The sequence below is a fragment of the Saccoglossus kowalevskii genome, chromosome 13 (genome assembly GCF_978046115.1).
Source record: "Saccoglossus kowalevskii chromosome 13, keSacKowa6.1, whole genome shotgun sequence".
In the NCBI taxonomy this organism is placed as follows: domain Eukaryota; kingdom Metazoa; phylum Hemichordata; class Enteropneusta; family Harrimaniidae; genus Saccoglossus; species Saccoglossus kowalevskii.
The window spans coordinates 18,468,289-18,756,646 of NC_140653.1; the positions used below are offsets into that span (position 1 = coordinate 18,468,289).

General features: G+C 34.3%; 9 protein-coding genes and 1 long non-coding RNA gene across 12 annotated transcripts in view; 5 read left to right on the plus strand and 5 right to left on the minus strand.

Annotated features, from left to right (window-relative positions):
- Positions 1 to 700, plus strand: part of LOC146735051 (uncharacterized) — a 2,298-nt gene extending 1,598 nt beyond the window's left edge. The window contains exon 1 of the mRNA XM_085507340.1: positions 1 to 700. This exon is cut by the window's left edge and continues 1,598 nt beyond it. Within this exon, the coding sequence (XP_085363466.1) occupies positions 1 to 700 (700 nt within the window).
- A 12,079-nt stretch (positions 701 to 12,779) lies between these two features.
- Positions 12,780 to 22,852, minus strand: LOC100377156 (telomere repeats-binding bouquet formation protein 2-like). Its single transcript, XM_002730692.4, has 6 exons — positions 22,483 to 22,852; positions 17,270 to 17,351; positions 16,537 to 16,676; positions 15,881 to 15,992; positions 15,252 to 15,304; positions 12,780 to 13,723 (listed from the first exon to the last, which is right to left on the minus strand). Exons 1-6 carry the CDS (start codon positions 22,553 to 22,555, stop codon positions 13,629 to 13,631), a joined length of 555 nt encoding a protein of 184 aa, XP_002730738.2. The 5' UTR covers positions 22,556 to 22,852; the 3' UTR covers positions 12,780 to 13,628.
- LOC100378002 (tetratricopeptide repeat protein 37-like) lies at positions 22,846 to 77,872 on the plus strand. Its single transcript, XM_085507009.1, has 44 exons — positions 22,846 to 22,938; positions 24,142 to 24,273; positions 25,284 to 25,427; positions 27,569 to 27,736; positions 30,297 to 30,425; positions 31,793 to 31,897; positions 33,074 to 33,191; positions 33,403 to 33,543; positions 34,493 to 34,594; positions 35,128 to 35,273; positions 36,029 to 36,118; positions 38,984 to 39,087; positions 39,911 to 40,037; positions 40,156 to 40,235; positions 40,846 to 40,945; positions 42,688 to 42,812; positions 42,930 to 42,965; positions 43,881 to 43,965; positions 44,294 to 44,325; positions 44,418 to 44,518; positions 45,935 to 46,130; positions 52,232 to 52,324; positions 54,599 to 54,734; positions 55,079 to 55,157; positions 56,498 to 56,559; positions 56,896 to 57,021; positions 57,587 to 57,661; positions 58,251 to 58,395; positions 59,188 to 59,281; positions 64,767 to 64,844; positions 65,352 to 65,479; positions 65,635 to 65,758; positions 66,307 to 66,481; positions 67,175 to 67,221; positions 67,358 to 67,430; positions 67,652 to 67,705; positions 70,945 to 71,056; positions 71,932 to 72,063; positions 72,631 to 72,746; positions 73,269 to 73,421; positions 74,223 to 74,360; positions 75,999 to 76,132; positions 76,562 to 76,679; positions 76,957 to 77,872. The coding sequence occupies exons 2-44, from the start codon at positions 24,175 to 24,177 to the stop codon at positions 77,035 to 77,037; spliced, it is 4,701 nt and encodes a 1,566-aa protein (XP_085363135.1). The 5' UTR covers positions 22,846 to 22,938; positions 24,142 to 24,174; the 3' UTR covers positions 77,038 to 77,872.
- On the minus strand, positions 77,158 to 102,804 carry LOC100378151 (integrator complex subunit 14-like). The gene is made up of 9 exons (XM_085507008.1): positions 102,711 to 102,804; positions 97,966 to 98,196; positions 91,957 to 92,064; positions 88,793 to 89,297; positions 87,604 to 87,724; positions 84,474 to 84,607; positions 82,118 to 82,236; positions 79,201 to 79,266; positions 77,158 to 77,507 (listed from the first exon to the last, which is right to left on the minus strand). The coding sequence occupies exons 2-9, from the start codon at positions 98,188 to 98,190 to the stop codon at positions 77,283 to 77,285; spliced, it is 1,503 nt and encodes a 500-aa protein (XP_085363134.1). The 5' UTR covers positions 98,191 to 98,196; positions 102,711 to 102,804; the 3' UTR covers positions 77,158 to 77,282.
- Positions 102,805 to 109,664: 6,860 nt separating this feature from the next.
- Positions 109,665 to 178,651, plus strand: LOC100378303 (sodium/potassium/calcium exchanger 2-like). The gene is made up of 7 exons (XM_078008298.2): positions 109,665 to 110,574; positions 163,841 to 163,952; positions 167,650 to 168,110; positions 168,921 to 169,058; positions 169,489 to 169,608; positions 172,904 to 173,040; positions 173,948 to 178,651. Exons 1-7 carry the CDS (start codon positions 109,708 to 109,710, stop codon positions 174,189 to 174,191), a joined length of 2,079 nt encoding a protein of 692 aa, XP_077864424.1. The 5' UTR covers positions 109,665 to 109,707; the 3' UTR covers positions 174,192 to 178,651.
- A 2,826-nt stretch (positions 178,652 to 181,477) lies between these two features.
- Positions 181,478 to 183,508, minus strand: LOC102801459 (uncharacterized). Its single transcript, XM_085507341.1, has 3 exons — positions 183,426 to 183,508; positions 183,039 to 183,182; positions 181,478 to 182,268 (listed from the first exon to the last, which is right to left on the minus strand). Exons 1-3 carry the CDS (start codon positions 183,506 to 183,508, stop codon positions 181,944 to 181,946), a joined length of 552 nt encoding a protein of 183 aa, XP_085363467.1. The 3' UTR covers positions 181,478 to 181,943.
- LOC100377406 (bcl-2-related protein A1-like) lies at positions 183,458 to 185,141 on the plus strand. Its single transcript, XM_002730693.4, has 2 exons — positions 183,458 to 184,161; positions 184,729 to 185,141. The coding sequence occupies exons 1-2, from the start codon at positions 183,583 to 183,585 to the stop codon at positions 184,849 to 184,851; spliced, it is 702 nt and encodes a 233-aa protein (XP_002730739.1). The 5' UTR covers positions 183,458 to 183,582; the 3' UTR covers positions 184,852 to 185,141.
- Positions 185,142 to 199,287: 14,146 nt separating this feature from the next.
- Positions 199,288 to 206,243, minus strand: LOC102803204 (uncharacterized). The gene is made up of 4 exons (XM_006811492.2): positions 205,025 to 206,243; positions 204,391 to 204,465; positions 202,548 to 202,628; positions 199,288 to 200,283 (listed from the first exon to the last, which is right to left on the minus strand). Exons 1-4 carry the CDS (start codon positions 206,241 to 206,243, stop codon positions 200,207 to 200,209), a joined length of 1,452 nt encoding a protein of 483 aa, XP_006811555.2. The 3' UTR covers positions 199,288 to 200,206.
- Positions 206,244 to 206,255: 12 nt separating this feature from the next.
- LOC146735052 (uncharacterized) lies at positions 206,256 to 214,274 on the minus strand. Its single transcript, XR_014931314.1, has 2 exons — positions 214,197 to 214,274; positions 206,256 to 206,354 (listed from the first exon to the last, which is right to left on the minus strand). It is a non-coding gene; the product is annotated as an uncharacterized LOC146735052 (long non-coding RNA).
- A 199-nt stretch (positions 214,275 to 214,473) lies between these two features.
- Positions 214,474 to 288,358, plus strand: part of LOC100378454 (conserved oligomeric Golgi complex subunit 1-like) — a 77,408-nt gene continuing 3,523 nt past the window's right edge. Inside the window, exons 1-29 of one of the 3 annotated variants that reach the window (XR_014931399.1) lie at positions 214,474 to 214,521; positions 214,877 to 214,961; positions 216,401 to 216,445; positions 217,283 to 217,349; positions 217,459 to 217,559; positions 217,889 to 217,958; positions 219,400 to 219,585; positions 219,940 to 219,981; positions 220,173 to 220,259; positions 221,854 to 221,890; positions 222,144 to 222,245; positions 222,794 to 222,850; positions 223,602 to 223,673; positions 224,190 to 224,377; positions 224,568 to 224,609; positions 225,292 to 225,396; positions 226,020 to 226,258; positions 226,943 to 227,119; positions 227,806 to 228,015; positions 228,555 to 228,606; positions 229,401 to 229,468; positions 229,728 to 229,821; positions 230,231 to 230,308; positions 234,447 to 234,523; positions 236,054 to 236,237; positions 237,340 to 237,471; positions 239,704 to 239,892; positions 241,079 to 241,249; positions 271,291 to 271,320. Coding sequence is in view for 2 of the 3 variants with exons in the window: in XM_085507010.1 (XP_085363136.1) it covers positions 214,500 to 214,521; positions 214,877 to 214,961; positions 216,401 to 216,445; positions 217,283 to 217,349; positions 217,459 to 217,559; positions 217,889 to 217,958; positions 219,400 to 219,585; positions 219,940 to 219,981; positions 220,173 to 220,259; positions 221,854 to 221,890; positions 222,144 to 222,245; positions 222,794 to 222,850; positions 223,602 to 223,673; positions 224,190 to 224,377; positions 224,568 to 224,609; positions 225,292 to 225,396; positions 226,020 to 226,258; positions 226,943 to 227,119; positions 227,806 to 228,015; positions 228,555 to 228,606; positions 229,401 to 229,468; positions 229,728 to 229,821; positions 230,231 to 230,308; positions 234,447 to 234,523; positions 236,054 to 236,237; positions 237,340 to 237,471; positions 239,704 to 239,892; positions 241,079 to 241,213 (2,943 nt within the window). In the remaining variant the exon portion in view is untranslated. The remainder of the gene's footprint in view (positions 214,522 to 214,876; positions 214,962 to 216,400; positions 216,446 to 217,282; positions 217,350 to 217,458; positions 217,560 to 217,888; positions 217,959 to 219,399; positions 219,586 to 219,939; positions 219,982 to 220,172; positions 220,260 to 221,853; positions 221,891 to 222,143; positions 222,246 to 222,793; positions 222,851 to 223,601; positions 223,674 to 224,189; positions 224,378 to 224,567; positions 224,610 to 225,291; positions 225,397 to 226,019; positions 226,259 to 226,942; positions 227,120 to 227,805; positions 228,016 to 228,554; positions 228,607 to 229,400; positions 229,469 to 229,727; positions 229,822 to 230,230; positions 230,309 to 234,446; positions 234,524 to 236,053; positions 236,238 to 237,339; positions 237,472 to 239,703; positions 239,893 to 241,078; positions 241,250 to 271,290; positions 271,321 to 288,358) is intronic. The other 2 variants (XM_085507010.1, XM_085507011.1) reach the window with 2 other exon arrangements.

Genomic DNA, 288,358 nt, shown 5'->3' on the forward strand with positions numbered 1-288,358 from the left:
TCTGAAAACACACATGAGAGTGCATACAGGTGAGCAACCGTACCAATGTAAAGAATGCAACAAGTGTTTTACCATGAAAGGCCACCTGAAAACACACATGAGAGTGCATACTGGTGAGAAACCATACCAATGTAAAGAATGCAACAAGTGTTTTACCGAGAAAGGCTACCTGAAAACACACATGAGAGTGCATACTGGTGAGCAACCCAACCAATGTAAAGAATGTACCAAATGTTTTACCTGGAAAAGAACTCTGAAAACACACATGAGAGTGCATACAGGTGAGCAACCATACCAATGTAAAGAATGCAACAAGTGTTTTACTTCGAAAAAAGCTCTGCAAAGACACATGAGAGTGCATACAGGTGAAAAACCATACCAATGTAAAGAATGCAACAAGTGTTTTACCGAGAAAGGCAATCTGAAAACACACATAAGAGTGCATACTGGTCAGCAACCATACCAATGTAAAGAATGCAACAAGTGTTTTACCGTGAAAAGCAATCTGAAAAGACACATGATAATGGATATCGGCCAGCAGCCATACAAATGTAAAGAATGTGACAAGTTTTATAAAACCAAATGCAGCCTGGAAACACACATGACAGATCATATTGTTTACCAACGTCACAATATTAGGAAGTTAGAAGAAACAAGGAATGGTGGACATGTACATGTATTCCGTGTAATATTTATGTAGTGTACTACAGTCAGTGTTCGTATTCATTTTGAAAAAAATGATCAGAAAGAAATGTTTGTGTTTGACAGTTTCAAAATGATGACAAATATAGTTATCACATTATACTGGGCTTCATATGATGACAAATATAGTTATCACAGCATTGCACTGAGCTTCATATGATGACAAATATAGTTATCACAGCATTACACTGGGCTTTATATAATAACAAATATAGTTATCACAGCATTACACTGGCCTTCATATGACGACAAATATAGTTATCACAGCATTACACTGGGCTTCATATGATGACAAACATAGTTATCACAGCATTACACTGGGCTTCATATGATGACAAATGTAGCTATCACATAACACTGGGCTTCATATGATGACAAATATGGTTATCACAGCATTACACTGGGCTTCATATGACAAATATAGTTATCACATCATTACACAGGGCTTAATATGATGGCAAATATCTTTATCACATCATTACACTGGGCTTCATATGATGACAAATGTAGTTATCACATCATTACACCGGGCTTCATATGACAAATGTAGTTATCACATCATTACACTGGAATTCATATGATGACAAGTATAGTTATCACAGCATTACACTGGGCTTCATATGATAACAAATATAGTTATCACAGCATTACACTGGGCTCCATATGATAACAAATATAGTTATCACAGCATTACACTGGTCTTCATATGATGGCAAATATAGTTATCACGTCATTACACTGGGCTTCATATGATGACAAATGTAGTTATCACATAACACTGGGCTTCATATGATGACGAATGGTTGTCACAGCATTACACTGGTCTTCATATGACAAATATAGTTATCACATCATTACACTGGCCTTCATATGATGACAAATATAGTTATCACAGCATTACACTGGGCTTCATATGATAACAAATATAGTTATCACAGCATTACACTGGGCTTCAAATGATGAAAAATATAGTTATCACAGCATTACACTGGGCTTCATATGATGACAAATATATTTATCACTGCATTACACCGCGCTTCATATGATGACACATATAGTTATCACAGTATTACACTGGGCTTCATATGATGGCAAAAATAGTTATCACATCATTACACTGGTCTTCATATGATGACAAATATAGTTATCACATCATTATATAGTTATCACAGCATTACACTGGGCTTCATATGATGACAAATATAGTTATCACATCATTATACTGGGCTTCATATGATGACAAATATAGTTATCAGAGCATTGCACTGGGCTTCATGTAATGACAAATGTAGTTATCGCAGCATTACACTGGGTTTCATATGATGACAAATATAATTATCACATCATTACACTGGGCTTCAGATGATGACAAATATAGTTATCACATCATTACACTGGGCTTCATATTACAAATATAATTATCACATCATTACACTGGACTTCAGATGATGACAAATATAGTTATCACATGATTACACTGGGCTTCATATGATGACAAATATAGTTATCACAGCATTACACTGGGCTTCATGTAATGACAAATGTAGTTATCACAGCATTACACTGGGTTTCATATGATGACAAATATAGTTATCGCATCATTACACTGGGCTTCATGTAATGACAAATGTAGTTATCATAGCATTACACTGGGCTTCATATGATGACAAATATAGTTATCACATCATTATACTGGGCTTCATGTAATGACAAATATAGTTATCACAGCATTACACTGGGCATCATATCATGACATATATAGTTATCACAGCATTACACTGGGCATCATATGATGACAAATATAGTTATCACAGCATTACACTGGGCTTCATATGATAACAGATATAGTTATCACAGCATTACACTGGGCTTCATATGATGACAAATATAGTTATCACAGCATTACACTGGCCTTCATATGATGACAAATATAGTTATCAAATCATTAAACTCGGCTTCATATGATGACAAATATGGTTATCACAGCATTACACTGGGCTTCATATGATGACAAATATAGTTATCAGATCATTACACTGGGTTTCATGTGATGACAAATATAGTTATCAGATCATTACACTGGGTTTCATATGATGACAAATATAGTTATCACAGCATTACACTGGGCATCATATCATGACATATATAGTTATCACAGCATTACACTGGGCATCATATGATGACAAATATAGTTATCACAGCATTACACTGGGCATCATATCATGACAAATATATTATCACAGCATTACACTGGGCTTCATATGATGACAAATATAGTTATCACAGCATTACACTGGGCATCATATCATGACAAATATAATTATCACAGCATTACACTGGGCATCATATGATGACAAATATAGTTATCACAGCATTACACTGGGCTTCATATCCTGACATATATAGTTATCACAGCATTACACTGGGCTTCATATGATGACAAATATAGTTATCACAGCATTACACTGGGCATCATATCATGACAAATATAATTATCACAGCATTACACTGGGCATCATATGATGACAAATATAGTTATCACAGCATTACACTGGGCATCATATCATGACAAATATAATTATCACAGCATTACACTGGGCTTCATATGATGACAAATATAGTTATCATAGCATTACACTGGGCTTCATATCATGACAAATATAGTTATCACAGCATCACACTGGGCTTCATATCATGACAAATATTGTTATCAGATCATTACACTGGGCTACATATGATGACAAATATAGTTGTCACAGCATTACACTGGGCTTATATAATGACAAATATATAGTTATCACAGCATTACACTGGGCTTCATGTAATGACAAATATAGTTATCACAGCATTACACTGGGCTTCATATGATGACTAATATAGTTATCACATCATTAAACTGGGCTTCATATGATGACAAATATAGTTATCACAGCATTACACTGGGCTTCATATGATGACAAATATAGTTATCAGATCATTACACTGGGTTTCATGTGATGACAAATATAGTTATCAGATCATTACACTGGGTTTCATATGATGACAAATATAGTTATCACAGCATTACACTGGGCATCATATCATGACATATATAGTTATCACAGCATTACACTGGGCATCATATGATGACAAATATAGTTATCACAGCATTACACTGGGCATCATATGATGACAAATATATTTATCACAGCATTACACTGGGCTTCATATGATGACAAATATAGTTATCACAGCATTACACTGGGCATCATATCATGACAAATATAATTATCACAGCATTACACTGGGCATCATATGATGACAAATATAGTTATCACAGCATTACACTGGACTTCATATCCTGACATATATAGTTATCACAGCATTTCACTGGGCTTCATATGATGACAAATATAGTTATCACAGCATTACACTGGGCATCATATCATGACAAATATAATTATCACAGCATTGCACTGGGCATCATATGATGACAAATATAGTTATCACAGCATTACACTGGGCTTCATATGATGACAAATATAGTTATCACAGCATTACACTGGCCTTCATATGATGACAAATATAGTTATCAAATCATTAAACTCGGCTTCATATGATGACAAATATGGTTATCACAGCATTACACTGGGCTTCATATGATGACAAATATAGTTATCAGATCATTACACTGGGTTTCATGTGATGACAAATATAGTTATCAGATCATTACACTGGGTTTCATATGATGACAAATATAGTTATCACAGCATTACACTGGGCATCATATCATGACATATATAGTTATCACAGCATTACACTGGGCATCATATGATGACAAATATAGTTATCACAGCATTACACTGGGCTTCATGTGATGACAAATATAGTTATCACAGCATTACACTGGGCTTCATATGATGACAAATATAGTTATCACAGCATTACACCGGGCTTCATGTGATGACAAATATAGTTATCATAGCATTACACTGGGCTTCATATGATGACTAATATAGTTATCACATCATTAAACTGGGCTTCATATGATGACAAATATAGTTATCACAGCATTACACTGGGCTTCATATGATGACAAATATAGTTATCAGATCATTACACTGGGTTTCATGTGATGACAAATATAGTTATCAGATCATTACACTGGGTTTCATATGATGACAAATATAGTTATCACAGCATTACACTGGGCATCATATCATGACATATATAGTTATCACAGCATTACACTGGGCATCATATGATGACAAATATAGTTATCACAGCATTACACTGGGCATCATATGATGACAAATATATTTATCACAGCATTACACTGGGCTTCATATGATGACAAATATAGTTATCACAGCATTACACTGGGCATCATATCATGACAAATATAATTATCACAGCATTACACTGGGCATCATATGATGACAAATATAGTTATCACAGCATTACACTGGACTTCATATCCTGACATATATAGTTATCACAGCATTTCACTGGGCTTCATATGATGACAAATATAGTTATCACAGCATTACACTGGGCATCATATCATGACAAATATAATTATCACAGCATTGCACTGGGCATCATATGATGACAAATATAGTTATCACAGCATTACACTGGGCTTCATATGATGACAAATATAGTTATCACAGCATTACACTGGCCTTCATATGATGACAAATATAGTTATCAAATCATTAAACTCGGCTTCATATGATGACAAATATGGTTATCACAGCATTACACTGGGCTTCATATGATGACAAATATAGTTATCAGATCATTACACTGGGTTTCATGTGATGACAAATATAGTTATCAGATCATTACACTGGGTTTCATATGATGACAAATATAGTTATCACAGCATTACACTGGGCATCATATCATGACATATATAGTTATCACAGCATTACACTGGGCATCATATGATGACAAATATAGTTATCACAGCATTACACTGGGCTTCATGTGATGACAAATATAGTTATCACAGCATTACACTGGGCTTCATATGATGACAAATATAGTTATCACAGCATTACACCGGGCTTCATGTGATGACAAATATAGTTATCATAGCATTACACTGGGCTTCACATGATGATAAATATAGTTATCATATCATTACACTGGGCTTCATATGATGATAAATATAGTTATCATATCATCACACTGGGCTTCATACGATGACCAATATAGTTATCACAGCATTACACTGGGCTTCATATGATGACAAATATAGTTATCACAGCATTACACTGGGCTTCATATAATGACAAATATATTTATCACAGCATTACACCGGGCTTCATATGATGACAAATATACTTATCACAGCATTACACCAGGCTTCATAATATGACAAATATAGTTATCACAGCATTACACCGGGCTTCATGTGATGACAAATATAGTTATCATAGCATTACACTGGGCTTCATATGATGACAAATATAGTTATCATATCATTACACTGGGCTTCATATGATGATAAATATAGTTATCATATCATTACACTGGGCTTCATATGATGACCAATATAGTTATCACAGCATTACACTGGGCTTCATATGATGACAAATATAGTTATCACAGCATTACACTGGGCTTCATATAATGACAAATATATTTATCACAGCATTACACTGGGCTTCATGTGATGACAAATATAGTTATCACAGCTTTACACCGGGCTTCATATGATGACAAATACAGATATCATAGCATTACACTGGGCTTAATGTGATGACAAATATAGTTATCGTATCATTACACAGGGCTTCATGTGATGACAAATATAGTTATCACAGCATTACACTGGGCTTCATATGATGACAAATATAGTTATCACAGCATTACACTGGGCTTCATATGATGACAAATATAGTTATTACAGCATGACACTGGGCTTCATATGACGACAAATATAGTTATCATAGCATGACACTGGACTTCATATGATGACAAATATAGTTATCACAGCATGACACTGGGCTTCATATGATGACAAATATAGTTATCATAGCATGACACTGGACTTCATATGATGACAAATATAGTTATCACATCATTACACTGGGTTTCATATGATGACAAATATTGTTATCACAGCATTACACTGAGCTTCATATGATGACAAATACAGTTATCACAGCATTACACTGGGCTTTATATGATGACAAATATGGTTATCACAGCATTACACTGGGATTCATATATTTACCCATAAACTTGTCGTATTGGTGTTTGATCCAGCATGCACCATTGCAACATATTTTCGTCACAAATGGCACAGAAACAGATGACGGCCCAGGTACGAGGTAAAAGGTGATGTCATTATACAATTAACACTTATTTATTTATCAATTTATTTAGTGAAAAAAAAATGTTTTAAAATATGCTTTAATATTCTTAAAATAAACAGAAGAAATAACTTATTAACACTTGTATTTTAATTTTATATATATTCTATCATTTGTATATATGGATGATGGTCTGGATTTATTTGGGGAGGGAGAGGTGGAATGGGTGTCATTTATATTGAAACAAACTGATGTGCATCATCAACCCAATATTGAATATCACATTCTTGTCTGTTGTTGAAATGTTGACCAATTATTATGAGTAATTTAAAAAAAAAATTGCTCTCCAGATGCCATGTACCCTCAGAGGTAATGAAAATGAGGAACAAATGAACATGCATATGTTTTCCATTTTGCATTTTGAAACGAATTTGAACAAAATCTGTAAAAGCGAACATATATTTCTAAAAATGGTAGAAATGTGGGGAAAAACAAAATGGACGCCAGTCGGCAAACTGTTTTTGAATCACGAAAAAAAATGATGTGCCTATGTAACCCAATATGTATGATTATCACACCAACTTTGATTAAAGTCATGCTGATCATGTCTGAGAAACAGAAATGTAACAATGGTGATTTAGTGCTTTTTCATCCAAATTGACTGTTGGCCTACCAAATTGAATTGAATCACACGCAAAAAATTGGTGCTAATGTATTTTGATTTACTATCTATGTTCTAAGATTAAATAAATCTGTAAAAGTGTATCTGAGAAAAAGAGAGAAAATATGTAAAAAAAAAAAAATGGCCGCCAGTTGGCGTAATTCGTTTGAACCACAAAAAAATTGACGTGCACCTGTAACTCAATATGCATAATCATCACACCAACTTTGATCAAAATCATCCTGGTCATGTCTGAGAAACAGCTGCTGACATGTAACAATGGTGATTTAGTGCTTTTTCATCAAAATTGACCATTGACCAGCCGAAATTGGCGCTGATGTATCTTCATTTATACTATCTACCGTACTTCCCGAGTATAAGCCCAGGCACCTGAATGTGTAAAATCGGGAAAATTAGGGTATGTACTAAAGATTGAATAAATCTGTAAAAGTGTATTGGAGGAAAATATGTAAAAAAAACAAAATGCCCACCAATTTGTTTGAACATGATGTATTGGCTTTGTGTAAAATTTCAATGAGATTGGTCAATTAGTGTCTGAGATACAACTCCGGACCCCAAATTAATAGTCCAAGATTTCAGACTTTGGTCAAAACTAACTACAGACAAATGAATAATCACAACATGAAATTCAATATTGAGCAGATGGCATAACACTTTGCTATAGATTAGTGCATCCCATATACTATTCAACTTTTTGACAAGAGGTTTAACACAAGCTTGCCAAAATCATTATACAAATTACGTAATCAATATGCACATATTTTTACCCAAAACTGCGCATTGTCCCAGAGCAACTATGTACCAAATTCCATTGAAATCCAACAAGCAATTCTTGAAACAATAGTGGAACAAACATACATACGGTCAGGGTTACTAAACCGCAAAGACCATTGTATGCTTTACACACAGGAGTCGATTATTCCAAGATCCAAGATGGCTGCCAAACCATGTGACCATTCATAAAAAAGCTTCACAAACATTGATGCAATTTATATATAGATGCTAAAATCTGAATTTCACATCAATGTGTTCAGTGATTATGAAGAAATACTGTTTCAAGTGTATTTTCCTTATTTCAGGAAAAATCATGGCAACCAGGTTCAAATGACCACTATAGATTTCATTGCAAAGTTTCTGACAAATTAGATGATGGAAGCATATTTATTTAGGTCAAACAATCACTCATGCGCTCAGCTAGTTTTAGAATTGTAGCCTCAAAAATACCCAATTAAAAGTGTAGGACGAAAGTCAAATATTTGCATGTGCATAGTACATGACATTACAAAACTAGTTACAGGTACTCTGAAACTGGCTGAGTGAGAAGCAATACAAAATTTTAAGAGATACCGCCAAACCAAGATTGCCATTTTGAAATTTACTTGAACATTCCCATCGGTCTGCACACACAGCTTTTAGCTTCAGCTATTTTCTCGCACACCTTAGACTTTCATACAGTCTTTTTTCAGTTTTTAGAGTCTGTTTTAATAAAATAAAATAAAATACGAGAGTCTATTAATAACCCGGCTTTTGCCATTTATACACTCCCATGATTTTTTATGTAAATTATTGAAAAAAAAATGCCAAAATATGAACAGACTGTATGTGAGTCTACACACAACTTTATGAAATAAAGTTACGGCAGAAAGAAGCTCCTAGAAAATCACGATAACAAAAGGGGTCCAAAACCTATTGGCTTGGTCCCTTTGATATTATCAGATTGGATACATACTGTAGGTGCTCTATTTTAGGGCTGAAACTGCTTATTTACCTACGGTAATTTACAAAAATTAGCTAATTATCTACTGATATCTCAACATTTCAATGGAACTTCATACATTGATGCTCAGTGGTAATTCACTGACATGATTAAGTTCAGGATAAAGCAATTTTCGATTATTATGTATAAATATTCAACTTTTTAATTAGTATACAACCATTTTGATTTTCCAACAAGGAGTTGTGGAGTGGGCGTTTGCCTGGGCATGGACTCTTACCTGAATAAATACGGTATGACATTAGAACATTAAAGAATATTAAATAATATTAAATGGAAGTTAGAATGTTGCAGACACAAGATAAATAAAAATGCTTATTTTTGTTGTTGAAAATTGCATATAATCTGTATAACCTACTCTTATTAATAAGTTATATGAAATATAACCAAGAATCGAGCATTTGATGTAATATAAATATTTCAGTTCTGTTGCCATGACAACTATTTCATACGTATTGTTGGCATAATTGATGTGCTAACATGTTCAAAAATGTTTCACATATTGAAGTCTTACTTTAGAAGTTATTGATTAAATCATTTTCTCAATTTTTCGCAACAGATGACGTACTCTATGATGACGTACTCTATACCTATACTTGCTGGAGAGTCAAGATAGTGGTCTACATATACACTGATAAAAACTTGAATATGAAGAGAATGAAATATGAAAAAAAAAAATGTAAATTGCATTTTCCATTTTCTCAACAGAAGCAAGGCAATGCTACCGTATATAAAACAAGTCATTTTGATGACATAGTGCCTGTTGGAATTAGATGTTTTAAATTACCGTATGCTTCAAAAATCCAAATATATGGTCAGAAGTTAAACAGAATATGCTATTCACTCATTTTTGGTATCCAAACTGAATTTCCTTTGTCTGGGTTCATGTATAGAGATGTACATTGTAGTAGTATGGTCAAAAAACAAGATTGCAGGTGGTCAACCATCTTTGACCTGATTGTGAAACTAATTGTTAAATGGCGGCAGTCGTCTTGCCGCGTCCTGTTCGATATGGGACATATACAACGCGTGTAAAATACAATGTTTATTTACATGAAATTCGAACACTCGCTGCGTGTCGACCACCACGCTTTAAGGATATGTAGGATACATGTATAATTTGATGAGAAAACACAAGATGGCTGCCAGTTGGTCATTTTGATCCGACAGTAAAACAAATTGTCATGGACATGTAATCAAAAATGTACAATGTATGTATTAAATTTGAACAAAAATTTACATTTAGCATGCATAAGATACCACATTTTCAAAAATCAAAATGGCTGCCAGTCGGCCATCTTCGATTCAATTGTGAAACAAATTGTTGTGGACAAGTAATCTAAAATGTATAATGTACGGTATGTACCAAATTTAAACAAGAACTGACAAAGCATGCATAAGAAAAGTCAGCCATCTTGGATTGAATCAGTAAACCACTGCTGCATGTGCATATATCCCAGATAAAGTGCTATAGGCATATGCAAAGACGGAGGGAGACCGAATTACAAGTCCCTATTTTGAACAAAGGTGCCGTTAGCGAGAGTTGTCAAATTTCCTACTAAGAGCAACAACATAGAACTCAAAACCCCTAATGTGAGTCTAGTGTTTTTTTGCACACATGCACATCAATCTAAGATATAATTGAGCAGTACCGGTAGTGGGGGTGAAAATAAATGTATAATTTGCAATCCTTCTTTGTATTCAGTAACATTTGACAAGTTGGTGTGGAATTTTTTTTAAAACATTTTATTTATCAAAAAACAAACAAAACAGAGCAGAATTTTCGCAATGAATAAAATAGCTATATATATTTAATGAACATTAACAGTCAGAAAAAGTTTCAAAACATGAATAAAGATATTCTCATGGCAGTGAAGTTAACACCGATTGTCGCTCTGTGTCATGTTCAACATGGGTCCCATGCAACGGATTGCTTACTTGATATTCCAACACATTTTATGTGATGATGGTTTACTTATAAAAAGACAAATGCACTTTGAATTACTGATATTGTAGGTTATTTTCTTTTCTTGATTTTAGGTTTAGTTTGAAACCTATACCTCACAGATTTTTTAATTATATTTTGCCATTTCAGGTACCAGTTAAATGAGCCACATGGTAGAATGGGGATTATTTGTTTTCTGTTTGTTTATTCAAACCTATGTTTAATGTAAAAATTTGAGTAAAAAAATAAATTACTCAATGCTATTAGCAATGCACATTTCACAAGAAATCTGAACAAAACTTACACAAGGTACCTACATTAAAGAATTAAAGATATTATCACAAAATGAACAAATGTGAGAGAGAACCATCCAAGGTACCTATATGTTCAATATTAAAGAAATCAGACCTGCAGTTTTCAACAAGTCGTAAAATTACAAAATTATTTATCAAAATTAGAAAATTAAAGATATTATCACAAATGAACAAATCAAAGAGAGATCTACCAAGGTATATATATATATACAAAGTAGAAAAGCGTTAAGGCTTGCAGTTTTCAAGAAAAAGTTAGTGCTGACGGCAGATGCCAATGAACAATCAGTCATATTGATTAGCTCAACAAGTTGAGAGTGGATGAAGACATCAGAAATGACTCATCATGTTATATAGGGGTCACACCACTAATTGAATTTCCATAGACGACAATGTTAACATATGACGAGATTGCTATATGGAAATGATGAAGAAAGTTGAAAACATGGTTCAAAAATGGGAAATAAACATGCCAATAAACAACCATATGAAAAAAACTAACATGTTGGCCAGCTCAAACTCTTGCAAATCTCAGGTAAACAAGACACACCTACTGTATTTGGATTGCACCAAGAGAAATCACTGGGAAAACACCAAGATTAGAACATCCAAATACACACAGAATAAACCCACAGGTACACAGTCGCTAAGTAGTAAACAGAAGACCACATGTTGGTCTCGCGTTTTACCCAGGTGATTACGCTCTCAAACAGGGAGCACCTGAGAAAAGAAATATTTACGAGCAGCCATTGGTTGATTAGTGGCATGAGAAATAAGAAGGTTTAATAAAGTTCTTGTTGATCTTATATATGATGGAATATCATTAGACGAGTAATTTCCCATGCAAAAAAAATCCCCAAAATTTAAACCCTCAGTTATTTATCAAAATTTACCACTTCGTGGCACCCTATACCCAGACAATTAGTTGTAGAAATTGGCAACATACACACTCAGCATAACACAAAATTAGATGGTAGGCAATGAATATAAGCCTGATTATTAGATGCAGTACTGTAAAGTATAACGTTCTCATTCACCACAAACAAGTACAACCCAATGGTTGGCATAATTAGTAATTTAATTAATTAATTTATAGAAATAATACATAAAATTATGACAATTAAAGGTAGTTTATCACTATACCGGTAATTATATAACTATAAAAAAAAAAACAATTCTACTGAATCAAAAGTCTCAATTCATCAGCTCATTATTTCTCCAATTACTTAAAAACAAAAAAACAATTCCACGGTATCTGCATTTAGGCCGGAGACGCGTGACTGACAATCTTGGATATACCAAAACACAACAGTTGGTTTGATTTACCATGGCCACACATGGAATTTGCTCAACATAATACGCTTAATCAAATCTTATGTGAAAAAGATGGGATTAATTGGCTAACTATTCACAAAAATTCTGAGAAAAGAGCAATACCCTAATTGTGAAATTGAATGAGTTGTAATACTTGGCTAATATACTGACAGTATGCAAATCTCTTGACAGTGACAAGATACACAACACAATTTTGAGAATTTATTTGGGAGTTTGACCTCATTAAACTTTGAATAGGGTACATTAAAAATGACCACACTACAAATTGTTAAGATTGTCTACCATAATGTGAAAATAAGACAAAAAACCCATAAAATGGGGTTAAGCATTTTTCTCAGAATTCCTAGAGCCATTGAAATTAGTGGCGACATGAATAATTCATTGTTGAATGAATGACATTTTTGAACCAGTTTAATAAAAACATTTATATTTACAGAACACAGCCCAACCTAAATCAAATTAATATATTATAATATTAGGGCAAAAAATATACCGAATTACAAATTTTCAAAGTCTTTAACCAAGATATAAGAGATTGACAGAAATAGGTTGTGATGAACAGCTTCACAGCACATCATCGAACATGCCTCACAGTAAAACCATGCTGACCGGGAATAAAATCTACAAGTTCTCCAGTCACTGCTGGTAAGTCATCTATATGAGGAAAATCTAGGAATAAGCAAAACATACAAATCAGGATATAATTAAAATATGATTTAAGACAAGGAGCATTATTAATAGACTACATGTACATTTCTGGAGTGTCAGATATTACACTACCAAACACATCATTTTCTGTTCAATGCAAGATCTTGTATTATCGGTATGTGTGATTTGACAAAGGAGAAAGTAATTTAAGAGTATTTTCACGCTTGATGATTTTGAAAAAGTAAGGGCATCTCAATAGAATTTTCCTCTCACAATGATTGACATTTCGACATAGAGCTATAAAAAAAGCAATAATTATGCAAGATCTTGCAGTGAACAGAAAATCTGAACCACAATTGAACCAAAGCTTTTCATTTTCAACATTTTTCATTGTAGCAAACCAAACATTTTCCTGCCATGCAAAGTGATGTGATAGATATTTTGAGAACGATTTTTAGTGATTATTGTAAGCTGACTCAAACAAAACGGCTCAAACAATAATAGCATATGATACTGAAATCTGCAAGTCATCTATTGTAACTAACTTTTATTTAAATTACATCGACGAGCAATAATTACAAAAAAATAAAAACAAAATGCTCTGTTTCTGCATGATGTATAGATTTAAAGCTTGTTTTAAGTTATTCATGCATTATATGGGAGTATGTATGTCATGACGCTATAAAACACAACTAGTCTCCATGCTTGTGTGGAAAACCATTCTTATGCAAGAAAAACATTCTTTGATTGAACATTTCTATGGCATTGTGGTATTGGTACATTGCTCTAAACTGTAGTAGTCATATGATAAATGCATAATAATTGATGACTATGTCTTTATTTTTTGGCCAGTATGTTATGTTGTACCTCAAATATTTTGTTTACAACTTTCTAACATGGCTTGATCGTTCCCACCAGACTGCATGATGCCCATGATAAATCAATAATAACAATAATTGATATTTGAAACACTAATACTAGAAATAAAATAGTATCAACGAAGAGATCAATACTGAAATAAAAATATTATCGACAAAAGTTGCCCCGGATACACTTGATTACAGCTTAGCTGGAAACCCATTATAAAGTGACAATATCCCATTTAAAGGTTTGACATCACTTGCATCACATGACCTCAAAAAACCTGTATACAATATAGGTCGCTTGAGATTCTAAAGAAAAGTCCATTCAACTAATTATATCCTTATTCCATTCTAGGGTCAGGCAGCTTCTTGTTATATTCGGAGACTCACTTTATATAATAGCCTTAGTGCTTCAATTTCAACTTGTCAAGATCTCCTTTGCCCAGAAAGATCAGTGTTGCCACTGACAGTAGTTTCTTAGGGTGGCCCATGTCCAATCAATTTTAATTTTGTTGTTTTTTAGTTGCCATAGTGTTAGATGTAATTTCATATGCAGTCTTTTCCTACTTTTATTAAGCCTTTCAGTTAATTTGTTGTTTTCTTAATAAATGTTTACAATACAAAGCCCACATTGAAATGTTTACCAATGGTTATTATAATCTTGGAAGAAATATGACTACCCTTACTCTGTTTAGTAGCATTGCGACTTTCAAGGCACTTTACACATTCACTTGAATGCCTGTAAAAAAACAAAGATGGCGATACAGTAATCTAATGTAATGATACTGATTTAGCCATTGCTTACTGTGGTAGCTATGTTGCAATTCTTCCATGCAGTCGTGAATGGCTTACACAAAGGTGTGTTGGTTATTTTCATGAACAACTCACCATCAATGTCTGGTTACCAACTTTTGAAATTGGTAGCGCACTTAGACTTATAATAATAATAGTAAATCCTTTATATGTATCTGGTCAAGTCAATGTGAAGGTACATGAGGCTGACAGGATAGGGGTTAAAGTAGCCCTGTACATCATCTACATATCATCTGTGTTTATTACAATATTGTTTATGCAAAGTATGAACTAGTTGGTGAATAACTTTAATATGAATATTCATGACTAGATTGTTTGCTTTAGAAGGAAAAAAAACATTTGAGGCGCATAGTTTAAAATGATGCGTGCGGAAACGAGAAACAGATATTTTTTTTCTCAGCTTAATAACAATTTTTCTCTGATTTGTTCTTTATTGGCTAAACAAATTTCAAGTGTAACTTTTATTGAAACAGTAGGAACACAAATTCTTTTCATACTATACCTTTTGTGAGTGCTTGATCTATCTGGCTCATTGTCAGTTCCTTCTGTTTTGTTATCTTCTGTTGGAATATCTTGTTGCTTCTCCCACTCAAATCCACCTTGCATTCGAGTCACTGGGTGGGAATATGGATTATTTAGTAGGCAATGCAGAGAGGGATTATTTTTGTTCCTATACTGGTATGTGTTAACCAAACTCAAATTCATTGTTTGTGCAATAGTGAGATGACTTTTAGAAATAGAAATTCTATGGCTTATTTTAATAATAGCAGTAATAATAATAGCTGTAATAGCAGTAATTATTCGCTGTGTTTAATTTATGTCATTTTTTTAATATTTTTTGTTAACACTGTAATAGCATTAGATATTGATTGGATTTTAATTTTACTATTTTGCGAAGACGAGAATTTTGCTAAATCCGATCTAAGTGAACATGTTATACTAGAATAAAAATGGTAAACTGTTTATAGTTTAAAACCCAGTAAATTGACTCAGATTAGTGAAATAGAAAAGAAAAAATATTCTTTTACAGTACCAGTATATTAATTTTTCCTGATTTGACGAAGACGACATGATATTTGTAGCGCCATTGTAATTTCACTGCTGCAAAATCTTGAGCTCTTAGCTTATTTTACAGTATTTTTAATTAAGTAGGCTTACATTCATACATCTCAGCAGGTGGTAGAAAATATTTTCCAAGAACAACATCATTCAGAGACTTTTTTCTGCAGCAAGCATCTATATAACTGGCATGAAAAACTGCTATGGCATTATCTGAATAAAGAGTGGAGCTAAATATCCTGAAAAAAAAAAAAATAACAACTACTATTATCAACTCATTGAACCTTCGGTATTTTCCCCAGGCATTTTAATTTTTTTCACATCATTATTTTGAGGATTGCATCGTAAGTGGTGTGATATGTGATAAAGATCTCACGAAAATTGAAGAAAAGTAATTTGAATTGTGAGATGATCACAAAATATGTTACATGATCGATCACGGCAAGATATAACAAACTTTGAACATCGCAACTAGCTAGGTTTTTTATGTTTTGCGTACAACACTTTCAACAAAATGTTGCCAACAATACAACTCTACAGCAAGTGTTATATTAAACATTATTTCCGTATCGTAGGAAATTTCATTCTTATCTTCTTATCGGAGTTCGTTTTCACTTTGACTGTCAAACCAATATTCCTAGACTAGTTTTCATAAGGGATGCAGGGGTGGTAAAAATTGGGTGGGAACACTATTGGGAACATAACTGGATCTATCCCATATGCAAATATATGAGATTAGTTAAATCTTAGCCCGTACTTGGTGTAGTGTGAATACTACCATTGATAGTGTTATAGCAGTTTTCATGATCAGTGTCACCCAATGTAAACATACCATTGTGTATCTTCTGCCATGGAATCTTCACTAAATAGAAATTTAGCTGTGTTTCTATCGGCAAGAATCCCACCTTCTTGCACTAAAAAAAATCATGAAAAACGTACATTCTGATAACAGAAATATGAAAATGATCAAGCTGCAATTGTTATTTTTTAACTTAAAAAATAATTGCACTTACATTTCTTCAATGTTGCCTGCAACTAAAAGGCAAATTTGGCACTTCGAGAGTCACTGGTGATTAGAAGTTCAGCACTGTGACAGGATTGTGAGTCAAACCATGGAGGTAGAAAAGAGAAGGAGTGAGGACGCTATTGTTTCCGCTGGTTTCATGATGCTTTGGATTTGTTTACTCACATACACAATGTAATTAGTTCGCAAACATGCTGTACAATGTCACAGTTAATCAGCTTACGTGTTTCGGCTGTATTCGGAAGCTTCATGAAGATTCTCAACGCACTGCGCATGCCCAAACAGATAACAATAATACAGAATGCAGTGACGTACGCTGAGTGACTGATGTTTAACATAATTTATTTTTTTCAGTTCTACTCTCGTTTTCTTGTGTAAATAAGCGGCTATCATCATGTACATGTAGATAAAACGACTTCTAAACAAAAACAATAAGTGGCTTAACCAGAGCGAAGACAAAGGATGTTTATAAGATTAACATGGGCTTAAATAGCGTCCTCACTCCTCTTTTCTTCCATGGTCATGTGGACAAGGCGATCCAAGCACAGGCGCTCGTAACGTTTCATGGATAATAAAAAATGACCTAAAGTAGGGTCGTTAGTCAGTCGCCGGTACATTCGTCTGCCACTCATATAATAACATAACATGAGTGGTAGGCGAATGCACAGGCGACTGACTACTTTAGTATGGGGTGAGAATACCGCCAAAAATAGCTTGGTGTCATTATTTGAACATTGTTTAGTTGTTTGGTCTTTATTTGGAAACTTGTTTGGTTATTATTTGGTCATTATTCGGTTATTTGGTTTTTATTTAAACATTATTTTGCGCTTATTGTGTTATTACTGCAGCATCGTATTGCTATTGTTTCATTATTCCAACTTCATTTCTTAATTATTTCATTATTGTGTAATTGCTACGATTTTATTTTGTCATTGTTTCACAATGTTACAATTGTGTCGTTATTTAGACATTATCTTGACATTCAATTGTTATAAGATTCGGTTATTTTCACGTCCAAATGTCTTGATATTCGGTTCGCTTAACTTGCGATGACCTCGACATTCGGTTCGCTCTACTTGCGATTACCTCAACATTCGATTACCTGACCTACAGTAGCTGACCCCGCTATACATGTATTCAATCCATAGTCCCGGGCCGCCTCCGATAAAGCATTGCTCAAGATGGCAATGCGGCCTTTGTAAAAGTTAGCGGGAATTTCTAAATAATGGTCGTTTCGCCAACATCCAGGGAACTAACTGAGGTCGTCAGAGCCTGTTGGTTAGAGAATATTACTTCTCTAAATGCGATGACTGAAGTGAGGAGGAATTATTACACAGTTGATCGTGACACGGTCAATAACCGGCCTTTCAGCGGACTTGGTAGTGCCATCACGGTTCTTTTTTTTAGTAAAAGTTGAACCATGTATCATTCTGATTCTCATTCCCTGGCCTCTCTTATCTCATGTACTTATTGACAGACATATTCCTGTTATGGGCGTGATTTGTTTTACGTTCACTCCGTTATTGTCAAGATGCCGATATACTTGTACGGCTGATTTGTAGCGCGCCATTCATTTCATGACGCTACGAAATCGGATGTCTTCGTTGGTAACAACTGCATTGGCAATGAATTTGTGGGTTTCATTGCCAATATCAATCACGTCAGTGTCACGACAGTTTTTCGCCAGCCATGCCTCGCATCTGCAGTAATCATAATTATGCTGTCTTCGAGGTTTTCGTAAATGTCGACTTCCGCTCGCAAAGCAGTTTCAATTTTGTTTTGATTCGATTGCTGTGAATGTCTCCTCCGTCAAATTCCCCCATATATTACTGGCCAAAGTAGCTTATTCCGACGGATGACAAAACCCAATTCTGTAGTTGACTAGTAATTTGCTATTTAGTAGACGGGGAGCGAATTCCATCGAAACGTGTGCCCCGGTTGCAACGGGTTTTCATCAGTTGCGCCACGAACTAAATAAACTGGGTTGCAGTTGTAACTGTGAAATTGCGCTTGCTGCACAAGGTTCTCGATAGATGACACTGTGGTTATAAACATTTGCTGTTCAGTATCACCACACAATGTATTTACGTAATTTCCAGAAATATCAGTATGTGTGGGCGGGATTCATTCGTTTTTGGAGAGGCGACGCCCCCAACATTTTCTTCGTGGGGCGACCGCTGCCGCTGCCAATGTGTATTTATGCTATTGAAGAATAAATCGAGGTTGAGTTGTAATTTTCACGTGCCCGTTTCAGTTTCACTGCTAAGAAGATCGACCCCCACCCCTCACACACACATACGCGGGTCATAGATTCATATCGTTTAATTACATATTTTAATTATGTTCACACAGAAGTAATAAACTGTCACACATACTCGCCATGACTGACAAATTACGTTGTGTGGAGTATAAACAAGCAACAAATATTTCTGCGTGTTTTTTCTGTGTCCCTAAATCTTTTGAATGAAATAAAAAAAAACACTGATGCACGCATGTCAATGCGTCTATAGTAGTCTGAAATGTTATGACTTAAGGTTAGGAGTACTTTAGGGTCAACTACTAGTATCTTATTCCGGGATCGCAAAGGCTAATTCGTATACAGTAAAATACTATATTTTAGCTGGAAATAATTTTCGCTGTTATTTCCCCCAATCACTCACGCAAACGCACACACATATGCTATTTCCATATATTGAATACGTTGGCAACGGAAAGGACAAGTTAAATCATATTTGTATTTAACACAACTTGAAAGCAACAGTCTCACAATGAATATATGTCCATCAATTATCAAACTAAACATTCAATGAAGCGGACTGTGACGGTTGAAACGAAAAGACAAGGCTAAGACGAACACATGTGACAGTACGATTATTCTCGTCTACTACACGCCCGAAGACTACACGTTCAAGTATCCAACTTCCCAGCTTACAAAACATGATTAGTATCAGCAATAGTTTCTAGTACTGCCTGGATAATTGCGTATTATTAGTTGACATCAGACATAACCCTGTACAGGATCGTTTGAACAATGTCTCAAATTCCTGAAAGGATATATTCAAATAAGTTGGGATGAATATGAATTGAATATCCATAAGATCTTTTGAAAAATCAGCTAAACAGTTCACCACCACGATTATGGTGAATTGGCGAGTCTTCAACGAAAACGACTGGACGTCTCCGGTCATGAGCTGGCTGGTTCGAATTTATTTATCCACTTCTACAGTGATGAATATTGCGTTCGAGTTGAGTTACTAGTAATTACAAGCCTGATTTACATTTTTCTTGTTGTGTTTTTGTCAAGGTATTAAATATAAGTGCGTTGGGAAATGGCATAATTATATTGCCTGAGTGAAAGAGGCTGGTGAGACTGTGTCACAATGTGTAATATTTATTTCCAACGCGCGTGGTCGACGCCTCTGATTGGGTTTATTTTGTATTTGTATTTTCGAAATGTATCACTGGCTGCGTTTTTTTTGTTATGTCTCGCAACTGAACGTCCAAGCTGACCTTGTTTTGGCTGTAAGTATCCTATCCACTAAAAAAAAGTTCCCCTGTCCATTTTTTTAAGAAATCTGCCCTGCCCACTGGGGGGGGGGTACTGATATTTCCCGCCCCCTACAAAAAATAGATAAAATCCTTTGCCCTCAACAAAAATCCCTTGGACCAGCTTTTCCAATGAACAGCTCCATTGGCTGCACCTGATTGTAACACAGTCCTGCATGATTGTGATACATTAGTAATGCCGGCGCCAGTTCCAACAAGCTGCCTCGTCACCAGAAACGAATTGTTAATTTCACTTTTCACAGCTTAGACCACAGGGAACCCAGGAACTATAATAAACTGTACGCGATGCGGTGCCTTATGGGCGAGGGGAGGGGGCGTTATCGGCTGGTATCTAGGGTATTAGAAATAGACAAGGGATAAAGGCTCCAGCCAGCTCACATTTTTAAACTGGAAAAATAGGCGAAAAAGAATGAAAAATAAAATCTATAAAAATACCAGCTTGAAGAATATTAGTTGCTCTTTCAAATTTTGCGAGTTCACGACACGATAACGAGTCTTGTGAACGGTTCTTAGCACATTCTGGTCATCATATAATGATAAAGTCGGACCATCTCTCGCAAATTTCGCTAGGAGCGCGTCGTGTCAACAACAAGTTTTGCGGCATTTGATATTTCGTCACGACAGGCTCTGACGACCTCAGTCAGTTCCCTGGATGTTGATGAAACGGCCATCATTCAGAAATTCCCGCTAACTTTTACAAAGGCTACATTGCCATCATGAGCAATGCTTTATCGGAGGCGGCCCGGGACTATGGATTGAATATTACATGTATAGCGGGGTCAGCTAATGTAGGTCAGGTAATCGAATGTTGAGGTAATCGCAAGTCAAGCGAACCGAATGTTGAAGTAATCGCAAGTCAAGCGAACCGAATGTCAAGACATTTGGACGTGAAAATAACCGAATCTTATGACAATTGAATGTCAAGATAATGTCTAAATAACGACACAATTGTAATAGAATGAAACAATGACAAAATAATATTGTAATAATTACACAATAATGAAATAATGACAATACGATGCTGCAGTAATAACACAACAATGGAATAAGCGCAAAATAATGTTTAAATAAAGAATAAATAACCGAATAATGACCAAATAATAACCAAACGAGTTTCCAAATAAAGATCAAACAACTAAACAATGTTCAAATAATGACACGAAGCTAATTTTGGCGGTATTCTCACCCCATACTTTAGGTCTTTTTATTATCCAAGAAACGTTCGAGCGTCCGTGGATCCAAGTGCTGATATTGACCCACGAGACACAAATCATCATCCTGCGTTGACCTAGCCCTGAGTACAGTCCTGTAGGTTGGCCTTCTTCCGCTGATCATTCGGGGACCTACAGGACTGTACTCAGGGCTAGCGTTGACCCAGGCGCTAGTTGGCCGAAATTATCTATTAAACGAAAATATTATAGTGTTTATACAAATTTACTCTTATTTGTACTTACCCCAGGTTTCTTTTCTTCTCTTTTTGACACTGTTCGAAAACCATGCACTTTTTTCTTTAAATAAATCACCCATTTTTGCAAACGATTATAATAATTCTTATCAAAACATTACTTTCCATGCGTATTTTGTTTTGACCGCCGAAGAGTTTGTTGTGGCCACTTAAGTAACTTAATACGAACATACAATGTCGACAATTACCAAAATAACCAATGCCCACGGACACCAAAAACTGGATATTTATAATAAGAATTGTAAATCTTACAAGCTGATAGTGTTGTTACATTCAGTATTTTGGAAAACTGGTTCCTTCTCCGTCAATCATCTGTATCGGCGAAAAATAACCAAGCCTAGGTGGTCTAACTTGAGGGCGTACTTTAAAAATATAAGATTGGTTCAAAGTTCAAAAGGCAAACTTTCGTTTCGATCCTCCTGTTTGTTACTCCATGGATCCGTCGGTAAGAATCATTCAGTGGTGTAACTTATGTACAAATGTTAGTGAGTGGCTGTGTGATGAGTAAAGAAGAACATCGTCCAGGCATTTATTTTGTAATTTATTGTATAATGTTGTTTGATAAGTCTTTTTACCTCAATGGTTTGATTTAATCTACGAGTACCCAATTTTTGGGCAGGCGATTGTTGAGCAACAATTTACAATTCAGTAAATCGAACAAAAATTTCATTCAAACAATCGACTCTATGGCATCTGTGAATTATAAACAGTGCGAGTTGATGAACATTAATAGAAATTAATTTCCATGTTACTTGAAATAGAACTGATAATGTTGAGATCAGTACCAACAATAGCTGCAGTTCTGTAGCTCTGGATTTCACTGGTGTCTGTGTTAGTGTTTTCTGTTGCATCGGTAGTCTGATTCGTTCGTCTATTGGTAATTGTGAAGGAATCAGACTACCGATTCAACAAATAACGCCAAAAACAGACACCAGCGAAATCCAGAGCAAATTTAATTTAGAGAGAGGGGGGGGGGGGGTTCAAGTGTCAAGCTCTTCTCAATACGTTATACGTTAGTGTGTGTTCTTTAAATTTAGCAGATGCATTTAACAGTGTATTGAAAAAGGAAAATTTGAACAAAAAGTTGTTGATGCACCCCCCCCCCCCACTAAAAATGATCAACCTTTAAACTATTTTAAGATAAAATGAGCTACTTGCGAGTTTTTAAATAATTTTAGTGCATATGGCAGTAGAAATAAAAATAATTTGCATAAAATGCCATTTTAGTAGCGGTTTTCATAGACCACAATGAAAACACATTTCCACGATAAAAAGCCACTAAAAATATTGTTAATTTTTCAAAACTTCTAGAATTACCTTGTAAGACACTATATATCTTTTTTCACCATATGTCATTGAGCAAAATTTTAAGATACATGTATTTAGATATATATCCGTAAAATAACCTAAAACAGACAAAACATGCTATTTTTACTTCATTTGTACATGGTTTTTCTCTGAACCAAGTATGATGACCCATATTTTTATTCCATTTTCTTAATCTTTATGACATGAAATATCAAATATATAAAAATTAAAAAAATTACAATATTTTTACTTCTCTGTAGCATTCTACTTTAAGTGAACATTGTAATATTGTCCAAAATTCCTTGTTGTTTAGTTAGTGTCTTTTCATTGTAATTTACAGTTTAAAATAGATTACCGGTAAACATTTCCTGCAATGGCGAGTGGAGCGAGTAAAGAAATAAAAAATCTGCTAAAAAATGCCAAGGAATCCATCAAGAACAAAGATTACAAAGATGCTTTGAAACACTGTAAAGTAAGTGATTTTTGGAACATGCATAACTATTTTTTTTTTTTTCAATTAAAAATAGCTTGTCAAGTTTTGCTTCCAGTAACAACATTGTATGGAACCAGGAAGAATTTATAGTAGGCAATGAGTGTGGAGGGAATTGAAAATAGAGTTTCACACTCATCTCAACCCTAACGAGTGTAAAGTTCAAGACACGTAAAACAAGGGACTGTTGATCAAAGGAACAGGAAACAAATAAACGACATCAATAAACTGGTTTTATTACTCGTCACTGGAAAAGGTTACATGTACTCGTGCACTAGAACAAGTGTTCAGGCCTTTTATAGGCTTCGTTGGATCAGCCACCATAACAAATTCAAGCGGGCTTGGTGCTGATTGGTTCATAGTGCTTTGAGCTATGATTGGCTAATAAAAGAATAGCATTTGAAATGGCATCTGCTATCGTTATTTGTGCTAGTTCTCTTCAAGTTAAACATGTAATAAAGACGATCGAAACACAATAACAATATAAGAAAGCACTGAAACACAATTGAATAATATTGAATCAATAATACATGTACAAACATAACACAGTAATAATTAGGGAAATAATAGTGGATTATTTTCCCTCTCATCGACAATGAGAATGGTGGGAAGTTTTTCATACATATTTTCACTGATTTTGTTCAAAGTTAGTGCAAAGACTAGACATAATTGGATACATATGCACATCAATCTGTGTCCATTTCGGTCCCCAAAAAATTAAATCACCAAATTTGAACATATCATCAGGCATGTTGTTTGTTTGTGTCCAATGCTATTTATCAGATATGCTTTGACTAATCACATTGAGATTTAACACGCAGACCACGTATAATGACATACATATGTACATCAATTCTTATTATCATTTGATCAAGTATGGCTGACTGGTGGCCATTTTAGTCTTCAAAATTGCTAAATTTTGAAACCACTATCTGCATGGGTTGGAATTAAATTTTTCAATGAGTACTTAAAGAAATTGTCTTCTATTGTAGGCAGTATTAAAGCAAGACAAGGGCAACTACAATGCATGGGTGTTTGTTGGTGTGTCTGCTGGTGAAATGGACCAGCCGGAGCAAGCAAGGATGGCTTATAAGAAAGCCATTGACTCAGATCCACAGCAGATCTTAGCATGGCAGGTATGTTTATGGCGTTTATTAAAACTGTAAAAATACTTTATTTTAGCTGAAATTAATTTTGGCTGATAAAACTTTTTGTGTGTTTTGTATGGAATATATTTTGACTGATTTTTGAAAAGTAGAATGTAAAATATAATAACAATATTCGCTAGATTTCACTTTCCCTGAATCATCCCTTCAGTGCAAATAACAAAAATAAAGTATTTTAAAATACTGGTCCATATGAAATAAGATTCCCCACAAAGGGAGTCAATGGTAGTTAATATTTATATTTAAGTCCTTGACTTCTTTAACACTTTGAACGTCAAATTTTGTTCCCGACCATATTTCGGTAAATTTGTCCAAATTGTCTGTATCGTATTTATCCGGGTAAAAGCCCAGGATCCTGAACATGGAAAATTGCTAAATAAAAAAGGTGGGCTTATGCCCTGGCATCCCCAGCAAAAAAAATTTGCGAAAATTGACAACATGCAGACCGAACTGTGGCAGGGAATAGAACGGCAAACGAAAACATGCAACAGAAATAAATGAACAATATGCAGCATCAGAAGTAAAACAAAAATAATTTATTGCTTATAATGTGACAAATAAACCAGTGACAGTGAGGAATCATTTGAATTAGGATCTCCCCGCCAACAAACATGCCTAATACGCTAAACTCAAAATGTCAGGGGTTAAACTGCGTAAAATTATTTTCGGTTTTAACAAATTACGGCTTTGTCTTGTAGTTCGTTGATATCATTACGTACAATTTGGACTTGGCACTTATAATCCACGGATTTGGCTGTCTGTCAGTTTGGCACTTTTAAGTCATGTCAAATCACAATAAAGAGACAAGAAAAATTGGATCGCTCTGCTACGATGGCACACAATGCTTTTGTTTACAGTCAGTCAATCATCTTTGACCTTTAAGTATATACTTTACTGATTGGCTAAGAATTACATCACTACGAGTGTTTCATCATAGAGGTCAAGTCATAGACGCTCATCAAGCACCCACCCCAAAAAATCATGATTTTCTGAGTTGAGGCCCCTGGGCGCTAAGGCGGTCGAGTACGGTACATCTTTTAGCCATATTGGTACTCTTGTAATTTATGCAAGTGCAAGCAGTAGTAATAGAACAAAAATGGTACGTAAAATTACAACCCACATTTCAAAATGCTCAACCTTTAATCCATTTTAAAAGAAAATATTGCTCATCGTTTACAACATGGATTCATAATCTTAGTATTTTGAGCCAAATTCTAATGACATCTAAAATTCAACTAAACAAATTGTACTCGCCATTCATCCATCCTTAATATACATAGTGTCAGTATACAATTCTACCATTTATAGTATACAAACGCACATTGATAACACATTGATGATATTTAATATCATATTCATAAAGCATATTAATGGTAATGCAGTTTTAAGTCCATCTCCAGTAATGGGAAAAAAATCAATTATTATCATTATTATACCTCATAGCCCTATTAGCCAATCTGATTTGTGTATTTAGAGAAGGGTATATATTTGCATATTGACTTCTCAGCAGTAAAAGACGTAATATTCGGCTTCTGTGCTTGTGCAGATGTTATGAGCCGTCTAAGCTGATTCACCGTTGAGGTTTGTTGGCGTTTTCTTTGAGAATCACATGTAATTTTATGAACAGGTCGAACGACTATAACATTTTCTGCTCTAAAAGGTATCTTGCATTATTTGGGATGAGTTATGTTCTATGTGAATACATGTATATGTACATAGCTAGCTCTCTTAGCTTGAATTTCGCACTCACTTCGGGTCAACAAATCAGTATATCATGGCCGGGGTCAATATTTATATATTATTGACCATATTTAGTTTAGTTTATATAATTTTAAGGGCACTTTTCTTGTGTCACATGTTATCAAATTTTGTGTCAGCAAGTAATCTTGCAAAGAATCAACTCATTGTTATCGTAATGAAGTTGTTTTGCACTATGTCAGTATTGCACATGTATTTACTTTGTTTAGCCCTCTAACTGTTAATATTGTATTTACTTTGTTTAGCCCTCTAACTGTCAGTATTGTATTTACTTTGTTTAGCCCTCTAACTGTTAATATTGTATTTACTTTGTTTAGCCCTCTAACTGTCAGTATTGTATTTACTTTGTTTAGGGTCTGTGTGCATTCTATGAGAAACATAATATCCCTGCATTCAAGGCTGATCTACAAGATACTTACATCAAAATGATGCAAATCTATGAAAATACTGACATGAAAAAATGGAAAGAGGTTGCCAAAAAACTCGCTCAGTTACATCTGCAGCTTGGTAATGAAATGCAGGTAATATCTTCACTGTGAGGTGGATCTATTTATTACAACAGAGAATATTTCATGATAGCAATATCAGTCAAATAATCCCCCCCCCTCCCCAATTGCTGCTACAATAGATGAGTCCGCTGGTGCTTGTGTTCACCATGCCTGGTTGATGTTAGGATAGTGCTTTACTGTCCAAAACAGCAGCATTGTCAGCTAAGTTGCTGACTGCTTTGGTATGCGCGTCTGAAGATCATTATCTTACTTGACCCTCTTCAATCAAACTAACACCAAAAGGAGACTTCGCACTGATTACGTGGAACACACACAAGTCAAGTCTTATGGAAATCGGATCAAGGATTACACCTCCAATTTCAATGTATTTAAATATTCCGTGTACGTTGCCATATACATGTATCACAATGTATGAGATATCAAAATATAAGACACACTGTATGTACAGTGTCGAACTAAAAGCGGCAACCCCCAAATTATAATGAAACGATCTGTTGAAGTTTTGCGCGCAAGTTTGTGTTTATTATTACATGTACATTGCGTTGTCCAATGAATTGTTATCGGTAAAACGTACGTAAATTTTGTTCACGTCTATTTTAATAATTTCACAATGCAAAATTCTAGGTTCGTTGATCCTACAACCCGGTCATATATAGTACGTCAGTGGCTGAATGGATTTTTCGCTGCGAGATTTAGCCAATGAGACTGGGAGGTCGATCAGTACGAAGTTGAGGGGTCACTCACATACTAAGGCGATCCCCGAAGTAGTGGAATTTACTTAGTTTTTGAAGGCCAACAAAGCATCTATGTCAGCTGTTGAATGAGGGTGTTTGTACGCCCAACACGCTGCTATACGCAAAACCATATACCACACATTCAAGCGAGATTTAGACTACTCATATTCTGAACAGCTGAGGGAACATAACATGGACAGAATCATGAATTATATTGACATGATTTCTCAACTTGACCCTCTCCGTGTTCTTTTTTTGATACGACAGGAGTGAAACGCATGGCGGGCAATCGTGTCTATGGACATGTTCCAGTCGGTCAGCTGGCAGTGGAAGTGCAAAGATACACAACATAAATGTTACCGTGAATTTATTGCATAGCCCGCTTCAAGTTGGTGTGACCCATTTCAATATTATCCACTGTCCTTCAAATAGGAAGGAGCTGTTAACATGTTTTTGAGGAGACATTGAATGAAGAAGTAGTAGATGGTCAGCTGTTTATTGGAGAAGGCGACACTGTTGTGATGGTTGTAGTATCTAAAACGAGAATTGCAAAGAAATGATGTATTTGCTAATCGGTTCACTGAATTCGATATTCTGGATGCCCTGGACATGATCATGCCAGAGGTTTCTTCCGACATTGCGCATTTTAAATATTGTCCGCTATATACTAAGAAAACCTAAAAAAGTGGCCCTTTTCAGGGCCACTACATCCTCCAAGAGAGATATACTGTTCTATAGTATAATATTTATATTACGTATATACAAGACACTTCGCAGTGGGCTTTATTCAGTCAGTAATATTTACGAAAATTTGTGTTCACTATTTTATACACTGGCTTGGTAATTCCCATTACCAATTAGACAGCATTTCGGCTATTTTTTCAACAAATCCAAAATCACTCTCGATAATTTTGTTTACTTTACATTTGTACTATGACTACAGAGAAACTACTTATACATTATAACGCCTTGCGTAACAAAGCAATTCCAGGCAACATAAAAACATTCTATGTCCCCTAATACAATGACTCGTCCAGAGTGGACACGACCACGAATCGGCGCCAGTGAGAAAGCCAATTGTTTAGTCAAAACCCAAGCAGTTAGCCAATTCGCTAGCAAGTTTGCAAATTGGCTGCCCCAATACTTCTGAGACTTGCTGTAATAATAAACAAAACAAGCACACTGTGAGAAAAAGCCATGTGCTAACTTGAGTTTACTTACACTGCCCACATCGAGTTGAGTGGCACCCCCTCCTAAAAATGAGTTGATCCGAGAAGGTCAAGTAAGATAACAATCTTTAGAAACGTACACCAAAGCAGTCAGCAACTTAGCTGGCAATGTTGCTGTTTTGGTGTTCGGAACAATATGGCGGTGACAGTAAAATTGCTATGGGACAAGAGAGATGGTCACATCATCCCGTAGTCCCAAACATGAATATAGTAACTACAAAATGCACTAAATGTATGATTACCCAGGGCTATTATCATTTGCAATAGTACCGTAAAATCTGTATTAGAAGCCGCATCCCTAATAGAAGTCGCACCCATTCTTTTTGAATAATTGAGAACCAAAAATTCGTCATTTCTCATATGTTTAGATGCTCTAATAGAAGCCTCATCCCCTCTATTGCATTGTACCATTTTAATAGAAGCCGCGGTTTCTAATACAGATTTTACAGTAACAACAAGAAATCAGTAGAGAGAACAGGGAGATTCCTTGCCTCTAACAAATGATATCTTTAATTTCACTTTATTGTGTTTGAGAAAGCATGTATTGAATATTGAGTTGTTTGATCATTTTTCCTATGTAAAACAAGTTCTCTCTTTTTACCTCGTCAGGCAATTAAAATATGGCAGAGTATCACTAACTGTAAAGATTTGGAAGAAAAAGATGGGATTGAATCCTGGATAAATATATCCAATATATTGATTGGTATGAAAGTTGTACCACCAGAGTTGACTGATTTAGTAAGTCCTTGATTTTACTGCAGTATTCTCGGGGCCATTCGAAATTTTCATCTGTACTGTACTGTACTTAAGTATAGTTGTTGAGAACACCCCCCCCCCGACCTTGGTATTAAACAAGATTACCCCTGAATGTCCAACATCTATAAATTTGATTGCTTAGAATTACCGTAAAATTCCTAATTGAGTCTGCGGCTTTAATAAAAATTGATTTTTTTCAATGGACGACTTCAGATGCGTGAAGTCTTGGTGATTTCGGTCACATGTAGATGCTCTATCCGATACGATATCCGCCATGTTTGTCCAAGCACATTAGAGACTTGAAACTGTTCTTTGACCTGATAGGTCAAGTCACCAATATTAACCAATCGAAACGCTGGATGGTGCCAACGTGTTTGAATTACCATAGCTCGTTTGATTATGTTAATGGTAGTTCAGGTACTTCATGGTGATCGCAACATGGAAGAGACTTACTGTTGTTGTAGTGCGATCGTTTGGCTTTGATTTTGATGGGAAAACGAAATAATTTTTTTAAAAATCAAGACATTCGTTTTTTTGAAAGATAAGCTGAGCATTGAAGAAGAATTTAACACTTTTTACGATGATAACAGCTCATTGTCGAAGCCCAGTTTACCCATTCACGCTACCCACAATAAACACTGTACTTTTGAATAGGCGTCAATGACTACGGAAAACTTAAATTAGACTCTAATTTAGGCATCAGGAAAGATTGAAATGTTTGAAAAATTATGCCTTAATTTAAAATTAAATGGTATATCTTTTTCTGAAATATGTGGTGGCTGTTTGGTTTGTGATGCAGCTTATATTGCAGGCTTTTTTTCGGGATCAAAACTTGTCAATTTCAACGTGAAACAATGTCTCAAGTTAGGGGTGTGGCTTCTATTAAACCTGTGGCCTCAAATATGATTTTTACGGTACTTCAAAGTTTGTGATATTTCCTCAACTTTAGCTGCCTTCACCAGCTCTTCAACTAACATTCTACAGCAGCTCGTTCAGAGAAATACATGGTACAGTGGTGCAGGTCTTAGCATGTCTCTGCTCCCAAGACGATCCTGAATACAGAACTCGTGTTGATTTCTGAAATGATTTGTATGTTTTTGGTTTCAAATGGAGATGTTTGCTTTAATTTGTATGTTTTTTGGTTTCAAATGGAGATGTTTGCTTTAATTTGTATATTTTTGGTTTCAAATGGAGATGTTTGCTTTAATTTGTATTTTTTTGGTTTCAAATGGAGATGTTTGCTTTAATTTGTATTTTTTTGGTTTCAAATGAAGATGTTTGCTTTAATTTGTATGTTTTTTGTTTCAAATGGAGATGTTTGCTTTAAATTGTATTTTTTGGGGTTTCAGATGGAGACATGCTTGGATACAGTGTTACACTCGGATACATCCATGACTGATCCTGAATTACAGCTTTATTATAAGAAATATATCAGTATTTTAATGGATAAATATGTAAGCAAAAAACACCACTGTCATCTTGCATTGTGTAAAACTACAAACGTTGTATACGTATGTGCGTTGTATACGTATGTGCGTTGTATACGTATGTGCGTTGTAGTATGTGCGTTGTATACGTATGTGCGTTGTATACGTATGTGCGTTGTATACGTATGTGAGGTGTATACGTATGTGCATTGTATACGTATGTGCGTTGTATACGTATGTGCGTTGTATACATATGTGCATTGTATTCGTATGTGCGTTGTATACGTATGTGCATTGTATTCGTATGTGCGTTGTATACGTATGTGCGTTGTATACGTATGTGCGTTGTATACGTATGTGCATTGTATTCGTATGTGCATTGTATACGTATGTGCGTTGTATACGTATGTGCGTTGTATACTTATGTGAGGTGTATACGTATGTGCGTTGTATACGTATGTGCATTGTATATGTATGTGCCTTGTATACGTATGTGCGTTGTTTACGTATGTGCGTTGTATACGTATGTGCATTGTATCAAAACTGATTTCTAAAAAATTTTCAAAATGGGGGGAGATGCCTGCCGAGCCAATCAAGTTACCCCGCCCGGTACATGTATTTCATTTGAATTTGAAAAGACAGATTTCAAATGAGAACCGTTGGGCTTATAAATTTGAGTATATTTATAAAAATAAATGATTTTGCTGCATGACTTAAGTGTTTATATCAATATACCCAGTAAATGTTTTTCGTTAATACATGTAATTATGTTTTTCGATACTATGATTCCATGCCTGTCTTCAAAATCATTTATCTACCAAGATTAACCAAATCTGTTCTTATATAACTCATAATGATTTACTGGGGGGTATAATGTACATGAATTTGTCATAAAACTGTTGGTTACCTGGGTCATTTTTTATTGACCTTAAATGTAGAGTAGTATGAATTAATACATTAGCCAGCCTTGTCTTGTTGTCCTGAACATTAAATATTGTTTCTGTAGAAAAATGCACTTAGCTTTATCTTTGGCATTTGCAATGTAAACAAAGTCGGGAATTTTAAAAATTTTCAACATAATATACTGACTGTTTATATCAAAACTAATAGTTGTCTTGTTTTATTAGTCCTGGTTTCAGTCAAAATCTGAGAAAGACACTAATGAATTGTCCTCTGTCAGTGATTTCCAATTCTTTATTGCAGGCATTTGTTGCTGAGACCGATAAGGTGGAAAATGAATGTTCAAATATGTCTACCAAATTTCCTACTTCAACATTTCCTCTTGAAGTTTTATCTAGGTTTTATTTACAGAGAAAACTAGGTAAGTATTCCATTCTCGAACCCATCCAGTGTTTGTAGCTTTCAAATGAATGCATTTTTGTATGCCGAAATAATGATTTTTTATTTAATATATTTCTGTTTTACCAGTAACAGTAAAGTACATTTATATTAGTAAAAAAAAACAATCATCATTGATGTGAATGTGTTGGTCTTTTCAGTGTTTGCAATTAATTGACTTTTTTATTGGTTAGATTCTAACTCTACAAGAGCTCATGAAATATACACCAGCTTAAACACCATTGATCCGTCATCGTCAATATCTATTATTGGACAGGGATTTGTTAAACTGACGAAGAAGGACTTAATTGGAGCAAGAGATCTGTTATTAGAAGGTGGTTATATATACAAAGTATTGGCAGTTAACTCATTATGTATAGTTAAAACCTGCCTCAATCAAACTTTGTCTAAATTGTGCATCTATTCTAGTCTTTTGGACCAGTGTGCCCTCTATAGGATTGATTTTGTAGATGTATTGAGATATTTTGGAATTCAAAAAATCAAATTCGGTCACATTGATCCTTGATGCCTGCTGGGAGTGAGGTACAGCATCACCAAGGATGCATCATATTATTTTGTACTCGACCCATTCTCAGAAATATTCAGACAGTTGATCGGCAAGATGTCTTGCAACTTTTTATGTGCACAGCTCAAATCATTTCCTTTCTATACCAGATGAGGTTATTTTGTGTTTTTATAGTTCTTGAATTACGTACAATGTGAATAAACAACAAGCAGCCTCTCAGCTGAGATAGCTCATCAGAAAATAAACAAATCTGAAAAAGGTCTACCTGAGGTCCCTATATGTATAGTATCAAAACAATCAGACTTACGGAAAATATCACTTATTACCAAAAGTGACAAAAATATTCACCAAAATTAGACGATTAAAGGTATTATCATGAAATGAACAAATCTAAGAGAGGTCTACCCAAGGTACATACCCAACATACATATCAATGCAATCAGACTTGTAGTTTTCAAGAAGAAGTTGAAAAAATGAAAAGTTGATGCGACAAACAATCACTCATATGCGAGCAAGCATTCTTGCTACCTGATTGTCCTAATAATTCTCAGAACTGCTGTAATACAAAATACTCTGACAGCCATTTTGAATTGAAAATTGATTGAAATATGGTACATACTATTGGTACCAGTTTGGGTAAACTGACAATAACAGGAATAACTGAAACAAAGTTTCAGGAAATTGCGACCAATTTTAAGATGTATTCACTGCATCCATATATAAACTATATTATTACAAACTTACCATGTTCATTTCAGGATTGAAAGGTTTTGATGATTTCATCTTTGGCTGGTTATACTTATGTCAATCACAGTGGCACATCCATGATGTAGACAGTGTAGAAGTCTCTGCTAACAAAGGTAATAGACCATGTAGGCCGCCATCTTCCCCAAAACTTTAGCCATTTTTGTGTGCAATTATTATGTACACATTAACAAAATATGAATAATGATATCGTATTTTTATTCAAAAATTAATCATTGAGATTTTCAACAAAGTTAAGTTTGAGCAAAAAGACAAAAGTTTGAGCAATGTTTAACATTTTAAAGGCCATATTTTTTTCTCTGCTTGAATTAGGGTCAATTTGTTCACATTTTATTAAAATTAAAAATGTTCATTAACATTCTATGCAAAAAAAGAGCAGACCATATTTGGAACTATTTTGTTGACAGTGTCTGCAGTTGACCTTGGTGTTCAAAGGGTTAATGCCATTTTTATCAGATATTAGTATACTGGGACTACTTTTGATGGAAGTGACCATAGGCATTGGAAAGCAATTGGTCTGTCCTTTAAATTACAATAGAAACGCTTGACAGAGCACTGGCATTATTTACATAGATGTACCAAGAATAGGGTATTTGTGAGTAATATAATATTTTTTTTTTTGTCATAGCTCTGAAGTTAATGAAAAGTGATTCCAAAATACCATTAGGCATTAAGAAACCGATTGAACACGAGTTACGATATATGTTACATGATGCGTGGACGGACAGCCGAATATCTGGCAACATCAATAAAGCAATAGCGGCATATAGCAAGGTGAATGCTAATATTACAATTTGATATAAATAACAATCTGAGGCAATTTAACTCTTTCATATGTGTTAATATTTGTCTCCACCAAATTTGTCTGCACATTTTTGTGTTACAATACTTTTTCTATTTTCTATTTTTCTATGGATATCATTTCTAATTAGTAACAAGTCTTAATCATAACTTTCACCAACAATATTGAAAAACATATGCTGGTTTATTTTTATGAAAGATGATGTTGGCATTCATATCATTTTCATGATTTTTTTGTTTATGACATGTTTGATTGTAATGTGTGGATACAATATATCTGATAAATGTGATATCCACAGTATATATATATATAATATTATTTATATTTAATTAAATATCTGAGATGGAGTGACACTGGGGATTCAAATTCACAATTTATATGTACCTAGATTTACTTTCATAAAACTGATGTCATTGTGTAATTACATAGAAACATATTTTAAATCAATCAATCTGAAAACAATATTTTTACACTAGTAACATGAATACCCCATTTAGTCAGTTAGTAAATACTTTATTCATTTGTTTATTTACCTGGGCAAGCTAAAATATGCCTGTGACAGGTAGACAGGTCTTAATTTCTACCCCTTGTGTGAATTGAGAATGGGACACTAGGTATTTTTTGCAATCTGTATAGTGGAAATACAGTATGGTCCGAGCGTAATTTAGCGTATATGCTAATAATAGATTGATATATCTGAACTCAATATGAATCTCATTGTTTTCAGTTATTGGAAGAAGACTGTGATAATCTTGAGTTGTTACTTGGATTATGTAAATCCTGTATTGCCAATAATGAACTTGACAAGGCTAAAGAGGTATGTACTGTACACGATATCTTTTATTGTATCTAATCTCTAGAGACCTAACATGTATAAACTTATTTTTTGAATGATTCCATTGTAGTCACAAAACCATGATTTGATTTCCACCACTTCAGTTTGCCCATTGGTTACACACCATGATTGCATTCCTCAACTTCAGTTGGCGCATTGGTTGTACACCACAATTTGAATTTCACTTCAGTTGGTCTCTTGGTCACACACCACAATTTGAATTCCACTTCATTTGGCCTATTGGTTGCACATCACAATTTGAATTTCACCACTTCAGTTGGTCTATTGGTCACACACCACAATTTGAATTCCACTTCATTTTGGCCTATTGGTTGCACACCACAATTTGTATTTCACCACTTCAGTTGGCCCATTGCATGGTTACACACCACAATTTGAATTCCACTTCAGTTGGTCTATTGGTTGCACACCACACCACAATTTGAATTCCACTTCAGTTGGTCTATTGGTCACACACCACAATTTGAATTTCACCACTTCAGTTGGCCCATTGGTCACACACCACAATTTGAATTTCACCACTTCAGTTGGCCCATTGGTAAAACACTATGATTTGAATTCCACCACTTCAGTTTGCTCGTTGGTCACATACATGCACTATGATTTGAATTTCACCACTTCAGTTTGCCCGTTGGTCACACACTATGATTTGAATTCCAGCACTTCAGTTTGCCCATTGGTAAAACACTATGATTTGAATTCCACCACTTCAGTTGGCCCATTGGTAAAACACTATGATTTGAATTTTACCACTTCAGTTTGCCCATTGGTAAAACACTATGATTTGAATTCCACCACTTCAGTTTGCCCATTGATTACACACTATGATTTGAATTCCACCATTTCAGTTTCCCCATTGGTCACACACTATGATTTGAATTCCACCACTCCAGTTGATCCATTGGTAAAACATTATGATTTGAATTCCACCACTTCAGTTTGCTCGTTGGTCACATACATGTACTATGATTTGAATTTCACCACTTCAGTTGGTTCATTGGTAAAACACTATGATTTGAATTTCACCACTTCAGTTTGCCTGTTGGTCACACACTATGATTTGAATTCCACCACTTCAGTTGGCCCATTGGTAAAACACTATGATTTGAATTCCACCAAGTCAGTTTGCCCGTTGGTCACATACTATGATTTGAATTTCACCACTTCAGTTGGTTCATTGGTAAAACACTATGATTTGAATTTTACCACTTCAGTTTGCCCATTGGTAAAACACTATGATTTGAATTCCACCACTTCAGTTTGCCCATTGATTACACACTATGATTTGAATTCCACCACTTCAGTTTGCCCATTGATTACACACTATGATTTGAATTCCACCATTTCAGTTTCCCCATTGGTCACACACTATGATTTGAATTCCACCACTCCAGTTGGTCTATTGGTAAAACATTATGATTCGAATTCCAGCACTCCAGTTGGTCCATTGGTAAAACACTATGATTTGAATTCCACCATCTCAGTTTGCCCATTGGTAAAACACTATGATTTGAATTCCACCACTTCAGTTTGCACATTGGTTACACACTATGATTTGAATTCCACCATTTCAGTTTCCCCATTGGTCACACACTATGATTTGAATTCCACCACTTCAGTTTTCCCACTGGTCACACACTATGATTTTATTTCCACCATCTCAGTTTGCCCATTGGTAAAACACTATGATTTGAATTCCACCACTTCAGATTGCCCATTGGTCACAAACTATGAATTGAATTACACCACTTCAGTTGGCACATTGGTTGTACACCACAATTTGAATTCCACCACTTCAGTTGGCCCATTGGTTACACATCACAATTTGAATTCCACCACTTCAGTTGGCCCTTTGGTTATACATCACAATTTGAATTCCACCACTTCAGTTGGCCTATTGGTTACACATCACAATTTGAATTCTACTACTCCAGTTTTCCCATTGGTTACACATAACAATTTGAATTCCACCACTTCAGTTGGTTGTACATTGGTTGTACACCACAATTTGAATTCCACCACTTCAGTTGGCCTATTGGTTGTACACCACAATTTGAATTCCACTTCAGTTGGCCCATTGGTTGTACACCACAATTTGAATTCCACCACTTCAGTTGGCCCATTGGTTACACACCACAATTTGAATTCCACCACTTCAGTTGGCCCATTGGTTGCACAGCACAATATGAATTCCACCACTTCAGTTGGCCCATTGGTTGTACACCACAATTTGAATTCCACCACTTCAGTTTGCCCATTGGTTACACACCACAATTTGAATTCCACTTCAGTTTGCACATTGGTTACACACTATGATTTGAATTCCACCACTTCAGTTGGCCCATTGGTTGTACACCACAATTTGAATTCCACCACTTCAGTTGGCTCATTGGTTGTACACCACAATTTGAATTCCACCACTTCAGTTGGCCTATTGGTTGTACACCACAATTTGAATTCCACTTCAGTTGGCCCATTGGTTGTACACCACAATTTGAATTCCGCCACTTCAGTTGGCCCATTGGTTACACACCACAATTTGAATTCCACCACTTCAGTCGGCCCATTGGTTGTACACCACAATTTGAATTCCACCACTTCAGTTTGCCCATTGGTTGTACGCCACAATTTGAATTCCACCACTTAAGTTGGCCCATTGGTTGTACACCACAATTTGAATTCCACTTCAGTTGGCCCATTGGTTACACACTATGATTTGAATTCCACCATTTCAGTTGGCCTATTGGTTGTACACCACAATTTGAATTCCACCACTTCAGTTTGCCCACTGCATCATAATATTTTATTTCTTCATACTCATAACAGTACATTGACAAAGCTATGGAGACTCACAGTACACAGTGTTCAGTGCTGGCTATGTATGGATGGATACAGTTCTTACATGGCAATCTATCTGAAGCTCTGAAAAGGTATAGTAGTCATACACTCAGTGATGTCATAACTTGTGTTATTATACATATACAAATCTACTACTGTAACCTATATAGTTTCAAAATACAACTTTGTAAGAATTTCCGCAGTGGTTATTAACAATATAGTTATTAGGCCTCTGATTTTAAAGTTGTACGTTTTTCCCGGTTGCTAGTACATGGAAAAATACTTCCAGAAGATATTCAATAAAGTGACTGCACAAATACATGCATTATAACAGACATTCTTTCTATCTTATATGAAGACATAAGTTTACTCAGAATTTGCATCAGTCGAATGTGTACATGTGGCACGTCACTGATAGCGTCTGGTGACAAATTTTCTTCTCAGCATCTGTGGACTTAATTGCAAAACAAGGTTATTAACCAAATTACCAAATTCAGTTTATGGCATGAACCAGTAGTTTTTACCTGTAGATAAAATAATGGCATTGTTCACTGCTACACTTGAATATACATGTATATGTTTATGTTTAATAAAACAAATTGTGGGCAACAATGTCACAATATCTTATCAGATAGTCACATGCTGGTTGACATAAACGTAAACATAAGACATCACAGTGCGACACCCTATAACTTCTTTGTATGTACTTGGACTTAAATTCAGGTATTTTGTTAATAACCTTATGATATGACAAAGTTTACAGTGCTATACCATAGATCACAAATTGTAGTGCCACAACTGACGTCATAACTTGTGATGTCATATTAAGTTAATATTATCAGAAATATTGAACACTGAGCAAGCTAACAAAAGTTTGTCATGAGGAAATTTAATGTTCATGATTTTTTTTTTCAGATTGACAGATGTTATTGAGATGAGTGGTGACAGTGGATTATATTATTATTGGTTGGCAAGAATTAACTGGGAAATTGGAAAAGAAGAGAGGATGGATAGAAATAAATGTTTTAATAATTTTCTGAAGGTATTAGTGTCTAATTGAGATTGTGTTTCCAGGGCAACCATGGCTTCTATGATTTCCTATCATTGTACCATGACCTAATAATGGCATTAAGGTAAATTTGTGTTGTGTTATATTTCAGGCAGCTAAACTTGACCCATACCATTCAGATACCTTCTTGTACTTGGGATATTATTATGAAAATGTCACTGGAGATATCAAGTAAGTATACACATAATTGGCATGGAAATCACAAGTATATTGTGGTTCAGTGTACTATAATGTACTACCGGTATAATAACAGTGCTGTGCTATGTGATGCTGTGCTGTGTAGTGCCATGCATTGCCATGCAAGCATTACAATAATCCTCAAATCATTATCACTGATGTTTGTTTATCAATCCCAACAAGCTAACACTGCCATTTTTAAATGGGTTTTATGTCACAAAATGAAGTTAGATATTTTAAGCAAGATATTAAATTGCATAGAATATGAAAATGGTAAATTAATGAATCTTAAACGCATTTTACATTTAACCACACCAAATATTTATTTGATCACAATCCTATGCCAAAGGGTCTTTTATTTCCAGCAGTTGCAAGCAAAGTCATAACAAATGCCGCTGACATCATCGTCGCAGAATATTAATAAGGATTGTCGTTTTCCTCCTCTTAAGATTATTTGGCTCTCGCTCTAATAGACAAGTGAATTTTAATGTACAGTGCTTTCTTAAAAAAAGATTGATGTTGGAAATAGAATATTTTTTTAAATTGTTGCGATTGTATACTGGTAGAATACCCACTCTCATTTTGAGTATTTCCATCCAATTAGAAAAGCAAAAAGATGTTACCAGAAATCATTTGATCTTGATAGAAGAAATGATGAAGCAGGAGCTGCCCTGGGTGATGCGTTGATTTCTCTTGATGAACAAGTAAGAATTCACTTCTACACAGATTACATAGATATGATCTGTGTACTGTCCTCATCTACTTCTAGAAGTTTTCACTGAATATAATCTTGAGTTGAACTGTGTATTCCTGTAGAATTTCTTTTGAAGTTATATCATGTTTCATTCATCCAAAACTTAAATATTGGCATTTTTAACAATACTGTGTTGACTCAGTAACACACAAAAACATCAAAGAAACCAGAGAGCTTTCAAACTTCTTGTTTATTCCGCCATTTTCAGTTACACCAAGTTATGAATGATTGTCCGTCGCGTCCATCGTCCGTCGTCGTCAGTGTCAGTGTTTTAATTTTTCGACTTCTTCTTGAAAACTACAAGCCTGAATGCTTTGATACTTGGTATGTATATACCTGGGGTAGACCTCTCTTAGATTTGTCCATTTGGTGAATATTTTTGTAATTTTTGGTAAAAAGTGATATTTTTGACTTCTTGTTAAAAACCGCAAGTCCAATTGCTTTGATATTACATATATAGATACTATATGTGGACCTTTCTCAGATTTGTCCATTTCATGATGATATCTTCAATTCTCTAATTTTGGTGAATATTTTTGTCATTTTTGGTAAAAAGTGATATTTTCGACTTCTTGTTAAAAAACAAAAGTCCAATTGCTTTGATATTACATATATAGATACTATATGTGGACCTTTCTCAGATTTGTCCATTTCATGATGATATCTTCAATTCTCTAATTTTGGTGAATATTTTTGTCATTTTTGGTAAAAAGTGATATTTTCGACTTCTTGTTAAAAAACAAAAGTCCAATTGCTTTGATATTACATATATAGATACTATATGTGGACCTTTCTCAGATTTGTCCATTTCATGATGATATCTTCAATTCTCTAATTTTGGTGAATATTTTTGTCATTTTTGGTAAAAAGTGATATTTTCGACTTCTTGTTAAAAAACAAAAGTCCAATTGCTTTGATATTACATATATAGATACTATATGTGGACCTTTCTCAGATTTGTCCATTTCATGATGATATCTTCAATTCTCTAATTTTGGTGAATATTTTTGTCATTTTTGGTAAAAAGTGATATTTTCGACTTCTTGTTAAAAAACAAAAGTCCAATTGCTTTGATATTACATATATAGATGCTACATGTGGACCTTTCTGAGATTTGTTCATTTCGTGATGATATCTTAAATTCCCTAATTTTGGTGAATATTTTTGTAATTTTTGGTAAAAAGTGATATTTTTGAATTCTTGTTGAAAACAGCAAGTCGGATTGCTATACATACTATACATATTGTTCATTTTCTAATGTTATCTTCAGTTCTTTAATTGAAATGTGCATTGATAACAGCGGAGCTATCTCAGCTGAGAGGCTGCTTGTTACTTTTTACATATCAATACACTTGAGTGATCAGGTGACACATAACACCATTACAAAAATATGTATTCTGACGCATGCAATAAAGTAGTCCCAAAAACGTCACAAATACATTGAGTGTGACAAGTTTTAAAACTTTCACCAATACGGTAATAAGTAGCGTCTAAAAATTATAACTATTAGTGTTGATTACTTTGTGTTGCAATGTTTACTGGTACATAATGAATGAATGGTATTTTACATTTCCAAGTTTCAATATCTGATTTATGTATTCATAAGCTTAATATCAAATTTCAGTCCAGGCTTTTCAGAGCCAAGTTTTAAATTGATGCTTTGTAAAACCAATCTATATGATTGTTCTACAGGAATCTGCTCTGCAGCTGTACACCAGTGTAACCAGTCGTGCTAGTGCTGGGTCTGCCAAATGGGCGTGGCTCAGACTTGGGTTGTATCAACTCAAAAAGCAAGAATATTCTCAAGCAATTTCTAGGTATGATCGGTGATGTAATTCTTCATAATGGAAAGCAAATCATATTTCACCATACTTCAGTGATTTCAATTTTAGTCTATTCAAACACGTAACCAAAAGTTATTATTTTTTTTATAGTCTACAGTGCGCTCTCAGAGCTGACCCTAAGGACGTGTAAGTATATTTAAATTTTGTTTTTGATTTATTTCAAGAGTTTTTCAAATTAATTAATCTCAGTTCAGTCAATGTCCCAAAACAAAATTTTATAGATTGATCTTGGTATGCCTTTCTAGGCATATACTAACATCATTCCGAGACCAATCATGCCAGCTTCACATCTATCACACATATATGCATTTGGTTTGTTATCTGATTCAACAAGATTCACTGTCTCAGTTATAAAAATGCATTAAAATCAAGCTTATTGTTCCAAAACTGGAACCGGAGCAGGATCTCTGGCAAGCATTCCAGAGCTTTATTCAGCTTCTTGTCCATGCCAGGACCAATGCCATGCGCTCATTGTGCTCACAGATATAATAATTTGATGACTTGATTTCTCGTTCATAGATCACAAAAAGTTGATCTTGACCGCACATTTCTAACCTTTGTGTTACCCATTGATTGCAATTGGGTGTTGCAATAATTGCCTTCCCATCGCACATTTCAACCACCGCATTGGTGTTCAATGGCGAAAACACAAACATCTAATGTTTATGATTGCGTATATATCTGCAAGATCCTAGTGTGGTGTGATAGAAATTTACAATTTTCGTAAAAATTTGCCTCCTACTGAATTAAAGCATCTTATATGAAGATGAAGACGCCAGTGCGATACTGTAAGGTCATTTATTTTCAATGACGTTTGATTCTACCATTTGTATGCTTTGAGCAATTTCAGTGGGTTTCGTTTCAAAAATTCGACTGAGAAACAATGAGTTCTATCGGTGTTCTGCATGTTGACATGGATTTAACTTATTGATGAAAACTGCGAAATTAAAAACCAGGGAATAATTAATGAGCTTACAGTAATTAAGTGATAAATATGTATGATACCAAACTGTATCTTCTTTATGTTATTCTTTCTACCAGGTGTTGTTGGGAATGTTTAGCCGAAGCTTATATGAGTAGAGGAAGTTATACAGCAGCACTCAGAGCATTCACCAAAGCGGCCGAGGTTGGTGATAATAAACTTTCATTTAAACAACTGAGATATTTACACTATTTAGTACAATTTTTGTTTACTCATGGATGTTGTAATTTTTTGTAAATACATGTATTTATAAATGTAGATTCAAACTCAAATGAGAGGTTGTGATTCAATATTTTATACTACCCTCTATGCCTGAGGTTTTTTTGAAATTAACTCATATTTTGAGTCTTGAATTGTAATTTAACAATTTATGTAGTAACCATAAACCACTTCTATTGGTATTCCGAAATAAATATAAAGGAATTGATTTTAAAATTATTAAAATTAAAATCTTTTTTTTTTCTTATTTCAGCTTGATGACAGTTCAATCTATTGCCATTTTCAGTAAGTATCAAACAAATTAGTGAAGCAATTTCTGTGTTATTTTTTTTTTACATTTATAGATCAATAAATTGATTTCTATCAATACTTTTCAGAATTGCTGCCATCAAACAAACACTTGGATTGTTAAGTGAAGCTGTTGCCGAGTATACAATTATTCTGGTGAATTCTCCCAATTATGTTCCTGCTTTGAAAGGTAAGAATTGTGATCTTGTGGCCACATAGACATTATTTATAACTTTGCAGCATTGAAATAATGTTCAAGGGCTTTGTCTTTATTTATTTATTTATTTGTTTGTTTGTTTGTTTGTTTGTTTGTTTGTTTGTTTGTTTATTCATTCATTCATTCATTTTGTTTATTTATTTATTTGTTTGTTTATATATTTATTTATTGGTTTGTTCATTCATTCATTCATTCATTCATTTATTTATTTATTTATTTATTTATTTATTCATTTATTCATTTATTTATTTATTCATTTATTCATTTATTTATTTATTTATTTCACAAACTACTACAAGCCTCAAGTCCTTTGTGATTACGACAGTATAATTAGACACTGCATATCATTTAATACTAATTTCGGCAAAGACAATGAGAATTATTATAAGGCAATAAAATTTCTTAGAATTCACAACAAATCACCAAAAAGTCACAGCAAATGGATTAAAAAATGTCTTTTTCATTTGCACCTGAGTTCTCATTTGATTTACTTCACATGCTGCGACAAATGACAAATGCTATTTCTTATAGTCATGTTTTGTTTATGCATATACTGTAAAATACTTTAGTCCCCATTCAGACGCAGCCTGAAAAGGAGACTTTCTAAATTCCTTTTTTCGTCTCCAACATGTTCTCAAAAATTCTGCAGCAGATATCAATGAAACTTGGCAGGGAGATGAACCAGTCTCTGCCTAGAATGCACGTAATTTTTTTTTCAAGATCTGAAAATCCTAAGTGGGTCTCTTTCAAGATTTTCATCCAAAATTACCTCTTCCTACTGCACTGACAGAGCAACTGAGCATGCTCAAAATAAATAATTAGCTTAGGTTGTAATGCTAGGGTTTTTAGTGATGTCATGACCTGGTCATGACCTTGATCTGAATCAGTTACAGATGGGTTATAGCATTACCAATCTCAGTGGAAAATGTTGAGGGGTGTCAGGGTTACATTTTGACGGGAATTATAGTGGTGATAATGAAACAAACCCAGGTCCTGGTAATATACAAAGACTTGACTAACAAAGAAGTCAAGTTGTTATTAAAGGTACATCAAGGTTTACTCAGATTTATGAATGCAGTTTCTTGAGCATGTATGAGACATAGTTTGGTTGCACTTGTGTACTCTGAGATTTTGGCCCGGGTCAATGAAAGTAGAGTACATATTAATTCAACTGTTTGCAAATGTTCCATGTATTATTTCAACATGAGTATTTTATAATTAAATAACAGGGTCTGTGACATTCATGTCTTGTTAATTTTGAACTGAAAAGACAGTTTTTATTTTCTATATGTTTTGATCAATTTTCTTTTTTTCAATCTTATTAAAATTAGTGGAACCAATAATATGTTTTTGTTCTTTTAATTCCTCATTTATTTTTATCTGTTGCAGGAATTGGTGAGAGTTATATTTCGCTGGCTAAAACCGCTCGCATTGAGTTTTTCAATGGAAGAGCAGTCGATCACATCGGTAATGCCGTAATGTACTTATCTACTGCAATAAGAAACAGACCTGATATGTCATGCCATTGGAAACTTCTCGGCGATGCTTGCACAATGATACATCCTATTGACCATCATCTAGTCAGGTCAGTCAATAGTTTGTTACATCCTTTTTATTGGCTCCTGTATTCATCCTATTGACTATCATCTTGTCAGGTCAGTCAATAGTTTGTTGCATCCTTTTTATTGGCTCCTGTATTCATCCTATTGACTATCATCTTGTCAGGTCAGTCAATAGTTTGTTGCATCCTTTTTATTAGCTCCTGTATTCATCCTATTGACCATCATCTAGTCAGGTCAGTCAATAGTTTGTTACATCCTTTTTATTGGCTCCTGTATTCATCCTATTGACTATCATCTAGTCAGGTCAGTCAATAGTTTGTTGATTCTTTTTATTGGCTCCTGTATTCATCCTATTGACTATCATCTAGTCAGGTCAGTCAATAGTTTGTTGCATCCCTTTTATTAGCTCCTGTATTCATCCTATTGACCATCATCTAGTCAGGTCAGTCAATAGTTTGTTGCATCCCTTTTATTAGCTCCTGTATTCATCCTATTGACCATCATCTAGTCAGGTCAGTCAATAGTTTGTTGCTCCTGTATTCATCCTATTGACTATCATCTAGTCAGGTCAGTCAATAGTTTGTTGCATCCTTTTTATTAGCTCCTGTATTCATCCTATTGACCATCATCTAGTCAGGTCAGTCAATAGTTTGTTGCGTCCTTTTTATTGGCTCCTGTGTTCATCCTATTGACCATCATCTTGTCAGGTCAGTCAATAGTTTGTTGATTCTTTTTATTGGCTCCTGTATTCATCCTATTGACCATCATCTAGTCAGGTCAGTCAATAGTTTGTTGCGTCCTTTTTATTGGCTCCTGTATTCATCCTATTGACCATCATCTAGTCAGGTCAGTCAATAGTTTGTTGCGTCCTTTTTATTAGCTCCTGTATTCATCCTATTGACCATCAGCTTGTCAGGTCAGTCAATAGTTTGTTGCATCCTTTTTATTAGCTCCTGTATTCATCCTATTGACTATCATCTAGTCAGGTCAGTCAATAGTTTGTTGCATTCTTTTTATTGGCTCCTGTATTCATCCTATTGACCATCATCTTGTCAGGTCAGTCAATAGTTTGTTGCGTCCTTTTTATTGGCTCCTGTATTCATCCTATTGACCATCATCTAGTCAGGTCAGTCAATAGTTTGTTGCGTCCTTTTTATTGGCTCCTGTATTCATCCTATTGACCATCATCTAGTCAGGTCAGTCAATAGTTTGTTGCATTCTTTTTATTGGCTCCTGTATTCATCCTATTGACCATCATCTAGTCAGGTCAGTCAATAGTTTGTTGCATCCTTTTTATTGGCTCCTGTATTCATCCTATTGACCATCATCTTGTCAGGTCAGTCAATAGTTTGTTGCGTCCTTTTTGATGGCTCCTGTATTCATCCTATTGACTATCATCTTGTCAGGCCAGTCAATAGTTTGTTGCATCCTTTTTATTAGCTCCTGTATTCATCCTATTGACCATCATTTAGTCAGGTCAGTCAATAGTTTGTTGCATCCTTTTTATTAGCTCCTGTATTCATCCTATTGACCATCATCTTGTCAGGTCAGTCAATAGTTTCTTGCATCCTTTTTATTAGCTCCTGTATTCATCCTATTGACCATCATCTCGTCAGGTCAGTCAATAGTTTGTTGCAATCTTTTTATTGGCTCCTGTATTCATTCTATTGACCATCATCTAGTCAGGTCAGTCAATAGTTTGTTGCATCCTTTTTATTGGCTCCTGTATTCATCCTATTGACCATCATCTTGTCAGGTCAGTCAATAGTTTGTTGCATCCTTTTTATTGGCTCCTGTATTCATCCTATTGACCATCATCTAGTCAGGTCAGTCAATAGTTTGTTGCATCCTTTTTATTGGCTCCTGTATTCATCCTATTGACCATCATCTTGTCAGGTCAGTCAATAGTTTGTTGCATCCTTTTTATTAGCTCCTGTATTCATCCTATTGACCATCATCTAGTCAGGTCAGTCAATAGTTTGTTGCATCCCTTTTATTAGCTCCTGTATTCATCTTATTGACCATCATCTAGTCAGGTCAGTCAATAGTTTGTTGCATCCTTTTTATTAGCTCCTGTATTCATCCTATTGACTATCATCTAGTCAGGTCAGTCAATAGTTTGTTGCATCCTTTTTATTAGCTCCTGTATTCATCCTATTGACCATCATCTAGTCAGGTCAGTCAATAGTTTGTTGCATCCTTTTTATTAGCTCCTGTATTCATCCTATTGACTATCATCTAGTCAGGTCAGTCAATAGTTTGTTGCATCCTTTTTATTAGCTCCTGTATTCATCCTATTGACCATCATCTAGTCAGGTCAGTCAATAGTTTGTTGCGTCCTTTTTATTGGCTCCTGTGTTCATCCTATTGACCATCATCTTGTCAGGTCAGTCAATAGTTTGTTGATTCTTTTTATTGGCTCCTGTATTCATCCTCTTGACCATCATCTAGTCAGGTCAGTCAATAGTTTGTTGCGTCCTTTTTATTGGCTCCTGTATTCATCCTATTGACCATCATCTAGTCAGGTCAGTCAATAGTTTGTTGCGTCCTTTTTATTAGCTCCTGTATTCATCCTATTGACCATCAGCTTGTCAGGTCAGTCAATAGTTTGTTGCATCCTTTTTATTAGCTCCTGTATTCATCCTATTGACTATCATCTAGTCAGGTCAGTCAATAGTTTGTTGCATTCTTTTTATTGGCTCCTGTATTCATCCTATTGACCATCATCTTGTCAGGTCAGTCAATAGTTTGTTGCATCCTTTTTATTGGCTCCTGTATTCATCCTATTGACCATCATCTAGTCAGGTCAGTCAATAGTTTGTTGCGTCCTTTTTATTGGCTCCTGTATTCATCCTATTGACCATCATCTAGTCAGGTCAGTCAATAGTTTGTTGCATCCTTTTTATTGGCTCCTGTATTCATCCTATTGACCATCATCTAGTCAGGTCAGTCAATAGTTTGTTGCATCCTTTTTATTGGCTCCTGTATTCATCCTATTGACCATCATCTTGTCAGGTCAGTCAATAGTTTGTTGCATCCTTTTTATTGGCTCCTGTATTCATCCTATTGACCATCATCTTGTCAGGTCAGTCAATAGTTTGTTGCGTCCTTTTTGATGGCTCCTGTATTCATCCTATTGACCATCATCTAGTCAGGTCAGTCAATAGTTTGTTGCATTCTTTTTATTGGCTCCTGTATTCATCCTATTGACCATCATCTAGTCAGGTCAGTCAATAGTTTGTTGCATCCTTTTTATTGGCTCCTGTATTCATCCTATTGACCATCATCTTGTCAGGTCAGTCAATAGTTTCTTGCATCCTTTTTATTAGCTCCTGTATTCATCCTATTGACCATCATCTTGTCAGGTCAGTCAATAGTTTGTTGCGTCCTTTTTGATGGCTCCTGTATTCATCCTATTGACTATCATCTTGTCAGGCCAGTCAATAGTTTGTTGCATCCTTTTTATTAGCTCCTGTATTCATCCTATTGACCATCATTTAGTCAGGTCAGTCAATAGTTTGTTGCATCTTTTTTATTAGCTCCTGTATTCATCCTATTGACCATCATCTTGTCAGGTCAGTCAATAGTTTGTTGCATCCTTTTTATTAGCTCCTGTATTCATCCTATTGACCATCATCTTGTCAGGTCAGTCAATAGTTTCTTGCATCCTTTTTATTAGCTCCTGTATTCATCCTATTGACCATCATCTCGTCAGGTCAGTCAATAGTTTGTTGCATCCTTTTTATTGGCTCCTGTATTCATCCTATTGACCATCATCTAGTCAGGTCAGTCAATAGTTTGTTGCATCCTTTTTATTGGCTCCTGTATTCATCCTATTGACCATCATCTTGTTAGGTCAGTCAATAGTTTGTTGCATCCCTTTTATTAGCTCCTGTATTCATCCTATTGACCATCATCTAGTCAGGTCAGTCAATAGTTTGTTGCATCCCTTTTATTAGCTCCTGTATTCATCCTATTGACCATCATCTAGTCAGGTCAGTCAATAGTTTGTTGCATCCTTTTTATTAGCTCCTGTATTCATCCTATTGACTATCATCTAGTCAGGTCAGTCAATTGTTTGTTGTATCCTTTTTATTAGCTCCTGTATTCATCCTATTGACCATCATCTAGTCAGGTCAGTCAATAGTTTGTTGCGTCCTTTTTATTAGCTCCTGTATTCATCCTATTGACCATCATCTTGTCATGTCAGTCAATAGTTTGTTACATCCTTTTTATTGGCTCCTGTATTCATCCTATTGACCATCATCTTGTCAGGTCAGTCAATAGTTTGTTGCATCTTTTTTATTAGCTCCTGTATTCATCCTATTGACTATCATCTAGTCAGGTCAGTCAATAGTTTGTTGCATTCTTTTTATTGGCTCCTGTATTCATCCTATTGACCATCATCTTGTCATGTCAGTCAATAGTTTGTTACATCCTTTTTATTGGCTCCTGTATTCATCCTATTGACCATCATCTTGTCAGGTCAGTCAATAGTTTGTTGCATCCTTTTTATTAGCTCCTGTATTCATCCTATTGACTATCATCTAGTCAGGTCAGTCAATAGTTTGTTGCATTCTTTTTATTGGCTCCTGTATTCATCCTATTGACCATCATCTTGTCAGGTCAGTCAATAGTTTGTTGCGTCCTTTTTATTGGCTCCTGTATTCATCCTATTGACCATCATCTAGTCAGGTCAGTCAATAGTTTGTTGCATTCTTTTTATTGGCTCCTGTATTCATCCTATTGACCATCATCTAGTCAGGTCAGTCAATAGTTTGTTGCATCCTTTTTATTGGCTCCTGTATTCATCCTATTGACCATCATCTTGTCAGGTCAGTCAATAGTTTGTTGCATCCTTTTTGATGGCTCCTGTATTCATCCTATTGACCATCATTTAGTCAGGTCAGTCAATAGTTTGTTGCATCCTTTTTATTAGCTCCTGTATTCATCCTATTGACCATCATCTTGTCAGGTCAGTCAATAGTTTCTTGCATCCTTTTTATTAGCTCCTGTATTCATCCTATTGACCATCATCTCGTCAGGTCAGTCAATAGTTTGTTGCAATCTTTTTATTGGCTCCTGTATTCATCCTATTGACCATCATCTAGTCAGGTCAGTCAATAGTTTGTTGCATCCTTTTTATTGGCTCCTGTATTCATCCTATTGACCATCATCTTGTCAGGTCAGTCAATAGTTTGTTGCATCCTTTTTATTAGCTCCTGTATTCATCCTATTGACCATCATCTAGTCAGGTCAGTCAATAGTTTGTTGCATTCGTTTTATTGGCTCCTGTATTCATCCTATTGACCATCATCTTGTCAGGTCAGTCAATAGTTTGTTGCATCCTTTTTATTAGCTCCTGTATTCATCCTATTGACTATCATCTAGTCAGGTCAGTCAATAGTTTGTTGATTCTTTTTATTGGCTCCTGTATTCATCCTATTGACCATCATCTTGTCAGGTCAGTCAATAGTTTGTTGCATTCTTTTTATTGGCTCCTGTATTCATCCTATTGACCATCATCTAGTCAGGTCAGTCAATAATTTGTTACATCCTTTTTATTGGCTCCTGTATTCATCCTATTGACCACCATCTTGTCAGGTCAGTCAATAGTTTGTTGCATCCTTTTTATTAGCTCCTGTATTCATCCTATTGACCATCATCTAGTCAGGTCAGTCAATAGTTTGTTGCATTCTTTTTATTGTCTCCTGTATTCATCCTATTGACCATCATCTTGTCAGGTCAGTCAATAGTTTGTTGCATCCTTTTTATTGGCTCCTGTATTCATCCTATTGACCATCATCTAGTCATGTCAGTCAATAGTTTGTTAAATCCTTTTTATTGGCTCCTGTATTCATCCTATTGACTATCATATACACATATAGTTTTTGGTCTCAATACACACATATTAATTAGGCAATTTGCATAATAATTAGGTTTAGCTGTTTTTAATCAGTCTGTGATGCAGCATGACTCTGCGTACATCAAGATCAAGTTTAGTGACATTGAATAAACACCAACAAATATTGAATTGACATAGGAGCACATACTTTCTATAATTACGAGTTTGGAAACTATTAATGTCTATCAGATTCAAAACACGTTCATATTTTATTTACAGGATCTCGATTCCAAGATTTTTGACTGAAAAAGGATGTAAAGATGAAGGAGTACAGTTAGTAGGGAAGATGGAAATGTTGGCACTGGGGGCAAAGTAAGTGGGTCAGTGATGCTGCATTGAAATGAGGGATTTTTTTTACACGATGCCAGCCATGCCATGCCATGCCCAGGATGTGATTAGAAATGAACTTCCTATGTTTACACAGTCATTACAATAGACCATTTTCCGTTCACTGCGAAAATCACACGTTATGCGTGAAATCGAACGTAAAAACAGGACAAACAAAGATCATAGTGGCGTCAAACATCGCGTGGGATTCGACAAACGCGTATTTTGGGGGACATTTCCATGCTTAATAATGTGCTGTCCACATTTGATGATAGACAATTTTGATTAAGTAAGGGTATTCGGAAACAATATTTCTCTGTCGAAGATCGGCCGGTCGATGTGAGTTACGAAATAAAGAAATTCTAGTTTAAAATCAAATCGTTCGATTTTTGCGGCAGACGTTCGAAGCGCATTTTTCATATATCTCGTGAGATCTCGCAATTGTACGGAAAATCCCTTATTACATGAAGGCAAAATTCTATGTTCTAGGCATCCTAGTTATTTTGGGTTGTCAATGTTGTCATCTTAGGTTCAAACTATTTCTTGAGGTCACACTAATTCAAATTGTTTTTATCTGGTCTTTGCTATTTTATTAACCAGTATTGTGTTATCCAGATGTCTGCCTGCTCCATTATTTATGAACAGAATGTGATTATTTCAGAGCATAAGGGATCGTGTATACCCTATTAACCCATTGAGTACCAGACATTTTCCAATCCAAAATTCAGTGTAAATATTTTCATATTTTGAAATTTTCAATAAATTTTATCATTTTGGTCCATATGAACAGTTTCAGATATTGCTTTTAGTTCTTTAATCAAAAAGATTGTCAATTTATATCAACATTTCATTTAGTAAGAAGCAGACTACAACAATGATGCATATTTGTTCTATGTAGTGAAAAGATTGGAAAACATTTTGTGACAAGTGTGATGCACCATCAGTGGTGGGAATGAGAAATGTTCTTGCCAGTTTTGGTATTGCAGGTTTAGGTTAGGTACCAAACTGTACACTTTATGGCTAGTAGATTAAATAGGGTGATTTACCTATTCCATCAAGTTTAGAAGAATTTAAATCTGAATATGATAATTATTTTCTTATCAGATGTTATGATATGGTGATTTACCTATTCCATCAAGTTTAGATTTTAAATCTGAATATGATAATTATTTTCTTATCAGATGTTATGATATGGTGATTTACCTATTCCATCAAGTTTAGATTTTAAATCTGAATATGATAATTATTTTCTTATCAGATGTTATGATATGGTGATTTACCTATTCCATCAAGTGTAAATTTTAAATCTGAATATGATAATTATTTTCTCATCAGATGTTATGATATGGTGATTTACCTATTCCATCAAGTTTAGAATTTAAATCTGAATATGATAATTATTTTTTTATCAGATGTTATGATATGGTGATTTACCTATTCCATCAAGTTTAGAATTTAAATCTGAATATGATAATTATTTTCTTATCAGATGTTATGATATGGTGATTTACCTATTCCATCAAGTTTAGAATTTAAATCTGAATATGATAATTATTTTCTTATCAGATGTTATGATATGGTGATTTACCTATTCCATCAAGTTTAAAATTTAAATCTGAATATGATAATTATTTTTTTATCAGATGTTATGATATGGTGATTTACCTATTCCATCAAGTTTAGAATTTAAATCTGAATATGATAATTATTTTCTTATCAGATGTTATGATATGGTAATTTACCTATTCCATCAAGTTAAGAATTTAAATCTGAATATGATAATTATTTTCTTATCAGATGTTATGATATGGTGATTTACTTATTCCATCAAGTTTAGAATTTAAATCTGAATATGATAATTATTTTCTTATCAGATGTTATGATATGGTGATTTACCTATTCCATCAAGTTTAGAATTTAAATCTGAATATGATAATTATTTTCTTATCAGATGTTATGATATGGTGATTTACCTATTCCATCAAGTTTAGAATTTAAATCTGAATATGATAATTATTTTCTTATCAGATGTTATGATATGGTGATTTACCTATTCCATCAAGTTTAGAATTTAAATCTGAATATGATAATTATTTTCTTATCAGATGTTATGATATGGTGATTTACCTATTCCATCAAGTTTAGAATTTAAATCTGAATATGATAATTATTTTCTTATCAGATGTTATGATATGGTGATTTACCTATTCCATCAAGTTTAGAATTTAAATCTGAATATTATAATTATTTTCTTATCAGATGTTATGGTAGATCTCTGAGTTTGAAACCAGAGTGCAGCCCTCTGTGGCATGATTTAGGAGTTAACTACTATAGACAAGCAGAGAACTTAAAAGATGATGTCAAGGCCAAGGAAGTTGCTAAGAAAGCATTACAGGTAATACTATAATTGTATCACATTAAAAATGTAGAGAGTAAGAAAAAATTGGGACTTGTATCACATTATTTCTATGAATGGCGTGAACCCATGTAGTGACAGGGTTTTCTGTGATGTTTAATCTGGTCATTGTGTTTGGTTGGTTGTATTCCTTCATCCAGGATATGGAATATTTCATTGATGAATGACTACAGATCAGAATGATATTAATGCTTTGAATCAATATTTGCAGATATGTGTGTGTGATTTGCAACACAAACTTTGCATGTCGGAGACGTCAAATACGACATTACAACTTTAATATACTTATTTGCATTTCATATTATTTATTATTTGTTTTGTAGTGTTTGCAGAAAGCTGTAAGTTTTGATGTCTCTAACCATCTCCACTGGACAGCTTTGGGTGTCATCGCTTCTTCCAAATGTAAGCCAATAGTTAAATCCATTCTTTGGCTTCAGTGATTTTCTCACTGTAGCCCATCATACTGTATTTTAGGCATATTCATATCAACAATCAAATTTCAACCAAATATTCCTCAACATATGCATGTCAAGTGATTTCACGTGAAATGATATTTCCTGTAACAATTTTCACATGCACTTATGAAATCAGCGTTATGCGTAAAAAGTTTGGTTTCTCAGTTTTTTGACAAGAACAGCAAAAGAGAGAGCTATATTAAAGTACTCCATTACATTAATATACATTGTTTGGTCTTTCTTACAATTATATGGCCATTGGTCAAAAAAAGTAAATACCCAAATTATGCTATTAGTAGTGCTTGCACAAAAGAAGTCTTATTTATTGATGCATACAATTAAAGCATTACAAATGTATGTGGTTGATGTGCACTTCCTCGAGATGCAAGTGTAATAGAACAAATACTGTACATAATGATGGAGTCAACATATATATTTACAATTAAAGCAATTTGTCGTTGATGTGCACTTCCTCGAGATGCAAGTGTAATAGAACAAATACTGTACATAATGATGGAGTCAACATATATATTTACAATTAAAGCAATTTGTCGTTGATGTGCACTTCCTTGAGATGCGATTGTTATAGAACAAATACTATTAGTACAGTACATAATGATGCAATCAACATATATTTACAATTAAAGCAATTTGTCGTTGATGTGCACTTCCTTGAGATGCTATTGTAATAGAACAAATACTGTTAGTACAGTACATAATGATGCAATCAACATATATTTACAATTAAAGCAATTTGTCGTTGATGTGCACTTCCTTGAGATGCGATTGTAATAGAACAAATACTGTTAGTACAGTACATAATGATGCAATCAACATATATTTACAATTAAAGCAATTTGTCGTTGATGTGCACTTCCTTGAGATGCGATTGTAATAGAACAAATACTGTTAGTACAGTACATAATGATGCAATCAACATATATTTACAATTAAAGCAATTTGTCGTTGATGTGCACTTCCTTGAGATGCGATTGTAATAGAACAAACACTGTTAGTACAGTACATAATGATCCAATCAACATATATTTACAATTAAAGCAATTTGTCGTTGATGTGCACTTACTTGAGATGCGATTGTAATAGAACAAATACTGTACATAATGATGGAGTCAACATGTATTTGCTGTATCTTAGCAGTTTCCCTTTCAAAATTTCATGGTATGGTAGAACATAATCAGTAATAGGCTGGAAAATCACATATATTGTGAAGATCAAAAGAATGATTAAGTTTGGTTGGTAACCATGGTAATGCTTATTGATTTTCAGATATAAATAATGCTAAGTTATCACAGCATGCATTTATCAAATCAATCAATGCTGAAAATAATGTAAGTTATCATAATTATTATTATAATATTTTTGGATGACCAGCATACGCATTGTTTTGTATGAAAATATTTTTGTTTTATTCATAAAAAATAATTGATATTAGATCCTTAAGAAATAAATACTCAATGCTTATTGGCCAGTTTAAATGCTGTGCATGCTGGGAATTCTCTTTAGTTATGTGACCTCAGATGATTGACAAGTGACAGGATTGGGTGATGAGATATTATAAGTGTGAGATGCATTGATTCTAGTACATAAGTGAATTTATTTGTTTAGAATTTACATTTACCCATGGGCAAAGCTTCTATAGGTTTACTATGTTTGAATTTTTCTAGAATGTTGTTGCCTGGACTAACTTGGGTGTGTTGTATCTTGTCCATCATCAAGTTGAGTTGGCGCACAAAGCATTTAAAATAGCCCAGTCTTTAGAACCATCTTACGTGGCTTGCTGGATTGGACAGGTAACTATATAGTTCTTTATTTTATTGTTTTTCTATGCATCAGAAATACAAACCTGGGTGATGTCTGTTTTGCATGTTGTACTATGGAAACGTGCAACACAGTTGATATTTGTCTCGAACAAAAAACAACTACTGTGACAATATCATATTTCACTACATTTAATTGAAGTGTTGTGTGTGTTTAAATTTTATGTACAGTGTAACAACCTTTATTGATATTGTATCCCCTCTGGGATCTAGATTAGAATACAATAAAGATATAAAGAACAATAAAGACAATGTATTAAATGTATTAAAGACAATGTGTTTTACACTCATTGTATGCAGTGCTATGAGTTCTATATTGAATTTGACACAACGCTGCACGTCCATCACTAACTTGTGATCTTCTGTGACAAGGTTACCCATAAGTTGTCTTATTAATTAACAACAGCTTCAATTAAAAATGTGTGAACGACTGGTCTTTGTCAACCAATCACTGCACACACGCAAAGCTTAAATAAGTGTGTCCTATTGATGCTAAATTAAATTATTATAATATTTACATGGTTCATTCATTATCTAGGCATTGATTGCTGAAAGCATCGGTAGTCAAGAAGCAATGGATCTATTCAGACATGCAACTGAACTAGGCACCCATGTAAGTAAACAATGCATAATTAGGTTTATATCAGTCAGCTTTGGTGATACCCGGTTTATTATTGTACTTTTACATTGTGTTACACATCATATCATACATTTTGTAACTCAGAACTGACGGATTATAACCTCAAATCTGTGTAGTGGTTGGCATCTAGCAAATAACGCTTAATAATCTTTCATTACAGTTGGCATTTAACAGTGTATTTGATTTGTCAAATGATAATGTTGTCAATATAAACACTAGAGATCACATGGTTATGGTGAATTTTCCTCACATTTAGCATTTAAATGGCCGTAAAACAGTGTTTTATTTTTTGAAATGCTCATAAAATTTACACAAAGAAGGAGTGATCTATAGACATTGTCGCCAGAAATTGTCTGATGATTTGGTTTATTCAGCATATGGAAGTTTGCAGTGTTTGATTGAAGCAATCCACAGCAAACATAGCCTCCATGCCATCGTCATGGATACCAGTTATCAGGCCATCATCATGGATACCAGTTATCTGTTTGACAGTCTCTTGCTGCAAAGAACTGTAACCATATGATGCCCAAGATAACAACCCTTGGCAACTGTTTTATTTCAGTTAGAAGGATGCCTTGGTTATGCCCACTGGGTATGTAATACTATATTTGATGAAAAAGTTGATAAGACGTCAGAATATTATAAATATAATATCATACAGATGAGGGCTGTAACTGCGGCTGTGGTTGCCATGGCGAAATACACAGGTATGTACATGTAGCCAGTTTGTTTTCTAACTTAACTTCTCCTCTAGTTGTGCAAGTGTTGTCTTATTTTCATCCCTTTTGACCAAATTTTGTTACCTTTTGAATTTAAAGGGCGACAGTCATCGCGCCACGCATGCAAGAGATACATGGGTCTCATATAAACAAAGATGGCGACTTTGGCTGAGACGTTACCAAGCTTTAATTAGGTATTTTTCAGGTGATTGGAAGGTATCGAAGGAGTCATCAACAGTAATTAGTGCATGTCACGCCCAGGTCAAACCTTATACTTATGATTTCCATTAGAAAATCAATGTTTATCAACACAAATGTCGGCATGATGACTACCGCCCTTTAAAAGTCCAAATAAATCTACATAATATTTTTTGGAACAATTTTGATCGAGAACTGTGGCCAATGGGAAAATATGTCTATTTGGTCTAAAATTAACAAAAAAAATTATAGAAAAATTCAAAAAAATCAGTAAAATGTTGCTCCACATTATTTGGCGAAAAAGAATTATGAAAAGCCACAAGTTAGTCGCCATAATCCATGATTACTGAATCTAAAGCTTGATAAATGGTACAATTTGCATTTAATTTGCATAATACTAGCGGGTTGTTATTTCCAAATATCTAAAGCATCTGTGTACAAGTTTTTGGGCAGCATAAGTGTGTAGACCGTATTCTACCCAAAACCTTTGTTGATTACACTGAAACATGATTCTATTATAACCCAAAGGTTCTGACTACATAGTAATAAGAGGAATGATGATGATTCCATTATGTTTTTCAGATAGAGTACATTCTGACTCTACTGCCTACAATATGTACGGTGTATTACTAGAACACACAGGACTCTCTCAACAATCTGAGTCTAGTCTTGGAAAGTAAGAAATTATTCTTATCATAGTTATACAAGTCATTTTGAACTATTTCCCACCATCGTATAACACAAGATATTAACCTGTATTGATTCCATCGACAGTGTTCATTTTATAACCAGCCATCCTTGGCTGAAATGCACAAATTGAAACAAGAATACTTTCAGCCAATCATGCTCTTAATCATTGCAGTTGAGTCAAAACATATATACAAGGCAAAATTCGCTACGTTCAATTACCCACCATAAACTCTGGTCAGTCAAAATGGCTATTTTGAACTGTAGGCATTAATCTGCGATTCAGCCAATGACGGAGAAAGAAATCTAGGTCAGGGGAAGCCCCATGACCTCAATATTTTCCCTTACATCACATCACAACCATGTGACAGAGGCAGTCTGACTAGCTGTCACCTGCATGGCAGCCGACGCCGTGGCTGGTAGGATAAGTCCTTCTTATTATTTACCCCTGTGTCGCCTTTTTGTGTGCATTGCCTTACGAGAAAGAAAAAACTTGGGTGATGCAATTTGGCCACGTTGTTGGATCTCTTTGTGTCGGCTTTTAACTGTAATTCGTTCCACTCATGCATGTCTTGTTCATTTTTATCAATGTGTTTTTAGAAATGTATAGCAAGTAACATACCAGAGGCTCTTCACCTCCTTTTTTTGTCACCCCAAAGATCGGGACGATCGTACGGTAGTTGCCACCAGGAATTACCAGCTTACAACACACATAGTAATGCTGTTTCTGTTTCGACTGTGTGCGGGGCTCAGGGTTTTGCCTAAACATTTTTTGTAGCAACTGGGGTTCCGAGGCCTGGTATGCGTTCCAAGGCCGTGTGCAGATTACTGAGTCTGGCCGCATGGCTAGGGTCCTCAGCAGTCGTGTGTACAATAATGTGAGCGTGAATGCCTTGTGTACCGTGGCGACGAGTGAGAGACCCGACAGTGGAGGTCCTGAGATTTGTCAGCTCTCCCTGCTGATCGGAGGGCTTCCTCGCAGTCTGCTTCTACAGGCGGCGATTTTGCCCGATCATGCCGGCAAGGGCGAGACTGTGCCCCTGGAGGTTTGTCTATGAGACTTGGGCTTTGGTTGAGGACCTGTTGGGACAAATTGTGTCACTTGCAGGTCGGGCAGACCAAATGCAAGGGGAGCAGGTTGCCTCCACTGTAGTTGCCCCTTGTTTTGGCAAGCCGGAAGAAGCATACCAACAAGCAATATTCACATGCAGGATGCTTCCTCCTGGGATCCCCCAATCCCAGCCCTTCCTTTCCATTTTTTGGGAGGCTAGAGGGACACAGGCTGGTGATACCGGGTCTCCACCGCGACCTAGTCCACAGGTAGCCAACGGGGGGCTGCAGCTGGTGGTCAGAACATCGATCTCGGAGGGGACCAAGCCGAACAAGACATGGGGTTGTACATTGACATTGTAACCCTTTCCGCACTCTGCCAGCCAGTTGGACTTGCAGACGCTCTCAAAGGGGACCTGCCTGACCATCACGGCAAGTGAAACCTAAGACGGCCCCTCGAAGTCTGTTCTTTGTAATGACTCCGTGAAACACGTGGGGTGATGGGGGAACATCAATCCTAGTGACCCACTGTTCAACCGCCCACCCCAACCCTCGATTCTGAAGCAGTCACTCTCGGTAGGGCTGTCACTTCCGGGATCCAGATCGCAGGATCCAAAGCAATACCGTCTGCATGGCTCTCCTGGTTCTGGCCGAGTGCTGGACGTAGGGGAAACGCACAGACGATGTTGATGGGCGGACCTTGGTCCCCTGCAGATTAGAGACCTAAATTTTAGGATCGGACAATTTTATGCTCAACCCATTTCCGCTGGACCAAGCGCTACCCGATCGAGTGGTGTTTGAGACCGGAGCCAGCAGGGTCTGGAGTCAAATCTCACTGCCCGACCAGATCCTTCGGTTCCTTCCCCCGACCCCGGTACCACAAATTTTTGGTTTGGTGGAACGGGCAAAGGCAGGGGGCCGCGTTCATGGAATTTTTCAACAGTACAGTAGGAAACAATCCACGCACTGTGAGCAGAGTGGCGACCCTGAACCTTTGAGTTGTGGCCAGCCCACTGGAACACATTGTTTTGCGCCGCCACACTCTGAAGTCTCGAAGGCGGAACGCACCAGCCTCCTAGACCAGCAGACACAGCCATTGGTGGGACACCACACAGCTATGCGGGATATCCTGCCAATTTGGCTGTTTTCACTGGGCACACCACCGCCTCAGTTATGCAGGCTGGACCTCCCTCACCCTCTTTCTTTAGAGGATGGAAGGAGCAGTCTTAGTGCTTCGAGATTCCACTGACCAGTTGGTACAAGTGAGACCCGCGAGCCAGTTTGGCTTCTGTCAAGGGCAAACGGAAAGGACCCCAAGCTGAGAAAACGACCAAAGTCAGCACTCACTGGCCAGAAGTAGCCAGGTGGCAAGTGTCCTGGCTCTTCTGGGGGAGGGAAGAGCGGCGACGGTCCCTCAGGAAGAAGGGACCAGGTGGGAGAGTCTGAACCTATTGACTTCTACAGGTCTCATGGGGTCTCACCTCAGCGGAGGAGAGATCACCCCTGATGTGGAACTGCCGAACCCACACATCTGTTGCACTGATTGCGCCTATGTATTCCGGCTCAGAGGCAGCTCATAACCGATCCCTGGACTCTCCAGGTGGTGATACAGTTACAAGATCTCGCTGCAATCTCCACCCCCCTGGCATCAGCCCTCGTTCTGGGTGCTACCAGGGGACAATCCGACAGTTTTCTTACAAAGGGCGCTATACACAGGATAGAGGACCCGGTGTTAAGTCCAGGCTTCTATTCGCAAGTGTTGGTGGTTCCAAAGACTACAGGTTGCTGCGTCTCATTCTGGATTTAAGCAGATTATATCAGTACATGTATGCCACTCACCATGGCTATGACTCTGGTAACGAATGCCTCCCTTACAGGTTGGTGAGAGCACCTATTGGACGAACAAGCCCAATGAATATGGCTCCTGCACTTGGTTCAGGACCGCCATATCAACTGGCTCGAACTGAAAGAAGTGCACTTAGCACTGATAAACCTTCTACCCATAGTTCAAGACCACAGAGTCTTGCTTCGCACGAACAACACAGCGGTGGTCTCCTATGGCAACAAGAAGGGAGGATCAGAACCCTCATCGCTTTCATTCCTAGCAAAGCAAATTCTCCTTTGGTACCTGGGATACAATGTGGAGCTTGCCGCACACCACCTTCCAGGGGTGAGGAACAGTCCAGCGGACGCTCTCTCATGCGGCTCCGTCTCCAGAACGCGGAGTGGCAGATACCCCATGGGGTAGCCTCCAGACTGTTTCGGCGGTGGGACGGTCCAAGTTTAGAACTATTCACCATACCCCGGAATGCCAAGCTCTTGACGTACGTGAAACTCCTGCCGAATCCAGGAGCCAGGGACGCTTTGTTGATCCTGTGGACCCACATGGACGTGTACGCCTTTCCTCCCTTCCCACTATTCACCAGGTACTGGAGAAACTTCGACACAGGTGCACCAGGCCCAACAAGCCAAGCAAGGTCTGGTTTCCACTATTTTTGGAAATGTTAGTCGAAACACCAGGGGTGCTTCCAAACTTCCGGATCTGCTGTCCCAACCGGACTGCCTTTGAGCCCAGCGGTGTACCATGCATCGAGGCTCTCAGTTGACTCACTCAGGGTTTTTCTGAGCGGGCTGCCAACGTCCTGGCCAGGGCGAACATGGATCCAACCGACACAGCCTATGCCTCAAAATAACAAGTGTACACTGATTGGTGTAGTGGAAGGGAGATCCATGCCATCCCTCTGTTGGCGAGACAGCTGACTTTTCGCCCATCTGTTTGACGAAATGGTCCTTTCAGCAATTGTTGGCTACGTACAGGTTAGCCTTGTCACCCACCATTGAGAATTCTCTGGGGACAAGGCTAGCCAGTTGTCCTATTATTAAGAGACTGTTTACTGCTTAATCAGAGGCTAGCTAGACCCTGAACGGGGGAACCACCCAATCTGGACTTGTCAGTTGTGTTGTCCGCTCTAAGCAAACCGCCTTTTGAGCCTCTTCGATCGGCACCACTCAAATATTTGACGTGGAAAACAGTCTTCCTACTAGCCCTTGTCTCAGGTAGGTGTCGGGCTGAACTAGGAGCCCTGTCCTTCTTGGACAGGTGTGCCATCTGTATGGAAAAACAGGTCATGCTGAAGAGACGAATCGGGTTCCTCACCAAGAATCAAATCCCAGGACGTAATCCACAACCGATCGTCATCCCCCGGCTGGCAACATTGTCAACCCAGAGGATCGGGAGGAGTTGCTTCTGTGCCCGGTTCGAGTGGCGAGTTGCTACGAGAGCCGTACTAAGGAGTTGAGGCATGGCAGCAAGCACATGTTTATATGTTATGGCCAGGGTAAGCAGGACAGACCAGCTTCTCCGACTTCCATTGCCAGGTGGATCACTGCGACCAGGTCCGAGGTTTATAACCGCTTGGCTTCCTCGACACAGGGTTTACAGAGACACCAAGTACAAGCACATAAGGTCTGTGCGATTGCTAACTTATTAGCTCTTGCGTCAGGTGCCTCCCTCGAACATTTGCTGAGGACAGACTTCCGGAGAACGCAAAATGTCTTTACCAGTTCTACCCAATCCATTGAGGAGGGTCATTTTAGGGAGGGTCCCGTCGTAGCGGGTCAGACTTTGGTTACTGACCCAGTCAAGACGACCTCAGGAATCCCTGCTCATGGGAGATAGAGTAGTCTCTGCTACAGATTTGTACGGAGAAGTTTCTCTCGTCAGCGCTCGTTGGAACTTTCCAGGTCTCGCTTTCGACTTATGCCCTCATGCAGAACTGTTTCGGTCTTTTCTTTTGAAAGCTAGTTACCCAAAATTTTGGGTTTAGCGTTCTCTGGCATATCAAACCCTGTCACTTTCAGCATTTTGTTTTGTTCTGGGGACGGCACTGGCAAGGTAGAACAGCGTTTCTTCACTGGTCTCAACTAGGTGGTCGTAGGTAGAGGGTATTATCCCGGACTGGGGCAACCTTTTTATCGTTTTTGGTTCGCTCGAAAACCTGTCACCTATCGGCGTCTGACTCTGCCTACAGTTCAAAATAGTCATTTTGACTGACCGGAGTCTATGGTGGGTATGAACTATGTGAATAGGCGGGTTGAAAACCCTCTGCCTAAATTTGTTATGTTCAAAAAAACTCAACAAACAAGCTGCTCTCTGATTGGTCTGACTTTTCAGTGTTAAGGTTGGGTAGCCAATCAGACACAATCTTATAAGTACATGTAGCTATTCATTGACTCAATCGTTCCACTGTTAGTGCAGTATATAAAGGTAAAAGTGGAATATGGTTTCTGATATGTGTCAGCGTTCGCATTTTACATGTAAGGTCCGGAGAGACAATGGTAACATTAACTGTCTCCTGGCACAGAAATATATTTTTAAAAAAAATGCCAAAGTTGCAACCAACCACCGAGTGTTCTAATTTCAGGGCTGTCCAGTTATTACAAGAGAGTGGTAATACAACACAGCTAAATATAGTGTTATCAAACCATGCAAAGATGTTATGGTTAGTATGTTATTTGGATTTATTTTTAAAAAAGTGGGATTATTGAAATTATTTGAATATTAATGCCCTAACACTTGACAGAAGTCGAACAGGCAATTATTACCGTTGTTTTATAAGTGGATTTATAACATCTGATATCAGAGGTCAGAGTTCAAATCCACTTGTTTCTTGGGACGTTTGTAATCTTAACATGTAGGGGATAGTTGTACAATCCATAAATATCCAACCCTGCAGAAATTTTAATTAACCCTTGTAGTTTCAACTTTGACCCTTAACCCCTAGACCACTATTGTCAACTTTGACCCTTTACCGTCATGTAAACTTTGACCCTTAACCCTTGGCAACTGTGTCCTTCACCATTGTCAAGTGATGAAAGTAGTATCACTTTCTGTCTCCATAATTCAAGATTATTGTTGAATTTAGAAGAAATTACAGAAAAAATGTTCGAGGGAAAAAGAGTCTCGATGTAAAAGCATAATGTAATAACATGAATTTGTTAAAATTCAGTGCAATTGGAAAGTATGAAGAGTCTGTCTCTGTATATCTGTCTATTAAGCCATTAAGTGATGTCAACGACATCTGTGGATTGGCTGCGGCATTGTATAAAAGTAACAAATTGAAAGAAAGTTATCAAGGTTAGTAGATAGTATGTAAACCTAATATTATACATTTGGAGTGACTAGAAATTACATTTAATTTTTTGTCTTTTGTTCATTTCAACACTTCATTTTAAAAGTACCTGTAACAAAGTGTATAATTTGTCCCTGACATTGACTGTGTTCCTTTTCAGCATTTGAACAGGCTTTACAAGTGGCTACCAATGACGGTGACAAGTCGAGTATACTGGCAGCCATGGGAATGGTATCATATCACTTCAACGATGTCGATAGAGCTAAAACCTTGCTATTTAAATGGTGAGTAACATGTTCAGGGGGTGATTACTAAAAACTAAGGGGGGTAGAACTACTGTGTCAACCTTACCCAAGACTTTCTAATGGTCAACCCTTTAATCAATCCTCGGGGCCGGAGCTATGTCACAAAACGTTCCACGTTGCTAAGACTGTACATGGATTTCCATGGGAGCTGTGTGCGCTGCTGTGGAACGCCGGTTGAGCCGGTGAAAATTCAAGAAAACAACACAAACTCAACTTTGAAGTAATTCTGAACAACCAAATTTACATATGTTACACACGTAGGGCTAATCTTGTTACACTGTTCAGAGGAGTCTCAACAACCCAAAGTATCGTTTTCTGCAAGTTTTGGGCCTTTGTTTTCACCGCGAGGGTTGCCAGGCAGTGAAAATGCCTGGATGTCCGCCCCGAGGATACAAAAAGAATAGATAAAAGATAAAATGACAACTATCCACAAGAATTCAAAAATTTTCAAATTGATCTTCATTCATTGGCATTGACCTGTACTATGTTTATGTTATGTTTATATTTTGTGGTATTTGTTTTTTCAGTTCACAGTTTTCCCCATCCTGTACGCATGGTATACTGGCTCTGTGTGCCTTGGGTTTACGACAAGGTGATTACACCCTAGCATCAGCAGCTCTCACAGAACTACTGAAACTTGGCGATAATGACCAATTGTCTGCCGACATCTCTTTCATGTCAGCATGTCTGTATGCATTGCAGGTATGTTATTAAATAGTAGTCGAGTTATGAATAATATTTATTTAGTTGACAACGAGATTGAAAGCTTGGTGGACTTTGTCAAAACTAGTGTGAGTGGAACAACTTTGTAAGGAAAAGTTGTTTGAATTTCTCCTTGAATGAAATACCTTTTTCACTTCCTGACATCTTTATATTTGGGTGGTGGTTTTTTTTGGCAGCCCAATCATGAGTTGTATGTTGTCACAGTGTATATGTGTTACGTAACTCTTTTTGTATAGAAGGACAATCACCTGTAGAAATTGTGGCTGATTCATGTACTTATTATGTTGCTTTCAACCACAAGCCACCTGCTTAGCATTTTATAGTAATGTAACCATACATTCACACAGCGTGTCAATCTGAAAATTGTTTTTTCAACTCTAGAGTGTTGTACCATTTTTAAATAGTGAGAAGACCATTGCGCTCTTTACTTGAGTCGTGTAAGAAAAACCTATTTCTGAAAAACAGTCCTCTCCTTGTAAATGTGGAGAACAAAAAAACTATTAAATGGTTACTGTTTGGAACAAAGAAAGTACTTTCCTAGTAAATGCTGAGCAAAAAGCATCCACTGTCGAAGGTTAGCGGACTGTTATGACGATAGAAACGAGCCAAAAAGTAGTTTTACTGTAGTGGATCAGAAATAAAATCACAAGCAGTGTCTTTTTTTTCATACAGGGGAGTTACATCACTGCAAAGAACCAAATTCTCAAATCAATTCACAGGTAAATGTTACATAGGTCACCGATTTCTTGAATAGCGTAACTTGCATGGGTTGTTTCATAGTTTCCTTTGGGAAGTGTTTAGTTTCAGTTATCTTTAAAAATGATGATCAATTTTATGCTAATGCAATGTTTTTAGGTTCCCATGGCGAGCTATTCTTTGGCAACAGGCTTCCAAATTTATACTGCAATATATACCAGACAAGGCCAAGGTATGTGATAGGTCATTTGATCCTGTGTTTTATAAACTTTAACATTATCATATAGATACTGGATTACGTATTAAAATAAATAATAACACATTCAATGTTATCAAAGTTTGTTTGACCATAATATATTGAATGTCGATCATAAAAACATTTTTTTGTGAGGGATGGCAGTTTTTGTTATTGTTTGCAGTAACAATTAATATGTATATTGTTTGGTTTCACAGGTAGCCGTAAATTGTGGCAAAGTCGCTAATATACATGGTATCACCGAATGCAAGGTTTGTTACTTTTAATACTACCGGTATGACCTGCCACGCCCATTTATGGCATACATTGATTAACAAATAATAATGCTATAATATTAAATAATGAACTTTTGGAAATTGAAATAACGACAACTCCATGCAGAGTACATATGTTGTCAGCATGTTTTATGAGTCACATGGGACCTGTATGTAACATAGCACAATTTACAACAACACTTGAATATAAGGCAAACATGTGACAACATAATATGAAATGTGTGCCTGTTCTGTTCATATGTATGTAAGAGGGTCTAAAAACTATTAAACTCTGCGACGTGATTGTGCAACTCGCTGAATGTTGATCATCGCACTCTGCGAATGGGTTGCAGTGTCACTCTGTGATAAGCATGATTCCCATTGGCTGGTTGGTCGAAACGTGTTAATCCCAATGGTTGATTGATGCCCATATTACGATACTTCTTTATTTACAGTGTAAGGCTTCACTGCATGCCTTGTATAAGTTTTAAATGGTTATTTCGACAATTGCTCGCGAACTACAGTATACAAGTGTGTAAACACTATGTACCGGCGACATGCCGCACTATTCGGTGATCGGCAAGCACTCCTGTGTTTGACTAGACTGGCACAGTTGGGACTGCTTTTTAGTTTTGACAAATTAAAACTGTAACCAAGAGTTGTCAAAGCAGTTTCTCAGTTCTCATTTTCTCCGCTCCCATGGCCGTGAATAACCCCCAAGTTCAAAGTTGCATGGTCACATTGACAAATTGTAACAGTATCGCTGTGATTTTATTATCCCAGCCAAAATATTTTTAAAAAACATGATCACTAGCAATTATAACAACTCTGCAAATATGTGACGCTAATCTAACCATTTCCCGCAAAACAAAAAGCATAGTACAACCCCGGTGATTGACCCAAGCCACTGTAGCCTTTCAGGTCACATCCGGAAATATATATTTACGCAACATGGTTTATGTTTGTGAATATATTTATTGAATATCGCAGCATAGACCAGGTCACTCTAGAAGGAACTGTGCATATAGCCAACTTGAATTTGAATTCTTACAAGCTACTAGTACCTTGTCACCAGAAATGACTTGTTTATTTTACTTTTAATATACAGCTTAGATCAGTAACTATACACATAAACAATAAGCGAGCATGTTGACTGTGTACAATGAATAATCAGTCAAATTAGAATACTAAGCTCCGCCCATACCATGCTTTATGGTTGGCTGGTTTCCGCCTCAAGTGTCATGGCGCACCAAGCCACAAGAGGCTGGTAACTAGTAATGCTTATAGTATTCTGATTGGTCCATCACGTTCTTGTTCGTTGTTCTATCTCCCTTGGTTACCTGATGTCAGTGCTTACCCTCGTGGTCGTTCCAAGGTTTTCCCACGCTCTCAAAAGTTGCAGGAATATAAAACTTTTGTTGTTGTTATTACTTTGCACAAAAATAGCGAGAAATGTTAAAACCAACTCAAGTAGGAAGTCGAAGCAGGGGGAATGAATGGACGTGGCGTTATTGTAGTATCACAGACACGTTTACGTAGAACAGAACTTGGAATGTTTTCAAAAAACGTCACTCAGTCACATGCCTTTGGGCCTGAATCCCAGCCTAGTGGATTACTAGTGATTTGCAACACCTCCAATAAACAATTAGAACTATGAATACCATGGCTCTGTGGAACGTTGTGAATTACATCTTGTCACAACGTTTCTGTCCAATAATTCACTCGGTGAAATGTCCTTCCCAGGATTCTCCATGCTTGGTACAATGTAACAATAGGGTTGCGTGAATCCACTTATACCATTGGTTGACTGTGACAGCAAAGGTCAACGTCATGACAACCAGACATTGGTGCATTTTCCTGTGTTTAGTTCACGGTGGTACTGAGCAACATGGCCGTTCATAGGCCACCATACACACAAAAACCACCGAGGTTTACGGGGATCTGGGTCTTGGACTATACAAATTTTATATTTAGTTTAAAGCCTTTTGTCAGTTGCAGCATTATGTGGCATAATCTCATTTTTGAAGATCTATTTTCATTAAGCGTGGTTCCGACCTGAAAGAAAACGGCATGCCAGTGCGATTTGTTTTCAAATCACCGCTGAATTCCTCAGCTTATATACCATATAAACCACATACGTCCATACGATACCATATCTTACAGTGTCTCTATTCACAATCTGTAAAAATTACGAAGTTCAACCTGCAGTTTCACTGTTCGTGAAGCTAAATATATGATATCTTGGTCGATCACTTTTTGAAAACACATTGATTTTCCATTGTTTTCATTACAACAAACGAGAAGGTGAATAACAATGAAAATTCTCTCAGTACAGTACTCCCAGTTGTCCCACTGTCACACATTTCCAATAAATGATAGACAAATTTTATGCAAATATTGATTTATTTTCTTACTGCTTATTGATTTATTTTCTTACTGCTTCATGGGGTGTGACTCTTTGTTTAATTTTTCGCCAATCCGCGAAATTTATACACTGCGAAAGTCTTGGACAGCTCAAAACCGTGAAATTAAACACACGCAAAATTGAATGTTGACTCAAATCGACTCAAAATTGAGTATAAAGTGGTTTCCTAAATAGTGGGAATTGATATACGGTAGATATGAAACAATTCACGCATATCGCATCCCCACGTGATTACACTGTGACAAGTGGTCTTCCAATCAAAATATGCCGTTTCACAGAGTGCAATAATTGACATTCATCGAGTCGCACTATCACATCGTAGAGTCAGTTTTTAGACCCCTTACATACATGTAAATACAATATGACTGAAAATAGATAAATTGCACTCACTGTCGTAACAAGTACTCATCACAATGTTTTGACCATTTACTGTCTTTTTTTGTAGATACTGGGCTTTTTATCAGAATTCCTAACACTTTGCGCTGTATTGTCAACTTTTGGCACCATCTAAACATTATTTTATGCAGTCTGCATTCCTCCAAATGAAATGTTGATAAAAAAAACCTTTGATCAAAAACTAAACAGAATATCTGAAACTGTTTGTATGCTCCGAAATAAAGATGAAATTCAGTAAAAATTTTACAAAATGTGAAAATATTTGCACTAAATCTTGGGTGGGGACAATTTCTCACACTCAAAGGGTTGCAACTGGTCGTAAGTAAACATTCAGCTTGTCGTGCACTATTATGACAGCAACAGTAGTAATCAGAAAGTTGGACAATAAGAAATATTTCTTGTTTTTGTTTCACAGAAATCACATTCTGTACTTGCTATGTGTCAGTTAGCTGCTGGTGATCATTCTAATCGTAACCATGGTAACAATGCCATTAAAACTGCACAAAAAATGGTCCATCGTAATCCAGGTGAGTACATCTATATACTGTAAAGCACTTCAATTTTGTGAGAAAGGAATTTTGTGAGCCCTAGAAAATCACAAAATTTTGTATCGGTGAACAGGTTTAGTTTTTGAATGCCAAAATCTTCCACCAAATAAACATAATATCTCACTGGCTGCAAGTCTTGGTTAAAATTTTGAGAAGATTAGGCTGGATTATTTTGACTTTCATATCATGCCAGTTTTAATGAAAATAAAAAAAAAACAATATCTAGCTCTCGTGAAAAATAGCATCATTTTCACTGTTTAGTGTTTGTTTCGAAAAACTTCACTGAGCATTATGTCATGTGATTAATTATTCATGAGAACGTTTAATTCAGACAAAAACAATTGAATAAACAAAAACTAAAATAGCGACAGACGTAATTTATATTGTTGTGGTGTTGAAATAATTTTTCAGGTTTTGTTCATGCAATAACCTTTCTTGAGATTCACAACAAATCACCAAAAATCTAAAAATGTGGTTATCGTCTACACATGTTGTCTTCATTTTATCTTTTTCATGCTCTGTACCTCGTTTCATGATTGTGTCAGTTCTATTTTCAGTAAGATTTTGTAATTGTGACAAATTTTATATTTTTGTATTAGTTTCTATGATGTATGTCATATAGAGGGATTTTGATGGATGTCAAAGCTGAAAATGAGAATCGTATCCCATGATGCATTGCACACATACTCAGTAAAATCCGAATCTCTGTCTGCAAAAGTTTCACAGTTTTTACAGAATTTCACACATTTTAGAATCGCATACTAACCATACAAATCGCATCGTAATTTTTTTCCACTTTTAACACCCCCTCAAACTCTACACATGTATAGAATATATTTGTTTAATTTTATCAGGTGATCTTCAACAATGGGCACAGCTAGCTGCTTGTTGCTATGCCGATGAGTGTAACCGCCAGGCTATGACAACGACATCCATTGCAGATGGTAGTTTGAGTTTCAACCTGTCTCAAAATGTTGTTCAGCAAGGTAGAGCATTTAAATCAAGCAATCTCATATTACTGTGATGTCATTGATGACGTCATACTTAAGGGTGACAGTTCTCAGGAACTTTTATATCTGAAATATTCAATTGCTCTTATTTTAATATGGAGATTATTGCCCCATAAACGGTAGTGGCAAGTTTTGTGGAATATCACCACTAGAGGGCGCTTCCACCAGACGAACAAGTTAGGGTTGCTATACAGTATAATTTACGGGTAACTGCAAAATTTTAAATTTTAAAATTCATGGATTAGACAAAATTGATAATTTGTCAACTTAGAGTTTGATCAAAGAATCACAATGATTGACATGAAATCAAAAACAGTACAAACAAATTATGAAACTAAATGACTTTGTGCTCTTTGAAATGTCTTCATTATTCTCTGCAAGATTTTAGTGAAAAATATTTTTCTATAATTCTGTATAGATTTTAGACCAAATCACTATATTTTCATATTGGCAACAGGTCTTGACCAACAATTTTGAAAAAAATATTAATGATTAGTCCAAAGGGTTGATTATTTACCAACTTTTTCAATGTTTTACCCACAGCTGAAAGAAACTCTGATGGGAGTGGGTTGAGGCTACTGCACTGGGCTGTTAAAATGTCAGCTGAAAGTCTGTTATTATCTGGAAATAACAAGAAAGCAAATGATTTTATTCAAAAGGTATTGTTTGCTATAGTCTTGGTCTTACACGTATGATACTAGTATTGATGAAAGCAAAACCTGTATGAATTGGAAATCTTTCAGAAGTGGAAGTATATGTGAATCCCAAAATATTTTTCCAATCCTGAAGTAATCTTTGCGAAGATAAGCCACCTGAAAACTCTAACAATGATACATATTGATTAATAACCATTCAAAGTGCGTGATAATAATGGTAAAAATACCATATTTGCTCTATTAAAAGTGCATAAAAATCGAAAATCATATTCGTTGTACACTGAATCATAAAAGTATTTCTTATTTTGATCATTGGAAGATTTAAATATAACACATTATCTAGGTATTAAGGGTAATGTAGTAATCAATGTAGTAGACACATCTTATTTCAGTGAATCAACTATTGCATACATAACTCCTAGCTATTTTATTGAATACCCTAACCGCACATACTGATTAAAAAACAATATCGTAGTTTCATTCTAAACTGTCATGTGACAATACTTGCATTTTTCTCGCATGCAGGCGATGTCTTTGTACAGCTCTTCCCCTCAGCTGATGTCACAATTAGAATTGTTATTTGCGAAGTCTCTTACAACGCAACATATGAGTGATGATGATTTAGATATTCTGAGGAATTCTGTTATAAAAGAGGCCAGCTCAGCGCAGGCCTGGCAGGTAAGTCATCGTACACTGGGTATACTGCTCACTTTACATACTTGGTGAAGCAATACTGGTCACATGACATTGGCTTTTCGCCATAGGGAGGGTAGTTTTATGACATCTTAGTCATGTGACTATATTCAGGTTTCAGAAAATATACTGATCAAATGATTTTACCCCTTTGTGTGTCAGATATTTTTTCCTCTCCCATAATTCATTGCAAATTTGGTAAGAGTTCTTTAGGGCCCTCAGTCATAACTCTAATCTTAACCACGCCCCTCCAGTGCTTCTTCCTCATTTCAATTGTATATACCCCTCTTCAGGTCTCTTATAGTTATTTGGAGGGGCATATTGAATTGAATTGGAGGCTGGATTATTAGGGTTAGAGGTCAGGTGGCCTTAACGAACTCTTTCAGCAAATGTTATCACAATTTTGAACCATATAGACAGTTACAGACAAGATTCATGGTCAGATATTGCTTTACGTTTTTGGTCAAAAGGTTTGTCAATTTTTTTCAACATTTCAGATGGGAAGAAGCAGAATATACATAATCATTTTGTAGATTGTTCTAAAAAGTTGACAATGACACGCAAAAGGTTTATAATACTGATTACAAGACAAGTTTATTTATTTCTATTTAGGAAGTGGGGGTTCTGGGCCAGTAAATAGGAAACATTTCTAGACACTCTGATCTGATATGTAACACCATCTTCGATTTTGGCAAAGTAAATGTTTCAGTGATTTTCACTGAAATGAATTCCATGAATGTTTCAGTGATGTCACATTACCGGTAATAAAGAATTATTTCTATACAGATATTAGCTGAAGTGTACACGTGTAAAGAAATGATGGTTGCTGCAGAGATGTGTTATCGCCAGAGTCTACAGATGTCGAGGTCAGCTAAAACAGTACCTCTTATTAGACTTGCAAACCTGGCCATGATGTTATCAAGGGTGAGTAGCTGTAGATGGATTACTTGCTAGTACTTGATAAACATTAGTAACTTGACAACACAGGTACATTGTGTTTCCTCTGTTTGTATTGAAGCGTCAAAGTCAATCATTTAACTTTTGTGCAAATAAAAATATAGGCTTTGTAAACATTGCATGGGACCCATATAGAATATGATGCCATGTGATTACTGCTTCTTCAATATTATCAATATTATATTGCTTTTAATGTATATGAAATGGCACTACCCTGGCCTGTGGTGTGTAACTCTGGTATCATAAATTATCTGCATGCTAACACAATGCTGGGACAATTCTCTTACAATACTACTTTCCTATACGGCGTTGTATTTTTTGTGAGAGAAAAATTTTTGAACATTTTTCTCTGGGCTTACACAGATTGTCAACTGTTGCATCATATCAAGTCGCTTCAAATGTTTTTATTAGTCCCCGTTTGGATGTTGGTGTGCGGACCTGTATCTTAGAAATGCCTGGACCAATCACAATCACAATCAAACTTCACACATACATCATACATGATATTATACATATGCACATCAATTTGTTTCACGATCTGATTTAAGATGGCCGAATGGCGGCCATTTTTGTGCTAAAAAATCCTGAAAATCAAGCATTTCTCAGCTGTTTACAGATGGATTTTGTTCAACCTTGGTATATACATTAGACATTATGGGACCTTGATGCAAATAATTTTGTTTTTCAGATAAGATTCAAAATGGCCGACTGGCAGCCATTTTGTATTAATGAATATGGTTCTCATGCCATATCTCTCTGACTTGCTTTCACTGATTATGTTCATTATACATCATGTCATATTGGTTTGACGATCCTATTCAAAATGGCCAAATGGTGGCCATTTTTCTGCTAAAAAATCACCAAGCATTTATGGATGGATTTCGTTCAAACTTGGTACATATATTAGACATTACAGGTTCCTGATGCACATCATTTATTTTTCAGATCGGATTCAAAATGGCTGTCTGGTGGCCATTTTGTTTTAATGAATGGGCTTCTAGACCTATATCTCTGACTTGTTTTGAGTGATTATATTCAAATTTTAAATATTCATTATACATCATGTCAGATAAACATATATTGGTTTGTGCTAAAAAATCATCAAATATCAAGCATTTCGTTCAAACTTGGTACATACATTAGACATTACGGGTTCCTGATGCACGTCATTTTATTTTTTCAGATTGGATTCTGACTGGCGGCCATTTTGTTTTAATGATTGGGCTTCTAGAGCCATATCTCTTAAATGCTTTGACTGATTATATTCAAATTTCATTTATTCAAAATGGCTGATTTTGAATGCTGTTTCAGAGCAATATCTCTCAATAAGTACTTGTTTGATGATCAGATACAAATATCAATCATTTTAATGTTAAAAAATCATGGTTATACATGTATTCCAGCTATATTACTATAAACAAAACTATATATCTTAAATTTGATAACTAACGGGAATTGTGCCATGCATGGCTTGTTAACTATTATGCTAGTTAAACTTGGTTACTTGGAGGATGTACTGCCCATTATTGCATGGATAACTGAACAGAAACGGGCAATGTGTACGATAATTATTAAATATATGTACCGGTGTTTCACAATTTTCAGCCTGGTGAGGCCAATACAGATACATGGTCTTCCCTTTGTCATGAGGCAACCAATGAAGTATTAAAGATACAGCCACAGTGTTCCACAGCTCTCTTACTGCAAGGGATTATGCAATATTACAAGAAGAACCACAGGTAAATAATGTCAGAGTAGAAATGCTTTTCTGTTCACTGTGAAGTCTTGCATAATGTATGAATGGTGTAGATCGAACATCTGCCACAAAAATGGAATCATTTGATCTAATTTTTTTAAAGTTCAAGGTCAAAATGCTGATCTTTCAGAGGGGAATATAGCATTGAGAAAGTACTTTTGCATTTGGCCTTTGTATGATTTCATGCATAACATGGGACCTTGCATGGGTCTATATGTTGATGATTTGGACGACATCCTCTATGCCTGCCAGGGTAATGCTACTATCATACAAATGATTGTCCTCAAAAACTTGTCGGCTTTTTTTTTTAATCCGCTATTACAGTGCAAGAGGAAAATATAATCAAATCTTTTAATAAAATGTTGCGACGTACACGAACCGACATGTGTAATGGTGAGCATTGTATTTGCAGGCATGTAAAGAAATGTCTGCATCGAGTGATAGATCTTGGAGCTGGTTATGCTGTATCTGTTGCCAGATTATATCTGATTCAACTGTATTTAGAAAAGAATGAAACACAGGCTGTTAAGGTATATAATCAGATGATGTCAAGAACCTTTTAGTCTCTTTCACAAAACAGAAACCTATATAAATTTGTTTTCATATTGTTTGAACAAGATTGGTCGCTTATAGTTACATTATGTTCATCTGGACCAGATATAACAAATTGTAGAAAAATACATATTGAATAATTAAGGCATTTAAAGCCTCTGTATTAGGAAGGTTATAACAGAAATCAATAAGAACACTCAATTCATTACTATGAATTTTTTGCTGCTAAATAAAGCATACATTTTGTATTTGTAGGACATACTGGAGGAAGTTGATGCATCAAACGATCCACTCAGGATATTATTGCAGAATTTGGTGGACAAGTTGACACAGTGAAAGGCAACATTTCATTAGACTGACCTCTATCATTACAAAATTGCGCAATTAAACTGATAAATAAATTTCTTTTCATTACTCTGCTCCAAAAATCACCTATGAAATAAGTTGTGTCATGGATTTTCACAATAAATGCACATTTTATTACTGATCATATAATGACAAAATGCTTGATATTATAAACCTATCCAAATTCCTTAATATTGGCACCAGAGGGAGTCCTAATGCAAAAGTGATCCCTAACTTTAATCATTTTCTGTAAAATTTGTCTGGAGTGGAGTAATATTCTGTAAAATGTCTCTTTCAGCTGATAATCTTAATAATTTAGCTGCATGTGTCAGCTGCAAGGCAGCGTCAGGATGGGCGGTTCCTGGAAGCAAAGTACACTCTCTTTCTAGCATAGATGCCACACCTTCCAGAAGTTCTAAAAAGCCAATAGACAAGGCTGCTTTTCTCAGTCTGTTCAATTCCTGTAAAGAAAAAAATTTATACTGTAATATTACTTTGCTTGCACCACCTCTAAATTTTTAAGACCCATTCAACATAGAAACATGAACACAATTATCATACAGAGTTAAACTATAGGTATATGTAAGGTTTGAAGAGAATTTATCAAGGAGTGTCTTGAGATGTATGTATACTCTGGACTCACAAGGACTACAATAAATTAACAAATGCTTCAAATGTTATCTGCATAACTTTGTATTACTAGTTACACGTTTTGATAAAAAAATCCAGCATGTTTTATTTATAACAAATATGTTCTCACTACTGTAAACTAATTTACTTTCACTTGCAGAAATGAATCAGTTAAAATAAAAATCCAGTTAAAATACCCATTTCCTAATTTTACATTCACATCAGAAAATCAATGAAAAATATAGCTGCGTTGAAGCAATGTGGGGTTTCGAGTCCACGTGACTTATTAGCAACGTTCCAAAATTAGCACCATTGACAAGAACTTATCAATGGAGTTGCACAGCCTTCATAGTAAATGTGTTACATGTTACTGTCTGTAAAAGTGCGCAAGATATTACAGAGATGGCTGCTTGTCCGTATCTGTTACATACAGTAATGGAGATATTAACATCATGCATATTAATGAGGTTGTATGACTATATATGGTCATTTCATATGTTAGTCACATCTTTTGTTATACACATTGCTTGCATAATACTATCTGTAACATTGCTTGAGATATTACATTTATGCATAATTAATGAGGTCACATGACCATATATGGTCCTCTGATTTGTTATTCACATCTCTTGTTCTGTAGCTTTCATATTGCATGTCCCTACCTGTAAGTGATTTGAGATATTACATGTATGCATATTTAATATATGTTCATCCTATAAGTTTGTCACATGTCTTGTCCAATGACATCAATAATGCACATGTTGCATGTCCCTATCTGTTAGAATGCTTGAGATATTGCATTTATGCATATTTAATGAGGTCACATGACCATATATGGTAATCTATTAAGTTAGCCATATCTCTTGTCCCATGGCTTCAATATTGCGCTGGTTGCATGTTCCTATCTGTAATAGTGCTTGAGATATTACACATTTGTATATTTAATGAGGTCACATGACTAGAATATAAGAAAAAAAATGTTAAAAAACATTCTAAAATCTTCTTCTAAAAAAAACGGCTTATCGCCTGGACTTGATGTTTTGGAATTAAATACTATGTCATATGATCTTTCAAAGATATGCAGGGTTAGTTGATTAGTCGAACATTATGCAAATGAGATAGAAAACAAAATTTGTAAAAAAATCCAAAAAAAAAAAGTCAGGTGACCGCTTTTTGAATTTTTTTTTGATGAAATTTGTAGCTCTTGTCCCACTGCTACTACCAGAAAGGTACGCAATTCGGCATTGAAAATTTCACCTTTAGATGGCGGCCTGGTCATGTGACCTATAGGTCTGAACTTAGGATATGCACCAGATCTCATCCACCTTCACAACTGTGCAAAGTATGGAGCTGATCGGTCCAACAGCGCTGACATAAAGTGTGACGAAAAAAACGGCGGAATCATAATAATAAGCGGAACAATTACTCTAATAATCTTGTCTTTTAAGCAAAAGTATGTTTGTTGTTTCTCGTGAAAAACACTATAAAGATACGCAGGATAAATAATGATATGTTGAGACTCACTTTATAAAATGCTTGCTGTTTGTCTGGCAGTTTTCGGGCTTGTCTTAAAACTTTCTGAATGTCAGCCTGAAACAAACCATAATAAACTTTGCTGGCAGTTTTATTACAAAGAAATACATGGACATTATGGTAGGCTCTGCACAACAGGTGAAAGAATGGTGGCCTTGTTTTTATAAATTGAGACATGGCAATGTTTGAAGTGGTAGAAAGATGAACAACGTATTTGATACAAGATTTTGGCAGTATACATCGTTATCCCTGATCATCACAATATACTGTTTCATGAACAATGAACACGATATTTCACTAGAATTACATCAGATCCATTAAGATAACTGTGTTGCATTTTTTAAAAACATTTTGTAACAGTGGCAGTTCACAGGGTGAGGCTTTTCAGGCTAGCAATTAATGTCCAAATTTATAGGGTAGATTGAGGAAACCTTTGATGGAAGTTCATTGCAAAATTGTCCCCCTTTTTTTAGGATGGCCTCTCTGTGATTCTGGGACAGTCAAAATGGCTGTGTTTGGTTTGTGGGATTTTTGGAAGCTGTGGTGAGACATAATGAAGATACCAGGGAGCACAACTTTCATCCACCTCCAGGACTGTGACATAATCAAGCTTTACAATAGCGCTTTAAAATAAAAATGAATCCAACAATGATATGCTAGGAGTTTACCATTAAAAAGTGGGGGGGCTACAACTATTGTGGGGGTGCAATTATAATTGCCTTCATATAGTGATATAGTGTTTGGAGCTTCCCCCCCACCCCCTCCCAGTTTATAATGGTCAACCCTCAATTGGGAATATATGCTTTGCAATTAACATTCAGAGATGCTGCAAAAAACTAGTATCAGATTTTTGTGTCGGATTTGAAATGGATACATCTCATGGCTAACAATGTTTAATTCATAGTGCTTGCAGTAATTCCTAGGTTTAAGATTATAAATTGAGGAGCTGGTATTACGCAGACTTTCTTTAATGTTGATTATATTTGAAAGCATCCTCATGCAAAAGAACACAGTGAGCGCTATATTAAGATAACCACACCACCACTGACCAATCACAGGCGAGCAAAAATGCATTCTTGGAAATATGTCACACAAAGCCTTAAAAAATATAGGCGTGGCCTCTAATAAAGCCAAGCAGATATCTTGATATGTGGGAACGTTTCAACTTGCGTTTTAGTCTTTAAAATTAATAATTTGCATAATTGATACTTCAATACCAGAAAGCTACATGGCTTAAAGAGTTGAGCAAAATTTAAAATCATTTATTCATACTTTTATTAGCTCCGCTGTTGACTCAGTCGAGCTTAGCTTATCATATGAGTGATTGTCAGTCATCGTCCGTCGTCGATTTCTTGTTAAAAAACGCAAGTCCAATTGCTTTGATATTACATATATAGGTACTACATGTTAACCTCTCTCAGATTTGTTCAGTTTGTGATGATATCTTCAATTCTCTAATTTTGGTGAATATTTTTGTCATTTTTGGTAACAAGCAGCCAGTCGGCTGAGATAGCTCTGCTGTTAGCAATGCACATTTCAATAAAAGAACAGAAGATATCATTAGAAAATGAACAATATGTATAGTATTAAAGTAATGGGACTTGCTGTTTTCACCAAAAATTACAAAAACAATCATCAAAATTAGAGAATTGAAGATATCACCACGGAGTAACAAATCTGAAAGAGGTCCACATGTAGTACCTATATATGTAATATAAAAACAATCAGACTTGCGGTTTTCAATAAGAAGTCGAAAATATCACTTTTTACCAAAAATGACAAAAATATTAAGCAAAATTAGAGAATTGAAGATATCATCATGAAATAAACAAATCTGTAAGTGGTCCACATGTAGTACCTATTTATGTAATATCAAAGCAATTGGACTTACTGTTTTTAACAAGAAGTGGAAAATATCACTTTTTACCAAAAATGACAAAAATATTCACCAAAATTACAGAATTGAAGATAAGATAATGAAATGAACAAATCTGAGAGAGGTCTACCCAAGGTACATATACACCAAGTATCAAAGCATTCAGGCTTGTAGTTTTCAAGAAGAAGTCGAAAAAGTAAAACATTGACACGGACGTCCGTCGTCCGTGTCAATGTTTTACTTTTTTACTCAATGTTTTACTTTTTTACTTACTTTCTGTTCTTTAATTGAAATGTCATTGTGCATTGTTAATAGCGGAACTATCTCAGTCGAGAAACTGCTTGTTATTTACTAGTATGAGTTAATCCTATCAGAATACCAAAACAATATGTGAATGAAATCTAGAGAGTTCTTGGGAGATCTCAGAAAAATTATAGTTCATATCATCAAAATCAACTGATCTAATAAATATGAAGTATTCATCCACATAAAAATGCTCACTTGTGAATTTGTAAAACATAATATTGAATCCATTGAAGGATGCCCTCAAAATCTAATAATCAAGTAAAAAGAAATAACATCCCATAATTCCAACATGATACTGTAGATGTTTATCCAGTTACATGGTCATACCAACTGGTCAATAATGTAGATATCTTGTAGAATTATTTATAAGATATTCATGAACAAAACACTGCATATTTTGTGATTTTCTTGATATATTATTATTATACATCTTTTCCTGTTTCTATAGTTACAATTTAAAGATGACAGTCTGAAATTCCATCAAAGTGAATTTTACAAGATTTATGCATTTTGGAATTGATAACCATTTCCTGAACTACTGGTAAACTTTGTTGAATTATTAGAAACAATACTACATTTGTATATGAAGACTTAGTACAAAAATACAATCTAGGAAAACATTAAAGGGCGATGGTAGTCGCGCAGCTCATGTTCCAATTTCATGTAACAGGATGTGGCGCAATGACCACCACCCTTTAAGATTGCCTGTTGCATCAATTCTCTCACCTGCAATCCACTAGGTTTAATCCAAACAACAGTGTTCTGTGCGTAACTTCTCTTCTCTAGAGGTCTGACAGGAAATGGGGTCTTTGAGTCGTCTTCACCATAGGGATGTACTTCATAGTCTGAAATGAAACGATACATCATTTTCAAAAATCTACATCATAACATGCCAGTGGTTAGATTCGTACATTGCCACTATCAGATGACACCTCAACTTCATTAATGAAATATAATGCAGCATTTCTGGTGTTGCGAGGTTTGCTTACATCACACAATATATTAAACAAGCAGCCTCTCGGTTGAGACAGCTTCGCTGTTAGCAATGCACATTTCAATTAAAGAATTGATGAAATCATCACAAAATTAACAAATCTGAAAGAGGTCCACATGTAGTACCTATATATGTAATATCAAAGCAATCGGACTTGTGGTTTTTTTTTACAAAAAGTTGAAAATATCACTTTTTACCAAAAATGACAAAAATATTCATCAAAATTAGAGAATTAAAGGTATCATCACGAAATAAACAAATATGAGAGAGGTCCACATGTAGTACCTATATATGTAATATCAAAGCAATCGGACTTGCCGTTTTGACCAAGAAGTCAAAAATATCACTTTTTACCAAATGACTAAAATATTCACCAAAAATAGAGAATTTGAGATTTTGACATGAAATGAACGAATCTGAGAAAGAACCATTCAAGGTACTTGCATATCAAATTTTAAAACATTCTGACTTGTAATTTTGAAGAAGAAGTTGAAATTGTAAAGTTGACAACGACGGACAACGACGGACGACAACAGACAATCAGTAATATGAACAGCTCCACTGTGTTGAATTTGTCGACAGTGGAGCTAAAAAGTGCTTAACAATATGACACAATTAGGAATTGTCTTTGTATTAACTTCCAACAAAATCAGTAGAGAGTGGATTTGGATATGTTTGAACATTATGAGAACAACATCGATAACAAGAATAAATTTGTTATCAATTACTCATAAAGCTCTAAAGGCTAACATTCATGGCTGAAACCTGGATATGTTGCGTCAGTATCTGGTTTCAACATATTAAATATACATGTAATAACATACAAATACGCGATAGTTTCTCAGAAAACAAGCTGAAACAGATATGAAGAAATACGCTGAAATATTCATATATACCTCCATGTTCAGTATTTAACACATCTGTTAAATTTTGTCAATTATAGGGGGGAAAAATATCACACATATTTTATAAAACCTTTTTTTTTCACTATATTATGGAAGCTGTGGTAACAAGCTAAAAATCTGGTGGGAAAATTGATAAAAGATGCAAAGATTTATAAATACATAAAATATAACACTTACTATTAAAATGTATTGGTTAACCTTCTAAAGCTGAATCAAACTTCTCACAAAATAAACTCATCATTTTTTTTTTGACATTGTTTCAAAGCATTTGACCAAGTCATGTACGCAATGGTAAATTAAGTACACTTTAATAATTCAAAATTCAGTGAAACAATCAGATATATTGCATTTGAATGTATGTAATTTTGTGCATTTTACTTTTAATAACCAAAATTAAAACCTTGAAAATGAATCCTTTGTCTACTTTTGTCACCTACAAAATAAAATATATTTTTGCCCTTCAATTGTTTCATTTTTTTACATCATCACATCCACTGTTTCCATGGTAACAATACTGAACAATGGACACAATGATAGAAAAGATTGAAAAACAATTTTTGAAAGGAAAAAACAAGTCTCATGGCTCTAACAATGAGATTTCATCAGTCATTCACATCAAAGATCTATTGAAGTTGATACAAAGATACACACACAAGGTCAAATTAGCGTGATTTTTTGTAATAAAATACAGGAATTATCCTTCTCCATATAGATGTGACAATTCATAGTTTTAACTGTGCTGCTTTCTACTAACACGTAAAGGCTATAGTTAGTGTTCCAGTGTTGTAAGTACATAACAATGGGTGGAAATTATTCAAATTTAATTGTTTAACATGTCTTTTTATTCCTTGGTTCTCGATTTTGTTAGATTTTCAAGGAAAAGTGGACACATGTGTGAGCATTCATTATTAATTTAACATATAATCCATGCTCTGCAATATTCATGTCAAATTTGCAACAACAGGTTTTCAATCGCTCCTGAGAGCAAAAATAATTTTTCAGAGAATTTTTCATTTAATGAACTGATTACCTTTGTCTGAGGTACCATTTGATAGCCAGAATGAGAGGGAGTGTGGTCTAAATAATTTATTTTTGCTTGTATATCCCAACTCAACTAGCAATACTACGTTACATACATGATTACCTCAGCTATGTGCATTAGACAGAAGATTAGCTGACCTACCTGAACAGGGAGCGAACTGTGAAAATCTTCCAAGCCAATCAATACTATCATCCCCAGGCTGAAATACTGATAACATTAAATTTGATTTCTTCTTGCTATCTGCCCAAGAATACATCATACCATACCAGTCAGTTCTAAAAGAAATGCAATTTATAAGAGTTCAGTGATGTAAAAGTAAATCACTTATTTTTCACACAATGGTTATTAATAAAAGTTTTAGTGTTGGCAAAGATTAGTTCAATGTCGCATACGACTTATTTACCACTTCCGTGTCACTGAGAATGTTCTAGAACCGTACTGTGTCTGGGTGGAATATTCTATATTTTTTAGAAAATGGTTGAATAGGTAATAGAACACTGTAGGAGGCAATAGAAGGTAATGGAAGATTCTAGAAATTTGTAGTAAGTTCCAGACTCATTATGTATGCTGATGTAATGGTCTATTTATAGACAGTGGGGGTATATATAGGGGAGTTGTTCAGCACTGAGTTCAGATCTGAGATCTCGTTGAATTGTATTGGAGTTTAAGTATCTAGTTATTGGAGTAGTGGAGTTTTACCGCGTTATTGTACTTGATATTTGCAGAGTATAATAATACCAGTACCAGTTGAAACCTCATCTGTTGGCTCCGTGTTCGTATGTTATCATCGCCGCCAGGGAAGTCTTTATGTTACTGTAGCCATTTTGGTATTTGAACCATCACACCTGTACTATACCAATTACGGTAATGTTACGTTGCGTGTGACATTCAACACCTTTGTAGCTGTGAGTAACTTGACCAAAACACAAATCTTAAAGTTACGGCATTCATGCATTATACTGATTAAAACTTGAAGCACTGCAGCATTGTTTATTGACTACAATACATCCCATCATGCATTGCGTGCATATTAAAACAACTAACCTAGGAAGTACATAACGATCAATGTTCTCTCTAGCAGAGTTGTACACAAGTAAAACAAGTCATCTGAAGATGACACAGCCCCCACTTGTCAGATGTGATTATAGTTGGCTATGAATTATAAAGTTTGAATGTATATGTATAAAATCGGGTAGGAAGATTAAGTTGAAACATTACAAGGCATATACCCTATATCGACATATAAGTCTATACCAAGTATGGTCTTATATGGACTAATAATTCACAAGATATTAACAACAATTAAAAATTAATTTAAATATGCAAATGAGCCCATTGAGTTGAAACTCAATATTGCATAGCACATATCTTACATGTATATTGACAGATAAAGTAAGTCTATACCAAGTTTGGTCTCATTTGGACAATTAGTTCATAAGTTATTAAGAAAAATTAATTAAATATGCAAATAAGCTTGTTAATTAAGTTGAAACTCAATATTGCATAGCCCATATCGTATATTGACAGATCAAGTAAGTCTATACCAACTTTAGTCTCATTTGGACTATTAGTTCACAAAATATCAAAAAAAATTCAAAGTTCATTAAATATGCAAATGAGCTTGTTAATTAAATTGAAACTCAATAATGCATAGCATACATCTTATATTGACAAATCAAGTCTCTACCAAGTTTGGTCTGATTTGGACTACTAGTTCACTAGATATTAATAAGAATTCAAATTAATAATTAAATATGTAAATGAGCTCATTAATTGAATCCTTGAAAAAATAAATCAATGTGAATCTGTACCAGTGGTCACATGTCTTTGTACCAAGTCTCAGCAAAATCGGTCCAGGCATTTCCGAGAAATTGTGGACACACTCAAAAAATTGTTTTTTACAGGATTTTGTCATTCAAAATGGCCGCCAGGCAGCCATATTTGATCAAATCAGGAAATAAATCCATGTGAATATGTATATGTATCATTTCAAAAAAGTAAAACAACGTGCATATGTATGGGTGGTCCCTTTGTCTTTGTTACAAGTCTCAACAAAATTGGTCAAGCCATCTCTGAGAAATGACATTGGACACGAGGAATTTGACTAAATTTTCGCATTAAAAATGGCCGCCAGTCAGCCATATATAATCGAGTTGGAAATAAATTGATGTGCACATGTATGGTAGACCACTATGTCTTTGTACCAAGTTTCAAAAAAAATCGGTCCAGCCATCTTCAAGAAATCACTCCGAACGGACTGATGAAGGTGAAACTACAAGCCCCCTCCTGAACTTTGTCCGGGTGGGTGCTAATAACCATCTTATAAAATAAGTCCTATAAATGATGGACAAAATGGCTACGTAGAAAGTCTGATTTGCATCTCAGACTAATGCTTTATTCATTCAAAATATTTATTTTGTAATTAAGTCCATTTCTGATCGTCAAAAAGATAATACCACATGCAATTCGGTGACTTGATGACACCCTAAGATGTTGAAAGCTCAATCACAATCGAGGCCCTATGACTGCTCGGTGATAATCAGCTAATCTTGCGAGAAACGTAGCTGAAGGATTTATTATAGTGCACATATTACTTGTCATGTAAAAGCCTTCAATCAAAATTTTGATGGTAATACAACTTTAATCTCTATCACTGCAATTAATAATCCAGAGATTAAGAGACCAGACTATATATTTGTGCAAGGCAACAATTCCAGACACTGAATGCCACTGTATGAGCTACACATATTTCTTTAAAGTAAATTTGTCTACATAAACCATATGTTTGGGACTGTGTGACATCACTTTATTGAATGTCGTGCATGTATCCTGACAAATAAAAACAATGTGATCTGCTAATAATCAAAGTACAGCATGGTACGCTTGGGATAAACATTTAAACCTGTCCACCTGTCTCAGACGAGCAGATTTTAGCTGGAACAGGTAAATGTAAAAATTGCCTGCTCCTATGGTCAGGTAAATAAAGTTTTCACTAACTGAAAAAATATGGTAATTCCAAGGTATTAATGTCCAAAGACTTGCATTCTTAGTTTCAAAGATGAACCAACATTTCGTAGTATTTATCGTAGTACAAAAAAAAAATGTATGTTGCAATTTATTTTGCCATGGACAAGTATTTTTATTATCCAACTTTTCTAATGGACAGAAAAATTTACTTTTTAATTTCAATAACTGATTAAATCATTTTTGACATTTTCCAGCACTGAATTTGTGCACTAGAATTTTCATAATTGGTCAGCACGAGTCTTACCCAAGCTGTACTATGGCAACCATATTCTCAACTTTCAGACTTCCATGGAGGAGAACGCAAAATGAAGGTATCTTGCCGTCTTCTGTTGTGTCTTCTTCTTCACCATCTTTGGAGGAACTATCTGTCATTATAACAAATATCACAAAAAATCACGTCAATGTACCCGTCCCCATAGGCAAAGTAATCCAAAGTATGTTTGTAAATGCAATTTTAGCGAAAACTAACTTGTATTAAAATGGCGGAGTGACACATTTAGAATGATCAGTCAAGTAGGTCAATTTCTCTAATATTGTCAATACCAGCGTTAGTTAAATTAGCTTTATATCTGGATCTTTCAAAATCTGTGATGGTGTTCTTGAAATTGAAAACAGATATTTTTTAGTAATTGTAGTACTCATTGCTGCTTTTTACCCTGTTGTCTATGCGAAGTTCAATTGTAGTTTTTCAACATTGTCTGTCATTAGTTTATATTTATAAATGTGATATAACTGTACACTTTTAGAACAACCCCGTACGTACTCAGGCTGCAACACAGTGATAGTATCAATCCACATGCGACTTTTCCCCCTCTTACCCAAAAATTTATTACGATAGAACAGCATGATAAAGATTCCATCTTGACATTTTGAAATCAGGTTTTATGCGCAACCCCTGAAGGCCACACATCCTAGTCTTTTCTAGAGAGAAAAATTTACTATCCGTTGTGGTTGAAGCTCGAAAATTGAATAAACATTAGAAAATATGGCTGTTTTAGGATAAACCTGCACAGAGTACCAGGATGTGTGACCTTAAGGGTCACAAATATTGATCCATTCTCTGCAATTTCCATGATTTACGTTTCGTAGTAACTAAAAAAATTTGTTTCTGGTTATCACACTCTTTAATTCAAATTAGGAGACTCACAACTATTTATTTCTGGTTTATGCAAAAATACTGTAATAGAAAAGAAAGAAAAGCCTCATCTCAGAACCAGAAACAAATCTCTTTTTTTAGCCTAATTATACACTTGCTGAAGTTGAATTTAGAAACAAATGCATAGATGATAATAGTAGTACTAGTTTCCGCTCAGAACCCATGATCAATAGATTCCAAGGTAAACTCCTAAATTGGGTTTCTGTGTTTGTTATTAGAGATCCCAGAATTAATTTGAACTTCCTCTTTGACAATTCAAACTGTGAATAGTACTAACCTTTTGTGGATGTCGGTAAGACCAAATGTCGTGATATCGCTGGCGGACTACTGACGTCTCCGATGTCTAAGAAGGAGCATATTTCTAAGTCAGGTGACATCACTTTATCGACTACCTTAAAGTCGTGTTTTTTGTAGTACCTCTCGGGAGCTGGAGCCAACTGAATGTCAGATTTCAAATGTCCACATCTCAGCGTGCCATAAAATGGTGCGTATGCACTTTCGGCAAACTTTAAAAACATTTGCTGCACGCTCTTCAGACTGAGCCCACCTTCTGGGAAATGTACATTCCCACCGCCGTTATTAATATCAATGAGTTTTTGAAACAGATTCAATGTACCAGATTGCAGAGCTTCAGCTTGACTGCAAATCAGCATCACTTGTATCTTGCATGGAAACGGGAAAGGTATCGGTAAACTTTGTTCCTTTGCAGGTTTATAATGATCTAGCATGTGTTTGAGAGACCCGGCTCCAATACCAACCCTGCCATCTGTCACCAAAATCAACTAGAAAAAATATAATAAATAAATGGAAGAATAAAGGAATAAATGAAAAAGCATAAAAACACTTGCGATGAGCAGAATCAAATCAGTTTTTGTTTTGTGAACGTGCTCTAAATCTGGTATTTGCATCCTGCATAAACAAATAATGATGAAATGAAAAATTTACGAATGTTAATCAGTTAGGGGTCAAACATTAGAAATCATTAGGTTAGGTAGGAAGAGCATGCCAGTTTTTTTTTTTTTTTTTTTTTTTGCAGTGTCTTGTTTGTACATTTTTTTTAATTTACCAACATTTTGTTTCTGCAAAACTTTGTATACAATTCTTTTTTATCTCAGTGTCTAGCTTGCTAATTGTTTTCAAACAAATCTTCCAGCCACCCCCCCCCCCCACCCTCCCCAATGATTTCAAATGGACAACTCCTTACAAATAATGTAATTCAAGGGCACATTCATTAACCATAAAAAATATGTTTTCACCCCATGAATATTTTCTAGATTTACCAAGCATTTTTTTGCATCTTTAATTAATTTAACAAGACATGAATGTCCCAGTTATTTAATTTAATAGTCGCCTTTCACGCTACGCCTGAACAGGAACTAATTAAAAACTCAACTTCATGTATATTGGCGGGGGGGGGGGGGGGGGGGGGGTGTACAAATTCCAAGTCTGAAAATCCTCCATACCTTGGGAGTGGATAAGGGGATAGTGGTGGGATTACCTAGGCTGCATTTTCCGGGAAAAACTATCCACCAAGATGTTGCAAAACTGTCCTTGCATGCTAATGCAAGAGTACATGTACATGTATGTATTGTAGTACTGCTGATAATGACAATACCCACTTGTTTCTAATGACAACAATTAAAGCAAACCATTGTCATGCAAATTACAACAAGCCATGCATGGCACAGTCCCTGTTAGTTATCAAATTTAAGATACATAGTTTTGGTTATATTTAGTAATGTAGTTGGAATATAAACATGTCAGGAATACGATTATGATGATTGTTTAACATTAAAATGATTGACATTTGTATCTGATCGTCAAACAAGTACTTGTCTATATTGACAGATATTGCGCTGAAACAGCATTCAAAATCAGCCATTTTGAATACATATATATATATATATATATATGTATTCAAAATGGCTGATTATATATATAACATGATGTATAACGAATATATAAAATTTAAATATAATAAGTCAAAGCATTTAAGAGATATGGCTCTAGAAGCCCAATCATTAAAACAAAATGGCCGCCAGTCAGCCATTTTGAATACAATCTAAAAAAATAAAATGACGAGCATCAGGAACCCGTAATGTATAATGTATGTACCAAGTTTGAACGAAATCCACCCATAAATGCTTGATATTTGATGATTTTTTTAGCACAAAAATGACCACCATTCGGCCATTTTGAATAGGATAGTCAAACAATATATCTGTTTATCTATGACATGATATATAATGAATATTTAAAATTTGAAAATATTATTAGTCAAAACAAGTCAGAGATATAGGTCTAGAAGCCCATTCATTAAAACAAAATGGCCACCAGACAGCCATTTTGAATCCGATCTGAAAAATAAATGATGTGCATCAGGAACCTGTAATGTTCAATATATGTACCAAGTTTGAACGAAATCCATCCATAAATGCTTGATATTTGATGATTTTTTAGCACAAAAAAGGCCACCATTTGGCCATTTTGAATATGATCGTCAAACCAATAAATCTGTCTATCTATGACATGATGTATAATGTATATTTAAAATCTGTACATAATCAGTGAAAGCAAGTCAGAGATATGGCACGAGAACCATATTCATTAATACAAAATGGCTGCCAGTCGGCCATTTTGAATTTTATCTGAAAAACAAAATTATTTGCATCAAGGTCTCATAATGTCTAATGTATATACCAAGTTTGAACAAAATCCATTCGTAAACAGCCGAGAAATGGTTGATTTTTAGCACAAAAATGGCCGCCAATTAGTCATCTTGAATCAGATCAGAAAACAAATTAATGTGCATCAAGATCCTATAATGTCTAATGTATATACCAAGTTTGAACAAAATCCATCTGTAAACAGCTGAGAAATGCTTGACTTTGATGATTTTTAGCACAAATATGACCGCCATTCAGCCATCTTGAATCAGATCGTGAAACAAATTGACGGGAACATATATATTATCATGTATGATGTATGTGTGAAATTTGATTGTGATTGGTCCAGGCATTTCTAAGATACAGGTTCAAACACACGCACACACGCACACACGCACACACAGAGGTCAAAACATAAGTCCCCGTTTTCAGACTGCGTCCATTGTATATATTAAGTTTGAACAAAATCCATCTGTAAACAGCCGAGAAATGCTTGATTTTGATGATTTTTTAGCACAAAACAGCCGCCATTCAGCCATCTTGAATCAGATCATGAAACAAATTGATGTGCATATGTATAATATAATGTATGAAGTATGTATGAAGTTTGATTGTGATTTGTCCAGGCATCTCTAAGATACATGCATGCACGCATGGAAGCACTGACACACAGAGGTTAAAACATAAGTCCCTGTTTTAATGATTACATAAGGCAAGTTAACTGAAAAATATCTAAAGAGAAGAAAACTGTGTGTGAAGCGAGTGTAACTTTTACCTGGCATGGAGTTGCAGACCCCCACTCATCCAATATAATTGTACTGACACCAGCCAATGCAGTTTCCATCATTGTCTTATCATAGACTTCAAGCTTTAACAAGGAACTCTGTAAAAAGTACACCAATATTATTATCATTACACAGGTAAAAAAAACATCATATTCTTAACATTTTCAGCACCAGTTTCCTTTTTTCATCACAAATTCCAGTTGATTGTGTGCACTTTGAAGGGGTGATTCAGTGAAAATAAAATCTAGCCAATATACCTTCTAGTACCATGAATGACTTTTTCCATAAATCAACAGATTTTTGCAAAATTATTTTTTGACATTTTTTAAGATTTAAAGGCATTCTCACTTGTGAATTTCATAAACATACCTGTAGTATGTATTCACCATTGGTTGCAAATTGTTTTCATTGTTTATTCATATTTGTTTTTGATCTGTTTTATATTTTTAAAATAGGTTTTTTCTTTTCTTTTTAGAATATAGTTTTCAAATTTATTTTTGTAAGACCATTTTTATCCTTTCCTAAGACTTTTATGCACCTAATAAATATTAATATTAAAAAAAATTACTGCAACAAGTTCATAGTTTTCCCCTACTTGGCCCTCACTAAGTTACAGATTGTGGCATCAAACAAACTTCCAGAACAAAAATTTCACAGTTATATTGACTGTTTCAAATTCTGAAAAATAACATGAGGTATCCAAACTATTTTGAATGCAAATCTCAATAGTATGTATTATGCACATTTTCCAATAAATTACCATATTTGCTCTATTAGTAGCGCATGTGCACAATACACATATGTTTCCATAAGTCATACTTCAATGATTCAGTATACAATACATGGAACTTTTAGTTTGTATGCACTTCTATTAGAGATGCGCTTCTAATAGAGTAAATACAGTCTTATTAGCATAAACAATGCAGACAATTAAATATGTCACATGACTGCATAACACAATTACCATCCTGATTTCACGAGAGACAAATTCCCACAAGTTTGTCGCATCAGGGAAAACTGCAAAATGTAGCACTGAACATTTTAATCACGAGACATTGCTAACCAACTTTTGTGAAACTAATGATAATAGTTAGCAATTGGATTAAATACAGGGTATATTATTTTTCTATTTTATATAATTTAATTATGTTCTATTAATATTTTTTATTATCTACCTACATCATATTTTCTATTAATTTAACTACATGTATTGCCACTGGGGCTTTTGCGAGTACCAAAACTTTAACAAGTCATTGAAAATGACAGTCCCTGTTAAGTTCTCTTTGTGCTCGTCATATTAAAGCGGAGGGGTTGTCGCGAGCGTGTCCTTGAAACCTGAGTTCCAAGTGGCGTATACAACAGATTGTTTATTTACATCAAAACACGTGTTTCATGTCATAGTAATATGGCCAAAATAAAAACAGCTGTTATTCAGCCATCTTTGATCTGATTATGAAACACACTGATATGTATGATGTATGTGCCAAATACGAATGAAAATGGTACATAAATTGTGGAAATATAGTAGTAAGGCCAAAAAGTCAGATGGCTGTCAATCGGCCATCCTTGACCAGATTTTGAAACAAATTGTCATGGACATGCATCCTGACATGTATAAAGTACATGTATGTGCCAAATTTGAATGAAAACTGACAGATACCGCATAAAAAAACAAAAAAAAGATGCCTGCCAGTCGACCATCTTTAATCCAATTGCGAAATAAATCATCATGGACATGTATCCTAACATGTATAATTTATGTACCAAGTTTGAATGACAACTAACAAAGCATGTCCAAAATACAACATTTTCAAAAAACAAGATGGCTGCCAGTCGGTCATTTTGAATCGAATCGCTAAACCACTGCATGTGCATATGTCCTACATAAAGTACTAGGCACATGCAAAGAATGAATGGAATCGGTACAAGGGATTCTGAGATATGACTCCGGACGGACGCACGGACACACGGAGACCGAATTAAAAGTCCTCGTTTTTGGATTTCGTCCGAACGGGAACTAAAAAACAACCAGCAAAATAAACAAGCAGCCTATCGGCTGAGATAGCTCCGCTGTTAGCAAGGCACATTTCAATTAAAAAACTGAAGATATCATTAGAAATTGAACAATATGTATAGTATGTATAGCAATCAGACTTGCTGTTTTCAACAAGAATTCAAAAATATCACTTTTTACCAAAAATGACAAAAATATTCACCAAAATTAGAGAATTGAAGATATCATCACGAAATGAACAAATCTGAGAAAGGTCCACATGTAGTATCTATATATGTAATATCAAAGCAATTGGACTTGCGGTTTTTAACAAGAAGTTGAAAATATCACTTTTTACCAAAAACGACAAAAATATTTATTTTAATTAAATTGTAAAAATTAATTACTGATACATTATGCAATAGTATGTAAAATCACAAGATATTCTGGATTAAGGTATCAAGGAAACAGAGTTTGAAAGATTTTTTTTATTTTAAATATAGACAGGTCTTTGCAAATACCACAACTATTAACCGTACTGTGTTCCCCAAGAATGTGATTTGGATGGGTGAACTGATGCCCACGTATACTTTAATCTTTAGACATCCAAATAACAAAAGATATTTTGTTATGCTAATTCAATAAACATAATGTAAATTTTGTTCATTTCGAGATTCAGTCAAAATTGTAAAATTTTGTAGAAGTAAAAATTTATCCAAGGTTATCTAACGCGAGAGTTACCAAAAAATTTAAATAGAAGTACACCAACAAATATTTGATGATTTTTTTATGAAATTTTGAAGCCCAAATAAGCGCCCACCAGCAGTGAAATTGCCCAGAGTGATTTTTCGAATAGGCGAATTTACGACAGAATCCGGTATAGACATTTTTTATTTCAAGTTCACTCTCGTGCCTGAACGATTTACTGATATAGTTCAGTACAAATTGAGATGAGAGACAAACTGTGTTGCATGCTCCGACTGGTTATGTTGAAAAAACAAGACAATAAATTTTTTTTGGCAAATTTCAAGAAAAATTATGAAAATTTTGTAGCAGTGACCTTTAAACTTAAAGTTACAGTTACTGTCGCAAAACTGTCATCATAATTGTCTTCAAAATAATAAACTTGAATTTCCAGTAAGCAACAGCTTACAAAAAATCCCACTCAAAAATATAGAAAAGTATCAAATTCAGGAAAAAGTGCGGAAAGTTTGATGTTTACTTATCTATGTTTCAGAATTTTGACAGAACGCAAAATGATGAAGTCAATTTCTTCAATTTCAATGGTTTGTACCTAAATTTGTTACGTCAACATCAAAATGAAATTGAATTGATGAAGTATTATTCACACAGGATGAATGGATATAATCAAATCTTGATAAACCACCAATCAAGCGATAAACTAATTAATGCGGTTGTGCATAATATCAAGTAATTAGAACATAATTTTTTTTATTGAAATTACAAAGGGTTGTCTTGGATACACGTCGTTCAGTAAACGTATATGACATCAAAGCGACGTCATTCAGATCTGTCACTCATAATATCACTCAATTAGGAAAGTGTATGAAGTTTATTATTATAATGCTAATGTGTGGTACTACCAGCCAGCACTCATGGAAGTCCAAGTCATGTTTTAAAGAAATACAATCATATACTGACGTATCATAATTGAGTGTATAACCCACATAACCAAAACATAGAAATGTAAATAAATCTAAATATGGATGAAATGCAGCTGGGTGGGAATGCAGATTGTATGGACAAATGGACAGGAGAATGGATGAAATGCAGGTGGGTGGGTGGGAATGCAGATTGTATTGACAAATGGACAGGAGAATGGATGGAATGCAGGTAGGTGGGAATGCAGGTTGTATGGACAAATGGACAGGAGAATGGATGGAATGCAGGTGGGTGGGAATGTAGATTGTATGGACAAATGGACAGGAGAATGGATGGAATGCAGGTAGGTGGGAATGCAGGTTGTATGGACAAATGGACAGGAGAATGGATGAAATGCAGGTGGGTGGGAATGCAGATTGTATGGACAAATGGACAGAAGAATGGATGGAATGCAGGTGGGTGGGAATGCAGGTTGTATGGACAAATGGACAGGAGAATGGATGGAATGCAGGTGGGTGGGAATGCAGATTGTATGGACAAATGGACAGGAGAATGGATGAAATGCAGGTGGGTGGGTGGGAATGCAGATTGTATGGACAAATGGACAGGAGAATGAATGGAATGCAGATAGGTGGGAATGCAGGTTGTATGGACAAATGGACAGGAGAATGGATGGAATGCAGGTGGGTGGGAATGTAGATTGTATGGACAAATGGACAGAAGAATGGATGGAATGCAGGTGGGTGGGAATGCAGGTTGTATGGACAAATGGACAGGAGAATGGATGGAATGCAGGTGGGTGGGAATGCAGATTGTATGGACAAATGGACAGAAAAATGGATGAAATACAGGTGGGTGGGAATGCAGATTGTATGGACAAATGGACAGGAGAATGGATGGAATGCAGATAGGTGGGAATGCAGGTTGTATGGACAAATGGACAGGAGAATGGATGGAATGCAGGTAGGTGGGAATGCAGGTTGTATGGACAAATGGACAGGAGAATGGATGGAATGCAGGTAAGTAAGTGGATGAACAGCTGAACACAAGATTGAAGTAAGTAAATGAACATAAAGGAGCGTGATTGGGATGCAGGTGACAAGATGAATGGACAGACAGGCAATAGAAGGTATGATCATCTTAGTTTTACTCAATGGACTATCTGTGTAAAGTGACAGATGATGTCACAAGGAAGTCAGCTCATGCGAGATATAAAACTAACAAGAATTAAACTTGTATACTGTACTGTAGTGAAATTTGGTCCGATTGCATTATTAACAAAGGAAGGTTTTTGGCAATCTCAACTCACCCATGGAAAAATTACATATTAAATTCTGCAAGTCCTTATTAAAAGTCAACAGCAAAGCAACAAATTTAGCATGCTTGCTTGAGCTTGGTAGGCTTCCACTTGCCATCTCAAGTATAAGGCAAATGTTGAAATATTGGATGCGATTAAACGACATGGATCATAATACATTAGTTCATGAAGCTTACCAGCTGGGCATACAGCTAGATGATGCAGGCGTGCAAAATTGGGTAACAGGAATAAAAACCATCCTAAACTTTCTAGACCTTGGCGACGCATGGACACAATGTAAACATAACAGCAATTACAGTCTACTTCATCCAATCTTAGATAGACTCATTAAACGTTTTAAAACAGTCGCTGAAAACAGCATGTATGATGACAATAAATCTAAAAATCATAAAAACAAACTTAGAACCTACAGATTACTGAAAAAGGATTACACCTATGAAAAATATCTAACAGTAGTTAAAAATCCCAACCATCGGTCAGCCCTAACAAAACTACGTATAAGTGCCCATACCTTACAGATAGAAATGGGGCGGTACAAAAATATTGACATTAGCCATAGAAAATGCAATGTCTGTGATCTTGATGAAGTAGAAGACGAGAAACACTTTCTTCTAAAATGCAAACTACACCAAGAGGAGAGGATTAAACTGTTCACTGAACATAACTTATCCTCAGCTGGTGTAGCTGAGGAAGAAATCACGATAAAAATTCTCACCTCTACCGACAACAAAGAAATCACTGACTATGCAAAATACATTTTTAACTGCTTTAACCGCAGAGATATTACACTGAAAAAACCACCAGCTGCCCCAAAATAATCACTCAATTTTACATTTCTTGTATTTTTTCTTTTACTTTTGTTCTGTTTTACTTATTGATGTAATTTTCTAATTGTTTACTCTATTTTGTTACTTTTTTAGCTAGCTGTTGTTTATTTAAAACAACATTCTTTATTGTATTATTTTCAAGATCCCAATAAGGATACGAAATCAATAAAGTTATTACTTACTTACTAAGGAGAACTTATAAATAATGAAATACAACAATAATCCAAAGAAGACAAACCTTCAACTGATTGTAGTCCCTTGTAAATGGAACAACCAATTCCCACAGAGATGAGAACGCAGCTAATGCTGTAAATTCCAACCGACTGTTGGCAGCCATGTAGTCTAACAATGTTGTGATACCATGTTGGGCAAGATGGCGTCTTTGATACTCTTCACTGCCTTCAGTCGCTGGCAATGGTCTTGCCATTGACAACGACGCATCAAGAAGCACAATGCTAGGCATATTTATCTGCAACGAATCAGAAGAATTATTATTTTCAGTGCCAGAGCTATGTTCCACTATGTTGCTAGGACATGCACTACTGTACCACGTATTTCTATGGGCTCTGTACGAGCTGCTGTGGAACGCTGGACAAAGAAAAACAGCTCATGTTGAGGAAATAGTACAAACTCAACTTTAAGTAATCCTGAGCAACCAAATTTATACATGTTGCACATGTAGGGGTAATCTTGTTACACTGTTCAGTAGAGTCTCAACAACTATCCCAAAGTACTGTTTTCTGAGAGTTTTCAACAACTATTTTCACCAGTAATGGTTGCAAGGCAGTTAAAATGCTTGGATGTCCGCCCCAGAAAAAGCAGAGATAGAATTTAGCATTTGGTAAAAAACTTTATTTTCACTCATTCTAACATTCAAAATTTGTTTTTGGTGATATACATGTAATTCCGATACCAGAATTTCAGATTATTTACGTCACATCCAAATACTTTCTTTTGTTCACACTGGATACGACAATTAAAATGTATTGTGTGGTGAAAATAGAATCCCAAAACCATCATGCAGGCACCAATCTTGTAAACAAAATTTATTTGCTGGCATTTTAGTTGTCTCTCACCAGATTAGCGCCAATGCGAATCTACTTGCATGATTGTACCTGATTGGCTACCCAGCCATAAACACACAACTGTTAGACCAATCAGAGGGCAGCTTGTTCGTTGAAAAGTTTTTTTAATGTATCAAATTCCACTTTGTATATATGCTCCTACTTGACTGCTAGATTACAGCCACAAACAAGAAAAGGTGTTAAATTAAGTTATCATAAGAATATGGCAAACAATGCAACATACAGTATGAGATATCGACAAACTCCACTACACGATGGTTAAAAGGAATGCCTTACTACCTTTACTCATAATAACCTTTCAACACTGTGACTCAGTTCACAACTTATGGGTCAATGTGGGGTTGTTCAGTTAGGTGGGCAGCCAGACAGATGAATAAATGTTATGTTAACATTTTTGCAATGAGAAAGTACAAAAAGAAGTGAACAATTTTGAATCCATCTGATGGCGATTAGGGGAACAAAATGTGAGACAATCCTCAATGATAACCTTCTTCAGAAATGTTTCATCTTTGCGCCTAGAAAGAAAAACATTTTCAGAAGGCCGCAAAATAAAAAGTCCAGATTTTTAAACCAGCTGCAACTTACATCGTGTTCAATCAATTTATAATGACACAATTGGACATTCAACTCAAGGTGTCTGCAGATTTATTATTAGTACATTCAGAAAGCTAATAACAAAACCTATTGAAATTACTGTGAATTAAGTGTAATCTCAATTATTAAAATAGTGTTCAGTACCTTCCACTTCACAAGCTTTAACAAAAGGAAATTGGTTTAATCGTATTTAACAGCACAAGGTCTCTGAACTCTAATAGAGATACTCATAAATATTGTTAGTGGCTCCAGTCGGTTTCTGTTGCAGCAATGAGATATTCCTGAGAAGATTTGCAGCCATTTTTACAAGTCTTGGCTATAATCCATGATAATATCATTTACAATTGAAAAACGCAATTCAACAACCTCGCATGGTGAATGAATAGATGGATGGAATGCAGGTAGGTGTATTGTTCGGCTTTTTTTTTAGTCCCCATTGGATGCAGTCAGAAAACGGGTACTTATGTTTTGACCTGTGTGTGTGTGTGTGTGTGTGTGTGTGTGTGTGTGTGTGTGTGTGTGTGTGTGTGTGTGTGTGCGTGTGTGTGTGTGCGTGTGCGTGTGTGTGTGAATGCATCCAATCCATGTCCACCTCTATCTCGGACATGCCCAGGGCGTATCACATTCAAAGTACACACATACATCATACATCTTGGCACACATATGCATGCCCATTTGTTTCAGGATCTGACTTAAGATGGCCGAATGGGGGTCATTTTAATATTTAAATTCATCCAGATCTTGTTATACATAGACAGCTATTGTCAATCTTGGTACATGCTTTGAACCTATACATATATACATATATATATTAGGACAATAGTGGTTTTTCAGAGCCATGACTTTGACATACATCGACTGATTGCAATCAAACTTTACAACTACATTATGCATCATGTAATTTGTTTCACGTTCTGATTCAAATCGGCGACTCATTTAAGGTTTGTTATTATTGTTATGAAAGTACAAAAAGTCGTACAACAAACACTGCTGCAAATTATTCTTATGGCAAAATGATACAGAGATTGCAGTTTTCATGACAGCCTTTTTTTCTGCACCAGCTTCTAAACGAGTACCCATGTTCACACCAATTCATCCAATTTTATCTTCTTTTTTTTTTTTTCATCTTCATCATAATCTTCCTTAGGTTTCACTGAATCCCCCGCATTCACTGTCGGACAATACAAAGTTTTGAGTAACCACACTCCCACTATAGATCTTTCCAGAATCAACAATTGTTTAACATGCTCATTGCTTCCATCTCATATACAATGCTCCACGTGTGCACCTAAATGGGCCATTCCAGTTTATATCTGCACCTCCCCCCTGTTGATGAGGTCGGTTTTCCAGCACTGTATGATTGGGAAAATAACCCGGAATTCCAACTGTATATGGAGAAACAGAATCTGGAAATCCAGACAAGTATGGAAAAAAAAATCCTGGAAATCCAGGCAGTTATGGCTACTAAATAAAATATGGCCTAGTTTATCTCGCCACATACCAGTTGATGGGGTTGGATTTCCAAGACTGTATGACTAAAAAAAACTTGGAATTCTGACTGTATATGGTAAAAAATTTGGGCCAGTATGAAATAGTTATTACTGAAATTAGATAAGGATGGTGGCACGGATGAGCTCATCAACACCGTGAATCAGGACTAGTTTGGATTTCCATTATCAAATATAAAATTTTGAACTTAGTAAATTAGCATATGAGAGTTATATTTGGAAATCCTACTCTGTATGGTGGCACAAAGGAACTCATCAACACCATAAGTAGGAACTATAGTTTTGGATTTCCATCACTGTATGGTGAATGGTGATTTGGAAATAAAACTTTGTATGACTTAAACACCCATGGAAATGATACCCTGTATGAAGTAAACACACAAGCTCATCAACAGGGGGGTGCAGATATAAACTGGATGGCCCAATGCATAAAGGTTGTTCTACAGAAATGCATTTCAACAAAATGTTTTTTCTGATCTATTAGTAATAGCAAATTCATAATATTGATATATGGATAGCTTGAAGTCTGTTCAAATGTGGTGGGCTAGCTCAAGATAGATTCTTAATTTTCACTCTCACAATCTTTGTTTTTTTGTGCACAGTTTGTTGTTCTGTAGCAGGGTTAATGATATGCAAACCTATTGACTAAATGATGTGGATCATGTATGTTTACATGACAAACACTATTTGAAAGAAATAAAAAACTATAATAGCTTCAGTAATGGGGAGTATGATGCATTGATTTTCTACAATATTTTACATATTAATTAATGGGTGATGGCCATCGTACACATGTACATCGTTACCACATCCAAATAATTGTTTCCCATCAATACAATGTACACCATTAAAACAAAGTTACTTGTACAGGATCTGTACTCATTAAAAACCATTAGATTTGTAAGGGGTCTTTAACTATTATAATATTAATAACCAGAATCAGAATACTGTCCCAGCTATACAATTCCACCATTACATTCTGTTTGTAGACCTCGTTCTGACTGGAACGCAAATCCGGTTATATTTTAATACAACCCAAAACGACCAAATTTCTCGAATAAAAATTAACAATTAGTGCAGGCTATGTTGGTAGATTTTGATAAAAGGTCAAATTTGCAAAGTAAGAGTCGTCAATCTTGTCCGTGATATTTCTTAATTTAATATTCACAGTATTGCGGCAGTCGATTGTGAAATTGACTTACTGTAAATTACTTTATTTTAGCTGGAATTAAATTTTCGCTAAAAAAGACTTTTTGCTTGTTTTGTATGGAATTTATTTTCACTGATTTTTGACAGGTTGAATGTAAAATATAGGAAAAAGGTATATTCGCTGTATTTTATCCTTCAGTGAAAATAGCGAAAATTAATTCCAAACGAAAATAAAGTATTTACAGTACTTACCAACAACAAAGCGTAACTCTGCCTGGTACAAGCCCTGGGATACACGCGTCTATGGGTGAAAGGTGGTCTTAAGGGACTCGCTCGCAATAAAACAAATTTGTAATAAAACGTTCCGTACCAAAACAGTATGACCAAAGGCTAAGACAGGCATGTTGTTTATATATTCTGTGCGGCCAAAATAAACAAGATTTGTCATCTACAGTGGGTCTGTGATTTGGCAAGATATTACATATTCCGTCGCAGCCTATTTCATGTTTGTCAGGCATTGTGTACACGTTCACGACGCCACCACCACCACCACCACCACCACCACCATTGCACATAATATCAATAAACAATGTCGAGTTATCCCTAAAGACTGTAGAAAATCATAGACATGAACAAAATAGGCTTACACTCTTTCTGCAACAATTCACATGTTACATCTCTAAGAACACATTTCTCCAGCTTCCTTTCGTTTGTGACTTCCGCATATCCTATTTTCAACGCATGCGCATCGACAAGTCTGGCAGCTGAGTGGACCCTGGCTGATTAATAAGGTTGCACAATTTAATAAGGTTTCGTCGTGAATTGGATTAAATACAGTATAAAAAATCCCCCGCAGTGATTGCCCGGGGTGAGTGCAACCTTTTAAAAACCCTGTCATCATATGTGTATAGTTCACACTGCCGACCTATGTTTATACAAGTTTTAAAACGACTTGGTTCATGTCATTTACCTCAAGGGGAAATAATCAGCCTAGTTAGAAAAAAAACTACTGTGGGACTACTTTGTTCATTATTGTAAAATTTACTCATGTCGTTAACAAATAAATAAATATGTCAGCTTTGCAAATTAATGAAGGCAGAGGTCAGATTGTGAGAGACGACATGTAATTGGAACTAGCAAAGCTTCGGGCTAAGGTCGCCTATTTGAATTCCATGCAGAAACACACAAACATCAGAAGTCCAAATAAGTACTGGAGAGACATCAAAAGAACGCGAACATATCTCTAGCAATATTAATATTTTATTGCATCTTTAGAAAAGGGATATTTCTATCAGATGTCAACAAAAACTAAAAAGTAGCACATGTAAAGAAACATCGAAAGAAAAAGTATATAATTTTATTTCGTGTTGTGAAGCACCTGTTTACAACACTTCAACAATGCTTTTGATCATTTCCTCATCTATGTTTTTAAGTAGATATACAAGTTTCTGGAATGAATTGGTGATTTTAGCAGGGAATGCAATATCTGCCAGGATTTTTACCGTCTAAATAATATTTAGGGCAAAGTAGTAAGTAGTGTCATTCATCTTCAATCTCATTAAGCGAGCAATCTTCAAGTTTACAAATTCTATTTTCTAAAGGTGTCTTTGACTGGGTATGCCTTTCTTTCTCAAACTCTCTTCCTTGTTTTACATTTAGACATACTTATTCTTTGTTAGGTTTTTAATGCAGCGAGGTGAGGTTCAAAACTGTACTGTTTTTGAACTCTGCATACGTTCTCAATTTTTTTTTTTATATTTTTTGTCTCTAGAAATTTGTATGGTTTTCTTATCTTTTTCTTGTCGATTCTCTTCTTTCAATATATTTTACACAGATAGAATCCACGATAAATTTGAGTGTTTTTGTTCATTAAATGCTTGTTTCACCAGACTGTATTCGGGAAGATTTGTAATTCGTGAATATTGGTTTCGATGTCAATTAACAAGAGTAGTTATATCAGCATTACATGCTAATTTTACAGTGAATGTGTTTAGACCCAAATAGTTGCTTGTAAAATTTTAAGTGACTTTTTTTCAGTTGGGGTTTTATCTCGTTAACCATTAGTGAGAATTTCAAGATCCCAAATATCTGAACCGATTGGCTTTATGCAAGCCTTGAAAAGATGTATATATGTTTTACAGTTTTTTTGTTTTTTTTTAATATCGATTGTTTTAGTTTATATAGGTCATGAGCAGCTATAAGTATCATGTATTTCTTGTATCAGTAAAACGACCATTCGAGTGAATCGTTACGCCAAGGTAACAATATGAATCAACACTAGTAATGCAATGTTTTGAAATAAAAGGTGGATGGTAAATAAAACATAAATATATATCTTGCTTTAGGTTTAAAAAATTCTTCTCTTGTTTGCCACAGGTTAAGTCATCTGATTTTCTATCTTCATACCATTCTTTGAGTTGATATATGAAAAAAGTGCAAAAAATAAAATAAATAAATAAATAAATAAACAATACATTAAACACAGAAACTACGGGCGCAACGAACCCATGAAATGTTGCGTTTTGAATAAAATTGGAGCGGAGTCAATGTTTCGCGCATGATTGAGGGAAAGACGCAACCCATGGGCAGTGAGCGATTAGGATCTTCCGGGGGTACTCTCGGCACGACAAAGGTTTTGTCAAGGGAACCTGTGCGATAATAGTGTACACTGTGTCACGTGACCGATTTTAAGATGGCGACTACTTGACCGTTAGTTTTTACATCGCATTTTGTGTTACATAGCCCTATATAGGGTCACTTTATACTTGGCCCGCTTGGGAACCATTTTGACCAACCATGGCGCCGGGAGTGATGGCGACTGTACTATTGACACCTGTTTGATGCCTCCACCGTGTTACAGTAACGGCCATCATTGGATGGGATGCACACTAGTACGCGCTCATTGGAATAATAATAATAATAATAATAATAATAATAATAATAATAATAATAATAATACTTGTACTCCAGGGCAATTTAGGGATATTGACCTAAAAAAAATTGGGGGTCACCAGCCTTTTTTTTTCGAGAAATTGATGGTTGTATTTTAGTGGATTATATTATATTATTGGACTATTATAACACTTTTACCACAGGTTCCTATGACAGAGATATTATGCAGTATCTCAAAATCAAGCCTGGTGACATAGGCTGAAAAAATCATATATTGTTAATGATAGAGTACCTATTGTTGTTCTGAATTATTAAAAAAAATCTTGGTTTTAAAAAGTGTCAAAAAATGCAATTTTTCTTTAACATTATGTTCTATGGAATTGTTCTGAAAATAGCAATTTTTAAGAAATATTGGGAAACGTTTCTTAAAAAGCATAACTGTAACACACAAAATAATGCTATTTCATTGTACCATGGGACATTAGCTTCATGATTGTACATAATAAACTAATGAACATTGTCATGCGATTTATGACCAATTTTGTCAAACATTATGACTAAGCTTCTAATAAAAGTTACTATAAAGCACTAATACTACTTAGTTTGGTGGAGCTGTTACATGTATAATTCATCTCTGATGTTCATACCTGACTGGATAAATTGTGCAACATCGACAGAGCACTTCTTCATGATTTCAATAAATTGAACTTCAGAGGGCAATGTGTCGAAATCTTTAATTTTGTTTTTACTCAATTTCAATTTAATTTCTACAATCAATTATGAAATGATATTCACTCTCAATTACATTACAAGTGTTGCATTTACGTTCTGCTCTTGGTATGTCTTTATCTGCCAGTCTCTATTAGCAACTTATGATCTGAAATCCTGAATTTACATAAAAGTTATCTCAGTTTAATATTGCTACTCTCTGTTGAATAATTTTCCATTTTAAATTCAATTTTAAATTTTCTGTATGTGGCTAATTTATGTGTCTCACCATTTATTCTTACGTCATTATAGATACTAGCAGAGGTACATTACTTGGGGTTTGCAACTCGCATAGTACTGTATGGTGACATCATGTCAAGATCCCATTCAAGTCTCTTCTCGTAGATAGCGAGACTGAGGTTACGACCTTCTGACATGACACATATCAATGTTCAAGGTTTGTAATAAAAAAAATAAAACTTTTCTTGTCACTATCATAGTGAAAAATGTAATACATCGAAAATGTACAGAAAATATAATTCTCGTAATCCGTCATATCGTGGGCAGATATTTTGATCCACCTGGACATCCCAGTATCCTAGTTACCTCGGGCATGCGCATTCGCATTTTTCTGAGTTGGAACGCTTATGCGAGAGCGAGATTGTGACGGGATCTTGGTATCATGTCACCGTAGTTGCAAACCCCAAGTAATGTATCTCTGATACTAGTAGTTCACATTTCCACTGTTTTTTATTCAAAAGATTTTTATCAGACTTTTCTTGTTGTCTGATGTAACTGTTTAAATTATTATCTGCAATGATTTTTTTTTACTATATTAATCCAACCAATTTTGAGTACTTTCATCTCCTTTATTGCCATTACTATAATTTGTGGTGTGTTGGGAATGTTTTGTCTAAAGGGCGACAGTCGTCACGCCGCGTCCTGTTCGATATGGGGACTCATAGCAACGTATACAACGCGTGTAAAATACATTGTTTATTTGCATGAAATTTGAACACGCGCTGCGCGACGACCACCGCGCTTTAATTGCGCATGAATTTTTACTGATGCCTAATACAATTCTACAGAAGGAATAATTGACAGTTTCAATAATAGAAGACGATGGATTCTTTTGTCGATTCACGGCCACTCGCTTTGAATATGTTTCGAATCATCCAGATATGTTTATACAAGCTTTGTGTAAAGTATACAAACAGAAATTTTCATTTTAAGACAAGACATTTACAATCAGCTGTCACACACTGAGTAATTCAGAACGTAACAGCGATAACCCCACAGTCAGCTGGCGCACACGTGTTAATAAAATAAATACGATATTTACTATATGGGGGCCGCCATCTTGAATGACGCATAAAACTAAATATTTAGTTTATATCGTATTTATTTTATTATCACGTGTGTGACAGCTGACTGTGGATAACCCTGATGCCGATACGCGCGCGTGTTCCCTCCGCGTGCGATCTCCTGCCGTGAAACTCGGGTCACTAGTTGTCCGAGTGTGAAAACGAGTTAATAGTAGTTTCAGGCTTCGGTGAACCCACGTACATAGATTATTACAAAGGCACCACTGGATAAACAGATTAAGTATTAACATGTGTGATGGGAATTACAAAAAAAAAGAGACGAATTCACATAAAGACTGTATTTACTGTGCGCTCGAAATCCCAACGTATATGAGGCGTTTTCAAGCTATTTTTTCTATTCTGCTATATATGTTTAGAATGTTTTAGTTTGCTAGTAATTTATTTTTCATATGTGAATTGTTGGCATGCTAAATTTGTGCAGTTCTGTTCAAAATAAGACCGACCGGACATTTCCATTTTATATGTTTATGAACTACTAAAAGTTTATTCTCTACGCATCTCCTATTTGCGGTCACACCAAGTCCCTGCAATTAGTTTTGTTCTTCGGCCAACATCAAAAACAATTTCACCTTTTGCCTAGTTACAAACACAAAATTTAATTTTAATTTTAAAACATTAACTTTATTAATCAGCCAGTCTTGCAGGCTAAAACAAACGTCCAGCAAACGCAATCACTCTTATACTTTCTTTTACTTTTTTTATATGGCTACATATAATATAAAACAGAAAAATACAAGCACATTTTGCGAATTATCACAACTGGACAAAAATAACCCAAAATAGTGTTTACACAAAGCGAAAATCGGCACACGACAACGGTAACGTTGGTGGCGTCCTGTATGTAGATTCCTCCCGCTTTTCGTATCATCAGCATCACGTATCGATGTCTTTTTCTATTTACCTTGACTTCACTTTCGCATCCATCATTATGAGAAAGGCAAGCACAGAGAAAGCGTCGAACATATTTGGCGTATTACACAGCGCGCAAATGGACGAACAAGCTGGTGTGAAGGTAAAACACTTCTCATTTTTACCTGTCGTATTATTTTCGTGACAATTTCGCTGCCGTAGCCGTCGTTGTCGGGAGTGGAAAAGATAAGATGGCAACACGGCCGTTGTTGCCGGCGCAACGGCGGTCCGTGCCGACGCGCCACAGCATTGTAATTATTACGTGTGTACATTTATTATTCGGAATTCGATCGTTGACATCCAAACCTTCTATAAAGTCTCTTGGTGGTGAGAAGGATTCTTGTGATAGCTTGGCTACTACATACAACATTTCTTTTTCTATATTGGCGTTGTTTTAATACGAATAACAATAGGAGAAAATCACGACATCCGCTTTACACTATAGGAATAATTCCTCAATAGCGTGGTATTGAATGTGTCGACTGATAGTATAAAACATGACAACACTCAAGGCTTGCTACTCGCTGCAGTAATAGAACATTTATAACTGCCATGTCATAACTGTCTATTATGATTGCATGCCATTGTAATTGAGATTTTGGCAGATTTTAATTTAATTTTAAATAATTTCAATAATATATAATAATAATAATATTTGGCAAACCATCAATATTTAATTAACAATACTAATAGTCTTTTCTCATCTGTGAATATACAAATATTTTGTATTATCATCCAAGAAAACAAATCATCAAATGTGTTTATTTTACCATTTTGTTGTTTACTCACTTGCCTCGGAGATGGATGAATGGAAGTATTTTCAACCAAAGTATCTGGCATTAATTTCAATCAACCGATAGATGCAATAATCACAGTGTCTACGGTATTAAACTCAGCTAGACATTTACCAAAGGATGCTACGCTGATGTGAAGTTAATACTCAAAAGAAAACCCCTCATCTCAAAATTCAACAGTGAACATAATGTTCAGTTTCAATAATTTCCATTCTGCATCATGTAATAATAATATTTTATTGCATTCTAAGAAAAGGATTTATGTTTCCTTTGAATAAATGTTAGCAAGTGAAAGTATTTTAAATGTAAGTGAATAATAGTATGCTAAATAACTTTAAGTGAGCTATGTATGAATTCAAGAACTTCTTAATTATGTGGTTTTCTAATTTTTTTTTTTACATTAGGGAATACTATTATTATATATTATATAATAATGATTTTAATAGGTTGTCATGACAACAATGTTTTTCTTTTTTATTGTTGCTCTCTGTACTTGTAAATGTTGTAGCACTATTAATATGGCACCCAATAAACTGTTATAACTAAAAATACGTGAAGAGTTTTTCAAGCGGTACAATAACCACATGATCAAATGATGCATATTCATGACTAGATGATGCGTGAGTGGATGGGGGGGGGGGGGGGGCTGTGTTTTATATTTTATTTAAGTTGAAATGTAAGCCAGGCCCAACTGACATATTTTTTTTTCATTTTTAGGTGTGAACTTCCCTGAGCATGTTTGAATTAAGAAGTCAGTCAACTAAATTATAGATGCGACATGAACAAAATCCATATGAATGATTAATTATCGATATTTTATCAAAGATGATATATTATTACATTATGACGATCACAAATCTGATGCCGACGTCATTGGAAGGATCTTGTATCTTCGGGGCAAATCACTGATAACAAGTTTCTGTTTTGCTTAGTTGTATGTGGCAAATGCAGTGAGTATGCGACGCACAAGGTATCTGAGACCTCGGAAGAGGTTAACTGGAACTCGTATACTTTCACTTATTACTATATTGGGAGTCGGTTGGATTATGATCCTGTACTCTACATCTCAAGACCTTAGCAATATTGAAATGGAGAAGGCTGTGGCTTCGAATAATTTACAAGACGATGTGTGGAACACGTGGAGTGCCAATTCAAGACATTTACTTGAGGAAACAACTATTGCATCAAATTCTGTTACCACGGAAGCAACGACAGAGGTTGCAACAGTTCGTAAACAAGAGTATCCCCCTGATGCGTTTAGTTTAGAAGACCGACGGAAGGGAGCCGTCATTCTTCACACCTTTGGGCTTCTGTACATGTTTATTGCATTGGCAATCGTTTGTGACGAATTCTTTGTGCCGTCACTTGCTGTCATAACCGACAGACTCAAAATTTCTGATGATGTTGCCGGGGCAACATTCATGGCAGCAGGAGGGAGTGCTCCTGAACTTTTCACCAGTTTCTTCGGCTTGTTTGTTACCGCTAGTAACGTTGGTATATCAACAATCGTTGGTTCAGCCGTTTTCAACATACTATTTGTCATCGGTATGTGTGCTGTGTTCAGCCATGGTGTTCTACAGCTAACATGGTGGCCTCTCTTCAGGGATGTCTTTTTCTACAGTCTTAGTCTTATTGTTCTGATTATAGCTTTTGACAACTCTTACATCGAATGGTTTGAATCACTGGCACTGTTGTCTGTGTATGCTCTATATGTCACCTTTATGAAGTTTAATTTCAGAGTTGAACGATTCGTCAAACGGAAACTCGATCATAACAAAGTTAGCAAAGTCTCTAGCCAAGAAGAACTTCAAAAACGTGCAGAGGTAAGTGGAATCAGTCATCTTAAACACAACTGCAATATTTTAACGATTAAAAATGTTCTGCACTGTATGACTCTACTTTTTACCTTTCAGAAAACTTTATAACCCTCCTCTCCCTCCCCCTAAAGAACCAACAGTTGTTGTAGACCTCTCATATATCAATTATAGCTGAGTAGGCATTGCCACTGAACCCTCATAGGTGTGGGCATATTTATAAATATTTATATTTATTGGTAGCAACAAAATCTGTACCATATTTATACTAAAGTATGAATTGTTATAACCCCTTTTTATAACAAATACAATGTACCGATATATAACAATGCTAAGTATATACTTACCCTAATTTCTTGTTATTTTCAAAATACACATTATATATGAAAGTTTTATAAATTATTATGTGAGATTGTGTATAATTAATAACTGTTTTAGATAAAAGACTGGTGTCTGATACATGATATAAAATACAATGTACGTTGAATAAGCGTGTTGAGGAAAACCCAAATAGAAAATGTTTACTTACTATGACAATTTTTATATCTAATTTTTTTTTTTTCAAAAATTGGATTCCCACTTATATCTAAAATCCTGAAAAATGGGATTCATTACATCACCACATCCTCAGTAGGTAATTTATAATCTAAGCTTCCCTCGGGATCACTAGTGGTTTTATCATGACACATGTAATGGATCAAAATGAAAAAAAAAAAATGGCACTGTGACTGAACGGGTAAATTTTCAAATCGATGTATGAGATTTACGATACATGTTTCAAAAAGTGAAATGAAAATCTGAAGGGTTCCATCTCGCTATGATATTTGTACTACGATGGCTATAATTTGCATGAAATCTACTTGATAAGCAATGATGTCTATTTCCCTGAGGTAGACCTCTTTCCTCATCTGTAATCAATATCACTTTCTTGCTACAAAGCATTTCTCTGTCTTGGCAGCTTGACTTCAGACCTTGGGGGGATCATATTTGTATCCATATACATATATAGTATCTGATACGACAAAAGATGTTTTCAAAAACTTACCGGTATCTCTTGTTTGAAAAATGAACTGTACACTAGTGTATATAGACTTCTATTCAATGTTTATACTGGTTTATATTTGAGCCGTGACTGTCTCCGCTTGATCGACTTGCTGATCGTACATCAAACAGTTGTATTTCTTAGCTTTTTTAACTGTCAATGGTTTCAAATCAATATGTTGTCGGTAGTGGCATTTTTAATTAATTTTAATTTTATTTTGAAATGAAAAGTTCAGCAATTTAAAATACCTTTTTTTTGAAATCTAAGCTTCATTTTTATAATAAAAAGAATTGATCTGCCATTTGCACCAATTTTCATGGACAGGACTAAATAAAAAGTTGCGATCATAATCAACTCGTAGCAGCGACCGAAATCTAAATGATATCACTGGAGTGTGCTCGTAAAGGAAAACATTACAAGCACCCAGAGAAATAAAGCATGATCTGTTTTTCAAGGGTGTTAGGTAGCACTTCAACGCTTTGAGGTTACAAGTTAGCTTAACAAAATAGTGGAAAGGTTTAAAAACGTTTTATTCTACTGCGTGCATGGCTGTAGTCTTCAGAAGAATAAAAGCGCCCTCTTGTGTCTGAATACTGCCCTCTTGTGATAATATATATTGAAGTAACACATACTTTTTCATTGATAACACCATATGCTACAATATTGGAGTTTTAATAGTGTAGATCAATAAGCGAATCGATTTGTTTTATTGAGTAATCCTGTCAGATGAACCTTTTAGCAGAAACTTTGATTTGTAATATTCAGTCAGTAAAGGTAACCATTGGAGAAAAAATGAGTTGTTAAAAATTTATCTGTGACATTTGTACAGGACGTTCGTAATGCTTGTCGAGTACGAAACAATCACATATAGGTTTTGCTTTATCTGCCTTTGTTTTATAACTTTGTCCAAATAACTACAGAAATGTAAAGTCTAATTCGTTATCATAGCATGTCTTTTACAAATGCCCTATGCGAGTCACAGACCATTCATTCCCTTGACTGAAAGTGTTTAAAAAAAGGTATTTTCAGGAGTCGGAATAGTCAGAAAAATACAATAAGCGAAGTTGGCCATCAGGTAAACATTGGTACAACATACATACTATCATATTCATCTATGTATAAGCTTTCAGATGATTTTAGGTTGTTTAACAGTATGCTTTAATACCGTAAAATCTGTATTAAAAGCTGCGGCTTTTAGTAAAATGCTAGAATGCAACAGATTCTATTAGAGCATCTACATTTATGAGAAATGATGAATTTTTGGTTCTCAATTATTCAAAAAGAATGTGTGCAGCTTCTAATTAAGTATGCGGATTCTAATACAGATTTTATTGTAGTAACTTTTAGAGATCGTCTAAATCACAGATCGATGTGATTTCCCCCCTGCTACCACTTTAAAGACTAAATCGTAATCTATTCAATAGGCGGAAAAATATATAATTTGTTCGTTTTTTGAAAGAAAAAAAAATTGTATAAATTACAGATTAATCAATATTTTTAAAAGCAATTTATGCATTTTCTCTGTATCAGTGGCAATAATAATTTTTTTTTTTTTTTCAAATGTGAAAATAAAACAACCTTTTAGTCACTTCCTGTTGGAAATAATAATCCTCTTTAATATAACCTTCACATGCACCTCGTTCTCCAGACCCGAGAGAAGGGATCTATGGCCTTCCATTACTGTACCCTCCCTTTCAAGGCTGTCTTTATTGCACCTATGTATACAGTGACAAAAAGGTTCAAGACCCAGAGATTAAAAAAAAAAGTAAATGTTAGTTTTAACAACAGCTTTCAAGGATATAATTCAGACTTGCAATAGCTTTTGACGCTGACATCCTGGTTTGTAGTGCTAATGTCAGCTGACATCAGTGGATAGGTATACTTCGTATGTGCAACTAGAATTCTGATTGATTTTCTTCAGACTATAGTTACGAATGAGCTTCTATTGTGTTGCGTATTACTATACGTATTTCAATTTTTTCCAACTTGAGGGTCATTGATTGATGAGTTTTCTGCAGAGAGAGGAGGGGGGGGGCAGGGTTTTAAAAAATCTATATTTGTTCCACGTTTTTTTTTAATGGCTTCTTTGTGTGTTTTGCTATTCTTACTCTTCCTCTTGGACGAGCTGAAGACACGTTAGATTTGTTCAACATATTATGAAAAAACATGTGGCACTCATACGTAATAATAATAAAATAATAATAATAATATAATTCTAATTATTGTTATGCTTTTGTTTTTTATGTTTATTGTAATTTAACTCATAAAATCATTGTATGCAATCTAATTAATTATGTGCATTTATCTAATATTTGACACATTAACACCCTAAGTTACTGTAAATGAAAAAATCGGTCAAATAATAAAATAATCGCCAACATTCAGACTCATTGAGAAAACAACATCCTCGTAATTCATACATATTCCCAACCATTAAATATGTGTTACATACTCATTCTGAAAACATCAATGATTTTAATCCCGGCTATGTAAGGATCAACTTTTATAATATCATTATGTTGGCTGAGCCTACCGGAATTTGGACAAAATCCAAGTATTTTATTGTCTCTCCTTTGTCCCTTCACAACACACACATATGAATACACTTATAATCAGCGTTCTCCATTTTCAGAAATCATGTATTTGTATTCACTGTTGATTCAGGGATAAAAGTAAAGAAATAAAATCGACAGCCAATTATTTCATTTCCAATTGATGGCTGACATGACAGTCATTACTGAGAAAAAATCTATGCATGTAATATCAGGCATTTCTTCCTTTGCACCAAATTTTTTTTTCGCTAAGATTTCAGTACAACATGTTATCAATTTTCATGTGTCTTTCAACAATTTCTGTTGATTTTAGGCCAAATGGAAATAATTTAACACCCATTGCAGATAGGACCTGATCAAAAATTGTTGAAGACTTATGGAAAAAAATTATATTTATTTTGTAAAATGTGACAAAAGTGGACTTGGTATTAAATTGGTTAAACAAATTTTATTTTGATACAAGTCTGCACCACAAAAAGGTTTTTAGCTCCGCTGTCGACTTTGTCGAGCGAAGTCTATCATATGAGTGATTGACTGTCGTCGTCGTGTCAACAACTTTTTTACTTTTTCGACTTCTTCTTGAAAACTACAAGCCTGATTGCTTTGATACTTGGTGTATATGTACCTTGGGCAGACCTCTCTTAGATTTGTTGATTTCATGATGATATTTTTAATTCTTTAATCTTGGTGAATATTTTTGTAATTTTTGGTAAAAAGTGATATTTTCGACTTCTTGTTAAAAACCGCAAATCTGATTGCTGTGATACTATACATATAGGTAGATACCTCAGATAGACCTCTCTCAGATTTGTTCATTTTCCAATGATGTTTTCAGTTCTTTAATTGAAATGTGCATTGCTGCTAACAGTGGAGCTATCTCAGCCGAGAGGCTGCTTGTCCACATTCTTAACCATCTCACCCCTACCATGTAATGGCATATTCTAAAACCTTAGCATAAAATTGATTATCAGGGTGAGAGCTAATTAAAAAAGGTACAAATGCATAATTAGTGCCGTGACCCTTTTTAGTTATCGTCTCATCTGTGGACAAACAACAAGTTGTTTCAGCAATGTGTCTAAAATTAATTCAATACATTTGGTTCAGTTGATTTTTAGGCTTTATCGCTCCACTGCGTATAATAATCAAAAAAAGTTCTATTCTTAATTCGTTCAGCCTGACGACTCTTGTTAAAGTGGAGTACCTGCTAAATATCTGAGTAATATTACATCTACAAGAAATTATTTGAAAATTTTATGTAGGGATCTTCAGGGTATTTCTTGAATATTCTAAATGTCCAGTGAATGGCCAAATAGATGATTCGATCCTCAATGGATAAACCAAGCAATTATAAATGACTATATTTTTTTTCTCTATTCTGGCATTCAAATTTAAGCCCAGAAATAAGGTCATCGATTACAAATATGCAGGTCACAGCTTTTTTTCAGAATATTGAAAAAAAAATTATATGACACAATTATTTAAAAAAAAATTTTAATAAATATAAAAAGAATATTGTTTCCTTAAATGATTTCATGAAATATTAAAATTAGCTTTTTTTTTATTGTTTGCTGGACTTTGTGTTGTATTAACCCCCGGTATTCTATTTGAATAGCAGACTTCACCAACATTGAAAAAAAATTAATGCGTGTACTTTCACATACTGCCCGAGTACATACTTTGCGATATTCACGTGATAACAGTATTATTATAAATATTTTCTCCGTTTCAAGTAATAATTTAATAAGAGACACAGTCAAAATGTCAACTAAAAGTGCTTTACACTGTTCGGACATTTGCATCCAGTCATGGGATTCCATTTCTATCACATGTTTTAGCACTATAATGCATCCAATATAAACAAAATGTCTAAAATGTAGAATGTATTTAAAGTTATTACGTAGGATACATGTAGTCCCATAAATAATATAATAAATAATCTTTCTGAACATTAACAGATTTTCTGGAATTAGATGGTGGGTGTTTCAGTGAATATATACCGGTACTGTCGCGGTTCATCAATAAAAAAAAGCATATATTTTCGCAAAACTTTTAATGCGGCATCTACAGATCAGAATATTCCTTCCCAAATATTTGATGCAACATTTAGTACTATTTTTTTCATTTTACTATCATTTCTTTATTAATTTGGGACCAAATTGTCACATTTTTGAAAAAATATAGAAAAAATTGTGTAGGTTTAAAATGCGAATGACCCCTAAACTGCACTGACAACAGGTGTTATTTACTTTCTCAGGCTATGAAAAAAGACATTTGTATTTATGTTATTGTTTATAATATGATTAACTACCAGTACATAATATCAGGTGATAATTAAAAAAGAATGTAAGCATTTCCTTGTTGACAAAAATCTCAGGATATCGTAGTTCTTTAAAACTCATTATATAATGCATTTTTCTTATTGCAGGTAAAATATTTTAATGACTAGTTGTATTTAAAAAAAATTGTTTTGGTTTAATGTATAATTTTCTGTCCACTGCTTATTCTTATTCTTCTTTTTCTACGGCTTTATTCCCAGTTGCTGGGGTCGCCGGTGCGGATAATATCTTCGCATCATATTGTGTTTGGCATGGGGTCTTACTACCGGATGCCCTTCCTGCCGCAAACCAAACCTGAAGAGGCAGACAAGCTGCCAACCAAGGTTATGAGTCCAGTCAACTTCGCATTCGTGAATGAATCTCGTCCAGTGGAATTGGCCTTCCCATTGGGTCTGTGGCACACTCACCCAGGGTAGGGGTCGACCCTTTTGATGTTCAGCCTGAGATAGGATTTGAACTTGGGTCTACCGATCATGAGTCTGATGCGACAATCACTACGCTAGCAGTGATCGGTATTTTCTGTTCACTGCTAGATCTTGTAAAGTCTTACATACCGAAAGTCTTTTGAATTTCTTTTTTTATATGTCAAAATGCCAATCTTTCAGAAATGATGCACCATTGAGGTACCCTTACTTTATTAAAATTGACCATTATCAAATGTGTTTAGCGCTAATTTAGCATTAAAATTATCAAGCCAAAAGTACTTTCGCATTTGTTGAATCTACCACAATGTTTTGATGCTATGATCTTTTGTTTGTTCTGTTCAATTTCATGTTTAAAAAGGGATCTGGCGGTGAATGGAAAATGGTGTAATTAGCGTAGTTGTTTCAGGGAGTATTGAAAACTCCTGTAATTACGATTCCAAAAGTTAGTGAAAAACACCAAATTTTGTATCAGGTAATGGAAATTTCACCTGAGTTCGCCCCAGATGAGATCGAGTCACAGTTACTTTCGTGAAATTCATGTTATATAGAGAGGGCAAGGTTGGATTCTAACAACTCAATCATTTCTATGATTGGAAACACAGCGACAACCGTTCACGTACTTCAGGGCATTTCATTGTGTCTCCGACTATGAGAGACAAAATGGTATATTCCATAAAACAAAATCTGTTACCGAATTATCTATGAGGTCATCGCGATAATAATGCAAAGACTGCAAACGGTGATCGTATCAACCGACATGTAGCAGAGTAGATGCTATCCCCGTACTGCCTGTGATAATCTAAACTCAATTTTCAGTCCAGTCCCTCGCGTATATAGGTGCCATTCCTGTTTGCTATGCTGTATTTCTTATGATATACAGGGGCACAGACTGGAAAGTCTTGACAGTGGTAGCTTGTGCCAGCCTTAATCCGACCTGGTAATTAAAGGGGGACCTTCCAGTCCCAGGGATTGCACCAAAGAATCATGGGACACTATTGTTCATGTTATTTACAAAGTTAATCTATCTTTTGTTATCCATTGTAATTTTAATCCAGAAAGTAAATTTGTTGTGAGATTAGGCTTAACTGGAAGTGTCCCTATAAGGTAATTTTGTATCTATGTTGTGTACTGTTTGAGAACCATTTATATCTTGCCATAAAATTGATGTGTCCTTGTCAAGTTTCATGTCAATAATCGCTAAACCAAACAGCCTTGTTGATGATCAAATTAACGTAATGTGCCGTTGTTTGTTCCCCCCCCCCCCCGAGCCCTATGTCTTTATAACAAATACACTAATCTTGTGTCGATAGCTCATATATTATAATTTTATCTTAGTGTCTCTTAAAAAAAATAGGAACAGCCTTATCTCTGAAATGTTGTTGACACAGTTGTTGTTGATGATTCAGGTTGCTTGATAGAAAAGAATAATACTTTTTTTCTAAGGTGTGTGCTAAGACTTCAACCGAGTCAGTACAGAGGGAGTATCGGCTGACGCGCAGTGGAGGTCAATGCTCCGCGTACTATCTGAGTGCATACTTTGAGGTACCGGGGTATCCTTATTTTAATGCATCTTTTCCTTCCAAGGATACATCATGGGAATGTCGAAATCTAAAGAGTTTAGTAGAAAATAAGAATTAGCAAAATTGTTTGTGTGGAGTCCGATCAAACCCTGGTGGCAGCAATGTTTGTTTTTATTATTAGAGGACTCTTACATGCGTAATCATTCCATATTTGGAATTTGCATTTCCTTATATGGTAGGATGAAAATACCCCGTAAAAGAACGCAAAATTATGGCACGCTATAACTTATGGCGACAGATGTATAATAATAATTTTTACCTTGACCAATTTGCTAAAGAAGAATTTTCCCAGTTACAATAAGACCTTTGTTGAGCAGTGTATCTAATAAAGTGTGATTAATTCACCTCTTGAACAAATTATATTCATTATTAAATATGAGCAGTTTTTTTATCTGGTTCCCTTTTTTTTAAGGAGGTTATATATATTTTTTTTAAATTTTTTATGAAAGCTGTTTTTTAAGTCAGACTGGTTTTCATATCTACCATCTTTTTGATATTGTGCGAGTCTCTTTCAGAGTGGTTCATTTGACGACATTTCTTTGTATTGTGTTATTAGCCAAAACTGATAAAAAATTTTCAATTGCACAAATTTTCAAGAAACTTTAGAATATTGGAAAGAAATCGTTAAAACTTGTAACGAGTGATCTTGATTCAGTAGTATCTAAAATATATATAAATATAATCTTGAGTTTCTAAAGTTTGCTAAGAAGAATGTCAAGCACAATAGAGTGGTATTTTTTAGAAAGTGCCGGCCCAGATACATATACAGTACGTAGTCTAGAATCTACGCAGATTTGCTGTTCATCACTTCAAATGTCTAGATAAAATGATAGTAGTATCTCATTACAGACAGCTACTTTGATTTGAAAATGCCTATTTTGAAAGGAAAATGGCTTTGATGTGAAAATACTGAAGAATGTGTGATCGTGGGTATTTCCCTGTGTCAATGGTCAATGTACTTCAAGTATTTTATTTTTTTAAAGACAAATGTAATGCCCCAAAATATGTGTAATGATATATTATTATACATGTGACAATGAAAACAAAAAGTTATAGTATTTTTACCCATTCATAAAATGAGATGATCAAAGTGTTACGGTCACGTAACCGCATTTCTAGGTTGTGTACTAGTACTGGTATATATCCAAAAAAAAATGTGGCAATCCCATCGTATCTGTCATTGACGAATAAAATACCATATACCGAACTGCCGAATATGGATGTTTAACATCGCCCAAAGATTCGTGCTGTTACATTTTTATTACATACCCCCTAGGTGATATTCATTAAAATTTACTCAACAAAACAACCACATACAACACCTTTTAACAAAATCCATCATCCACTTTTGTGAGCGCAGTCAATCTTGGACAAGTATTCTTTGCAGGGGCAATGGTCCGTACAAGTGATATCGGTCAATACACGCTTCACTGAAATGCAAAATAGGGATGTTTCTTTTCTAAACCATATATCGAATTTGCATTAAAGTGAAAGCATGTGAGAAAATACCATATTAAGTCTATTTGTAGAGCACTTACACATCAAAGGATTAATGTGAGATTGGTATACCAGTACATAAGATTCTGCAAGTGTTTGACTTGGATGGTAATTTTTTTGTGGCGGTTTACTAGTTCAGAATCATGCATTTAATTACATGTATATCGATTACCATCCAAAAACTTTTTACTTGCAGATTTTTTTTTTTTCAAGTTTAGTGTTATTCCTTAAGTATGAAACACATACTTTTTCTTACATTTTTCATAATGCATAGCAAGGTAGAACATAAATCTTGGAGATAAAAATGTGTTACTCTCAAAATAAATCACATACCGGTAATTATGGTACCGGTATTTCCATTTTCTTTCATTAATTCTGATCAATTTTCATACCCAATAAGCATTTATCGACTTTTGACTCGAAATCATTGAAAAATATCGGTACATAAAAATGTGTAAAACGTTATTGCCATTTTTGGCGACAAAAAATATAGGTTTCAAAGAAGAATTTTAATAGTGGTACATTTACATCCGCCACCTAATCATCAGGTTCTTTATGTAGTAATGTTATTTGATGGCAGAACTCTTTCTACTAACTTGTTATTATCGAACTCGGCTTTTGTGAAAAAAAAAGACCTAATCTGACTGGAAATGTATTCTATATGTAATTAACATTTTCTTAAACGAAATATTTGTTTTGTTTGATTATGTACGCTATTTAGTTACGCGGACAAAGAAAATGTCATGACGAGTTATCCAAGAAAAGAAGTTCAATTTTAATATTGCGGAAATCTTTTTTTCCCTCTGAAATATTCAATTTCAGATTTCAAATTGGATTTAGGATTTTAATAATATTAGGTTGTAATTTCCTGCTCTGTATGGATTTATGATAATAATAATAATTTATGAACTCTAAATTGAAATGTACACATGTACATAATTATACTCACCATCTTGTTTTTTTACTGCACTGACTCAGCGATTTTACTTCCTTTTGATCAACTGCTTTAATACATGATGGTTGCTATGCATTAAATTTGCATAAATGCATCTTCTGCATCCATGTAGTTTACAAAATAGGAAATTTGATTGACATTTCATCGCCTTGAATTCCTAAACAAAACTTTCTTATGATAGACATATATAGCAGCTGGTGACCCTTAATATAATTTGTCGCTAATGAATCACCATGACAACGATAGGCCAGATAATATACCTAATAATAAACTGATTTGCTGATTGAACTGCTAGGTTTGTTCTCAAACAGTGTGAAATGTACGTGATAAACCGCGATAAACCGCAATTGTTGAGTTTTATATGAAAGAGTCTCATTGGGGCATGTAACAACAATCAAGCTACAAGAGCAAATTTTTTCTGTTCTTTTTAATCAAAGAAACAAAAAAATTATAAAATCAATATAACATTTAATGTATCATAAATCAATTATATATACTTCTTATCTGCAAAATAAATCTCGACTGAACAGAACTTTTCAAAATGTTCATTTCCGGACAAACATTCTTATTTTTTCAAACACCAAAGTCTAATTTTGTCACTTTTCACGGAATAAATATTTTGAAAATTTTGTTCAAAATCAGTAATCATTGAAAAATAATGTCTATTTGGTCCGAAATAAAAAAAAAAAATGATAGAAAAACATATAATAATGCACAAAATGGGATGGAAAACAATGAGAGCATTCAGAGGGTTAAACATATTTCACATAGTTCTTTTATTTCTATTTTTATTCTATGTGCTTTTAATAAGCCTGAGGCTTAATAGTGATTTGTCTTTCAATAATACTATAATGACATTACTTTTTTTTGTGAAATTTCAAATAACAACAACCAGTAGATTGTACAGATTTGGTTTTAAATTATTATAAATAACTACTCTGGATCTGATATATAACAAACGCTGCCAGCTATATTTTCACACAAATCGATTTCTCTCATAGATTCAAGCTTTCAATCGTGTGTAAGTTCTCCTCTGCCAATTGTTTTCTCGTCATGTGCAAGCATGCATCATGACCAGATTTATTTTCAAATGGCCAAGTGTCTCAAGTGAAAAGAAATATGGCTTTAACTGTTTAAAAAGTTAACAAGACTTGAGTATTCTGATTTACTTTTTGTTCTCCTGCGAGCAGAATATGAGTCCATGCATTTTAAAAGGCGGTGGTCATCACGCCACGTCCTGTTCGATATGGGACTCATAGCGACGTATACAACACGTGTAAAATACATTGTTTATTTACATGTAATTCGAACACGCGCTACGCGACAACCACCGCCCTTTAATACAAGACAAGATTACATGTAAAAATTCTTTTTTTTTTTAAATGATTGTGTGTAAAATATAATCTAAATTTTATATAAATAATTTTGCTTAGTTTATATTTATGTAATTTTGTATTAAATCATTCTATGAATGCAACGGTATACAGAAGTGAAAAGCATAAACATTTAAAAATAAATTTTAAAAAGCATTCACCAGCATAAAGCAAAAAGGATTTTTGAAAGTACATGATCAATGCACTATAAAACCACCTGTTGACTCTTTTTTACAGCAAAGTGTTGCCCTCGATATCATTATCTTTTTGTTTATACATTGTCATGGTAACAGACATGTATCATCTGAGAACGTTAAACTCGTACTTACAGAATTGTTACGCAGTCGCATTCTTTAAGTGCGGTACCAAATAGGCATACACTTCTCTTATGATTCTTCTTTTCCTAAGATATATAGCCGTAGTGCCATTACGGTTGTCATATACCCTCCAACTCTATCGAGTGATTAATGATCCTTTTATGTTTTTTTATAATCCATCTTAATTCTTTAGATGGATATGATAATGATGCAATATAATTTATTATTAAAATATTTTCAATGTCATATTTAGTGCTATTTTTTTTTGTAGGTACTTTGGGTTGATCGCTTTCAGATTGATTTGATTCATTTCTCTGCCAGATTAATTCATTAGAAGGTTTTTTTAAAATTGCTGAATATTCTTATTATCTTTAATATTGTACGACAAAAAATTATCTACCTTGCTATATCATGTTGACTGAAAAACTTGGTTTGGTGGATTAACTGGATAAATGTGTATCACCATGGTGACCAACATATTAATATCTTCTTCTACAAATCCTGATTCATGGTCGTCTGCCAAGTTTCGTTAAAATACCATTATACTATAATTTCATGCGAAAAATAAAAGTTTGTGATCATCCACAAAGCAAATTTCATAAATTCAAAAGTTTTTAAAAAGATTTTGGTGGTGATTAGGATGTATCATGTTGTTTAATCTGGTTATTTTAATTCATTTTAAAACGCTGTGTCTTTATAATATTTTTTGTTCACAGATTCATTTTCACCTTTCAATTATTATGGGCAATTTGATAATGGCCATATTCCCTATATTGTGATTTCCAGACAGACAGACAACACTGTTCTCAGCACTAGCTATAAACTTGTCAATGCTGAAAAGTATTATTTTTGCAGTTCATTATTATCATATTTGTAGTGAATTTGAAAAAAAACACTATTTATCATTCAAAGATGATTTTGACTCACGGAATGTACAACTGGATTTTATTTAATTTAATATTCCACGTGCAATCATTTATTATTCTGTTTCACTTCACTTGTTAAAAAGTTGCGGAATGTGGTTCTATTCACTGTATGCGCTCACGGAGATTAAATGTATAAGCTTTGGGAATCAGTGGTAGACATGTTTTGTCAGACCAGCCATCAATCTGTCACTCAATCTGTCGCAGATATTTCAGTGTCAACATGTTATATATTTCTTCTCTATGAAATATTTGATGATTTGAATGCCATAATGTTTCCCGCCAAAACATTTTTGCAGATTTTTCTGAAATATTTTTTGTTAATTTTTTGGCTTATTTTGTGAAATATGCCAAAAGTTGAATTTTTCTGACTTGCAGTTTATTGATCTGAATCATGCAAATGTCTTGCATAAATAAGTCAGAACGATATTGTAGTGCATACAACATTTTTTTGTCAAACTGGTTGTCGATATGAAAGTGTCTTGTCCAATAATTTTTATTGATTTTTAAACAAATTACTGGTCTACTAGTATATCTACATGTCGAAGGAGATAAGTAGTAATGTTTAACCTTTTAACCACCAGTTTCTTCTTTTCATCACAAATTCACAAAATATTCCTGATAATAGTCTGCAAACTTCAGAAGATTGGAACAAAAATAGCCAAATTTTTTGAGTAAAAACTGAAAATTGACTAAAATTTTGTCTATTGGCTCCAAAATTTGGGTTTATTTCCAGCAATATTGAAGAATAAAAGAAAAACAAATTTGGGCAAGAAAGACTGATATTGAAAAGATTAAGACTGACATTTTTTTTCATCAAAATGATAATACTGGTCTGGACTACAAATATTGCTTTAATACACAAATTATGATTTCTAAAAAAAAAAAAATGACTGTTTCAAGATTTGCATTGACATTTAGACTTCACAAATGCTTATGTTGGAATAAACAAACTGTGACAGTGATCACAACTTAACCTTTTTAGCACCATAATTTTTCCCGCCTTAATTTTGCTGCAACATTTTTCGTATTTTTATTTATTTTTCTTTGATTTTGGGTAAGATTGATGTACTTTCCCATTGATTACAGGTCTCGATAAAAAATTTTCAAAAAAAAAATTATAAAAAAATGATTTACCAGTAGTTTTATTTTGTGAATGGTGATGAAATTCAACTTGAACATCAAAAGGTCAATAGCTATGTATTTATTAACTATCAAAACCTTCTTCATGTTGCTTTATTCTGGTGCATTGGGCCTTGCAATAATTCTTTGTCTTTAATACTGCTACACTACACTGATGACGCACAGATTATCTTTGCAATTTGCATCAAAAGGCAACAGCTTGGATCGGTCGTAGCATGATTCACCTATAAAAATTGTGCACCCATAGATCATAGATTTTGGTGTTATAACTTTATATGTTCACAATTAAAAATGAGCCTTATTTAAAATTATTATTATAATTGCCATGCATATTCGTAATAAATACACTTTTGAAAAATCTAATGCAAAAGAATTTTGGAAAAGACATTTCTTCTCACTGAATGTATCAGTCTTATTAATTGATGAATATTTTTCAACTATATTTGTAATAATTGATTTTATTGTTGTTGTTGTTATCACTAAAATACCACCCCCCCCCCCACCCCGGTTAGATTTCATGCTGTTTGAAGCAAATCAGTGTGTTTATCACGACTTTAAAATAACAACCAAATGGGTATTTTATAATTCGAGAACTTGGTCATCCAGTGATTAAATCATCAATACACAAATACCCATAATGCATTGCTGATGGTAGGCATTTTGAATTGAGTTTGATTTAGATATGATAGAATAGTAATTGTATTATTAAATAGTTTCTCTTTGTTTCTCATTATTATTAAAAAAAATTATAATAACAAAACAAAATTAGTATGATAAAATTATAAATAAGATTATAATAAATGAATCCACATACCAAGGTTGTGAATGATTACCCACATGCCTTAGTGGCTCGTATGAGGCAAAAATCCGCAACAAGCATGAGAATTCACATCCCAGGCCTTTGGTGTGTTGGACACTTAATCTCACGTAACATCAAAATAAGTTAATAAACTGAGAAAACAAGCTTGCTATGCCCTTACAGTAGATGTAAGCTGGCTCAAATTAGTGAATGTATCATTCTATCTCACAAAACATACTCCCTATCATCTACTGAATGTGAAGAGCAGATAAAAATCAGATAACAATATAAAAACCTCGCTGCATACAAACTAGTTTGAACTTGCCAACATTTTGCGTGCACAGGTACATGATGATGACAGTGTTCACTGACGGGCGTTTTACATCTTCCACAAGCAGAATCATGATACTTCTAAGAGGTTCTGTATTCGGTAAAGATATTATCTGCATTCACATTAGTGTGGCATTAATAGTTTGTGAATTAGCCATGTTTTATTATCATTGCATTCCCCCAGTATTATAGGTGTCTCTGCCAATTTTATTAATATTATCAAATCAGAGAATGAATTCACAAAACTAATGTGGGAGTGTGGGTTCAATTTGATTCCATACTGGTGTTCTTGCGCTCCAGCAGCCGAGTCAGGGATGTGAAAAACTTGTATGTTGCATGTTTTGTTTGGCGGGTTGAGAATTAACGCATTCATCTTCATGATCAAAATCGACCATTTGAAAAGACCTGCCGATTTAAACAACGTGCATAAATGCATATTATTATCTGAAACAAATAAGCTAGTTGTTCCAGAGTTGGTGAATTAGCATTCTACCTGTATATGTATTATCATTTTTTATAATTATGAAAGCTGTTAATACTCTTTCAATACTTGTTTTAATACTTTTTACGAAATTTATTTCCAGGATGGTTTCATTGCGTTCATCAAAGCTCGGAAGATGTTGGTAATTGTTTAATGGCATTTTCTTTAATGACACCATGGTAGATCAACTCAATGGTTCAATGGTTTTTGTTTTCATAATTAAAGCCTAAATTTTGAATTTAAAAGAACTAAAAACAGCACAATTCTATGATCTGTTGAAATTTTATGAAAATTTGCAAAAATTAGGTGATTGAATTTTTAGAGTACCGGTAGATAAGTTTTAACAGTATGCATTTAAATCTTAAAATCTTGTAGATTCTAGCGATGAATCTTAAAATTTGACATTATGTTCTATTATATCGTGCTTGTTGGCTCGTTTGAATTTGGTTCATAGTATGTATGATAACAGTAGCCTTAAGAAATTCAAGTTCCTTCTTTTCAAATGCTCTCTCCTTCTCCCTTCAAGCCTTCATAAGAATGTCAAGTTATGTTGCTTAGCAACAATTTATGTGTATAATTATGTGAACATTCACCGTATATTCATTAACGAAATGAACATAAACTAAATTTTGTATTCACGAAACTTGATGTTCATATTATTGCGTCGTAATCAAGGATTATTATTTAAATGTTACTTTCGGGTAGAAGTACGTTTGACTGACAGCTGCCGATCTTTTTTTAATTAGTCTGGAATCGTCAAGACACACGGGTGGCGGTGTTGTTGAAAGCCAGTGCAAAATTTTCATCTCAATTTTAATTACAATGTACTCTGGAAAGAATTCTGTTTGAAGAAAAAAATATTTGTTTTCTGTATTAACCAAATCGAAATTGCAGTCTGCGTGAATAATGCGTTAACAAAACTTACAATTCACGAAGAGGATGTTGCATTAGATGAAATCAGCATGGCACCCGTGCCCCTTCTTTTCATCTGAAAATCACCAATTGTGAGTTAAAGGGAAAAAAAAACAGAATATTGATTGACTTGAATTGGGTGGTCGCCGTGGTTACGTAATGCTAGGAATATAAATTAAAGGGTATAAAGCTCTGATGCACGCTTTTACTGAATTAAGTTTTTGTCAAATGATGTGTTTGCTGCGTTAATAACGCTTTTTATTTGACAGTTAACGGTTCAGCTCATCTTCGTAATCAAATCATGTTGCAGTTTGTTGCTAGACAACCATTGTTTATGGCTTTTTTTCCAATTAGGTTAATATTCATAAATGCTGAAAATTAGTTTAGTTCGTTTTAATTGAGATAAACATTGTTGTATATATACAGAAGGTCACTTTCATTTCATGTGGCGTCATTGAATGATCGAAAGGATCGTCTTTTGAACTAAATAATCACAGCAGATTGTATGTTAGATTCAAAGGTAGTCTTTTTTGTGAATTTCTGTAAAATCTCTTCAATACACACCCATTTTAATAGCAAAAGTGATTTTTACACAAATTGCTGGATTGTTATAGTTATATTCAGTTCTGATTTTTTTTTCTTGGAAAAAAATATTGTTATAGTCTGTTCTATGTAATCTACTTATAGTAAAAAGGGCAGAGGTTTGCGTGGAGTGGTTTGCGTGCAGCGCATGGTAAGATTTAGTGTAAACAAAACTGCCTATTTTTACATGCATTGTTTTCACTGCATGGGACCCACATAAAACATGTTGCTATGACCACCACTTTTTCATAGTGCACCAAGACTGGGACCTTCATGTGTTCCATGACATGTTTCATGCTCAGCATGCAGAAGACAACTTTTTAGCTCTGCTGTCGACAAAGTCGACACAACGGAGCTGTTCATATTACTGATTGTCCGTTGCTGTTGTCAACTTTACAACTCAGAATGTTTTCAAATTTAATATGCAAGTACCTTGGATGGTTCTTTCTCTGATTTGTTCATTTCATGTCAAAATCTCAAATTCTCTATTTTTGGTGAATATTTTTGTTATTTTTGGTAAAAAGTGATATTTTCGACTTCTTGTAAAAAACCGCAAGTCCAATTGCTTTGATATTACATGTATAGGTACTACATGTGGACCTCTCTCAGATTTGTTCATTTCGTGATGATATCTTTTATTCTCTAATTTTGATGAATATTTTTGTCATTTTTGGTAAAAAGTGATATTTCCGACTTCTTGTAAAAAACGGCAAGTCTGATTGCTTTGATATTACATATATACTAGGTAGGTACTACATGTAGACCTCTCTCAGATTTGTTCATTTCGTGATGATATCTTTTATTCTCTAATTTTGATGAATATTTTTGTCATTTTTGGTAAAAAGTGATATTTTCGACTTCTTGTTAAAAACCGCAAGTCTAATTGCTTTGATATTACATATATAGGTACAACATATGGACCTCTCTCTGATTTGTTCATTTTGTGATGATATCTTTAATTCTCTAATTTTGGTGCATATTTTTGTAATTTTTTGTAAAAAGTTATATTTTCGACTTCTTGTTAAAAACTGCAAGTTGAATTGCTTTGATATTATGCATATAGGTACCACATGTGGACCTCTCTCAGATTTTGTCATTTCATGATGATATCTTCCATTCTCCAATTTTGGTGAATATTTTTGTTATTTTTGGTGAAAAGAAAAGTTCTTGAATTGAAATGTGCATTGCTAACAGTGGAGCTATGTCAGCCGACTGGCTGCTTGTTTGGCCTCTCGTCACAAAATTCACCGACTCAATTTTTTCTATATTTTATTTCTAAAATTTAATCCATCCACATTTGTAGCCAATGATAAATTATCTTATGTGGCTCCAAATTAATAAAGGTATTATAGAAAAATACTTAAAAATGATCAGAAAAAACTCCCACTGCAAATTGTCTGGTAGTAACATCATCTCTATTATGTCGATAATGTCATCATAGTTTATTATTTTAGCTCAGAGGGGGATGCTGAATGATTCAATTTATTCAGTTTTTATTAACTGTTTAATTTCCATAGCTTGTATAGGCAGTGTAGAATTTATAAATTTATTCTCCAGTGGGGGTGGGGAAATTGAGTAGATATCCCCTGACTCTCCTCTGTTTTTCATTTATTGTGCTGTCAGAACACCTGGAACTTGAATTTGTATCACTCACTATCGTGACATTTTCATTTTTTTTTAGAATAGACTGTAGCTTTCAGTGTTACATGATTATTATGTCTATAAGTACATCATCAAATTTGCCATCTTGGTTCATCCTCGTTCACATCATAATTGTGTAATAATCACTATAATATTCCCACAAATATCTAGTGTAAAATACTTTATTTTAGCTGGAATTAATTTTAGCTTAAAAGACTTTTTTGGGGTATTTTGTTTGGAGTTTATTTTCACTGATTGTTGACGAGTTGAATGTAAAATATAGGAAAAAAGGTATATTTGCCGGATTTTATTTTCACAGTATCATTCCTTCAGCAAAAATAGCGAAAATTAGTGCAAAGTGAAAATAAAGTATTTTACTGTATTTATGATGACATGGCAAGTAATCATATGAATATAATGCTTGGTTGATCCACCCCAATATCCTGAATTTGTTTAAGCTTCTGAGTGCTTTCAGTCAGTTTTAGGCACCATCCACAAAATAGTTCCAGGAATGTTCCATTTCTAGTCTGCTCTTTTTCACAGAAATGTCAAATCATTTGATCAAAAATTAAAAACAGTGCTATTTTAGGTCTGTTTGGTCCAAAATTAAGACTGAATTCAGTGAAAATTACAAAAAATGTGAATAAATTTACAATAATTTTGAACGTCAACAAATTTGGCATTCAAAGGGTTAAAAATGCATAAACCTCAAAGTTCCAATTATCTGAAATAAACAATGTACCAGACACTAGTTATACTGCAATTATGCTCTCATTTCATTGTCTTTGTTAGCCACGGCTGTCTGCATATGTCATATAACTTTGTAGGTCATTATCCTTGAACAATTACTAAGTTTGTGAACATTACAACAATATGTGGTCACATGATCAGACATCATACTGCTCATTATTTAATGAACCTATAGAGTATATAATAAAATAGAGATGATTCTAGCCTTTGTTTTTTTACTTTAAACCATTTTTTTTCAGGGCAGGATTTTGGTGCACAATTTCTTCACCATTTTTATAGTGAATACATTTAAATTTTCTTCTTCAACATCATCATTCTTCTTCTTCTTAATATTTCCATTTTCTCAAGGGAGATGTAAAATCAGTTGATACCAGCAGTTCTGTTTTGTGAATTCTTGTATATTCGCGATAGTTATTGGTTCATTGTATCATGTTGTCCACCCACTGCCAGTTCTGTCTTTGTCATAACCTGTTTTGCCTGATATCTTTCCTTCCAATAAACTACATTGTAAATTTCCATCTTTTTTTTCATCAGTGTGAGTGAAATATACCTGATTATTCATATATTAAATAAATTTTAAAGCTAAAATGTAAATTTCATTACTTATTAATATGCAAATGATACGCATTATTGAGTTTTACAACCCTTATGAAACACTTAAAAGTCATGGCTCTTTTGCTACCTCATTAATCATTTTTGTCAAACTATTCATGAGAATCGATAAAATACAAGCATTCCGAAAATATTGCTTTCAAGTGTATCAGTAACTATAGGATCCCATTCAAACTACTCATATTGTGTTTGGTGATTCAAAAGACACTTTGTTTTTTGGTCATTCATTTCGCAGACCTCTAAGACTAGTAAATTATAATTATAATACTGTATAGACCAGTGTTCTTGAGAGTTATAGTGGATATAGACCAGTGTTCATGTGAGTTATACTGGATATAGACCAGTGTTCTTGTGAGTTTTATCGGGTATAGACCAGTGTTCTTGTGAGTTATACTGGATATAGACCAGTGTTCTTGTGAGTTATAGTGGATATAGACCAGTGTTCATGTGAGTTATACTGGATATAGACCAGTGTTCTTGAGAGTTATACGGGATATAGACCAGTGTTCTTGTGAGTTATACTGAGTAGAGACCAATGTTCTTGTGAGTTATACTGGATATAGACCAGTGTTCTTGTGAGTTATACTGGATATAGACCAGTGTTTTTGTGAGTTATACTGAGTAGAGACCAATGTTCTTGTGAGTTATACTGGATATAGACCAGTGTTCTTGTGAGTTATACTGGGTCTAGATAGACCAGTGTTCTTGTGAGTTATACTGGGTATAGATAGACCAGTGTTCTTGTGAGTTATACTGGATATAGACCAGTGTTTTTGTGAGTTATACTGAGTAGAGACCAATGTTCTTGTGAGTTATACTGGATATAGACCAGTGTTCTTGTGAGTTATACTGGGTCTAGATAGACCAGTGTTCTTGTGAGTTATACTGGGTATAGATAGACCAGTGTTCTTGTGAGTTATACTGGATATAGACCAGTGTTCTTGTGAGTTATATTTGGTATAAACCAGTGTTCTTGTGAGTTATACTGGATATAGACCAGTGTTCTTGTGAGTTATACTGGATATAGACCAGTGTTCATGTGAGTTATACTGGATATAGACCAGTGTTCTTGAGAGTTATACAGGATATAGACCAGTGTTCTTGTGAGTTATACTGGATATAGACCAGTGTTTTTGTGAGTTATACTGAGTAGAGACCAATGTTCTTGTGAGTTATACTGGATATAGACCAGTGTTCTTGTGAGTTATACTGGGTCTAGATAGACCAATGTTCTTGTCAGTTATACTGGGTCTAGATAGACCAGTGTTCTTGTGAGTTATACTGGGTATAGATAGACCAGTGTTCTTGTGAGTTATACTGGATATAGACCAGTGTTCTTGTGAGTTATATTTGGTATAAACCAGTGTTCTTGTGAGTTATACTGGATATAGACCAGTGTTCTTGTGAGTTATACTGGATATAGACCAGTGTTCTTGTGAGTTATACTGGATATAGACCAGTGTTCATGTGAGTTATACTGGATATAGACCAGTGTTCTTGAGAGTTATACGGGATATAGACCAGTGTTCTTGTGAGTTATACTGGATATAGACCAGTGTTTTTGTGAGTTATACTGAGTAGAGACCAATGTTCTTGTGAGTTATACTGGATATAGACCAATGTTCTTGTGAGTTATACTGGATATAGACCAGTGTTCTTGTGAGTTATACTGGATATAGACCACTGTTCTTGTGAGTTATACTGAGTAGAGACCAATGTTCTTGGTAAGTTATACTGGATATAGACCAGTGTTCTTGTGAGTTATACTGGATATAGACCAGTGTTCTTGTGAGTTATACTGGATATCGACCACTGTTCTTGTGAGTTATACTGAGTAGAGACCAATGTTCTTGGTAAGTTATACTGGATATAGACCAGTGTTCTTGTGAGTTATACTGAGTAGAGACCAGTGTTCTTGTGAGTTATACTGGATATAGACCAGTGTTCTTGTGAGTTATACTGAGTAGAGACCAATGTTCTTGGTAAGTTATACTGGATATAGACCAGTGTTCTTGTGAGTTATACTGGATATAGACCAGTGTTCTTGTGAGTTATACTGGATATAGACCAGTGTTCTTGTGAGTTATACTGAGTAGAGACCAATGTTCTTGGTAAGTTATACTGGATATAGACCAGTGTTCTTGTGAGTTATACTGAGTAGAGACCAGTGTTCTTGTGAGTTATACTGGATATAGACCAGTGTTCTTGTGAGTTATACTGGATATAGACCAATGTTCTTGTGAATTATACTGGATATAGACCAATGTTTTTGTGAGTAATACTGGTTATAGACCAGTGTTGTTGTGAGTTATACTGGATATAGACCAGTGTTCTTGTGAGTTATACTGGATATAGACCAGTGTTGTTGTGAGTTAAACTGGGTATATAGACAAGTGTTCTTGTATGTTGTATGTCTTCCAGAAAACCAAAAATGTATACACTTTTATCAACATGGATGCTAACTAATTTTTGTATGAGTGACGGCCGGAGTGTTCAAGGCCGTAAACATCTGATCACATACGCAATTGATAGACATGCCAATCAAACTAGTTTGCACCCATTAGATCCTGGTAATTTTTTTTATGGTGTCATTAGATTGTTTTCTTTATAATAATAATGATCATCGGAACAATGACAATTTGTTTAGTTCAGGGTAAAAAAGTTCTTGTAAAGGTCAATGTTAATAATGCCTCTTCTACTGAATTCTATAAATACGTTCATGCATGTCAAAAGAAAAATATTACTTTTATTGGCAAAATTTATGAAAAAATTTTCAACTTTAGTGATTTATAAGAAATTTGTGTTTACAAAATAGAACTTACTAAGGGGTCCTTTATATACTGTTGTTGTTTTTGCAAATTCAGTCAATAAGACAAATTTATCGGGGGTATTATTATTATTAATAACAAAATTTCCTAATACACTGCATTTCAAAATGATTTATTCAAAACGGTTTATTCAAAACGCTATTTTAAATGATTTAGTTAAATCGCTACTCAAAATACTTTGTTCAAAACGGTTTGTTCAAAATGATTTATTCAAAAAACACTTCAAAATGATTATTCAAAACGGTTTATTCAAAACAGTTTATTCAAAATGCTATTTTAAATGATTTATTCAAATCGCTACTCAAAATACTTTGTTCAAAACGGTTTGTTCAAAATGATTTATTCGAAACCCTTCAAAATGATTATTCAAAATCCTTTATTCAAACCATATATTCAAAACACATTTCATTCAAAACATTATTCAAAATGAGACATAATTCAAAATGATTATTCAAAGCTCTTCATTCAAAACCATATATTTTGCTAAACGAAAGGCTCCATTAAAAAAATAGAAAAAATAAAATAAAAAGGGTATTTAAATAATGAGAATAATAATGGTCATAATACACACATTTGAATTTCATAATTCAAAAACTATTTTGAGTAACCAAATTTTTTTCTTTTGACTTTCAAACATTGCGTGTTCAAATATGGAATGCTCACACACTTCTTTTACTGGAAATGTAACTTCATTTTGAATCTAAATCTATAAAGCCCATTGAAAATACTTGTGTCTAGGAGCATTGACTTGTTGGAATTGCCCCATTATGGGAATTTTCATCTGGTAACAGTTTGCATAAACCAACTTGTGTTGGTTCAATGAATACAGACACTGATTTAGTGTTCTATCATTGGTAACTTTTGAACTATAAAGTTGTTTCTATAAATAAATATTCTCAGAACGAGATTCAGAATCTGATGCCATAATTCACAGAATCTGTACCTGTGTTCCCAGAATCTGATGCCATATATCCCAGATTCTGTACCTGTGTTCCCAGAATCTGATACCATATCCCCAGAATGTGATGCCATATTCCCTGAATATGATACCATATTCCCAGAATCTGATGCCATATTCCCAGAATCTGATGCCATATTCCCAGAATATGAAGCCATATTCCCAGAATATGCCATAATCCTAGAATTCGATGCTATATTCCCAGAATCTGATGCCATATTCCGAGAATCCGATGCTATATTCCCAGAATCTGATGCCATAATTCCCGGAATCTGTACCTGTGTGTTCCCAGAATTTGATGCTATATTCCCAGATTCTGATGCCATATTCCCAGAATCCGATGCTATATTCCCAGAATGTGCCATAATACCAGAATTTGATGCTATATTCCTATAATCTGATGCCATATTTCCGGAATCTAATGCTATATTCCTATAATCTGATGCCATATTCCCCGAATCTGATGCCATATTCCCAGAATATGATGCCATAATCCTAGAATTTGATGCTATATTCCCAGAATCTGATGCCATATTCCCAGAAGCTGATGCTATATTCCCAGAATCTGATGCCATATTCCCAGAATCTGATCCCATATTCTCAGAATCTCACAATGGCCAATATCTCACAATGAGTGATGTCAAAAGGGGACTTGAGATAACTCCAGAGATCAGTGAACATAAGAGATAATTTCTGACCTGCAGTCAAATTTTGAGAGGTTCAGTCTGCAAAGCAATAAATAAAGGCTAACATTGATCCTTATCAATGTGTGCTGTGATTATTATGGGTTATTTTACTTGAAAGTAAGATCAGCGGGTATTATTGAGGAATTTATTTCAATGATGTCTCAATAAATATATGTCTAGAATAAATTGAAGTGAATTTATTTAAATATATTAGTTTTTTTATTACTGATCTGATACATGTGTTATAATTTATCAAACTCAACTGTTGGTTTGATTTTTTTAGCCCCGCTGTCGACAAAGTTGACGCAGCAAAGCTGTTCATATTACTGATTGACCGTCGTCGTCTGATTGCTTTCATATTGTATATATAGGTACTGCATGTGAACCTCTCTCAGATTTGTTCATTTTGTGATGATATCTTTAGTTCTCTAATTTTGGTGAATATTTTGTCATTTTTGGTAAAAAGTGATATTTTCGACTTCTTGTTAAAAACTGTAAGTCTGCTGCTTTGCTATTACCGGTATATATATATATAGGTAAAACATGTGGACCTCTCTCAAATTTGTTCATTTTGTGATGATATCTTCAATTCTCCAATTTTGGTGAATATTTGTGTCATTTTTGGTAAAAAGTGATATTTTCGACTTCTTGTTAAAAACTGTAAGTCTGCTGCTTTGCTATTACCGGTATATTTATATATAGGTAAAACATGTGGACCTCTCTCAAATTTGTTCATTTTGTGATGATATCTTCAATTCTCCAATTTTGGTGAATATTTGTGTCATTTTTGGTGAAAAGTGATATTTTCGAATTCTTGTTGAAAACAGAAAGTCTGATTGCTTTGATACTATACACATTGTTCATTTTCTAATGATATCTTCTGTTCTTTAATTGAAATGTGCAGTGCTAACAGCAGAGCTATCTTAGGCTGCTTGTTTATTCATGCCATGCTGCTTAGAGTTGTGGAAACTTTACCAGTAAGAAGGTCATTGTCATAATTTTGGTTGTTGCAAAAATAAAAGTGTATTTTTCTTGTTTGTACCAGTGCTGATCCTAGCATAAGTCTTGTATGAAAAGTGCGAATCATTGCACATATTTGTTTAAAGCGCTTCGGTCGTGGCATGTTTGAAATGGCACCCATATGGGACATACAGAACTAAAATACATTGTTTACACAAAATCTGAACGCGTTTTCCGTGACCATCGCTGAACGTTCTTACCTTGCTATGATCTGTAAATCATCTCAAACACTAATTCTCATCTACTTTCGCCCGGTCCCCCTTCATTAAAAAATTTTCATGTATTGGTTTATGATAACATTCACCATGGCAACACTTCAAACATTTACTTGAGTTTATTACTTTTATCGATTTTATTTTCTCATTCGCTTCAATATGTGAATTTTGTATAATTATATTTGCTACTGTGAATAATATTTGCTTGATAGCACGTTGTATATTCCACTCACACAATAAATAGAGCCTTTCTCTTAATTTATAATCAAATTTATACATTAAATTTCCAATTAGTTCTCTATTTAATTTTGACTTAAAAAGTTGCTTTCAGCAGTATTATTATTGTCTATGACAATGCTTGAGGCTATAGTTTTCCCGAAGAACTGCATGTACATGAATAACCTGTCAGCCATTTTTGGTTGCCATAGTAACTACAAAACACATACGTAGTTCCTGGTGAACGTCATAGTGCAGTATGGCGAGATAGCGCTACAGTTCTTATCTCTGCATTTTAGATCGATTCTGATCACTTTGCATTAGTCTGTTTCATTGTGGTTTTTTAGTTAACCCTGAAAAGGCTTTTGTCAGATGTACAAATAAATCTTTATTTACATAGAAATGGAGAAAAAAATAAATCCTTGGAGCAGACAAGGCTTAATGATGTGCAAAGAATTGGAACCAATCCCTGTTCTCCTTGCAAATTGATGTAATTGCGAGTTTCATAAATCTCACTCGTGATAATCGTGCCATACTCGTTGGTGCATGTTTTGTAAGGTACCAAATTGTCCATTATAAAGACGTACATTTATCATTTCGAGTTATCAATATGAGCTGAAATTTAATTGTAAAAATTACTGAAGATAATTCATCAAACGGTGATGTCAGTTTTTGTTTTGTTATTTTCTATTGAAATGAGAGAATTGGGTTGTCATGGTGACATTTGAAAAGCAATGAGACGAAATAATGGTAGTCTAAATTACAGAGTGAACTCTCAACCCATGTCAATATCAGTTGATATTCTGTGAAAATAATTATATACCAAAGTGACATAAACTGCATATATTAAGCATTCTACAAGCTATATAGTTGACTGGCTATACATTAACTACATATTTTAAAGTAGCGTATGAATACAGAATCAGCTCGGTAAATTGAGGTGACGGTGAAATATCATACTTGTCCTTATTCCCATATAGCTTCTGCTGTAACATATTTTTGAATTTGACAATTCAGCATCGCCAATTTTAAAATTATTAATAACCATCCCTTTTTCATAATATTCTTCATTTCTTTATAAGTTTGTCATTGTATGACCTGTTGGAATTATACGACACAAATCACTTTACATGTCAATCAAAATATAGAGGCGACAGCTTTAAATCCTTGTAATTATATATTTGTAGTGAAAATAATGCCCTGTGTTCGAGTGATGTACACGATGTTACTGTAAACTAAAATTGGCTTTATTAAGTGCTTTTGTATATTTCAGTTGTATATCATGAAACAAACAACTGTTTAATTTCTTTGGTATCAGATGCTGTCTGATGTTTCGTTTTTTATTGCGACTGTTCTTGAATGTTATTTCTCTTGACTTCATTATTATGAAAATTGGAAATGTAATTGTTTTTTTAACTCATAGATTCTAATTGTGTTCCAAAATGACAGTCATAATATGAATTGTAAAATACTCAAATTGTCAGTCAAGACAGTTCTGCTATCATATATGTTGATTTACAGAATTCAGAATTTAATAGCAGTATTTGGGATTATCAGCATTAATAATCTCATATTTTATGGAAAAAAAATATTAACTTAAATTACAGAATTAAAATTATAGTCACAAATGAAAAAAATATGACATCGATCCACCCTAGGTACATGTCAAATATCACGGAAATTGGGCTAGTTATATTTGAGCGAAAATTGCAATATCATTTTTTTTTTACAAAAATATTTATAAAAAATAAAGAACTGAAATTATCGTCATAAAATGAACAAATCTGATGGTAAGTATATTAGTATGCACAAGGAATAAAGATTAGTGACAGTGTGTGAATTCATCTAGGTGCTGTCATCTAAATAATTATAACTGTATACCACGATTCTGAATCACCTTACCAGGAATCAACAGATTGTATTTTTGAGGGTGCATGCTAGAGGGCGCTTTGTATGTCAACAGTGTACACCAGTTGGCTGATGTGTGCATGAACCCAGTACTTTTAATCGACTTAGTTATATTGGAGATTTATTGTGTAATTTCTTGAATACCTAAAGTCAACTTTTATCAATTTTACAAATAATTATCACTTTTTCCATATTTTAACTAGATTGAGACCTGTAGTCGGTGGAAAATTTTGTCCAAAATTTTAAGAAAAAATAATAAAAAAAACCCACATCACTGCATCTTTTTTTTTCAAGAAACCTAGAACCATCTAAAAATAGCCCTATGGGTAACACCAATCAAAGATGATATTTCTGATAATGGTATTGCTACTGGGTATATATTACCAGACAAATTCATCATTATCATAATGTCCCAGCAACACAGGCTCAAGATTATGAATATAAATATTTTATGCTCAAAAAAGTCAAGAATCTTATCTCATATTCTTGTGGTATATAAAAGTTTTATCTCATTTGAATGTTTCCAATTACCAGGATGCTTTGGGAAGTAAAAAAAAAATCCTGCCTTACAAGGTCTTGCCAAACTATACTGAGTTAGGGGGCCTTTGGAAAAGACATCACTGTTACTGCTTAAGAAACTGATCAAAGCCTTGACAAAACCGCAAAGAAAATAGGATGACCATTTGGGGGGATTTGAAGTTGACACAGATATGCTATAAATAATGGGAATTGAGAACATACTATTGATAATACTTCAAGTAAGACGGAAATGCATATAAAAATACATTTGTAGATTAAAATCTTGTTTGTTTCCATGGAAACAGGGTTCTGCGTTGATATTCTCGGCATTGTAAACTTGATTTCTGATGTAGCCATTTTGATTTCAATATTGCAAAATCCGTTCTTGTAATATGTTTCAACTTTTCATTAACATGGACTGCTATTTTCCCCAGATTTCTAACAGTCGTGCCCTGACAAAGATTAAGTGTTCATCACTTTCCGAGTACAGAAAATAACTGGATTTATATCACTCTTAATATCAGACAGAATCACAAATTCTTTTTCACAGTCAGAGCTCAGATATCAAGAATGAAAAAATACAAACAGCGACACTTGTTATTGTGACGTTTCAGTCGTCAAACGAATAAAATTGACACAAAGGGGTCAACAACCACTTCAAGGTAATAAAAAATGAGGTTACCATGGCAGCGATAATGATTCTTTATTTTCTTTGTACATTGTAGCTATAGTAACAGTTATCACAAGCCTGCCTTGTGTAAATGATGCAACCTGTGAAATCACTCATCCTGGAATGTTAACGTAATGAATCACTCACAATGTGTTGTCAACGTCTTGTTGTGTTGTGATAATTATTGTGTTATCATTTCAATATTCTGTAGATGATTTCATGAATTCAACAAATTACCAAAAATAAAAAAATAATTTTTTTTTTGTTTCTTTGTAAAAATGGTTGTTCTAATAAGTTCTAATTATGCAACAACCTTGAGAAGTGTATAGCAAACCAATAAACGACTCAGTGGTAGCTCTAAATATTGCTGTTTCGGGTTCCGAAATAATATAGCGATGAAAACAATTTGTATATGAAAATGATTTTGTAGGCTGAAGATTTTTTCCCTGCAGATTTCCATAATAAAATTCCATCTTTGACAGCATGTTCTAGTGGGTTCTATAACTTTTGCTTTATCACATATTACTAATAACCATAACATGGCTACCAACAGAAATTGCCATGGCGATAAAATTAGCATATTATAATGCGAGAGAGAGAGAGAGTTATATGGTATTCAGAATTTGTCATAATAATTATTGGAATAAAATGATTGTGAATAAATCTGTTTATGAACAAGGTGGTTGCCAGCATTATTTTTTTTTTAACGCCCGAGTTAAAATTGAACTTTTATTAGTTTTCTCAAAATAAACTTAAATAATTGTTTTTTCAAATTAAAATTATAAATTCGGTCTAAAAACAAGCAAAAAAATTATATAAACATGCACAAAAAATATGGCATCAAACTTCAGATATTTTTGTCATGCATGGGAATAAATAAGATTAAAGCGGTGGAGTCATCATGTGCACATGCGTCAGATGGCCATAGCGTGTCATTGTTTACAAACAAGCGTCTACCCATGAGACTTTGCATTTTTAGCATGTGTTGTTATCGTTGCTTGGGACTCAATTCCCACGCGTGCTCAGGTGACAACCGTCTCACTTTAAATTCTAGTAGCCGTGACATCTTGATTAGAATGATGTGCTTAATTTAAGGTATTTTTGTCACTTTGTGGTATTATCGATCATTGTTGTGCATATATTGGCTTATAAATAAATATAAAATCAATTATCTTCCCGAGTGCCTATTTGTAAAGTCTGAGCAGTCAGACTGTTTAATGAAGCAATATGTATTTTTTGAATATTTATGACATAACCTGTAGGAACACAACAAATTTATTTTGGCAGCAGACAATAATCATATCATGAAATAATGATAAAAGGAATTGTGCACGGGCCTTGAATTTATGGTACGTACCATTAATACAAAGTGGATTTGTTCACGTTTCCACAAAACCGCTTTAATTTCATGGGAAATTTTTTTTTGTTAATTTTGCATGAGAGTGAAAATTCACTAGGGTGCTATTAAGACACTGAATCACAGGGAGTCACATTGAGTACAAACAATGATTAAAGCAATGTGTGACAAAACTTTTTTATTTTTAATTTAAATATAATCAAAGGTGCTTGAATACAGTATTGAAAAAATTTATGTCTGGTTTCCAAGATGGTTGTCAGGCAATCAATTCTGCCATTTATTATATTTCTCAGTGAGCCATTGAGGGACAAATACAGGTATACATGTCAGGCTTTTTACCTGGAAATTGTAAACTTTTTTTCTTGGAAATGTTATTTTTTATTATGAAATCTTAGTTTTTATACTGAGTGTCAAACGATTAAACGGAAAGTAGTTTTTATTACCATGCTTTGCATGCAACCTAGTGACAATAATGGGTTTCATGTATGCCATAGTGGACCTCTAGAGGGCACCATTCACAAAAAGTGAATTAGTTGGGGGGGGGGGGGTATTAACTTATTATTAATTTTAACACCATTATATCCTATCCTAGCATTCAAAAGATGTGACTGCACCGCAGTAAGGTTCATTATATTTTTGTGGCAGGGCACCAGAGATATTTTTATGATATTAGTAACGTATGCACAGGTGTCAAAATAAGTTATATTCCGATGATTCAATAATCAACAAATGTGATTTTTGGTTTAATCTAAAATATAACTATATAAGTTTTTCCCTATATGTCACATTCAACTCGTAAAAAAATTAGTGAAAATAAATTCCATACAAAACACCCAAAAAGTCTTTTCAGCGAAAACTAATTCTGGCTAAAATAAAGTATTTTACAGTATATGAGATTCTAAAAAAGCAGATATGGTGCAACCCTGTTCTTCCCTGTCATGAAATGGAATGGTCCTACACTGTGGAGTTGAAACGTACTATATAAGAGGGGTTAAAAAGGCCAAGTAATTTCAGATATCAGATTAATAATATTTGTTAAGAGCCAATAATTGTCATCATGGGATTTCTTCATTGTCTAGTTTAATAGCATTATGGTATGAGAGAATTCTGGGTATGACCCCAATATTGCAACTGACGCCTCCATTGTTTATCTGCCTTAGGGACGTTGATGTTTTCACGTTTTTAACTTATTTTTTCCCCGTTTAAATATAGTGCAAAATTCAAAAGATGAGTTTTTGTTATCATTTCTGTTTTCAATGAGCAGTCAAATGTCATCTTCAAAGATTACAGTTTTTAACAGGTTGACCATTTAAGTGTCATTGTCAATCTTGGCACCATCCACAAAATGGTTCCATTTATAGTCTGCGCTTTCCCACATAAAATGTTGTGAAAATTTCAAATTTTTTGATCAAAAGCTAGAAGCAATGTCACATTTTGTCTGTTTGGTTCAAAATTAAGATTGAATTCAGTGAAAATTACAGAAACAGAAGAAATTTTCTCAAATTTGAGCAGGCGACAAATTTTGCGCTCAAAGGGTTAAACACCAATGTCAACCCACATGATTTTGTTCATATTATACTTTAAATGTCATGTCAGCAGGACTTCAACGTCAACTCTGCAATTCAGAGGGATCCTCATTTTCAAGGCAAAAATTTATAAAATGATTTTAGCATATAGGAATAACAGTGGGAGTCTTGAAGGGCACCAAAGCAAACTTATTCCACATCAAAGCAATTGCCTTCGAAGCATTTATGAAGTTCAAATGCTGTTTCAGGAAACTATTATCTATTTGGTTCAAAATTAACAACGAAATTGTAGAAAATTACATGAAACTGTTGCTCTAAAATGTAATTTACAGTGACTTAAATAAAATTCCCTATTCAATCTTTTACACTTTTTTTTATATACAGTTGGATGAATTTGTTATTTTCCATATTCACCTATATTGCGTTTTTTGTAGAGCAGTGCGGTAGTGACGTGGTAAAGTTCAAACTTGTTTCATTTCTGACTCATTATTTGACACTTTGCATCAATCTTATAATGCCAACAATATTGTTTCCAGCTATTACAGGCATCAAGTCAAAGCATCACAACTTTGGGTGGTAGGGGGTCTTATTTGTAGAAATGAAAGAAAAAAATGATTTTAGATTATTTTCCAATCAAAGATAATTCTACGTGTTTTCATTCATATTTTGAAAACTTGTTGATAACATATCAAATCTACTCTGTCAGGCAATAGTGGCAAGATATTGTCACTATAGTAACATCTCTAAAGCAGCAAAAAATGGCAACAATTGATGATTTTGAAAAATGCATTTTCTTAAAAAAAAATGTCACAATATTTTTTTATTTTTCTTCTTTTATTTATCTATGTTAGCTGAACTATTATTTTTTAGAAATTATATTATTTTTTTTGAAAGCTTCATTTGTTATTCTTAGTGTAAGTTGCCCCTGTCGATCACCATAGCAACGATGCAAGCAATGATGGGGAATCCTCTCTGAGCTTGAGATGTGTAATGACTTTCTGCTTCACTGAGTTTGTTTTCTCAATTTTTTTTTTTTTTTTATTTTCTTAGACGAAAAAAAAAATTGTTTTTGGTTTGGTTTGGGTTTTTTTTTCTTTTATTTTTACGGTACCATATTTTTTTACAGAAACAAGAAAAAGAAATTGTTATCAACCCCTGATAGAATAGAATAGAATAGAATAGAATAGAATAGAATAGAATAGAATAGAATAGAATAGAATAGAATGGAGTGGAGAGTGGAATATTTAAATACGCTTATTTTATACTATATGTCACATGTCACATTTCTATAATTATATATTGCAGTTCAAAATAAGCTACACTGTCATACTCAGATAAAACTGCATTTTTTAACTTGTCTAAAATTTACCTTTATATCAAAATTCATGATGGTTACCAGACAGCACAAAATAATGTTAATTTGACCAATGAAAACACTGTTCACTCTGTACTATTCAAATTAGTTAGTGGTCAAAGGTAACATATGGATAAAAACAGAATGAAATGACTCTTGGTACTGCCAACAACAAAAAGTCAAGAAACACTCATGAAATGTTTATTTTGTGCAAACTGCACAAGACAAAGTGAGTGATGATGTCTGACTATCAAGAGAGTCAGAAAATTGCAACATTTCCTTTATGATCATAACCTGAAAGCTTTTAGAAATGTCATCAGATTGTTGCCATGGTGACAAAAATAGCTTGTAATGACACTGTTTCTCAGGACCAAGGTTTTTGGAATGCTAGTCTACTTGCAAACTCTGCCACTAACAGTGCAGACCAGCATACTAAAAAATTTAAGAAATTAGACCCGAGCATAGAAGTCTGTTTCAGTTTTATACTATCTTGAGCATCGATTAAAATTCCAAACTGAACTCATCAAGAGCTCCCAGTATGAAAGAGAAAAAAATCAAACCAGTGCATGACGTTAAAGAAATCTGAATTTTATACTCTATTGTATTCATCAACTTTCATTTTGCTGTAAATGGCAGATCAATCTAGTGGTACCCGTTGGGTAATTTATTTATCATTAAAATGCTAAGCGTCAGAGCTTATATTTTCTAATTCCTGTGATTTAGGTGTTGTTATTTTAGTTTAACCCTTTTACTGCCAGTTTTGATTTCTCACCAACAAAACTTGATAAATCTATCTAAGATTCTGAAAAGTCCATTAAGTCTGTGTTTTTTTTCAAAAGAGTATTTTCAGAGTTGTTCGCGTTGTTAACTGAAATTCATCCCAAAATGTGAACATTATACTTTAATATGCAGGTTTTTTTCCCTATTTATTTATATATCAGGAGTTTCTTGCTAAAAATAAATTTGAATTGATGTAATGCATTAAAGTCAATAATGATGTTTATTTTTTTGCTTTTGTATTCAATGAAAATACAGCAAGGTTTTATACTATGAATCCTGAGCGCAAATGTGAGCGCCGCTAACAGCAGAGGCCGACATAGTCAAAAATGTCCATCGGTACTTTGAGCTTAGGGTCTGAGTACTGGGATTTGTTTAGATTTTATACACCAGATACTGGAAACAAAACTGAGCGTGAGCTAAACTAAGTATGTACAAAAGCCCCAGATTAAGGAAACCAATTGAAACCAGTGCATGACGTCACATCTAATTATTTTCTTTTTCATGACAGAAAATAATGAACCACTGGTACTTTTACTTTAATACAAGTACGTTTTAATTGAAACCTTTTTGCAAAACATGTTTTACTTTTTATATGCTTTATACACTGTAGTCTAGAGATCAAGTACTGTCTGTGTGTGTACGGACTTGGCATACGTGTGTGGGTGAGTGTGTGTGAATGCATGTTCAACCAATATCTTGAGAATCACTTATAACTTCATTTAAAATTTGTTTACACAAGTGCTTTAGAAAAATCAAAAGACGTCATTAGTTGTTGGTTTCAATCTGTACATATTAGTAACATATTAAATTGCATAATAATTAGTTAATTAAGTTACGCTAGGTTTATTTCCTGTAATACTCTTAGAGCTTTAATGGAATTCATGTATATGTATTAGTACGTAGTGATTTATATGCCACTGTAACTGGTTGGCAAGAACCAGTTTTTCAAACCTGAAGATAAAATAATGGTGTTGGTCGCTGCTGTTATTAGGTAAAAAAAAAAAATTGTTTTGTTGCCCTCAGCGACCGATCGAAAAATATGAAATATCGGGTCACGTTTTTTGTTTTTTTTAATAGACCCAAATATTTAAAAACTCACCAAACTCACTCACCAACGACAGACCCAATTTTTAAATTTTTCGACTTGAAGGCAACATAAGTTTTTTTTTCTTTTGGCCTTAAATATACACGAATGTGTCCTGTGAATAAAATAATTTATAGGCGATACATGTATTATCAGAGCAGATCGTGAGCTATTGTTGATTCGATGTCCTGGTCATGAGGTGAGCAACATTTTTTGTAAACAGATGACGTAACAGTGCAACTGCCTAGAACATATGCTTCATTATATACCTGGATTTTGTTAGAAATTCAGCTAAACTCAGCTAAAAAAAAAAAAAACATTCAGAAGCTAGTTTAGGATTTTTGCTCACAATCCTGCATATAAATGAGATAATATAAATAGCTTTTTACAAATACTGAATGATTTAAACACCACATATTTCTCATCAACACTTTGATTCAAATTTTTTCACATTTTTATGTATTTTCTATTATTTAACATTACTCCTCATTGTCCATAAAAGGTCTTGGTAAAAAAAAATTTGAATAAGGTAGGTTTATTTGGTGAAAGGTGACAGAAGTCGTCTTTATTGGCATTTAGATGGTTAAGATCACAAACAACGTTGACAATGCAGTCAAAGTACTTAATATTGTCAAATTGATGAATTTTCTTCATTTTAGAAGACTTTTATTTTCTAAAAATAGCTTGGCTGCCCCTGAGCTTTAGTTTATGTCAGATTATTATGATTATTCATAATGTACGTGATGTAAGTGGATATCTAATATAAAGACTGTGACAATTGTGGTAGTAATATATGGTTAGTAGTAGACTAACCAGACTCTCACAAATCTAAATGTTTTCTCAGCAATTTTGGTTCAAATTTGTGTATATTTCCTGTTGCCTATGGGGGTTGATCTAAAGATGGAAAATAGTCTGCGCTTATAAAATTTGCATTTATTGCTCTGCATCTGATCTACTTTTAACAAAAATAAAATTTTTGCTATTTATTAATAACTAACAGTTATATTTAAATAAATCAATTACCGATCTCTCTCAGTCTGCCGAAAGGCATGCTCATACAGGTCTGTTATCCCAATTATCTTGTCTCTTCCAACACAACAGTATTGCAAAATCTTGTACGTTTTCAAAGCCAATATTATGCAGCGTGCATGTTTTGGATGCGAGTGATCTTGAGATACAGTTCAGTGTTTCTATGGCAACTCATCAGTTAGAGACAAATTTACATGAGTTAGAAATATTAGTGAAATTTTTCAAAATTACCAAATAAGGAATTGATGGTGGCAAAAATTGAAAGGTTATGGTAGTTTTCACTGTAGTATAAGCATGCGACACAGTTTAGCGATTTTGTATGAAAATTTAGAAGGTTAAGAGGTCTTCCATGAAAACATTTCTCATATATGATATAACAACACTTGAATTTATAATAAAATTATTAGTATTAAAAAAATAATTGATAAGGTATTCTTGAACAAATTTAAGTGTATACAAAAAAAAGTAGCTATAGTAGTGTAGGATTGTTCCATGATTCAATTGATCACTAAACCAGAGTTCTAAATCCTGGTTTAGAACACCAGTAAAAAGGTTGAAATCTATTCATTCAGGAATGCAACTTTTTTTTTAAAGTTCAGGGATGTGCACTAAAAAGAAGCTGAGATAATTGCTAATTTGCATAACAATTCACTCAGTAAGAAGTTTGCTAATGCTCATAATTAAAATGACTGTAACAGTTCCAAATTTAAATATATTATCATTTTGTAAAAAGTTAAATATAGTGCATAATATGGAGATCCCGTCATTTATTTTTTTCACCATGTTTCTTTTTTATTATTTATGTACAGCCTTGCTAAATTTTGCTAAGCATTCGAAAGAGAGAATGTTTGCACCTGTTATCTATATTTTAAAATCGTTTTTTGGGTATGTTACACTATTCACAATTCTACAAAATTTTAACAGTCTTTAGTCAAGACTGTTTGGATAATAAAAAGCAAAAAAAAAAAATTTCGCTCCCAAGTGCCCACGAACGTGCGTCTCTACCTTAAGATTCTAGACATAGTATATAAGACCTGAATAATTTATCTTCATGCTCACTTGAATGATAATCAAAAAAATACTCAGCCAACCTTAGAAATTAAAAATTAATCAACTTTCTTGACATTCCAGCAGACAAACCTCTTACACGGTCTTGGAGTCTATGATCAGCACCAGAAATCAAACAGTCAGCTGTAATTCAAATCTTCCACAGGTGCGAGCATTTAGGAAATTGAATTTATTTGCGATAGAAGTATCGTTAAAGTGGCTATCAATCATTGCCGATGGCAACACTTCTTCGCACTATATTGTCTATTTTGAATGCAAAGAAGAGGTCTTTAAGTGGTATATCTTGTTAAAAGTTAAGAAAGAAGGGAATTTAATTTGTCTGTAGGGAGGTCAACAATCGTGGCACTTACTCGTCACAAGTGACAGAATTCAATTTAAAATGTTGTTCTATATTCCAGAAATGATTTGCTACTTCTTTCTTTTTACTGATGTGAAAGTAAAATTTTATTTTTTAATACTCTCATAATTCTTGCTAAATATACAGTATGAAATGTACTATATTATGCTAACATGTTTTTATCGTCAACAATCATAAAGGATTATATTGGGGTTTTTTCATGACTATAAGAGGCATGTTTTCTAACGATTGCTTTATTTTCTCGGTCAGCCATGAAATATAGGCTTTGATGTTGTTGACTATCTGCTAGCCAACATCTGTTTAGTTGGTAATTGCCTCAATCGCCACTACCGGTATTACTATTGCAGATTCTGTTATGTATTAAAATGTACTCTCATTGGTAATAAAACATCCATTTTATGGCCATTCTCATAAGCTATGTCGACTCTGATTGGATAAATGTTTTACCAGCTGCATTCAATCAGATCTGTAGTAGATGACTTAGATTCTTGCAAGACTGTAATGTTGTCATTTTTTTTTTATTAATTAATGAATATTAAGATATACATGAAATGATTGTAACTGAAATGAACACTGAATCATGTTGGTGCATTTCTCACACATGGCCTGGTGAAAGCTTCCATGTATAGCCAAAATAAATAGGGGAAAATGGCGTTAGCTGGCAATATATTAACTCTTCTTCAAACATCATATTTTGTTCTCACTAATATATTTAGCACATTTTCCAATATTTTTTTTGAAAAATATATGTTTTATAGCAAAATTTAACTTTGGATGACAGTCAAATTCCTATTTGCCGTAGGAAACTATAGCCCTGGCTTTTAACAAATATGTATTTGTATAAAATAGAAATCTCTTGCCATATGGACAGGCTTTTATAAGCATTAATTTTAGAAAAAAAAACACCTAACTCACTGTGACGCCAAATCGATTGTCATCAACTCAAATACACATTATGGTTGTTTTTTTTATTCACATACAATTCATTTTGTACGACAGTTACGTCTGTATGTCTGTCTTATGTGTCGTGTTTGGGTTATTTAATGATTTTTATGATGGCAAAGTGCCGTGAGCAATGTTTATTGTGTTTGAATGAATGTATCACGTAGAGTCTGCAACGTAGAATGCATAAATACACAGTTCTGACGACACTGTCGCTGTTATTCATCAAATTATGAAAATATCTAGTCACAAAAATGTAACACTAAGCTACTTCGTCATTTCAGTTGATTCTGCTCCACAAGAACTTTTCAAACTATCACTGTTAGTTTTCTTTTTATTTCTGATTGGAAAGTGAAAAGTAAGGTTCTATCTCGTATCCATGCTCTGTTGAAATTTCAGGCTTTTATTCACTCAAACAGGTGGTTTTTTACGTGAACTAGTACTATGAAAACCATGATTGGTGCAGTTATGTCACATGATTATGCTAATCATTTTTACATTGCATTATGGGTAGATTTTTCTGTACTTTTTCTTATATTCTTCAATATTTCTGGAAATGAACCCTAATTTTGGAGCCAAATTTGGGTAACTTTTCAGTTTTCACTCCAAAAATTTGGCTATTTTTGTCCAAATCTTCTGCAGGAAAGTGCAGACTATAAACAGGGCTATTTAAGAATTTGTGATGAAAAGCAAAAATTGGTGGTGAAAAGGTAAAAAAGAAATTTCATTCTTTGTGTGCTAGTATAAAGGTAATTGTAAGTATTTTGGACATTTTATCTTATAGTTAGAATCATGCCTGGTGTGGGAGGATTCTGCAGTAATATGTTGGTGTGTTGATTTTATGCAATCCAAGTGGCATCCTGCCAAACTGTATTGTGCCTTTCTTTACACCGTTCTCACCATCAAAAACAATACTGAATCCCTTGCAGCTGTGGACGGGGACATCGTTCCAGGATGTAGCGTTCGATTGAAATTATCCTCCATCTGAACAAGCATTGATATTCTTTCTCAAAAATCACTAACAAGACATTGTTCAAGGCTCCAAAAAAGCTAATTCTGGTGTGAAAACTGCTCTTGTATTATATAAAATTGATATCATAGAAAAACCTTAATCTATCAAGAGGTGCTGATATGTATTTGTGGAGACAGCAACCCGTGTTGAAAATATGACATATGCTATCAGCGTTGATTGATTTAGAGTCCAATCTGAACTGATTAACTGTTATTCCCCATACGTAGGCATACACTCCGTTATTTATGTTAAGAAACCGAGAAAATTATGTGTAATCCAATCAAACTTTAATTTGAATTAGCGCAATCATAATCAAGAGGGAAAGCTACAAAATATGATTTAACTATAGTTACATATTGTATTTGGTTCAAATGATTTTCTGCCCAATTATTTCTTAACGAGGACTATAACACAGAATGAGAAATTTCTGTTCAATTAAAATTAGGGATACTAAAGGATCCTTGAAAATGAATAATGATGATTAATGTTATTCAATTCTAATTAGTTGGTTTGCTGAGTTAACAAAGCTGGAAAATGTTCTCAAAGGCACAAGTGTTGTCGTGGTATTTTGAAAACATATGTGTTACTTCCAGGTCTTAATATCCATACTTGACACAGCAAGATATTAAAACAAATTTTAGTGCGAGTGTATATATTTAATAGCGTCGTAATTCACACGTACCGTATAGATTGTAATAATATTTTATGCACAACAACTTTTTAGCTTCTTACCGATACTACTCACATGTTTATTGTGTAAAATGTAGTAGGTGTTTTGTGCATACAATAAGTTATAAACATATTCTGTACATTTTCTTAAAACACCTTGAAGTAACAAAGATAGAATGATGTCGGTTTTTATTTTTCATTTTTTTTATTTTACAAAAAATAGAATCAGATGTAAAATAAAACTTTGGATTGGCCCAAGAAATGCATCTGTAAAATTGTAATGATGTCATTTCTAGGATTGGGGTGAATAGTAGTGAAGTGCTTTTATTTGTTTTCAAATATTTGTCATTCTCTGATTTAGCGCGAATGTTAAGAGCACTTCACTCTGTGCAACTATAATCAAAAAGTACATTGATATTTTCAAGTATTATAGCATGAATTTTCAGATATGCTAATCAATTTTGATGATTTTACTGGCATTTTGAAGCCCAAATTTGGTGAACGTCACTGTGACCCTTCATGTCAACAACCTCGTTCCCGTGGAAATTGCATCTTCATATTAACATAGTGCGATTTTTAAGAAACTTCTTCATGAGTCACCCTGAAAATGGAACATTTCCGTCATAATAATGTAATTGACATACTTGCGCGTAGATAAACAGTTTGGTTTTATTGCTTATGAATTATTATTACTCCTATAAAATAGATGGATTCTCCCTTAATAGGTAGTTTCAAGTTCTTTTTATTACTGATCGTCGCAATGTTGATTTCATGATAGGAAAGGGGTTTGATTACTGTGACGTTTGTCGGGCCATTTAATGATGCAACTTATAGATTTCTGTAGGTGATGTCTTTCTGATGTCATGGTCATCAGCGATTATAAATATAAAATATATCTCTCCCATATTACTATGGCAACATCGTCAGTGCATAATTCCATTTATTTGGTAACAAATTATGAAACAGGTACTGCAAATTCAGTGAACGAAGCTGCGTATTTATGGTGACCAAGATTTTAGCAGCTCTGCTCTGCTCACGAGATTGACGCTATTGTACGCATGGTTGCCAAGCAACCCAAGAACCAAACACTCTGCTATTATATAAACGATTTAAATAATTATGTAGTTACTAGTTCATGTTAAATGGATGGAAATGATTAGAATGCGAACATACAGTCTATACAAAGTGTATGATTATTATATTGTGTATGTGTATGTCCTTTAATCACTATCATTTTATCCGCCAAAAATTTGCTGCAACATTTTGCGCATTTTTAGGTGTTTTTCTTGAATTTTCGTGTTAATTTTAGATCAATTAAACATAATTCATGATTTCTTACAGGTCTTGATCAAAATTTAAAAAAATTGTGTTCAAAGTTGCGCTAAAAATGTTAAGAACTGTTTCAGCAAGCGTGAAGTAGTGAGAAAATAATCCTGGTTCATACGTTACTTGTATTCAAATTCTTGCTCCTATGAGATTTTGTGTAGTTTTTCAGTGTTGATGTCACATGAATATAATGGACAGAAAATTATTCCAGTTTAACTTAATAATTTTCTTTTTACCCGTTCAGTTTTATTGGGTAAAATTTTCAAGAGAAACACATACACAAATAATAATTTTTGTAAAAGTAAAAAACACATTTTTATTTATTTTTCATATTTTCTTTGTTAATCCATTTAAAAAAAAAATGAAAAAAGTTGATTTTTCTAATTAGTTATTTTGACCATATACCGGTAGTCATACCTCTGTCATTTACGTAAGCCCATTGCCATTTGTTTAATAGCCTTGCAATGTCAGATGCTATGTTACCTAGCAACCTGAAAGTAAAAAAAGTTGTTATTAGGGATAAAAGATGATAAGTTTCACATCAAAAATCGTAAATTGTTCAGATTCGAACTCATTAGCATCATGATGTACACTTACAATCAGTGCTGAGAATGTGTGGGCGGCTTGAATTTTTTTTTTTAAATATATGTTTTTTTGTTTTCTCCTGATGTGTTTGTTTTGTTTTTGGTGCTTTTTGCAAGTACATGCGTGAACCATTGCGTGTTCAGAAAGCAGAGCAGACTGTACTGTGTTATGCTACTGAGCAGATATTTGGCTCCTGAACCCACATCCTCCCTGAAGTGAGAACCCACATTCTCCCTGAAGTGAACCCACATTCTCCCTGAAGTGAACCCACATTCTTCCTGAAGTGAACCCACATTCTTCCTGAAGTGAGAACCCACATTCTCCCTGAAGTGAACCCACATTCTCCCTGAAGTGAACCCACATTCTTCCTGAAGTGAGAACCCACATTCTTCCTGAAGTGAACCCACATTCTCCCTGAAGTGAACCCACATTCTCCCTAAAGTGAGAACCCACATTCTTCCTGAAGTGAACCCACATTCTCCCTGAAGTGAACCCACATTCTCCCTGAAGTGAACCCACGTTCTTCCTGAAGTGAACCCACGTTCTCCCTGAAGTTAACACACGTTCTCCCTGAAGTGAACCCACGTTCTCCCTGAAGTGAACCCACATTCTTCCTGAAGTGAGAACCCACATTCTCCCTGAAGTGAACCCACATTCTCCCTGAAGTGAACCCACATTCTTCCTGAAGTGAGAACCCACATTCTTCCTGAAGTGAACCCACATTCTCCCTGAAGTGAACCCACATTCTCCCTGAAGTGAGAACCCACATTCTTCCTGAAGTGAACCCACATTCTCCCTGAAGTGAACCCACATTCTCCCTGAAGTGAACCCACGTTCTTCCTGAAGTGAACCCACGTTCTCCCTGAAGTTAACACACGTTCTCCCTGAAGTGAACCCACGTTCTCCCTGAAGTGAACCCACATTCTACCTGAAGTGAACCCACATTCTTTCTGAAGTGAACCCTCATTCTCCCTGAAGTGAACCCACGTTCTCCCTGAAGTGAACCCACATTCTCCCTGAAGTGAACCCATGTTCTCCCTGAAGTGAACCCACATTCTACCTGAAGTGAACCCACATTCTACCTGAAGTGAACCCACATCCTCCCTGAAGTGAACCCACATTCTCCCTGAAGTAAACCCACGTTCTCCCTGAAGTGAACCCACATCCTCCCTGAAGTGAACCCACATTCTCCCTGAAGTGAACCCATGTTCTCCCTGAAGTGAACCCACATTCTACCTGAAGTGAACCCACATTCTTTCTGAAGTGAACCCTCATTCTCCCTGAAGTGAACCCACGTTCTCCCTGAAGTGAACCCACATTCTCCCTGAAGTGAACCCATGTTCTCCCTGAAGTGAACCCACATTCTACCTGAAGTGAACCCACATTCTACCTGAAGTGAACCCACATCCTCCCTGAAGTGAACCCACGTTCTCCCTGAAGTGAACCCACATTCTCCCTGAAGTGAACCCACGTTCTCCCTGAAGTGAACCCACATTCTCCCTGAAGTGAACCCACATTCTCCCTGAAGTGAACCCACATTCTACCTGAAGTGAACCCACATCCTACCTGAAGTGAACCCACATCCTCCCTGAAGTGAATCCACGTTCTTTCTGAAGTGAACCCACATTCTCCCTGAAGTGAACCCTCGTTCTCCCTGAAGTGAACCCACATTCTCCCTGAAGTGAACCCATGTTCTCCCTGAATTGAACCCACATTCTCCCTGAAGTGAACCCACATCCTCCCTGAAGCAAGGTGAAAATGCTAACCACTGTACAACTGCTCAGGTAAAATTTGAATTTAACAAAATGCCACAAAACCAAAGAGTACTCAAATTTTAATGCCAATAATTTCTTAACTTAGGACCAAATGAACATAATTTCGCATTTACTACCATTCTTGATCAAAATGTTTGAAAAATAAGGTTTAACGTTATTTGTGAAAGCTGGCTGAAAAATTGCTACAACCAGCAATGGTATCAATTATTTTCAATGAAGTTTATAATGCCAATTATTTTTTTCATATGAAGCAATAATCTTTTACATTTGAATTCAGAATTAACATTAAATTTTAAGAAATAAACAGCAGTTCGATTAACTCTGAATTGTATGTAAATATCTGCAGTGTACGTCTCCATGGCAACTGAATAGCTAGTAGCAATGCTCAACCTGCTCTTTATTTATCTCTAAACATATCACTGAGATTGCGTGTAAAGGTCAATTCCATGTCAATTCAACAAGTCTGCCATCACTATTTGAGATCTTCTGTGAATTGTCAGAGATAACGAAGCGTTTTATTATTTCACTTTATTCAGTGGATGCCTGTACTGCCTGAGTGCATACTTTGCGATAATCATTCTTGTGGGATTATTATCATTATACAAGTAAAAAACAAAAACAAAAGAGAAGAAATTTAACAACTGAATATAACCTTAATTAGACAGATTAGAGAATATTTATATACCATTTTTTTCTATTAGGAGAGAGTGCGTTGACTTCTGACTGTTCGTTGGTTTTTCATTTTAAATTATTTTATATCTTAACACTTTATTAGTTCCCGTTCGGACGCAGTCCGAAAACGGGGACTTATGTTTTGACCTCTGTGTGTCCGTGCGTGCATGCATGTGTGCGTGCGTCTGTGCGTGCGTCCGGACCTGTATCTTAGAAATGCCTGGACCAATCACAATCAAACTTCACACATCCATCATACATGATATTATACATATGCACGTCAATTTGTTTCATAATCTGATTCAAGATGGCCGAATGGTGGCCATTTTTGTGCTAAAAATCATCAAAATCAAGCATTTCTCAGCTGTTTACAGATGGATTTTGTTCAAACTTGGTATATACATTAGACATTACGGGACCTTGATGCAAATAATTTTATTTTTCAGATAAGATTCAAAATGGCCGACTGGCAGCCATTTTGTATTAATGAATTGTTCTCGTGCCATATCTCTGACTTGCTTTCACTGATTATGTTCAAATATATTGGTTCGACTATCCTATTCAAAATGGACGAATGGTGATCATTTTTGTGCTAAAAAATCATCAAATATCAAGCATTTATGGGTGGATTTCATTCAAACTTTTTATTTTTCAGATTGGATTCAAAATGGCTGACTGGCGGCCATTTTGTTTTAATGATTGGGCTTCTAGAGCCATATCTCTTAAATGCTTTGACTTATTATATTTAAATTTTATATATTCGTTATACATCATGTTATATATATACAAGTATTCAAAATGGCTGATTTTGAATGCTGTTCCAGAGCAATATCTCTCAATATGGACAAGTACTTGTTTGACGATCAGATACAAATGTCAATCATTTTAATGTTAAAAAATCATATTCCTGCCATGATTATATTCCAGCTATATTACTATAAACAAACTATATATCTTTAAAATTTGATAACTAACGAGGACTGTGCCATGCATGGCTTGTTTCTTTGTTATTTCTAAAGATGCAATAAATTTATTATTATTATTGTTTTTCTCTGCTCCTAATTTGGTGACAGATCAATTTGCGATCATTTGCGTTCATTTGCGTTCAGTGATGATGTATTATAATTTCCATCACGCACTATACTGCTGTGTACGGTGTCAACAAAGGAAAGTGTTTGAACGTGACCAAAAAATAATACGGCAATGTTAGTGACGTGGTTTACCCCAAATAAGGGTAATTTCAAATGTTGGAAAGCTCAAATGAATACAAATACGAATTTTGACGGAGTGAGAATTTCTATTGTTTTCAGTGTCAGACGTAATAAACTTTAAATCAACATATTCGTCAATTAGTTAGTTTAAACCAAATATATAGCGTTTTTATACCCTCGAATGAATTTTCCAGTATAGTCATTGTAATCATGTGCACAGCCAAGCAGAACAACACATCTGCTGTGTCAGTATATACATTCAATTCAACTGTTTGGACGCCATCATTTTTCCCGCCAAAACTTAGGTCCAACATTTTGTACATTTTTGTATTTTTTTCCATAATTTTCTGTCTAATTTTGAACCAAGTAAATATTATTTCTTGGTCTTGATCAAAATATTTGAAAAAAAAAAAGTCACAAAAGTTGACTATGACATTTAAAAGGTCAAAAAGTTAAAGAGTTTCGGTGGGTGGGGCAGCTGAATTATTTTGAATATTATTATTTAGATTCTATAGTGCTGAATGAGGATTATAAAATAAGGTATATGTATGCGATGAACGTCCCTTTCTGCATAAATTGAATTTGTTCTGACCAATAGACTAATATCATGCCATGGACAGAGGAACCTACATACATATAAGGACACTTCAGCCATTTCTGTCAGACTCATTTGCATTTCTAGAAATGTACATTTATCTTATTAAATTATGATTTTGTGATCATCTTGCAATTCATGCGACTTCAAATTCATTTTGCAATAATTATGTATTTTTGTAATTGTTTTGTTAGTTTTTTGAAGCATGTGACAACAGTTCACGTTGGTTTTTATAGGGTTAACAGCCAGCAATGGCAAAAATTACTTTCAACTCGGGTGGATTGAACACGGCATGCCAGACAGCATTTTCAAACTTTAATGAATATCTCAAGATACCTACCTGTGGAGAATGCTTAATGTGTATAAACATGACAATTACTAGCCACTATACTCTCTTGTAGACAGTGGAAAAGACAGCATGTTCCACGTTTTATTGTAACGTGACTGCACTGCAGATTTCCCATTAGTATTTACCGCTCTTGTAGTCAATTAAATGTTAAAAAAATCAGTTATCGTGCATGTACGAAAATAATGTATTTTACGTGTGTTGTAAATGTTTAATGTGGGACCCACATCATGTGACACGAATCGACGACCATGCTGCTTTAAACAGTGATCCTTCTGTTTGAGCCTCACATTGTGAGAGATTCAGGGCCCTAATTATTTGACCATTTCTCTGATTTTAATAATGTGTGCCACTGAATGCAATATATCTTTTACTTTAATTGGCAAGTTTTCCGTCAGGTTTCACAATCACAATGATTTGTAAACAACAGCAAGGATAGGAATTTTAAAACAAAATGCAAATCCAGAAAGCAGCAATCAGATATATATTACTGTTCATAAATGTAATTTTTCAGATGCTGGAAAATCATGATATATGTTCGTCCATTGCATTGACATCCTCAGAACTCAGACTCATACAATTCTGATGGAATTAAGGCAACTGAATATTATAAGATTTTTTTATCTATATCTCCATATTCAATTTGCTTAATAATTAACAACTTATTAAACTGATACAAGAACCCAAATCGTACAAATTTAAACACAAATTATATTCTCAATTTTCTTGCAACTTAATTACACTCAAAACTTTTTTTTCAAATGCTTTGGTAGCTAGTCATGTCATATTTGAATATATGAAATATCCAGAATGTATTGAATTAATCAGTTTCAGAAATATACACGCAACATTTGGACAAATCACAACACCTCAACCTTTTATATTACATAGAGGGCATACTTGAACATTTAAAGTTAAAGTATGCCCTCTATGGCGAAAATAAATTCTAAGTGAAACTAAAGTAATTTACGATAGCTAGACATTACAAACCTTCGTCGGAAAAGATGGATTAAGAGTCTCGTTCACAATTGCAGACGAGTTAGGCAGGCGGCTTTCTACCATTATTTGTGGACATTGCCGTCCTTGCCCTGTAATTGTTGTAATAGGGGGCATTGCATGGACCATAATTCCCTAAATAAGACCTCTGTGTAATTTATTTATCAAATAATTTTAATTATACTATTTAATGTAATTGTGTTCTTGCTGAATTCAACATAATTACCTGCTGACGGCGTTTTTTTTTTCCAATTCATGTCGGCTATCCGAGGAGGTTTACAGAGGGCGATGCATGTAATGAACATCAAGACACGGGTAACAACCGGTATTCAATATTCAGTTTTGTGAAAAATTGATATTTCTGTACCTAAAAGATAGATAAACTCAACAGATGGCGAACAGTGACGTACGTGTGGGCGGATTGTCAGTACTGGATTATTATCCTAATTCTTAATCCTTTTGGAGTTGTATTTCTTAATCATGGCTATCAATATTTGACTAGATTTATCTATATATCTTGTAATACAAATCCAACAGTCTGCTGCAACAGTTTCCACGTCTGAAATTTGAATCCCAAAGCATTATGGTTCCTGCGTTAATAGCTTGGCACTCGAAATGCTTCTTCAACTGAACATAATGTTTTCGTTCATTCATTTGTTCCATTATTCACTCAATTGGTAATTGGCTCAAAAAAAATAACATTAAATTTTTTCCTATTTTTGCACCATTTTGGTCAAGACCTGTAGGCAATAATGAATAAATAAATAGTAAATGTTCATTTGGTCAGAAATTAACAAAGAATTAGGTGCATACACATGTGAGAAATGATTAATCAATAATTAGGCAGAAAAAGTTATGATGTGCAATGGTTTAACAGGAAAGATTGCATCATCGGATAGCGTTGTCTTTATAAATAAACAATATCGCTTGTTTCTCATTGTGGTTTATGAGAATAAACTTACAGTAACATTTTGCTAATGTCTGCCATAAGACATCGAACAAAAATATCGTCTTTCGTGGTTGCTATGGCTACTACTAGAAATCGTAGCCTTGTGTTATCATTCATCATATAGTTATATATAGTATTTGAATCGCACAAAATTTAACCACAGGCTCTGTGAACTCATCGTTCAGTGTCTGATGTGTGTGTCGTGACATCTGTCTTGACATGCAAACATTATTTATTGTAGAAAATAGGATGTTTCAAGGGATTTTTGCTTTTTTTATATTTTTGTGCCAAACAATTACAGACATTTGAAGTCACTGCTGTTTCTATGAACCCAGAACCTCCCTGACACAAGGAAAACTTGCTAGTGTAGCATTTCCCATATCTGTCTTGACTCAGAAAAAAATTGAATGAAATCTATATAGCTTTCAGTGCATATTAAGTACCTCATTTGCATATCAGATAGTTATCAGTATATACTTTATACCTTATTTGCATATACCCGATAGTACACATTTTAATACATTAAGGGGCAACAAATCAGATTCATTTTTGTTAAATTTTTTGAGTAGTCCATTAATTGTATAGTAATTCCACAACAAATAATGTTGGTAATCATGTTTTAGTCTGGATTTTTTATTCACCATAAAGTCAGTGTGAGATGTGCACACACTGAATATTAATAGTACACTTGATTCAGAAAAATACAAAACATGAACAGAATCATTTTATATAGTTGTCATGGTTATACATTTATCTTGTAACCCATAATCTTATATGCTGGTCTGAAAATACTTAATATTTTTATCTTGTCTAGGATCATTGACGAAAATGTTTTGACCACAGTGGAATGTTGTTGCTAGGCAACAAATGTGAGTTTGGAGTGAAAAATAAAATGATGTACTGGTATCTATTACTTTGGAAGAGTGGAAATACAAAAAAAAAGAATTTTATGACAAGTTGGGATGGCTGTAAAATCACGAAATGTGTTGTTTTTTTCTGTCGGCAGCAAGGTTGAGTTGAACAGGGAACAGTTTTTAAGAACTCCAACCTCTCTACATTATTCCTTTAAACTCCAAAATAAAATTTTTGACTTTTTCACCAAAAAAAGAATCTGAGTAATTTTTCAAAAACAATTACAAGATGTGTAGTTATAATAGAAAATGTTAGAAATATACATAAAAATTTGCAAAAAGTTGGTCGGAAAAATGATGAATTCAAAGTGTACTTTCCCGCAGCTTTTTATTTTTTTTTTCCATTTTGTTGTCAAGTACACAATGGGAGCCTTTGTGGTTACTTGTCTGTATGTATGTATGTATCTTCCACTAACGAATGTTCAGAACAAATTATGTCATTTTTATTAAACAGATATATTGATGCTCTTGGATGTGCAGACCTGGTTAGTTTTGAATTGAAATTTGTGCATACTAAGTACCTAATTTGTATAATGGTAATTGTTAGCAAGTATTCAGCTTTTCCACTGATACCTCAAGCATATAAATTACTGTAAAATACTTTATTTTGCTTAGAATTAATTTTCGCTATTTTCGCTGCAGCAATGATTCAGTGAAAATAAAATCCAGCGAATATACCTCTTTTTCTATATTTTACATTCAACTTGTCAAAAAACAGTGAAAATAAATTCCATACAAAACACCAAAAAAGTCTTTTCAGCAAAAATTAATTCCAGCTAAAATAAAGTATTTTACAGTGCCTAATTTGCAAAAATTAATATATTTTTAGCTTCGCTGTCGACAAAGTCAACACAGCGGAGCTGTTTATATTACTGATTGTCCATCGTCATCAACTTTACAATTTCAACTTCTTCTTTGAAACCGCAAGTCAGAATGTTTTCGAATTTGATATGCAAGTACCTTGGATGGTTCTTTCTCAGATTTGTTCATTTCATGTCAAAATCTTGAATTCTCTATTTTGGTGAATATTTTTGTCATTTTTTTGTAATAAGTGATATTTTAGACTTTTTGTTAAAAACAGTAAGTTCGATTGCATATAGGTACTGCATGTCGACCTCTCTCAGATTTGATCATTTCATGATATCTTTAATTCTCTAATTTTGGTGAATATTTTTGTCATTTTTGGTAAAATGTGATACTTTCGACTTCTAGTAAAAAACGGCATGTCTGATTGCTTTGATATTACATATATAGGTACTCCATATGGACTTCTAGCAGATTTGTTCATTTTGTGATGACATCTTCAATTCTTCAATTTTGATGAATATTTTTGTCATTTTTGGTAAAAAGTGATATTTTTGACTTCTTGTAAAAAACGGCAAGTGAGATTGCTTTGATATTACATATATAGGTACTACATGTGGATCTCTCCCAGACTTGTTCATTTCGTGATGATATCTTTAATTCTCTAATTTTGATTATTATTTTTGTAATTTTTGGTAAAAAAAATATATTTTCGACTTCTTGTTAAAAACCGCAAGTCTGATTACTTTGATACTATACATATTGTTCATTTTCTAATGATGTCTTCAGTTCTTAATTGAAATGTGCATAGCTAAAAGCGAAGCTATCTCAGCCGTCAGGCTGCTTGTTTTAGCTTTTCCAGTACGTTCAAAGCTTTCTTTGATTTATGAAATTAACATTTCAATGTCATCATGCCCTTCCATGGATAAGGTCATCTAGGTTGACATAGCAACAGCACTTCAACTTCATTTGTAACAAGTGATGGTTATCTCTCAAATGCAGAGATGGTTGATAAAAAACTGTCGCCATGACAGCTAGGCTGCCTACTTACCATTTGTACAATTTATAGATGTAGACGTCAGTTTTTTTTTTATTATAATTCACTGGTTTTATTTGCATTTCTTGTTGCCATGGAAATCATACATCTCTCAGCCTCTATTACATATAAAGGTAAAATACTGTCAAATGAAAGTTTATTCTTTGAAACAATATAGTTGCATGTTGATTTAGGTTCATTCTTGAATAGTCAGTTGCATCTTCATTCTATCTCAGATATTAAGCAAATAATCATATGTGAGAAATCCTCCTAAAGTAAAAATAGTCTTTTTCCTAATTAAGCTGCATCCTATCATTTCAGCTCTATTAAAGTTGTCATTGCATGGAAAACCATAAAATAAAAAAACTCAAAAACCATACAAAGTTCTTCACAGCTCAAATTTAGTACATACCATATACATTAAATCGCATGGAAACTGGGATTAAATTCTTGCATCACGTAATCTGCATTACAAATGTTCAGTTTGGTCCGAATTGTCATGTGACTATTGGTAATATTATGTTATATGATTTTAGTGTTGTATTTGCTTTATTAGAAGTGTATACTTTGTTTTTGAATGCACTTATTTAAAATTTAGTGACAAATCGAAGTACCGGGGGATAGCTAAAAATTCTACTTAATTCATCGCCTACATGAATAGCCGATATGAATGGAATATACGGTAATGACGTCAGAATGTGATACGTGTCATGCTTGATATGAGTTTAATGCCATGTACAGAATGTTTTAAACATACTGTATAAGGGTTCATTATTCACTGGGTTTTAATTTTGCTTATTTCGCTGACTGGAAAATGCGCCAAAATAAAAACCCTGTAAATATGTAAAATTTAGCATAGAACACATTATCTAAATGATAAAACTGTGAATTTAAAACCCACTAAATATGCCTGAAATGCTAAATCAGCGAAATTTAAACCCAATGAAAATTAATCATTTTACAGTATCCTGCTTGTGACTGTGACTTTTATATTCTCTTCTTTCATAGATCTATTGTGTCGTGAACAAAACCCAGCGTATTTCCTGAATATACTGCATACCATTAAAGTTGGAATCAATCTTTTGAATGGCATAGTCAACTTTTCTCACCTTCACAAAATCTCCAATTAACGTACTTATTCTAATATGGCAGGACGTTAATAATTCAAACTAAATTGAATTCCTCACACAAAGCAATGTATCGGTGCATTGGTATTTTAACGATCTTGGGTTTTTACTATGTATAGACCCTTTGCATGATCAATATTTCAAATGACGTTGCCGAGATATGGCGGCCATATTGGTGTATTTTCAACAGTTCTCTATACCTTTAAAATGTCCATTATTATTTTCACGCGGTGGACACTTCATTACTTCATGACTCATAGCAGAATTATGTATGAACTAATTTTAATATCTACAGCAAATATTAAAATAAATTAAACTTTTTCTAAAAACTTCAAAATCCAAAATATTTATTTTTGTCTGATTTTGAGTGAACTAAACTGACACTGATTTTAAAGCGCACTGTTTTAATTAAATAAATGCTCTTTTTAGCAGAGCGACTTTGGTAATCCTAAAATTAATTTTATAATAATAACTGTTGTTTATTTGTTTTCAGCGAACAAGGCGACTACGTCGGCAGCATACATTACCAGTGCTACGCAGTGCAAACACATATCGACATGGTGCCCTCCAGTTAATGATCCATACAATTGATCCAATAAGTAATAGTAAGTATTTATTTAATAATACTTAATAATGCAACAATTTACACATTTTTATGTATTTTTATGTAATTTCTTCGTTAAATTTGGACGTTATAGGGATAATTTCCCATTGCCTTTAAGTTCTGATTTAAAAAAAAAAATGAAAAACAGATATTTTGAAAAAAATATTTGTAATCAAATGTTAACGCACAAACACACACATACTTTTATTCTGCATTCATTTGACGCTTATCAGCCATGTTCATTTCCACTTATGATTATTCTTCGACCTCTGGCATTTAATTTTATATATCCCTTCAACTATCATGTATTTACCTATTTAAGCATTTTGATGTCTCAGTGTCTCTCCCACATCCCTCAGTTTCAATAGTTTTCAAAGTGCCCCACTCGGTTTCTGCTTTCACGCAATGAGCATCGCCAAAGTTTTCCTTCCACCTTTTCATCATTTCAGATTTGTCTCCTTTCATACATAATTTTTTTATGTTCTACTTTGTTAGTGCCCGTTCGGGCGCAGTCTGTGTTTTAGAAATGCCTGGACTAATCACAATCAAACTGCACACATACATCATACATGATATTATACATATGCACATCAATTTGTTTCACGATCTGATTCAAGATGGCCGAATGGCGGCCATTTTTGTGCTAAAAAATCATCAAAATCAAGCATTTTTCGGCTGTTTACAGATGGATTTTGTTCAAAATTGGTATATATGTTACACATTATAGGACCTTGATGCACATCATTTTGTTTTTCAGATAAGATTCATAATGGCCGACTGGCGGCCATTTTGTTTTAATGAATGTGGTTCTAGACCCATATCTCCGACTTGTTTTGACTGATTATGTTCAAATTTTAAATATTCATTATTTATCATGTCATAGATAGACAGATATATTGGTTTGAAGATCCTATTCAAAATAGCCGAATGGAGGTCATTTTTGTGCTAAAAAATCATCAAATATCAAGCATTTCTGGCATTTATGGATGGATTTCGTTCAAACTTGGTACATACATTAGACATTACAGGTTTCTGATGCACGTCATTTTATTTTTCTGATCAGATTCAAAATGGCTGGCTGGCGGACATTTTGTTTTAATGAATGGGTTTCCAGACCCATAAGTCTGACTTGTTTTGTCTGATTATGTTCAAATTTTTAATATTCATTATACATCATGTCACAGATATACGGATATATTGGTTTGATGATCTTTTTCAAAGTGTGCTATTTTTGTGCTGAAAAAATCCTCGAATATCAAACATTTCTTGCATTTATGGATGGATTTTGTTCAAACTTATAACACACGTTAGACATTACAGGTTCCTGATGCATGTCATTTTATTTTTCAGATTTGATTCAAAATAGCTGACTGGCGGCCATTTTGTTTTAATGATTGGGCTTCTAGAGCCATATCTCTCAAATGCTTTGACTGATTATATTCAAATTTTATATATTCGTTATACATCATGTTATATATATATATATATATATATATATATATATATATATATATATATATATATGTATTCAAAATGGCTGATTTTGAATGCTGTTCCGGAGCAATATCTCTCAATATGGACAAGTACTTGTTTGACGATCAGATACAAATGTCACTCATTTTAATGTTAAAAAACCATATTCCTGACATGGTTATATTCCAGCTATATTACTATAAACATAACTATATATCTTAAATTTGATAACTAACGGGGACTGTGCCATGCATGGCTTGTTTTCATACATTTCACATTAAACTCATCAAAAATCAGTGAAAATAAATTCCATACAAAACACCCGAAAAGCCTTTTCAGCAAAAATGAATTCCAGCGAAAATAAAGTATTCCACAGTATGCATTATTTGTAGGTTATTAAAATTAAATTTAAATGAACAAATCCACAATCACTTGCAAATTTATGAACTTAAAACCCAGTGATTATGCTAAAAAGATCAAAGTAGTATAATGTCAGTGAAAATAGATAGTTTTATAGTATGTGTTCGAGTTTGTGTTCAAAGTTTCAACTAATATGAAATGAAATATCCCATATAGTGTTGATGTTTTGTGGTAATCACAACTGAATGTTCAGGCACGCAATGACGCATATGCAGACTAGCATTATGCACCTTACGTCATCTTTTTGTAAGCTGTGTGGGAAGTGCAGCCAGTTGTTACAGTGTTACCGTGGTATCAATAAAACCTGTCAAAATTATATGGTTCTGATGATTTGATTGATCAATAAAATTAACAATAACATTACCCATCATGCATATAGGACATTTTCCTCCTCAGAAATTGCATTTATGATAATTGTAATTATTAAAATTAAACTACAATATCAAATTTTTTCGTTTACACAAAAATAATTAATTGTCTTAAACCATTTTCTTTTCTTGTGTCTTTGGTTTATGTACCGTTCATATCCACTATCTGTGGAAGCTTGCGTCACAGGAGAAAAACATAAAAGATTTTATTTCTGAGAAGTGCGCATAGTAAAATATCCAGTTAGCACCAAAACAAAAAAAAATATTAGAAGAAATAGCAGTGAAATATAAGTGTTGTGTGGCACAAAAAGAATTATAAAAAAGGAATATCCAATTACATCTGTTGTGGGTATTACAGGGTAATTTATTCGACTTGTAACTTATGACGTGTTTCTTTATATGTACGTATTTAATCTTATTTGACGTCAGTATAGTTGCAAAAACAAATTAAATAAAATGTGATAATCAGCTGATGATGAAATCTGGTAAAAGTCAATGACTACATCACACCACAGATTAAACCTAACACAAACAGCCACATAATGGGATCAGAGTTTGCATGATAACTTGAATTTGTTCGCACCTTGGTTACTTGATGGGCCTTTTGAGTACTAATTAATATATAATTATACCGATAATTAATAGTAATCAACCATCAATGCAGCACTATATTCATTACCAACGTTCTCTGCGTACGGTAGGTGTTTTTGTAACGCGCCTATTATATTGTTAACATCTTAGAATTTAAAAGCGCCGAAAAACAAAATATTGTTTGCTTATCAACCACAGCGTGGCACAATGACGGTGGAGGTTCATAAAATACTGAGGTTTGCTCATTATTACAAAAAGTTGCGAAATGTTCTCGAAACTTTCTTGATTTTTGGTTACACAGACAAGACATCTCTTGTGTTATAGCGTCTGTAACACCGGTTAAAAATGAATTGTTCTAGAGGAAAATGTTTAGGACACTTGTGAACAGTTTTGACTCCCATGATTTTAATGAAACTTGGTACATAGATGCCGTGGAATAATGCTCAGATTAGTTTTTGGGTGAAATTCTTGTATATTAATGACCTAATTTGCATATAAATTGGGCAATTTCACTTGTTTCTTATGTACCATTAAACAGATTTCAATGAAACTTGGTATATAGATATAGTCAAATTTAGACATATTTCAATGATTTTGCATGCAATAAACACAAGTTTTGCTTTATGCGTATTGAAGATGTGCTTCTAATAAAGTAAATACAGTATTCCTTATTTGTACTTCATACCTCCAATACTCTCAACACACAAGAGTTCTTTCTAAGCTTTCTTTGATTTTTATTGAATGTGTAGAATGGAAGCGTAAAGTGCCAAAGTTAATGTGCAGTTTTAAATGAATTATTTAAGTTATAAATTTCAGCCAATTAATTTGTTTTTGTCTACTTCTCAGGAGAACTTCAGGAAAAAGCAGTCAAATTGCAGGAATTAGCAACAAAAAGTGACGATGAAGAAAAAGGTGATGAAACAGTTAAGGAGAATGTTCCTGGGTCTCAATTACCCCAAAATGGCAATGGTGTTGCCCTGGGTAGCGGTAACCGTAACAACTATGCATCTACAGTTTCAATAATTAATGCTGAACAGTTACCTGAGCAATGTACTCCACCGTGCCAAAGTTATTCAAACGAGACTGTGACCAGCCCCGAAGCCAGCGAAATCAAGCAACATCGACAGTCACAGGATGCTTCATCAAATACAACGCAAATCACCACATTGGAAACACCGCTAGATGCTCCCAGGGATACCTCTCCTGTTACAAACTTACATGCAAGTACACAAAGTGATCAAGTTCAAGCTGGTGAGGGTGCTGCCACTGAATTCAGCAGAACCGGCACGATAGATGCTATCTCACAGGTATTTTACTTGAATTGATATTCTGTTAACTATTTTATTTTAGCTGGAATTTATTTTCGCTGAATATACTTTTCGGGTGTTTGTATTGAATTTATTTTCACTGATTTTTGAAGAGTGGAAAGTAAAATATATTAAAAAAAAGTCTATTCGCTGGATTTTATTTTCACTGAATCATTCCTTCAGCAAAAATAGCAAAAATTAATTCCAAGTGAAAATAAAATATTTAACTGTATACAAAGTCAACTTTTGTCAGCTTTGCCGAAATAAAACTACACCATTTTTTTCAATCCTTCATTCTTTTGTTATCAGAACCCATAACCATTGGAAATGTACCCGTTTAGACGAAAATTATCCGGGAAAATTACAGAGAGTACATAAAGTTTGCAAAATGATGTACACGCACCGGTAGCAATGTTTCAGCAGGGAAAAAGGTCAAAGCATTACATCATACACCTGCTTTGAGACGTGTACAACCACGTTGCTTGTTAACACAAGATTTGAATCCACCTTTTGAATGCCATATATTTTTCCGTCCAAAATTGTGATGCAACATTTCCTATCTTTTGAAGTATTTTTCTATTACTTTTTTGTTATGTTTGGGTCAAATGGACATACATGTAATTCACCATTTTTTACAGGTCTTGGGCAAAATTTTTGCGTAAATATAGAAAAAATATATGTCTTTATTTTGTGAATAACTTTGGCATTCAAAAGTTTGTCGACAAAGCTTTAAACATGTCAACTGAGTTTATCACAATACATTGTTCGGATTAGTCATTTGACAGCCAAATCTCAAATGTAATATTTTAGAAAGGCGATGAGGAAGATGAGGAAGAAGAACCACTTGATCTGAGCTGGCCAAAGACAAATAAGAAGCGGATCACATACTTGGTTCTAGCACCAATTGTAATCCCATTGTGGTTGATGTTACCAGACGTAAGGCGACCAGTAAGTATATTAAGTCCTTATTTGGGCATTACATTACCATATATGGTAACATGGAATAAAAATAAAATGGAGTAATTCTTCGGATCAGTGGCTCCCACATGCACTATAAACGCAAGGGTTGCCGTAGCAACAGAATCCTAGGGGAAACTTTCATTATTTTGTTAAATAATATATAATGTGATGATAAAAGTTAAAATTCTTCAAAAGTTCAATAAACTAGTTAAATGGTCTCAGATTAAACAATCACCATATTAGCTTGTTTGGTAGACGTGCATCTTCAATAAAAACACATGTAAACAGCAGTTGGTACATGTATTGTTTACTGCATCATTAAAATATGACTTATTTTCACCAAAGACACGCCTCGATAATCTACGTAATAAATAGATAAGTTGCATAATATTCCTTTTGTTTTTTTATGTTTTTGCAGGAAAAAAGGAAATGGTTTGCAATCACCTTTTTAGGTAGCATATTGTGGATAGGTATATATGCGTATTTCATGTTGTGGTTTGCTGAACAAATCGGCGAGACAATCGGTATACCAGATGTGGTAAGTTATTATGATGAGTATACCCAACGACTTCACAGGCAGCCCTCGCTGCGTCAATGTCTAAACTCAGTAGTTGCAGCCCCCGCTGCCTCTACCCATAACCTCTTAACTTCATGCAGCCCCCGCTGCATAACCATGGTGTAGCCGCAGCACTCGCTGCCTATACTTTACAGTTGCAGTCATGCTGCAATCTGCCATTCCATACTAACATCATGCAGCTGCGCTGCACCAACCAACATGTTTTCAGTCTTATTCTAGTTTGTATTTTAGTTTAGAAACTGTAAGCCAGCTAGTTTACACCTGCTTTGTTCTACATTTTGGGGGCGGCACCAGGGACCATCTTATCAGTCTGTTATGCATTGTCTCACTTTTGTGTACGATGGTCTTGTGGTGTGCCCCCCTATTTGCCAAATAAATTATTGGTTCATGTACATGCTCTTGTGTTTGTGTCATAAATCTGACAAAATATGGTGAAAATTTGTAAGGACTGTAATGTGAATAAAACTTCTACGAGTTAACATCACAGGAAAAAACGGCCAACAAGTCATTTGATTCATCAAACTGATTTTCGCAAAATGAAAGAGAAATACTGATTGGTTCATATCTATGTGATAGATGCTATTGTTTCATTCTGTTCTCCTTGAAATGTCAGATAAAGTGGCTTGGGAATAGATGATGATTGCAGTACAGTTAGCATCATCATCATTCATAGCGTTTAAAATAATATTTTAATACCTAACGAATTTTATAATTTTTATATTATGTTTAGTATCATCTCTCAATCGGTATGATGATATTAAAATTATCTGTATCAGCAATAAGTTTAAAAAAAATTCACTTTGGCTAGACTGAAGAATATTGCATACAAGGGATTAAATGTGCATTCCCATGAGCCTCTTGTTGTAACCTATATTGATTAGATTTGATTTGATAGCCTTGAGTTGTTCTTTATCCTTGTGGGTGTCTAGATATATGGAGACACTTGGCTTTTATAGTCAATTGCTACATAATCGTTTCAGAGAACAGCCTATGGACACGTTTGAATATCAGAAGAATTTCATGTCCAAAATGGCCGCCAGTTGACCATTTTTGTTTTATCTCTGGAACATTTTCCTAGCAACAATCTTCCATGTGGATATTTATAACCCATAGTGCCATGGAAGATACAGTCTTTTATCTTTATACCGTAGCTGAAATATTTGCGCAATTCTAGTTTCCCTTATTTTGCTGATTGAGTTAAAAATGCACCAATGAAAAAAAAAAAAAAGCCTAATGAATATTCAACCTCAACAATAAATTATGCTGTCTCTTCCACATACTGTAAATCACTTAATTTTCACAGTTAGAAATCTTTCATGATTTGATGATTTGTTGGTGCCCATGAAGACATTTTTTTTTTATTTTTTGCAAAAGTCTCTGACAATGTGTATGTTTGACCCATTTTCACTTCTATAAAATTTCACTGATACACAATATCTTTAAAAATGAATCAGTGAATTTTGAAACAATAAAATAATGATTTATATTCCTACAACATTGATTCACTAAAAAAAAAGCAGTAATAATATTTCTGTCTCTAATATATACTTCTGATATAATGCGATACATTTGAATACACAAGATGGACTTGTTGTGTGTTTTCCAGTTTCCGTTGTAGTAATAATAATCTTTGGTGCTGGCGATTTTAAATATTTTTTAATGTGATATGATGGTCCTTGCAAGATTACTGGGAATAAGTCCTTAAGTTTTTGAGCGCCAAAGTCAGCTTTTTACGCCATTCACACATTTTAAACCCATATAATTTTTTGGTAATTTATTAATATAATTTTATATAATTTTTTGGTATTTTTCCCCAAATTTTGATCAAGATTTATAGCCAATCGGAAATTATGTGCTTTTTGTTAAAAATTATCAAAAACATTTTGAAAAAATATATAACAGCTGGCAAAATGTTGCACCAAGGTTTTGTCAACAAAAATCATGGCACTCAAAGAGGTTAAGAACTCCTTGCATCTTACTAGTATGAAATGATTTGATGAAACAGTCGGGCGACGTACTGTCTGAGCTCCTCGACCGAATTTTCACTGACCTGTCAATTAGAGCACTTCAAAGTAGAAACATCGTAACTCGACTTGACGTGGTGTTGTTGGATATTGGCTTTAGATTTCTTACATCTCACGGGATATTAATTAATGTTGTACATACTCGTGGCCAATGGCCTCGTAAAGGCATACATTGTTGGAATGGTTTTATTACAACAAAAGTCATCGTGACTCACTGTCTTAACGATTCTAAAATGAAATGTTCGCTGCTACACAATTCAATTAAATTTTCTGCAACTCACAAAACTCATCAACATTGAAAGTAAACACAAATATAGAATAGGAATAGGGGTAAATCTAGATTATTTCACCTTTTGCAGTTTTCCAGTATTTGTTCATTATGTACATTATTTTCTAAATAAATTGTTAAAATAAAATTGTAACTTGTACCATATTCTTTATATTAGAAGCGCATCTTCAATAGAAGCATACTAGCATAACAGCCATGTTTGTTTTGACGTGATGTATAGTACGCCAATCTGGCTCTGTGATTGTTTTATGCAAATTGTAAAGAAAACTACCTTTTGTGTGCAAATGTGCTTATAATAGAGTAAATATGGTATTTCTGAGACACATTGTAATTTGATATTGTAAATTGTGAAATTGTTGTGATACCCCGGTATATCGAGAAATTAAATCTGAAATGTATTATTTCAAATCGTCTTACCACAAGTCATTCAATACTCTGTAACTACATGTATCATGATATACCAGTAGATCTTATGATAAATATATCCAATTAATCAAATATATAACTGTAGAATTTTTGACAAAAACCATTAATATCATTATCATAGAATTATTTCCATAAAATGTTGACATGACACCAATGTCCCAAACAAATCACCTGATAATTTCACAGGATTCAATTCATGCACAATGGTTGCTATGGCAATAGATGTTCTCTTGATACTACCTGTCTTCATTGTTGCAGAAATTATTCAAGTCACCAATCATGGTATCCATGGTTTTATCACCAGTATTCCATTAACTTTTGCAGTTTTAATTGCCCGTACTATTGTATAATCAAATTTTATATGCGATGTACAAATTTTGTTTTCCCGGCGGTGGATACTTTATGTCTTTTATTGGCAAATAACACACTTTTATCAATGACCCAATTAACAGGTAAACGTAAAAAGTAAAATGCATGTTTTTATTTTATTTTTCACACTATCTTCTCTGTCCCGTAGGTGATGGGCTTGACGTTTATAGCAGCGGGTACCAGCATTCCAGATCTAATCACCAGTGTCATTGTTGCCAGGAAGGGACTCGGTGATATGGCAGTTTCCAGTTCAGTTGGAAGCAATATATTTGATATCACAGTGGGGTAAGTTTGTGATTTTTTTTGCTAGATGATGAGGCCAAAAATAAATAGATTTGTTTTGAGTCATTGCACATCAGTTTGAGAGGTGCACGTTTTTAAAAGATATGACTACACCATATTTTAAACATCTCATTACAAATTTGTAAATACACATTGCTATGCTACACGAGTTACATGTGAAAAGCTAAAAATTTTTTAATGCAGAACAAAAGTACAAATAAAAAACAAAACAAGCAATTACAGAATAGGTGATTTTTCGTAAAATTGCGAGATCTCTCGAGATGCATGAAAGACCCGTGTCGAACGTCTGCCGCAAAAATCAAACGATTTGATTTTGAACTAGAATTTCTTTATTTCGTAGCTTACATTGACCGGCCGATCTTCGACAGAGGAATATTGCTTTCGAATACCCTTACTTAATCGAAATTGCCTATCATCAAATGTGGACAGCACATTATTAAGCATGGAAATGCCCCCGAAATACTTTCGCGTTTGTAGAATCCCACGCGATGTTTGACGCGACTACGATGCTATGACCTTTGTTTGTCCTGTTTTTACGTTCGATTTCACGCATTACGCGTGATTCTCGCAGTGAACGGAAAATGGTCTAATAAATAACATCAGGATTACTGGAAAGAAGACCATTTAGGGCTGACTGCCTGGGGGTCAAGATCAAGATGGCTGACCTAGAGATAGGGGGGTCTTTGACCTTGACCAAGGTTGACTAAATCAGACTTCTGATGAGGGTTTTTATGATGATGAATTTTTATTTTAACCACAGCGAATATTGCTTCCAAATATTCAAATTTTTGCCTGACTCAAATTAATGCAATTTATGGTATTTATTACCATATGAATGATTTTTTGAATATTTTTGCATATTATCAAATTTTTGGTCTATTTATTGCAGATTACCAATACCATGGTTATTGTACAGTGCAATCTATGCTGGAAAAGCAGTGTCTGTGATAAGCTCTGGTCTTTACTGTTCCATTGTCTTGTTGTTTCTAATGCTGATTTTGGTGATCACAGCCATCATGGTCAACAAATGGAAAATGACCAAATACCTGGGGATAACCATGTTTGTACTGTATGCAGTGTTTCTCACACTCAGTATCTTGTTAGAATACCAAAAAATTGTATGCCCCCTCTAAAGCTGGTCTTATCTACCCTGTGAAGTAATGTAATGTTCCTGTTTTAATTAGTCAGACATTCAACCTTTCTGTCACCAGAGGGCTCTCTCCAATTTTAGTTGAATAAGTAATGGAGGAGGTTATAATTTTAGCTTGAAGATGATAAAGCTAAAATTGACTTCTTCTTGAAAACTACCAGTCCAATTGCTTTGATACTTAATATAGATACCTTAGATACTTTGTCAGATTTGTTCATTTCATTAATTTTGGTAAAAAATTATATTTTTGCTTTAATACTTGACATTTTGATGATATTAATTTTCTATTTTTTAGCAATAGCAATTATTGTCATTTTTTATTTTTGGTTTCTTCTTAAAAACTAACAGTCCGATTACTTTGAAACTTTACTTGTAGCTACTTTGGATGGACCACTGTCAGATTATAAATCTCTATTTTAAGCGAACATTTTTGTCATTTTTGGCACAAAATGATATTTTTGATCTACTATTCTGATGTGTTTGATGTATGAGGTGTGCATAATTTTTGTCTCGGGGAAGGGTGAGGTGTTATTTGAGAATTTGCAATCAGTTGGATGTGAAGTTAGATTGACTTAGCTACCACAATGTTCATGTAGGACAGCAAAGAAGCTATTTCGACCATCAAGTCACTTGTTTACATAAATGTAACTTCACATTATTGTCTCCAATAGTAGTCAAATCATGTTTTCAGTGTTTCGATTTAAAATACATTTACTATTTGAGAAATGTTTAAAATTCAAAGGCAGCCATTTGTTTCAAACATTCTTTGTTAGATTAATTTTAACTCCTGCTTCCATCCATCCAACCAATAAGTAAGCCGTCACAAAATGCAATCCAAAATATGATAAATTTTTACATTTAAAAAAAAAAATATTTATAACTACCGGGTACATATTTTCAGGGTTTTGGTTTTTTAAAGAAATATTAATTTAATTTTTTTCGTTGCAGTCAAATGCTATAAAATTATTTACATATTCAAATTTTGACCTACCGGTAACAGCCAATTATCTGAATGTATTTATTAAAACAATTTACAAAAAAAATTTGTTTATAAATTTCAATTTCAGGAAGATGATAAAAATCACTGTTTTGACTAATTTCATATGTACTGTCACTGAGTTTTTGGTAAGTGCGAATGTCAAAAATATCAAAAGTATCATTGGGGATAAATTGATGCAAAGTTTGTTACAGTGGGCACAAAAAAGACTTTGTATGGGGAGTTAGCAAACTCCCTACGAACATTGCAATATAGTGGGGGACTCTTTTTGGCGATATCAAAATACCTATATGTTATGAAAACGATTTGCTACATTTTGTGGCAATCTCACTTTCCCTGCGGCCACCTGATTTTAGACTAATTTGTCCAGGTACGTACTATGACTATAAAGTCATGGAAGTTGTAAATTATCTGTACTTATTTGCGATCACTTCATCCGTCTGGGAGAAGTGGATGGGATTATTGAAACATTGATAGGGTTCAGGGATGTTGCAAGTTACCCGTAAGAATCTTGTTTGCACCCACTGTAGTACGTCATTTGTGATATCTTACCTATATTTTTCCCCTTTAAAGCCTTTAAATAGACAAAACTTGTTTGTTTTACTATTTTCAGTCGTTTGAGAATACAATATGATTTATGAGGAAATTAATTCTACAAAAAAAAACACGTTAAAACTGTTATTAATTAATTTAGATAGTCACTGCTATTCTATCTCTTTAAATTAATTTATCAATTATGTACATAATTTTTTTTGTTTTTGTGGTGATGATACCGGTATATCATTTCCTGGTTTTGCTGTACGTCTTACATTTTTGTTGATTTAAGTATTTTCCGAAAAAACTTTATTGTAAAAACATAATGTACATATTGAACAATATTTTTTTCATGGGTTCAAAAGCTTTTTAAAATATTGAGCATCTTTTTAATGTACATCGATAGTGACTTATAGGGCATCAGTAAATATAAGGCTTAGGAAAGTTACAGCCGTGAAAAGATGCTTTTTATCTATATTTACATTTCTACAGACTCTGTAATATAACCTCACAACAAGGACTTGTAAGACTACATGTATTGCTGTATAATAATGTTGGATGAGTAACCTTGGTGACAGGATCATAGAATTATATATTTTGACTGTAAGTGATTAGAAACTATACTATAAAATGCTTTTAAAGTATATTAAAAGTATTGTTATAAATATATAATTGATGTGTGCTTTGAGTATACTATTAAAATACTGAGTAGTAATTGTATACAGCATGCATAATTGAATAAATTCTAATTCTGGGTTCTGATAATTACAGTGTGGGAGACGTTGATGCACAAACCCATGTGTACATGTTTTCTGAAATTCTGACCTATAAAGTTGGGTCGTTATCTGAAATTTATTTTACGATTCTCTAAACTGAATGACATTGTCTATGCTTATGTACATCTCTGTGTAGTACTGGATCTGATTAATGAAACTACATGTACATGTAAAACACAAATTTTGATTTGTTTTGCCAATGAATTATTTTGCCGTATGCACAAAATACTTAATTTACATCATTTTTCAACCTGACATGTGTGGTTCGCCTTTATCTATCATCCTCATATGATACAACTTTTTTTTTTTTCTCTGTACACTAATTAATCGTGGAATCTTCGATTCACACCATAGTTTTAATTTTGTCCACTTGACGTATCTATTCAACCGTTATTTTACCGAATTCAATACTAAATATGCAAACAAATATATCCAAGATAGAAAAATTCATATAAAAATTGTAACAAGGAACAAATTCTGACCATCTTGAGAAGAAACAATACTAAAAAAAATAATCTGTGTTAATCTGCAATTTTGATTTGATGGTGCTGATAATCACAATAGACATGACATCCTTTTTTAATGATATACATATGTATATTTCCATTGATGATATGACATTAATGCTTACTATTGTGTACAGCATGTTAAATGCACTTTCACTAATTGTCAGAAAGCATTAATACATCACTTACTATCAATGACAGCTTTCGGTCGGTGGTGTAAACTAATTAATTTTCAGTACTAGGAATTGTTATGATTTGGATAAATTACATTTTTTATTTTCACTTTTACAATTTCAATTTTGTGATTTTCATCATCAAAAATTGTCTTGTGCGAAATCAAACCAGTTTACAGAATTTTGCCAAAGCCAACTATACCAATTATAACCTAGTAGTAGAAATAAGAGGTATCTTTTTAAGTTGCAAATGAAAAACAATGGTTTAATTGTACCAATATTATGTCTTTCACTGAAAAGCCAAAATATATTGATTTCCAGAATGACTACTCTTGTCAAAAAGCCTATTGTGATTTCTGCATGTTGATCTCAACCCCATATAATGGTCACTAATTTACATAACAAAACATTTATGTAAATTATTGTCTGTTGTTATAATTGCATATGAAATAAAAGACTTAGATATTTATTTAGATTGTTAATATTTAAAAAAACACAATAGAATTCGAATTTTTATTATGTATTAACATTTACTAACTACAAACAACACATACCATTTTCTCATCATATCTCTTTTTATATCAGAATATCCGTCCCCGGTTAAATGTGTAACATGGTGTCTTACCTACTCATTGTTTTTGTGGAGTGCTTGTATGTTGGCAGAACAACACATTGTTTATTTAGACAATAATGTAGTATGTGTAGTATATAGCTGTTTAACATTCTTTGTCAAAAATAAATAAAAAATACTGTGGAATACTTTATTTTCGCTGGAATTTATTTTTGCTGAAAAGGCTTTTTGGGCGTTTTGCTTGGAATTTATTTTCACCGATTTTTGATGAGATTATTATGTAAAATATAGGAAAAAATGTATATTCACCGGATTTTATTTTCACGGAATCATCCCTTCAGCGAAAATAGCGAAAATAAATTCCAAGCGAAAATAAAGTATTCTACAGTACTTAAATTACAATGTTTAAACTATGTAAATAAAATCCAACTCAATTTTGTTTTGTAGATATTTCTCATCGTAGCTATCCAATCATCTGGTTTTCAATTAGGGGAAAGTACAAACATTTTCAGAGTCTTAATACAAAAATAATTGCCGTTTTTTGGGGGGAAGATTGGGATGGGGGAGGGGGGGGGGTTCTAACCAATTCATTGTGGATGTTCATTTTCATATAGGAACTCTTTTAAACATGTATTATTTTCTTTATGAAGCTGTAGCATTATTTGGGAGGGGTGAGCAGCTTATATAAATTTTTTCTTGATAGTGCAATACTTTCTAATACTTTAAAAGGAATAATCCTTAGTCGTGGATTATTAGGTCAGAGGTCATCGATTCCGAAAACTTTTAAATTGTTGGGACTCGATGGAAATTATTAAGATGTTAGGATAATTTCTTGAGTTTAACTCTGTAAAATTATTGACAAATAAATATCTCTGCACAGTGAAAATGCATTTTGTTTGGTCATTTATATGTATGGGGATGTTTTACTCACAAGATTAGTTATTAATTATATCGAGGATTTATAAGGTAAGGGTAGGCATGGTGTGATGTGCAATGAAGATCTCGTGTGAACTGTAGATGTTTGTTTGTTCTGTGGTTATTTCTCTGCAGAAACTGATAGTCATAAAATCGCAAGAGAAACTTGCATTTTGAGAAATTTTTCTGTCATCGCCACATTGTTTCAAACACCAAAACAGCAACATTGCCAGCTAAGTTGCTTACTGGTTTGCTAAGCAGGCTTGGCGATCATTACACGATTAGAACAAGTTGAGTCAATCCTCCTCTACAGAAGACGACAAACTAATAATGGGTGACTCAGACACATCAGAATATAAATAGAAGATCACAATGCGATTAGTTTTCAATATATTTTATTCAATCTTATACATTTCAATATGGTAAATGTCAAATTTATGTATTTGCACAGTATGAAATGCCTGGACACAGGCGATGGTGTATCTGGTGCGTGTCATTCAAGCGGAACGTGCACTCTCTTGAAAGTGGTTTTAACTAACCAGTTCTAATCATTAACTATCTTGAGACATTAATAACAATCCAGTCAGCAACTTAGCTGGCAATGTCACTGTTTTGGTGTTCAAAAGAATATGGCGATGACTATAATGCAAGTTATTGAGTCCGTGAAAGAAACTGGTTCTTGCTCATCTTTGACTGTTTTTAGTAGTGTCCTTGCTCATTCATGAAGCGTTTTCGGATAGGTGTACACGTTTTTTGGTTGCAGCAAAAAACCTTGCTCATTACTGTTTCCCTGAACATTTCCAAACACTCGCGCTACGTTCAATTGACACGCACCAGTGCATCTTGTCAGTCACTATGTACAAATATGATTCCAGATAAAATGCACCATACCCTTTCTTTCTGAAGGAATATGCTATAAGAGTCCTAGACCCTTTATTATTCCTCCAGTGAATGCAGTACACAGAGTTAGAGTTCTTCCTCAATGTCCAAACTGCCGGAGTCCAGATCAAACAGAAGACAGAACTAGGCATTTAGTGTACTAGAATATAATAAAGACCAGAAATGAAGCATTCTCGGATTGACCCACAAGCTCTGTATTTGATTTTAAGACTGATAGATGTTTTTTTCCCAAATTTTTGAAACATTAAGTTAGACCACTTAAAAATCACTCAAAGCCAAATTAGGATTTTTGACTGTTGTCCATCTTGAACTTTCCAGGTATAATGTACATGTACCACCTTACCCTCTCTACAACTTCCAGGGATGAACGGGTTGCAAAACCTGGCAACTGAACAATGCTTTTGACTGCCAGATGTTATTTCTACAGTAAAGCTAAACTAAACAGCGCCCTCTATGTCAAATCCAGCATACCTGGAGTTTTTTTTTTATGAAAATATAAATAGCACCCTCTACGCCAACCTTCAATATCCCTGATGTTTTTTTAGTTACAACAAAACAGCAACAAAATATTGAAAAATTTGATCTTTAATAATTTACACAATAAGTTAGAATGAACATTTCGAGTTTTATTGACATGATCAGAAATAACCGTGAAAAAAAAAAATATTTGATACTGTATGTTAATCAGGAAATAAAAGATTTTTCTTGCAGCACCCAACTTACTATTCTTTTGTAGAAATGACAAGCCAATACACATGCACTGATTGTTTTAGTATTCACAATAATCTATGCAAATATGAATGTTGAGTGTACTGCAAAAGTTTAGTTTACAATAAAATCATAATCAAATTTCTCCATCAACACACAGTAATATTATATTAAAAAACACATTTTTGTGTATATCAGATCTTTAGTCAACAGAAAGAAAATCACTCTCATCTTACATTTGCCAAGTTTTTTTGTCTGGGAGTATTATGTTGATAGCCGTCACTTTCCCTTTAAGCTCATCTCGAACTGAAGCACATATAAACACCAAGAATTTACACACGTTATAAATATGCCTAATTTTGCTCATAGAATATCAGTAATGTTTGTTAGTGCACTATTTGAGCAAATACAATTCCTTTATTTTAGTCAAACATACCCTTTTAATTTGCCACTAGTTTCAGGCTTTCTCGTTGCTAGATTATCACGCAAAAATCAGTCTTGATATTGCAATTAAGGGAGGGATGAAGGAATTTCAGTTGAGTACCAAACATGACAATTTTTTTTTTATTGCAAGCATCCAATTAGCCTTTGAAAGATTACAAAATGTTCATGATTATGGTCAATTCAACCATGTTTGATAATGTAAAAAACTGATAACTTGTTTGCATAAAATTGCATAGTAACAAATTGCCTATTGACACTATTATATATTATTTATAAATACTATATGGTGTAGCTCAACCAAATATTAATGTTTACATAAGTGTTTTTGAAGACCTGCTGAAAAAGCCTGGTGCACATTTTAAATTGCATAAAAATTTGTTGGAAACGTTCAAGGCTAGTTATAATGATAATGTACTAGTTACAACCATATGTGGTACTGTAAAATGACTAATTTTCACTGGGTTTAAATTTCACTGATTTACCATTTCAGGCATATTCAGTGGGTTTTAAATTCACGGTTTCGTCATTTAGATAATGTGTTCTATGCTAAATTTTACATATTCACTGGGTTTTAATTTAGCGCATTTTCCAGTCAGCGAAATAAGCAAAATTAAAACCCAGTGAATAATTACCCCCTTTACAGTATGATGATTGGAGGTATTGCAAAGAGCATATGCTGTACTTGTGTATACAGGTAAAAATACCGGGTAGAAAAAAATAATACAATGGTAGAACCATGAACACATACATTTCTGACATTAGAGTCCCTTTATTTGACAAGTGCAGATAAAAATAACCTTTGAAAAACTAAATTAGCCCAAAGAAAATAGAAAATGATATGATTTGGGTTTTTTTCAAAGTCAGTATCCCTGAACTCTGATGCACTTGGTATATCAATGGTCATTTTTAAAACTTATTTACATAATACCATAGTTTTTTCACCCCTCAGATATATCAAAGTTTGATATGGTTATGTACATAATTAATTCTCTTGAATGAGCTGCGTGGATAGTTCATTTTGCAGGTGTTTGAGCAAGCAGCAACACTGAACCGAAATGACACATTTTCTGTTACAGCTCATACCAACACAGGAGTGTTTGTACCATTGCTTGTTAAGTTGTTTGTTTAAGTTTCAATGCCAACTTTTGAAGAAATTGACATGTGCAGTTTTTTTTATACGTACACAATCACAGAGCACCATTTCTTTTTGGCTATCTCTCTGGATGTTTTCGTGGTGAATCCACAACAGCTGGAGCACGCACACACAATGTAAAAATACTCATATTGACTTCGTCACCTATTACGCGTAGTTCTAGTCCGGCTCTTCGTGCTCGTTCCATGGCTTGGCTGTTTATACTGTGACCTGAGTGATGTGAAAGGTGTCTATGTGAAATGTCTATGGTTGGCATATGCGTCATTGTACCAGGAGCTGGTTCCCCAGCACGCAAGTTGACGCCGATATTGTTCACTTTTGTCATCATCCTCTCAAAGCTGTATTTCATCAAATCAACAATGGTAACAGAAGGATCATTGAATCTGCAAACAAGAAATAAGAACAAGACAAGAGAGAGAAACATTAATAAAACACAAAAAAAATCCTGGCACAGTCATCAAGTATATTGGAGAAACATTGAGGATCATAAAATATTGCACTAAATAAAACCAGATTCTTGCTAGGTTTACATCAGGACACATTTACACATCGATTTTTGAGCTGCGATAAAATGCTGTAATGTAGACAAGGTTCTTGTGGCGAGACTTACAAACCATTGTTCTACATTAATGCCAAACACAAGATGTGATAGTGTTACCATGGAAACTGGTCCAGTACAGACAGATTAGCCAGGTCGCAGTCATAGAGGAACTGTGGCCAGATTTAATTTACAAAATATGCAATTACTCCAACCACAGTTGAGAGACTGTGCTCCAACATGTTAACAGGGTCACGATTATACCACCTTTCAAACATTTTTTTACCGCATATGACAGGATTCATCGTGTTTTCATATATGGCATGATTAGGATATCTCTCATCCCCAGACATAAGTAATTACTAGTATACTGATTCGATTTGTTTATGTCGTAGAGTTATACCCAAATTGTCTACAGTAGATGTGACAACATTAAAACGACGGTGTGTATTTTGTAACATTTATTTTGTCGTTGACACAGCATACGTGTCCCACTGTTCGACAAATACGTTTGATTAGAGAAATATATTCACATTCCCAGACTAAAACATGTTTTGTTGAACTTCTGTACCTGGTAACAGACAGAATTATCAGTGTATTTTTACTCGCACTCACCTTGCGGGAAATTTGACAAGAACCTGTCGAACAGTCCCCTTACGTTTTCCCCTGGCGCTTTCGGGCTTTCCTGCGAATCTCTTCCTTGTTCCTCTCTGAAAGTCTGTGCTTTTCTGACGTTCTACAACAGCGTTTGACTTTCGACTATTGGGAATTTTGTTAACATAAAAGCTTCCAGTTTCCTGTTAGTTCGTAGAAATCATTTTCGTTTCGGCGCGGCTCTTGTAAAACCGGTGTATATTTTACCCAATGAGCGAGCGTGTTCAATGCGACGTCATAGGATTTCAAGACATCTTTCTAAATTTAGTATAATGACGTCATTTGTTAAAATCTCTTTCTGGCCAATCAAATTCGGATATACACACGCGTCCAAAGCCGACTGGTCACGAATGTTCCCGAACCATTACACCTTCGTTATTTACGTCACAGTTCTTCCGTACGTTTGTTCTGTGTGCGAGTTTACTAGTCATTTACGAATTTTGCTGAGTTGTGCCTACATTTGTCGTATCAATTGAACGTCGACCGACCCGTGATCACGACCAACATGGCTACAGCTTTCCCAAATTCAACGCAGTTTAGGAGTTCAGCACAGAAGGGAATATTGCAGATTTTCAATAGTTCGTTTGAAAAAAGTCTCCCGCATTCACCGCCCAATGACGAGGCGGGCGAAGAAACTGAAATACCTTCACCAGACACGGACAGAACTATAAATTTAGAGGACCAGGCGATCACCAATACCGCCAAACAACTAGCAGAGGACTACATCGACTACAAGACAAGTAAATGCGCCAAGAAGCCATCGTGTACACATGCAGAGACCCTGAGAAGGGTTGGCGACGAGATCGACGACAAATACAACATCTCTCTGAATGGTGTGATAAAAAGGTTAGAATTTTCACCGGAAAACGATGGATATTCTGCTTACAGGGCTTGCCTAGATAGTATGTTTGACGAAGGACAAATAAACTGGGGCAGAATTGCCACAGTATACGTGTTTAGTGGGAGATTAGCCAAACATTGCCAAGAACAAGACACTATAGAATACGTGGATTCTATCAAAGAATACACCACCAAATACATCAGTTCCAAATTGTCAAACTGGATAAAAAAACAAGGCGGATGGGTAGGTACACTTCCTCAATATACTTTTTTTTTTGTTCTGCATTTTGAACAGTCTCGTTTCTATCTTTGTCATAAAAAAACTGTTTTTACCTCCACGAAGAAAAGGAGTTGCCAGTTAATGTTTAGCTCAATCGAATTAGGGTTTGGAAATGTGTGTGCACATTTTACCCATTTTACCCATGCTCTACGGACGCCATACGGCTATGGTGCTGAACATTTTAATTTATTCCAAATATGGATAAATCTAAATATGGATGCTTGGTTCTCTTTGTACGTCCATGTTTGATCATGCAACTAGAACAGGCATCCGTTCTGTTTATAATTCTGAGAATCGTGACTTACTGTTGAACAATATGGGCGCAGTTTTAAAAAGTGGGCAGTTGTTTCCATAGCGACTACAAATGAAGGAAACATGATTTATAGTTTTTTCCTTGCGTCATTTAAAAATAGTATATATCGAGGATTATGAATATTAATAGATTTTCAAGTAATGTCCTTTTTTGTATGTATTACCTTTAAAATACTACATCACATATTTTTCACGACATATTTTTTTTGTATTTAATAGGACGCTATGAATGAAGCATTCAAAGCGAAAGACTGGACAGAAAAAATTGCATTCAATGGTCTTGTGATGACAGGTGCAGTGCTTGGTGGATTAGCAGCACTCAGACTTGTGTTGGGGAAATGAATACTGGAAATTACCAGAACTGTATATTGTAAAAGAAAAATCGGGGCCCAACAGTATCCTTCTGAGGCTGCTCTAACTGGTTGTGTTCCAGTAACATTTAAACTATACATAGACACAAACCAGTGCAAAAGGTAGCAATGGTAGGACAGACCATTTTCATATGGGTGAAATAGTTGGAACCAACGTCTTCTCTAATATGTGCAATATGTTTGTGGGGCTGATATTTCTGAGAAAGTTGAAAATGTTAAATTCTCAAAATTGTCACAAGTTTATGTTTACATACTAGTAGTTGGATCAGACTGCCTCCCCTGACAGAAAATGGACTGTCCCAGGTGTTTTTTTAATCCTCAACTGCTTGATGATGATTTTGTTCAGTTGTAAGTTCAGAAACTTTTTTGATTATTCTACAGAGCTTGAACTTCAGTATTCCAGACACAAAGGTCGTTCAAGCTCTTAGCAGAATAGATTTGTGTCGCGATAGACATCTTCTAGCTCTCATGATCTGACCCACCTGTATTTTTTATGTGACTGGCACATTTTTTGTCAGGTTATTTATTCAGCATTATGTTATTTTTGTAGTCGGAAATATGTCCAAAACATCATCATTGTCATACATTTATGTCATGCTGTCCTCTTATTGTAACATAGCTGTTGCCAAATTTAACACACATTAGTTTAACTTCTATTTTTTTTCATCTGATATGAAATGCAAATGACAATCTGCTTTTGAGTCGCATCATTGTTCACTAGTAGGATAGTGGCTTAATAATAAGCAATGCAGTAACTGAAATAAAACAACTGCCTATCAATATTCAGGCTTCTGAAGCCTCGGCAACATTTTATGAAAAATAGGCAGGCAAAATTGATTGGATTTTTTTTAAACAAAATCTTGTGACCAGCTACATTTAATGTACAAAGTTAACTTTGCATTTACTTTATTATTAGTTTAAATTTCTCGATAATTGAGAATTATTCCATTTACATACCTATGTCATTCAGGGAGACTGAAATTGGGAGTGTAGAATATTTAGGATTTGGTTGACAACTGATTTGTTTGTTCCTTTGTACTGTTTCTGCAGTTTGAATTGTATTGTTTTCAGAGTATTTTTTATATAAAATTTTCTTTAATTGTAACCCTTTGTGCATGTGAGTCTGGTCATAACAGCATATAAACCCGGACTGCTCTAGCTCTTATAAATAAAAAAAAAGGTTTCACATTCATAGCGTTATTTGTTTCTTTCACAATTTCATGCAGTATTACATTGCAGGAATGTTTTCATAGCAACTGATGACTCAGCCCGTATGGTGTAGCCGGAGTGCATTTATTGGTAGTTTGGCAACATTCTGTACTGGACAACGACCCAATTCATAGCTGGTTAGAGTGTACATTTCAAGCTCAAAGCATTTTCAAAACTAATATAAATTTCAAAAAATTGTGTAATGTGCCTTGACATTGCAAGAAATGTTATTCTGTATTATACCCAAAGACCATGTCAACTTGCGTTTGGCTGCTGTCCAACTATGTTAACCTAGGCTGGATTGTGATTGGTATTTACCCCATGGGAACCTGACCAATACTTGGCACAGGTTCTAAAGATATAAAACATAATGATCAATACCAGGGCATTGTGAAATGTAAAATGATCAACAACAAAAAAATGGTGAGTGTGTGCTCATTGTTTGAAAGAATGAAACCAACATGAGTTTATTTAAAATTATGACGTAATGTGGCATAAATATCAGTGTAGGTACAGCATTGTGGATTGTTTTTTTTTGGTGGGGGAGGGTTAATTGAATACAATTGTGCTTTTCGTTATTAATGAATTAAAATACAAGGAACTAAATAAGTTCTGTGGAATTGCTGCCATGCTTTCAATTAAAAATTATAATCTATTTGTTTGCCAGTAATTTGTTGGCACTGGTCCAGATGTAGGTTGTTATGGAAAGTACATTATTGAAAAAAAATATTACTGATTGACTGAATTTCCATTCAAGACAAAATGCAGGTGGAACTGAAAGTCGCAATGAAAAAGGTAGTCACATAATGGAATTTTTGTTTGTACCTCAATCATCCATGCAAATCAACCCAAACATAGCCTACGCAGGTGATTTCAATTACAGAAGAATGTAGGCAGTGCCTACTCTTTCAATAGGGGTGTTAGGAATTACATATCTTATGATTTAGAAATTGGTAAAAGAAATAAATTATAGAAAGGAACTGTAAAAATAAAATACTACATGATGTATAGAAAGCAAACGCTATAAACATAAAAACACTAGAGGAAGCAAAAAAAATATTGACTACAACAACATTCTCAAAAACCAAATATTTTGTTTTTTTTCTAATGGCCAACTTGCATTGATTTGAAGAAAAATAAAAAAGATGACCAACAGTAGTTTGGCTAAGCTTAATGAGAGTGTGTTCACCCCATTAAATTGGGTAACTGTAGTTTAAAGTGTCTAAACGATCATGGATAGTGTGTATCATGATTTGTTTAAGTCCAATGTTATTGGTTTTATCATCCAAATCAAGAAATATGGTCTCCTAATAATACTGCAATAGTAATAAAAAAAATAAACAGGTGATATTTCGGCTCAAAAATCCTTCTGCTGATAAATGTCCACGTTTGTTTGAGTCACATGATAAACATGGGATGACGTTTAAAGCCATGTAAACAATGAACTAAAAATACCATATATGGTAATGACAATAGGTCAGTGACCGACTCTCACATGGTCAAGGTCATATCCTAGATTCAATGACTTGTGTGAAATAGTGAAACCAACAGCATGTATGAAAACAATTAAAGGGGTAACTGTAAATCCCTGGGACTGTGCTGATTAATTACTTGAACCCTACCTGTTTATATTGGGTGTTATTGTTGGTATTATTTAAAGGGGTAACTGTAAATTCCTGGGACTGTGCTGATTAATTACTTGAACCCTACCTGCTTATATTGGGTGTTATTGTTGGTATTATTTAAAGGGGTAACTGTAAATCCCTGGGACAGTGCTGATTAATAACTGGAACTCTACTTATGTTAGAATTATTAATCTTTATGGTGAGATTAGCTGCATGCCAAGATAGTTCTTCTTTTAAAGCCAGGGATTGCATCCTATTGTATCTTTATTTCTATCTATATAAATCTATTGTGATTTAATCTTGGACAAATTGTGCGAAATATTTTTTTTTCATTTAGTTTTGTGCTAATTGCTGTTAGTATTTTAAGTTTTCCCCAATTCTGACACCCCACCCCGAGATTCTAATGGTCAACCCTAAGTAAATTTTTCGTGAGATTAGGCTAAATGTTTTATTGTTTATACATGTCTCTGTGAAGAAGTTGACCCTTGAAAGCGCATTGAATTGTGGGATACTATTGTGTATGTTATTTACCTTCTTAAGTTGGCTTTTGTTTCTGTTCAAATATATATGAATGTGAAGGTGTAATATGCACACGAGCAATAGCAAACAATATACCAATAAGTACTGGTATTTGCACAATTTAAACAATGACCGAGTAGAACTGACACGTGACCCATTGTGTTAAGTGTGGGACTCAGACCTTACCGTCTTTTTTACAGGGCCTTCACGTCCATGGTGTAGGTTTTTGATAATTATTCACAACTGATCGCCTGTTGTTTGTCTCTGATTAGTAAAATCTGTTAAATTTAATCCACATGAATATGTAAAACTACAATACAACGCATTGCTTCACTGCCAAACTTGAATTCGCAAACGCAAAACCCAGTGAATATACTCAAAATAGTGAATTAAATTCTAGTGAAAATAAATGGCTTTATAATATACGATGCAATATTCCAGTATACACATGACACGATGTATAATAACGCGGCACTGAAAACATAGTTGTGAACAAGTAGCCATGGTAACACGAACAACCTGTTTGCAGATGATTCACGCGGTGTGTTACCAGATATTTATCACATGCTGTGGAATATTGTTCCCAGACAAATCAAGACCTTGAAAATTGTCATATAACGTACAGATTATAATAATTTCCCAAATTTCAATGTAAATTTATAGCATCCTTTATGACTTTTTCTCACCGAGAATGCAGGCAGATAATCAGATATCCGGTTGCAGATTACGCCGTTCACGTAATTATGTCTTTTTTTTAGTTCAAAGTCTAAATACAGAGAATAAAACGCTTTGCGACAAAAAGCTAGGCTAAGTCGACTTTATTTTTTAGCGTGGGCAGTATTTTGTAGGAATGACTAACAAATGTGTTTATCGTCATATTTGCATGTTGTTTGCCCTTTTGAGATGTCGTCACTGGGTGTGAATTTTGGTCGAATTGGCGTGATCGGCGACTCTGATTAGAAACAAAGCTGGTCTTTCTAGTATTGTGATCCCCGACAACGATTTTTCACAAGACGTGCAAAAGGATTTATAGTCCTTATCGTATACTCCCTATGTGTACTGGGATAACTATATGTTTATTCTGAAAAGGGACTGTGGTTTATTTCAGAAATCATGATGTGCACCCCCCCCCCCCACACACACACATACATCGGTGATACATACATACTGCGTGCGTATTTCTGCAATGAACATAGTAATTACAGGTAATTGCTACAATACGCGTGACTGCGTTGGCGAAAAAATCGCGTCATCTTTAGGTCAAACATCACGAAAGTGAAAGCCATGATTCCGTGGCTGATTAATGACGTTGTCATAGTGATGAACCCATGGTCACGTGACATCACATCACAAATGTATTTCAAATGTATTTTAGACGGGGCTGAGCATGCAGTGCTTTCAGAAAAGCCGTTTACATATTTTAGAACTAATTTATAACATATTTACCAAAGTTTGCATTCAAATTGAGACTGAGACAACTGGATTGGCTGTAATAATTCACGCGGTGTTCCACGATGTTTCGCAAGGATCAATCAGATTCTGGTCGACACACCTACGCATAAGCGCGTGTATTCATCCACGATAACGTCACGGTGGTCGTTCTGATTTTCGAATTTATAAAGTTTTTATGTATACAAACAGTAAATTGTGTCAACGTGTTTTTTTTCAAAGCACTGTAATAAATAATTTGATTAGGCCCTGGATTTATTATTTGAGCTGGTCATATCTTTGCTGGGTTTTCTCGCTCAACACGAACGCTGCCAGTTAACAAATTTAAAGGGCGGCAGTCGTCGTGCCGCGTCCTGTTCGATATGGGACACATAACGACGTATACAACGCCTGTAAAATACATTGTTTATTTACATGAAATTCGAACACGCGCTGCGCGACGACCACCGCGTTTTAAGTAAAAAAAAATATGAATAAATAACAAAATGATAACAATACAAATAAAAAAGGAAAAAATAAAATAAGACAATACAAAAATCTTATTTTAGCCAGATTCCTATTGGCCTTTGTTATGATCCAGTACAAGAATTATCAGAGTCAAGTATAATCTGACGTCATTGTTTACAGGTGGTATATGTATGTATTTTGCTGTGTGTGTCATCTCCGGGGAAAATTTCATGGTAAAGAATGTTTATTTGTTTATTAGATTTTATTTATTACGAATTATTCATGTTTTTGTATTACTAGTAAACAATTCTGCCACGTACAATGACATCATAACGTGGTGTCTATGTTTACGCGCAGCAGGTCAATGCCCCCAGAGACCTTGTATGGACGTCAGAACAAACAATGTCTGATCTGTATAGCACCATTCACAGTCCCTCAACAGACATCATAACACTGAGTGTAAACAACTTAATTATTCAAATACGTTCATGTGATCTACTGTTGTTGCCCGTGTCATCGTTATTCTAAAGCAACCTGGCCTTGACATGAAATTACTTTATTGTAATGATAGGATGGCGTGGCCCGACTGTACATTCTGGACTTGGAGAAAAACAAAAACATGTTTACGAAGCACTTGCCATTTAAAGTAGCTATTTTATTGCGAGACGATAAATTTCAATCTAATCAACAGGGACTTGAGTTTCAGACCATATAAATATGCATTATGCGTGTCGTTTACAATTACACGCAGAGAAGTATACTATTAAATATCAGTTGAATTAATAACCAAAGTATTACATTTATATAGTGCGTTATATCACAAACCACTAAAAGAAGTTATATGAGTCATGTCCACAGAACTGACATACTTTTAATATTTCATGAAAACATTGGAATAACAACTTAAATTTAACATTATATGTTTTCATCACATAGCTCACATACCAGTGCAATTCATTTTTCTTTTTTGTATTTAATTTTTACTGACCAGTCATGTGACTATTTTTTACCAACGGATCGAACCACGACACCACGCCGGCGGGCGCGCAGCGGATCTCTTCAGAGGGACTCAATTGCATGTCGGGGAATGGTGTCGTGATATGCAATCACGGAGATTGTCACTGAAATCCCTTAAATAGAGGGAGAAGTTCTATTTTTCGTCTAAGCACCGAAGTCTCCAGTCTTGGCATTTATTCTGTTTAAAGTTTAGGTTGATATACAGTATCCTTACCTAATCCTTCCCCACAATCCTAATGACATGACACACACTAAAATATTCGGCCAAATCTTAAATTTTCAAATCCCAATATCTTTTTAGGAATCCCCACACAAGTATATGTAAAAGGGGACCACTCTATATATAGTTGGTTGGCAGATAGCCAGGGAAACATTGCATGGTGGAAATACCATTGCAAATTCCCACAGTGGCAGCCGTTGAGTCCGTCTATATTTAATATCCGCATTTACATTTTATTTAACGCAGATTCTTTTCAGGTGCAAGGTATTTTCACCGTGACTAAACCTAAAATTACTGTCTGAATTGAGTGCGTAATGCATTTCCATATTACCACCAGAAATGATAAATCAATAAAATATTGTAGTATAACAACACTTGTACCGGAAACTAACGTTATGTGAGGGGAGGCAAGGGGGGTAGCTGGTACGGTTTTACGGAAAATAAAAAGGGCTTTTCACAATTTACGAAGAAAAAAAGACGTTTTTACAGTTTACAGTGTTAACAAATGAAACATTGAATGGTCCGAAGAGCTCTCCGACTCAAATTCTCTGCCATTACTGCGCCGTGTGAAGAGACGCATGCGCATATTACCCTCGTAAGGCTCTTCATTCGGTTAGAGGGTCTTTTACGTCTTGACATTCATTTTTGTAGTGAATTGTGCCATCTAGTCGTTTTACAGTTTCTAAAATATAATTTCCCTGGATTATTCTTTACGATTTTTTTATTTGGATGTGAATTTTTATACGTACGAGAAAAATTACACATTTTTACAGTGTACGAAAAAAAAATATTTGATTGATTACGTTGTACGTCTAGCCTGTGATTACAGAATTACGGAATATATTTTTTCTATTTACGTTGTACGAACAAAAAAATATTGCAATTACGTTGAACGAAAATAACCCTTGCCCCCCTCTTATGTATTTCCCCGCATATTTATATTTACCAATATTTCAATAACAATAACGAGGGACACAGTTCCGTGTCGTGGCGACTATCCTGTACAACAATCCAACTTGAAAATTAAAGAGTTTATATATGATAGAATGACTTCGATGTACTTGTTTTATTGGTGACCATTTTTTTTTCCATTTTTATCTCACAATAGTAACATAACAAACTATTGCACCCGAACTGTATTTAATGTGATCATAATCAGAATGGACGCGGCTAAGTATGAAAAAACGCAGAAAATTTATTGAAGCACTGCGATTTATTTATATATTGCTGAGCAAAAGGTGACATAAAATTCATGGCACAGAGTAAAATAAATATAAAGTGGTGCCCATGAAAACAATGATTTTGTGATTTTTCCCATTGCGTTAAAAGTGTAGTAAGTACTTCAGTTGACTGGCGACAATTTTGAATCGAACATTGGTCAAAACTGGGAGGGGGAGTGTGGTCAAATTATACGCAAGAAATATTAATGCCATCATCATACTCGAATGAAAAAAAACACATTTCGTTATAACGACTTTGAGCTCGTTATATTGAGAATTAAACTCGTTATAAGGGAAATAATGTCATTGTAACGTGACTATTTTTATGTCATAACACTAATACGCTGCCATAAAAATACATACAAACACAGTCCCTGAGGGACTGTGATACAAATGATGTCCATAAAGCGCAAAACTAGTTCAGTTATCCTACACTTTTCGTCGGATTCCCAAATAATCACAGTATAGATGGGCTGTGGTCACAGGAAATAGTTTCAGTAAATTCCTTTTTGTAAATACAGTCTTCAAAAATGTATAATGTACCAGTGCCTTAATGCTTGCGCATACAACTATTACTGGCATTCTGAAGACCGGACAGGTTTCACCCCCGTCCCATCAATACCTAACTAGGTAACGATTTGATTTGCAGATGTGCGTTTCCATGCTCACCTTATTAACCCAGACGTATCATCTTTCCGGATGTATCCGAGTTGCTGAGGGACGTTGGGCAGGGTGATGGTTTACACAAATTGCCACGTGAAACAGATAATTTGGCACATATGCAAAACTTATTGAAGAACTTGTCGGGGTTGTACTTTATTTCAGTAACTTATGGATCCCATGGAACTCCACTACTCGAATAAAGCTTATGTAGAATTTAACGCCACAATCGTGACAGCTACGATCAGTTTTGTTTGCCGGGACTTCATGAAAAAATAATCACATTGTGTAAGACTAAGTGATGTCATTCGTGAAAAACGATATTCTGCGCGGTAATAAAAGAAAGGCCTTCACGAACAAAGAAAAGTTGCTCAGACAGTGCAAAAAAGAAAATCAAAGAAAGCTTAGAAAGAACTCCCGTGTGCTGAGAGTATTGGAGACACATTAAAAATTAATTCAAAATTACTTGAACTTGAGATATTGATGGAAATGCAGAAAACTAATTATGCAAATAAGGTAACTAATATGAACACATTTAAGTGTAAAACTAATAAGGTCTGCGCAATGTAAAAGTAATAAGATCTGCGTAATGTAATATCTATGTACCAAGTTTCATTGAAATGTGATTAGAACCAAAAAATTATTAATTATTGTGCTAATTAAGAGAATTAATATGAACAGATTTTAACCCAAAATTAATCAGGCTGTCTATTGTCCTAGAGCATTTATGTACCAAGTTTTATTCAAATGTGATGATCAATACTTGAGATATCAGTATTAATTAATTAATTAATTATGTTAATTAGGTGATTAAGAAGCATAAATATTTACCAAAACTAATATGGTGTATAGTCCTACACATGTAGGTTCATTGAAATGTGATGAGCACTCTTTAAAAGTTTCATTAAAATTCAATGAGTGATTCTAAGGACAAATTAACTAATTAAGCAAATTAGTAGTTAATATGCACAATAATTTATCCTAAAATTAATCAAGTCTCTGCATAGTCCTAGAAGATCTATGTCGCAAGTCTCATTGAAATGTGATGATTAGTACTTGAGATATCAGGTGAAGGGCTGAAAATGAACTATTATGCTAATAAGGTGATTAATATGCACAAATATTTCTCCAAAAACTAATTAGGTCTCTGCACAGTCCTCAAGTAATTATGTACCATGTTTCATTGAAATGTGTTCATTACTACTTGAAATATCAATAGCTGAAAATTAATTAATTATGCAAATTAGGTAATTAATATGTACTGATATTACACTAAAAACTATCTGTGCAGTCTCATATGACATCTATGTACCAAGTTTTATTGAAATGTTATGATTAGTACTTGAGATATCAGTGGAAAAGCCGAAAATTGATTAATCATTATGCAAATTAGGTAATTAATATAAACAGATTTTTACCCAAAACTAATGAAATCTGCGCATTAGATCAGAGCATCCATGTGCCAAGTTTCATCAAAATCCAATGAGTGGTTCTTCAAATATCAGTGGAACAGTCATGGAACAGCTTAAAATCAGTTAATTATCATGCAAATTAGGTATTTAATATTCATAGATTTTTACCAAAAACAAATAAAATCTGCGCATTAGTTCAGAGCATCCATGTGCCAAGTTTCATCAAAATCCAATGAGTGGTTCTTCATATATCAGTGGAACAGTCATGGAACAGCTAAAAATCAGCTAATTATCATGCAAATTAGGTAATTAATATTCATAGATTTTTACCAAAACCTAATCAACTCTGCGCATTATCCCAGAGCATCTATGTACCAATTTTCACCAAAATCTGATTAGTGGTTCTTGAGATAACTGTGGAACAAAAAAAGTGACATACATACATACATACATACATACAGACATACAGACAGGGTAACTGCAAAGACTCCCTTTTGTGCTTCGCACACGGGAGTCAACAATGTAATATATATATATATATATATATATATATAGATGGCAATCTCCTTGCTACTTCCTAGGATTCCATTCCATGATCATTCAGACTCACTTATTTAAGTTCACTGTCACCAAAAATGTAATCGATCATACCGTGGATCATTAACATACGCCTTATATTTATGTAGGCGCATACTAATGGTGAAAATACGGTATTTGTTGCTCAAATAGTTTTGTTACTAACCCATGAACACTCTGACCACATACAGAGCAGAAAGTGGCGCCCAGTCTATTGCGTTGGCAGTTCAATTCTCATTCCAATAAAAGAATTCAATTCTGAATGATCAGGAGGGTTAATTTTAGAATAAATTTGCAGACCGGATAGATTCCTGTCGATTGGTATGTTAATGTAATGGAGAACAAGGAAGAAACATTACCACCAAAGTAACATAGTTCTACAAGTAAGCTTTGACAAAATATGCCCACAGCTGATGGGGGATGTGTATATCATGCGTCATCAACTTTTATCCATCAATCAGCCAGTCAGTCAGTCAGAATGATATATAGAACAGACTTCGTGCTTTTATTTTTTGCTAATGGATTTAACAGGTCAAAATGTCACAAGGTCAATTAGATATTAATCTGAACTCCCTTCTCCCTCCCTCCCTGTGAAATAATCATCTGTTGTTTTTTTTATCTGAATGTTAATTCTATTCCAGTGACTGTAATATGACACAGACAATGTCTGATATGTTATGTCTAATGTGGCACTTATTTGGTATATTCTTGAACTCTAATAATACTGCCATGAGATTTGTACAAAATAAAATTTCTGAAAAAAAGTTTTACCTACCCTTTCATCACAATCCCAATTTAAAAAAAAAATACAATTGTATATATTAAAAGTAAAATTTATTTTTAATTTGATAAATTTATCATTGAATCAATTTATAAATAATGAGACCTTCATTCAACAAAGATGCACCAATTAATAAAATCTAAAAAATTTGACTTGATAAATGTTTTTGTGGAAAACTTTTTAAATTACAAGGTATACAAAATACAGGTAATATTGCAAATACAGATGATTAAACAAATTTTTAAAATGTTGAGATATTCAATGTACAGAGTTAAAATTGTTATTGTATATACCATTTAGGTCATATTTACAATAATGTATTTGCTTTTTTAGAAGCACATCTTGAACAGAAGCATGTACACAAAATCTTTTATTTATTCTATACTCATCATTTTGACTATAAATACCCCATTGATGTGATGACTAATATAGCAAATACAATAATCTGAATTTCAAACATAAATATCTATCGAAATATAAATAGCTGGATTTACAAACTCGTGTATCATTCATTAAATTGCAATTATTTTATTAGATTAGCCATTTGAATGTCGTACTCTTTGCTTTGTGTATGTAAAATATTTATGTATTTCTCGAGAAAGAATTCCGGATCCTTCATTTGAGTCAAAATGAACAAAAGCATGGATTAACAGATCTTGAACAAGTTTAGAAGAAAAAAAAGCAACAAATTACAAAAGTTCATTTTGTTAAAGATGACAAAGTTGACTGATGTTCAAAAAATTATAAAATTATTGCATTAATCATTGTTGTTTATTCCTGCTTCAGTCTCAAATTGCCACAATAAGTTTTATTTCTAAAAACGCATGTTCTGATAAATAAAAACATTTGATTTACTCTGACAGCAATTTACAGCAAGCTTTTAGCTCAGTCAAAACGTTTTTACTTAAATAACGTACAGTATTTGGGTGAAAATCCAACAGCAGTCAAACTACCGAGATAAGATGATAGACAAGAATCCAAATTTACAAAGGGGGATGTTCGACTACCCCTGTTTGTGTATCACTCGACACACCTTGGGGGGGGGGGGAGTTTTATCAGATTAAATTAAGAATTATAGAGACAAGTATTTACATTAATATGCAGCCAAAAATATTGGTCAAAAATAAAATAACAAAACTAAATATTAAAGCACAAACATTCTCCAGCCAAAATATAATTTATCATTTAAAGTACATATTTATAAATACTGTTTACTAAATTCAACAGAATGCTGAAGGAATTTCCCGGGAATTATATTGAATAAACTTTGTCCTTCAACATCTTGAGTGCAAGAAAACTTAGCATCAATCATTTACTTTATTGATTTATATTGACTTCAATTAGACAACACCAATCAAAGGTTGACTTATAAGGATGATGAAAACTATATATAGGTTAGAACAACTGAAATTAATCAATTTTTAAACGTCATAAATGGCTAGCCATGCTTCAGGAATTCACTTAAGTTGCTTGATTTTTTTTGGAAACTACTCCAGAAAAATGAAAATCAGAAAGTCCCTACTTTGGAACTTTTAGTGCTCACATGTTTCACTACAATTTCTGTAATTCTCCCTGTTAATTTTAAATGTTCCGAAAAGATGGTAGTCCTGCAGTTCCTGAATGTGCATTGTAGACAATGCTCGAACTCGTATCAGACATGACACATCAGGATAGTGACAATAGTGTTACCCACCCTTTTAATAATTTAAAACTTCACATGGGGTAAAATCAACTTTTGAACTCATATTGAAAAGCAACACCCATAAAGATTAGATAAACTATATACTACACTGTTTTAACTGATACGTATCAATATTGAGTCAGCAAAATTCATGACATGTGCTAATCTACCACTAAAGGAAGTGTTGGTACTGTATTTGTTCTATTACAAGCACTTCATTAAGATGCTTGGTAGAATCACATTCACTCACTTGTGAAAGGATTGTGATACATTTTGTCCATTTCTTTGAGCATTTCATTGACAGCATGCTACAGTGATGCCATACAACATTAATTTGTACTGAATTGTGAAAAATTTTGTCAATAAATCTACCTCTTTATTTAAACTTTTGACAAAATGTACTGTTATTATTGTTACGATTTTAGGCTGTAATGCAAGTCATTTGCATATTGATACACTATATGAAGCATCTTGTGAGGCTCAGTTCCAAGCCTAGCAATTGAGTAATAAATATTTTGGTTAAAAATGCTAATAGTTTGTACTGAATAACATTTGCAGAATTTGTGGCCAAATTAATAATCATGTAACGCATTTGAGACAAAAAACTGATAAGTCGTGTTTCTATCTGAATGTGAGTGAACCAAACTTTTTAAAAATGTGATTACTTATTACAAATTTATAAATAAATGCATGCGCTTTGAATAGAGGAAATACATCATCTTCCATACATTGTAATTCTGTGATTTATGTCTGAAAATAAATCTACTTATGTAGCCTTAAAAATGGTGAGCATTCACACGACTTTATAGCACATGGACTTTGCCTCACAAACAAGAGATTAAATTAATCTACCCTGCTCTTGAGACCATTGGCGGTGTCAGTTGGTCAATACTGCAAAAGTATTAATCAGTCACTCTGTTTTTAATTTTTCAAGTCCGCAAAATTTGTATTCATGTGAATATGTAAAATAACTTTAGAACTTTTAGTTTTGCTAAAAAAATCTGATTTTAAACCCAGTAGACACAATTTTAAATATATTGAGAAATACTAGTGACAAAGTTTTTACAGTATACCAGCAGCAGCAACTGTGATCGTAACTAATATAGATGTCAGTATACCATGTACCCAGCACACAGTAAACTGCTTTATTTTCAGAAGACAAATTTTCATGAATTTTTGGAGAGGGAAAAATTGAAAATTTCATTGGGATCTTATTAAAATCTATGAGTCACTGTGATTGTCACAAAATTTGCTTTTCATTAATGTAATCAAAATATCTTATCGTAAAATTTGATAGCGAGGCAAAAAAGTTTAGTTTATGACGTCCTGAGTGAGCAATGCAGCATACACTGACACAGCACGATCACTGTGTCAACTGGAACAATGAGCAAAGCGTAACAATTACCGATATGGTGTGACAAACCATGACATAAACAATAGAACACAAATTTGACATATCATAATTACTACCTGACAAGGACATAAACAAAGGTATGGCTGGTGCTTGGCATGACAAATCAAAGACCATCCAAAGTACTTCATAAAAAAAAAAAATTCCGTGAGCTTGTGTCGAGATGTACTACTTTCCAACTGAGGCAAAAAATTAATGATCTTTTTTATTTAATTGAGCATCACAGTTTATGCTTCTAGACTAAAATTACAGTAGAATTCAAGATGATGTGAAGGCATGCCATCACGTGATATCATTGACGTCATTCTTGTAATCTACATGAGTCAGCATGTATAGACATGAATGGAGCAACCACTATATCACTGTCTAAGCACTAGGCATAAGGAGCTGCTAGTAAATCACCATAATATGAGTTCCAACTAAGTTCACAGAACAAACGTGCAAAACAACAAGCACATTCCACACAAAGATTTGAAGTTGTTGTCCTGGCAACTAAGGGAAATAATATCTTATAGTGGTACCGGTAATCTAATTTATACTAAAATTAATATGCTATTGCATAATACTTTGAAATGCTGCTCATACTGTAATCATTCCATTAGTTGGACCACATTCATTCAGAATTTTAATCACCTTGCTAGGAAATGCTATTACCTTGACCTTATTGACAAAAATCAAGTTAGTTACAACTTTTTATTTTTTCTGTGTTTTGTTTACATATTTCACCCTTTAGTTCTGTGAAATTACCTCTATTGACATCCATTATTCAACAATCCTAATTCAACCAACTAGTTTTTCTTCTCAAACTTCATCCTCCAAAAATATTTATTTGTTTATGATGCAATTAATGGATAATAATATGTAGAGAATTTCATTCTAATTGGTTATTATTCATTACTGGTGTAATATACATAAGTTGTCTAGTCACATTCTCTATAATTCCTGTATTAATTACCACTCTACATAACTGATTGATGACTGTTAACAGGAAGACACAGTGAGAAGTATTCAGTTTACACAAGATGAGAAAAAGTTCAGAATATACCAGTAGTATAGTAAAAGCATCATCATGTGAATTATTGCAAATAATAATTGTCTTTTAATCGATGCAGGTCTTCAGAGCTTGTATTTGGTTTTCCAATGATTCTCTCTGCTTCCTTTCTTCATGTAGAAGTCCTGTTGTTGAAAATGAACATAATTACAGTTGGACATCACAGAATACACAAAGAAAGCTGTAAACATGTTGATGGGTGACTTGAATGTCAACTCACAAAAAATTGCACTCTGATGATACTTTATTTTGGGATTACCGTACTCGACCGCGTTAGCGCCCAGGGGCCTCAACTCAGAAAATCATGATTTTGTAGGGGTGGGCGCTTACCCGAGCACCCCCCTCGAAAAAGAGTACAAATGAAAATTTTGATTCATCAAGTGACAGATTACGTCTTTGAGGGAAAATCAAATTACTAAATTAATTTGCGTCGTCATTGATTTTCACATCGAAGAAACAGAAATGATCACAAAAAATATGCACATTTTATTACAATATTAATTACGTACCACCATAATTTACGGAATTAAAAACATTTGAGTCTGTTGGAACACAGTCGAAGTCAAAATTGTCATATTATTTCCACTGACGAAGTTGTTGGATCGTACGCAAACTCTCGATGAAAATCACTTTCTGCCATGATGCAATTGCAGATTTGACCTACAGCAGCATCGTTTGTCCTAATGGGTCAAAGTTGGTTATTAACTAATCAGATTGCTGTGTTGAACTGACGCAATTCTTCGGAAATTCCCGAGGACTTTCCGGTAACGCAATGCGGAAGAGAATAATCGATGTCGAAGTACGATCTGTTGGAATTGATTTCAGCGAATAAACGACATGGTTTTTCAAAAAAACTAGTAACTAGCCATTTTTGAGAGGTAAACTGAATATGACATGAAATATTTATCGCATTTTACTTGTATTAACAGGTCATTGTCGAAGCGTAGTTTACACACAGTTACCATGTTCTACGCATTCACAACATGTTCACAGCGGTCGATATCCACGCTGTATCATATAAAAATGATTACCAAGATTCGTTACGCAAGACCAAGTTTTAAATTAGTTGCATTTTGAAGGGGTGGGCGCTTTGCCGAATGTGACCCCAAATATAAAAATTGCGCAAAAGTGGGGGGTGGGCACTTGCCCGGGCATGGGCGCTAACGCGGTCGAGTACGGTATATAATAAAAATATGAGGTTATTACGAGGATACCTCAAAGTATGCACGTAGACAGTACAGCTGAGTATCGGAGGTCGATGCAACGGCATACTGTCTGAGTGCATACTTTGAGGAATTTTTGTAATTTTATTATTATATATCTTTTCCTTCCAAGGATACACCATGGGAATGCCGATATCCAAAATGTTTCGAACAAAATCAGCAAACTCCTTTGTGTGGAGTCCAGTCAAACCCTGGTGGCAGCCATGTTTGTTTTTATGATTAGACTTAGAGGACGCTTAGGCAGGTAATCATTCCATATTTGGAATTCGCATTTCCTAATATGGTAGGATGAAAATAGCCCATAAAATACCGCAAAATTCGACACTCTTTAATAATACATGTATAGTTTATTGCATCTTTAGAAATAAATATTTCCATTAGTATGTAGCAATAACATTTTATGAAAAAACAAGTACATAAATAAGAAAAAATAAAAGATTTAGAATCGCCCTCTAGTGGTGAAGTTGTACAATGATGCAACACTTTCATAGACCATAGTCTCTCAACAGGTGGAACAGAGCCTACATATGTACGGAATGACTCAAATAATCAATGGTTTTAAGAAACAAAATTAGAGACAAGACTTTTTTTTAATAGTACAACATGTAGATGTTTCGTACATTGCCAAAAAGTGGACACAGAAAGCATAGCATACACGCTACATACAGACGTTGTGCATTAAATCATATGCAAGTGAAAAAAAAATGGCTACAGGGTTGTGTTTAGAACTCCAGAGGGCGCCATCAATTGAAATCCAATTTTGTCAAGTGATCTAAAGAGATTATAGGATGACAACTTTTTGGGGGCCCTGGGCGAATTTTAAATTACGCTGTCATCCTGAGAGGCTGAGCTCTTCTCTGATGGCCTGTCACTGATGATATTATGTGTCATTTCCTATAATGGTGTATGTTGTGCGTGGTCATTTTCCACGGTCCCCATCACATGAACGATTTTGACAAAATGGCGTCTACCAAAAGTTTTCATATCAAATTTTATGTTATATACTAGCCTTGTGTAAGGCCACTACGTGCAATCGTGTCTAAAACAATGTTTCTGTAAGATTTCACAATCTTTATGTGGTTTAAACAAATATTTAAACAAAAAAATGTTCAAAGTAACAGCTATTAAATTGTTGTTTTAAACAGCAGTTTTAAATATCCACTTACTTTCAAGATTTTTAACTCTCTCCTCAGACTTTATCCTCTGTTGTTTTTCATTTTCATATCTCTCTTGCCATTCATTTGTAACTGAAATGAAAGCCAATAAAAAATGAATCATTTTTAATGCATAAATATAATCCTATACAACTGCATAGTGGTAACACTGCTCCTATAACCTAAATATCAAATTAATAATATTGTCTTCAATTTGTTGAAGGGTTACAACAGGTGAGGTGTTATGTTAAAAGAGCAAGCTGTGTTTTAGTCAATTTTTTCGTATTTTTTTAATTCATTTAGTACTGAACCAAAATGAACTTTGTGATTATTAAAGTAGACACAATGTAATGGGGCATTTATGATAATGAGTTTTTCATCAAATTAATTGAGCAGCTGTCTGAGAACTATTTTACATGTGCATAGATCATGTACATCCTAACAATTTACCCTGCGTATATTCAGTTGCTACGGTAAGACCACAAAGGTTCTTTTGGTTCAGTATCACATGAAAAATCAATCTCCTTATTGGCAGTATTCCTATGATAGAGAATAGCATAAAAGAATCACAATTACTGTTTACATTTACCGGTATCTGAATTTTGGTTGGCATCACAGAATTTACATTTATATGCTGGCACAGACAGTAAGCACTGACTAACAAAATAATAATCACCATCATCATCATCAGTTTATATACATCATTACATGTAATGAATTAGAAAGCTAAATCAAGATACAAAAGCCTTTCATTAAAAGCAACTAAAGACTCATTATGGAAAATATGTCTTTATCTTTGTGTCAGTTGACGTGCACTGACTTTGAAGGTCACTTTTCAGACATTTTGATATGCAAATTGCAAGTACTGACGATACACATCAGTACTGTAAATTACATTATTTTAACTAGAATTAATTTTCACTGATTTTTTACAAGTTGAATGTAAAATTATAGGAATAAAGAAATATTTGCTGAATTTTATTTTCTGAATCATCCCTTCATAGTACATTTTGCCACTGCATGTGACAGGGCTGGGAGGCTATGTTCTTACCATAATGGCATTACAGAGACGAATGCGCTTTCCCAACATCAAACAGCTCCAGTTAAAGGGGAGCAGAGGTCTGGCTTTTGTCACTCTGTACATGAAATTTGAGATCTATGAGTGAATTCTGTCGATAAAAACAACTTGTATCTGCTGTGAAATGTCCTAAATATTGGGTATAAAACGGGCTGTGAAGTAGACCATCCTCTGCTCCCCTTTAAACACAAGCACCTGAAGTTTCAGCTGAAGTTGAATCCATGGCAGGGTGCCACCAGTGGCTTTGGCCTATCTAATCCGTCTAAATATACCAGTCTTACTATTAATGTAGTTAAGGAATATATGTCTAGTTATTGATGTACCAACTATAAAAGACTGAGGCTTTGAGTTCCAGAATTGCACAATAACTATATGGGACAGCCACCTTTGCTTTTCAACTTAGTAAATGTATTTTTTGTCTGACTTGATAAGGATGCTCTATTAGTCACACACTGATCAACCAAATATAAAAATATCCATAATATTGCTGAGAAAAAATTTAAACATTCATTAAAAGTATAAAAATATATAAGAAATACATGTACTAATATGATGGTGTGACGAGATTCAGGAGATCAATTTAGAGGAAGAGTAATTTTAATCCTAGCATAACTCACTGCGCCCTCAGCGATAGATTCTGAACATAACTTACTACAAATCCGCCATTGAGGGCGCAGTCGTACACTGATCATGTTAAGTTATGTGAGCGATGCTTGTATATAATACAAATCAGATTGGTATGTAATACACTGCCATTTGTTTTGGATAAATACTCACTTTCTGTTGACCTTTCAAACTTACTGGCTGCCAGACTGATCAGCTCTTGCGCTGTTTGTAATATATACACAGGATCTAAAAGGAAAAACAAAGTAAAATATATGATATACCTGTGAGAGGAATCTAACAACCAACAATTTTAAATTATTTCAAAGAACGGCCTTGTATTAAACAGACAATTTTAAAACCAGTTTCTGTAGATTCAAATGCACACTTCAGAACTCAAAAAAAAAGTACTTTTTGCAATTGTGTGAATAAACAACTTAATACTGTGCTAATTTCTAATCTTGAAACAGAATTCTATTTTCAGAGCAACATATTTTACAGAATTGTCCAATAAAATTTGTTTTTTCACAGAAGCTTTTTGACATGAATCGATTAGAGTAATTAGAACCAAAATATATCAAAAAATTGTCCAATAATGACACAACAGTCTGTAACAGAGATGAAACAGAAATTAAAATTGTCAAAAAACGTAACTGATTAATATCTCTGATGGGATTAGATACAGAAATCTGAAGTCAATTAATTAGACTGAATGAAAAATTATAATATCCACAATTCCTTTTAATTCGAACCAGATACCAAATCGATACAAATCCATAAATGTATATACAATTTGAATCTTTCTCACCTTCTTTGTCAGAGGCATTTTGAAAAACTTTTTCAGAAGTTTCTGAGTGTTTATTATTTTCATGAAGCCAGGACGGTGGATTTTTTCCCAGGTCGTCATTATTTTCATTGGTAATATTATTTAAGGAACTCGTCCTCCGCAGGGATCCATGTGATCTGAGGTTTAGTTTCAATGAGTCGGTGGAGATTCTGGGAGGAAGATATTTCTGCAACGTGTTTTTGTTGGTCTTGAAAGAACTTCTGTTCTGTGAACCCATTATGACGGGTCTGTTGAGTAACAATGGTGAACTGTTTTCATTAGGTTCTGTATTATTAACAGTTTTGTGCACAAGAATGCCTGGAGCAGACGGTCGTCGTTCTCGTTTCATTATTACAGGTTGTCTTGGTAATGCTGAATCATCCATTGAAAGGTTGGATTCAGCACTGTCCAAAAGAGCAGCTACCAAATTCTTGTGCAAATTTGAATCACTTCCAGTAGTTTGCCGACGATGTTTTGAAAAAAGAGAATCTGTGAAAACAGATGATCTTTTTCGAGGTGATTTTAGTCTAATTCTTAGCTGGAAATCCTCCCAGAGCTGAATTTGATTTGAAGATGGGTTTTCAATATTAAGTTGGATCACATTTGCATTACATTCTTCACGTCGGCCATACTCGTCATGAAAATGACACAAGAAAGCACCTGGAGAAAAGAAGATGCCGCAGTCCTTGCAACGAATGCACTTTGATTCGCTGCGTGTGTGGTACTTGGGTAACAGTACACCCAATTGAGTTCCCTTACTGCTGCAGTGTTTTACAGGTAGCTGTTGACTCATATTCCGCCTCAATCTATCTGATGCATTCAGCGCTTCACACACATTCTCTTCTATCTCCATCTCAGATTCCACATCATTTGAATCGCCACACGATCCCTCATCAGATGGTATAACCTGCGAGTTATGTGATCTCAATGACGACAAGAATCGTTCAGACCTTGTCAGTTTCTGTGATGAAGCAAGGATGGGCTGATCAGTTAATTTGGCAAGTTCTGTATCCAACTCTGCAATAATACTATCCAAACCACTGCCAGAATCATCAAGATTTTGATTAATTCTTCTAAACTTGGGAGAAGTTCGCAAATTTCGAGATGGTCTCACATGTACTGTCATTGGGCTCATATTTTCCATGCTAATGTCTGCATGATTCGACAAATCTCTTAGGTCTAACTGACTGGAGGATGCCATTTTAAATCGATCTTTGAACTGTTGCCTTGGTGACCTCCGCATGTCCCACGAGTGATTAATTTCTAGCAAATAATATCATCACGAACACTTTGATCTTCTTAGAACAGGAATCTGCAAATAAAGGAATTTCAACCTATTAGGAGGAATACTCGCAGCTGTATGATAAACTGAGCAGGTTGCTTTAACTTCACAGAAAGTCTATTCTCAATACCTCAAAAATGAATGAGTGTGATTTTGAAATGAAAAGGCAACATAACGAAAACAGCTCATAACAACATGTTGTACTAAAGCATCATGCACATTTAATAGTTTTTGAGGAGACAGAAAAAGAATTCTATTTGTCATCTCTCATATTCTAGTATGCCGAGCAGATCGGTCACATGAAATAGAATAAATATAAACCCTCTGTTCATGCAAATCACACCTTGGATTATTGAGCTGAATTATTTTACCAGGCCTGCCGTTGCCTGCCGTTGCCTGCCGCTGACACCTCAGACATTCAAATTACCACACAAGTTTGACAAGTAAACTCCCAATTTTGAGATGACTGTACAATTATTAACTGTAAGATTCCAGGTATACAAATATTTGGCTTCCTCATGTGACATCTGTTTAATCAGGGTGATAAATTTTCATAAATTCCTCAGTTGCACTTAATATTTGCTTATTATTATAAGGCCAATTATTATTTTTGCTGCATGTGATTGCTGTTGGTGATATTGTGTGTTATTCTAATATAAAAGAAAGTTTGGGGTCAACCTCTAAAAACTTGGGGTTATTGGAACTACACAATTTTGTTTGTCATGCCAACTGACAAGCAAAATAGGCTGACAATATGTTTTGAATAAATAGTTGGTTCTCTAGACTAGAAGGCACCAATTTGATTGGCAGGCGTTTAGTCTAGGATGCAGCATTTAAAGACAGTTCAATGTATAGACGCTGAGAGTACCACACCAGCTTTGAACTATTCTATATTTCAATATGAAAGTTATTTCAACAACAACAAAAAGAACGTGACAGTGATGCGATTGACGTCTGATAAGCATGATGCGCAAATGAAATACAACAAAGCAAAAGTAAGAGGTTGCTTTTGGTAATAACGGGTCAAAAGCAAGTGAATATCAGTTGGTGCCATTGAGTCTTGAGAAAACAAACTGTCTAGCCAATTTTAAAACAGGTATGCCAATTTGATGCACTAACACATGCTCTAGGGTTGCTGCAAGGAACTCGTATTTACTGTGAACAAAATAGTGACCCAACCAGCAGTATTGCAATATAATTCCATGTTTTGCCAACAAAATAGCAATATTGATAGTTCAAATGTTTAAAGTTTGTAATGGCAATCTGATATCAAGATATCTACTTTGTTAGCAAAACAGTGAGCTATATTCGATACTGCTGGTTTGATTGCTCTTTCATTCACAGTCAAGTTATGGAAGATGCTTGTGTTCCGAATGACATGTATATAGGGTAAGAGGTGATTGGCAAAATTCAGACGACATAAATGTTTGAGTAACTAATGTGGAATCAAGATTAAGTCCATGAAAAGATGTGACCATGGATAGAACTTTACGCAGCACATGACAGTGTTTCCTATTTGGTTATATCACTTCAAAAATCTCAAATTTGGGAAATGTGAAGGAATGTTTTTCAGAGTACTCAATTTCACTGAAAAACCTGTCTTAGGAGGCACACTACAGATGAAATGCAGATATTGCTATGTTGTTGAGTGATATATTGAGAATTCCTTGATCCCAACCAGTCATAGACTGTCACTAATCTATATATCATGAATATTCATAGAGCTACTTTATTTTAACACTACTATAAACATTTTGATCCCAAAAGTCAACTTTTCACAAAACAAACCTGCAATTTCATATTTCAAAACTTTTGATTAAGACTTATTATTATTGGAAAATTATGTCCATTTGGTCCAAAATTAACAAGGAAATTATAATTCCGCAGGAAAAATTATGGTGTTTAAAAGTGTAAATCAAGTCAATAAATGCAATTTACCTCATTGCAAACAATAAATTTCAATTTTGCTTTAACCATTCCTGTCACAAGTGAGCATTTGTGCAAATTCAATGACAATTTTGGTCTCAGAACACACTTGAAATTTCAAAATCATGTATTTTTTCTATAATTTCTCTGCTAATTTTAAACCAAATTTTGGATACAATTGCCTACAGGTCTTTTTCTTTGAAAAATAAGTGAAAATTACTGTAAAATGACTAATTTTCACTGGGTTTAAATTTCACTGATTTACCATTTCAGGCATATTCAGTGGGTTTTTAATTCACGGTTTCGTCATTTAGATAATGTGTTCTATGCTAAATTTTACATATTCACTGTGTTTTAATTTAGCTCATTTTTCCAGTCAGCGAAATAAGCTAAATTAAAACCCAGTGAATAATTACCCCCTTTACAGTATGTAGATTTATTTGTGTCAAAGGTCACAAAAGTTGACTTTTGCATTCAAAGGTTCAAGTACTGGTAGAAAAAAATAGTAGTGATCTAAAAATGAAATTAATAAACAAGTATGCACATGAATGTATACAGGCACTGCACCTCAACTTTATACATGCTACTGGCAAAATGACAAGACAGATAATTGAAAGTCAAAATGCTTTGAAAACCAAGTTCAATAGGTATATATCACAAATACAACTTGTACTGCCACCGTGGACAAAGGACACTATATAAAACATATGTACTTAACCCCAGTGTTTGTGTGAATGAAATGCGCTTGACTCAATCAATGAAAGGAATCATCATGGAGCTTTCTCTACACCCCACCTGTGATGTGTTTATATTTCTCCCTTCCTGCCTGTATACTAACCAAAAAAACCAGTATAGGTTCAAACAATGGGTCTTAAGCATAATATAAAGATTTGAATTTTCAAACACTCTGATTGGGTGGTAGAAAATGTTGAAAAACAACTATTCCAGGGGTCTGATAATGGACTATAGCCGAGTACATATGCAACTGTCGTGTCACAACACAATACTGATATTTTAAAAAACCCACTGCATTCACCTTTGAGAAATTGGGTTACTCGAATAAGGTTTGCCCAGACAAGACTGACAGGTCATATAATTAGAGACTTGTTATTTTCAAACCATTGTGGTTCACAGACGTCAGTGTCAGACTGCATCAAAATGAGCAATTACTTGTCTGTCAACTCTATTGCTGCTACCAACAAAAAAAATTAGAAAACCAAAAATGGGATTTGAATGAAAGCGTGGCAGCAAACAAAATCTATCGGCCATTTCTATAAAGCAGTTGTCAAATTGTTCATGCTCGACAAAAAATATGAATTTTATATAAATGTGATCATACATCACCTAGAACAATACATGGCACACCAACAGAGACAAATGCAGGGAAAAACTAAATTTGCTGGTACTAGTAATATACAAACTGAGCCTTCAGGAACGTTAAACCTAGCCAAGAAAGCCAGCACCAATTATCATCAACTCAAGCACTTGCACGGCAAGGCAAAGCAAGGCAGAATGCAAAAAAACAATGACGTACAGTTCCACAGGACTATAATGCTGTAAGAAAAATATCGTTTGAGCACATTCAATCCTTTTCTATTGTAATTCTATCTCTGTAGAAGAAGGCTTTGGTAAAAGGCGGCACTCTGGATCAATGTTACAGTTTTATTCATTAGTAACCAAGCAGTAAACAAGCCATGACCCTGAATTGTAAAACAGAATTTACCGGGTAACTTACAATTGCATGGCTGTGACAGTGATAAGTTTTAGCAATTACATGTTCATATTCGTGTTGTTGAAAAATATGGGAGAAAATCAAAATCAACAAAATCCAGAAGCGCACATGGGAAAAAAAATGTCAACTAAAAAGCCACTGCATTTATATTTAATTTGTACTATAATGACTGATCTTATGAAACAAATTATTACAGATACTAGGTATTTTATGATAAATCAATGCTTTGTTGTTAAAAGTTACCCCTATAGGTACTTGGAGTAGTTAATAGGACAGAAAGAACTCCATTATTCAAAGTGTTAACCTTCCAGAAACCACTTGTTGAATTGGACCACAGTACCACTATATTAAACCAGGGTTCTTTACAGTGCAGCAGTTTTATATATTATTACAAAACATATATGGAGTTTTCTAAACTCACACCATAGATGGCCTTGTGAGTAGATCAACATCTTGCATCATTGCAAAAAACCGTTAACCTGCCTTAACCTTTATATCTATAACAGTCCTCCCCTATTTTTAAATTACCCACATCTATTCTGAAGGCAGGTCACACCATTATGGCCAAATATATGTGTATAAGGTTGGGAAGGTTATCAACGCAGACTATTTACAGTGTACATAGTATTTTAGATAGCCCTCTGGGATTACTTAGTTTTCACTTATTCTATAGTAAAACTTATTGAATCTTCTCTGATTGAAATTTTGGCACAGTGCCCACCATTAGATTTTTGTAAAGGATTAGACATACACACACAAAATTAAATTTTTGAACTTCAACACTCACACTGACTAATTTCTGATAAAACAATTACAAACTTAAGTTGGAGATGCAAAGTGTGGTTCAAGTGAAGTGGTTGTTATTCCTATCAACATTTCTATGCTTTCGAGAGACACCTCAAAAATTACTTCTTAAAATTTTTACACTAGGTAGATATACTGCATTGGGCCAATGCAAAATGCACTATAAAATCAAACATTGTGAATATGCGAAGTTAATTATATAATTTATAATTCTCTCCACAAATCAGTAATTTAAAACATGTGAATATATTTGCAACATCAAATCCACTGAAATTAAACCAATAATATATTTCCTGCTGCAATTTATAACAAAATGTAGAGAGAAACCTAAAATTTGGGTGTCCAAAATAAATTTGGTACCCAGTTTTATTTTTCATTAACCAGAGTAAATTAACAGTTAAAATTTAGTCATGGGTTTAATAGTGAATGGCAATGGCATGCATGAATTCAAGTTTCTTAGGAACAGTACTATGCCGGACATAAAAACGTGGATACAATGTACAAACAAAAAAAAGATAAGATTTAAGCCTATATTGATAGGTGCAAATCTAATTACAAACTTTTAAAGAAATGTTTACAAATAAAACATTTTCATGAAAATGTCATCACTATATGTAGTTTTAAATTTCGCACCCCTCAAAAAACAACAAATACATGTATATAACAAAAATAATATTTTTAAAACTGACCTACAGAGCAATCAATGTACTGGTACTTACCAAGTCAGGCATGTAGACTGACTGGACCCAGCTGGCAGTATCTCATTTGATGAAGAATGTCAGTTACAAGCAATTAAAACAAGTCGCAGCATGTTTTCCAAATTGACACAAAACTTTACTACAAATTTGTAGTTTGGAGTTAAAGAAATCAAAGCAAAATATAAACTGATATCTATAATGCCTATTTATTTAATTAATAATAGATAAATATGAAACATTTTTAGCAAATCTGATTGATTCACTGAACAAGAATTCTCTGCACTTAACCGTAATTAATGCAGCCAGTGTGAACAGTATCTTTCTATAAATTGGCATTATCATTGACAATGGGTTTTGACGCCTAGGGGAGGTCACCATAACAAAGAGAATACCGTTTGGGAGAGACATTATGTTCAAAATTTTACATGCAAGTAGTGGTAACCATGACAAAGACCTTAAAAAACCAACAAGATTGACACAAAACAACCTACACAAGTGTTTTTTCACACTAAACAAGGTTGTTGATGTTTCAAACTTCCCACCAGAAGACGTGATTGGCCATCACGACTACTTTGCAATTATCAACCGATAAGCTGAATGCCAAGGTTGGGTAGCGACAGGTGGTCTGATCTATTAAATAGACCTGTCTCCCTGAGGGAGGGAAAATAAGAGCTTAGGTCCATACTTGTTCCAGTACATGTTGATCTATTCAATCATACAGGTGGAAGTAAAGAAACAAATTTACATTCAGACTACAAAACAATGTTGATTCTTTTAACAGAACGAGGAGCAATTTCACGGATATGATTTTTTACAGTATTAAGTCAGCAAAATAGAAAAGAAAACAAATACTAGTTAAGCCCAAAGTACTTTCAGACAAAATACATAGTCTTTTTCAACAGGGCTTGAACTTCAGAGTTGACAGTTTCAAAGCCGAATTTAGCTCAGCTTATCAATGCATATGAATAGAGTACTTTTTCGACAGGAACTAAGGCAAAACGTGTTACCTTTAATGGCTCCACGAAATTTGAGTCTGTTTTAGTCAGTATTCAAATCTTTAATCTTATATCATCATGCATACCTTTTGTTTATTTTAATCAGTAAACAATCTCAGCTAATCTCCATTAAAAACTCTAACGGTTGCCCTAGCACAGCATAGATAAACGAGGGAGATAGTTCTGATTGTTTGCCTGGTTGACTGAATACCTACTCGAAACACAATATCTATACAATAACTGGCTTGGTGTCTTCATTGTCACAATACAAGAATCTGGGGTTGGGAATACACTCTATACCGCCGTTGGCAAAAATCCCATTGAGTTGGCAAATTGAAAATGGCTAAGCTATACTGAACAAGATGAATGAATGAAAGGGCGTTGGTATATCAATAACATAGCACATGGTTTTTACAAGTTGACTGCTGCTGCTACATGGGTTTTTTTTCCCTGAAGGGAAAACGGGAAAACTGAAATATCTATGATAGAGCAATAACTTTGAAATTGCTCAGAAATGTGGTTCAAGAAATCCTAACGATAAAACGAACAAAGTTCAAATTGTTGTGATGCATTTAAAATTTTGCATTCAAAGGTGATATTTTGATCTTTAAAATAACGAAACTTTTTTTTTAAAAAGGTGTGAATTAATTTCACAGTTCATAGATTTCTTTGATGAAAAGTTCATCCTCTCTATAATGAATTCTTCTATCCCTTCAAAGTCAGGTGTGATCATGACAATACAAGGTTGGGCCGGAGGTGTAACGTTGATAATAACACAATGCGATATGCATTTTCGGTACCAGTAAAGTTACTTCAACTACACCAGGGAGCTGTAATGAGACTACACCCACAAATCCATGCACTCAACAAATCTGTGCAACATAGAATTGTAACATTCCATAAACAAAATCAAAGCCAAACATAGTTTTAGAATTACACTGTAGATTGAGGAGATGTGTTTGAATACTATCCTTCTGAAATATGGCAAGACAATTGGGAGAATTATGCTCGAATTTAAGTCAAAGAATGCCAACCTTTAGTCAGCTTTCACACCAAAAAAATGTCAATGATTTTAATGTGAAATAATAACCGTTTGGTTCAAAAATTAAGAAATACATTAAAATGAACAAATTGTTGCAGCAATATTTTGCCAGGAATAAACTTATGAAACGATTCCAGTTGCAAGATTGTGATCCACCAATATAATGTTCTGGCCAGATCTAGTATTTATCTTTGTGCATTCAAGAGTCTCAGACTCCAGAACATGCACAGTTAAAATAATAATTGTTCCAGTAATCTAAAATAAGTCTTTTTTGTAGCTCCATGCTTCTCTCTATGTATGGTAAAATAATTCTTCAACAACCACACACAATTGAAAATCACTCAAGTGAATTGAAATTTTAAAAATGATTATGTACACTAAAATGAAGGTCAACTACACTGGGAAACCGCAAGTACAGTGAAAATGAATAGGCGGCAATTTCCACCAAGTTTAGTTTACTATGGCAATGAATGACTGGTTGTGTAAGTACTAACTGACAGAAAGACTGGTAACCACTTCTCAAGACGAGTGCAGCAAAGGGTTTTACTTTAGAAATAACGCTAACGAAATTAACACTTTTAAACAGAAACTTATAATTTTGTGAGAAAATTATTAACTGAGCACGGATTATGTCCAAATATACAAAACAGCTGATCAAATAAACAAGTAACTCACCTGCGTTGGATGAGAATAGACTTGAGTGTTGGAGAAAGAATCGTCTGTGTTATCCGAGATGGCCGCCACCATTTGAATAACATAGTGGAGGCTCTTTCAACAAATATTTTATTGAAGGCAGAGTTTCTACATCTCAACGTAACAACTTTATATTCATTGTTATGTTTTTCAAGATATTTCTTAAGTTTAGTATTACTATTCCAAAAGTAGTAATATTTTTCTGGAGAAAAAGCTAATGTTGTATATGCTACTTACTTTATGTATGTACGAGGTTGAAGCACCTCCCATTGTGCATTAGTCAAAATGGCGGAACTGAAGTTGACAGGTTTGTGCCATTCGTTTGTTATTTTGACGATTTTATTGTAGTAACATCGTCCGATTTATGTCATAGTTTGATTTAAGCAACGTGGTTATGATGCGAAAGAATATGTGTAGCTTTCTGTTAAATAAGCTGTCAATTATTGGCGTAAGCAGCAAATGAAATCGGACCAGCCCACCGACAGTGCCACGTTGTTTACATCGGCACAGCTGTGGAAGGCCGAGCCCATGGATGGTAATAGAACTGAAAAACCCAAGAGTTTTTGTTCCATGATATGATAAATAGATCTCTGATTCGTATGACATTGACATTTTCCAATGATGTTTTTTTTTTTTTTAATTTATTTTCTTTGCATTCACAGCTAGTGCCCTGTTAGACTTGGATACAAATGCCTTATTTGAGAAGCACACAATTGAGGAAATCAGGAAGGTTGAGAAATCCACCAGGTATATGTGCATCATTATTACAGTGGTCGTAAACTAGATTCGTATTATGGGTAACTTGAAACTTCCTTGGAAAAATTCCAATAACCCCATCAACTTCCCCAAGATGGTTGAAGCGATCGCAAATAAATATTGTGTATGAATAATTTACAACTAGTTTGGAATTTGAAAACAGACAACAACTTAGCCATATGAAAAATAATAATAATGAGGATAATGAGATGTAGCAAATCGTTTTCATATCATTTGATAGCGCCAATAAGGAAGTCCCTCTCTATATATATATTCATAGGGACTTTCCTAGAAAGTTTGATAACTCCTCATATGAATCTTGTTTGTACCCACTGTATTATTTATTGTAGACTAGTTCCAGTCGGTGTTATTTTTTATCATTATATTAAAATGAGTGAATGTTACTTTTTTTGTGAAATTGTTGGTGTTATACGAGAAATCACCCAATGTTCAATTCTGCAGGAGAACCATTACTCTTATAAAAAATATTCATAAAATGCGAACACTATGTTTCATGAAGACATGAATAATTGTTATATAAAATATTCATAAATGTTTTATAAATTTCAAATGACTGTTGAAAACAACTTGACCAATCACTTTGCCTTAGCAGATTCATACTGCCCATATGTAATTCAGGAAACCTGCAAAGGCTTGTGGGTAATGGTAATGGGCATTATAAAAAGCTTCTATTCTCGGGGGCTGAGCTACGTCACAAATGTTCCATGTTGCTAAGACGCGCACCACTGTACCATGTATTTCTATAGGCTCTGTGCGATCTGCTGTCGAACGCCGGTCAAGCCGGTGAAAATTCAAGAAAACAACGCAAACTTTACTTTGAAGTTATCCTGAACAACCGAATTTATATATGTTACACACGTAGGGCTAATCTTGTTACACTGTTCAGGGGGGTCTCAACAACCATCCCAAAGTACTGTTTTCTTCGAGTTTTTTGCCCTTGTTTTGACAGAGATGGTTGCCCGGCGGCGAAAATGCCCAGATGTCCGGCCCCGAGTATAGCTAATGAAAGTTTCTTCTTTGGTTTTAAATCAAGTGCTCTTCCTAGATAATTGTTCAGACAGTGTTGTTTGTACTGATCCTGGAATATTCTGGCTGGCGAGCATCTGGGCATTTTCACTGCCTGGCAACCATCACTGATGAAAACAGTGATCAAAAACCCTCAGAAAACTGTATTTTGTGCTAGTAGTATAACAAGACTGCCCCTACATGTGCAACTATATACAATTTGGTCATTCAGGAATGCCTGTATTTTAGCTGTTTTCATCAGCTCCGCATTCCGCAGATCGCACACAGCCCATCTAAATACATGATACAGTGGTGTGTGCCCTAGCAACATAAAACGTGTGATGTAGATCTGCCAAGAATTTATCGAATCCAAGTTAATGGCCGTACTTGTGTGTATTTTTCAGATTTCAAATTGAGAAAAAGAAGGAAGATCTGCGACAGATGGTCGGGTAAGTCCAACTCTTTATTTTAAGTTTTCAAAAATTATGTTAATACTTCATAAGGTTTGAGGGATGAATTGGCAATAGTCCTGTTGATAACCACTTTAATGAATGAAAACTGGTTGGTCTTTTGGACAATCATGAAAATAATCCAGAAATCACATTATATCCAATGGAATATTATCATAATAACATTTTTGCTTAGAGAAATTAGTTTTTAATATGTTTTTGATGAGGTGTTTGAAAAATTGTTTTCTATGACGAACCTTTTTGGCAAAATAAACCTGCACAAATTTTGTTCAAAAATATTAATCAAGTGCTGTAGCTATTGAGAAAATGTTGTCTATTTTGGTTCAAAATTAAAAAGATATTATAGAAAAATACATAAAAATTTGACGTTAGTGGGAACAAATATCATATTCAAAGGGAATATTTATAAAAGAGTAGGGAGAATTTTACTTGTTCAGGGGAAAAAATGATATGTGGATTTGATAGTACTAAGTTTCCATGAAATAGATTTGCTTATTCTCAGCTGATTCAGAAATACGTTGATATGAATATGAGGTTGTAACTTCAAAGTATGTGCAAAGGCAGTATGGCGATCATATCACAAGATAGTCAATGTTATCCTGAACTGCCTGAGTTACGTGGCACATAGTCACATTTGATGTAAACAAATTCATTGTAGGTGACAGAGTTTACGCCAATGTTGGAACAAGTGTAAAGATGTTTTTTTTTCTGTTTACAGATTGGTAAATTCTATTGTTTTCAGTATTAGATGTAAAATAATGTTAGTCATCTGCTTTTTCACTTTTCCAATTTCTGATGTTTGTGATTCTTCTTCAGTGAAAGGTACAGAGACTTGATAGAAGCAGCCGATACAATTGCTGACATGGGACGTTGTGCTGAAAATGTATGTCCAATATTTTATATTTATGATTCAATGAATGAATGATAATAACAATTTCTGAGATTTAAGCCAGATGACATGTTTTTTTTTTTGTTTTTTTTTATTTCATCAGATTGTGTCTGCTGTACAAGGGATGCAGCAATATTGTACTGATTTGCAACAAAGCCAGTTAATGAGAAGTACAGGTGGAAACCAAACAAAGCAACAAAACAGGTAAGTAACAATGGCAATGATATGATTGACATGATTTTTACTGGCTTGTTACTATAATAATTGGCAAAATAAATTGAGTTGTTCACCGCTGTTTCTTCAAGTTCATGATCACAACTGGAAATCACAATACATCATACCAGCGATGATTTCAACAAAATATGCATAAATATATCACTACAGGATCACTATGGTCTTTGCTGCCTTCGTTCAGTTTTGTTGTAGTTGATTCTTCTGCTATTTCTGTCAAAATTTTTACTATTTTAGTGAATCATTCTACTGACAATTTTATTACTGCTGCTAATATTCTCTTTTTGTTTCTTTCTCTGCAGGAAGAGTGTACCATCTGGTTTTTATGGCATAGCATCTCAAATCAAACTGCTAGTAGACATGCCAGAGAAGGTAAAATAATGGGTCTCACACCTGTAAAAAACAAAATATTCTTCTTTGGTTCTGAGCATGGAGAAAATGAATTGCACTAATCTAACATTTTACTCACATTGTCATCATCTCCTAATAATTTATATATGAACACACAATATTGTATCAGTAGTATAGAGGTACTTCACATTTGGACGTTAGGCTGGGTCAATCGTTATGTAAAATATTTGACGATGTGAAGTATGGAAAGTATTTGAATCTTTATCCCAAATTTACTATTGTTTCTGTTCAAATAACTGCCTGCAGTTATTTGAAACAAATTTGAATGTTTGTGAATCTGCATGCATATGAAATTTGATCGTCATCAAATAGGAAGCCAAAAAATGATCACCCATGTTTAGGCATGCTAAAAATATGCAAATATAGCTCTCACTTACCTGTAGATGTTCACCAAGGTTTTTTCTAACTCATCTGAGTGATCTAAGCTGATCACAGCAACTCATCTGAGTGAGCTGATCACAGGAACTCACCTGAGTGAGCTGATCACAGGAACTTATCTGAGTGATCTAAGCTGATCACAGGAACTCATCTGAGTGATTTAAGCTGATCACAGAAATTCACCTGAGTGATGTGAGCTGATCACAGGAACTCATCTGAGTGAGCTGATCACAGGAACTCACCTGAGTGATCTAAGCTGATCACAGGAACTCATGAGTGATCTAAGCTGATCACAGGAACTCACCTGAGTGATCTAAGCTGATCACAGGAACTCATCTGAGTGATCTAAGCTGATCACAGGAACTCACCTGAGTGATGTGAGCTGATCACAGGAACTCATCTGAGTGAGCTGATCACAGGAACTCACCTGAGTGATCTAAGCTGATCACAGGAACTCACCTGAGTGATCTAAGCTGATCACAGGAACTCACCTGAGTGAGCTGATCACGGGAACTCATCTGAGTGATCTAAGTTGATCACAGGAACTCATCTGAGTGATCTAAGCTGATCACAGGAACTCATCTGAGTCATCTGAGCTGATCACAGGAACTCATCTGGTGATATGAGCTGGTCACAGGAACTCATCTGGTGATATGAGCTGATCACAGGAACTCATCTGAGTGATATGATCTGATCACAGGAACTCACCTGAGTGATCTGAGCTGATCACAGGAATTCACCTGAGTGATCTGAGCTGATCACAGGAACTCACCTGAGTGATCTGAGCTGATCACAGGAACTCACCTGAGTAATCTCAGCTGATCACAAGAACTCACCTGAGTGATCTCAGCTGATCACAGGAACTCACCTGAGTGATCCCACCTGAGTGATCTCAGCTGATCACAGGAACTCACCCGAGTGATCTCAGCTGTTCACAGGAACTCACCTGAGTGATCTCAGCTGATCACAGCAACCATTAACTTGTGTGCGTATCATGTGTTTTATTCATAACATTGCTTCTTAGATTTGGAGCGCAATAGAAGATGGGAAACTACTACGCGCAACCCAGCTATTTCTCTTGTCCAGACACATTGTGAGCAGTCTACAACTGGATGCAAATACACAGAAATCAGCTCAGCTGTTGTCATGGTTTCCTATATTATCTAGACAATGGGCTGCTATAAGTCACTTCAAGACATCGATTCTGCAGGTAAAGTTAATTTTCATCTTTGTATGTAATTTAGTGGGAGTGAGGGTGGAAGTATGTCATTGGTGTTGTCGTCAGTGTTGTTAACATCCATGTTACAAAACTTGAGGAATCATCAGTCACTTTAAAATGTTGATATTGGCTTGTTGTAGATATTTCATGCATAATTAAATATGGGACTAAATGAATAAAAAGTCATAATACATTCAGGCAGTATGAGTATGCATTAAACTCTGCTATGGATTAGTTGGTAGAATTACTGTTTATTTGTAGTATTTTTGTAATAACCTCATAGTATAGCCATTGAATTGATGTTTAGTTACTTTGATCAATGTTTTTTTGTTTTTATGTCATCAGAGTTGTCGATCAGTTCTTAAAGACGTGAAAATGTCAGAACAGGTCAGTAATTTGTTATATTTTTTTTTTTAAATTTTGTTATCATATGCATATAACCTAAATGGTGGATTATTGAATACAGTGAAAGTGAATTAATGAAACATTGATATTTCGCTTTTCCTTGTTGCATTTTACCATAGCAAATTGTATTACCGGGTAATATAAAAATTAAATTTTTTTTCTCTTGTTTGTAGGCAATAGCTGAAGCACTGTGTTCTATTCTTTTGTTGGATGACAGTTCGCCGAGACAGGTCTTCACAGAGTTTCTCTTAGCAAGAAAGGTGAGCTTACTATTTTGTGTGATTCTTGCAAGTTTCAATTTCAGTTGTTAAAAGAACTCCTTATTTGACATGTAAATTCAAATCACATTTATACCATTGTCAATTTTTAGCAGTCCACACCATCTACAAAGTTATTAGTCCCTGTTTGGACGAAGCTGAAAATGGGGACTTATAATATATTTTCTGTCCGTCCATCTGTGTGTCTGTCCGGAGTCATATTTTAGAATCTTTTGGACCGCTCAAATTTGGCACATACTTTATACATGTTAGGATACATGTCCATGACAATTTGTTTCAAAATCGGATCAAGGATGGCCGATTGACAGCCATCTGACTTTTTGGCCTTACTACTATATTTCCAAGATTTTCATTCTTATTTGGCACATACCAGTACATCATACATGTCAGTTTGTTTTATAAACAGATCAAAGATGGCCGAATAACATCATATTTTTGGCCATATTACTATATCTCTGTCACCCATGTATCATTTTCATTGATATTTAGCATGTCATAAATGGATACATGTCAATTCAATTTGCATTTTGATCAAATTTGGCCGACTGGCGGCCATCTTATTTGTTTAAAATGTGATAACTTGGACATGCTTAGACATTTTTGAATCGGGCCTATGCCTAGCTTATTCTTATTCAACGCATTATTTTGAACTGATATTTATTAAAACTGCAAATTTGAGGACACTGCCTTCACCATATTATTCAACACAAGAGGGTGCTTGACTTGTAGAAAGGGTCTATTAGCTACTTTATTCCAGAACTGACAATACAATTACAAAGAGTTGCAATTGCTGTATTCCCTATCCCAGAATCTCAAATTCTGTCATTACACATATGTTTACATTGTAAGCCCCATGTAAAGATTTATTGTAGGGCACCATGGCAACAAGCATTCATATTCATATCCATTCCCATCCTCAGACTTGCATTTTTCCAAACGTATTTTAAACAATTTTAGCAGGTGCAATAACATAGACATGCACCTCAATTTGTTTTACTTTCACTTGTGATCTATGTTTTAATTTGCTATGTCTTAAACCGGAGGGATCATCACGCAACATGTGTTCGAATTTGATGTAAATTAACAATCTGTTGTATATGCCACTTGGGACTCAAGTTTCAAGGACACGCTCGCGACAACCCCTCTGCTTTAATATGGCGAGCACAAAGAGAACTTTCAAAAAATTAACGAGGATTGTGTAATTTTCGATGACTTGTTCTATAAAGTCTGCTTCTCTCCACATGAAATGTAAAAAACAATTGACAAACCTTTTGATCAAAAAATAAAAGCAATATCTGTACTTGTCTGTATGGTCTAAAATAATGATAGAATTTAGTAACAACTTCACAAAATGTGAAAAGATTTGCACTAAACTTTGGCAAGAAAAAATATCTGCTGAAATTCTTCTCTTTCCTATGATTTTAATCTTCTGAAGGCTATAACATTTTAGGAAAGATTATGCTTAAGCATTTTTGAAAAAGTCTGAAAAAAAATTATGTGTGAGAAATGTTGATATTTGCGCTTCATGGGTTAAATGTAAACCCATCTCTAATTATTTGTTCTTTACTTTTCACAGAGTGCTGTTCAGCAGTTCTTCCATCCATATCAACCTGGTAAGAATCCTCAATATTTTGACATTTGACAAATAGCATACTATTCCATCCATCAGTATGTTTTGATTGAACTATATAGTAAGCTTGGGACACTATACCAGCCGTCAGTGGTCTTTATACCAAACAAACTGGGCAATATACCACCCATTAGTGGCCTATATACCAACCAAACAGGGGACATTAGACCATTGACACATTTCTTCATTTATATACTACACACATGTACACAACTATTACTATTTTTTTTTTTAAGGAATTGGTATCAAATCTCAAGTATGCGGTGTGATACAGCTAATATGTACAACTGTACAACATATATATGCTGTGTTTTATAACAGCCCAGATGATACAGCTGGTAAGAAATAAAAATGTTATTAATAATTATAATAATAATTTTCAGACAATCACCCAATAAGAGTGTAGAGACTGGCACAGATTCTTCCATGTGTCACAGGAAATGCTGATTGAATAACAATTTGCCTTTGCATGCAAAGGTAAAAGGTAAAAGAGGGTGCTAGAAAATGGTAATCAAATCTGAACTCCATAAAAACATGTCTTGTCACTGCAATGCACTATGCTAGTGTATTTTCAGTTATTATAAAAATATTGAATAATCAAAAAAATTTATTTGAAAAAATAATTTAGAATTTACTATAAAATAACAGCACATCAATTCTAATCGCCATCACAGAATTATGCTAAATCAATTTTTAAATTTTTTAAATCAAGACTTAAACAATTAAAAAATATAATAAAATAATAAAAAATGCCTAAAAATGTGGTAACAATTATTGTGCTCAACAAAGATGAATGTCCGTCAGACAGCCACTTCTACTGGCAATGTGTTGCAGAATAATGTTACTTTAATTTCTTAAGTCATTGTTATATTTTTTTTATCTGTAGCTCATTGTAACCTGCTGTTAAAAATTGTTGAAGAAGTGACTGATAATAGTAATAAAGGTAACAACAGACAACAGCTTCATTTTCACCTACCATGTTGCTCCATGGGAAACACATAGAAACAAAAAACTGTATTTAATGTTTAGGTGATCATTTAAAATATGACTTTTTTGCGTCAGTGCATGCACTACTAATAGAGCAATTATGGTAATTTTATTTATTTATTTTTTATATTTTTATTTTTATTTCATAGCCTCTGTAGTAATAGTAATTAAAAGTATTGAAAATCAGTGTACCCTTTAAACCGATATGATTTGCTGTGACGCACAGATTTGTAGTAATTCACTGGTGCATCGTTGACGCAACAGAAAATCATACATTAATATAGTGATCCTGATAAACATCTCACTATAGCTATCAAATTTGTAATACGGTAAAATTAAAGAACAAGTTGCTGACTGTGCAGACTTTTAAACACTATGCTCAATATTCAGTAAAAAAAAAAGAATTTTAATAGGTGACAATGCAAATTTAAAACAGGCCAATACTACTTGTGAAAATATGGGCTAGCTGTGGAAGGTGTTACTGTAAAAAAAATATTTTTCACTGGTATTCAATTCCACTATTTTGATTTTTGGCATATTCACTGGGTTTTCACAGATTTGGCAGTAAAACAACGAGTTCTACTGTAATTTTACATGTTTATGGAAACTTTCAGCAGATTTTACTAATCAGCGAAAATATGTATAATTAATACATTCACGTTATATGAGTTATCACTTATAAATATGTCTCCTGCATTCATTTTTAGGTCACAAAAAAGTTCTCTCTAAAGAAATGTCATCCAGTAGTTTTGCCAAATATTTGCCATCATCCATTACTGGTAAGGTTGCTTTCTTTCTCTTGTAAATATTCATGAGTGAAAAAATTGACAAATTTGTTTGCAGTGAACTTTTATGGATATATTAAGACACAGTAAATTTTACAAAATTAGTCCCCAAGAAGCGTAAATCTTAGGATTTACAGTAATTAACCTTGCTTCTCAATTAGTGTTTCATTATTCCTATGGATCGCAACTGCTGTTCTTTTGATCTACCGGTATATAACCATTGAGTAGACACGATAATGGATGACAATAGAACATTGAAATAACAAAAAAACAAATCTCATTTTCATTTAAGGTCTATTCATAATATTTGGGGAAGAAATGATTATCTATTATTTTTTAATTTTTAGCAATTTTTATGTAACAAAAAAATATGACTAGGATTTCAAAGATTCTTTTTTTCAAATTTGTCTGCGATTTTTCTTGCAGTCAGTTTGAGATGAATCTTCTGATTTGGATCAAATGAACATTTTATAAGAACTCAATAAACACATGTCAAGTTGTTGTTTTCAGAATTCCATCCGGTTCTGAATACGCTAGCCAGTCCCATATCAGCAGAGTATTTGCAGAAGAGTTGTCAGGAATGGGTAGATACTTGTATCCAAGACATCAATTCTGGGGTTGGAAAACTGTTCACCTATCTCACTACCATCAAAGGACTAACTGGAGTCAGAGATGCATTATGGGAACTACTTGGCCAGGTAAACTGAATTGATATACAAATGTCAACAATCTTTAGATGCCCTGAAACATGAATAATTCAGTACCATGTACCTCCATTTGGAAACCAATGATGTGGACAGTGAATTTGATGAATTTTTTTGCCCAAAACACACAGTACACTAACTATATCTAATGCACACAGTTCCGCATCTTTTTTTTTTGCTACAGTTTCATGACAAAGATGTCAAATTATCTGAATCGAAAGCAGAGGTTTGATATAATCATGTTATGCAAATTGTTTTGGTGAACAATAATTGGTTATATAATTTTTTGTATGGTACAGGAAGTTAGAATTTATGCATGTAAAAAATATAACTGCAGTGATCACAGTCACTCTCCAAGGATTGTTAGGACAAGCTTTTGTTAAAACAAATGGATAGACATTTCACACATTTTCTCATTCCATATAATCTGCCTCTTCTCCGATGTCCTTGCCTGGTGTCACCTAATGGGGCCATTTGATACGACGTAATGCATGAAATATTTCTCAGTTACTGAAAGATTACAGTTATAGAAATAAATCAGATAATTCATTGACAATCTAATTGTTGCCTGTTGCATGACCAAATCGAATTGAAATCATTAGAACTAAAAATATGGATAATTTTTAGTGTCTTCACTAATTGTTTTAGCCATTGCATGAAATACGCTCCTGGTGACGTTTACAAACCTTCAAATCATCTTCCATCATTTTGGCTTTTATGTAAAGTGTCATTTGATCAAACTACTTGTAAACAGGTAGACACAGATCTTTACATATTAATTGGGACTGTGCAAAGATTGTAAAAGTGGCCTAACTGTATGATATTGCTAAAAACTCACTCTATTCACTTTTAAAAAGTGAATCCTTCTGCTTTAAATTAACATTTTTGTATGTGTTTTTTTTTAACAGGAAAATTTTGAAGTGAAATGGAAGACAATTTGTGATTGTGTTTTAAACCGTAACCTATCGCCATGGGATGAGTTTATTAGACCGCTCTTCCTAACAAGAGCTCAGGTGAGAAGTACGACAAATTCTCACCGACAATGTATGTATGACAGACAACATAAACGTTATCTTATATGGTAACATATTTGCATGAATTGTCCTAGAAATGACCTTATATGGTAACATTTGCATGAATTGTCCTAGAAATGACCTTATATGGTAAAAGTTGCAGCAATTGTCTTAGAAATTTACTCTATATGGTAACATTTGCATGAAATATCTTAGAAATGACCTTATATGGTAACATTTGCATGAATTGTCTTAGAAATTACCTTATATGGTAATATTTGCATGAATTGTCTTAGAAATTACCTTATATGTTAACATTTGCATGAATTGTCTTAGAAATGACCTTATATGGTAATATTTGCATGAATTGTCTTAAAAATGACCTTATATGGTAACATTTGCATGAATTGTCTTAGAAACGACCTTATATGTTAACATTTGCCTGAATTGTCTTAGAAATGACCTTATTTGGTAATATTTGCATGAATTGTCTTAGAAATGACCTTATATGGTAACATTTGCATGAATTTTCATCCTGTAATCTTTAAGAGAATTATCGACAAAACATAGAATTTGATAATTATTTTATATGTATAATAGTATATTATAACTTCTCTTAACAGACAATAATTCAGAATATGTTAGACAATACTACTGACTCAACCCAGAAGCTGATTGGCCAAGCATTGGATGATATCGCATTCTTGAATTCAGAGTGTAATGTGGCTCGTTATATATGGACAGAGAGTGTTAGTGACACACCACCAGCCTCAGTATGGAGTACACCTCTTGTTAACAGATCACCTTCAGATGGTGGGGGACTTTACATGAAATCTAGAGCTTTCACTCCAAGAACACAGAGGTAAAGTATTGTTTGTTTTTTTGTATCATTTCATTTTCAGTTACCTACCAGTAATTTCCATATTTGGCTTAGTCATTCTTTTTCTAGTTATCTGATTAACATACTATTTCCATATTTGGGTGTGGTCATTCCATTTCTTGTTATCCAATTAACATATTATTTCCATATTTGGGCATAGTCATTCCATTTCTAGTATATTATTTCCATATCTGGGCATAGTCATTCCATTTCTAGTTATCTAATTAACATACTATTCTCATATTTGGGCATAGTCATTCCATTTCTGGTTATCTAATTAACATACTATTCCCGTTTTTGGACATAGTCATTCCGTTTCTAGATAACTGATTAACATACTATTTCCATAATTGGGCATAGTCATTCCATTCCTAGTTATCTAATTGACATACTATTTTCATATTTGGCCATAACATTCTATTTCCATATTCATTGTACACTGTATTTTCTTTTATGGTATATAGTTAAAATAATATTTTCATTTGCAATTATAGTATGGTATATATAGTTTAGACAATGCTATAAATATTATTATAATGTGAACATTGGTATGTGTTCTTTTCTTTGTAAATTTTTCCTAGTGTCATTTGCTCCATGTCAAATGACACCAGTATAAGAACACTATTCTAAATAATACAAAAACATTTTATTTTTATTTTTTTTTAGTTTGTGTAATACAATGGAAAAGAAGCTAAAATCTCTTTTAGACGACTTGGCTTATTACGCTTTGGTAGAATCGAATCAAAACAAGGATGTCTCACAAGTTGCACCGTTTGACAAGTTTGCTGATAGAGATAATTTATTAATATTTCTCCAGACTGCTTGTTACAAATGTGTTGACAGGTAAAAGAATTTTTTTTTTTATTTTTGATAGATACAATTGCAAGCACTGAAGGGTTAAATCCTTTTATGGGAGCTGATTGGTGAAGATTCATGACAATGTATATCACCGCAGACACACTTTCCATTTGTTTTTTTAAAATACAAATGAAAATATGATTTCATCCTGACAATTTCTTTTTTTGTGTGGTTACAATAACAATTTTTATATGAAGTTTCGTCAAACTCGGACATTTGATCAATCTCTATAATATCTCAACAAAGTAATATTTTGTTTGACTTGTGTGTACTTTTATAAGATATGAATGAAAATTTTGCTAAAAAAAAGATATAAATGCATGTATAGACAATGAGGATATCCACACCCAGATGTCAACTCTCAATATTCAATAACTGTACAACATCAGTTATTTAAATAGTGCAGTAACGTGGTATGTTATTTTGAGTATATAATATAAACCATTTTCATGCCACATGTTGACTAGCATTTGTCCCACAAAATTTGCCCAAATTGTGGATATATTATTGCATTGTTGGAAAAATATATTGAAATAATATTGAAACCAGCAATCAGAAACCCTCCCTCTCCCTTACACTGTACATTTCACGCACTTGGTGAAATCATTTTCTTTTCTTGATGGAATCTTAAAAACAAGATTATAATTGTGTTTTGTTACATTTTGATCTAGATTACTTGAGTACATCAATCAACAACTAGCTGAAGCTGAGAAACTTTTGACAGAATCCCAAGATGATGGTGATGCAAATAAGAAACAAATATTACTTAATAGAGCTTTGTTGCTAGGAAGATTGTGTGCTGCCTTGTGTGATCTGACCCCTAACCTCCAGCAATGTATGCTGGGATTACAGGCAAAAGAAGTCAAAGCTGAACAGTCTAGGTATTAATTCCATAATTTTTTCGCCAACAATTTGATGCAACATTTTGCCTCCTTCATGAGTATTTTTTTTAATTTTTTTGATCATTTTTGATCAAATGCAAATAATTTTTCATTGGCATATCTTGATCCACATTTTGCAAAAATTTGAAGAAATTATGTGGAGTTTTATTTGGTGAGAAAAGTTGACTTCTGGGCACAAAAGCTTAAAATGAAGGGGGTCGTGGACTTATTTCTTTTGTCAGAATTATTTCCACTAATACGTAAGGTCAAAATAGCACAGGAAATCATTTACTCAACGTTAGCGGGGCAAACTTTCTTTGTGCACAAAAAAATAAACGCTTGTATTCGGCCTGTATTTTTTCACTACATTAGTTTTACAATCAAAAACAATCTCAAACATCACTGGTTAACAAAATACATGCAAACATTCAATACATGATTCATGGGATAAAAAATACACAGCATGTTCCTATTCTAAATCATGTATCTAATTTTTAGTGAAGATATGTAATAAAAAGTCTCTTGTTTGATACTTCCAGGGGTTATTCAAGACGATTTGGATCTCTGCGAAGTCACGGAAAGTCAAAGGGAGTAAGTAGTATTAGTTTATACCGTCACAGTTCGTCTATGAATTATCAATCCAGATTTGTAATTAGAAGGTCAAATCTGTTTTATGACAAGTACAGACTGGTTAGTTCAACAAATGCTATTATTATACCTCTAACGTCGAAAACAATAGATATTGCTGATTTGTAAAAAGCTTTATCAGCAATGCGTATTACCGTAAAATCTGTATTAGAAGCCGCATCCCTAATAGGAGTCGCACCCATTCTTTTTGAATAATTGAGAACCAAAAATTCATCATTTCTCATATGTGTAGATGCTCTAATAGAAGCCTCATCCCCTCTATTGCATTGTACCATTTTAATAGAAGCCGCGGTTTCTAATACAGATTTTACAGTAGCACTCGTTTAAAGATGAATAATAATAAAGGTATCAGGAGAATACTGCAAAGTATGCACTCAGGCTGTACAGGGTCAATGCAATCCCGTACTGCCTGAGAACATACTTTGTGGTGTATTATGATTACACATCCCTATCTCATATTCGTCATTCGCTACAATTTGTTTTTATCGTAATGCGGCGATTGTTGATTAATTTATGTTCAAAGCTTTGTTTTTGCATCCCCTGCAACGATTTTCCACCGATACGTTCCATCAATAAAAACGAGACTTGAATGCAAATAGTCAGTAATGGTCACTGTGTAATAAAATCACTTTGGAAGACTCATTATATGTTTATTTTGCTGTCTGAGATATTATGTTCAAGATACTTCTATCAGTACACCTTAGATCTGAGTCGAACTATCTCCTTATTATTCACAGAATCCAGAACCAACAGAATGGGACAAAATAAAGGAGTTATTGAATGCTAATTGCCATAAAGCATACAGGTACATATTGTTTTCTTATTCCACCTTGTATTTGGTATTATATACAGTAAAACCTATAAAACAAAATTGTGTGTAAAAGTCTTTTTCTACAGACTTGCTTAATATAGACTACCTTTGTAAAATGAACAACTTAGACAGGCTTGGTCTTGAACACCCTCCATCATTCGCCTGGGCAACATACACCTTCACAATTTTATGTGGTTGTTGACCTGTGCAATCAATGATATACATTCATTATATAATTGTTTCTTTTGTTCAGTGTATGGATGACTTGTAAGCGTGTTGAATTAGTGGGAAATTTCCAGTCGTCTTTAACGGATATCACTGGGAATACAGCTTTACAAATGGCTACAGTAAGTGTAGTAATATACCTAGAAATGCACGGTTTGAGCCTCATCACCACCAATGTCAACTTTTGTCACCTTCCACAAAGATGTTCTGTAACAAAAGCTCCAAATTATGTATCAATATCAGATATCGATGAGGGAAAGGTGTACCATAACTATAAATGTATATGCTTTTCAGTTCAAAGTTTGACTGAAAAACTTCAATACTAATTACCGGGTATATTTTTTTATAGTTATAATGTTGTGAATTATAAAATATTTGAAAAGACAGAAAATTATCAAAAACAATATTTGTTGGCGAGATGCTGCAATAGTCTAGTTCAGAGAAGCGATTCACTGATAAACCTACATATATTCTGAAAGTTTACAGATTTTAAAGTTGAGACATAAAAGCTGATGATTTTTTTTTTGGTAGAATTGGGAGCAGATATCCATCGAGGAAGAAACTGAAGATGGCAATAAAGTCACATCTACTATCAGACTTCCTGTGCAGGTGAGATAAACATGATTATACACTCTTTGGGTATGTGATCCATTGTATTGGTCATACATTTTATATTCAACTGCTGCAGTTGTATTCATATGCAGAGTGTAAACTGCTGCAGTTGTATTTATATGCAGATTGTAAACTGCTGCAGTTGTATTTATATGCAGATTGTAAACTGCTGCATTTGTATTTATATGTAGATTGTAAACTGCTGCAGTTGTATTTATATGCAGATTACAAACTGCTGCAGTTGTATTTATATGCAGATTACAAACTGCTACAGTTGTATTTATATGCAGATTACAAACTGCTGCAGTTGTATTTATATGTAGATTGTAAACTGCTGCAGTTGTATTCATATGCAGAGTGTAAACTGCTGCAGTTGTATTTATATGCATATTATAAACTGCTGCAGTTGTATTTATATGCAGATTGTAAACAGCTACAGTTGTATTCATATGCAGAATGTAAACTGCTGCAGTTGTATTCATATGTAGATTGTAAACTGCTGCAGTTGTATTCATATGCAGAGTGTAAACTGCTGCAGTTGTATTCATATGTAGAGTGTAAACTGCTGCAGTTGTATTCATATGTAGTGTAAACTGCTGCAGTTGTATTTATATGCAGATTGTAAACTGCTACAGTTGTATTCATATGCAGAGTGTAAACTGCTGCAGTTGTATTCATATGTAGAGTGTAAACTGCTGCAGTTGTATTCATATGCAGAGTGTAAACTGCTGCAGTTGTATTCGTATGTAGAGTGTAAACTGCTGCAGTTGTATTCATATGTAGAGTGTAAACTGCTGCAGTTGTATTCATATGTAGATTGTAAACTGCTGCAGTTGTATTCATATGCAGAGTGTAAACTGCTGCAGTTGCATTTATATGCATATTATAAACTGCTGCAGTTGTATTCGTATGTAGATTGTAAACTGCTGCAGTTGTATTCATATGCAGAGTGTAAACTGCTGCAGTTGTATTTATATGTAGAGTGTAAACTGCTGCAGTTGTATTCATATGTAGAGTGTAAACTGCTGCAGTTGTATTTATATGCAGATTGTAAACTGCTGCAGTTGTATTCATATGCAGAGTGTAAACTGCTGCAGTTGTATTCATATGCAGAGTGTAAACTGCTGCAGTTGTATTCGTATGTAGAGTGTAAACTGCTGCAGTTGTATTCGTATGTAGAGTGTAAACTGCTGCAGTTGTATTCATATGTAGATTGTAAACTGCTGCAGTTGTATTCATATGCAGAGTGTAAACTGCTGCAGTTGTATTCATATGCAGTGTAAACTGCTGCAGTTGTATTCATATGTAGAGTGTAAACTGCTGCAGTTGTATTCATATGCAGAGTGTAAACTGCTGCAGTTGTATTCATATGCAGTGTAAACTGCTGCAGTTGTATTCATATGTAGAGTGTAAACTGCTGCAGTTGTATTCATATGCAGAGTGTAAACTGCTGCAGTTGTATTCATATGTAGATTGTAAACTGCTGCAGTTGTATTCATATGTAGATTGTAAACTGCTGCAGTTGTATTCATATGCAGAGTGTAAACTGCTGCAGTTGTATTCATATGCAGAGTGTAAACTGCTGCAGTTGTATTCATATGCAGATTGTAAACAGCTACAGTTGTATTCATATGCAGAATGTAAACTGCTGCAGTTGTATTCATATGCAGAGTGTAAACTGCTGCAGTTGTATTCATATGCAGTGTAAACTGCTGCAGTTGTATTCATATGTAGAGTGTAAACTGCTGCAGTTGTATTCATATGCAGAGTGTAAACTGCTGCAGTTGTATTCATATGCAGTGTAAACTGCTGCAGTTGTATTCATATGTAGAGTGTAAACTGCTGCAGTTGTATTCATATGCAGAGTGTAAACTGCTGCAGTTGTATTCATATGTAGATTGTAAACTGCTGCAGTTGTATTCATATGTAGATTGTAAACTGCTGCAGTTGTATTCATATGCAGAGTGTAAACTGCTGCAGTTGTATTCATATGCAGAGTGTAAACTGCTGCAGTTGTATTCATATGCAGATTGTAAACAGCTACAGTTGTATTCATATGCAGAATGTAAACTGCTGCAGTTGTATTCATATGTAGATTGTAAACTGCTGCAGTTGTATTCATATGCAGAGTGTAAACTGCTGCAGTTGTATTCATATGTAGAGTGTAAACTGCTGCAGTTGTATTCATATGTAGATTGTAAACTGCTGCAGTTGTATTTATATGCAGATTGTAAACTGCTGCAGTTGTATTCATATGCAGAGTGTAAACTGCTGCAGTTGTATTCATATGTAGAGTGTAAACTGCTGCAGTTGTATTCATATGTAGATTGTAAACTGCTGCAGTTGTATTCATATGTAGATTGTAAACTGCTGCAGTTGTATTCATATGCAGAGTGTAAACTGCTGCAGTTGTATTCATATGCAGAGTGTAAACTGCTGCAGTTGTATTCATATGTAGATTGTAAACTGCTGGAGTTGTATTCATATGTAGAGTGTAAACTGCTGCAGTTGTATCCATATGTAGATTGTAAACTGCTGCAGTTGTATTCATATGTAGATTGTAAACTGTTGCAGTTGTATTCATATGTAGAGTGTAAACTGCTGCAGCTGTATTCATATGTAGAGTGTAAACTGCTGCAGTTGTATTCATATGCAGAGTGTAAACTGCTGCAGTTGTATTCATATGTAGAGTGTAAACTGCTGCAGTTGTATTTATATGCATATTATAAACTGCTGCAGTTGTGTTCATATGCAGAGTGTAAACTGCTGCAGTTGTATTCATATGCAGAGTGTAAACTGCTGCAGTTGTATTCATATGCAGATTGTAAACTGATGCAGTTGTATTTATATGCATATTATAAACTGCTGCAGTTGTATTCAAATGTAGAGTGTAAACTGCTGCAGTTGTATTCATATGCAGAGTGTAAACTGCTGCAGTTGTATTCATATGCAGAGTGTAAACTGATGCAGTTGTATTTATATGCATATTATAAACTGCTGCAGTTGTATTCATATGTAGAGTGTAAACTGCTGCAGTTGTATTCATATGTAGAGTGTAAACTGCTGCAGTTGCATTCATATGTAGAGTGTAAACTGCTGCAGTTGTATTCATATGTAGAGTGTAAACTGCTGCAGTTGTATTCATATGTAGAGTGTAAACTGCTGCAGTTGTATTCGTATGTAGAGTGTAAACTGCTGCAGTTGTATTCGTATGTAGAGTGTAAACTGCTGCAGTTGTATTCATATGTAGAGTGTAAACTGCTGCAGTTGTATTCATATGTAGAGTGTAAACTGCTGCAGTTGTATTTATATGCATATTATAAACTGTTGCAGTTGTATTCATATGTAGATTGTAAACTGCTGCAGTTGTATTCATATGTAGATTGTAAACTGCTGCAGTTGTATTCATATGTAGATTGTAAACAATGACGAGTATAAACCCCTTCATTTTTATATGATATATTGCTCATATCTTGGAAACAAGCCTACATTGTTTTTTGTATAGAACAGACCTTAAGCGCTTATTGTTTAACACTGTGTAACAATGGAAAATGCTGATAAATCTGTTCCTTCATCACTAACAAAACAATTCTTTCCGTCAAACTTAAATTTATCTTTAAAGCAACACTGTTATCACAATGTATGTGTAGTGACGCTCAACAAAACATGAATTGTTGTACAGTGATCAGTAACCTTTTATTTTTTAACCTTTTGACTTTTCATAAAACAAATCCACATAATTTTTTCCAAAATTTGTGATGACAATCAGAACACCATGTTCTTTAAATATCTGGAATTAGATTTCAAGGGTTCATAAGATAAGGGTATACAGCTGATGTGATATGTGGTGAAGATCTCACTTATTATGAATTGCGAGATGATTACTAATGCATATTGTAAATTAATTATTCACTGTTTTTTTTATAAATTTGCTAATTTAAATTTATGTGAACATTTAGAATAACATTGGAACTCGATGTTTCCCAAGTTTGTGAACTTGAAACCCAGTGACATTGCTCAAAACATCAAAATAGTGAAATTAAATGCCAGTGAAAATAAATGGTTTTACAGTATGCAGGCTTTATGTGTCCTGACAAGTCAGTTCATCTGACATATAAGTTGTATTTAATTTCAGGCATCATGGTATGTTCAGTCTGTTTTATATAGCCTTTGTGAAGAATTCAACAGAGTTGGAGGGCATGCTCTCCCTAAGTAAGTATTCATTTGTAATTGTTGATCAACGTGAAAAAATAAACAGACTTTAACGTCTCATAATCCTTAAAAAGGGAGTTTTACATTTTTGAACATAAACTCAAACCGCATCTAACCCTGCCTTTGACCCAGCCGAGCTTTTGATCCGAACCCAACCTTTGATTACAATCCAACCCAACTCCTGATCCCATTCAAACGCGACATATTTACCGCGCATTAATTCCCACCTCTGACCCCAATCCAACTCAACACTTGGCCCCAATTCCAATCCAATGCAACTATTGATCCAAATACACCCAAACTACCAGCTCCAGTTCAACACATAATCAAGCGTTACATTTTATCCTAATCCAGTCCAAAATATTTCAATTCTTGCCCCATTCAAACCCAATTCTTGACCCAATACATTGCAACCAATCCAATCCATTCAATTTAAACCATCCCAAGCCTAAACCAAATCAACGCCAACATGCGTCAGTATTGAATATTACTAGTGGATCACTGACTATCCTCGGGGGCGGAGCTACGTCACAAGACGTTCCATGTTGCTAAGACGCACACCACTGTACATGCATTTCTATTAGCTCTGTGCGCGCTGCTGTGGAACGCAGGTTGAGTCGGTGAATATTCGGAAAAAAAAAACACAAACTCAACTTTGAAGTAATCCCGAACAACCGAATTTATATATGTTACACACGCAGGGCTAATCTTGTTACACTGTTCAGGGAAGTCTCAACAACCATCCCGAAAACCGTTTTCTGCAAATTTTTGGCCTTTGTTTTCAATGCAATGGTTGCCAGGCGGTGAAAATGCCCGAATGTCCGCCCCCAAGGATACCAGCTCTCTACAGATTATAAGTATTTTGTTTCTGTTACCGGTACTATTCTTGCGGGCAACCATTATTGGTGAAAACAAAAATCAAAACTTTCAGAAAACTGTATTTGGGGCTAATTGTATTGACTCTCATGAACAGTGTAACAGGATTACCCCTACGTGTGCGCAACATATATAAATTTTTTTGTTCGGGATTGTCTCATACATGTAGTTCAGTTTTTTCTGTTTTCTCAACTTTAGCCGTTTTCATCGCTTTCTCAACTTTAGCCGTTTTCACTGCTTTCTCAATTTTACCCGTTTTCACCTCTTTCTCAATTTTACCCGTTTTCACCTCTTTCTCAATTTTACCCGTTTTCACCTCTTTCTCAATTTTACCCGTTTTCACCTCTTTCTCAATTTTACCCGTTTTCACCTCTTTCTCATCTTCAGCCATTTTCACAGGTTTCTCGCCTTTAGCCGTTTTCACCGCTTTCTCAATTTTACCCGTTTTCACCGCTTTCTCAACTTTAGCCGTTTTCATCACCTTTCATGCTACATAGCAGCTCCCGTACAGCCCATAGAAATACATGGTACAGTGGTGTGTGTTTTAGCAACATGGAACGTTCTGTGACGTAGCTCCGACCAACAGAATACAAGAAAATCCCAGTATCTAAAGTTTGAATAATTTGACTCGTCTTAACGTCTTTTAATTTACAGATCTGTCATTCAAGAGATGATTACAAGCATAAGTGACGACATGTTATCTGCGTACGAACGCATCTTGGACAATACATCGAAAGATGACAAACCATTACCACTGACACAATCCAGGGCTTTGCAGTTGTATTTTGATGTGAAATATATGTCATCTTTAATGTCTGGTAGGAAGGACACTGAACAGGTACGTAGATGTCTAGGACGATGCATATATAATTCTGATAAGTTTTGTAGTGAAATTCAAGCATACTAATTGCCTAATTCGCATAATATGTATAATCATCACATTTCATTGAAATTTGGTTTATAGATGCTCTGGGGTAGTCGTGAAATGATTAGTTTAATGTTGAAAAACATGCATATTGATTATCTAATTATTATTAGCCAATTTCTGATATATCAAAAAATCAGATTTAAATTGAACTTGTGGTATAAATCAAATCAAATTTATTTTCTCAAATAACAAACAAATATTTGTTGCCAACCTTCTTGTTTGAAAGGCTAATTAATTTTTAATATGTCGCCAATACTCTCAGCAGTGAAAACAATTTAACAACATGTTTTTTGTTTGTAGTATTCAGTTATTTTTATAGTATGTGTCATTATCTGTCAGGCATGGTATAAAGACAGTACATGATGTCATATGAAAATAAAGTATTCTACAGTACTGACTAACACACCTGACAGCGTATGCAAGATGATAGTCACATTTTCTTTGTTTCATACTGGTCTATGATTTTTTTCTTTTATGCATTCAGCTGTTGCTTGTTTTTTCTCCATTAACTTCTCCTTCTTTTTCTATTTTTCAAACATTTCCCTGGTGGTCAGCCTTCAAGAAAAAGTTGTATGTGTCTGTATTGGTGAATTGTTGTGGCCCCTGACTTACTTCGTATTGTCCATCGGCGTTTGTCGTCCATGTCAACGTTTTACTTTTTCGACTTCTTCTTGAAAACTACAAGCCTGATTGCTTTGATACTTTGTGTATATGTACATTGGGTAGACCTCACTTAGATTTGTTAATTTTGTGATGATATCTTTAGTTCTCATTTTTTGGTAAAAAGTGATATTTTCGACTTCTTGTTGAAAACCGCAAATCAGATTGCTTTGATTGCTATATATATATATATAGGTACTGCAGGTGGACCTCTCTCTGTGACAGGCACATTTTTATCTAATGAACACAGTAACCTACAACATAAATATTAGTTGGCCTCATATGTTGTATATATGATATCTTTTGACACCGAACCATAGTACATCACTGCTTCAATTCTGTTTTTTTTTAGGAGAGTACCGAACACGCTAGAAGAATTCAGAAGTTGACTGAGACTTTAGAAAACAACATTGATCCGTTTGACTTGGATGTCTTCATACCACATTTGAATACTAATTTGAATCGGCACTCAATTAGGACTTCGGTGAGTTAACTGATTTAATTGGTTACTATAATAGATCTTAGACACAAACGACGGTCGCCGTAATCTTCTCAAGAGTGCAACCATCACATTAAAAATTACTTTATCGCAAAATATTGACAGCCTACTTATTACGCAGATCAAATTACACAAAAAAATCACAGAAGTGTGAAGTTAACACCACTCACCAAACAATTCAGAAACTTTTAGACAGCAAAATTAAAACCAATTACCCACGCATGAGTGCTGTGTAATTACCTGTTTGACTGATGCTTCGGTTTTTGCGTCTCGTCACATCATTGCTACCTCTTACATAACACAAACTATATGGTCTCCACAAAACATTATTTAGATTCCTAAACATTTAAAAAAACTTACCCGACGTTCCTCTCTCTTTGAAAAGCAGACGGGGTGAACTTGGACTTGTCCGAAATCTAGTTCTGTAAAATGTGTTAGTACTGTGGCAGGTTTAATTTGTTGGCAATTGTCTTTAAACCCAAGCTGTTCTTTTATAAATGAGGGTAGATGTTCGGCATAAGAATCGGCTGTATGATAGTACCGGTATAAGGAGAATGTCCATCCCCTCTTTATCTCATTGATTTTACGGCTTTGGATCAATTGGAATCGCGTAAATTCTCACACTATTACTATACACATTGCCGAGTCCAACAACAATACAACGCCAACCAATAAATATATATCGTTAATAGTATCGTTAAATGACACAGTATTATAAAAGTATAGCGCAAGAGTATGGATTAATCTCATATTTTGGCGTTTGGTGGCGCACTTTTACTTTGACTGGAGTTGAAAAGCTGGAAACAACTGACTGTTTCAGAACAGGTGGGCGTGGCTAAAACACGAGAAATATCTCAAATTTACTTGGATGCAACATAGACCCTCTTTTAGAGGGTCTATGGATGCAAGTAATTATTTTCAACCAAAAAATCACTAACTGTCTATTTCAGTGGAACACAAATTCAAACAGAAAAATGTGTGGGTGGGCCTTTCACAGGCACTTTAAAGGTACATCAAGGTTCACTCAGATTTATGAATACAGTTCAAATTTTGACAATTGAAGTCTTCAGTTATCAGTACAATACTAAATTATAGGAAATCACTTTATGATGAGTTGTACCCATAGTGTATACATTCATCCAGATGTTCCATGTATTATTTTAACATGAGTATTTTATAATCAAATGTCATTCAAGTTCTGTATCTTCTCAGATAGTGTTTCATTCTTTTTCATCGTCATCACATTCGCTGTTTTAAATATCATGGTTATATATATCAGTTTAATCAATGATGAGAGAAAATGAAATATTATTTGAGAGGTGTAAACAAATTGTGTGACTTTCTGGCTATCAACAAGAACAAAGCAGCCATTTTTTTCTAAGATTTATTATTCCGTCATCTCACTGTCTTGAACTTGTGATTGAACTTAACCACATTTTCTGTATTACCATGTCTACTAAAATTTTCTCTGTACAATATTGGTCTTCCTCAATGCTATGGGAGTTAATCAATAGGCCACTTTCATGACCCCTAAAGGTCACACATCCTGGTACTTTTATGACCTTAAAAGTCACACATCCTGGTACTTTTGTTGGTATGACAGCATAACAAACATACATTTTGGCGCTTGAATGTATCTTTTTGTTTCTAACAGAAACAATTTACTCGAGTAGCCAAAACAAATATTCAAGTCTTGGAAATTGTACAAAAATATAAAATACCAACGAAAAGTACCAGTACCTTTAGAGTGACCTATTCACTGTTACCCAATATTCACACTTGTCTCTAAAAACTGTGAGAATTGAAATTCATCAACAACGTTTTCAAGAAAATGCACAAACATCCTGATTAATTTGCGTATTGATCCTCAAATCACAAATTTATTCCTTTGTTTCAAAAAAATCCAATAATCAGGACCTGCATTAAGCTGGTGATTTGAATAATGTTTTAAACGCCAAAGTTAAAGCATATATTACTAAATAAAGCAGCGTAATTTTTTGGCAATTTTTTTTTTTAAATGTTGACCAAACCCTGTAGCTGATGGGGGATCATGTTTACTTGGTGCAAAATTAAAAATTATAGAAATATGCACCAAAATTTTAGTGACAAAATTAGGACATTCAAGGGGGTTAAAAAAGTACAAGTAGTTTCCATTAAAAACAAAAGAATTTAGAAAACAAACTATAGAGGGTGCAATGTCTTTTGCTTACTTTGTAGGTCCTTCTAGGAGCATTGTCCACCCCAGAAAGACCCATATATAGCCATAGACCCATACCTACTGGACACCAAGAACAGCATAATGTGTTACCGCTCACACCAGCACAAGGTCGATTTAGTTTGTTGCCGTTAAGTACAACACACAGTGGTTACGGGGATGGACAGTCGTTATTATCTAAGCAACTACAGGTGAGTTTATTATTAATTTTTCTTTTAAATCAAAAGATGATTCTTAATTTACTTTTCTGTGTAATGTACGTCACTGGAAATTTATTCTGTATTTTGTCAGAGACAGAAACACATTGTCTGTCTAGGTTTTCTGATCACTCCGCAATACAATTATCTAAATCACATAACAAGGGGTCACAGTTCAAGTTGCATCCTCAAACGATCCCGTGTAAAGCAATATATCGAACAGCGTTTGTAATCAACTAACTCTAGTTTCCCAGAAATACAGACAGAATAGAACACTTCAAACTTCACCATTTCGACCACAAAACTTTCAGCGTTGCAAGTTGTGAAGCTAACGCGATGCTGTAGCGACACTGAAGCAAAGCCGAAATGAAGCTGATGCCAAATTGTAGCCAAACCGGATGTTTGTTTACGTGAACCTGACGCAAAGCTGAAGCCAAATATACCAAAGCCGATGGGACAGCCGTACTGAATATCACATAATGCTTTGACCATTCACGTTCAAATTTTATATATTTTTGAAACTTGATAACTTATTGTAATGCATTTACTTTTTTTTATTGCGTGACAGAAATAGTAGTTTTATTGAACTTCTCGGTATCTTAGTGCTTTCATATGATTGCGCATTGATCAGGTGATGTTAAAACCACTGGGGTTAACACATTTTGCTGTTCTGAATTATTAATGAACTATATTATTGTTGAGACAGACATAATACCATACTAATAGAGTTGTATTTTTATCTATTTAAAAACATTACCCTAAATACGCACATATGAAAATATTCGTAAATTCTCAAATATGCTGCTTTAAATTCAGAAAGAGATACAAATGTACATTTTTGTGAATTTCGTGATTCAGTGACTATTGCAAAATTTTGTTTTCACGAATGCTGTAAAATCATCAAATTATGAGAAACTGCTAGCAGCGATTTGTGTTGTTGTATTGTCAAATGAATTAATGTTTTGCGTTTGTATGGTGAATGATTATTACCATAAAAACAAAGTAAATTGATTGTTAGAACCAGTGGTGGCAGCCTTCTTTAATATGGAGTATTCTGAATTCACAATTTTCAAGCACTCTATTAAACTAGTTTTGTATTTTGTGACAATTCAAGATCACCCAAATCATATTATGGGGCAGAAACAGTTGAATAATCATACTATCTGGTTTATTTTCACAGTTGACGACTCCTAGTTTGGAATCTATTACGAGAAGTAGTACAAAGACAGACGAAACTATTGATAGCAATACAGCGTCATCTCTTTATTCTAAGCTGGGATCTTTTGGATCATTTAGGTCTAACTGGTTGTCATAGAAACAGGAGACAAATGGAGCAGCATCATTTAAGCTGGTAAGACGTGCCTTCTGAATTTGTTTCATGGTGATGATCATCCCACTTTTCAAACTTTGTGTGTGATTTTTTTTTTCTAAGACAGAGAACGTTCAAAACTTCAAGGTTCCTCGTTATGTCCTGTGTCCCCATAATGCATATGGATGATTTCTATGTCTCCGTGAAGTATTGAGTTTTATCTTTTTTAAACAAGCGCATTTATGTACTGTTAAACCATTTATTTTCACTGGAAATTTAAAAACCAGCAAATAATTAATGCATTTACAATATTCAATTGTTTTTGAGTTAGTCAGTATCTGGAAAACTGTTTGCCCAGATGGAATTAGACATAGTGAAACCCACACTTGACTAGTTGTTTTTTATTCGTGCTGATGTGAATAAATTATGTGAGTTTAAATTTGTGAATGTTGACAAAAGATGGTTGGTTAACTATTGTTAAGTTAGTTATTGATCACTACATCGAAGGAAGTGCACGAAACTTTTTCATTTTTGCCAAAACATGAGTAGGTAAGGTAATTTTTTTTATTTGGTCAAATTAGTTGCAGATATTGTTAATTGCTCCGCCATGCTCTTTTTAATACTAGTGTTCTCTTCCATCATCACATGGGAACTATTTCTAAGATTTCTTGTTTTCTTGTTGGTAAGTAACATCTGACGAAACATTGGGATTATGATGGATATAAACTCCACAGGGCTGGAGGTAACTCCCGAATTATTGTGTATTAAGTGATTAGGTGGTTTATAAGAGGTCACCGAATGTCCTACTTTGTCTCGTTATCTCACCTGACTTTGAAATTGCAAGTGCTGACATCCGTGAAATTTCCCACCGGGATCATATTCCATCATATGTAGGAATTAATATGCCATAGTCTATGTGTCCATCTTTCCATCACAATTCCATTTATAGCAATTTAATAATGCTCTCGTATAATAATAATCAATATTTAAAGTTTTAAGAAAATAGTTATACTCCGTTAAACAATCCATTTATATGTATAAATCTTCCGCTCCAAATAACAACTGATCAAAAATTGTTTTATGCCTGTTTTACTCATCATACATATTGAATTTAAATAAAAAAAAAATTAAACTGCGTATGTATGATAAGAATGAGTGATATGATAAATTAAAATATTAAATATTAAAACTGTCCACGTAACAGCAGAATTGCTATTCATGTCTTAATTATATATTTAGATGCAATAGTAGACAGGTAATCTCTGAAGACACAAGAGATGTACACATGGTGTCCTCCAGGGAAGCATCTAGTGTCACACTATATCTAGTTCATTTATCATGTGTTTGTGTGTGATGAGAATTTGTATTCTAGTTTATATTTATATTTTGTGGGTTTGAAGCTCCCCCCTCCTCCCCCTAGCCAATTGCTTAGCCGCGATATACATTCCCGTACAGGATCCACAGTCCCTGAATTGTATAATCATAAGTTTGGGAGAATGACGTCCTATTGGACGGGAGCGATAACAACCGTTAAACTGTTCTTGTCATCACTGCAAATTAACCCTTGAAGCCGCATATATTTTTTCACTCTCAAACTAAGGTAAATTTGTTCACATTTTGTGTAATTTTCACTGAATTCAATTTTAATTTTGAACCAAACAGACAAAATGTGACATCGCTTCTAGTTTTTGATAATTTTTTAAAAAAATATTTGCAACATTTTGTGTGAAAAACAGACTATACATGTAAATGAAAGTATTTTGTGGGTGGTGCCTGAAGTCGACTTTCATGCTCAAAGAGTTAAAGAGCTTATCCTTAATATCAAGAATAGATAATGTCCACATTATGATTGGCTTCATTTTCTCACATCAGCTTTCTTAACAACTGGGGTTTCCATGTCTGTACTTGCATGGGCTATATGGCTGTTGATCCAAGTAACCATGAATAAGGATATAGTGATATGTGGACTCCAATACATGATTTGTTTTCCCTGGTAGGAGTTCACATGGGTGCTATCCTCAGGCCCGTGAAAATTCAAGAAAACAATAGGAACTCAACTTTGAAGTACCGGTAATTCTGAACAATCAAAATTATATGAGTTACACATGCAGGGGTAATCTTGTTACACTTTTCAGGGGAGTCTCAACACCCATTCCAAAGTACCATTTTCTGAGAGTTTTGGTTGCCATGCGGTGAAAATCCCTGGATGTCTGCCCCCGCGAATAAACATGTTACTAAAGATAAAATCTTCTGTAGATCTCAAAGTTGACTTCTCTTGAAGTCAGCAGTTCCCCTGTACTCCTTTTGTAAACTTTCCCTAAATGTAAAGAGAAGAAGACTGATTATGTGTTGGCAACATTTCTACCATTGTCTTCAACTATTCCTATGGATGTAATAAATATTTCACTGTAAATAAAATATAAATTTTTGAGATATGATAAATAAATTTGGTGGCATTCTTGTTAATGATAAATTAGCGATGTTCACTTTGCCTTGCTGTCCTCATGGTCTCAGTGAAATGTTTGGTTTTTCCCATGGCATGCTGACATTTTATCGTTTTTTTTAAGTTTTGAGTTTTGTTTGAGTTTTGTTTGAGTTTCAATTTAATAGAAATATGTGAGACGTATAAAGTTGATTATCAACCACAATGATTCTTTTATTACTGTAAATAGTGTGGTTATATTTCCATTCCAGGCAAGTAAAAAAAAAACATTGTTCAATAATTATAAATAACTGCATTGAACAAAAACAAAATGCTAGAAAATGTTGTCAATTTCACCAGTATGATTTCCAGCTGTATCCAATAGAGAATAATATTTTAAGAATCGTTAAAGAGTGATTTTGTCAGTCTATTAAATTCATATTTAGAATCAAATTTCAAAGGAGAATATTCTAACGATGAGCATTTCCTGATCGGATATACGGTAATACCTTCAGGAGTTCTGTTAAAACAAATAACAGTGTCCACTGAGACTGTGACACCAAGTACTCATTGCGGCAGCCGTAATGTACGCTGTGCCATAATGTACGCTGTGCCGTAATGTACGCTGTGCTGTAATATACGCTGTGCCGCAATGTATGCTGTGCCGTAATGTACGCTGTGCCGTAATGTACGCTGTGCCGTAATGTACGCTGTGCCGTAATGTACGCTGTGCCGTAATGTACGCTGTGCCGCAATGTATGCTGTGCCGTAATGTACGCTGTGCCGTAATGTGCGCTGTGCCGTAATGTGCGCTGTGCTGTAATGTACGCTGTGCCGTAATGTACGCTGTGTGGTAATGTACGCTGTGCCGTAATGTACGCTGTGCCGTAATGTACGCTGTGCCGCAATGTGCGCTGTGCAGTTGAGCTGTGCTTGTTATTCTACAAAGCGTCATTGCTGCGTTGATCTGATCACAAAGTTCTCTTCAATGTCTTCAGGAGGATTTTGTTGTAACTATGGTAACACTTTCAATCCATTGAGGCAGCAAACAGTGAAAATTGAAGCGATATATATTTTCAATTCTATCTATAAAAGTGGCACTATTGTATTTGCTTATTTAGAAAAAAAGCATATGCTTACGTAAAGTACAGAGATGTTTCTATGGTCGAAATGAGTATTCAACATACTAATAAATGACATTGTTGGTTTTTTTATGTGTGCTTCTATTCAAGATGTACTGTACTTTTAATAGAGAAAATACAGTATGCGCTATTTCTGAAATATTTATGTAAATCATAACTTGTTGGGCTGATCTAAAAATCACTCAAATCGTAGTTTCCAAGCTTGTGGCTGTCTTAAAATTTTGAAAAAAAAAATCAGTTTTTAGCATTTTCCAGTTTTTATATTGTGAGAAAATCATTCAACATTGCGCACTGCCCTCTATAGTTAGTTTTATTTCACATCCGACCAGGAATTGACTATTAATATAAATGAGTGGTAATTTGATGGGTAGGAATTCAACTCCAAGGACATCCATACTTAGACATTCCACTCACTGGAAACACACCATGCAGAACAATTGATGAAATGCTGTCTGAAACCTCTATGGACTCACAAAAACCCAATGTAGATTTCCTCCCAGCTGGTTATCTTGTACCGTTTCATTTCATTCCCATGTTTTATGCATTTTTTCTATATTTCCGCATACAGCTGCTTCCTGTACTGTTACTGCTTGTTTTTTAGTCTCCCCCCCCATATAAGTCTCTTTATTTTAATTTTCATTTTATTGGTGTAAAAAATAAGTATATAATTCAGTTGTTTTGAAAATGTTTGTCTTGTATCTATATAATGTACTGTATATAGCTGAACTTGAAAGCATGGATTTGATGTATGGTTTGATCTGCTCATAAAAAGAATTAGCTTTTTCTCAGTCATTTTCTTTTCATTATTTCCTTCACCATCCCCTGGCTCATTTTGCTCTCAGCCTCTTTTGAAAAAAACAACGATATTATTGACAGTGAGATAGACAATTGGTTTGTCACCAGAGGGCAGTATGTATCGTTCTTACAACGTGCTACAATAGAAGCAGGTCACTATACAGTTGAACAAAAACAGCCTTACCGTAAAATCTGTATTAGAAGCTGCATCCTTAATAGAAGCCGCACCAATTCTTTTTGAACAATTGAGAACCCAAAATTTACCATTTTGTCATATGTGTAGATGCTCTAATAGAAGCCGCCATCCCTCTATTGCATTGTACCATTTTATTAGAAGCTGCGGCTTTTAATACACATTTTACAGTACTTATTTTTTTAACAAGAGGCGGATATTCGTAAAACATTTTATTACAATCCCTAGTTATAGCAGCTTTAGTGAACTATTGTCCTTGCAATAACACTTGGATTATCATATCGTGAAAGTTAAACAGTTTACTGAGTATGTGCCATTATGTAAAGATTAAGTAATAGTTATTCACTTGCTTTGCTATGAAAAATCTGTTTATAAAAACTCAAATTAATGATTTTGTTAACAATATGAATTACTGGGAATCCAAATCGCGATGTTGTATTGTCATTTGACCCAAAAAACAAAACGAAAATGTCATAAGAAGAGTGACTGATATATCCTTAGGCCAGGAAAAACAAATTCTCTGATTCTCGTTTCATGGAAATTTTAAAATAAGGCGATTTTTTTTGTTTTGTTTTTTTTAATACTGAGCTTAATTGAGGGAAATTTGAGACAAGTGCGAGTACAAGCGCATTTTGGAATGCTTTAGAAGGAAAAAAACGTCCGAGGCGCATAGTTCAAAATGATGCGAGCAGAAACGAGAAACAGAAATATTTTTGTTCTCAACCTTATTTAAAACTCTTCTTTTCTAAGCAAATTTAATAGGCAAGGTATTACTGATACGTAATATTCCTAAAATACCTTTTACAACTCTAGATGTATTCAAAAAAAAAATATAATACTGTATTTACTTTATTAGTTTTGCATCTCTGATAGCTGCATTTGCAAGCACCAAACCCTATACAATAGAAAGTTTTCTCCCATAATGCATTGCATAGATGTGCAGTAACATACTCGATAACACAAAATTAGAATTCGGCTCAAATTGCTGTAAAAGAAACTAAATTGCTCTTTACGTTCTTAAGTTGTTGATCGCTTAATTTCAGAACTGTATATACCGCCCGGGTTGAAATGTGAACCATTCAGATCAAATGAGAGGTTAATATACTGGGGTTAAACGTGTTGGAATTTAATTATTTTTTTAAAAAAAGTAATGTACTTAAATCTCCACTTCAATCTGCACCTCCCGCGGTGTCAACTGGTTTACACTTTCAGGACCGACTTTTTCTCCATTGCTTAATGTATTACAAACGGTATTATAATAAGTATCACACCATTCCAGCGTTAATTATTAGCTAATGTATGAGTCTGTCATGTAATGACTGACGTCAGGAAATTCATCAAATTTAAATTAAACAGACCTGTATTTTTTTAATTATGTTCGTTTTTTTATGTAATTACATTTTTCGTATTTGTGATTATTTCTAAACTTGGGACTATATATTCTTTCCAAACCATTAACTTTTGCACGATTAGTTTTTTACTTTATGATTTATCTTTGGATTATACCACCACTCCCTCGGTAACTTGTTATGTAAGTCTCCAATCATTGGTATGCAGTGATAAATGTCTTTTTGACAATACCTGGTAGAGATTATCAATATGGCCTTGAAATGAGTCGCTTTGAATATTCAGTAATTCTCAGAAATAAGCACTGTAAAATTTACCTTGTAATTAACCTTTCAATTTAGTTTTAATGGGGTATTATTATTTCTGGACTTGTGTATGACAATGTTGTTATTAGTAGGTTGTTGTCAGGGCATACTTTACATGTTTACTTCACAACTATAAATCATAAAACTATTAACTGTGTGTCAGTATTCAGTTTTCGTGGCCTTGTCTAATCGCCCCCCCCCCCATTCAAGAGGTTTGGATGCCATCATTGTCTCAAGATTAATTTCAGTAATTTATCCAGTTATCCTTATAGTTGTGTTTTTTTAACTTAAAATTAGTTACCATGGTTTTATATCATTACTTATTAAGAATGAATGAATAAATAAATAAAATCACTATGAGTTTGAAGGTCGGTCGTCGTCACAGCACGTGCTTGAATTTCACGTAAACAAAAAATGTATTTTATAAGCATTGTGTACATTACTATGAGTCCCATATTGAACAGAACACGGTATGACATGCATTCCCTTTTAATAAAACTAGGAAAAAATTATACAATTCCTTCAAAATGTGGGAAAAACAACAAATTTTTGGCCAAACAGATGTTATGATGTAATACTTTACGTGTAATCTTTTAGTGGAGAATCAAGATGAAGGACAACATATACTGATAAAAAGTTGAATAAAGAGAATGACTTTTCAAAATGATATAAACAAAAATCAGTAAATTCTCCTGAATTTGTGGAGCTCTCCCATTTGGAGCATTCTGTTTTTAGCCGAGACTTACACTCGAAGGATTAACTTGTTTCAGAACCGAAATCTCAATTGTCTGTTTGCTCTGGACAGATTACTCTTCTTAACGCCATAGTTAACTTTCATCACATTTCACAAAGTGAACCTACTTTTTTCAGAAATTGCTACCAGGGTATGTTAAAAAATAATTATTTAAGAATTTGTAGAAAAAATACTTAGAATTTAGCAAAACGTTGACAGGAAAAAATATGTCAATCAAAAAGTTAAGCTAAAAATTTCTACACATGCTGGAGCACTAAGAGTGGTGTTCTGGTTATTTATTGCGCCCTCTTTTCAATTATCATGTTCAATGTTCAGGTTCTTCTCATGTGATTGTAAAACTGGACTTTGTCGTTAATGACCCAGACCGATGTGATATTACGCTGAGGTTGATTGCTACAGCTATTAAGAATATTGTTCTCGTTTGTGATAATGATGATCTCATTCGCTGTATAATGAATGAGATGTTCTGTTTAGGCAATTTATACAGGTCAACTAGCAGGCTCCAAAATGTCCTTCCTAATTTAGGGTGGATTTTGTCAATTAACCGCCATCCGGTAATCATTACGCTATAGTGTCACCGTTGCAATGTACGTCCATTTATCATTTATTTTAACATGACACAAATGCAGATGACATAGTAATTCCGGCGGCAATTCTTTGTCTCTATGGGCGGTACGCATTTCAAATAAAATCTAGTTCCGTAATTAAGCCGAGTGATTTTCGGCTTCTATGTCGGCTTCAGTAAAATTTATCATGCTGCAACTTGTGAAACTATACATTTAATGTGTGTGGCCAAATTTAACCAACATTTTGGTGCTTCATTTTGCCAATTTATATTTTTTGGTAATATTTTTGGTAATTTTGGACCAACTAGACATACTGACTACAATTCCTGATCACAATTTTGGAGAAAATATGAAAAAAGTTATAATTTGTGATGGTGGCAAAAGTTGATCTTTCTTGACTTGCTGAAAAAAGCCACACATGAAATGTGTCCTACATCTGTGCATTGTATGCCATCAGGGGAGATTGTCTTTATACAGACAATCTTCGAAAATGTGCCTGGAATAATAATATTATAGCAACATTATCCTTTTCTTCAGCTTGTAGTATGCACGTCCAATATCCACTGATCCTTATCCCGTCCAATTTATTGATTCAGAAGTATTTGGATAAAAATAAAGGGTGATGTCACTTTTTGTCTACGACAGTCAAACTGAATCGTAAAGAATGTCTCATCCGGCTTTCATGTGACATCAATAATCTGTATTCATCTGAAATTTAGTCTAATAACCCATTTATGAAATGCTCAGAGGACACACGGCATGTCAAGCAATTTTCATCTGAAAATTGAGTTCATATACAAGATCAAAATCGAGATAATGTCTAATTTGCATAATTACTATTTTATGTGCAATGAAAAGTCTCCTGAGGTACAGTTTTGACGTTTGAGTATCGCTATAGAGTACAACAGACAATGCCTAAAAATCGTAATAATTTTTCGTCAAAATCAATGCACACTCGGAAATTCAACACAGAGTTTTATATACATGTTTATTGTGTATGCATTAAACAATGTTTACGATATGAATCTCGCCTGTTTATCACGTGACTTTATTTGGAGAGTGCTGGAGGGTCTTTATTGCTTAGACAAACCAACAAACAAAACCCCCTATCTCAGCGAGTGTTTGTTGTTTACAAATCAAGCTAATTTTAAATTCATCTTTTAATGTAAATTTCTCATTACCCACCCACAATCCTAACATTTAATGATGTATTTTGTGGTTGGAAGGTAGAACCTAAATTTTCATAGTGAGAATTTCATTTTAAACATTCTCATCAATTGTAATTTTTTACATTTGTTTATATCAATTTTCTTTTGTTTTAAATTATGACAAAAAATGACTCGCACATTATAAGATTCTTTGTAATAATATTCTTGTCATGAAAATAAGGAGGTACGATGCATACAGATTTCTTACCGCTGACAGAATCAACGATTTTGCAGTGTCTGTTTGTATCTCAACAACTTCCATACATAACGTATTTTTTCATCACATCTGCCTCTCCCTGCTTCCTAAATATGAATGCCTAGGAGATGCAAAGCCGTTAATATTATGACTTCCTCTGTGGAGACATCCAATAAATAAAATCCAATAAAGAAGGAAACATTTTGATGAAGCATAGACTATGGGAAAAGTCTATGCTGTTTAATATCGGCAGGCCATTGTCAATGCCATTCTTTTTTCAACCAAAATGTCAATGCAACATTTTGCTAATATTTATCTATTTTTTTATAATTTGTTCGATAATTTTAGAACAAATAGCACTAATTTGCTATTGGCTACAGATCTTGATCAAAAATTTGGAAAAAAAAATTATGTGAATTTTAATATTTGTTCGATGTTAATCAATACTATCACCATTGCCTTTCACAGTTCTTTCTGGATTTGTTTTAGTATGCAAGAAAACACTCAATTTTACTTTTATCTCCTCTAGGAAATTGACAGAAAAAAAATAAATAAACAAATTTAAAAAACAAAAAGTACATGTTTTTAAAGTAAAAAACAAATACCAGCAGCATCATTTTGCCAAAAAATCTAGCAAGAATCTGAAGGGGAAAATATTTTGCATATTTTTCTTTCATTTCCTCTGAAAATGTAGTCCACCCCTAACTGTACATTTAACCGTTGAAACCTTATTCAACATGTCTCACTCTTTCAAAAATGTTTACCATTATCTAGAAAAAGAGAATACAGAATTTACCTGCATTACGAGAATTGATACTTTGTCTGTCTCTTGCAGGCACTGTCTAACTACAATGTTATCATTTACATATGTAGTAAAAAAGGCTTTTTCATAATTTCACAATGTACAAAGTTTTTACATTGATGTTTTTGTCGTAATATTGAACAATGTATAGTAATGCTGTTTGAAAGAATTCCAGCGCCAAATTAACCACATTTTCTATTTAACCTATTTATAACCCATGTTTAACATGTACAATTGCATTATAGCGCTTACCCTGTCATTCGTAGTATTCAAATTGTTTTTTAATTTATATAATGTTTGAAAAGTCAGTATAAATTTCATCGACTGTCAAAATGACCAACATTCTCTTTCAGATCACTAAATTTAACACTTAATTACTGGTAGTGTTGAATTGGCTTTGATATCAATATTGTAACTCTGGAACATGAAATCTAATCTAATGTTAGTTCATTTTTTTTTTTTTTTTTTTTTCTTTTTCTTCGATAATTTTTTTGTTTATATTTTTACACCAAGCAGCAGTTTAGAACTCTGAGCATCATTGTCCCTTCTGGCTTTTTTTCCCAATTATAAATGTAAGTGCTGTCATACTTGTAGTGCATTTTGTCACAGAAACTATATTCCATGTGTATAACTGGTAATAATGTGTGGCTCAAATGGTTCTTTAACGCACTTATGTGGTATGCAGGTTTGATCAAGTACAAGCGCCTGCAGGCCTATTGTTTTGTTTTAGTTTGTGTGGCTAGGCTGCACAGTAGCATTAGATATCCAGCTGTTCTGACTTCTGTACTTTTTTTAGTATTACCCAGAATCCTCGTTGTTATCATGAAACCAAACACTTTGGAGTCACCAGGGGTCAGAGTTGTTTGTTTCATTTGTCTGGCATCCCCTGTTCACACTTACAGTTCAGGGTATCCCAACATTCACTCATTGCTGTGACTTCATTTGTGTCTGAGATGTGGTGAGGAGAATGTTTGGAAAATACGCATGCAAACATTTCTTAACGTGTCTTGTGTACCTATCAGTTCTGCAGAAATTATGTGAGGTCTATTCTAGAAATGTTACAATAAGAGAGAAATCTTTTTTTTTTTTAATTTTTCATGAACAACCTGTATTTGATTGATTTCTCATAAAGTAATATTCATATTACTTGTAATTGATCAATAAAATAAACTGATTGATTTTTTTCCCCAAATAAAAAACACAATCATCGAAATTCCAACTCAAGTTAAACTTTTGAACTCCTATTTCAGTGTGAATATGGCTAGCTATCAGAGGGTGAAGAACTCATTCTATTTTTAGACTGTCTGTCTATGTGGTTCATCCTGGAATGCTTGGCCTTTGGATATGCTTGGAATGTCCAGGATTCCCTGCTCCGGACAGTTTCATGCATGACAGCTTTCCATTCAGCACATGCCTCCCATTCCCGGCATTCCGTCAACTTTCATTTCGCTGTAACTAGACACTGACATGCCAGGAATCTTCTGTCCATATAGCACCTCCTGTCAACTACGTACCTTACTATTTGCCATCCAATACCTCATAATAACTACTTCAAAAGTTAAATTTGAGATGATCCTATCTGTATATATTACACTTATTCAGAAATATTTATTCCATTCCTTTCTATATTTAATGTTTATTAATACTCGTTATTGTAACCTATTAGCTATGACCCTTGTTCGATGACTTTGGTGATGTCTTGTTTCATGTGATGATGACCTTTGGTACAACTGTAACATAATGACATCTCCATCTGTGTTCGTTGATACACATATATGGTAGTGTTGGTGTCATTGACTTTCTGTTCAGTCACAAAATGTAAAAATCACATCTATCTGGATAGGACTAAAACTACATGATAAATTGTAACAGGATCCTCTTCAAAAAAAGCTGAAATATATAAGCAACAGCGTGTATTTGGGTGATTTTAGAATCAAAGGAAATTTATTATCATGGCAGAGTACATGTGTATTTTTTAGGACATTTTGTTGACAGTCCCTGGCAATATAAAATGTTGTTTTTTCCTGACTTTTAATGTAAACAAGCAAATGAAAAATGCAGCCCAATTAACAACTGACATATATATTTATATTCAGGATACTGTGACATGGCTGTAATGAAATACTATACATTAATTGTACATGTACTTTATTTTTACCAGTTCAGGGTTTGTTTTTTTCATGATTTTTCTTCATGTCTGGTTAATGATAAGTTTTGCTAATATCAGTATTGTATCTTCACTGGATTTAATTTTCATCGATTTAACTCCTGAAAAAGAAATGGTATTCCACATGAAAATTTACCATTCTTCAGTATATCAACAGAGAACAGTAATCACTATGCGTATATTACTTATATATTGCATTTAGTTGATATGAAATAATATATTTAATTCATATGCATGCGTTGACCAAAATTTGGACGTTACCATAGTTCACTCCATATAAGTCCTTCTGTTGTTATACTGCCCTCTGTAGTTTCAAAATAGAAATGTTGCCTACACACGATAAAAATTAGGGTTAAACAAATTGGTTTTTAAAATTTGTAAATTTGAATGTGGTAGGATGTTATCGTAAGGCAAGAGCATGCTGGGATACCTGCATCAAGCATTTGAACTTGGCAGATTCTATAATGATAGTGATGAAATGTTGATGTTTGTCAATATTTTAGAAAAAAATAATTTAAATGAAAAATCAAATCACATGTCTTATGATAATTTGTAAAATAAAATTTAAAAAATTGATATTGGAAAACTAATTGGCCTTGAAATATTTTCTTATTGGACAGTAACAGTGCCTCAGTGCAGTAAGACAATAAAAAATGCTTCTCTTCCGTGTTCCTATCTACACGTATATCTAAATTCCATTCTCTTATTGAAAACAACACTCACTGATGAACTTTCTCAGTTTGATTGAACTTTTTACTCGACCGTGGCGAGAATGTAGTTGGAATTCTGTATTTCCAGCCGAGTGACATGTTAATTCACTGTGAAAAACAGTTGCCGAGGTCTTATCCCACTGAGGAGTGGATTACGTAGCAGTACTGATACCTTATACTGACCAGTATGCTTAATTTGCATAATCCTATTGGTTAAAATGCAGCATGATAAAGTCAAACAACAGGATCTTTATAACTTTGATAATTGGTTAATTATCGTGACAGTACTTCAGATGTTCCAATTAAAACTTTACATTTCAGTTCCCAGTGTCCTAAGTCTATAACGTTTCAAGTACATTAGATGCTATTTAACGATTTGTTGCTATATATATTTTTTTTTGCGATTTCCTGTCATTCACAGAGATTCCAATTTCCCAAAATTCATTGCTTCTCTGTGTTGTGATTTTCCCAGACTTTTTGTTTAATGAAATGAATTTGTTTACAGTAAATTACATAACATTTTACTGTAAAAGCATAATTTTCACTAGTGCGGAAAAAACTTCGACCACTTTTAAATGATTGGTTTTGAAAAACAGTTGGTTTTTTAGAAAACAAAATAGTGATGAATTTTCGACCAGTCAAATTTTTTAGAATTCAATGAATATAAAAGTTGGGTTATATACGGTTGCTTCGCGAATTAAACGTCAAACAAAATTACACGCACTTTCCTCCATCAACATAGAGAATCACTTTTCTAAAAAAAATTTTGGAGTAAAAATAAGTGAGCAATTTCTGGTAAGGTCGAAATTTTGAAGGTCAACAAATTACGAAAACCAGCCAAATAACTAGGTGGTCGAATTTTTAGAGTTGGCAAAATTTTGGAGTCTCTGCGGTATTTAATTTTACTGTTTTTGATATTTTGACATTCCTATTTATGATATGGTGTTACATACTCACGTGGATTCATTATAATAGCAGATTTCATTATAGCGAAATTAAAACCCAGTGAATAATTAATGCATTTACAGTATTTCTGCATAGCTGAATATGAAATGCTTGACGCCAGTAAAGTAGGCAATCTTCTTATACGGTTTTCTCTGTATCATGTGATCAGACATGTTGGTTTATCAAATCTGCCAAACTAATGTGTCTGACTCAATCCAAAATCCATTTTAACAGTATCAACCAGTCTATGTTGTCTATTTTTAGTGAGTTAAGAAATTTCTATCTCATGAATAGAGGTTACCTTACCGGTTCTCATGTACATATCTTTATAAATTTATGTTCATAAAAAAAATGAGATATGCTTCCAAATCAGTCAGATTTGTAGTCCGTTTATTTCTATTTCAATATATGAGTCCTGAAATGTGAAAAAATTGGGGTGTGGGTGTGGTTTTCTAGATAGCCTAGTGTCTGAACACTGTTGTCAACTTTCAACAATCTTACCTGTCCTGCAATTTCACAATATGACACCCCAAATATTGAGAAATATAATCTATTTTCAATTAAAGTTTGAAATCAAGGCAATGTACTCTTGCATCACCAGGCAACCTACACACAACATTCTTGATGTTATTTTTGCAGGGAACTTCTGTCTAGATATCAAAAATTGCTCTCAATATAATCCAGAGCAGTGACGTTCGAAAATACTGAACATGCAGTCGATTAAATCATGAATATGTATTGTCACTATTTTGGTTGATAATTTATGTCCCTCATGTCACCTTATCTTGTCAGTAGTGTTGTTGATGTTACTAAGTGTTCTGCCATATTGTTAATTATTCATGACAACGTTTGATTCAGACAAACACAAAAGTAAACACAATCAATAAAAGTCGTTGTTAAAGTGACAGACTCAGGATGCCGTTTATAATGTTTCTGACGATGACTGGATTCAGCGGTAAACTTGCTGCAGGTGTCAAGGAAAGATGTTTAAAGCCATAACGAATAATGTATTTCATTTCCAAAACGTGTTCCATTGTCTCTAGTGTCGTCATTTATATTATTACCATCAGATAAATAAAACCATGCGATGCCGAACAGCGCTATTCCATGTGCCAACATATTGCACATCAACTACGCTGTTTCTGCTCACTGTGAGCAACTGCCCAGAACCAGATCATTAACCGCAACCAAACGAATACATACGAAAAACAGCTTGTTGTGATTTCTACTAGTTTTACGTAATATGACGGCATGTTGTGTTTCCTGGGACCTTTTCCTGAACTTTTGACCCAGACAGCTGTCAAGTCATTTAAGCCCCTTGACCTTTGACCTGGGCATCTGCTAAGATATGCTCTGTTTCTTTGCCAGTTTAAACAGATATTACCGTAGCACAATTTCGAACATTACTCTTGCCATAGCATTCTGCTACGGGCTACCTTTACAATTAAAAAAAAAATCAGTTTCGTCACTCAGAAGCAACGCAAAGACAACAATGAAAAGCAAGACTTAAACTTTCCAGTTGAAAATACTTTTAAGATTTTCACTTCAGTTTCTATGGTAATGACTAATTAACGAGTAAGCAGACAGAAAATAGTGGATGTCTGTAGATACATATTTTCAAAATGGCTGCCAGGTGAATTGACTTGCATAAAACTCCATAGCAACAGACAAATTTTTTATGCTGTCTGTATCAAAATTGGTATATTGTCTATTGGAATATTTAAATACAGCTAAAGTTGTCTTCATGCTCTGTTTAAAGGCAAATAACTTCCATAATACTCGGATAATTTGTGTTTTCAGATCTGAATTTGATAGGCTTAAAAAACTGATACTCGTTACTCTAATGACGATTGAAATCACTGATTTGAAAACAAACATGATCTAAGAATGTGATATTTTGTTTCTAGAGGCTTTTGGGTCTTGCTTCACTGAATTGCGGGAAGCATATATGTACATCAACTAGCTGATCTAACAATGCTCACTCAAGCGTTTGCTTGTGATACCACTATTGAATTTCATATTTTTTTTTTCATTTTCGTATAATAATATTCCACATTTTATGGTCAGAAGTAACTTTTTACAATAATTTTTGTTTTCCTCATTGGTCCTTTGAATATAACAATGAATGACCCGAGTGGAATTATTATTCATATTTTTGTGACCAAATTTACATATTTTCTTATCTTTATTAATTCTGGTAATTATGCAAATTAGCCCAGACAGGTTTTTTTTAGACAACTGGCACAGCAAAAACACAGAGAATATTCTTTTGGATATTTAAATTTGATCTAAAATTTGAGCTTGATCTAATGTAATTGGCGATTTTAGAAATTTTTTTACGGTTGTTTAATTACAGTATTTTGATCATTGAAAGTCAGTTATATTGTAGTTATGTTATTCTGAGGGATAAGACCCTCTAGTTTCATATTTTAAATATCATAATTTTATTAAAAACGGCTTCATTTTAACATTTTGTGTTTTTAGCTTGCTCTAGGAGTTGTTTGCGAAGTTGGAATGCAACTTTAAAAAGTCAGAAAAAGGTTGTCTTTAACTGACGATAACTACACTGTCACATGTGTGTCTATTTTATCTGTAATTATTAATGAGAAATAATAAATTATTTCTGTCTCTTGGGTTTTGTCTTTCTACTATGTTGCTAGGCAACTTCTCCATTAGGATATTAGGGATGATGAGCTCTGGTAGGTAGGGATCTTTTCTAATTGAATAATTGATAAGATTATTAAGGAGTGATAAATTATCTTTTTAAAATTTAAATGAATAATGAAGTAAATGCGATTATCATTTCTATTAGCTGATAATTCTTTGAATAAAAGTCTTGTTAGATCATGTTGTACTTGGTTCTCTAATAAAGTTTACATTTACATTCCACAATTGGCTTCCTTACCTGACACTGCAATTATATTGATAATTACTTGGTATCAAATATTTTCTTTATTCCTATCACCTCTTGTTCATGAACATCTCACCTGGATCATTGTGAGTGCCACTTGGGTCATAGTGAGTGCCACCTGGGTCACATTGATTTTTACTGGGGTCACAGTAACTTCCACTGGGGTCAATCTGACTTCCATCAGTGTCACAATGACTTGCACCTAGGTCACAGTGACTTGCACCTAGGTCACAGTGACTTGCACCTAGGTCACAGTGACTTCCACCTAGGTCACAGTGACTTCCATCTAGGTCACAGTGACTTCCACCGAGGTCACAGTGACTTCCACCAGGGTCACAGTGACTTCCACTTGGGTCACAGTGACTTCCACCGAGGTCACAGTGACTTCCACCGGGGTCACAGTGACTTCCACCGGGGTCACAGTGACTTCCACTTAGGTCACAGTGACTTCCACCGAGGTCACAGTGACTTCCACCAGGGTCACAGTGACTTCCACTTGGGTCACAGTGACTTCCACCGAGGTCACAGTGACTTCCACCGGGGTCACAGTGACTTCCACCGGGGTCACAGTGACTTCCACCGGGGTCACAGTGACTTCCACCGGGGTCACAGTGACTTCCACCGGGGTCACAGTGACTTCCACCGGGGTCACAGTGACGTCCACCGGGGTCACAGTGACGTCCACCGGGGTCACAGTGACGTCCACTGGGGTCACAGTGATTCCAACGGGGTCACAGTGACTTGTATATATAATACTGTACTCGACCGTGTTAGCGCCCAGGGGCCTCAATTCAGAAAATCATGATTTTTTAGGGGTGGGCGCTTACCCGAGCACCCCCCTCGAAAAAGAGTGCAAATGAAAATTTTGATTCATCATCCTTGAGGGAAAATCAAATTACAAAATTAGTTGCATCATCATTGATTTTCACAATGAAGAATCAGAAATGATCACAAAAAATATGCACAGTTTATTACAATATTAATTAAGTACCACCAGAATTTACAAAATTAAAAACATTTGAGTCTCACTGACGAAGGTGTTGGATCGTACGCAAACTCTTGATGAAAATCACTTTCCGCCATGATGCATTTGCAGATTTGACCTTCAGCAGCCTCCTTTGACCTAATGGGTCAAGTTGGTTATTGACCAATCAGAATGCTGTGTTGTACCGACGCAATTCTTCGGAAATTCCTGATGACTTTCCGGTAACGCAATGCTGAAGTGAATTATCGTTGTCGAAGTACGATCTGTTGGAATTGATTTCAGCGAATAAACGAGATGGATTTTCCAAAAAACTAGTAACTAGCCATTTTTGAGAGGTAAACTGAATATGGCATGGAATATTTACCGCATTTTACTTGTATTAATAGGTCATTTCGAAGCGTAGTCTATGCACGGTTACCGTGGTCTACGCATTCACAACATATTCACAGCGGTCGATATCCACGCTGTATCATATAAAAACGATTACCAAGATTCGTTACGCAAGACCAATATTTTAATTAGTTGCATTTTGAAGGAGTGGGCACTTTGCCGAATGTGACCCCAAATAAAAAAATTGCGCAAAAGTGGGGGGTGGGCGCTTGCCTGGGCATGGGCGCTAACACGGTTGAGTACGGTAATAGTATACAAATACCTGGGAATTGAATTTTTGCTGCTGTCTTTGCATATGCCTTGCTTGAACATTCCCAGACAAAAAACCGTCACACTCTCAAAAACTCATCCGTGATTAATACCAAGATCATTTTAACATTTAATGTTATTACAGAATGTTATTTCACATGTGAGATTATTACAAGGATACCTCAAAGTATACACAAGTATCAACCATCGCGCAGCTGAGGTTGATGCGACAGTGTACTGTGACAGTCTGAGTGCATACTTTTAGGTATCCTCATAATAACCTTATTATTATACATCTTTTTCTTCCAAGGATACATCATGGGAATGCCGAAATCCAAAAACTTTAGAACAGAATTAGCATACGTCTTTGTGTGGAGCTTGGTTTTGTTTTTATTATTAGAAGACGTTTATGCACATAATCATTTCATATTTGGAATTCACATTTCCTTATATGGTAGGATGAAAATACCCTGTAAAATACCGCAAAATAACGGAACGCTGTATTGAACTTATGGTGTTAGGTGACAGATGTATAATAATATATTAATATTGAGAGTTAAAATTGTGGGTGGACCATGTTTAGCTCCGCTGTCGACTTTGTCGAGTGGAGCTTATCATATGAGTGATTGTCCGTCGTCGTCCGTGTCAATGTTTTACTTTTTCGACTTCTTCTTGAAAACTACAAGCCTGAATGCTTTGATACTTGGTGTATATGTACCTTGTCTAGACCTCTCTTAGGTTTGTTCGTTTCATGTTGATATCTTCAATTCTCTAATTTTGGTGAATATTTTTGTCATTTTTGGTAAAAAGTGATATTTTTGACTTCTTGTTAAAAACCGCAAATTCAATTGCTTTAATACTACATATATAGGTACTACATGTGGACCTCTCTCAGATTTGTTCATTTCGTGATGATATCTTAAATTCTCTAATTTTGGTGAATATTTTTGTCATTTTTGGTAAAAAGTGATATTTTCGACTTCTTGTTGAAAACAGCAAGTCCGATTGCTTTGATATTACATATATAGGTACTACATGTGGACCTCTCTCAGATTTGTTCATTTTGTGATGATATCTTCAATTCTCTAATTTTGGTGAATATTTTCGTCATTTTTGGTAAAAAGTGATATTTTCGACTTCTTGTTAAAAACTGTAAGTCCGATTGCTTTGATATTGCATATATAGGTACCCCTGGTACTACATGTGGACCTCTCTCAGATTTGTTCATATTGTGATGATATCTTCAATTCTCTAATTTTGGTGAATAATTTTGTAATTTTTGGTAAAAAGTGATATTTTCGACTTCTTGTTAAAAACCAAAAGTTCACTTGCTTTGATATTACATATATAGATACTACATGTGGACCTTTCTCAGATTTGTTCATTTCGTGATGATATCTTCAATTCTCTAATTTGGTGAATATTTTTGTCATTTTTGGTAGAAAGTGATATTTTCGACTTCTTGTTAAAAACTGTAAGTCCGATTGCTTTGATACTATACATATTGTTCATTTTCTAATGATGTCTTCAGTTCTTTAATTGAAATGTGAATTGCTAACCTAACAGCGGAGCTATCTCAGCCGATAGGCTGCTTGTTTTATGGATTTTCAACTCATACATTTGATATAATATTTTTCCAGAAAATAATGAGATGGTACTGTTGCAACAAAACCATGAGTTGATCAAAATCAAATAAGTTGGACTTAAAAATTTCATAATTAATATTTTGGCCCCTAAACAATGGTAATATTGCTTAAAAGTTGGTCACATAAGACAAGGTGGTCTTTACATAAAGGTGTTTTGACTGTATTTTAAAAATGGCACCCACCCACCCTAGTGCAGACAATGTGTGTTCTATGCGTTGTATATATCGTATGGGACTCATCGAACATGACACAGCGGGGCAACTGTGGCACTTTAATATTAAATTTTTTCGATGTACCAAACTGTAATATAATCACTATTTTTACAATTGCATTAAAATGAATATGCAAGATTCACACCCCTTTAGATTCATCTACCCTTGGTTTTAATGACTATTTTACATACAGATTCAACAAGTAGACTGTCAATGTTGCATCCTGGGGGACTACATGGGAGTGTTGTAATAATATACTGTTGTTTTTTAGTCTTTAATTACTAACTAATCATCATACATAAGCAATAATTGATCATGATGGCTATTTGAGTTTACTGTAAGTCTAATGTTACACCAAAATGGCAACAGATCTATGCAGCTGTCTTAACAACATACAGAGATTGATTCTGTCAGCTAAGGTTGCCATGGTTAGAGAGAGACAGCTGTTGTTAAATTGGTAAAGAATAGAATTGAAGAATTTATACTTACATTTTTCACCATGAATAATATTCATAAAAAAAATGTGATTTGATTTTTTATAAATATTATGTCTCATAATTCTAATTAGGGTGGTTTTCAAATTAATTAAAAATGGTGATTATTTCACTAATTAAGCTCAAATAATTTACTTGCCCAGTTTGAATATTTATGTTGGTAGAATGCTAAAAACTTCACTCAATAAGTTACAAAAGTAGGTGGGTAGGTGTATTTCATTGGTTATGCCAGGAATGAAGGAAAAATAGACTCAAGAAATCATTAGGATCTTCATTTCTCAATAATTCTGCCAAGTCCACTCCGGTTTTCCTATATACTGGATAGGGACAGTGTAAAACTACCTCCAAAACAGATGCTAAAATTTGACATAATGTCCGGCTACTTTAAATAAACATAATATATTAAAAAACAAATGCACGACAACAACAGTTGGCATTTTATGTGAATGACTTCCATATCAGCAGCACACCAATCCACCTCAAAGAATATATTTCCTTATTTTACCTGTTCCGTCAGATACATTATATAAAAACGTATTTTGAAATTTACTATAGTGAAAATAAATATGGATGGGCCTGGGATTGAAGGTAGTGATAATTCATTCTTGACAGTTACCTCAATTCATAATGGCCACCCAGTGGTGAACACCAACTCAAAGCTTCCCCTACTCTATGGAAATTAATTTATCCCACTTTGTAAAGTAGCTTTATGCCACTTCCCACCACTTACTTAATATTTGGTATTGATTTCAGTCATTACCATAGCAACCATTGACTTTTGATTATCACCCTTTCTGTAATTTTATTCAAGTATTGTCATTTAAATGATTGTGTTTTATGTTCTACTTTATTATTAATGGTTTCCATATTATTTTTCTCTTGCTTCACATTATTTTCTTTCCTCCGAATGTGTTCTTTGAATCTCAGGGGTTTGCTCATTCCTGTTTTTCGAAAGTACTCTCTTGTCGTCAACTGATATTTTATGCTAAATTAACCTTTTCACCACCAGTTCCCTCTTTTCATCACAAAATAGTCCTGCTCATAGTCTGCGCTTTCTTTCAGAAGATTGGGATAAAAATAGTCAAATTTGTTGAGTGAAAACTGAAAATTGACTCAAATTTTTGTCAGCTGGCTCCAAAATTAAAATTCATTTTCAGAAATATTGAAGAATATAAGAAAAAAGTGCAGAAAAATTCAGGCGAGAAAGTCTCATCTGTATTTCTTGATAGTGACTTCATGTTTAATACCTTCCATGCCTGCTATTGTCACCTTTTCACATAATAATTTTTTTTAATATTTTTATTTATTTTTATCAACACCTGCAGCAGTTGAGTAATGTTGTCCATTTATTTTAATATTAACAATAAAATCATTGAAAAATACATTTTACCAAAGAATGGGGCAAGGGGTCTGGATTGTTGTGCTAAGGGATATGTATCATAAAATCTGTATAAGAAGCCACTGCTTCTATTAAAATGGTACAATTCAACAGAGGGGATGCGGTTTTGCGGCTTCTATCAGAGCATTCACACATTTTTGGTTCTAAATTGATCCAAAAAAATGTGTGTGGCTTCTGTTCGGGATGCGGCTTCTAATGCAGATTTTACGTGACAGATCTGCTATTTTATTTATTGTAGAAAAACAAACAAACATAGAATATATTTCTCATTGAGTTAGGGGAAGGGGGGTGATGGTCAATATGCCCCCCCCCCATCTGTAGTTCTAATTTCATATGAAATTACCCCTCTAAAGATACAAATATGGAGATGCAAATTTATGGCGGCAAAATGGAGTATTTAATCAGTTTATCAGTCTTTAGAGTGGTTTCTGATTTTATTCAACTATAATGACTTTTTTACAACAATAATAACAAATTTATTAGGGACAAGTCGATGTATGGGACAAGTCTGTATTACATTGTATCCAATATCAAATGAGTTTTGTTTGTTTTTGCACATTTGTATACCAAGGTTTTTCAACTTTTAATACTTTCATAGACTTATCTTGACGTGGTTGTCTGGATTTGTGTTCAAATCAGGCAGCTTTACGATTATTATAATCCTTTGTAGCATATACCACAGATTAAACATATCAGTTTCTCTGTTGTTATCGGCTCAGTGAATTTGAAATCTACCGCTGAGGATGGTAATCCGAGCTGTTTTTTCTCTGTTTCTATTTATGTACGTGTATGTACGATTTCTTCTGAAGTGTATATGTACCCACACATCTGTGTTTTGAGGCCTGTCTTGGGAAAGTACTCTAAGCTTGTTAAAATGAATCCCACTTGTAAATGTTGATATTCTGATGGGGCTGCTATATGTTTTTCTACTTTGGTATGGTAATACTGGAAACCCAGTGACTTTCAAGGTGGATCCCCCCCCCCCCCATGGGATCCCGCTCTTAAAAATAACTCTCCATTCAAGGAGGTGTGTGTCATGAATATCAAATTTCATCCCACAAAGGAAAGATAATTTAAGAAAAAAAAACAGCCATCACAAATTTTTTTTTTATTAGACTGCACTTTGTATTCTCTGTCTTTGTGGTCTGTGTATTTCATATCTGTGATGACAGTAACTTAAAGGTATTTTGAAAGATTGATTGTGTTATGTCTACTACATGGTGCTGGAGTGCTTATGTGTGTACTATATGCCTCAATTCTGCTCTCTGGTTACTCTATCAGTGAAACCTTACAGTGTTTCAACTGCAAGAGCCAGTTGGTTTTAATTCTTTCTCTAATTCTTTGTTGTTAAAAGTGTTGTCATGTACAAATTACAAAAATCAGACTCCAAAGGGATGCTGATCATTGCGATATCTCTGTGATCTCCTTTGTTTGGGATGGGGGCTCTGTGGCAATAAGCCAATAATTGCTACTTGAGTTCTTCAAACTTAACGAATTTATTGCATCCTTAAAATAGTCACCATTTAAAATACAGTACAAATGATAGTAAAGTAAAAGTCTGCCATTAGTATTGATATTTTCATATGACTTTGTTAATTTATTATGCTATCTGAAACGAATACTTGGCCCAGAAGAATTTTTTTCTTCATCATTAAAATTAATCCATTGTTATTGAGAATTTGGATACATCAATGTAAACTCTGTTCTAATTGGCTAATTTTGCTGTGTGTAAAACTTGTTATCCAATGATAAAAGGTGTTACATTATGTTGTTACATTTCATGTTGTGTTCTATAGATAGTTTAATGAATTCAGTTGCTGTATCTTCTTAATGTCAGATTTGTTTACAGTTACCATGGGGATAATATTTCATTCTATATTTTGTAGTAGTTAATAAAACTTGTGTGTTGTCATAACAATATTAATTGCTTAAATAGCTCTAATCTTGTACAAGACTATGGCTTTTTTATACAAGTCCCAACAGAGTGATTATCTAAACTACCAGCACCGCAGTAGGATTGTTTTTTGGCAAATTTCCAGAATACATTTTGTGTTATCACTGCCAAGGATGAACACTTTTGATTATCAGCAGTGGCTGCTTGTTTATTTTATGTAAATTATGGAAGTCAAAAATAACATCAAAAGGCATTCTCAAAGTTGGGCAGAAAAAAATTGTATTCATGAAATGTTTTTCAGTTCGTGTATTGCATGATGATTTTTACAAATGTGCTTAACGCACTCAGTGCAAAATTTGCTCACATTTTCTGTAATTTTCACTGAATTCAATCTTAATTTTGGACCAAACAGACAAAATGTGACATTGTTTATAGTTTCATGTGTTTAAAGAGCAGACTATAAATGGCTTTGGTGCACAAAAGGGTTAAAGACTAGAAAGTCTCTCACCACACATGGTGTTTACATAATGTATACTGCATTGTGTGTTAATGTTTCTAACTTCATTCTCAACCATCCCACCTTGTTCTTAATCTTTGCACTTAATACTTTATCATTTTAAATAAATTATGTATTTGCAAAAACATTTTTTTCATCGCCTGTAAGCAGACATGGAGGCTGTCTCCTTTTTTCACCTTTTTCACTTTTTTAAAAAAAATTTTTGATCAAGAGCTGCTGTCAATGGGGAATTGTGTCCATTTTGTTCAAAAACATCACAAAAATTGTAAAACAATACATACAAAATTGGCAAAAATTAGTTGTTATAGGTACGAAGAAATATAATGTCTACCCCATTTTTTTTTCATTCAAATCGGCTATCTGAGGAGGCTTTCAGCAGGCGTTGCTTAGTTACACCTGTCTCAGTACAGGAACACCTGTACCTCTGCCCTCAGTGTTCATTTCTGTCTACAACTAGGGAGGCCATTTTGAAAAAAAAATCACTCAGTTAAGTGGGCCCTATATTCTCTCGATTTGAATCACCAAAGATACTATCATTTTTCTTTTCTATTCTGTCAGGTCAAAATCAGGATAAAAAATAGTAATTTCACAAAAAGCTTTTTGAAATAAGGTGTAAATCCATTACAGTTGATAACGCGAGTCTCCAGTGCCTGTATGGATAGGGGTATTGTCATCTGTGACGTACGATGGATGATATATACTCATTGTAAAACAGATGAAAGCAAAAATGAAAGGTTGTATTTTTACTTAGAGATGAGAACCAATGTAAGAAACGGATAACATGCAGAATGGAAGATTACATTATTTCTGAGGGTTGGAAGCTAAGAGTTATTGACAATAAATTGAATTAAGATACAAGTACTACCAGTATGTTTTTTCACATTCTTTTTTTTTCAGATTCAGTCACTGAGTACATTAATGTATTTATAAAACTTGCATTCTCAGTACACAGAGAAAGGACATTAGCTGTCCTTCATTTATCACGTTTGTTGCTGTACCTGAAAACTCAACGTGAAATTAGAATTTTAAATTTTAATGTACTTTTTGCTACGCTTTGATAATGTGACCACACAAAAAAATCTATTGTAGCAAGAGTTTAAAGCGACTTCATATGCTCAGTAATCGACATACATTTGGAATTCAATAAACGCACCAGAATAAGATATACAATGAGATTACACTGAATCAATTCCAGTCTTTCTTTTTTTTTGTTCAGGATTTTCTAGTTACTCAGTAGAGAGCAAAAATCAAATTTTGTCTGAGAGAGAATTTTCATACCTTTTCAATTATCTTGTGTGGTAGTATTTAGTATAAAAAATTTTTTAGCTTCACCTCAAACCTTCATTTGTGTAAAAAAATATCGCTAATCTCTTGTGCGCTTTTTTTAATGACTTTTTTTAAAGCCTAAACTAAAAAAGGGAAATGTATGGCTGCCAATTTCATGAATATCACGGACTTGTAGGTATTTAATACTAACAATAACTATTAATCTTGTGTGTTCTGCAACTCATTTGAATATTCAGTTGCGAATAACACCTGTGCTCTGGTATGTTGGGAATTGAACTAGAACGTTAGTCCAGCACATATGATGTGAATAGTATACTGTTGGTTACCATATTTTCACTAGAAAAAGTTATTTGTGCCAGGTAATTAAAAAAATTTGGATCTTATATTTTGCATTTTATCCTATAAGAAGTGTAAGTATAATAGCCATTGAATGATGGTATTTCAAATAACCATATTTATCTGTCTTTTTGTGTACTTTTTAAATCAAGAATTAATAGTTGACAATTCTGGATCATAAAAAATGACATAAAAACATATAAATTTTGAGACCAAAAAATACAAAATAAATATATAACCGAAACCGCTTGAAAAATCAACATATATTGCAACTGTGAAGTAATTTAAACATTAATGCAGTTGACTGTAGCACTGAAATTCAGATTAGACTACATCCATTATGAATGGTTAAAGGTACTGAATTCTGTAATATTTAATCCCCTTTACCCCCAACGTAATGTAACATGTTCATGAGGTTATTACGAGGATACCGCAAAGTATGCATGAAGATAGTACAACAGGAGTATCGACCGACGTGCAGGGGAGGTTGATGCGCGGCATACTGTATTATTATACATCCAAAGGATACATCATGGGGTTGCCGAAATCCTTAAAGTTTAGAACAGAATCAGCGAACTTCTTTGTGTGGAGTCCGGTCAAACCCTGGTCGCAGCCATGTTTGTTTGAACGCAGTCCGAAAAGGGGGGACTTATTTTTTCCCTTTTGTGCTTCTGGCCGGACCTGTATCTTAAAAATGTATCTTAATTTTTTTCATGATCTGATTGAATATTTTATTTCTGTGCTAAAAAATCATCAAAATCAAGCATTTTGTTTAAACTGGTGCATACGTTGGACATTATGGGACCTTGTCCTTTATGTACATCATTTTTTTTTCCAGATCGGATTAAAAATGGCTGGCTGACGGCCATTTTGTTTAAAGGAATGCGCTTCTAGAGCCATATCTCTGATATGCTTTGACTGATTGTGTTCAAATTGTATATATTCGTTTTACATCGTGTAATAGATATATAGATGTATTCAAAATGGCCGACTGGTGGCCATTATGTTTTAATTAATGCTATTCCAGAGCAATATTTCTCAATATGGACAAGTCAATCATTTTAATGTTAAAAAATCATCATAATCAAGCATCATCTTCTGGATCCATACTTGTGACATGTCTATGTTCCAACTATATTACTACATTTGTATAAACAAAACTATTTATCTAAAATTTGATAACTAACTGGGACTGTGCCATGCATGGCTTGTTTTTATTATTAGAGGATGCTTATGCACGTAATAATTCCATATTTGGAATTTGCATTTCTTTATATGGTAGGATGAAAATACCCCATAAAATACATCAAAATTACTGCACGCTGTAACTTATGGTGTTACGGTGACAGATGTTTAATAATATATGTTATTATGAAGTAGTATGTAATACTTCAATACGCCAGTGCTGGTACCCCTTTGATGTGTTTTCAATTTTTTGTTATGTTGCTGTAACATGATTTGTTCCTACCCTCTGTATATTTGTCTATCATAATAGAAACAGTCGCTGGGAGCAGTATCTCTGTTACCTGTTGGTCTCATTCAGTCCCATTCAAAATTCCCTTCTTTTCTTGAAGCAATTAAAGTTAAATTAAAAACTAAAATGAACTTGAAAAACATAACAAAAAATAAAATCAGAATGAAAAATGTATAAATTTATTATTATTTTTTTTTTACTTGTGTTTATCAATATTGTTAAATGATTGTTGTTGTTACAACCACTTGCATTCATTGTGAGTCCCACACTATACATAGCAACATATAAACATATGGGTCAAATATGCTAAATTTGAATGTCTGACCGCTAGACTTTCAGATTGAAACAGTAGCAACTTATTTACCAGGCTGTTGAGAAACGTTGTCACGAACTGTTAACGACTACTACTACTCTATCAACAATTTCAATGTTCTTTCAGCGGATGACTCCTTTGTGAGTCGCTAAAACATTTCGTGAATTATTAAAAAGGTTTTTTCCACTTCATAATTAATAATGCTCATTTACGGTCTCAACTTTGTAATGAACATTGTCAGCTTGTTATCTGCTTTCATTATTTCGATATCCTAATATCGGCCATCACTGTCCCCAGAGATATAATGCACTGTTCAGCTGTTATTTCTGTGGCTGGAGCGTGAAAGCGCAACAACTAATAAGTAATAAATTGAGTCTCTACACCTCGGGGAGTTCGTCTCATTCCAAAGTTGTGACTCTTTCTCTGTAGTCGCAATATACTGAGGTGCAAAATAAATATTATGTGTCAGTTTGTTATAATCCAGAAATAACATTTTTATTTTTAGTTCTATTTTCAATCACAGATATTTGTTAGCGTATGTTTTTATTTATTGATTTCTGGTGTGTTTCGTTTTACAGTTGTTGTTTTATGAGTTGCATACAAATTTGGATGAGTCTAACAATGACAGGTTTTTAGAGAATAGTCATTGTTGTGATTTAATTATTCATTTAGATCTAAACAATGCCTCTAAACTGTCAGCCTTTGTATTCTGAAGTTTTCTGTTGAGCACATTACCACTACAACACATTGATTAACTCCTTAACTCATTGAACGTGACTTTTGTTAACTTTCACACAATAAACCACAATTTTTTCAGGAATTTTGATCAATATTTGTAGCCAATGACAAATTATGTCCATCTGTTCCAAAATTAATTAAAATATTATAAAAAAATACATAAAAATGAACAAAATGTTGTACCAAAATATTGGTGGGAAAAATGTTGGTATTCGGAGGGTTGAACAGGCAACTGTTGTCACCTTTCACCGGCGGGAAAAATGACATTCAAAAGTTGAAGGCAGTTTGCACAACTTAGCATGCTTCTCAGCATGTGTGCAATGCATTATGAGTTTTGACTTTTCACTGTATATAATGGAAAACTATTGTCACAGTGGAAACTCATTAAATTAAATTCATTTTTTTGAAATGTTTTAACAATATTATGATTCACTTGATTCCCCCCCCCCCCCCCCGGTAATTATAAATATATGACTTTTGTCACTAAGCAAAATGTTGAGATACAAAGAAATTATCTCATCACCACTGACATCTCAAACTCTTGTTCTTGAAAAAGTGTTTGGTCAACCCATTTTTTTTTTTCATTTTTAGTATCCAGCTAATAATGAAAGCATATAATAGATGACATATAATTTTTAATTTGGTCTGAACCATCTTAAGGAATTCAACAGCTACCACTGGTTAGCGAGCTGGTTAGCAAGCTGGTTAGCGAGCTGGTTAGCGAGCTGTTTAGCGAGCTGGTTAGCGAGCTGGTTAGCGAGCTGGTTAGCGAGCTAGAGGGCACACACTACACCTGTGGCCGTCAATTACTGTTTTCTTATTTTTGAATTCCCTATTTAACTTGTTGTCAATCTCATATTTTTCTTGTTAATGCATTTGTTAGATTTTGATATCATATTAATATTTCATCCCATCCTTTGGGATAAATGATATATCGGTATTCTTCTCTAAATATTATCCAGGACAGCTACGCATAATTTTAAATCATAAAATCGATAATAACATATTCCTAGATGCAATAGTTCACAAACTACCTTTAGTACCTTTATGAACATATTTCTTTCATCATATCATCACTCATGTGTTTTCTAATAAATATTACAAGGAGATTAATTGAATTAAAATTAGAGACATAGAGACTAGTTATTCTGCATTTTAGGAAGAAAGTATTTTCAACTCGTGCCATGGTTAAAAGAAAATTTAGTGAGTACGAAGCACTGTAAGTGTGCAGAGAATGGACAAATAGGAAAATAGGATGTAGTCCAAAAAACTCGTTACAGAATATATCTTGGATTTACATCTTCTTTAAATCCTATTCAAGTGCAATTCTGAACACAGTGGGTCTGCTCTAACAGATTGAGAACATATTTTAAGTTTGCCATCTGACAAATATTGTAGGTTTTTTTTCTCATTGACAATTCATTCAACAAACTCTACTTTTACAGCGTCACAAAATTATGTTATAATTGTGGTATTAGATCTTTATCTGCAGTTATCAAAATCTAAGCCTATAAGGCTTGACTACGCCGCCAATCATAATGAAATATACTGTGGTCCTCAGTCCCAAATCCAGCTAATGGTCTTCTAACCTCAGGGGGGTCACTGGGAACAATTCAAAGAAAATTACACCATCCTATCAATGAACTCATTTGTGTCTTTCTCATTTACGTTATGCATTATTGGCAGTTGCTGGCTTTGGTCACAGCTATCCTGGAGGTAGGTAACATCTTGTTGTACTGCTAGGGTGTCTTTTTAGGAACCCTTAAGTTTGCCTTTATGAATTGTTTTCTCTGTGCCATATATCATCACCTTCCCATATTGCACTTCAGAAAAACTAAATATCACAGTAATTTTCCTAATCTGGATAAATCTTCTCCTGCTGGATAAAATGTTATTTCTGACCTCAGTTCTTGTTTACAAAACACTGCTCAGATTCATTAACTTTAGGTTGGACCCCTGCATCCAAATATTTTTCAAGCCATCATGCCCAGGTTTGCAGTTGTCCAGTCTAATAACTTTGCCATGTTGTCGCTGTCACTGTCAAAGTAAATTAGATATAAATCTACAGCCATTTGGCGCATGAACAAAATACTGTCACAAAGTACTGTTCACAAAGCTTGACTTTCGTACAGTCTACTACTACCGTAATCTTGCCACATTGTGGCTATCGCAATTGGAGTTGGTCCCCTGCATCCATATGATTTTTTACGCCATCATGCCCAAGTTTGTAGTTATCCAGTCTAATAAATGCTCTAGTCACGTTTATCGCTATCACTGTTGAGGTAATTTACCTAAAAACCAGTAATCCATGGCCATTTAGCACATGAACAGAATATTGCCTCAAAGTACTCTTCCCTGATGGCTTGACTTCGGTGCAGGCTGCTAACTGCTCTTGCCACATTGTCGCTATCGCTGCCAAACTTAATCACATATGGACCAGCAATTTTCGGCCATTTAGCACATGAAAAAAAATACTGCCACAAAGTACTATTTACAGGTCATTTGACGTGCAGACCTAATGGTTTTTCCACATGATCTGTAACCACCTGTGTTGGGTATACGTTCATGCTCTGAATTCCACGACAGGATATTTGGGGATTTAATTGCAATTCCCAGACGTAGCAAGTTAATCAGGTGTAGCGTATATATCACAACACTTTCTCCTCTCCTTAAATTTCAGAAAGGTGTTTGGCATATTAATACCTTGTTTGCTACCCCAAACTGTGAGTCTGTCAGTGTTATATTGATGTATCGACCTTTGTGTTCAAAATGTCAATTATAAACTCTGTAATGACACGTAATAGTGTTTTCAATTTCTCACCTGTACATGTGCTTACATGAAAATCCTCTCAAACTGTTAGTATTTCGAAATTTAACCATTTAACCACTAGACTTTTAGAGTTTCTTGCCCAAATTTTTCTGCACTTTTTTTCTTATATTCTCAGTATTTCTGGAAATGAACCCTAGTTTTGGAGCCAACAGACAAAGTTTGAATCAATTTTCAGTTTTTACTCAAAAAATTTGACTATTTTTTGTCCTGATCTTCTAAAGGAAAGTGCAGACTAGAATGGAACTACCCCCGGTATTTTGTGAATTTGTGATACAAAGGGGGAACTGGTGGTAATATAATTGTATAAAGAAATTTTGAGCAAAATTCAAATTTAGTGCTACGAAATGCAATATGTTAATGTACAAAACTTTCCACTGAATGTCATACAAAATTAAATATTATATTTTTTGAAAATATTTCGGTTTATATCAAAAATTATTGTATATCACGACTTTTTTTAGCTCTTTTCACTTAGCAAAAGTGAGATAGACAAGATAAATGTAAATTGTGCCGTATCTCAAAATATTATAGAAAATCTCTCCGGTGACCCCTTTTTCTCGCCATTTCAGTATCCTCATGGTATGAATCCATTATCATAAAAAAAATGACATAATCTTCAATTCGATCTGGACTTGCGTAACAAGTGACAGTGTGAGTTTGCTGTATTGAGAGAATCACTTGTACATGGTTTGATGTGCTTCAGTTTGAGTACCCAACAGAATATATTTGGTATGTGTCCTTTGTTTGAGTTAAAGCTCATCATTTCACAGGAAATTTCTGATACTTTATAGAAATGTTTGGTTACAAACCAAACTTTTGAGAAAAACATATTTATATTTAATCTTGATTAAATATATTATTACACTCAAATATGACTCACTTAATTTTGAAAAATATTAATTTTTTTTAAAATTTAAAGCGGAGGGGTTGTCACCTGCGCACGCGCGGAATTGAGTCCCAAGCGACGATAACAACACACACTGAAAACACAAAGGCTCATTGGTAGACGCTTGTTTGTAAACAAAGACACGCTATGGCCATCTGGCGCATGCACAGATGACGACTCTCCCACTTTAAGGAGAATAAAAAATTGTGTCCATACTAGCTACATTTTTTAATTTTTAAAAAAAAAAATGGTCATGGACCTGTTTGTATATGTTTGTTTGCTGTATAGGCGGTAGAACGCATTGCCACGTGGGAAATTCTGCCCATCCTTTGACATTGGGCATAATATTGATAAAATTGATGCACTTTTTTCTTTTAATTGCCTGAACAGTTTCTGGCAGATGCATGGGTTGTCATTTAAATTTAAATCTTTGTTGTGGTATTACACGGCAATATTGACATTGAACTTCATTTTTATTCCAACTTCAAATTTAGTATGAAAAATAAGCGAAACAAAAAATGGCAAATTATTTGCAAAAATAATTGTGCAAACTGCATGGATCATCCTTGTGGGTGGTACTCATGCAAGGTTTTTCATTACAAATTTTAATTGAAAAAATTATTAACAAAACGGCAACTTTAGCTTAAATTCCAAAACAATCAAACTACAAAGAAAATTCAAGGAAGGTTTTCATTTTATATTCAAATTAGCTGTAATTGCCACTTATGAATATTCATGAGAAACTTATTATCATTAAAATAAAGGCTGAAAAGATGAGAATAATCCCCTAAAGTGGGAGATTTGTTATCGTTAATATCCAACTTAAACGCAATTATTATGTTGGGCTACCATCTACATATTTTAAAATCCATCAGTCTCAAAGTGTAACTCATGGTTGTCATGGTAAGTGGTTTAAATCATCAACTGCTCATTTGGCCAAGATGTAAAATTCTTGTTTTTTTGCCAGTCGTGGAAAGTCACAAAATTTCACCGTGGTCTTTTAAAAGGTGATTTCAATTGAATATTGTTCCTGTCGTCAATTTGTAACATTTTGAGCGACAACAATTCAACAGTTTAGAGTCATAAGTCGCTGCATTTAGCAGGTATTTATAATGTATTACAACCATGAACATTCAAATGCATGTAATTGTACTCAAACGACGTACTGTCGTATGCCACGTACTGCTCCTATGATGGGGCACTTTATGAACTGTGTAACTATTTGAACTAATATCTATAAAATTGTAAATAAAATGAAAATGGTGTTTTTATTATTTCTTGTTTTGAAAAAAAATAAAAACTACATTTTCTTCTAGCTGCTTAAATATTCAAAACGTCATATCATCTTTTTTTTTTTTTTTTTGAACAAACCTGAATATTTCTTCCCATACTTTTGCAAATACGTTTATCAAAACCTGTAGCCAATGTGAAATTTGTCCAAAATGAAATCTTAGACAAATGCAAAAAAATGTCAAATGTTGCATCAAATTCTGGCGGGAAAAACCACAGTGTTCAAAAGAATGAAACGCAATTCAATTTTTTTCTGTTATGATTACCTACATTATGATTGAATTTCTAATATGTGGTATTTGATAAAATATTCGTTTTCACCATGTCTTATTGATAGTCTAAAAAGCAAAATTTAGTAGTGTCTGCTTTTTACTAGGTCTATAATGTTGATTTCTACGCCGAGTTTCTGTAATCAATATTTCATGATTTTCATCTTTGAATGTTATTAATATTTTATGACTTTTTAATTTTATATTTCCAAAAATAAAACAGGAGCAAAAGAGTATAAATAAAAATGTGTGGTTTAGTCATTTTTGTTATTTCAATCGTGAGTTGTTTATCTCAGTCTAGTCTTGTGGTAGTGATGAATTGTAGTAATTTTTATTCAATTATTATCAGTGGTCTGTGTATCATTATTAAACATATTTTCTCATATTTTCCTACTGCTTCCATTGGTGCTCATATGAGAAATAAACAAATGAATTACAAAAGTTGGGGTTAAGATTCAGTTTGTCGACCCAAAGTCAAAATGTTGACCTCAGCACATCCAACCTGAATATTGACTTAGATAACTATTTATTTTATTACACCAAAAATTTAATTTCTTGTTGGATCATTTTTATTCACCATCGACACACCTCTGTCATTTACTTAAACACATGTGCTACTATTAGAGAAAATACAGTACAGATACAGGAGAGCATTCCTCGTTTAGAATTAGTTACGTACAAACCTGAGAAATTACTGGGAAACTATTTCAGCTCTAGTGTCACACAGACACAATAGACTTTTTTGCATAATTAGTGGTATCTTGAATTAAATATCATAAATACACGTTTGCTGAAACTGTTTTTACAGTAATGACACATACCGGTAACAGCATTGTTACCAGTCTGATGGTTTCAGCTGTGTGATGTAGTGTCTGTGTTTAGTTGCCATAGTTACTACTTAGTGATCATTGTATCATATATTTTGAGTTTAACAGTTGACTGCTCAAGCCTTACAGAGCTCTAGTCATGATTAGTAATATCTGGTGCATAATTAGTAATATCTGGTGCATAATTAATGATGTCTGGTGTGTAATTAGGGACACCTGGTGCATGATTAGTAATATCTGGTACATAATTAGTAATATCTGGTGCATAATTAGTAATATCTGGTGCATAATTAATGATGTCTGGTGTGTAATTAGGGACACCTGGTGCATGATTAGTAATATCTGGTACATAATTAGTAATATCTGGTGCATAATTAGTAATATCTGGTGCATAATTAATGATGTCTGGTGTGTAATTAGGGACACCTGGTGCATGATTAGTAATATCTGGTGCATAATTAGTAATATCTGGTACATAATTAGTAATATCTGGTGCATAATTAATGATGTCTGGTGTGTAATTAGGGACACCTGGTGCATGATTAGTAATATCTGGTACATAATTAGTAATATCTGGTGCATAATTAGTGATATCTGGTGCATAATTAGTGATCTGGTGTATAATAAGTGATCTGGCTCATAATTAGTAATATATGGTGATGTCTGGTGCATAGTCAGTAATATCTGATACATAATTAGTGATATCTGGTGCATAATTAGTGATATCTGGTGCATAATTAGTGATCTGGTCCATAATTAGTAATATATGGTGATGTCTGGTGCATAGTCAGTAATATCTGATACATAATTAGTGATATCTGGTGCATAATTAGTGATATCTGGTGCATAATTAGTGATCTGGTCCATAATTAGTAATATCTGGTGCATAATTAATGATTGGTGCATAATTAATGAGGTCTGGTGCATAATTAATGAGGTCTGGTGCATAATTAGTAATATCTGGTGCATAATTAATGAGGTCTGGTGCATAATTAATGAGGTCTGGTGCATAATTAGTAATATCTAGTGCATAATTAGTGATCTGGTCCATAATTAGTAATATCTAGTGCATAATTAGTGATATCTGGTGCATAATTAGTGATCTGGTGCATAATTAGTAATATCTGGTGCATAATTAATGAGGTCTGGTGCATAATTAGTGATGTCTGGTACATAATTAGTAATATCTAGTGCATAATTAGTGATATCTGGTGCATAATTAGTGATGTCTGGTACATAATTAGTGATATCTGGTCCATAATTAGTAATATCTGGTGCATAATTAATGATTGGTGCATAATTAATGAGGTCTGGTGCATAATTAATGAGGTCTGGTGCATAATTAGTAATATCTGGTGCATAATTAATGAGGTCTGGTGCATAATTAGTAATATCTAGTGCATAATTAGTAATATCTGGTGACGTCTGGTGCATGATTAGTAATATCTGGTACATATTTTATAATGTCTGGTGCATAATTAGTGACATCTGGTACATAATTATTGACATCAGGTACATAATCATTGACATCTTGGTGCATTATTAGTGACGTCTGGTGCATAGTTAGTGACGTCTGGTACATAATTATTGACGTCTGGTGCATAGTTAGTGATGTCTGGTGCATAATTAGTGATGTCTGGTACATATTTAGTGATGTCTGGTACATAATTATTGAAACCTGGTGCATTATTAGTGATGTCTGGTGCATAATGAGTAACGACTGGTGCATAATTAGTGACTTCTGGTATATAATTATTGATGTCTGGTACATAATTATTGATGCCTGGTGCATTATTAGTGATGTCTGGTGCATAATAAGTAACGACTGGTGCATAGTTAGTGACTTCTGGTACATAATTATTGACGTCCAGTACATAATTATTGATGCCTGGTGCATTATTAGTGACGTCTGGTGCATAATAAGTAACGACTGGTGCATAGTTAGTGACTTCTGGTACATAATTATTGACGTCCAGTACATAATTATTGATGCCTGGTGCATACTAGTTAACGTCTGGTGCATAATTAGTGACGTCTGGTACATATTTAGTGATGTCTGGTCCATAATTATTGACATCTGGTGCATAATTAGTGACTCTGGTGCATAATAATTAACCTCTGGTGCATAATAATTAACCTCTGGTGCATAATAATTAACGTCTGGTGCATAATTAGTGACGTCTGATGCATAATGGTCAAATTGCATACAATAGATGCAATTTTTGGTTTATGTGTTCTTCTGTCAGAGTTCCGCTTCTAAATCTTTGTGCAAATACAATTTAATCATTTGAATATGAAAACTGTGTTATGAAAGTAATTTTAACGAAATCATTTTTGTAAAAAAAAAAAAAAAATATATTAACCACAAGTTATATCAAGTGTACGAAAAGGAACAATGTTTAATACATTTTGTCTCTGCGTGTCTTCTCGTGTGTTTTGAAATGTAACGATGATGAGTGCAAAAAAAATGGGAAAGCTGTTTCCCAGAGTACACGTCTTTTAAATCAAGTCTCGTGTCGTACATCAACTCACTCAGCAGGTGGTTACTTGGCAACTACTACCACAGTGGTCAAAGGGCAGGTAATTTAACAAAGATAAGTAGGACGAAGAGAGACGGGTCATCAAACGGTCAACTTGCAGAGAAATATATACTCTCCAGTCATCACTTCAAATAAAAGCATAGTTGTAATCACATAACAGTTGGCTTTATTTGGATTTTGTGCAAAGCATAATTATGAATACTGTAATTGATATATTCGAAATGCATCTCCAATAGTGCATCATTAGAATGAGACTTATTTTGACAATATATGGGTCTCTGTTATCTACATTAGCGCATATACTACTAATAGAGTAAATATGGTACTCCAGTTAGTTTAAAGACAGTTTTTCTCTCAACAAATATTTCTTACTGTGTTTCTCAAAAAGTACATAAAATAAAATCACTGGCTTGACCCACCTTTGCTGATTTCTGGAACCTAATACATGAACAACATGGAGAGAATCAAGGTGTTGAATTTTCAACAACTTTGCTGATTGTGAATCATCAATGAAAATACCATTAGAAAACGTAATGAAACGATAAATATCAAAAATCAATCGAAAGTATAGGACTCTGAATTGATCGTTTGTGTAAACATTAGTGTGCCCTTAGGCAAGACACTTTACTCGGGGCTGTATGTTCCTCTCTCCACCCAGGAGTTGATGGCTACCTGCTATGGGTCTGATTGCTAATTTTGTGTTTTGATAAACTCTGATGCCGCCTTAAGCTACTCTGGGCTCCCCGGGGAGTTAAGAATGATTTATCGATTGAATCATAGGGCCCAGTAGCTGAGGGTAATAATGTGTGAAGTACTTAAAAGCAGTTAGCCATAATATGGTACTATATTACTTATTGGTTTAACTGGTAGTATGAAAAGTTGTGTTTATTCTGTGCTAGTGTATTTTGATACATTGGCCACCTTGATATATTAATTGTTTGTTTTTAACATCATAATTATAGCATTCCTATCAATGAGTTGCATTTATTGTTTGTTTCTTAATTTAACTTCATTTTAGTAATTGTGTGTTCTTGTCTTTATTTGGTTGAGCAGCTGTGTTGAGTCATTGATTTTCACTCTGTTGTCCAGAGTTGTCCAGCCTCAGCCAGTAAAACTTAATATTGTTTGATTATAGATACAGATGCTCGCAGCTGGTCAGACCAATGATGGATTAACCAGTGTGCTAAGGTTACCACAGCAACATGCACCTTAGGAATTTACCGTACCTTACTGTTTCAGTTTTTGATAAGCTTAAGAACTTACCACAGATTCAAATCACTCTGTGCCATTCTTAGTTCAACATTTTCTTGGTGTTGTTCAATCAGTGGATTCCCACTGATTTCTGCCAGGTATCCATTGGTGCTTCCTAATAAGAGAAACTTGAAACTATCCAGTGGTAATATACTGGTAATGTGCTACTTACATGTACATGTACTCAAAGAACATACATACAGGAACAGAATGATCCCCCTTTTGACGTGATGTCATTTTTTCCAACTAGGAGCTTGACAAGCTGGTAGAATTAATATATTTGGCTGATGAGTCAAACAGCCGACCACAGGAGTCAAAAGTTCTCGTTGATACTGAGCAGACACGCTAACAATTATGCCACACAGCACGTTGGAATTAGATTGACCAAATAAAAAAAAAAAATGGCCTGAATATATATAAAAAAGCTGGCAGTAATCATCTGTATGGGTTGATTTTTTTCAGGATTTAAAAACAATGAAATTCTATAATTTTAGAAAAATAATGGCCATGTTTTCTTTATTCTTTTTTTAGAACTGAATAATAATTGCATTTCCTATTCTACTGTAAAATACTTTATTTTCACCTAAAATTTATTTTCGCTACAGGAATCAAAATAAAATCAGTGAAAATACCTTTTTTTCTATATTTTACATTTAACTCATCAAAAAGCAGAACGTCTTTTCAGCGGAAATTAATTCCAGCTAAAATAAAGCTTTTTACAGTATCTCTCCTGTGCCTGGAAGAGCGTTTTTGCTGTGGGTATTAAAATCAGATACTTAAATTATTATTTGAAATGTTAAAGTGCGTAACATGTCTGTCATAACTCATCAGTGGCATCAACAGGGCTTGTTCGGATGAGAAATGGGGACATTGTGATATCAATGTCACTCCGTTAGGCTCCTGGTTTATGGGCATACTGCCTACAAGCGTCTAAATCATACCACGGATGCACTTGCAATAAAAATGTCATTTGTACACGCTTCTAGAAGAGCACTGGTCTGACCAACGACCTCGCTTTGCTATAGTCTTACTGAAGAGTCCAGACGGCGAAAAAAACATATATGTGGTAATTTAAAGTACATTGCAACTGTCACTGGAACGTGCACAGTAGTTTGATTCACCTGTCCTACAGTATATTAAAAGACCGTGCAGGCTGTCATTTCAAGACATCCAATTACACGAATATTCCATTATTAAAATCTAGGGGATGTTGGGTATTGTCAGAGGGGAAGTTATGTTATGTTTCATTATTTAATGATACTTTGTGATTTCTACTGTATTCATGAACGGTTGTGCTTAAATTTTTAGTAATTTCCACATTTCTTCATTGCTGTTGTTAATACCCAAATTAATATAATATGTTAATACCTTAAATAATGCAAAATATGCATATCAGTGGTCAAAGTCAAATCAGAATTTATACATCTGTTAGTTTCAACAATAATGATTTTTTCCAACCATTTATTTAAGTTTTAAAAATATAGCAGACACTGTTTTATTTATTTATAAATAATTATAACATTTTCACCAAGTATCAGCATATTTGTCTTCAAGAGTCAAAAGTTCAGTATTTTACAACAATCCCCCTCCTCCCAATCAAAATGAAACATTCCAATATCAAATTGCAAAATTAAATAAATCTGTCTGCAGTGTCATTCCTGGGTCACTGTTAACAAGTATTCCAGGCTTTTCATTCATTTACCCACTCTCCCTGAGTTTTGTTTCTTATCTTGAATAAAGCTGTGATAGTCGATCTTCTTGTATAGCTACACTCGGCTCTGCAGCATTGAGGGAGAAGGGAATTAATGATAGGGAGTGCTGACATAAAATTAAACAGCCTGGCTGTTGCATTACTGAGGCTACACCTGTTTCTATTAAAGTGTCACCAACACACAGGTACTAATGAACACAGTTGCTTGTTCCAGATAACTTGAAACAATTTGAAATAATTTTTGAAGTTTCTAGACTGATCGTATGTTCCATTATGAGCTTTTTTTTCTTCTGGTATCTGCAGAATGCATCTCATGTGGAATGCTGCAATGTGGAAATAATTGTAATTTCCTCAATGGATTGATGTAGACATCATGGGGGTGTTAAATGGCAGCTGTGACAGCATATTTCAAGTATGAAGCTCTTAATATTTTACAATATAGGCAGCAGACTTGTATACACTATTTTGCCTCTCTTTATTTTCAGTCAATTTTACCAATTTTCCCCACCGTTTCTTTTATTGAATTTTATCTGAAATATTGACAACAATTGTTTGTCCAAATGCCCCCTCAAAAATGCTTTAATCACAATCTTATCAATATGTCATTAATATTATATTTTTATATATAAATTTAAAATTTAAATTTGTACCATATTTTTTTAAAAATATACATTGAACGTCACTTTCGTCTATCCTCAAGTGATGACGTACAGTGAATTTTGCCACAGAGACCATATTTTCTTGTACGTATCTAAGTCACAGAACGATATGATTTAATCAAACGTGCATCACTGTTCCTTGTCTTTTCATGGGCCCGTGCAAGCTGTTGTGGAACACCATTCAAAAAGCCACTGAAAACTACTAAATTCTAGAAAAAAGCACAAACTCAATTTTGAGGTGATCCTAAACAACCAAATTGATAAATGCCGCACGTGTAGACACAGTCTTGTTTCCTGAACAGCGCGAGTCTCAACAACTAATCCAAAGTATCATTTTCTGAGAGTTTCCAACCGTTATTTTCACCAGTGATTCATGCCAGGCAGTGAAAATGTATGTATATATGTCCACTCCCAAGAATTCAAGTGTTGTACAACATGACAGGGCTGTCATAATGACAATTTTATGTGCTATCTAGGTCCAGGTTCCTTCGAAGTTACATTTGTTAGTGAATCTCGGCCAGTAGATTTAGCGTCTGAGGCACACTCACCCAGGGTAGGGAGGGTCAACCTTTTTAAACGTTCAACCAAAGGTAGGATTACAATTTTGAATTTGCGTCTACCAATCATGATTCAGATGCAATAATCGCCAAGCTACCGGTGGTACCATATTTTTTCCTCCCAGAAGCTCATTGCCGATAGAAGTACATATAAACCAATATTTGCATTGGCTGAATAGTAAATCATTAAATTATTACATATTCTAACAATAGAAAAATCACTATTAACTATTAATAGAGAAAATACGATATGCTATCTAAAAAAAAAATCAGTGTTGTGAATTGTGATTCAATTAAAATGCTATTTTCAAAGTTGATGCTATCTTTGGCGCAGTAGACTCAATTATTGTATTTAAATCTTTGCTTTGTATGTAACATATACAGAGATAATTTCAATTTATAAAAAGTATTATTTGCATCAAAAGTGAGAAATTATGTAAAATGTTGACTAAATAATTACCAATTACAATATGACAGCACTGACAACGTATCTGAACGTGTGCCTGGTAATGTTATTATTTTGATTTATCATTTTTTATCATTTATCATTTTGCAGGACAAGTTTGTTGTCCCATAATCCCCCCAAAACAATCAGTGATTTAATTTGCTCATTAAAAAACAAAATATAATCAGTGAATTTGAAAAAAAAAAAAAAATGATTGCCGCCAAAATTCTGGTATCTAGCTTTTATTTCTTTGTTAGTTGAAATGACATAATATCTTTTTAGCTTGATTTTTGAAAGGATGTGAAAAAGTAATATGCTGTTGAAAGATATGATTCACCGATTAATTAATTTGTATACAAATCATTCATCATATTTTCATCGTCTTGAGATAAATTTATTGAAAAATATGGCTTCTATTATTCTCTGAAACACAGGGTAGTATGGTTCATTCGTAGCAAAACATTGTAGCAATAATACTTCACATATCATGTGATCATCTGTCTAATATGTGAACAATTTAAGACCCTAGCCCCCGCACCCAAACAGAGTCGGCTGATATTTGATCATATTCTGTAGACTTTTGTTTTTGCTTAGTTGCTCTCTTTTTTTCGTCTGAAAAGTGAGAACCCATAATTCATATTTTCTTCAAATCAAAATCGATCAAAATCCTAACAATCAAATATGATATTGTGAATGCGACACGTGTAGGAAATTAATCCTCTATCAATGACACTCGTCAATAAGATGCATGCGCAGGCATAACTTGGTCGATCCTTTGTAATTTAGAATGGTGTTCAAAAAACAATTGGGTACAATTTCATTTTGGCAATGTGACACCCTCTCTATACTCATATCCCAAATTGCAAATTGATGTAATTTATCCGATACAAGCATGTATCTATTAGAATTGTATTTTGTCAATAAAATTCAGATGAAAGAATAGTAATTCTGCCAGGTTTGAACACTTCAAAATAGCAGTTGTATAATCTTCCTATATGTGTAGCTGTAGTTGTGTGGGAACACTGAGATGTTGTACAAAATATCCGTAAATATTTGGGTGATAACAGTGTTATTGAAAGAGAACCATGTATAGTTAAATGTTTTCTGAATTTTATCTTTCGATATCTGGCCGTATGTGTTTTCCACTGTTACATCTGCAGTCGAAATGCAAGATGAAACCACGTCTCTAAATTGTTATGGTTTTGTAACGTCACACCAGTAAGTAACTGGGGGAGGAAAGCGTCAATAAAGTAATAGTAGAAGGCTGTAGAATAATAGGTAATATGAAATTTTTAGATACAGAGATCGTTGGTTATTTCTGTGAGTTTCCGACTGTTGTTTTACCATTGTATTACGCTACCTCAGTAATGGTAGTTGGGTACTGCTCTAGTGTTTGTGTCAACAACATCAAAAATCAACGAAAATGAACATTTGTGTAATAGGACTTTCTAAGGCTACAAATTCACTGTCAGTTGGAATTCTTTAATTATTTCACCCGAAAAATACAAGCAGTTTATTAAAGACAGCAAAAATTGAGGCATAATATTAAAAAATGATTGCCATATCTAGAAAACATTTAATACCATAGAAAGAAACAGGATGTGTGATTGTTAGGGGTCATTCAAAAGTACCAGGATGTGTGACCTTGATGGAGGGGGGGGTCATGCATAAGTACCAGGATGTGTGACCTTGATGGGGGAGGGGTCATACATAGGTACAACGAAACTGAGCATACACTAACTTTAGCACTACAATCACAAACTTCAAACAGAACAGAACATATTACCGTGATTTGTCAAAATACGAACATCTGAGAAAAAAACAAACCACATCACCAAAAGGTTAATGTGCAAATCTATTCACATTGAAAAAAAATATTATGGTTAAACGTAGTTTTCATAATATAAAATGGGCCAACTCGTGTCGAGTAAGTTCGTAAATCAAAAACAAAATGGCGCTCATAAATAAATTCTCATCGGGGCGAAAAAAAAAGTCTGCCTACTCAATTTCTGGCAGTGCTAAAGAATTGATAAGTTATTCTTAGAGACATGATGTCACCAGCATTGTAAACTACATCCCAAATATATGCTTCGTTCGTTTCGATAGAATGCTCTGATATCAAGAGACTATGCTTCGCGGAAAGCCATATTTAGCGCAGTCCGAGCACAGCGGGTAATTCACACCTTAGACAATAGCCATTTCCAGACCGGGGATAGAGGGACTGTGCTTGAATGACTATATTTTGGAGCTGATGTATTTCTGTATTTCACAACATTGCTAAAATGACCAATTTCAGCCGAATGTTATCACAAAATTCTAAGACTAAACTACATTTGCAAATTTTATAAACTGCGAGTCTCTATAGAACAAGTAATTTTTTCGGTATGGTAGCTATTGTATTTTTTGGGTTTTAGATAGTTCACTTCCTCATAGTATTTAGTTTTTTCTCTCGAAATGAATTAGTTAATAAAATCGCTGTAAATGATGCAATTTGGTTTGTTGCTCTCAGACGAAACACTTACTCCAGGGTCCCTTGATGACCAGTTACCGGTAAGTCACGAGTATTACATATCTCTCCAGGGTCCCTTGACGACCTGGTAAGTCATTTAAGAGAGCACTCCGCTGTTTACCACCAATCAAATTTATAATATAGTCTAGTGCAGCAGAGAGTTAATGGTAAAAATACATTGAATATCAGAGGGTAATTTCAGCAAATAAATTTTCAATTACCTGCTAACTCAAGATAATAGTATCGTCTGATTGAGGAAATGACTCTTTTTTTTTTTTTTCAAAAGGATAAAAAAATGTTTCAAACGGATGCAAAGTGGGTAGATAATCTCAAGTGGAAAATGCTACATCCTTATCATCTCTTCTTTATCCTTGCTCATTTGCATGCCTTGTTTCCTTGGTTACAATTGTGATTTTTAAGTTTGTCTCCTTTGAAATGTCATCTCTGCCTCATTTGAATATTTGGTTTCCTAGGTAACTGATAAGAGGATGTGTGATGTTACAGCCAAGATGAATGAGATTGTCAATATTTGATGATGTTTTAAACCTAACTGCTTTTTTTCATAATTCAACAAACATCACTCATTCCTTGTCTTTGCCCAGGTTAATAATTATGAGAAAACTAAGGAGCTTCATTAATTACCTCTTAATGACCACTTCGTTAAAACAGCTAATTTGCATAATTAAACTAGCATTACATGAATAGCACAACAGAAGTTATTTGGGTATGCCAATTAGCCTTCACATTATAGTTGTCAGTCTGAAAATAACAAAAGAAAATCTTGAGGTATTTCTCCATAATAAAAAGGCGATATTTTTTTCTTAAAATCTGATAGAACAGGCACACAGGCAAAAATGATATTTGTCTTTGTCATTTTAGGAATATTATTGTGCTGTTCGTTTCACGTGGATACACTTAACCCGTGCACTGTTACTCAGTGGGACATGTATCAACGCAGAAAAGATATTATTTTTATGACAAATTTGACTTTACGACGTCTGTACTGGCTAAATTCATGATATCCATTTAATTCTTTCTGTCACTTCTGAGAACAGTTAAAAAAAAACATTTTCCTCAGCATAGCTGTGATTTAACCACACTTTGCTAGACCATTTGAAAACTGGAAACACTTAAAACTACAATTGTTAGTACATGTAGTTGTATTCAGTAGTAAGGACACAAGAATTCACCGTATTCACAGAAGATTTAGTAATGTTTTAGGATCTTTCTTTTTTATCTTCACTATTTTTTTTTTGGTAAATTCAAACTGATTTTTGATGTTCTGTTCTGAAGACAGTGTAGTACAAGAAGCAGTATTGGAAATGTGCCAAATTGGGGGAAAATTTACACCCAAAGTTCAAATACAACTCTCAAATCAATATTAGTGAAATTCATACCCAATAGATCACTTTGACGTACGATAAAATGAATAAAAAAATTGGGAAAATTTGAGTACTTATCTTAATAGTATGAACAAAAATACGATTTTCTCGTGTTTCAAAATTTTAAAAATTACTCAATCTAGATCTTTAAAATTTTGAGTGCCAAAGTTGAATTTGGTCACCATTAAATCACATCATTTTTTTTTTTCTTATTTTTTTCAAAACTTTGGTCAAGATCTATCAGCAATGAGATATTACGTATGTTCCGTCAAAAAGGCATAAAGAAATTATAGAAAATTACATAAAAATATGCCATAAAATAAATTCTTGCCACTCAAAACATTAGGTTTTGTGAAAATGTAGAATCTACCTGATGAGGATGTTCTAGCATTTCTTCATCTTTTTGAGGGGTTTCCATGGATACAGACAGATGAGATTGACAGTATAGAAGAGTAACTTAAGCTCAAGATAACACACATGAACACACAGAATAAGTCGGCCCAGGAAGGGTAAAAAAAAAAAAAACATGAAAAATTCATTACCAAAGATAAGGAGGCCTGTCTCGTCAAGGCCGGGTAAAGATAAGATGAAATCCTTTGCATTTTCAAACTATCGTGTATATTTAAGTTGTAGCATTTACTATGTGACACCTGCATATAGTGTAATCCGTTCTAGGGTCCTCACTGACAACAAAAGATCATACACCCTATGTCAGATATAATCTACGCCCAACTTTAATATAAATATATTCCCACTTTGTAAATATTCAAAACATCGCTCTCAGAAAAAGCTAAAAACATAAAATATGTTTTAGCTCACAAATATTGTAAACAAATCTAGCTTAATTTAGGAGACCCACATATATTGATAATCTGCAATTATTTCTTATTTACTTATCTCAACGTTTGATGGTGCACATGTATTTATTGCGCAGGGGATGGTACTATATAGATTTGCAAAGTGAAAAGGCTGTTTTAACATGATATTGTTGTATTAAAGCATGAAAACCTGATAATGTTTAAATTTACATAACATTGCAATTGGAATCGCAGTCAGTATACCGATCGCTGATACCATACATCTTGAATAATACCCTGGGAACTGTTATAGAATATTAACTTTATCCACTTTTTGTTTCATTAAAAGAAAGTTATTGACTCTTGTCATACATAAACACCAAAAGTGTGTTTCTGATAATTTTAATAACAGTTTGTAAATTGATACAGTACTCACTGCAAGATGATGGCTTATTAATTTCTTAATTAACTTGTGTCGTCCATTGCTATCAAAATGCTGTTTAATGCTCTTTATGCCGTTTAGACCATTATGTTGACAAGCTTTGTCTGCGTTTTCTTTTCATATATGTGACTCATCTGTGCTGCAAGACATGTCAGTTCTTTGTTCTGTCCTTTCTAAGAACATTGGAGTCGTAATCCTAACACTTATCTCATACACAGATGCGTGTGATGACGGCGTATTTGTGAGTTTGTCTAAATAGTTGATTATTTTTATTTCTCATGCTGTGTTCATCTTACATCAGCTATAGTGTTAGTGATGTATATTTGCTGGATATGGGACCCATGTTACACCAGTTAAAA

Excerpts from the sequence above, each read along its gene's own strand:
- LOC100377406 (XM_002730693.4), top strand. The coding sequence starts at position 183,583 with ATGGCTACAGCTTTCCCAAATTCAACGCAGTTTAGGAGTTCAGCACAG. Across the intron at positions 184,162-184,728 it reads TAAAAAAACAAGGCGGATGG|GACGCTATGAATGAAGCATT; the intron begins GTAGGTACACTT and ends TGTATTTAATAG.
- LOC102803204 (XM_006811492.2), bottom strand. The coding sequence starts at position 206,243 with ATGGCATCCTCCAGTCAGTTAGACCTAAGAGATTTGTCGAATCATGCA. Across the intron at positions 202,629-204,390 it reads GTTTGAAAGGTCAACAGAAA|TTACAAATGAATGGCAAGAG; the intron begins GTGAGTATTTAT and ends CTTTCATTTCAG. Across the intron at positions 200,284-202,547 it reads GAGAGTTAAAAATCTTGAAA|GACTTCTACATGAAGAAAGG; the intron begins GTAAGTGGATAT and ends TTTCAACAACAG.
- LOC100378303 (XM_078008298.2), top strand. The coding sequence starts at position 109,708 with ATGCGACGCACAAGGTATCTGAGACCTCGGAAGAGGTTAACTGGAACT. Across the intron at positions 168,111-168,920 it reads CGATAGATGCTATCTCACAG|AAAGGCGATGAGGAAGATGA; the intron begins GTATTTTACTTG and ends GTAATATTTTAG. Across the intron at positions 173,041-173,947 it reads ATATTTGATATCACAGTGGG|ATTACCAATACCATGGTTAT; the intron begins GTAAGTTTGTGA and ends TATTTATTGCAG.
- LOC102801459 (XM_085507341.1), bottom strand. The coding sequence starts at position 183,508 with ATGACTAGTAAACTCGCACACAGAACAAACGTACGGAAGAACTGTGAC. Across the intron at positions 183,183-183,425 it reads GTAATGGTTCGGGAACATTC|TCGAAAGTCAAACGCTGTTG; the intron begins GTGACCAGTCGG and ends AATTCCCAATAG. Across the intron at positions 182,269-183,038 it reads CTTGTCAAATTTCCCGCAAG|ATTCAATGATCCTTCTGTTA; the intron begins GTGAGTGCGAGT and ends TCTTGTTTGCAG.
- LOC100378151 (XM_085507008.1), bottom strand. The coding sequence starts at position 98,190 with ATGCCTAGCATTGTGCTTCTTGATGCGTCGTTGTCAATGGCAAGACCA. Across the intron at positions 87,725-88,792 it reads CTTACCGACATCCACAAAAG|ATAGTTCCTCCAAAGATGGT; the intron begins GTTAGTACTATT and ends TTATAATGACAG. Across the intron at positions 79,267-82,117 it reads TTAAACCTAGTGGATTGCAG|GCTGACATTCAGAAAGTTTT; the intron begins GTGAGAGAATTG and ends GGTTTGTTTCAG.
- LOC100378002 (XM_085507009.1), top strand. The coding sequence starts at position 24,175 with ATGGCGAGTGGAGCGAGTAAAGAAATAAAAAATCTGCTAAAAAATGCC. Across the intron at positions 35,274-36,028 it reads CAATAGCGGCATATAGCAAG|TTATTGGAAGAAGACTGTGA; the intron begins GTGAATGCTAAT and ends CATTGTTTTCAG. Across the intron at positions 67,706-70,944 it reads ATGGTATCACCGAATGCAAG|AAATCACATTCTGTACTTGC; the intron begins GTTTGTTACTTT and ends TTTGTTTCACAG.
- LOC100377156 (XM_002730692.4), bottom strand. The coding sequence starts at position 22,555 with ATGGGTGATTTATTTAAAGAAAAAAGTGCATGGTTTTCGAACAGTGTC. Across the intron at positions 16,677-17,269 it reads ATGGCAGAAGATACACAATG|GATATTTAGCTCCACTCTTT; the intron begins GTATGTTTACAT and ends TTTTTTTTTCAG. Across the intron at positions 15,305-15,880 it reads AGATCAAGCACTCACAAAAG|GCATTCAAGTGAATGTGTAA; the intron begins GTATAGTATGAA and ends GTTTTTTTACAG.